We start from the raw sequence: 288,358 nt of genomic DNA, 5'->3' as shown, positions 1-288,358 counted from the left end.
ATCGCTCCAGGGAAATGCTGGGATGGTTCCTTCGAAAGAGTGTGGCCGATTTCTTTCTCCGTCCTTGGAGCACTTGGAGCTTGTGCTCCGAACATAATGACCTCATCGACGAGCGAACGTTAAACTCAGACGTTCCTCTTTTTCCAGTGGCAGTCGCTGCACGAAAAGCTTTCTGCGTCCGAAAGCCTACGTTCCAAGAAGAGTCATCCAACATAGCGTGTCGCCCTAAATGACCCACCAGCTTTCAAAGCACTGTTTATTGACAAGTACAAGAAGTGCAGAGACGGATGACATATGAAAACACAGACGCACTCACCACGTTTAAAGAGCCCGTCTTGTGGCTTGTGTGCAAAGTAGATGGCAGGCACGTGAGGCGCTCAACTAGATGGCAGCAATGCAGGAGAAGAGTTAGAATACGCAAAGTGTTTGTCGGTTACTAGCGTTCAGCCCGCATTGGTTCGCAGATACGGAAAAGCTGCAACTGGTCGCGAGAGCATTTTGCGTTGGTATCACCAGTTTCCTATGAAGCAGCGGTTCGTCAGACCATTACCCCGGAGTGCATTCTGATATTAAACAGCGTCCCCTCTTTCCCCACCATCGCCAGCATTACCTCTGAGTGCAATCAGATGTTAGCTAGAACACTCCACCCCCGCCCCCTTTCCACCCCGCCCTCCGCCTCCTACGTCCCGCCCCCATCAACAAGATTAGCTCCTAACTAAACTTTTGAATGAAAAAGAATTTTCTTTGAATATTTTCTTTTTAAAATGAGATAAGATAAATAATATTTATGTTTTGTAGGTGTTTTATTAAACCACAGACTAATGAGTCACCGAGATAACTGGTACTATTTACTTCTAACAACTTGCGTTTTTCACAGACTGATGAAGCAATCATAAATGCATCGCGAGTGTTAGCTACATCCCTTCCTCGGAAAAGTGAGCTAATATTCCACATTTAGGGCAGAGACTTGTTACAAGCTGTGATTTCCCATTAGCGCTTCCCCCCCCCCCCCCCCCCCCACTAGCGTCGCTTCTTTCACCCACACTAAGCACCACCATTTGGAAACAGCCAAGTTAAAATGTGTGCACTATACTTACTGCCTGTAAGTCATTTGATTGTTGGACTACTTGCTTCTGAAATGGCACGAATTGGAAGACTTAAGTCTGCCGATGCTTTGTCTGGCCATTCCCACTAGTAATAGTAATATTAATAGAGGGGCGTTCAGATAGTAATGCGACGTCTATATACTTTTTCGATCAGTTAGTCGCTCATTTTAGGTATACCGCTAATTATTTTATTGCTGTCTCTTTGCGAAATGTATGTGGGAGGGAGTAATGTGTTCGCTCACAACGATTAGAAGAAGCGGTGAAGAGATCACCTCCCAGCCTCCCTTTTCTTGGCGTATCGCTTACACCATATTCATACGAATCTCCCAGTTTTTGGTATGTAGCGATGTATACCCCCAGCCAAGTCACAGACCTCTGCTAATTCTCTCGAAATCCCATCAAGCTACGAGGGCACTGTTAAGTTAGTTAGAACTCTATCTAGCCCCCTAACCGTCACTGGCTAGGTAGAGCGCTATCACTTCTAGAAAAAGAGCAGCACAGTGACGTTCAGGGAGAAGTTCATATCCATATGGATGTTCACCTCCAGATTTTTTTTCTATTGGTACTCCTTCTAGTGATTTGTAGTCAACGACACAATAGACCAGTAGCAGATCTGCTATAGAGAGGAGTCTACGTCTAAATATGTTGTTGTTGTGGTCTTCAGTCCTGAGACTGGTTTGATGCAGCTCTCCATGTTTCTCTATCCTGTGCAAGCTTCTTCATCTCCCAGTAGCTACTGCAGCCTACATCCTTCTGAATCTGCTTAGTATATTCATCTCTTGGTCTCCCTCTACGATATTTACCCTCCACGCTGCCCTCCAGTCATAATTGGTGATCCCTTGATGCCTCAGAACATGTCCTACCAACCGATCCCTTCTTCTAGCCAAGTTGTGTCACAAACTTCTCTTCTTCCCAATTCTATTCAATACCTCATCATTAGTTATGTGATCTACCCATCTAATCTTCAGCATTTTTCTGTAGCACCACATTTCGTAAGCTTCTATTCTCTTCTTCTCCAAACTATTTATCGTCCATGTTTTACATCCATACATGGCTACTCTCCATACGAATACTTTCAGAAACGACTTACTGACACTTAAATCAATACTCGATGTTAACAAATTTCTCTTCTTCAGAAAGCCGGCCGAAGTGGCCGTGCGATTAAAGGCGCTGCAGTCTGGAACCGCAAGACCGCTACGGTCGCAGGTTCGCATCCTGCCTCGAGCATGGATGTTTCTGATGTCCTTAGGTTAGTTAGGCTTAACTAGTTCTAAGTTCTAGGGGACTAATGACCTCAGCAGTTGAGTCCCATAGTGCTCAGAGCCATTTGAACCATCTTCTTCAGAAACGCTTTCCTTGCCATTGCCAGTCTACATTTTATATTCTCTCTACTTCGACCATCATCAGTTACATTGCTCCCCAAATAGCAAAACTCCTTTACTACTTTAAGTGTTTCATTTCCTAATATAATTCCCTCAGCATCACCCGACTTAATTCGACTACATTCCATTATCCTCGTTTTGCTTCTGTTGATGTTCATTTTATACCCTCCTTTCAAGACACTGTCCGTTCCGTTCAACTGCTCTTCCAAGTCCTTTGCTGTCTCTTACAAAATTACAATGTCATCGGCGAACCTCAAAGTTTTTATTTCTTGTCCATGGATTTTAATACCTACTCCGAACTTTTCTTTTGTTTCCTTTATTGCTTGCTCAATATACAGATTGAATAGCATCGGGGAGAGGCTACAACCCTGTCTCACTCACTTCCCAACCATTGCTTCCCTTTCATGTCCCTCGACTCCTATAACTGCCATCTGATTTCTGTACAAATTGTAAATAGCCTTTCGCTCCCTGTATTTTACCCCTGCCACCTTCAGAATTTGAGAGTATTCCAGTCAACATTGTCAAAAGCTTTCTCTAAATCTACAAATGCTAGAAACGTAGGTTTGCCTTTCCTTAATCTTTCTTCTAAGATAAGTCGTAGGGTCAGTATTGGCTCACGTTTTCCAACATTTCTACGGAATCCAAACCAATCTTCCCCGAGGTCTGCTTCTACCAGTTTTTCCATTCGTCTGTAAAGAATTCGCGTTAGTATTTTGCAGCTGTGATTTATTAAACTGATAGTTCGGTAATTTTCACATCTGTCAACACCTGCTTTCTTTTGGATTGGAATTATTATATTCTTCTTGAAGTCTGAGGGTATTTCGCCTGTCTCATACATCTCGCTCACCAGATGGTAGAGTTTTGTCAGGACTGGCTCTCCCAAGGCTGTCAGTAGTCCTAATGGAATGTTGTCTACTCCCAGGGCCTTGTTTCAACTCAGGTCTTTCAGTGCTCTGTCAGACTCTTCACGCAGTATCATATCTTCCATTTCATCTTCATCTACCTCCTCTTCCATTTCCATAATGTTGTCCTGAAGAACATCGCCCCTGTGTAGAACCTCTATATACTCCTTCAACCTTTCTGCTTTCCGTTCTTTGCTTAGAACTGGGTTTCCATCTGAGCTCTTGATATTGATACAAGTGTTTCTCTTTTCTCCAAAGGTCTCTTTAATTTTCCTGTAGGCAGTGTCTATCTTACCCCCCGTGAGGTAAGTTTCTACATCCTTACATTTGTCCTCTAGCCATCCCTGCTTAGCCATTTTGCACTTCCTGTCGATCTCATTTTTTTCTACTAGCCCTCGTCTTTTTACCTACTTGATCCTCTGCTGCCTTCACTACTTCATCCCTCAGAGCTACCCATTCTTCTTCTACTGTATTTCTTTCCCCCATTCCTGTCAATTGTTCCCTTATGCTCTCCCTGAAACTCTGTACAACCTCTGGTTCTTTCAGTTTATCCAGGTCCCATCTCCTTAAATTCCCATCTTTTTGCAGTTTCTTCAGTTTTAATCTACAGTTCATAACCAATAGATTGTGGTCAGTGTCCACATCTGCCCCTGGAAATGTCTTACAATTTAAAATCTGGTTCCTAAATCTCTGCCTTGCCATTATATAATCTATCTGAAACCTTTTAGTATCTCCAGGGTTCCTCCATGTATACAATCTTTTTTCATGATTCTTGAACCAAGTATTAGCTATGGTTAAGTTATGCTCTGTGCAAAATTCTACCAGGCGGCTTCCTCTTTCATTTCTTAGCCCCAATCCATATTCACCTATTACGTTTCCTTCTCTTCCTTTTCCTACTGTCGAATTCCAGTCACCCATGGCTATTAAATTTTCGTCTCCCTTCACTACCTGAATAATTTCCTTTATCTCATCATATATTTCATAAATTTCTTCATCATCTGCAGAGCTAGTTGGCATATAAACTTGTACTACTGTAGTAGGTTTGGGCTTCGTGTCTATCTGGGCTACAATAATGCGTTCACTATGCTGTTTGTAGTAGCTTACCCGCACTCCAATTTTTTTATTCATTATTAAACCTACTCCTGCATTACGCCTATTTGATTTTGTATTTATAACCCTGTATTCATCTGACCAAAAGTCTTGTTCCTCCTGCCACCGAATTTCACTAATTCCCACTATATCTAACTTTAACCTATCCATTTCCCTTTTTAAATTTTCTAACCTACCTGGCCGATTAAGGGATCTGACATTCCACGCTCCGACCCGTAGAACGCCAGTTTCCTTAACGACATCGTCTTGAGTGGTCCCCGCCTGGAAATCCGAATGGGGGACTATTTTACCTCCGGATATTTTACCCAAGAGGACGCCATCATCATTTAATCATACAGTAAAGCTACTTGCCCTCGGGAAAAATTACGGCCGTAGTGTCCCCTTGCTTTCAGCCGTTCGCAGTACCACAACAGCAAGGCCATTTTGGTTAGTGTAACAAGGCCAGATCAGTCAATCATCCAGACTGTTGCCCCTGCAACTACTGAAAAAGCTGCTGCCCCTCTTCAGGAACCACACGTTTGTCTGCCCTCTTAACAGATACCTCTCCGTTGTGGTTGCACCTACGGTACGGCTATCTGTATCGTTGCGGCACGGCAAGGTCTATGGTTCACGGGGGGGACGTCTAAATATGTATTTACGACGTAGTCCATTCAGTGCAGTGGTTTGCGGAATACGTCTAAATATGTATTGCGCAAATCACTGCACAGAATGGACTACGTCGTAGGAGTACTATCGATTTCTTCGTTCCTTTTCCAGTGACTATCACAAATCAGTTGACAGATCTTTCATAGGCTGAGAATACTCTTTGTGAGTCATACAGTTACTCCACAAAATAACACCGTACGAGATAACAGAGGGAAAGTAACCAAAGTAGACAAGCCTTCGCGTTTCGCTATAGCAGACGGAGGGGATTATTCTCATAGTGAAGGCAGCAGCATTCAATTCCTGGACAAGATCTTGGACGAAATAGCCATCTACCTGCCCTCAGGCATAAAAATTTAAAGTGCTCGACTTCAATGACTGTTTGATCACCTTAGGGTAATAAAACTTCCCTTTTACATCAGCTCTGTGTCGGAAACTGTATACATATTGTTACTGTTAAATGTTAACCTGTTACCTGAAAGCCAAATCTGCTGTTACTAGCTATCCTGTTAGCTAAATAGCCGGCCGCTTCAGTCTGGGACCGCGCGACCGCTACGGTCGCAGGATCGAATCCTACCTCGGGCATAGATGTGTGATGTCCTTAGGTTAGTTAAGTTTAAGTAGTTCTAAGTTCTAGGGGACTGCTGACATCAGATGTCAAGTCCCATAGTGCTCAGAGCAATTTGAACCATTTGTTAGCTAAATCATTTTATACTACTTCCCACGTCTTTCACTAAAACGCAAGAGAACAATTTTGGTGCCATCTGTTACGAACCCACAACAGAATCCTGTGCCTCCCACCACCCCGCTTTAAGTGACAGCAGTCAGATTTGTGGATTTTGTAGGGCAACCTTCTGATTCGTACTTTTCAGATATGAAATCGTTATTGATCCTTTTCCCTAATCCCATAATGTTCCAACTTACACAAAAATATTGTGTGGTCCACACCATCAAATCCTTTTGTTAAATCAAGAAAATGCCAACTGCCGTCAACCTATCGTTTAGCCATGCTAGTGCTCTATGGATATCATATCGAGAAGATATAACTGACGTCGTAAAGCCTTCACACCCTGCCTGCCATCTGAGAATAAGGAATGGAATACCTGCAGTATTCTATGTCAGCTCACACCATTGGTCAAAGGCTGCCAGCAGCTAGAATAACCAGTTTCAATCCCAGGCGTAGAGGCAATACAAGCAGCTGCTTTGGAGTAATGCTGTGATTGATTGTTGTAGTGGTACTGCTCAGCACACCTTTTTTTCGTAAAGTATCGAAGTATGCAATAGAACACAAATTAAAATTATGACTCTTATGATACATTATTAATATAATATTTTTCTCCTAAATTGTTCGAGAAGATCAAGTGAATAGAAACATGCTTACATTTATGAAATATTAACCGTCCATATCTCTTTGCAAGAAACTACGATTATTTTGATAGCACATGCGTATCTTTGTATGTGAATTTTTGTATGTAATCTTGTTTCATATGTGCATTTCTTGCTCACTTGACATGTTCCAGATCATAACGGCTGCCGTACCGTGTGACTGATCAATGGAAGACACAACCAACTAACTAACTAACTAACTAACTAACTGTAGCTGGAATAATGTAAATAACGGTGGAATGAGATGGAAGTTGGGATGACCTGTTGAACTTAAATTCGATTGGTATTGTCTAGAACAAGTCTGATTGGTATTTAGTGTTTATTTTGCAATGGAAGTTTGTGGTATGAAGAAAATAAAACAACTGATGAAGAACCACATGGAAGAAATGTCAGAAATATTTTGTCAGCCAATTAACTGCATGCTTAGTGAAAAACGCAGAATGAGTGCAATTGCTTTGAACTTCATTTTTGTGTGTTGTTTATACGACACGACTGATAGACCATATCAAGAAGGATATGGAATTTGTCAAAGACACTTATGAAGATGCCTTGACAGACCCAAATGGAGGCAGGTGTGTCAACAAGCGGGCCCTGTTAGCGCGTGATAAACGCTAATAAGAAGAAGTTTATCTGATGACAGGGAGAGTGTCTCACTGGGAAGCATCAACTGTTGATGAATATCACCGCACTGTGTTGAGCATTGAGTCATGGTTCTGCAATACCCCAGAGGACGATCATCGTCGAGTAACGCGGCTGTCTGAGGAGAGGAGCCTTTCTTCCAATGTTTTGCAGACGTACAGTGGTATCAGGTGTCACCCTTGGGTCATGGTTTGGGGAGCCATCGGATATGACTTCAGGCCACAGCTGGTAGCGACTGAGGGAACATTCAAGGCAGAATGGTACGTCTTGGACATCCTGACTTCTCATGTGTTGCTTCTCGTGCGACAGTACTGCAGTGTCGTTCTTCAACAGGACAACGTTAGCTCACATGTGTCACATGTCTCTATAAACTGTCTGTGTAATGTTGAGGTACTTCCATGCCCAGAAAGATGCCTTGATCTGTCCTAACACGAGGGTCACTCCAAAAGAAATGCACACTATTTTTGTAAAAATACAGTTTTCATTCTGCATGTGTGAAAATTTTACAGTGTGTAGACACATCCTTCCCGCTTGTTTTAAAACTTTGTTCAACCTATTCCCGTGAGTGGTGCCACCACAGCATGTCTTCAAGATGGCTGCTACACTTGACGTTCGTCAGAGGCGACGTGCTGTCATTGAATTCCTGTGCTGTGAAAACGAGACAGTGAGAAACATCCACAAGAGGTTGAAAAAGGTGTATGGAGATGCTGCTGTCTATCGCAGTACAGTTAGTCGGTGGGCAAGCAGGTTACGTGATGAAAGCGGGCACGGCAATATTCAGGATTGTCCTCGCAGTGGCAGGCCTCGTACTGCACACACTCCAGACAACGTGCAGAGAGTTAACGAATTGGTGACTGCTGACAGACACATCACAGTGAACGAATTGTCACGCTACCTTGGGACAGGGGAAGGAAGTGTTTGCAGAATACTGAAAGTGTTGGCGTTAAAAAAGGTTTGTGCCAGGTGGGTTCCCAGGATGTTGACAGTGGTTCACAAAGAAACAAGAAAAACGGTAAGCAGCGAAATTTTAGAACAGTATGAGAATGGTGGAGGTGAATTTCTTGGAAGAATTGTGACAGGTGATGAAACATGGCTCCATCATTTTTCACCAGAGACGAAGAGGCAATCAACGCAGTGGCATCATGCAAATTCACCCAAGAAAAAAAATTCAAAACCACACCTTCTGCTGGAAAAGTTATGGCTAGGGTGTTTTTCGATTACGAAGGAATCTTGCTTGTGAACATTATGCCAAGTGCAACCACCATAAATTCTGATGCATATGTGACGACACTGAAGGAACTTCAAGCTCGACTGAGTCGTGTACGACCACATCGGAAAAAGCAGGATGTTTTGCTGTTGCACGACAATGCACGGCCACATGTCAGTCAAAAAACCACGGAAGCCATCACAAAACTCGGATGGACAACACTGAAACACCCGCCTTACAGTCCTGACCTGGCTCGATATGACTTTGGGAAACTGAAAGACTATTCGTGGAACAAGGTTTGAAGATGATGACTCCCTTGTGCACGCTGCCAAACAGTGTCTCCAACAGGTTGGTCCAGGATTTTACCGTGCGTGTATACAGGCGCTTGTTCCAAGATGGCGTAAGGCAGTTGAGAGGGATGGAAATTATGTGGAGAAATGAAAATATTGTTCCTAGAGGATGTACCTACACACTGTAGAACTTTCAAATATGTAGAATAAAAGATGGATTAAAAAAAATAGTGTGCATTTCTTTTGGAGTGACCCTCGTAGAACATTTGTGCAACTGGCTCGGACGTCATCTCCTCCAGGATCGAGGATATCAAAGACTAATTTGAACCATGGCGGGCCAGCGTGCCTCAGGAGAGAATACAACGGTTTCATGACAGCCTTCCCAACCGAAAGCCAAAGGAGGTTCAACGTAATAGCGAGAAATGGGCTCATAGTGCGAAGTAAAGTTGACTCGATTTTGTTTTCACTGAAATAACATCACGTACCTACTCAACCAAGGAAGTTTCGTTTCATTTCCTCCTCTTCTTCCAGGCTCTTCAGGTTTTTCGTCAGGTAGTATAGTTCAGAATAATGTGTTTAGTTTATCGATTATCCCTCAGGCATTATTTCTATCCGTTCTGTCAGGCTTTGTGCAGTACGGAACGCATCATTGGCATACCGGAGTCCAAAACACGCTCTCCTGGACTACATTTACGGTGATTCTCGTAGCTCTGCGGGCGAACACTTGTCAGGTGGTGACGTCAGCGTCAAGAATGACGCCTCGGGCGCTGGCGCTCGCATCGGCAAGACGTCATCCGGGCACACGTCCTGAGCTGATTGCCGCGTTGTGGGCGAACAAAAGGCGCTGATTGGCGGGCGGCGCGGAGGCTTGGGACTGGCGCCGCTGCGCGCCGGAACCGCCTTACTGTCAGACCGAATTTTCTCGTGCTGGCAAATTAGAAGCAGCGATCTGTTTTACTTAGTAAAAAATTTTCTATAGAGTAGATCGCATAAATTCTTCTTTATTTTTGAGAACCGTTTTCCACAGATATAATTGTATCTTCTGGTCTTCAAAAATTTTTTTGTTACAAAACGTGTCCGGTATGAGTCAGAAGCTCATTGTATTTTGTCATAATGGTGGATAAAATGTAGTACATTGTGCACAGATGTCACTTTACTGTACACTGTGTGTTTCAGAAGTGATGGCCAATAATTCACATGTGAAAAGTACAGGTCAAAAGTAGCTATAAACTTCCAATAAACATGGGTCCACAAATCAACCGTTGTCTAGATACAACACATTTTCTGTTGCGGTTCATCAGTGTCTAGGAACACATGGCGTATCTAGACATTTAGCTAGGTGATCGAAATGTCTATGCGTCTGAATGAAACACCGAACTCGCCTCTGAAATGAGTTGCGAATCCTCTCAGGCAGTCCTGTGGAATGCTGGAAGGCTGCTTCAATTCTTTCGCTTTTGCTACTGCACCTATCCCGCATTGTGCGCAGGGTTAAGTACAGAATTGGCATGATTAATTTTAAGGGGTGGGTGGATGCCCTTCCTGCCGTCACCCCATACCCCCCTGGGACGGAATAGTGTACCCCAGCGGTCTGCGTCTAGTGTAAATCGTGAAATAGTGTGAATGTGATGCAAACGTTTGCGAGTCGTATAACTGAGGCAAGACGTTGGGACCAGCCCGGTATTCACGTAGTAGGATGTGGAAAACCGCCTGAAAAACACATCCAGGCTGCCCGGCACACCGGCCGCCGTCTTTAATCCGCCGGGCGGATTCGATCCGGGGCCGGCGCGCCTACCCGAATCCAGGAAGCAGTGCGTTAGCGCTCTCGGCTATCCTGGCGGATGGAAGGCTACTTCAATCCGCAAGCGTAATTGCTCAAGAGAGTTGACCTCGGTAGCGTAGGCCAGGCGTGTAACACGATCCCACACACAGAAATCCGTGGGATTTACACCTGGAGACCTTGGAGGCCATGGCACAGGCCCTCCCCTGCCTGTGCAGTCTTGATCATATGTTAGAGTTAGAAGCCGGCGCACTTGTAAATGAAAATGTGCTGGAGCACCGTCGTGCATGAATCACATGTTCCGGCGTTGTTTCATTGGGACATCATGTACGTCCGGAAGTACAGTCCCCAGAAACCGCATGTACTGCTGTCCTGATAGTCTCTGTGGTAGGAAGAGTGGCCCAGTTATGCTGTCTCAGATCAGTCTTGCCCAGATGGTCGACGAATAACGCTGCTGGTGTCGTGCTACGTGTGTTGCATTAGTATTGATGTCGGCCCAAATGTGGCAGTTGCGGTAGTTATAAATACCGTCACGGGTAAATCTAGCCTCATCCGTGAACTGAATACTGCTTACAAACAGAGGATTCAGGGTACGCTGTTGTTACACCCATTGGTAGAAATTGTGTCTAGGAGGGAAGGCTGTATTGTTGAGGGCTTGCATTCGCTGGAAATGATATGGATTGAGTACTTGTCGATGTAAAAGCCGCCACACGCTACTATGACTAAGCACACGCTCTTGGGTAGCAATCCTCCTTAGTGAAGTACTCGGACGTTCGTGTAGAATGTGTAACATCCTTTCCTCAACATCGGGTGTTATGTATTTGGGCCGAACTTCTCGTACACGGTGTGCGAAACTCCCGGTTTCTCTCAGGCACTGATGTAATCGGCTAAACGTACGTCTGTCGGGCTGCCTGCGGAGAGGAAAAGCTTCTTCATACAATCGTGCAGCCTCAAGGACACTGCCATTCGCTATGCCAGGCATAAAATGCAGGTCAGCGTACTCTTCATTGGTGTAACCTCTGTCCTCCTTCACGTTCGTAACTGATTGTATGTGATTGTACGGCACAACGCACGGAGGGCGAAAGGGAAGTAGTTGCGCATGCTTAAACAAACATAGTCGATACCAAACTTTGAGAGGTGTTTTGTAGTTGTTAATGTTTTATTTCTGACAAATGTCGTATAATGTGCTACATTCTATCTTTTCCTCTGGTGGTCAAATCTTTTTCGACCAGAACCTAGACAAGGAATTTGCCTGCCCTCACAATCTCAGGCAATCTAACGTCAGGGCACTTTCACATCTGTAAATCCAACAAATCTGGAGACTGCACGATTCGACGAGCCACTGGAATGAAGAACCACAATGAGACACCTTTCGAACTCTGCCTACATGTCGTCTTTCTTCTGCACCGGCCTTGGTTGTTTCTCATTCAACTGCATGTTGGATTTTTGTTAATGTCTGTCCAGTCACCTTCAAGGCTGCAAGTCCACGTAAAGTTTAGCGACACTGGTACCGTGGCTATTATAGGATAGCAGGTGAGGCCATTGCCCGCAGTGAAGTCGTCTTGGGCTGGCTGCTGGAGTGTTTTCGGTCCCAATCCAGGTTATATGTACCTGGTGTCAGTAGTCGTGTGGTCAATTGATTTCCCCACCCCTGGTAGGTTTCAGCACCGGGAGGCGGCTGAGTGTTGAACAGGAATGTGGATCCAAAGAGGCGCTGTTACTGGTTTCCATATTGCATTTCAGTGCTGGCAGTACCCTGCGATGTGGTGGTGTCAGAAGCCAGTAGGCTCCTCCTTCAGTAGATGGGAGGCAGTGAAGAGCGTCAAGGTCATCAGGTGAAGGCCATCATCTCAAGTAAATTTTCAGCTAATTCATAGACCGTGCTAGAGCATCTAGCTCATAGATTCATACAGTATCGTAATCATGGAATTGAATGCCATATCCCAATGATCGTCACGAGATCTGGGGTATTTAAAGGGAGCCGGCGGGAGGCTGCGAGATAAGGCTCAGTTCGCAATGACCGCAAGTGTCTTCCTTATTCTGCTATATTCACTTAATAGGCTGTTAACTGCTGTGTCAGTTTCTCGCTACATACTATTGTGAAAGAGACTGAGTTTAACGCAACATGTCTTTCGAACTAATGAATACGATTGTCTCTCTTCCTTTGGTTTTCTGTTGCAGTCTCGTTTCTGCTGAATTTGTATCATCTCTCAACAGACGATGTAATATGTCGACCACTTGACGTACTCGCAACATACTGGCTCGCTTCCAGCTTTTGCCTTTGCTTCTGGCCTCACTTGATTTTGTCTGTGGCTACGTGACTGAGTTTTAGCAGTTTTTTCTTTTGATTTCTACCCCTTACTATTGTGTGCCACAACAGCTGTCTTGCACGAGTACCCAAGGACTCCGTGTACTTTACAGTGACCACTCAACATTCGACACTGTTGACGCTGGTTATATACCGTACCAGGCCTGCTGACAACACTGAACACGAACAACATCCACTATTGTAGTCGTTCTACCTGTCACTGATATTGCAACTTGAATCATTTACAAATCTACCGACAAAATGTACGTGCGCAAAGTGCAGAGACATCTAACGATGTCTTCTGGTGCTTAATTTTTTGTCAGGTAGTGTATTTGGTGTTTGTAGCGACAAGAACTTATATTAGAAGTCACATGTTGTAGTTTTTCTTAGGTGCTAATCTCTGAAACGTTTTTGTTACGGTTAACAGCAAAATTTGAAGTTGAAAATATAAAAAAGCTGAGTTACTTTCCGTATTTTCAATCACATTTTATGGCAGTATAACAGCCCAGTCAACAAAGACCAAAATAGGTCGAACAGGGAGAAACATACCTGCAGTCGCAAACTTTTGTACAGTGCCAAGAAGTAGTGCCATAAACAGGACGCTAAGAATCCTGAACAATTGGGTGTAAGCATGTAGGCGGAGGTTGGGGTGTTTAAACGTTTTTCTTGACTACCTTGAAAACTGTGGCCACTAACGAAATTGTTTCCCGAAACAACATTAAACTACATTAAATATTCTACAAAACGTGTCCTATTAATTTTTTTCTGTAGGACTAACAGTAAGGGAATGGAAAAATCGCAGATTATTAAAAATCCTGTTTTAATATATAAAACTAATTTTTATTGCTAAATGAAGTGGGTTGAGAACAAATGTTAAGGTAGGGGCCTAGCGGGCCGCTGTGGTCCAGTGGTTCTAGGCGCTTCAGTCTGGAACCGCGCTACCGCTACGGTCGCAGGTTCGAATCCTACCTCGGGCATGGATGTGTGTGATGTTCTTAGGTTAATTAGGTTTAAGTAGTTCTCAGTTCTAGGGGACTGATGACCTCAGATGTTAAGTCCCGTAGTGCTCAGAGCCATTTGAACTATTTTTTTAGGGGACCTAAATTTCGTCACCTTGGTAGGTTAGGACCTTTATAAGCCCTGAAGGGTTTAGGAACTGAGTGGATGGGGAAGGGGGGGGGGGAGGTGTAGACGTTTGACGAAAGGCAGGTCGCCAGACTGTGGTATCCCCTTCCCTCTTTCACAGGTCTGCAAAATGAAGAGCGAACAGGCGGGTCCCCACCCTCTCTACACCACTGTCTCACAAGAAGCAGCTACAGGGTATTTCACAAAGTAATACTGACGTTTCCACAGCTTGCATTATGAATCACAGGAGATGCACTGTGCCGACTCGTCCAGGGCCGTGTTTTCAGTGAGCTACTAATAGTACTAACGTATGAAACGCAGATGGACAGACTCTACGTAAATAACTGTTCTACAGTGCTAGAGGGAAACTGTTTCTTAGTCATCCTGTACGGCAGCTGCAGTGTTCGTCTGGGAATGACGACTTCCTCCACCACAAGTGCTACTCGTTTTTCCGTTTACAGACTATGCCTACCCAGAACTTTATGCCCACTTATCTAATGTAAGTACTCCAATGAGCTCGTGTTTAAACAAGGCGAACATGATAAAACCGACAAATTGTGCGACGGATTACTGACTGAAAATGGTGGAAAAAAGGACCTATGAACAAGTGTCCGGAAATTCATCACTGCCATGATAGATAGCGCTGACGAATGAAATTTCCTCTGATCACGTTCCATGTGTTCTTTGTGCATTGCACGCTGTGTGATTGACGCCGCGTACTGTAAACAGCAGAGTGGTCTGGTATTCGTGTCGGGAACAAGCCCAGATAGTGTTTGTATATGGCCAAGCAGGTGGAATCGGTGGAGAGAGAGCACGGTTATGCCAGACCAAGTACCCTGACAGACACCAACCACACCACACAACACTTCAAGCCCTTTCTGGGCGTCTGAGTCATCATGGACCCTTTCGCACAGATGAACGTTAAGGGGACCACACCCTACCTATCTAACCAATGTCAATTTAGGCAAGTATTTGACCCATTTCTGAAAAAACTATTTGATGCAGGACCTTAATATTTTTACTGTATGTTACATGATGCTAATAGAGTCAAGTGTACTAAATCAACTTTATCCATTTTATGGTTTTTAAGAAATACTTTTTTAATTTTTTTAACAAAAAATATTAAGCTTTTTCTGCAGAAAATATTTTTTGTGAACTTCCTAATTGGGGAATATTAATGAATGTAGTACCAGAGGTGGCTTTTCATGTTATGCAGAATCTCTGAAAATTTCATTCATTTATCTGTTATAGTTTCTGATATAATGGAGCATATGTAATGAAAATTTTAGTTTGTGGGAATTTGACTTTATAGAAAAAACTTTTAAAATTTGTTACTTACAGTTAATTAAAACTGTCCTGCTGCATATGATGGCCCTTCTTTGGCCTCTACCAGGTCTTCCAGCTTCTTTTTCACCTTCCTGGATGTTTGTCTTGCTTTATTGGCCATATTAGATGCAGACCTGTCTGGATCGTCTATCTTCATTTTATCGCAATGTTGCAGCCCAGTGATCATATTTTCACCAGGATTAATTCCCAGCTTTTTCAATATCCAACACTTTCCAATATTACCACAGCTGAATGTAATAACAGCATCATGAACTCCTAGTTTCATTATATGCATGCCAACAAATACAGTTTTAGGAAGGCAGTTCCAAATTATACTGTTGAAACATTCATTTGGGTTCTGTGTCTGCCCATGCAGACATTTCCTTAGAAGGTCAGAATGAGCCAAGTCTCTGAAAATAGGTTTATTTGCTGTAATAACAGCAGCAGGAAGAGAATGCTGGTGAGAATAAGATTCTCCAGTTGCCTGAGCCCTATTGTATTTGCACCACGAATTTTCTCGTGATGGACACAATCCATGATATGGCTTATCATCAGTAGAGGACTTATAGAAGAATATGGCCCAAACATCTCTCTTCATTGCCTCCAGATTTTCTTTATTTCTTCTAATTGCTTGCCCATAGTGTACCTGCAAGTTTTCTATAAAAACTACTCGCAATCACACTTGAACAAAACTAACCGCGTGTTTGAAAGCGTGTTGTTTACAAAAAGCAGAAACAAAAGAATACCGACCGTTGCATTCCAAGAATAGCCAACACACTCAGAAGTAAAAAAAAAAAAAATCCCTAACGTGCAATGTAGGGAATAAAGAACTAAAACACATCCAGAAAAGTGTGTGACAGAAAAGTGGGCGTGGCACATAAACACACTTGGTAGAAAAATGTTCTTTAAATGCTCGACAAAATTTTTTTTTCAGCAAAATCCTTTTCAGAGTACTTAAATAAAACCTTAATCTATTGAAATATGATGAATACCGAAAATCGATTTTTTTCGACCTGAACCACGGTGTGGTCCCTTTACGGGAGGTGGCGGACTGTGCGTACACTAGATTTGAAGGCCCGGGTTCTACATGACACTGAGAAAAACCCAGATGCAAGTTCCAGGCAAGTGGCCTGCCAACATGCTGTAAGCCAAAATACAATTATGTGTATCCTGAACTACAACAGCTCGATCACCGGATTTAAACACCTGAATTTTTACTGCTGGAGGCATCTGAAAAGCGTTGTGTATGATGAACCAGTTCCTGATGTTCGGATCTTTCAACAGCGTATTCACGACGCCTGTGACGCTATTTGAAGAGATGTCGAAATGTGTGAAAGTGTGCTGCAATCCATGATACGACGTACGAACGAGTGCAGTTCATCCCATGGAGGTCACTTTGTATATCAGTTGTGGAAGCAATGCAGCTCTGTTCCGGGATGGTTTGTTGTCGTTGCAAGAACACCATCCAATTACGGGCAAATGTTCATAGAACCATTTTTCCCTCCATTTCCAGTCAGGAGTCCGTCCATGCAGTTTGTCGGTTTTATTAACGTTCGCGCTGTACATTAGAGTTACTTTTCAGCTTATTATGTGAGTAGTTATTTGCAGTTGTTAAATGAGCTGCTATGCGCAGTACGTTCCTATAAATAACGGCCGAGAATATTGTCAGCGACTCTCTAGTGTTACTGGCAAAGGAACTGGATTAGTAAATGTGCATCTTTCTGCAGCCTATCGTTGAAAGCAAATAGTAAAGCCACGTAACCATGTTGTAGTCATTTCGTGGAGAATTATTGAATGACCAGAAAGTTACTGCACTCTTCTCACCATTAAATGCCATACTGGTACACTGCATAAATCTCTTCCATGTATGGCCGAGCGGTTCTAGGCGCTACAGTCTGGAACCGCGCGACAGCTACGGTCGCAGGTTTGAATCCTGCCTCGGGCATGGATGTGTGTGATGTCCTTAGATTAGATAGGTTTAAGTAGTTCTAAGTTCTAGGGGACTGATAACCTCAGGAGTTAAGTCCCATAGTGCTCAGAGCCGTTCTTCCATTCAGGAATTGTTAATTACTGATCGTGTTCAAGTCTAGGACAGTAAACTACTGTAATGCATTGCTTGACTTGTACTGAAGTACGTGTAGTTCGGTAACACCTAACTGGCATATATCTGTCCCAGATGGAGCGAATTCAAGCCTCTGGGCCTCTTGAGATGTTTGGAGATTTGACCCTGGGGTGATGCATTTGATACCCCTCATGCTGCAAAAAGTATTCCACCCTCTGATAGTGGAGACAATGAAATCGATATTGTTGAATGCATATGCACACCGAGCGAGGTGGTGCTGTGGTTAGCACCCTGGACTCGCATTCGGGAGGAGGGCGGTTCAAACCCGCGTCCGGCCGTCCTGATTTAGGTTTTCCGTGATTTCCATAAATCGCCCCTGGCAAATGTCGGGATGCTTCCTTTGAAAGGGCACGGCCGACTTCCTTTCCCGTCGTTCCCTCATCCGATGGGACCGATGGCATCTCTGTTAGGTCCCCTCCCGCCCAATCAACCAACCAGCCAACACATTCACAACAAGTTACACTTTGGACAGGATGTTCACTCCGGTACACAGTTGACAGCTCCAGCTAGTGAACTTTTTTGCAACTGCAAGAAGTACTCAATAAAGTACAAATAATTCCATGACGTAAACATGAGCTCAGTGGACAAGAAAAACTAGGGAAGTGTAGTCTGTCTGCAAGCCGAAAACTGAGCAGTGCCCACGGGCTTTGCGCGTAGAGCGCCACAGTAGCAGTTCAAGACGACTAATAATCAATTTTCGCTCTAGCAATGTAAAAGAATTTGCAGAGATTTTCGGGGATTCTGTCCATATGCGTTTCTTGCGTTTGTGTTATTAGTAACTCATTTCAGCCTCCCATGTAGTGTTAACAAACTTTGTGTGTAAAATGAATACCCCTGCCCCCTCATCCTCAGGTATGTGCGCACACTGCTTCACCAATGATTCATAAGGTGAGCTGTCGAAGGTTCGGAATAACTTCGTGAAACATCCTGTAACTGCTTCTTGTGATGTAGTTGGGTCAGTGAGTGGGAAATAGCCTGCTCGCTCTTGAGATTTTACGAATATTTTGGAATCTTGACGGATATTCTGGAATGTTTTACATTATTCTGGAATGTTCTATCATACGACTTGGAAATGGCACAGACCGAATTTATCTGCACTGCGGCAAAATCTTGTTAACTGATGAGTTGAACGACGTAGTACAAACATTGGGGCAGCTCTTGTGAAAAATTTATTCGCTACATAACGTAACAATTGTTGTTTGAGTGAATAGTTGTAGCAATAACAAATGACGTAGTTCGACAAAAAAAATCAACAAATGATACCAAACGAAGAAATAATTATTAAATCTATTGATAGTGTGCACAATTTGATATATGTGTAATATAAGACACATTAAACAGTGGAAACGTTCATTATCACTTACTTCTAAAGAAGCAACCATTGACTATAAAGAGCAATGTTTACAAATTCAAGGAAAAACCTTTAGCAGGATTGAGACGGGAGGATCTGGGTTCACTTCCCGATACTGCCAAAGATTTTTCCTTGGTGGGAGGAGTGAAACGGGATGCTCTCAACCTCGTGATGCCAATTTACGAGATACTCGGCCGAACTGTAGCGGCTCCAACGTCTGGGAAGGCGGAATAACGGAGAGCAATGTTCTCACCCCAGCCCCTCCAATACAGCATCCAGTGATGCAATTGGCATGTGGTTGGTCGGGCCTAATTAAACCAAGTCCAGAATGTGGAGCTTTTCTTTGCATTAGCTGATTTGATAGGTACCCTTTAACACAGTGAAATACCTTTTCCATCAGATAATTTTCGTGTTCCGTTGGAAAGTCAGTGTCATGTATGTTATCGTGCAGGTCCTTACGCAAACTTCTCTTGATATCTGGGTACCGGGGTCTTTTTTCAAGAACTGTCAGTCGGTGGGATATGCCCTGTATTCCCCTCTCTCTCTCTCTCTCTCTCTCTCTCTCTCTCTCTCTCTGTATATACACTCCTGGAAATGGAAAAAAGAACACATTGACACCGGTGTGTCAGATCCACCATACTTGCTCCGCACACTGCGAGAGGGCTGTACAAGCAATGATCACACGCACGGCACAGCGGACACACCAGGAACCGCGGTGTTGGCCGTCGAATGGCGCTAGCTGCGCAGCATTTGTGCACCGCCGCCGTCAGTGTCAGCCAGTTTGCCGTGGCATACGGAGCTGCATCGCAGTCTTTAACACTGGTAGCATACCGCGACAGCGTGGACGTGAACCGTATGTGCAGTTGACGGACTTTGAGCGAGGGCGTATAGTGGGCATGCGGGAGGCCGGGTGGACGTACCGCCGAATTGCTCAACACGTGGGGCGTGAGGTCTCCACAGTACATCGATGTTGTCGCCAGTGGTCGGCGGAAGGTGCACGTGCCCGTCGACCTGGGACCGGACCGCAGCGACGCACGGATGCACGCCAAGACCGTAGGATCCTACGCAGTGCCGTAGGGGACCGCACCGCCACTTCCCAGCAAATTAGGGACACTGTTGCTCCTGGGGTATCGGCGAGGACCATTCGCAACCGTCTCCATGAAGCTGGGCTAAGGTCCCGCACACCGTTAGGCCGTCTTCCGCTCACGCCCCAACATCGTGCAGCCCGCCTCCAGTGGTGTCGCGACAGGCGTGAATGGAGGAACGAATGTAGACGTGTCGTCTTCAGCGATGAGAGTCGCTTCTGCCTTGGTGCCAATGATGGTCGTATGCGTGTTTGGCGCCGTGCAGGTGAGCGCCACAATCAGGACTGCATACGACCGAGGCACACAGGGCCAACACCCGGCATCATGGTGTAGGGAGCGATCTCCTACACTGGCCGTACACCACTGGTGATTGTCGAGGGGACACTGAATAGTGCACGGTACATCCAAACCGTCATCGAACCCATCGTTCTACCATTCCTAGACCGGCAAGGGAACTTGCTGTTCCAACAGGACAATGCACGTCCGCATGTATCCCGTGCCACCCAACGTACTCTAGAAGGTGTAAGTCAACTACCCTGGCCAGCAAGATCTCCGGATCTGTCCCCCATTGAGCATGTTTGGGACTGGATGAAGCGTCGACTCACGCGGTCTGCACGTCCAGCTCGAACGCTGGTCCAACTGAGGCGCCAGGTGGAAATGGCATGGCAAGCCGTTCCACAGGACTACATCCAGCATCTCTACGATCGTCTCCATGGGAGAATAGCAGCCTGCATTGCTGCGAAAGGTGGATATACACTGTACTAGTGCCGACATTGTGCATGCTCTGTTGCCTGTGTCTATGTGCCTGTGGTTCTGTCAGTGTGATCATGTGATGTATCTGACCCCAGGAATGTGTCAATAAAGTTTCCCCTTCCTGGGACAATGAATTCACGGTGTTCTTATTTCAGTTTCCAGGAGTGTATATATATATATATATATATATATATATTAATATTAGAGAGAGAGAGACAGACTTCGCAGCGCGATTCCTCACAAAAATGTCCTGCAAAATAGACGGACGTTAAAGATTGGCAATGTGGCAACACTGTAATCACGTGCACGGTAGCTACCTCTGTCAGGATGTAGCAGTAGTGCTGTGCAGTTGCGTGCAATGGATAGTGTTTAGGGTCAGGATGCAAGAGATCGAGGGTTCTATTCGGAGTAGAGGTTTATTTGATTTTATTGGCTAAAGGTAGTCTGCGTGGTACGGTATCTGGCGTCTTAATCGTCATACAACGATTACGATGTGTCTTCTACAAAACATTTCCTGTTATGTACTAGGAACACAGAAAAGGAAGTACAATAATTTTCATTGGTCAGGTTTTAAAGAAACATTTTGTATGTTCTCGACACGAATTGTTTCACACCAATGCATCTTCTACATTCCGCACTGTTCTCGGTGTACCTCTCCCCCAAAGGTCCCATCGATTAATTATTATTGCCAAGCTTAGATCCATTTTATTTTGTTAGAGCGTTACCTCGCCAATGGGACTAGTAATGTGCTTTGCAATTAATTTAGACGGGACCATTGGGGGAAGGTACATGGAAAACAGATTTGGAATGTAGTAGATGCAGTGACGCGAAACATTTGCGTCCACGACCTGCAAAAGGCTTCTTTAAGAGCTGACCAATGAAAACGATTGTATTTCCATTTCTCTGTTCGTAGTGCGTAATTGCAAATATCTTGTAAAAGATCCACTGTAATCGCTATTTGAAAATTCAAATGCCAGATACTGTGCCACGCAGACTACTTTTAGGAAATAAAAATCGAATCCTCGACCTCCTGCGCCGGCCGGAGTGGCCGAGCGGTTCTAGGCACTACAGTCTGGAACCGCGCGACCGCTACGGTCGCAGGTTCGAATCCTGCCTCGGGCATGAATGTGTGTGATGTCCTTAGGTTAGTTAGGTTTCAGTATTTCTAAGTTCTAGGGAACTGATGACCTCAGGAGTTAAGTCCCATAGTGCTCAGAGCCATTCTTTTTTTACTCGACCTCCTGCATGCTAACCCAAAACGCTAGCCCCCGCACAAAATGCGCAATCATGATCGTGTTATTAACAGAGTTAGTTCACACCATTACGGTGTTGCCGGATTGCCAGCCTTTAAGGTCTGTTTACTGCCCGAAATATGCTCATGATGAAATTTTATGACAGACATTTTTGTACTGCTAGTATGTGAGGAATCGCGCTGCGAAGTACGAGTGCACGAATTTTTCTTGACCCTGTATACAAGTATATGAAGGAAAGACCACCACAGTTCGACTGTATTTTGTGCTAATTAGAATTAGAATTAGTGGTCATGGAGTGATATTTTGAAAGATTCAGTTAGCATGAAGCCGTACTGAAGATAGAAGAAGCCAGGAATCCATGTAGGCTTCTGTGTTTGTTTTAGTGTACTTATATACGAGGCTTGGCTTTGGTAGTTAACATTGTATGTTGATATAAATTGTTTTTGTGAATACATTTGGAAGACGAAGAGTAACAGGTGATCTTGTAGACAGTTTGTAGAATCTCTCTGGCTTGATCGGGGGAATCCAAAAGGTCACTGTTGTTTGCTAAAAAACTTGGAAAAGTATACAATAAGAGTATATACAGGGTGGTCCAAAAGTCCGGAAACACCCTCATAAAATTCAAATGGAGTAGCAAACAAGGAAACAGAGTCCCTACACAAGAGGAACGGGAAGGGGGAACTTTATAGGCTATGCCACCAACATGGCGGCCATCTTGAAAGCCGCCATCTTGGATTCAACTCCAAAATTTCAAATGTGAATGTGGTCATGTGACACATCAAACAGATAGAGAATTTCACCAGAAAAACAATGCCGTTGTTATTTAAACTCTCGCTTCCCACGCCCGGGTTCCCGGGTTCGATTCCCGGCGGGGTCAGGGATTTTCTCTGCCTCGTGATGGCTGGGTGTTGTGTGCCGTCCTTAGGTTAGTTAGGTTTAAGTAGTTCTAAGTTCTAGGGGACTTATGACCGCAGCAGTTGAGTCCCATAGTGCTCAGAGCCATTTGAACCATTTTTTTGTTATTTAAACATAGCTTTATTCATTCTCGGGCTATAGCCCATTAACTTGCGGCAGCAGTGGGACGCTCGGCAGCTTGAGTATAACGTACTGAGAAATCATAAAATGGAGTCTGAAACGGTGCAAAGTGACTATCCCATGCCTGATATGTTACATGTGTTTAAATGTTAGGTATCTTTTACTCATGCTAACGTTTTAATCATTGTTTCCTTATTTACAGGTTACAAAATGTCCTTAACACATGAGGAACGCATTGAAATGATCTTGATATCAGGAGAAAGTAGCACACGGGTCATTGCTGAGGATTTCAACAGTCGTCACCCAACCAGACAGCCCATCACTCACAGTTCGGTTGCCAATCTTTTGACCAAATTCCGAACGACAGGTTCTGTCGCAGATAAGCCTAAGGCTGGAAGACCAAAATCCGCCACCGATGAAACAACAACAGTGAGCGTGTTGGCATCATTTAACAAGAGTCCGCAACGGAGTACTCGTCGCCTGTCACAAGAATGTGGGGTTAGCCGTGCCTCCGTACTGCGAATATTATCGCAGCACAAATGGCACCCGTACACAATTCAGCTGCTCCAACACCTGAACGAGGATGACCCAGACCGTCGGGTACAGTTCGCAGAATGGGTGAAACAGCAGCTGCAGATAAACCCACGTTTCCCCTATCAGGTGCTGTTCAATGATGAAGCCAATTAATCAATGGTGAGGTGAACAAGCAGAATCACAGATACTGGTCCGACACAAATCCGCACTGGATTGATGCTTCAAAAACGATCGACTCACAAAAAGTGATGGTCTGGTGTGGTGTGTGGGGTACCAAAGTCGTTGGACCTTTTTTTATTGATGGTACGTTAACAGCCAACGGTTATCTGAGGTTATTGGATGAAGAAATGTTTCCCTCGTTGTTAACGGAGGACGGGACATTTCTGGAATTCTTCCAGCGTGATTGAGGCGCACCACATTACGGGCACAATGTGCGAGAATACCTGGATGTGCAGCTCCCTCAAAAGTGGATTGGTCGTAGGGTGCTGTGGAGTGGCCACCACGTTCACCAGATTTGACTCCTTTGGATTTTTATCTTTGGGGTCATGTCAAAGCACTGGTTTATTCTGTGAAAATACGGGATTTGTATCATCTAAAGCAGCGCATTGTTGATGCGTGGGGTCAAGTTCAGCCAGATGTTTTGGTCAAAGTTCATCAGGACTGGGTTCGGAGGATAGCATTAACAATCCAACATAATGGACAACATATCGAGCCATTCCCATGACTGTTGGTGGTCTCTCGGGACTGTGTAACATCGGCGTAATGTCTCTTCGGTACATAACACACATGCTGCCGAGCGTCCCACCGCTGCCAAATGTAACTGCCTATAACCCGAGAATGAATAAAGCTATGTTTAAAATAACAACGGCATTGTTTTTCTGGTGAATTTCTCTATCTGTTTGATATGTCACATGACCACATTCCCATATGAAATTTTGGAGTTGAATCCAAGATGGCGGCTTTCAAGATGGCCGTCATGTTGGTGGCGTAGCCTATAAAGTTTCCCCCTTCCCGTTCCTCGTGTGTAGGGACTCTCTTTCCTTGTTTGCTACTCCATTTGAATTTTATGAGGGGGTTTCCGGACTTTTGGACCACCCTGTATATTCTTCTACATTTACACATTTACATAAATACGGAAAACATGGAAAAATGCAAAACGTGGAGAAAAATCGAGATACAACAGGAATACAGGATATATGTAATTATACAGAGGGAGTAATCGAAATTTGTGATATAAGCACTAGATATAATGGAGACTGATAATAGCACCTACTGGATGCAAAAGAAAGTTGGTAAGATAAGCAATAAGAACACATATATATCGATACAAATATGGAAAATATGGAAAAAATATGGAAGTTACGAAAAAATATGGAAAAGATCGTTATACGAAATTGGAAAACAGGATATCTATGTTTATACAAGGGGTGCAATGGAATATTATAACAGATTCGTGTGTGATGACACATGTATTATCCATAAACATCACATTATTAAAAAGAGCAGCAGAAACACATTTTAATTTCTACCTACACCACACTGCGATTCGGAAACGTCTGGTGGATAACCTGTTTGGGAGTGTTTTGATACAGTTTCGGAAAGCACTTACTACCTATGAATAACTTGCGTTTTATAGGCGGAGATTTAATGCAAACTATTACGAGCGATCAAAAAGTTGCCGTTTGAGGGTGTCGTTGCAGTATAAATGTAACGTAGTGTGACTCCAACGTGATTATATAAGCACCAAAATGTAGGCAAGCGATTACTGTGGTATTCGTGTCTTTCTGATTTGTATGAGGTAAATGCGAAAAAGTGAACTGTGGTGACTTTAATACTTAAAGTTTCCAAACAAGACCAATGTTTTGTTGATCTTTTCTTGGGCGCCGAAGGACAAATACCAAGTGCCAGTTCTATAGTCCTGATCTCTTACCATGTGATTGTCAAGTCTTCGGTGCCTTAAAAAAGCCTCGAAGGGTCGATGTTTCCCGTGGCACGGGGACTTGTAGCACACAGTTAAGGAATTCTTTAGACAGCAGGACATGGTGTTTTACTAAACGGATATCTTCAAGCTGGTGCATCGGTGGGATGACTGCCTGATTGCTCACAGTGATTTCGCCTGATTGGCGTACCGGTTATGGACAGTACGGTCTTCGAACAGAAACTATTAGATGACCCTTAAATTATATGTCTGTCTATAGGTTTTATTATTTAACATGGAAATCGATTACACGAACTCTTACAGTTGGTGCACTTGTTTAAAAGAATGTGGTTCAAATGGCTCTGAGCACTATGGGACTCAACTGCTGAGGTCATTAGTCCCCTAGAACTTAGAACTAGTTAAACCTAACTAACCTAAGGACATCACAAACATCCATGCCCGAGGCAGGATTCGAACCTGCGACCGTAGCGAAAAGAATGTATTCTGGGAAGTTTACTACAAAGAATGCATATGCATGCCCTATCTGGTAGGGTTGTCATACTACGCAGCAATACTCTAGACGAGGACAGACTTTATTGTACGTGTTTAGAATCAAACAGCGATACTATACTCGAAAGAAAACAGGACTGACAAATGTATGTGACTATGTGAAAAATGTAATGGTATATATATACCCTCCTTATTAGGGATATATTTATATACCCTAAAGAGTGTCCATCACAAAAGAAGTGCACCAGCAGAAATTTGACAGCAGAAGAATCAAAGAAACTAAGCTTGGAGAAGAACTGGAAAAAGTCCAGGCTGATACTTGGGAAAAATTTCACAGTAAAGTAATCCAGAAGGCTAAAGATTTAGACCTCCTGAAGAAAAACACAAAACATCCATGGTGGGATACAGTGTGTGATAAAGCTTTGGAAAAAGAAAAAATCGGCTTTTCTTAACTACAACAGAAAGAAAACGGTGAAAGATCTTCAATACTTTTATAACGCTAGTAAACAGGGAGACCAAAAGAAAATACCTGAAAAACCGAATGAACTTAATCGAAGAAAATCTCCGCAACTACAATACACAAGATTTTTTACAGAGCTTTTGCAGAAAAAATTTGCGGATACAGCCCACAAAATTTATGTTTGAAGAAATCTGACGGAAAACTTGTACTCACTAACCAGGAAAAATGTAAGCAACTGGCACATTACTTTCCAACTCTCCTTAATTGTCTGGCACCACCTTCGAGATTCCCTAAAGGAGGACCTGCTTACACTCACCCTGAATCATACTCACCAACACAAGAAGAGATTCACAAACACATTATTAAATAAAACACAGTAGAATATCTGGTGAAGATAAGATTATTGCTGAGCAACTGAAAACTCTAGGACCAAACTGAAACCAAAGTTGAAACCCTTAAAGAATGTGCAGAGAAAGATGGTCAGCAAATATTCTTCCTAAAGTCTGAGTTCATTGTCACAAAAACTGACACCAAAAACTTGACTACAAAATACAATCATATCAATAGAGTCCCATATTTTAAATACTTAGGTGAAGTCCTCGAACCTACGAGGCGAGAGTAAATAGCATAAAACATTCGCCTCCAAAAAGTAAACAGAGCCTGTGGAAGAACCTACAAGGTGTAAAATAAAAAATGATTGTCTAAAAACACTAAAATTAGGCACTATAGTACAGTAGTAAAACCTGAAGTCCTGTATGCCAGCGAAACCCAGATAGTCCACATAAAAGGTGACCTACAAACTTTTATTGGAGGAAGAATGTAAAATCATCAGAAAGATAATAGTGCCAAAGAAAACAGGAGAGAGCTATAGACTACAATCTGATCAAACAACTGAGAAATTGTCCACCTTGCAGCAGACATTAGAAAAAGACGATTAAAATTTTACGAGCATGTCTCTAAGCTTCCCAAAACAAGACTTATGCACAACTTAAATACATAGAAGGGCTTAAAACTATACCTTGGACATCAGAGGTCAAAAAGGACATACAAAAAACTCAGATAAATTATTCAGATATTTTGAACAGAAAGCTATTCAAGCAGAAAGTTGACAGATGAGAGGTTAAGTCAGAGAACAAAGCAGGAACAAAATGGACAGAGAAAAGGAAGAGAGCCCATGCAGAAAAAATGAGAGCAGTGTGGAAAAAAAGGAAAAAGAATCAAGAGGCTTTGCGTGATCCAAGAGGGTCTAATGGCACATTACATATAAGGCTTAACCAGAAGCGCCGGAAGGAAGGTGAAGAACGTAAGAGAAGAGAAGGCAGTGAAACGACGTCGGCCAATGGTGCGCTGATTAGGAGCGCACCACGACAGCAGCGGCCTCTACAGGAGGAGAATACAAGCGCCGCTCCAGCCAGCCTCGGCCACTCAGTATTCGCTGAGTATCAGGACAGGCCTAGCAGAGAAAGCTACGATAGCAGTTATTAGTGATCCACAAACTGTGTGTCAAACTTGCATGAACATTTTGTATAGCAAAGAACTCGGATTTATGTTGCATATCGCCCATCGCTTGCGACACCACTGTAAATTCCAAGTTAAGTATTGTCATTCTTCTTATCTGTAATAAAAACTATTAATGTTAATTGCTTGAATTGTTTTACAACATTCCGAGAACGCAGCATCCCTTAGGCTCCCTAAATGAGGTGAGTGGGCAGGATCCCAAGACTGCAGTTTTAACGGAATGTTTGGTAATAGCCAGAGGCAGTACCAAATAACGATACTGTACTTTAAAAAAATAAGACTGAGAGACATACCGTAAATAATCTACAAAATCTATGTTACACAGATTTGATTCCATTGCTCTGCTAGGTAACTGGCTGTTTGTCATAAGCACATTAATATCAAAATCTGTGTGGGATGTATATTCCATAGAAGACTTGTTATTTTTCATAGGACATTTATTAGTGGCAGGAGGAAGTGCTACACACACAGCAATACTAGTTAGAGGACGTCCTACTCCATAATACTGTGAAATATACGTCTGAGGTTCAGTCGTCATGGATGACAATTCAATTGTGTAGACAAAAGCCGGCCGGTATGGCCGGGCCGGCACGGTAGCTGAGCGTGTTCGGTCAGAGGGTTAGCAGCCCTCTGTAATAAAAAAAAAACTGAGTTAACCGATCAAAGACGAACTTAAACGGATGTCTTACGACGTCCGCCCCGAGCACATACAACGAACGAAAACGAACAAAATGAGAATTAAAAAAAAAAAGAAGCGGTTCTAGGTGCTTCAGTCTGGATCCGTGCGACTGCTACTGTCGCAGGTTCGAATCCTGCCTCAGGCATGGATGTGTGTGACGTCCTTAGGTTAGTTAGGTTTAAGTAGTTCTAAGCTCTAGGGGACTATGACCTCAGATGTTAAGTCACAGAGCCATTTGAACCATTTTTTTTTGTAGGCAAAGTCACTAAGGGTCCATTCACATTTTAAAAGTAGAACCGTGGTGCATAACTATGAATCTCGATTTTTCTACGTAGAAGTACAGGATATAGACAGTTATAGCCCCTTAATGTGGTTAACTTTGGTGCTTATGGAGTAAGGGTTTGTTACTTGTTGATGTAACTGTGCTAGACAGCCCAAACATGAATCGTAGACAAAAGCAACACGTCTTATTCGTCTCGCAATGGTCAAATCCGAAAAATTAGTGGTAATACTCGTATGTACATTTACTGACAAAACTAGCAAAAACTGATACTGCTGGAGACTGGTAAAGTGTGAACTGCGCAGCTGTCATCTGAAAACTTCACCAGTTAGTCAACAATTTCCGTGTGTGGTATCACAATCGTCGAAAACGATACAGATATTTTTGAGATTTGCAGGACGTATCGCTTTATTGCGTGAGGATTCAATATACCTATCAAGCTGCAATAAAAGCGTCACTTTAATACCTCTAACCTTTCTCCTGGGATTCGCTGAATTAGAAGAGTTGTGTATAGAAGAGAGGTTTACTGCTGTAAAAATCGGTGGGAGTGTGCTGTGTGTACTTCCTCCCATATACATCCCGTGAAATGACCACAATGAGGTAATAGAGTTAGTATATGATCTTTTTACCGACAATCATTCTTTCTACACTGGCGGAAAAATAACAAAACTAAAAAGTAATTAATGTAGAGTAATGAAATCTTGGAAAGACGTTTGTCCAAGTAATATATTGAAGTGAATAACATTGAAAGATGACAGGTTAGCGTAAGTGCGAGATAAGCCGTTGTAAATGTGCAATGCGAGTACATTAAAAAGCTGTGTAACTGCCATGGTGTTGAATGAAGGCACGCGAAGTTGCATGCATTGTGTTTTACAGATGCCGGATGTCAGTTAGTGGCTTGGAGTCAAATTGCTCGGCCAGTGCAGGGACGGTTAATGCTGTTTGTGGTTGACGCTGGAATTGTGCTCCGATGATATTCGATATGCACTCGACTGGAGACAAATCTGGTGATCGAACAGACCAAGGCAATATGTCATCACTCTGCTGAGCATGTTGGGCTACAACAGCGGTATGTGGGCGACTGTTATCCTATTGGAAAACTCCACTGGACTGCTGGTCATGAATGGCAGCACAACAGGTTGAATCCCCAGACTGACGTACAAATTTGCAGCCAGGGCGGTCGGAATAACCACGAGAACGCCTGCTGTCGTACGAAATCGTAACGCAGGCCATAAACCCAGGTATACGTCCAGTGTGTCTGGCACGCAAACAAGTTGATTGCAGGCCCTCAACTGGCCTCCGTTTAACCAACACACAGCCATCACCGACATCGAAACAGGACCAGCTTCCAACAGATAACATAAAAGATGTCCATCCCGCCCTCCAATGAGCTCTCAGTTGAGGTGTTGAGAGTGGCGTCTTTGTCGCCTTAAAGGCATTCTTGATTAACATCAACTCACTTCGTCCAATAGCGAAGGTAACAAACGCTCACGATCGTAACAGCGTGTAGTTAAAGCAAACCCTATTCGCGTCCTCATAGTGGCGCTACTAGCGCGAAATCTGCAGAGACATCATCTTTCAGATGTAGAAACACGCTTACCAACTTTCGTTTATGTCGCTCAATACCTTCTTGGTATTTTTTTTTTCCATCTGTGTATATTGGTGCATCACTGCAAACCGTCATGCACATGGTGAGCTGTACAATGCCGTCTCCTCGTATTCCGTCGCCACGATGAAATCTTTCGCCCACAATATTTTAAGGTAAACTTGGTCAAACTTGTTACTATACTTGTCTGTATATAATAGAAGAATGAGCGCACTGTCACTTCTGTCAAAGTTTGGCTTGTCTCCAATCATCCACTGGTCCTCTTGCAGTATCGGCGCTTAATCTCTCAAGTTGCTCTTTCGCAAATAATTGTGTAACAATTGAATACTGTGTATGCAAAAACATGGGCTTTGACAAGCATGTCTAAATATAGTCACTACCTCGTTATGCAAAATTCTAAAACCGTAGAATGTAAAAATAATATCCGTGTGAGACCTGGGACTTAGGGAAAGCAGGAAAAGCTGTGGACGGGGCCTAATCAGTTACCGTTGGTTGCACAGTAAATACACACACTTTATTTAAGGAAATAATTTTTAAAAACAATCATTTTAAAAATTGACTGTTACACAAGATACATTGACAGCTGCAGGCCTTATTAAGCAAGAATTCAAATTATTTGTCAGCTGAAGGCCATGAGCAGCACTTCAGAAAAAATGGCTCTGAGCACTATGGGACTTAACTACTGTGGTCATCAGTCCCCTAGAACTTAGAACTACTTAAACCTAACTAACCTAAGGACATCACATACATCCATGCCCGAGGCAGGATTCGAACCTGCGACCGTAGCAGTCGCGTGTTTCCGGACTGCGCGCCTAGAACCGCTAGACCACCGCGGCCGGCAGCACTTCAGAACTGAATTACAAATGAGGAAGACAATTACACGTTGAAAATACCAAAATAATTTTTAAAACAATAATCAAAAAGAATTGTCTGTAACACAATCTACACTGACGGCTGAAGGCCTTATCAAGAAGATTTCAAATTATTTGTCGGCTGAAGGCCACAAGCAATAGGAATAATTTAAACAAAATATTACTTTTAAACAATTAACACAATCAGACCAAAGGAACAAGAGAGTAATCCACAGACAGTGCTCCAAGTGTCGACCTGAGAAAAGTCCCCACAGCTGTGTAAGTGGTGAGACAGAGAGCCAAGAGTTATGGTCACCTAACAGGATGCAAACTGAAACTAGGGACAGTTTAAACGCCGATCAGTCCTCTTACCAAATCCACCTAACGTGTGATAACCAGTACAACGATGGAATAATTCAAGCGAGGGTGAAGTGACAGACAGCACTGCGTCTTCAGAATCTGGTGTTTAAAACATCGAAAGGCCGAAGGAACCACTACAACCAAGATAGACAAACGAAACCACAATCAACACCGCAGTCAAGGAGGCTGTCGAACTACACGTCATGCCAGACATCATCAGCAACTCGACGAAAGAACACTGCTGCAAAAATACGCTAATCTCCATGGCAGGTAATTGGGGCGTTAGTGGCCACTAGGCAGTAAAATACCACTGGTTGCACTTCACCAAATAATAACACAAAATTCAAAAACTAATAACAGGCAGTAGAAGACAGCTAATAGATTTCACCAACCCGACACGCCCCACTTGTTGCTGTTTGTCTCGCGGCGACACTGCAAGCAGCAATGCACGAAAAAACGGCGTGATCACAAATAGTGAGGTTTCACTACTGGATCAATGTTCACTCAACTCAACGTCCTGGGTTGGATGGACAACGAGGTTGTGGCCCTCGCAACTACAGCCCCTCGTTCTGGCAATGCCTGCGTGCCACCAGCGGTCCTGGCATGTCCCCGCACTGCCAGACCTCTCTGCTGCTCCGTCCCAACCGAACTCCAGACACACGCGACCCGGAAAACACCTCACGTCCTTCCAAAGACAGTACAGGTACTAGATATCGATAAACGCTGCTGCTGCCACTCACGGACAGACAACGCTAGCAAACATAGTGGTGGAGGTAAACAGAAGAAGAAAACGAGACGCCACTACCCCTATTACACGATGGCAACCTACCAACGGCAACAACGCGAGCCGCACACGGCTCACCGTGTGATGGCATCAACTTGTCTAGCTTATTCTGACTGTCCGGTAATCGATAAACTGTGTAGCGATTCTAATTTACGCTTCGGGTTAACCTTCTGGTATTTGTGTGTCGTACTAGAGCATATAACAATCCATTTGGGCTTTCTTTAATTAAGCCAATTGTTTAAAATGTTATCCACTTGTAAAATCCTTCACTTCCGTTTCGCTTTCAGAATTACATCTTATTAATCTGCTGTAAAATTCATCGTTTTTGTCCTTGTTACATCTCTTTCCGTGGTCTTACCTTTCGTTTTGTTGCACTGATTTCTGAACGGTCTTTTAAAGACATTGATACTCCAATTAAGACAAACAGAGAAACGTAGTTCCCAGTAACATGTACTTCTTTTATGTGAATTGTGACCTGTAAAGATTTTTAAAAGCCTAAAATATAGCCCATACAGTTACTAACATGAAAAGTGGTAAAAGCTGCTTCTTCCGTCATGTTCGTTCGCTTCATGTGCACTGTCTTGCAGTTACGTCAAGAACATAGTTCAAAGTATTCGTAAAACTGGGCATTTTACAATAAAAATTCAATAAAATGCCTAAGTTCTACCACTGTCAACCCGAAGATCTGTTTTCAGTGGAAGTTAATATTACAAATTAGATCTTTACGGTCTTGGGTTGCCTTAAACATACTGATACTGCACGTTGTTTTCTTCCCTTCCCACACTCCAAGTCGACGATATCCAGAGTTTACAGTTTGCAGCTAAATCTCCAGGCCTGCCACAGCGAATCTGCGACTTTTCTCATTTATGACGCTCGCCTTTCTACATCCATTGCTACGCAAAAACGTCGTATTTACCGCCATGTTCACTTCGATTCTCTTTTGATACCTTAATAAGCCGGATAGTTTCGTTATTTGCTCGCTATTGTTCCCACTGAGCCTCTCTCAAGACAACGAGCACCGCATCTTTCATTTTGCATTTATCAACGCAATGTCCTCGCCGATGTTCATTGAATGGATTGCCAAACAAAAGGTTTTTGTGCTCCGAGTTTTAATAAGTGAACGGTGGAAGAATATCTTTCTTTCTTATCCGGCACTCTTTCTGAAAACACAGTTCTCTTTGTAAGCCCAAACAGTAATACAAACGGCGTCTATCCCTAATGTCTCTCAGAAAAATTAATCAGAGAGCCAAGTGTTCAGTTAGGGCTATTGTCTGGAAAGAAAATGAATACCTCTTGTGCAGAAGACTACAATAATATACGTGAGAAGTAGTCATCATAGACAGTCATAGATGTTTGCTAACAGTTGACGTTATACTTCAAATCGCATGATTTTATCATCGGATGCTTGTTTGTACTGAATCTCTGACTTACGGGTTACTGTCTTTTGACAGCCTGTTACCGAACATACTTGTTAGTTACAGGATGATCATTTTAACTGAATGAGCAACGAAATCAGAAAATTATCACTATGAAAACTGTGATTCTTTAAGTGTGCTTTCGCTTGTAGCTTTTAAATATGTGAAAGTATTAGTAAATTCTGTAAAAGATTCGCTCAGATACATCAGGCTACCGTGTAACAACTCATAGAGATGTCATAGTACCAAGCAAAATTTGTGACTTGCCTTAGGTTTCTTCGTAGTCAGCATTTTATCATGGATGTAGAATCATCGAGATGAGTAACAGTAAGCTGTAAGAACACTGGTGTCCAAAATTAAAGTAGCAAGGTTGCGTTTATTTTGCCGCAAAAGATTATAAACAGGTGTTAGTAAAGTAGAAGCAATGTAAAGAATAAAGAACGTAAGCAACTGCAACATGCGTAACGGCAGACAAAAATGTTCTTCGTTTTTCTCAACTTAACGAATTTCACACAAATTCCGGCAACTCGTTAAAGTGTTCAGTACGGGGTGTGACCACCTCTGGCAGCAATACAGGCTTGACAACGATGGGGCTTGCTTTGGACGATGTCATCAATCTTACGTCGAGGCTATAACGCCCTTTCTTCCTGCAGAGCTGCTCGCAAGTCTAGGTGAGTGGTTGGTGGATCCTGACGTCATGCAGCCCGTCTCCCTAGCAAGTCCCAGGCGTGGTCTATGTGATTCATATCGGGAGAGCGAGCAGGCCGAGTGATGCGTGCAGGAACTTCCGTTCCCAAGAAAATATGAGCCGCCTGTGCTCTATGAGGCTGAGCATTATCGTCTATCACTAGGAAGTCTAGGCCCACAGTACTTCGCAGCGACCGCACATGAGGTGCCAAGACCTCGTTACTATACCAGACAGCAGTTAAACCTTGCCGATTCACCCGTACAAGTTCATGAAGGGGTGATTGAGTGGTCAACATAATCCCTGCCGACATCAGTTGGGATCATACTCCAAATCACTCTCTTTACAGTGTTTGGGTGCCTAAATCGTGTTCCACGTTCCCCCCAGATTTGGGTCTGCCGTGATTCACTCTCCAGGCCAAATCGGGACTCATCTGTGGAAAGTACATTGGCCCACTGTTCGACGGTCCAGGTGACAGCTTAACGGCTCCAGTCTAGACGTTATCTTCTCTGAAGAGGTGTCAGAGATACACATTCAGCTAGAAATGGACGCGTGGTATCGTTGGCCGGAAGGTCCCAGCCGGGGAAATTCGGCCGCCGAGTTGCAAGTCTTATTGCAGGCGACGTCACATTGGGCGACTTGTGTGTCGGTAATGATGAGTAATGATGAAGAGGACAGTACAACACCCAGTCCACGAACGGTGAAAATCTCGAATCCGGCCGGAAATCGAACCTGGACCCACCGCATGGTAGGCAAACACCTGACCACCCACCTAAGCAGGCGGATACATATACAGCAGATCTCCGACAATGAAGACCACTCTGCCGAAGCCTCCTCTACAAAATTTGCCTCGATACAATGCGTCCAGTGAACGATGCGAGTTCAGATGCCAGCTACCGTGCAGTACTAAGGCGATACCGTCGTGCGTTTAAAGCCAAATAACGGTACTCTCGCTCTGATGCAACACGTGGTCGGACCTGAGTTGGTGTTCAGGATACATTTTCGGCTTCTATAAACTGTCACCACATCCGAGAAGCAACAGAACGACTGACATTAAACTATTGGGCCACATCAGTTTGCGACAGCCTGCTTCCATTCTTCCTATGGCCCTCCACCGCAGAGAGTCTGGTAGACGTCTTCTCTATGCGATACTGCGCCGTCTGTGTCTGGGTACACAGCGATTGTGGTTGTGGGACTACCCTGCAAACACTATCCCGTTTGATAAGTGCCCTGACGACATCGTTGGCATGGTTGTCCGTTGACTGCGTGCAGAAAACGATCATACGGACACCTTTTGACAATTTGTATGACTATATAGTGAGTTAAACATAGAATGGGGAAATAGAGATTCTTTGCTTTAATTTTGGACACCGGCGTATGATAGGACCCTTGTCGTTCACACTGCATATTAATTACTTGGCAGACAATATTTATAGTAAACTCAGACTTTACGCAGATCATACACTAATTTATACTGAAATAACAGCTGAAAATACACTGCCTGACAAAAAAAGTAAAGCACCCAGAAGAAATGCTAGGACGTCAATGTGAGTTCGTACACGTGCACACTGCTGGCAAGTTTCTAAATCATTGGAGTTCAATTCCTTGTGATGGGTAGAAGGGACATTGTAGTGCATTACTGTTCTTCGTGTTTAGTGTTGCTGTCGGGCTTGGTAGGGTACATAATTGGCGCGAACAGCGTCAGATGTGGAGGGATCACTGTGACGGACAGGGAGATGCTGCGTACTCATGTGAGACGGCGCTATCACCACCTGACTTATTGTCGGTCTCAGTCAGGACGACTGGTCGAGTCGTGAAATGTCCTGATTTGTGGGGCTTTCGGATACTACAGTGATCCGGTCGATGTTGGACTGCACGCGGGCGTGAAGGGAGTCACACTCGTCGTCAAGGTTTCGTTGGATCACGTCTGGGCACCACAAGTGAGGATATCCGTTATTGTGCGCGAAACTCACGGAAACCCATTCACATCTGCAGTCTGAGAACAAGGAATGGTCTCGATGCAACGTTCTGTGTCATATGACACCAGTTGTCGGAGACTAGCTGCAGCTGCAGTAGGGAATTGCCGTCGCATGTAAACGCTGTCTTCGGCGCCACAAAACGAACGGCTCCATTTGGAAAGATGCTACGACTAGGAAGCACGTACTGCTGAAGAATGGCAACGCATTCCGTTCAGCGACGGATCACCGTTTTTCGCTACCCCGACGTCGGCCAGTGCTGCGGTGATCTGGGGGGAGAGCCCACTCTTCCTGTGTTCTCGAGAGGCACAGCAGTGTTACTGCTTGCCTCACGGTGAGGGGCGCCACCAAGTATATCTTCAGGCCTTTCTGATCTGTAGCGATTCCTTGAGTTGCTTAAAAGCTATATCCCTGTGTTATCCCAAAAATCTTTTGGTCACCAACATTCAGGACCTACTGGTTAACCTCTGCAGCTCTGGAAAGACAGTGAGCTTCATCTGGACACCGAGCCACGTAGGCGTTCCAGGAAACGAACTCGTAGACCGTCTAGGTAAAGACGCAACTACAGGAGATCAACTTAACATCGGAATACCGGGCACCAGCTTACGAATACTAATTCAGCGCAATGTTTTGATGGAATTGGAATTGCAACCTACTATAACCCAAAACAGGTTGAGAGCGATTAAAGGTCCACTAAGGTGTAGATTACAAGGGTACCCAAAACCTGGAATTATTTTTTACTGTCGACATATTTTCAAATTGCTTACAAAACAATCTTAGCCCCTTCAAAATTCCTTTACAACTAACAAATGTGTCCCACCGGTGCTTTCACTTTTCGAAACATCTTTTGAAGTCATCTTTAGAAATCTCTGACAGCTCCTCCCTCGTTTTTTTCTTGACTTCTTCAATGTTGTAAAATCGGTGTCCTTTCAGGCCCCTTTTCATGTGTGGGACAAAGAAAAAGTCGCATGTAGCCAGGTAAAAGCGTGTAAGATGCATGGGGCAGCGGAACTATGCCTTCTTTAGGAAAAACTGTCTAACAGAGATAGCTGTGTGTGCAGGTGCGTTGTCGTGGTGGAAGAACAAGTCCCCTCTCTCCCAAAAATTTCATATAATATTCAACAACAGTCTGTTGTCATTTATCCTACCGGATAAGCGATCAAAATAACATCGAAGAAGAATTAAAGGGACTACAACACACGTTTGATGCCAGCGGCTATGATGACATCTTAAGAAAGGTAGCTAAAACCAAAGGGAGCAGAACACGAGTAAAAGGCAAAGAAGAGAAGCTTCCACTGGTACACTTACCATATGTAAAAGGCGTCAGTGAACGGCTAGGCAACGTCCTCCGCCGACGAGGTTTCAAACCGATTTTTCGAAGCAGTCAGAGGATCCACGAAATGATAGGTTCCACCAAGGATGTAGTCAACAATCTTAACACTGCAGGTGTTTACGAAGTACAGTGTGAGTACGGAGCTGCCTACATAGGAGAAACAGGGAGACCTGTCAGCTTACGAGTAGCAGAACACGAACGCTATGTACGATTACGACAACATAACAAATCGGCGATAGCGGAACACCACCGTGACTGTGGACTACCTATCAGGTTCCAGGAAGCCCGAGTACTGGCGAAAGAATCGTGGATGCGAGAACGCAAAATAAGGGAGCCGATCGAAATTATTAAGCAGCCTGACAACATCAACAGAGAAGATGGCTACAAACTCCCGGCGTCCTGGCTGCCGGCCGTCCCAGTCCAACGGGCCGCGAGCGGTCGCGGGGCAGAAGCTACACGGGACACGGACGTATCTGCACGAACAGCTGTAGAGCAACTGTCAGTCCACTTCCGCGCACACCAGGAGGCAAACTTGCCGACCAGAAGCCGAACGCTGATTGGCGGACAGCTACCAATCGTTGACTACTTAGACATCCACGAATAGCCTCTTTCCTTCCATCTTCCCTTACGTCATGACTAGCCAATCATATTAGAGGGCCAATTAAAAGTTTTACGACATTGACGTCAGACATAGATAGTCTATAATAAATAGAAGCACCTATCCCCATGCAAAACCAATCGTGCCCTGCGGAAGGCCGTTGCAATTCGGCCGAAACGTCGGTTTTAGTTTACTATTGTTGTTAGTTTTTAGCAATGACGCGGCATAATACCCAGAAGAATTTTAATCACTATGACACCGGCCGCGGAAGCCTACGTTCTTATATCAATGACTGCCCTGTTTTCCACATCCCCCCCCCCCCCTCTACACACTTTACACACTCCACTGCTAGTGCTGCCACGTGCGGTCTGTGAGTGAATATTCGACTTCCAAGTTGAACATAGGCTGTCGTCGCATTACTGTGACTGGCTGTGGGGTTTATGAGGGGTACGGAACCCTGAGCCCTTACTCTGACCTGTAGCACGTGTTGCTGTCACGTCAGTGTCCAAGATACCTGGCTGCAGGGAACCATGCAGTGGGTTCATTCCGCACCATTCCTTTCTGTATTTTTCTTGGCACCATCTTCCCAGTAGTTATGGTACTTTGGTTTTTTGATGGATTATATGAGAGTCACCATTTCCTTGCGCACTCAGCGAGTTTGTAGATCGCATGCTACACTCGGCACAGTATGTCATCGAAATTTAAACCAAGTTGGATCCTCTAGGTCTGTAGTCGGTCGGCCGTGTAGATCGTGCGCAACAGCTGACCTTGTATAGACTCCGGGGGAGCACCTGCGTAGATGAAGCGATGTTGTTCGCCCTTACGTGAGAACTTGTACCTTGCAGGTAACTTAGTAGTTACATGATGTGTAACATGGAACCCTTGCCCACGTAGCTTGTACGAGACATACAGAGACAAAAGCTTGTGAAAGATCAAGGAAAATGTTGCCGGATTTATCCCGACGTTCCACGACTTACGTAGCGTCTACTGCTAGATGAAAGAGGCAGTGATGAGTCGTGTGACCACGGTGGAAATCGAATTAGCCGTCTTCTATGTGAATAGACCACTGGAAACGTATCAGGCATATTCTCCCAAACAGTTTTGACGACGCGGGAAGAAGGCTTATTGGTCTATACCTCTTTGGAGAGTGCTGTATATGCCTTCGAAACAGCGACGATTTCGGCGTGCTTCCATGGTGTCAGGAATTCTTCTAAGCTGAGTACTCGGCTGAAGCTTTCTGCCAGATCTTCGGCTGCTGGAAGTGGTAGATTTCTGGTAGCAGGTTAGTAAGTACTGGAAGGTCTCCTGCTTTCTCGGTGCCAATGGAGTTTATGTGTTTCTTGACTTCTTCCGGTATTATTGGTTCTACGACGTCGTCTGCCGCTACGAATGTGGATAGTCACTCAGCGACGAGGCTGCCATGTTGTGGTTTCATTGGGTCGTTGTGTAAAATTACGAGCAAAGATGACAACCAAGGTGTTCGCTTTCGCATCTGTTATGATGACGACGAACTGATCGTCGCCAATGTGAATGGCCCGTGACCAATGCTAAACAGAAACATACAAATCTCTTCTTTGCATGTACAGCAGGTTTGTCAGTGAAGTCGACAAGGAGCTGGCTGCATAGTCTGGGTCTACAACGACTAAAATGATTAGAAGTCGTTGTTAAAAATAATATATTGTACTTAACTGGTGGTACAGGAGTCTTCATAGTCAGGAGGAATGCCGGCCGTGTGGCCGAGTGGTTGTAGGCGCTTCAGTCTGGAACCGCTCGACCGCTACGGTCGCAGGTTCGAATCCTGCCTCGGGCATGGATGTGTGTGATGTTCTTAGTCTAGTTAGGTTTAAGTAGTTCTAAGTTCTAGGGGACTTACGGCGTCAGATGTTGAGTCCCATAGTGCTCAGAGCCATTTGAACCTTTTTTTTCAGGAGGAATATAAGTACAAACAGAGAGCTATAGAGGCATCACATAAGCCATACTTTAACTAAGCGCCTTGTTAGAATTTGCTTCCTATCAGCTGAAGGCTATACTACTTTCCTATTTGACGTCCTGAGCAAGTGTGACTGAGCGCAGGCTAGGGACTTGTTGCAAGCCGCGGAGCGGCGCTAGTCTCGACTCGCGGGTCCACCGATACTAATACGGACCGTGGTCGATAACTGCAACATCTAACAAGTGTGATATCGATCGTTGATACCACAGTATACTTACAGACGGTGTTTTCCAATAGAAGCGATGGTATTTTGTTACACTATTTCGTGAACAGACTTTTTGATTTTCATGGCGTTCCATCTTAAAACGACAGGTTGGAAAGTCTGTGTGCCATGATTGATTCTGTGTTCTACTGCAGCCTTAATTTCTCATCCCACTGAGCAACCGCTTGGTGCTCGGGTTGCGACTGATCTGCACAGTAGCATGTAGTGATGGCTACTGAAACAGTCTGAATAATTCAGCCAGCTATCTAAAAATGCAACTCACCCAGAATAACTAGAAACGAACCGTGAATGAGCGGATGGATCGTTCCTGAACGTACTTGCACTCAACACCCAACTGATTCCAGACCCAGCAAAAGTTGCAACATTGAATGCAATGACTTGTTATTGTTGTGGTCTTCAGTCCAAAGACTGGTTTGATGCAGCTCTCCATGCTACTCTATCCTGTGCAAACCTCTTCATCTCCGAGTAACTACTGCAACCTATATCCTTCTGAATCTGTTTAGTGTATTCATCTCTTGGTCTCCCACTACGAAACAATTATCTATATCACCTTGACAGGAGCGTCTGTGGTTCTCTTTTCAGTTGTGGTGTTCTCTGAGACATGGAACTGACCACTCCTAAACCACAGTTTTTTTAATAGCCCTTGCAATCAACATTTAAATTAAGTTACTTGTAAAGCAGTAAACTGTTAACTCAATAAATACCGAAGTATGACAAAATGGGAGATATTCATGCTGTGTTCATTTACTGTATAAATCTGGACAATACGATGTTCTGATAAACATTTGCTTAATGAAAAAAAAGCTATAAATGATATAAAAGACGTCTTAACTCAATAAATAAAACAGACAGAAACGTAGCTCTCAGCGATGATACCTACAGTGCAATGCTATCATCTGAGATATTGTTTCTTGAAATCGCATGATGCGATTGAAAGTTATTAATTCAGATGTTCATCGATTAAATGGTTATTTACTGTGAAATGTTAACTTCTGTTGTTTTGAAGATACCGAAACGTTGTTATGTCGTCGGATGCATCACATTTTTCTGAGATCGTAGGTGTTTTCGGATTTGCATTAATATTTGATGTGAATTATTGTCAAATCTCAGATAGCTGTAACTTGGCCGTCTTTAAGAGTGTCTGACACTCCGCCATTTCCTGGAGCACATTCTGCACAAAGGCAATGCGAGCATCCAGAGTCCCAGCCCTGGGATTTACCCGTTTCCGGTGACGCACTCGCTGCCTCTGTACCTGAGATCTTCTGGGGCGGAAACGGTCAACCAGCCAGACTGTACAGGGCGCCCTGTGCCCGGAGCCCTTTAGCGTCCAGCCGTGCATTTAATTCGGTTTACCTCGTAGCAACACTAGGTGGCCCACTATCTCGCCTACATACGCGTAACGTTACGGGTCTGATGCGTTAGTAGCTGGTGCGTCATCTGCAGGTATCTCAGGGTACTGTCTAAATGTCTGAATGGGATTTTATTTTCCCTCATATGCTGCAACATATATGTTGCTTATTGTTTTATATAGCTTGCTGGCTTCATAATTTAATTTTGCATTTCCTTTGAGTGATGAGCTACATGGCAATAGGTCAGCTGTTACAGGTATCTTTTGCTTAGCTAATTTACTTGTTCTATTCTGTGGAAGATCATTCCAAAGTCTGGCAGGCAGTGAAAAACTTTCCGAGGGCCGATCGTAGGGCCTCCCCGGTTCGTTAGACGAACAGGTTTCGGGCGTTATCTGTGGCGGACGATGTCTCTGAGACGGATGCTAATATATCCGCCGTCCGCGGATAGGAAAATCTCAGAGTGTGAGTTATAGCGTTTTTATTTAAACTAAAGTCTTTCTTCTAAATTTAGGAAACAATATTCGTGAGGTAGGACTGATCCACCGAGCCTACCAATAACTAAATCAGAGATTCTTCCAAACATAAACTGTCTGTAGTAAGCATACAACTTCACCAAACCAAGCCCCGGGCGTCTCGTGAAGAGCGGCGCGGAGTGCACGATGCCGTCACCTGAGTCCGAGGACGAGTAGAGGCCCTGCGGGGATGGCTCCGGTACGCTGGCGGCGGTGGACGGTGACGCGGCGGCTACGATGACACCAGGCTCCTGCGCCAGCCTAAATACTGCTTGGCGCATGGATATGGCTGGCTCTATTTGCAGTCACGTGTCTAGCGGAAGGAAAGAGGTTCGCGGCTGTAGCGACCTCTTGCGGCGCCGTGGACGCCTCCTGGTGGTCTCTGGGAAGCGTCTGTGTTTCCGGTACGACCGGCCAGGCTGACCCCTACTCGGTCCGGGGCCCGCTGTACCGATCTGCTTCGCGGGAAGCGAGAGTTGCAGGCGCTTAGTCTGGACACAGTAGATGCAGTCGTCCATCCCGTTCCAGAGGAAGCTTCTCGGCCCGCAAGGTCTAGGCATTCACGGAGGGTGGGTTTGCTGGTAGTTGGGAGCTCAAACGTTAGGCGCGAAATGGGACCCCTTAGGAACGCGGCTGCCAAGAAGGGGAAGGAAGCCAGTGTGCACTCCGTGTGCATTCCGGGCGGAGTCATTGCAGATGTGGAAAGGGTGCTTCCGGATGCCATGAAGAGTACAGCGTGCAGCCAACTGCAGGTGGTGGCTCATGTCGGTACCAATGACGTGTGTCGTTTTGGATCGGAGCAGATTCTGTCTGGTATAGGGCTGCTAGCGGAAATTGTAAAGACTGCCAGTCTTGCTTCCAAGATTAAGGCGGAGTTCACCATCTGCAGCATCTTCGGTAGAACCGACTGTGGTCCTTTGGTGCAGAGCCGAGTGGAGGGTCTGAATCAGAGACTCAGGCGGTTCTGTGACCCTGTAGGCTGCAGATTCCTTGACTTGCGCCATCGGGTGGTGGGTTTCCGGCTCCTGCTTAATAGTTCAGGAGTCCACCACAGGAGGCGGCTACACGGGTAGCGGGGGCTGTGTGGAAGGGACTGGGCGGTTTTTTAGGTTAGAGGGTCTCAGGGAACCACAGAAGGGGCATCCGTCAGAAATTGGGCAGTTAAAACACAGTAAGGCAGTTGTAGAAACGATCGGTATTGTAAATTGTCGTAGCTGTGTTGGGAAAGAACCTGAGCTCCAAGTCCTAATAGAAAGCACAGAAGCTCAAATAGTTGTAGGTACAGAGAGCTGGCTAAAGCCAGAAATAAGTTCAGCCGAGATTTTTTCAAATGGTCTAACAGCGAAATTGAAGTAGTTCGTGTGGAATAGTATGGGTAGAGGTTATACCTGATAATCGGACTAAACTATCAATTGGATCATTTTACAGACCCCCCCGACTCAGAAGATATAGTTGCCGAACAGTTCAAAGAAAACTTGAGTCTCATTTCAAATAAGTACCCCGATTATACAACTATAGTCAGTGGTGACTTTAATCTACCCTCGATATGTTGGAAAAATTATACGTTTAAAACCGGCGGCAGGCGTAAAACGTCATCGGAAATTGCACTGAATGCTTTCTCAGAAAATTATTTTGAACAACTAGTTCATGAGCCCACTCGAAGCGTAAATGGTTGCGAAAGCATACTCGACCTTTTAGCAACAAATAATCCTAATCCTGGACCAATAGTGATTATTGTGACGAATACAGGGATTAACGACCACAAGGCAGTTCAGTTGCTGCTATGCTGAATACTGTAACACCTACAACCATCAAAAAGGAGCGCAAAGTATATCTATTTAAAAAAGCTGATAAAAATGCTCTTAACGCCTTTTTAAGAGACACTCTTCACTCCTTCCAATCTGATCATGTAAGTGTAGAAAAGTTGTGGAATGTTTTTAAAGAGATATTATCGACAGCAGTTGAGAGATATATACCACACGAATTAATAAGTGATGGTACTGATCCCCCATGGTACTCAAAACGGGTCAGATCGATATTGCAGATGCAGCGAAAAAAGCACGCCAATTTAAAAGAACACAAAATCCCCGATATTGGCAAAATTTTACTGAAGTTCGAAATATGGCGCGTACTTCAATGCGAGATGCTTTTAATAATTTCCACAACGAAATTCTGTCTGGAAATCTGGCAGAAAACCCAAAGAGATTCTGGTCATACATAAAGCACACCAGTGGCAAGACGCAATCAATACCCTCACTGAGCGATAACAACGGTGAAGTCACGGATGACAGTGCCACTAAAGCAGAGTTATTAAACAGGGTTTTCCGAAACTCCTTCACCAAAGAAGACGAAGTTAATATTCCTGAATTCCAATCAAGAACAACTGCCAAGATGAGAAACATAGAAGTAGATATCCTTGGAGCAACGAAGCCGCTTAAATCAATAAAGGCGACGCCCCCGGTCCAGATTGTATACCAGTCAGGTTCCTCTCAGAGTATGCTGATAAAATAGCTCCATATTTAGCAATTATATACAACCACTCGCTCACAGAAAGATCCGTACCTAAAGACTGGAAAATTGCTCAAGTCACACCAATATCCAAAAAGGGAAGTAGGAGTAATCCGCTGAATTACTGGCCTATATCACTAACGTCGATTTGCAGTAGATTTTTGGAACATATACTGTTTTCGAACATTATGAAGTACCTCGAAGAAAACGATTTATTGATACATAGCACGGACTCAGAAAAATCGTGAAACATAACTAGCTCTTTATGCTATCGACAGGCGATGGTAAATTTATTCCATATTTTTAGAATTCCAGAAGGCTTTCAACGCCGTTCCTCACGAGCGTCTTCTAGTCGAACTGCGTGCCTACAGAGTATCGCCTCAGTTGTGCGGCTGGATTCGTGATTTCCTGTCAGAAAGGTCACAGTTCGTGGTAAAGTCATCGAGTAAAACGGAAGTAATATCCGGCGTTCCCCAAGGAAGTGTTATAGGGTCTTCTATTGTTCCTGATCTATATTAACGACATAGGAGACAATCTGGGTAGCCGTCTTCAATTGTTTGCAGATGATGCTGTCATTTACCATCTTGTAAAGTCATGAGATGATCAAAAAGACTTGCAAAATTATTTAGATGAGATATATGTATGGTGCGAAAAGTGGCAATTGACCCTGAATAAAGAAAACTGTGAAGTTATTCACATGAGTACTAAAAGAAGGCACTTTATTGTGAATAGCAGAGTAATTACGTAGGTGTACATACAGAGATGTAGATACTTTCCTTGTGCTCTTTATCGAGTGGTTGTGTGTCTGTTTGATATCCCGACAGGCCGAAAGTGCTTTCTCAGTATTTCTCTCTCTTGTTAAAATATTCCAAATGCTTTCTGCTTACTATTTTTGATACGACTGTTGAATTACTTATTGAGTTTCGTACTACTTCTTATGTGTGAAGTTTAAAGTGCGATGCTGAACCTGTTAGGGGGCATTTGAATTGACCCAATATTTCCATGGCGACTCTTTCTCTTCTCTGAATGTTACAGGAAGGACGTCATTTGCCTTTCTAGTCCAAATTATAGCATTAACTGATTAATTTCGGGCTGCTTGCTCTGTCTGAAAATCCACTTGGATTTTATCACATGAGAGTCCTGGAGTGATGCAATGGTACGAGGTAATTTCGACTTCAAGTTCACCGAATCGTGCAATATTCATGTTTTGTATGTAGTTTTACCGGTTCATTTTCTCGTTGTTGTAGACCTTGCGACCGAACCGCCGAATCTTTCCATCAGTAAATGGGGTATGTTCTCAAGTGACTCCGTTGTTTTAACCCCTCCACTGACAGAATGACCCGCTTCCTACTTCCGTATGTATAAAGCCAATACGGACTTGTAGCTGTCACGCCTTTGCGCTTACTGCTACGTATTTTAACTGTAAATAGCTCAGCCCTAATGGTAAGAGGTAGTAGTGAATTCACGTTATCAATCTTTGAAGACAGCACAGCTGCCACAAGCTCAACTCACTTTTACTCCACTCCTACCCTCACCATTACACCACATTAACTAGGTGCTACATGGACCTTGCTAAATTCACTTGCGTATACCTTTTTGACCGTTACTCGCCAGTATTTACCTATTGGATTAGTACACTCCTAACCGGACTATTTCTCAAAGAGCTGTGATGATTGAACGGGTTCGATCCACGGCCTACAGTGCCCTACAGTTCACACGGTAACACTGCCTACCTGACCCACTTAACTTGGTAGTGAGCTTATGTGTCCAATCACCACTGCTAGCAGCAGTAGATAATCCTATCAGCACGACGAGAGCAGCAGACTTACCGTCGAATCCTCCTGAAAATACTTATAACTACGGTCGCCAGCTCTGAAGGAGCAAAAGAATAAATCAATTTTTTGGCTCGTTTCAAAGTGAAACGGCTTGAGTTGAATTTTAAACTTAATTCTGAATATTACTATTTCTGATCATTCTAGGTGATTCTACAAAGCAAATACTCTCTCAATTTCTGTGAGTTGGCTTGGTAATTACCACCAAGACAATTTAAGCAACTTAGGTTAACAAACTTCTACCCTTCAACTTATTTAATGATTTTGGGATATTACTCTTGGACAATTGCTATAGAATTAGTTAAGTGACTTTACTTGAAAGGTTATTCAGAAAAATTTAAGTAACTATAAATAGGCGACTCATTCTGGTGTGACCATTGCTCTTTTCTACATTCTTAAACGCTAAAGTATTCTACAACCAAAAGAATTGTAAATGAAAGAGGCGATGGTGGCCTCAGTCTGATTTCACTACACTATGTTTCAGGTTACTACACTTTACAAGGAACAACATGCGTCGTAATTTTGCTCATTACTATATTCTGTCTTCTGCACTTGCACAAAAGAAAACTGGTATTCTCCTTTTACATGTATACAAAGTTCGACTTAACAATTTCAAGCAGTCTTGCCTTGGGTAGACGTGTCGGTGCTGGTGGTGATATGCAGGTGGCTAACGCAGCTCTTCCTCTTCACGCCTCGTGCCCTTAATGGCGGCTGGAACTACGAGCTGTAGCACTCGTATAAGCTACTGCGCGTCCGCCATAAAATCTGGGCGCAGGAACTCTTACACTCAGCCCCAGTGGCATAGAGACGGCTTCGACAACCATTCGTCGCGTTCCACTCCACAAACGGCGACTATATTCGCCTCTTCGCTGTTGCGCAATCACTTTAGCGTGAGCACAGTTACGCACGTCCGCTCACGTCAACACTCCCCAGGCCATTCCATTGTTCCGTCCCTGTGTCTCCAGCTACCTCTAGCTACGCTCGTATCACCAAGAGTGGGGGCGTTCCCCTACCACCTTTTCACCGAAATCATTTAGTATTTAAGAATATTTATATTTATTACCCTGGAGTTCATACCAGTCATAATAATTTACTACTAGCGCTTTATAACATTAAATCATACAGTAATAGCTTATAAATACCAAGAAAAAGAATACATTTGACTCCGATATCTTATTGCATTGTCTGAGACAGCGCTAATTCCCAGTTTCGCCAATAGATGGCATCAGGGTGCACTCGCTGGCAGTCTCACACCAGCACGCCCGTTTCCGACGCGCGGGCTCCAAATTACTGTCAGCCCACCATCATTTCAGTTCCGTTACAACCTCCACAAAGTCAATGGCAGAGTGGCATGGAGACGACTTTTTGTCTGATAGAATGATATTATCACGTCGCAATAGGATTCCAAGAGGCGAATATTACGTTAAACTTTCTCGCAGATGAAACGCCTAAAATGCATATAATGTAAACGAAAGTGAATTTGTGAATCTCTAGATGAAAAGCATGTGTAGTTCTGATTCTGAAAGATTACATGTAATATCTTCGTAGTGGAGTATCTGTTGGGGAAAGAATTCCCAGGTTAAACTGAGGCGACAAATGCTGTGAGAGACCACCCATTGTCGCGTCGCATCTCGTTTTCCCGGCGTACTGCAGCAACTCGAAGTAGCGTGGACTCAACAAGTCGTTGAAAGTCCCCTGCAGAAATATTGAGCCATGCTGCCTCTATAGCCGTCCATAATTGCGAAAGTGTTGCCGGTGCAGGATTTCGTGCACGAACTGACGTCTCCATTATGTCGCATGAGTGTTCGATGGAATTCCTGTCGGGTGATTCACCCGATTTGTCCAGGATGTTCTCTAAATCAGTCATGATCAACTGTGACCTGGTGACATGGCACGTCGTCACGCACAAAAATTCCATCGTTGTCTGGGGACATCATGAATGGCTGTAACTGGTCTCCAAGTAGACGAAAATAACCAGGACCCACTCCATTACGTGTAATCATAGCCCACACCATTATGGAGCCACTACCAGCTTGCACAGAGCCTTGTTCGCAACTTCGTGGAGTCTGCGGCACACGCAAACCTGCCATTAGCTCTTACCAACTGAAATCTGGAACCATCCGTCCAGGTCACGGTTTTCCAGTGGTCCAGGGTCACGAGCACAGGAGAGTCGCTACAGGCGATGTCGTGCAGTTAAGAAAGGCAACCCGATCTGTCGTCTGCTGGTTCAGCCAATTAACACAGAATTTCGCAGCACTGTCGCAACGGATACGTTCGTTGTACGTCTCACATTGATTTCCAAGGTTACTGCGCGCAGCCGGCCGCGGTGGCCGTGCGGTTCTAGCGCTGCAGTCCGGAACCGCGGGGCTGCTACGGTCGCAGGTTCGAATCCTGCCTCGGGCATGGATGTGTGTGATGTCCTTAGGTTAGTTAGGTTTAACTAGTTCTAAGTTCTAGGGGACTGATGACCTAAGATGTTAAGTCCCATAGTGCTCAGAACCATTTGAACCATTTTTTTTTACTGCGCGCAGTGTTGCCTGTCTATTAGCACTGACAACTCTACGCAAAAACACCGCTGCTCTCGGTCGCTATGCGAAGGCCGTCGGCCACTGCGTTGTTCGTAGTGAGAAGTAATGCCTGAAATGTGGCATTCTCCCGCACTCTTGACAGTGTCGATCTCGGAATATTGAATTCCCTAATGATTTCCGAAATGGAATTCTCCCTGTGTCTAGCGCCAACTACCATTCCCAAGCCGCAATAATCACGTCGTAAAACCTTTTCATATGAATGACCTTGAGTACAAATGACAGCTCCTCTTAAGTACTGTCCTACATACCTTGTGTACAGGATACTACCAGCATCTGTATATATGCATACCGTTCTCTCGTGGGTTCTGTCACCAATGCATATTTACAATTGTGAGCGTGTATTATGATATGAATACCAAGTCACTCTGTGGTACCTCAATTTTATGAATTTAGCTACTCAAATCCATATGAGTTTCAAGTTTTGCATGATGATTGCCTGGTGAAATTATAATACCGTATGGTGATATTTTATACGCCGCAATATTATTTGTATAAAATATGTTTCTTCGTTGTATTTGTTTTCGAACAGTTTGATTTTACAGGGGATTCCATACCAACCATCCATACAGCCACAAACTTTGGCTACAGAAATATACAGTTTTCCAGTTATTTCTACAAATTAAAGAGAAAGAAACATAAACGTTTGGCTACAGAAGTACGCCATTTTACATTTACTTGTACAAATTAAAAAGAAAGAAACATAAGAGTATTAGCGACCCGCCCCTAAGATTAGGTTTCAAATATAGACAGAAAAACGCAGCTGGTGACATTATAATATGTAAAGATAAATTAGGTCGCAGACGCACTTACATTTAAGTTCATTTTTTCGTGAAGGTTCTAAGGAAATGACGACGTACACAATGCTCAGTAAAAAATTACTTTACTGGTTATCACTCAACGATTACACAGGTTCAACTTCTTATTCGAGTAAATACAAAACAAAGTGTATAACAGTATTTCGCCGGGCAAACTCATGGTATTCATAGAATGACTTACATGTCACAAAGTGTCTGTAAAAAAGGGAAATAAAACTAAAGACCTGTCATGTATCAAACCAGTTTCAAAAACGTTCGTTAGCAATGTCAGTTTTACTCAAAAGATTGCAGGCACACCTAGCTTCTATGAGACTGCTCTCTCCGCATATAGTGTCTCATTAATTTACGTCAGTACGTCTGCGTTGAAATAATTGTGGTGAGTGTAGGGCCTTTAACTAAGAGGGAGCAGGTCGTGCCAGAATTTCATGTACGGACCAAACACATTGGTACCGTTACTAAGCGGTGATGTTATCTGCAAATAGAATTGGGTAGACTCGTCGTACTGTTTCCACGTCAGTGGCACAAGTGATGTCACTTCCGGCGTCGGATTGCTGAAACAACAGTAAATATGTCAGTTGGACAAACCACTTCTCAGAATTAGTATAAATGTTCAGAAACTGTTTTAAGTGGTTTATTTTACAACGCAACTCATACTCTAAAAATTAACAGAGTATTATAATAGGACTTCTGTTTAGGAATCTGGGAAACAGGCAACAGAAATGAACTATTGTGCTCTTTCTTTATTTGAAAAGGCAATAGTTTTTCGTGAGTTGCTATTTTTCATTGCTGCTTATCACATTTCACCTGGATAGTAAATGTTTTTGCGGGTGCATCACCGTCTACAAATTGCTTTCACATTACATGCTCACGAATTCAAATTCTGACAGGGATATTCATCAATCTAATTAACACATAAAGAGGTAAGAAAGGGACTTATCAATTAGTGGACTTAGTTGTGGCTTTAATAGTCTTATATTTCACATGGAAGTAGGTCGTTGAACTGGAGCAAATTCCTATTACTATTTTTTTCAGAAAATCATTGAGTAGAATGGCTATCGGTTATATTACTTATCTAAATGCCGGTTTACACGTATCTGCGAGAAATTTGATTCGTACCATTGACCATCACTAATGAAAGTAATAAATATGAAATATAATAAGTTTTATACTTACTCATATTTGGCGAAGTTAACCCACATTTGTGTCATTTGAGCCTGGATTATGCCTGAAGTGGAATTGGCTTCCACCGTATTTCTATTGAACAAATAATTCAGATCGTCACCATGCGACGCCCCTAAACACAAAAGGCAGAAGAGGAATTATGCACCGGATGTCGGTTGCTCGGAAATCGTAACAATTCTAGATACTTGAATGTCAATGTTTCTTTTTATCTATGGAGCAGAAACCAAACATTGCAAAAGCTTGATTTTGATAAAAGTAATCATTTTCAAATTGCCATTTTGTTATAAATACATACAATCTAGAAGAAATATCATAACTATGACGAAGCAACATTTCTTGATACAGATTTCAATGAGTAATATTTTCTATATTTTCTTCACTGTAGATTGAATTTCATTAATAGAGCAAACATTAAAATTAATTAAATTTTTTTTCCTTGATTTGTTACAGAACATCTATTAATTTGCGAAAGGCAAATGTCCCGAGTTCGAGTCTCGGTCGGGCACACAGTTTTAATCTGCCAGGAAGTTTCATATCAGCGCACACTCCGCTGCAGAGTGAAAATCTCATTCTGGAAACATCCCCCAGGCTGTGGCTAAGCCATGTCTCCGCAATATCCTTTCTTTCAGGAGTGCTAGTTCTGCAAGGTTCGCAGGAGAGCTTCTGTAAAGTTTGGAAGGTAGGAGACGAGGTACTGGCAGAAGTAAAGCTGTGAGTACCGGGCGTGAGTCGTGCTTCGGTAGCTCAGATGGTAGAGCACTTGCCCGCGAAAGGCAAAGGTCCCGAGTTCGAGTCTCGGTCGGGCATACAGTTTTAATCTGCCAGGAAGTTTCATATCAGCGCACACTCCGCTGCAGAGTGAAAATCTCATTCTGGAAACACCCCCCAGGCTGTGGCTAAGCCATGTCACCGCAATATCCTTTCTTTCAGGAGTGCTAGTTCTGCAAGGTTCGGAGGAGAGCTTCTGTAAAGTTTGGAAGGTAGGAGACGAGGTACTGGCAGAAGTAAAGCTGTGAGTACCGGGCGTGAGTCGTGCTTCGGTAGCTCAGATGGTAGAGCACTTGCCCGCGAAAGGCAATGTCCCGAGTTCGAGTCTCGGTCGGGCACACAGTTTTAATCTGCCAGTAAGTTTCATATCAGCGCACACTCCGCTGCAGAGTGAAAATCTCATTCTGGAAACATCCCCCAGGCTGTGGCTAAGCCATGTCTCAGCAATATCCTTTCTTTCAGGAGTGCTAGTTCTGCAAGGTTCGCAGGAGAGCTTCTGTAAAGTTTGGAAGGTAGGAGACGAGGTACTAGCAGAAGTAAAGCTGTGAGTACCGGGCGTGAGTCGTGCTTCGGTAGCTCAGATGGTAGAGCACTTGCCCGCGAAAGGCAAAGGTCCCGAGTTCGAGTCTCGGTCGGGCACACAGTTTTAATCTGCCAGGAAGTTTCAATCATAGAAATGCTTAAGAAATAAAACTGATAATAATAAAGTTTTATGTGTTCTCTTGCGTGATCTAAATTAGGTTCGTGAAGATGCTGTCTGATTAGACTAAGTAAATCGGCCTGTAAGTCAAATATAAGAGAAGGATTGGGATTCTATGACAATTAAGGAGCGTGTGGCGAGAATTTTTAATTAACTGAATAGCCACCATAAGAAATTTGTTAATTTTTAGATATTTCATTTCATTCCTCTTCACACTTGTGTTAAACAACAAAAAACAATGATTCTCGTAATTACACTACTTGACGATAGAAGTGAAGCACACAGAAGGCGATGACGAAACGACATGAAATTCCACGGCTTGAGCGAGTGTGTGATATTATTTCAGGAATTACAATATCGAGTCAAATTTTCAAAAAACAATTTGGCACTATGAGGTCACATATCAGAATAATGTTGCATCCCCTCTGGCCTAGATGCATTGCAATTATTCTGTTGAGAAGAGTGTCAGAAGGCCATTGTATCCTCCCCTGCAGCCTATAAATGTTATAACTGGTCCTTGATATCTTGGATTTTGGCACTGGGACACAACTGATGTGGGAGATCGTCCCACATTCCGTACATTCTATGGAGTACAGACCTGGGGATCATGCTCGCCACGGTAGAATCTCCACAGCACGCAGACAGTTCATATAGACACATGTCATGTATGGTCGAGCATTAACCTGTTGAAAAATGGCACCACGATACTGTCGCATGAGAGGCAGCACATGTGGACGCAGGATGCCGGTGGCGTATCCTTGTATTGTCAGAATTCCCTTTTCACCACCAGCCATGACTAGAAGCCATACCTGATGACTCCCTACACCAATAAGCCACAGTCTTACATATACATTCCTGACACTCACTGCTATGAGCCGGCCGGAGTGGCCGAGCGGTTCTAGGCACTACTGTCTGGAACCGCGCAACCGCTACGCTCGCAGGTTCGAATCCTGCCCCGGGCATGGATGTGTGTGATGTCCTTAGGTTAGTTAGGTTTAAGTAGTTCTAAGTTATAGGGGCCTGATGACCTCAGAAGTTAAGTACCATAGTGCTCAGAGCCATTTTTGAACACATTGCTATGAGAACTCTAACCGTCTGCCAGCCGGTGCGACACTAGCGCCCCAAGCGGCGAAAAAGCAGCCATAAAGTTAAAGTTTGTTTTCATTTATTTTTCTAACTAAGCGAAACAGTTATTACTTTTTTGCTTGCCAAGCACTAGTAAATTATCAAGAATTGTGATTGATCATGAAATACACGTAAAAACAGCCGAATCTCCCTGTTTCAATGACATAAGCTACAGTTTAGTGATGAAGAAATACTTTCGAATATGTGAAAAATTTTCTTTCTACCATGAAAACAAGACAATGTAAACACATATTTTATGTGTGAGAAGAATATATTTATTTTGTCGTCTGTTCTTGTTATGACAGGCACTTCCCTTGACATATAACAACTTTGTAGGGAGCCTAATGTTTCACACAGTGCTACACTTCACTCGACTTTGTAATACATAAATGTTGTTGTTGTTGTTGTGGTCTTCAGTCCTGAGACTGGTTTGATGCAGTTCTTCATGCTACTCTATCCTGTGCAAGCTTCTTCATCTCCCAGTACCTACTGCAGCCTACATCCTTCTGAATCTGCTTAGTGTATTCATCTCTTGGTCTCCCTCTACGATTTTCACCCTCCACGCTGCCCTCCAGTACTGAACTGGTGATCCCTTGATGCCTCAGAACATGTCCTACCAACCGATCCCTTCTTCTAATCAAGTTGTGGCACAAACTCCTCTTCTCTCCAATTCTCATTAGTTATATGATCTACCCATCTAATCTTCAGCATTCTTCTGTAGCACCAAATTTCGAAAGCTTCTATTCTCTTCTTGTCTAAACTATTTATCGTCCATGTTTCACTTCCATATATGGCTACACTCCATACAAATACTTTCAGAAACGACTTCCTGACACTTAAATCTATACTCGATGATAACAAATTTCTCTTCTTCAGAAACGCTTTCCTTGCCATTGCCAGTCTACATTTTATATCCTCTCTACTTCGACCATCATCAGTTATTTTGCTCCCCAAATGGCAAAACTCCTTTACTACTTAAAGTGTCTCATTTCCTAATCTAATTCCAACAGCATCACCCGATTTAATTTGACTACATTCCATTATCCTCGTTTTGCTTTTGTTGATGTTCATCTTATATGCTCCTTTCAAGACATTGTCCATTCCGTTCAACTGCTCTTCCAGGTCCTTTGCTGTCTCTGACAGAATTACATTCTCATCGGCGAACCTCAAAGTTTTTATTTCTTCTCCATGGATTTTAATACTACTCCGAATTTTTCTTTTGTTTCCTTTATTGCTTGCTCAATATACAGATTGAATAGCATCGGGGAGAGGCTACAACCCTATCTCACTCCCTTCCCAACCACTGCTTCCCTTTCATGTCCCCCGACTCTTATAACTGCCATCTGGTTTCTGTACAAATTGTAAATATCCTTCCGCTCCCTGTATTTTACCCCTACCACCTTCAGAATTTGAAAGAGAGTATTCCAGTCAACATTGTCAAAAGCTTTCTCTAAGTCTACAAATGCTGGAAACGTACGTTTGCCTTAATCTTTCTTCCAAGATAAGTCGTAGGGTCAGAATACATAAATATTTTGTAAATATAATTACTTTTGCTCAAAAGTGAATGTGTTGAGCATTCTTGCCGTTTTTGGCTCAGGCGCAGCAACGATTGTGGAAATGGCTTATTCTGTTTGAGAAACAATTTTTTTGCTTTTGTTTTTCTATTAGCACTTCTATGTGATTTTTCCTTCAATGGAAGTTGTGAAGGCTTATCTGCTACGTTAAATAATGTAGATACTGCGTTCCACACACGTTTCTTACATTCCACTTTCACTGATTTGACTGGAAGTGTAGCGAAGAAAACTTCACGTTTTTGAGTAGATGGACGCGTTTCTGCAAAAGGTCAGGTCTTCTGTTGTTCACTGGCAACTTTTTTGTTCTTAAGGAACACCATATTCTCCTGTCAATATCTATAGGTTACAAGGAAATCGTAAATAAACTGTTCTGTAAAATAACGGTTCACACCTCCTAGGATCGTTAGGAAATCTGAAAAAAGACAAATGTCACGTCTTCTTCTTCTTGTTGCCGCAGTTTATTGTGCAACAGACTCTACCGTTCGTAAAATCTATTCCACTGCTGTCGCTCTCAAGATCTCGCCGAACTCAATAGTGTAACTTCCTGGCCGCTTGGTAGGTAACAAAAAAGAGACAGAGTGTCGCGACTGTTGTGTTAGACTGTGATTACGCCAGTACTGACACCGCTGTGCCTCTCCAAATCATTGGAGCCATACTCGCTGAGGATGGTCTTCCGGGTAGCACAGAACCCCAATTCATCGATGAACGGAACGCGACGCCATTCATCAGCAGTCCGAGCTCCCCAAGTACGGCACCATTCCAAACGCAGCAGTTTGTGTTGTGGCGTTAACGTCAGCCTATGCAAGGTGCGGTAATTCCCTAGTCCAACTGCTGGTAGTCTGTGACCAAAGGTGCGGGAAGATACAGAATGTTGCGGAAGTCCATTGGTTGTTCTCGAATGACAGACGCAGAAGTGAGTGGGTGCAGACGTGCGTGTTGAACTATATGGCGGTCCTCCCTTGTGGGGTCAGACGTGGTCGACCGGAAACCTGCCGAGTATGCCTGTCCTCAGGTTCTCATGCACCCAAACATCGGGCCACTGTCAGATCTGAATGCCCCACAATTCTGGATATTGTACGAGGTGTGTTCAAAAAGCAAACCACCTTTCGAAATAGCACGCCAGCCAGCAGAGAGAGCGCGCTGCGGCTGCTGAGCGCACTTAGCAGCAGGTTTGACAACAAGCTGCCACTTGCCTCGTGCAGCTCGCACAATTAGCAAACGAACCATAACTCGTGAAGTAAGCACATGTACAGCCTGCTCATCGGATTAGTGCAATGAAGGAACTTGAAGAACAACGTGTGTGCCTTAAATTCTGCTACCAACTTGCCAAAACTTTCACAGAGACATTTCAAATGCTTACCCAAGCGTACGGGGAGGACTGTATGAGCGCACGCAATGCTACGAGTGGTTCAAACGTTTACAACAAGGTAGAATGTCGGTCTGTGACGATTCCAAGTCTGGGCGTCCTTCCACATCAACAGATGATGGCCATGTGGACAGCATTCGTGCTGTGATTCGCGGAAACCGTCGTTTAACTGTTACGGACGTTGCTGAGGAGGTGGGCATTAGCGTAGGATCATGCCATCAAATTTTGAGATAAAAACTTGAGATGCGTCATGTCAGGGCGAAATTGCGTTTGTTGACTGGAGATCAGGAAGAGACTCGTGTTGAAATGTGCGAGGAACTACTTACCACTGTTAATGACAATGAAAACTTTCTTAAGAACATCATAACAGGCGATGAGACGTGGGTGTACGTCTATGATGCTGAAACGAAGATGCAGTCTTGGCAGTGGGTGGGCAAAGGGTCACCTCGTCCAAAAAAAGCGCGCATGAGTCGGTCAAAGATCAAGGTGATGTTGGTTGTGTTTCTTGACTACAAAGGCATTATCCATCTTGAATTTGTACCACGTGGTCAGATGGTAAACAAGGAAATCTACCAGGGAATCCTACTGCTCATGAGGGATGCTGCCTGAATTGTGGGTAAACCAAAGTTGCGCGTTGCATCACGAGAAAGTGCCAGCTGACGCGTCTCTCCTTATCTGCAGCTATCTAGCAAAACACAACGTTCCCATTGTGCCCCATCCACCGTATTCTCCGGATGTAGCCCCAGCACACTTTTTCCTGTTTCCCAAATGGAAAAACACATTGAAAGGACGTCGTTTCCAAACCATAGAGGAGATACAGGACAATGGGATGAGGAACCTGCGGGTCATCTCACAAAATGTGTTCCAAGAGGCGTTCAAAAACTGGAAGAAACGAAGGGAACGGTATATTTCCAATAGAGGGGACTATTTTCAAGGGGACAATGCTTAAAATAGTGTGCGATAAGCAATAAAGCCGATACAGCAAAAGTTCGGTTTCTTTCTTAACACACCTCGTACACCCACAATGAGGCCCATTTGAAATTCTGTCAGATGCTAATAACGCTGTCTCACATGAATACGCGTCATGTCCTTCACACTCATCAAAGTCTGGCGGTGCTCACTCCTCTTACCTATATGCTCTACCAGGCCTACTAACAACACGAAACACGAGCAACACTAATGCACACTGGTGGCCGTTCTACGTTTCACAGAGAACTGCAGCTCTACTCATTGACATGCCCGCCGATGATATACAGGGTGGTCCATTGATCGTGACCGGGCCAGATATCTCACGAAATGAGCGTCAAACGAAAAAACTGCAAGGAACGAAACTTGCTTAGCTTGAAGGGGGAAACCAGATGGCGCTATGGCTGGCCCGCTAGGTGGCGCTGCCATAGGTCAAACGGATATCAACTGCGTTTTTCTAAATAGGAACCCCCATTTTTTATTACATATTCGTGTAGTACGTAAAGAAATATGAATGTTTTAGTTGGGCCACTTTTTTCCCTTTGTGATAGATGGCGCTGTAATAGTCACAAACATATGGCTCATAATTTTAGACGAACCGTTGGTAACAGGTATGTTTTTTAAATTAAAATAGGGGTACGTTTGAACACTTTATTTCGCTTGTTCCAATGTGATACATGTAACTTTGTGAACTTATCATTTCTGAGAACGCATGCTGTTACAGAGTGATTACCTGTAAATGCCACATTAATGCAATAAATGCTCAAAATGATGTCCCTCAACCTCAATGCATTTGGCAATAGGTGTAACGACATTCCTCTCAATAGCGAGTAGTTCGCCTTCCGTAACGTCCGCACATGCATTGACAATGCGCTGACGCATGTTGTCAGGCGTTTTCGGTGGATCACGATAGTAAATATCCTTCAACTTTCCCTACAGAAAGAAATCCGGGACGTCAGATCCACTAAACGTGCGGGCCATGGTATGGTGCTTCGACGAACAATCCACCTGCCACGAAATATGCTATTCAATACCGCTTCAACCGCACGCGAGCTATGTGCCGGACATACATCACGTTGGAAGTATATCGCCATTCTGTCACGTAGTAAAACATCTTGTAGTAACATCGGTAGAACATTACGTAGGAAATCAGCATACATTGCACCATTTAGATTGCCATCGATAAAATGGGGGCCAATTATCCTTCTTCCCATAATGACGCACCATACATTAACCCGCCAAGGTAGCTGATGTTCTAGTTGTTGCAGACATCGTGGATTTTCCGTTGCCCAATAGTGCATATTATGCCGGTTTACGTTACCGCTATTGGTGAATGACGCTTCGTCGTTAAATAGAACGCGTGCAAAAAATCTGTCATCGTCCCGTAATTTCTCTTGTGCCCAGTGGCAGGACTGTACACGACTTTCAAAGTCGTCCCCATGCAATTCTTAGTGCATGGAAATATGGTACGGGTGCAATCGATGTTGATGTAGCACTCTCAACACCGACGATTTTGAGATTCCCGAGTCTTGCGCAATTTGTCTGCTACTGATGTGCCGATTAGCCGCGACAGCAGCTAAAACACCTAGTCGGTCATCATCAATTGTTGCAGGTTGTCGTTGACGTTTCACATGTGGCTGAACACTTCCTGTTTCCTTAAATAACGTAACTATCCGGCGAACGGTCCGGACACTTGGATGATGTCGTCCAGGATACCGTGCAGCATACATAGCACACGCCCGTTGGGCATTTTGATCACAATAGCCATACGTCAACACGATATCGACCTTTTCCGCAATTGGTAAACGGTCCATTGTAACACGGATAATGTATCACGAAACAAATACCGGTCGCACTGGCAGAATGTTACGTGATACCACGTACTTATACGTTTGTGACTATTACACCGCCATCTATCATAAAGCGAAAGAAGTGGTCCAAGTAAAACATTCATATTTCTTTACGTAATAAAAAATGGGGGTTGATATCCGTGAGACCTATGGCAGCGCCATCTAGCGGGCTAACCACAGTGCCATCTGGTTTCCCCCTTCAAGCTACACGAGCTTCATTCTTTGTAGTATTTTCGTTTGATGCTTATATCGTGAGATATTTGGCCCGGTCACTATCAATGGACCACCCTGTATATGTGTTCGAAGTTATATTGGCGTCCGACTGTGCCTTGTGAGAGCTTCACTTTTTTATCAGAGAACATTTTTATAAGTACCCCGTCACTATTCGTCTATGTGAAACAACTCAGGATTCTAGCATATTAAAACATATTTAAGAGGAAAAAGATGATGGGGCGTGAGTGGGGAGACAAAACTATGTTGTCAAACTTTGTGTATTACTTTTGAAAACTGAAAATCCTTTTTCTTGCTGCAGTATGTATTTATTTATGTTCGAGACGCATTTCGCCTTTTGTATTAAGGTACAGGGTCCGGAGAGAAAATGTTGAAAGAGAAAAAAGACAACTCATTACCGTGCTTAAAACAGTGTAGGAAGCTTCCAGGCGCGTAGAAACGAATAAGTACAGGTCGTTTATGGTTTTCAAGGGAGTCTTATACCATTCTTCATAGAAAGTAGCGGCAAGTTCAGGAAACTATGGTGGAGGCGCGTAGTGATCGTGCACCCTTTTCTCCAAAGTAGATCACCAAGGTTCGATAATACTGACCTCTAGTGACTGTGGTGGCCAGGGGACATGCGACAATCCATCCTCTTGCTCATGAAACCAGTGCTAGACGATGCGATGTGTGTGAAGAGGGGCTCTCTCGTCTTGGAACAAAGTATAACCAGTGGGGAACAAATATTCTGCCATAGGATGGACCTGATCAGGCAAAGCGATCACTTAACCCTTGGTAGTAATGGCACCTTGCAGGGTAACCACGCAATCCGCGGAATACCACGATGTGGCTGCCCAAATCAGCCACCGAGACACCGTTATGTTTCACTCTTGGCACGTAAATACGATCAGAAGTTGGAAACAGTGTCAAACAATACTCATCCGAGCAATGACTTTCTTCCACTTCTCTGTATTGCAGGTTTTATGGCTTTTGCACCACGTTTTCCTTTTAGGGGCATTTGCATCATTGATGGGCGGTTTTGTAACTTAAGCTCGCCCTGCATTTCGCTGATTATGCACCTCTCTTCGTGTTGTTTTGTGGGTTCGTGAGTGCGACATTCGGCTCTGCAGTGACTTTTGCAGCTATCGTCCTCTTAGCTTACAACACAGTGCTCTTCAATGACCGGCTGTCGCGATTGTTCAACACAGACCTCCACCCGCGTTGTGACTTAACGGATGATGTTTTTCCGCATCCCCTGTACGCAGTATAACTCTTGCATACGGTCCCTCCTGTAACAGCAAACACTTCGGCCACCTTCATTACGGAAACACCCACCATACGAGAAGCAAAGTTTACCGACGTTTGACTTCACTTAGCTCTGGCGTAATGCACTCACAACTACACAGAACACTGATCTAACCTGCAACTTATTGAAGACATTACAGGAGCCGTTCATGGTCACATACAACAGTGCAATCTGCAGGCTTTGGTAGCACCTGCGTTTCTGGCGGCTTTTCTATATTTTCATCCAATCCCTTTATCTTTAGCGATGTACTGTGAAGTATACAGTTTTGTTCTTGCATGCGATATTCAAAATTTAGGAAACAGTTTGTAATCCGTCGCATGTGAAAATCAAGTTGCATAATTCCACATTGAATGCTCTGAAGATGCGTTGATGTAAAATGTTAACAAGCCGGGACATAAACAACTAAATACTGCAGCAAAGAAAGGCGTTTCAGTTTATAAAATGAGTACACTATTAACCCTTCCGTGGTTGAGCGCCAGTTCGAGTGTCGGGGTGTATGTCACCCAGCTCTGCATGGTGCTGCCATCTAGGGACGACTGTACTGAACCTGAGAAAAAATCGGGACTGCACTGCAAAGGCAATAGAGAAGGCGGTGAGCGGACATTATTTGTAAAGTTATTTAACGGTTTGAAATATAATGTGATGCTGTTTTATTCCTTTTCACACTGAAAATAATACAGTTAAAGCTTGCTATTAATGAATTATCATTACTATTTTGCAGATAGTAAAAGACAGTGAGATTCTCCATTATCTTTTCTCGCTGCCAGATGATCCTGAGGATTCGGAAGCTGAAGCTGATTATCCTGAAGAGGACAATACTTCCGATGCAGAGTCATCTAGAAGTGGTATGCCACATGAGGTATCAGAAAATCGAACAGCAGGTGGTAGTTCAGACATTTCACAAATAACACTGACAGTAGAATTGCAAAATGGCTCTGAGCACTATGGGACTTAACTGCTGTGGTCATCAGTCCCCTAGAACTTAGAACTACTTAAACCTAGCTAACCTAAGGACATCACACACATCCATGCCCGAGGCAGGGTTCGAACCTGCGACCGTAGCGGTCACGCGGTTCCAGACTGTAGTGCCTAGAACCGCACGGCCACTCCGGCCGGCGTAGAATTGCAAATGTCTTTCCTGATATTTTCGCTGATGAGAACTCTTATGAAAAGGCTGAACATAATGCATGTGTTATAAACACTGAAGAGACAGGAGATCAAGATGTGATTCCGACAGTGACTGAGGTGATGATACTACATGTTTTGAAAACACTGTGATTCTGTGTAAGGAGCCAAAATCGAAAGTAGATTTCAGTGTAACAGACAGTGAATTTGTTTATTTTGAGAAACTTTTTTGCAAAAACATTATGGAGCACATATGTTTTGAAACAAGTTGATGAAAGGACTGAGGAACAAAGGCCTTTATAGTTGTGGAACTGTAAGAGGAAAGAGGAAAGGACTACCAGGAATATTGGAAAACAAAAAAAGTGATCTCAAACGTGGAGAGTTTCAGTTTGCAGTAAAGTGTGGTGTAGCTGCTGTGAAATGGCAGGACCACAAAGCAGTTTGCCTTCTTTCCACATACAACAATCCAAAAGATGTCAAATTTATTGAAAGAAAACTGAAAGATGGCTCTAAGGTAACTGTATCCTGTCCTGAAGTAGTAAGTCATTACAATAACACATTGGGCGGCGTTGACCGATTTGATCAGCTGCGTGAAAGATATATGGTAGGCAGACGATCCATAAAATGGTGGCATCGACTATTCTATTTTTTTCTTGATCTGGCTATTATCAACTCTTCATGTTTCATGGAACATATGTGTCCCAATTCCTGTTGTGAAAAAATGGAGAACTTAAAAAATATTTTGGTGGTGAAAATATAATAATGGGACTGAAAAGAAACCGTTATCACCTTAATATTTTAAAAATCTGTAAAAAATGAATTTTATCCATGAACGGGTTAAGGCAATAGTATGCAGACACCTATTAGTGGACATGTGATAAAAGTGTGCGCATCCTTCGGCTTTATGAACCTCGCTAAATGACGTGTTTGAATGTTTGTGGAGGAAAGGCAGCCCATTCGTCCTCAAGCGCTGAAATGAGAGAAGGTAGTGGTGCTGGAAGCCGGATTCTGGAGCGAAATCGAAATCGTTTCAAAAGTGTTCCGTTGATTTCGGGTGGGACACTGATCAGGCCAGTCCATTTCAGGAATATTGTTGCCCACAAACCATTGCCCAGAGACACTGCCTTATGTGAGTTTGCATTGTGACGCTAATATAATCAGCATCTCCGAACTGTTCCTCTACTGTGCGCAGCACACAATTCTTTAATATATGTTCATATCCTTCTGCATTTAGTGTTTTCTTAAGCGTGATAAGTGGAATACAACTTAAGCACGGGAAACACAACAGTACCACAACACCGCCTTCTTACTTCCCTGTTGGCACTACACATGATGGCAGACAACTTTATCCGGGAATTCGCCAAGCCAAAACCGTTCCACTGGATTGCCACAGGGCTCAGAGTGACTTAGTGCTTCCGGTCACTCACATCCAGGCGTCCTCTGTCCAGTGGCGTGACTCTTTACACCATCTCAGGTGACACTCAACTTTGTCTACACAAGCGTCTAGCTTACGAAAAACTGTACCACATTATTTTTAACCCCTACACACAGGCATTGTCGTACATCAACTGCTGTTAGTTCTTTGTAGCTCATGCTGATTTCATACGACTTTTTACATCCCTCCTCTGCAATGCTCTACGATCTCTCTCAGTACGTGAGGGTGCCTGGACTTGGTTTATCTGTGGTTGTTCCTTGACATTTACACTTCACAGTCGCATCACCAATCGTCGATGTAGGCAGCTTGAGAAGGGCTGAAATCTCGCTGATCGTCGATGTAGGCAGCTTGAGAAGGGCTGAAATCTCCCTGATGTATTTGTTACTCAGGTGACATCCGATGACTGATCCGCATTCTAAGTCACTGAACTGTTGTGACCGACACATTCTGCTGTTACGGCTTTTCTACTGACAACACAGTGGTTGCTGACTCCTTTTATATTGACGGGTCTGTCTCTAGTGACATCTGGTGATCAAGTCTGCATTTAATGGCTGAGTCCCGATATTTTTGATCAGATAGTGTATTTATAAATATTATGCCAAAAATATCCGCACAAAGAGACTTGTTTGCATTTTTTATGCAGCTGTGAAAACAAAATGCAGTGTGGTAATTAGCACGGAATCAGTGAATAATGCGTTTTATCTCACTCGTTCTTGAAAGGGCGCTTTCTGTGTGATAACAGGAGTGCCCTCGATCATACACGAAAGTGAAGTTCTCGTAAGTTTAGCAGCAGATTGTAGTTAAACATAAAGGTTATGATTTTTTAGTATCTAGCAGCATGAATTTGTCAGCATATAGAGACACTATGCAATTTGCATGAAACAACTGTTAACGTTCGGAACCTAATCTTAAGGCAACAGGTTTATTTAACGGCACAACTGGTGCTCGGATGGCTGTCTGTCTTGAGTGAGACTGGCTTATTTTATTTATCATGTACATGTATGATATGCGATGTTTGAACAGGCAAATCTACACGATCGCCCTGTCCCACGTCCCCTAGGATGTTGCGTGTAGAGTGCACGCTTGATATTTTTTCAAGACCATATTTGGGACTGCAAAGAGAAACGACACGTTTTACGCCATACTATATCACATTACTCCTTAAAATTTCCACCATTTTACATCAATATGAAGTTTTACAAAAAACCACAACACTATAACTTTAATATTCTGATACAACAAAATGCGCTTTCAGCATTAAAAAAAAAAAAAGAGAGAAAAAGAAAGAGAGGGTGAGCTTGACTTGGATAAGACTTAGAAAGCATCATGAAGTGATTTAAGTAAAGCAATTAAGTGATTTCTATGCTTTAGCAACTGCGCGACGTACCTGCGCCGTGAGGGTATGCACTGAGGGGACCTTTGAACGAGAACTGGTAGTAGTAGATAGGCTCTGTGGAGTAGCGGGCCATACTCCTCACCATGCCGTCCACGCCTTCCACGAAAAAGAGGTGCGAATCGAACTGAAAGATATAATACACAGGTTACGGGATGCACAAATTAATAAGAACGATTAAATGTAACGAATTACTTTTTACCTGGCGCTTGTTAAATGGCTACAGTCTGTGGCGCCACCTGGAAGCCTGTCTAATGTATGACGCGATTTATTCAACTGATGTGAATGAAATGTAGAAAGAGAAAATAACTCATTTTGTCGAGTCTGATAATATTCTATGACAAACATTGTAAATACTTTCCATTAATTGCAAAGAATAATATATTTCAATACGTTCCATGAAAGCATGGAACTTCAAGTGTAATATACATACACAAGATCGGTGTTGCTCGCCCCTGTTTGTTCTCTGTTTTTCGCTTGTTCTCTCCCTCCTGTGGATTGATGTATGTATAACTAGCTATCTGTATGAGCTTTAAGGTTACAATATATTATTAATTGAAAGTATTTATGTTTCCTTTCAAAAATAACTCTCCCTCCACGTGATATTTATTTAAAGATAATAATAATATTGCTGTCGATTGCCCATCTGGCTTCGACTGTTTCGGTGGCGCTGAATCCGCCATTGCGTGTACTAAAAATATTCCAGTGTTTCCAAGCTTCACTCGCAAAGGAAAATAATTCAAAGTGCTTTTATGAATTTTCACAGTCAGTTTTCAATATTAAAGTTAGTTAATATTTTTGATTACGAAACTTATCTAGAGATTTAACACCGCAAGGCTTAGGTGAGGCTTCACCTCTGGTTTAAAATATTTTCAGTTATTCCAAAGATTAAAAGACAACTCAATTCTTAAAGAGATAAAGTTAAAGAAATTCTTTGCAGTTATTTCAAAAAATACGTAGATGTTTGTACCATTCTTTCTTTCAGCGTAACATTAGATTAATTTACTGGGAAAAGAAATCATTTCATGCTCCATATTATCGCTGGTTTAGTTGCAGTTTACGTACCATTCTTTCTTTCTGTGTAATATTAGATTAATTTGCTGGGAAAAGAAATCATTTCACGCTCTATATTATCACTGTGTTAGTTGCAGGTTACGTTACGTTGTCATTCATTGAAAGAGAGCGTAACATTTCCATTAATAATAAATAACTTTTTGCCTGCATATTAAGTCATGTTACGTATATTTAGGACACTTTTACTCGCTCTCAAAATATACGTGGCTTTGCGAAAACAGTATACAGAATTCAAACTGCTACGTTGCAGTATCATCGCTATAGGTTGCGACTGACGCCTGCGCGCGTATTTCAAACAATTCAACGCTGAACAATTACGCAGAAAGGAGGTAATGGTACAAGTGTGATGTAAAGGTATGAAAATAAAAAGCGTCGATGAAAGTGTCATGCAGAACAATTTCGTAGTTAATCATTTAGTTCCTGAACAGTTCCTATGAGGGCCAACATGATTGCGCTTTTTTATTACAAAGTGCTAAAAGTTAGTGCAGCAACATCGCTGACTCGGAACGTTACCTATGCCATTTTTATCTCGCAATTCTCGAAATTTCCCCGTGTGGCGTGCTGTTTGACCTGCATCTACATGCTTTATGGTGTGAGACGGACGGTATTTTGTGTACTTTTGCTGTTCCAGCCGCGAATTTTTTGCGGGAAGAACGAGTGCTGTTAAGCCTCCGTGTGATCTCGAATTTCTCTGTTCATGAAATTTTAGCAAAATGCACATAGGAGGAGCCGCGCTGGGTAGCCACGCGGTCTAGGGCGCCTTATCACGGTCCGTGCGGCTCCCCCCGTCGGACGTTCGAGTCCTCCCTCAGGCATGGCAGTGTGTGTGTTGTCCTTAACGTAAGTTCGTTTATGTTAGATTAAGTAGTGTGTAGGCTTAGGGACCGATGACTTCAGCAGTTTGGTCCCATAAGACCTTACCACAAATTTACCACACATAGGAGGAGTAATGTGTTGATTGACTCGTCTTACAACGTACGCTCTCGGAACTTCAGCAGTAGACCACACCGTGATGCAAAATGTCTCTCTTGCCGCCTCTGCAACTGGAGTTCGGTGAGCATCTCCGTGACGCTTTCGCACCCTTGTAAATGAACCTGTAACGAAATGTGCTGCTTTTCTTTGGATCTTGTGTTTCTCCTTCATCAATCCTGTTTGGTGGTGGTCGGACGAGGGTTCTGTGAGCTACCTCCTTTGTGGCTTGATTTAGATTTCCTGAGGATTCTTCCAATGAATCTTAGTCTGGCAGCTGCCTTACCGGCCATTAATTTTATATGGCCGTTCCACTTTAAATCCCTAAGTACGCATACTGTCAGAAACCTTATGGATGTTAACTGCTTCCAGTATTTGTTTTTCTGTTTTGTAAAAAGACAGTAATGGGTCTTTCTGCCAATGTTACGTCCGTTCATTTGAGCATCAATTGTCAATCCCTGCAGAATGTATTGATGCTCTTTGCTTTTCCGCTACAATTTTCTAGCGTTGGGACTTCTCTATATGCTACAGCATCATCTGCGAAAAGCCTCATCGAACTTTCGACGTTAACGAATACATCATTATACATTTTGTGAAAAACAATCGTAGCCTACTATAACACGTGCCTTTGGGGCACGCCTGGAGTTACTTTTATGTCTGAAACTCACTCTCCGCTGAGAATGATATGCTGCGTTCTGTTTGCTAGTATACAGTCCCGTCGCATCAGTTGGTCTGATATTCCGTACGCTCGTATTTTGTTCATTAGGCGCCAGTACAGAATTGTATCGGAAGCCATCTGGAAGAAACACGGCATCAACATGGACGTCGGTATCTACTGCTTGACGATTAAAGAAGTGATACAGTTATATTCAGACAGTACGATTTTATGTAGAAACGATTTCGCATATTTCGCTCAAATATGCCGTACTTTGCGTTCCCCGGTTTATCTTTAAATTCCTGGCATGTATTTCCGGCCCGCGCGAGCTCCTGTAAGGTCAGCGAACAGCTGCAGGGGAGTATTTCTAGCAGCTGCGGTGCCCTAGACTCACCAGCGCTGTGGTGTAGCTGTCGTCCAACGTGATGTCGCTGCCGTTGTAGTAGAACTGCTTGACGGCACGAGCGCCTTCCAGTCGCTCTTCCTTGGTCGGCAGCCTGATGTCACAACCCACGATCTCCTCAAAGTTCTCGTTTAAGTTGCTCACTTGTTCCTCTGTGTATAGCACTCCATATTCTGCCAGAACAGAGAAGTTAAAATAACAGAGAGCGCAGGCTACACACATATTAAAGTAAAAAGAGAAGAAATGGAAGAAAATAGAAAATTTTGTTTCTGTCAAACTTGCGAAAGTAAATTAGCATGAAAATTTTTCATACTTTGCATATAGGTCTTATAACTCTAGAGAAGAATACTGAACACAATATTTTTTGTAAGTGGCATGAATAGGGATGGGCCCCATTAAAATAACTACTTGTATTAAACCAATACTGCCACTGATTCATTTCTATTAAGCAAATAGTATGTTTCACGATAGAATCTATTAAAATTTTAATAATATAAGAGTCACCAACAAAAATGCTGGTTCACACCATTCATTTCGTTTTTGGATAGGAGTGAGATCGGATATAGTTTTGACGAAATCTTCTTGAGCTTCCGTATGGATGGTTGCGTTGAAATTCCGCGACATTTCGACGAGAGTGACTCTCATGATCTTCTGCCGAAGTGTTGAGGTGAAGCGGGCATTCCACATGTAGGGAACTCGCACAGGCTTGGCGGGTGCACAGAAACGTATTCTCGTTCTCAGCGCTTTGCGAGATCAGCCCTCTCTTCCGCGACTGACAAGTGCTGTATGGTCGTTGATGCATGTGGACGTGGTGTAATACGTCTCCACAATGCATATCACACGTAATCGATGGAATTTAATTCAAGGGATCGGGCAGGCCAATCCAGTCGCCGAATATCCTCCAGGTGCAAGAGCTCCTCCGACTGCAATCTCCCCCGGCTTGAATCCCATCGAGTACGCATGGGATGCGTTGGAAAGACGTACTGTAGCACGTCCAAATGGCTCTGAGAACTATGGGACTTAACATCTAAGGTCATCAGTTCCGTAGAACTTAGAACTACTTAAACCTAACTAACCTAAGGACATCACACACATCCATGCCCGAGGCAGAATTCGAACCTGCGACAGTAGCACGTCCACATTCACCAACGACCGTCCAGCAGTTGTTAAACACGCTGGTAGAGGAGTGGAACTTCCCAGCACAAGGCCTCACCAACTTTGTGCCAGCATGAGAGCACCTTTTAGAGGATGCACTCCGTCCGTGGTGATCAAACATCCTATTAAGAACCATGTCCCGCCTTTTTAAATGTCCAGGGGACCATCATATATCGCGATGACTTAAATGTAATTATTGTCTTTGAATAAAAGTGTCATTGGCGTTCGACGCATTGTGTATTTTTTTTGAGTTACCTTCTATACTACGAAGGTCACTCCAAAAGAAATGCACACTATTTTTTTAAATCCATCTTTTATTCTACATGTTTGACAGTTTTACCGTGTGTAGATACATCCTTTAGGAACAATATTTTCATTTCTCCACATAATTTCCATCCCTCTCAACTGCCTTACGCCTTCTTGGAACCAGCGCCTGTATACCCGCACGGTAAAATTCTGGAGCAACCTGTTGGAGCCACTGTTTGGCAGTGTGCACAAGGGAGTCATCATCTTCAAACCTTGTTCCACGAAGAGTGTCTTTCAGTTTCCAAAAGACATGATAGTCACATGGAGCCAGGTCAGGACTGTAATGCGTGTGTTTCAGTGTTGTTCACCCGAGTTTTATGATGGCTTCCATGGGTTTTTGACTGACATGTGGCCGTGCATTGTCGTGCAACAGCAAAACATCCTGCTTTTGCCGATGTTGTCGAACACGACTCAGTCGAGCTTGAAGTTTCTTCAGTGTCGTCACATATGCATCAGAATTTATGGTGGTTCCACTTGGCATGATGTCCACAAGCAAGAGTCCTTCGCAATCGAAAAACACCCTAGCCATAACTTTTCCAGCAGAAGGCGTGGTTTTGAATTTTTTTTTTCTTGGGTGAATTTGCATGATGCCACTCCATTGATAGCCTGTTCGTCTCTGGTGAAAAATGATGGAGCCATGTTTCACTACCTGTCACAATTCTTACAAGAAATTCATCTCCACTATTCTCGTACTGTTCCAAAAGTTTGCCGCATACCGTTTTTCTTGTTTCTTTGTGAGCCACTGTCAACATCCTGGGAACCCACCTGGCACAAACCTTTTCTAACGCCAACGCTTTCCGTATTCTGCAAACACTTCCTTCCCCTATCCCAATGTAGCGTGACAATTCGTTCACTGTGATGTGTCTGTCAGCAGTCACCAATTCGTTAACTGTCTGCACATCGTCTGGAGTGTGTGCAGTACGAGGCCTGCGGCTACGATGACAATCCTCAATATTGCCGCGTCCGCTTTCATCACGTAACCTGCTTGCCCACCGACTAACTGTACTGCGATGGACAGCAGCATCTCCATACACCTTTTTAAACCTCTTGTGTTTCCCACTGTCTCGTTTTCACAGCACAGGAATTCTATGACAGCATGTTGCTTCTGACGAACGTCAAGTGTAGCAGCCATCCTGAAGACATCCTGTGACGGCGCCACTCACGGGAACAGGTTGAACTACGTTTGAAAACAAGCGGGAAGGATGTATCTACACACTGTAAAACTTTCACATATGCAGAATGAAAACCGTATTTTTACAAAAATAGTGTGCATTTCTTTTGGAGTGACACTCGTATATTGTACCAGTTCTTTCTATGTATGGTACAAGTTTCATTGTGGTGTATTAGCGGCAGTGACTCGGCATGCGAAGGTTACATTCTTCGTAAAGTTTTGAATACCATTGTAGATACGCCTGGGCAGCGTGTGACCCGTGACTGCGTTTGTTCCCCTCTTTGGTAACGGTTGACAGGGCCTCCTGGCAGGTCCAGAGTTGTTCCAACGCGCAAACAGTGCTGCTGTTCCAACTGAGACACGTGTACAAGTCCATGAGTGTTGTGGACTCTTTACGGAAACTGTCATTTTCTGCGATAAAACGTAGTATCGAATTTTTACATTAAATTTTGCATGTAATTCAACAATTAAAAAAAACCACAAATCTAGGTATAAGTGGATATACTGTGCTTTAAGAGACGAAAGTAACAAAAGATGTCTTGGTTCTCCATGTTGGTAACACCAGTGCCTTGCCAGAGGATTTTTATCAAAAAACAGGCTACGTAATAACACTGGATTTAGTACAAAACCTGTTAAAAAGATGTTTTTTTTTTTAAAGGAACGCTTTCGAGTTGATTGACTGATAAATATAATTTCTTGAATCTTAAATTAGTAAAAAGTCCAGATGACTTCTTTAACCACATGAAACAGAAAACATTGTTACATCACTGCGTCACTGCGAACTATTTCGCTGGCTTCTGTGTACTTCACATTCCGCGTGGAACGTATCATATATTAGTAACTTATTAACAGATTTGCCAATGCTATTTTCTCGCTGGAACTGGAACATCGCAACTTATTACTGCTAATTAACAGTTTAGCCCATCCTTAGAAATGATTGCAAAAAGTGTTTTCAAATTTGCGTCGATTGGTAGCTTATAAAAAGTGGGTTCTCCAAAACAGTGAAGGTCAATGATACCAAATCATTGAAAGTCAGTGACGATAGAATCGAAAGGAAGGATCGCAGGCAAGTAGCTTGATACTCACTCTGTGTTTGTCGCAGCTGCTCCAGGTCGAGTGCTCCGGTCATGAAGGGGACTTTGTTGAAGCGACCCTCGGCTATAATTTTCTGCGGCTCCTCTGTCAAAAACGCGGAATCATTTTCTGGTTCAATACTAGGGGCCCACACGCAGGTGAACAAACTCACACTATCCTGCAACAGAAAAATTAATAATTTTTTACCCGAGCAGGTAGTGTACATCTGCAGTGAATCTCAGATATAACGTAAAAAATTTAGTTAACAATACTGAAAAAGAAGTAAACCAAATCTTTTTTTTAGTTAACAACTTCAGGGTTCCGCCCAATACTTACATTGAACGAGTCACATTATAGGATGAGATATTTACCAAAATTACTAATTTTCCATAAGGAGGCGCGGCTACTTCAACAACTTTATACAATTCTTATCGTGACAGTAGATGCAGTTATCACGTACAGTTTCGGCCTGATACAAGGTCGTTGTCATGTGATATGAAGTATACGTGCGATCAGATGAGCAACTTTACGACTTCACTTGTTACGGTCACTACACAAGTGAGCCAACTACGACAGGCCACCCCAAATACACCGAAGAGTCAGACAAACTGGTACATCTCCCTTATATCGTGTAGGGCTCCCGCGAGCACGCTGAAGTGCCGCAACACGACGTGGCATGGACTCGACTAATGCCTGAAGTAGTGCTGGAGGGAATTTACACCATGGATCCTTCAGGGCTGTCCACAAATCCGTAAGAGTACGAGGGGGTGGAGATCTCGTCTGAACAGCACGTTGCAAGGCATCCCAGATATGCTCAATAATGTTCATGTCTGGGGAGTGTGGTAGCCAGCAGAAGTGTTTAAACTCAGAAGTGCGTTCCTGCAGCCACTCTCTAGCAATTCTTGACGTGTGGGGTGTCGCATTGTTCTGCTGGAGTTGCCCACGTCCGTCTGAATGCACATTGGATAGGAATGGATGCAGGTGACCAGACAGGATGCTTACGTACGTGTCACCTGTCAGAGTCGTATCTAGACGTATCAAGGATCCCATGTCCGCGGCTCGTGGTCTGAGGTAGCGTTCTCGCTTCCCGCGCACGGGGTCCCGGGTTCGATTCCCGGCGGGGTCAAGGATTTTCTCTGCCTCGAGGTGACTGGGTGTTGTGTGTCTTTCTTCATCATTTCATCCTCATTCACTCGCAAGTAACCGTAGTGGCCTTAAAGAACTTGTGGAGCGGCGGCCGAACCGCCCCGCGAGGGGTCTCCTGGCCACCAATGCCATTGTTATTGTTGTGGTCTTCAGTCCTGAGACTGGTTTGATGCAGCTCTCCATGCTACTCTATCCTGCGCAAGCTTCTACATCTCCCAGTACCTACTGCAACCTACATCCTTCTGAATCTGCTTAGTGTATTCATCTCTTGGTCTCCCTCTACGATTTTTACCCTCCACGCTGCCCTCCAATGCTAAATTTGTGATCCCTTGATGCCTCAAAACATGTCCTACCAACCGATCCCTTCTTCTAGTCAAGTTGTGCCACAAACTTCTCTTCTCCCCAATCCTATTCAATACCTCCTCATTAGTTACGTGATCAACCCACCTTATCTTCAGCATTCTTCTGTAGCACCACATTTCGAAAGCTTCTATTCTCTTCTTGTCCAAACTATTTATCGTCCATGTTTCACTTCCATACATGGCTACACTCCGTACAAATATTTTCAGAAACGACTTCCCGACACTTAAATCTATACTCGATGTTAACAAATTTCTCTTCTTCAGAAACGCTTTCCTTGCCATTGCCAGTCTACATTTTATATCCTCTCTACTTCGACCATCATCAGTTATTTTACTCCCTAAATAGCAAAATTCCTTTACTACTTTAAGTGTCTCATTTCCTAATCTAATTCCCTCAGCATCACCCGGTTTAATTTGACTACATTCCATTATCCTTGTTTTGCTTTTGTTGATGTTCATCTTATATCCTCCTTTCAAGACACTGTCCATTCCATTCAACTGCTCTTCCAAGTCCTTTGCTGTCTCTGTCAGAATTACAATGTCATCGGCGAACCTCAAAGTTTTTACTTCTTCTCCATGAATTTTAATACCTACTCCGAATTTTTCTTTTGTTTCGTTTACTGCTTGCTCAATATACAGATTGAATAACATCGGGGACAGGCTACAACCCTGTCTCACTCCTTTCCCAACCACTGCTTCCCTTTTTATGCCCCTCGACTCTTATAACTGCCATCTGGTTTCTGTACAAATTGTAAATAGCCTTTCGCTCCCTGTATTTTACCCCTGCTACCTTCAGAATTTGAAAGAGAGTATTCCAGTTAACATTGTCAAAAGCTTTCTCTAAGTCTACAAATGCTAGAAACGTAGGTTTGCCTTTTATGAATCTTTCTTCTAAGATAAGTCGTAAGGTTAGTATTGCCCCACGTGTTCCAACATTTCTACGGAATCCAAACTGATCTTCCCCGAGGTCCGCTTCTACCAGTTTTTCCATTCGTCTGTAAAGAATTCGTGTTAGTATTTTGCAGCTGTGACTTATTAAACTGATAGTTCGGTAATTTTCACATCTGTCAACACTTGCTTTCTTTGGGATTGGAATTATTATATTCTTCTTGAAGTCTGAGGGTATTTCGCCTGTCTCATACATCTTGCTCACCAGATGGTAGAGTTTTGTCATGACTGGCTCTCCCAAGGCCATCAGTAGTTCTAATGGCATGTTGTCTATTCCCGGGGCCTTGTTTCGACTCAGGTCTTTCAGTGCTCTGTCAAACTCTTCACGCAGTATCTTATCTCCCATTTCGTCTTCAGCTACATCCTCTTCCATTTCCATAATATTGTCCTCAAGTACATCGCCCTTGTATAAACCCTCTATATACTCCTTCCACCTTTCTGCCTTCCCTTCTTTGCTTAGAACTGGGTTGCCATCTGAGCTCTTGATATTCATACAAGTCGTTCTCTTCTCTCCAAAGGTCTCTTTAATTTTCCTGTAGGCAGTATCTATCTTACCCCTAGTGAGACAAGCCTCTACATCCTTACATTTGTCCTCTAGCCATCCCTGCTTAGCCATTTTGCGCTTCCTGTCGATCTCATTTTTGAGACGTTTGTATTCCTTTTTGCCTGCTTCATTTACTGCATTTTTATATTTTCTCCTTACATCAATTAAATTCAATATTTCTTTTGTTACCCAAGGATTTCTATTAGCCCTCGTCTTTTTACCTACTTGATCGTCTGCTGCTTTCACTACTTCATCCCTCAGAGCTACCCATTCTTCTTCTACTGTATTTCTTTCCCCCATTTCTGTCAATTATTCCCTTATGCTCTCCCTCAAACTCTCTACAACCTCTGGCTCTTTCAGTTTATCCAGGTCCCATCTCCTTAAATTGCCACCTTTTTGCAGTTTCTTCAGTATCAATCTGCAGTTCATAACCAATAGATTGTGGTCAGAATCCACATCTGCCCCTGGAAATGTCTTACAATTTAAAACCTGGTTCCTAAATCTCTGTCTTACCATTATATAATCTATCTGATACCTTTTAGTATCTCCAGGATTCTTCCATGTATACAACCTTCTTTTATGATTCTTGAACCAAGTGTTAGGTATGATTAAGTTATGCTCTGTGCAAAATTCTACAAGGCGGCTTCCTCTTTCATTTCTTCCCCCCAATCCATATTCACCTACTATGTTTCCTTCTCTCTCTTTTCCTACTGACGAATTCCAGTCACCCATGACTATTAAATTTTCGTCTCCCTTCACTACCTGAATAATTTCTTTTATCTCGTCATACATTTCATAAATTTCTTCATCATCTGCAGAGCTAGTTGGCATATAAACTTGTACTACTGTAGTAGGCATGGGCTTTGTGTCTATCTTGGCCACAATAATGCGTTCACTATGCTGATTGTAGTAGCTTACCCGCTCTCCTAGTTTTTTATTCATTATTAAACCTACTCCTGCATTACCCCTGTTTGATTTTGTATTTATAACCCAGTAATCACCTGACCAAAAGTCTTGTTCCTCCTGCCACCGAACTTCACTAATTCCCACTATATCTAACTTTAACCTATCCATTTCCCTTTTTAAATTTTCTAACCTACCTGCCCGATTAAGGGATCTGACGTTCCACGCTCCGATCCGTAGAACGCCAGTTTTCTTTCTCCTGATAACGATGTCCTCTGGAGTAGTCCCCGCCCGGAGATCCGAATGGGTGACTATTTTACCTCCGGAATATTTTACCCAAGAGGACGCCATCATCATTTAATCATACAGTAAAGCTGCATGTCCTCGGGAAAAATTACGGCTGTAGTTTCCCCTTGCTTTCAGCCGTTCGCAGTACCAGCACAGCAAAGCCTTTTTGGTTAATGTTACAAGGCCAGATCAGTCAATCATCGAGACTGTTGCCCCTGCAACTACTGAAAAGGCTGCTGCCCCTCTTCAGGAACCACACGTTTGTCTGGCCTCTCAACAGATACCCCTCCGTTGTGGTTGCACCTACGGTACGGCCATCTGTATCGCTGAGGCACGCAAGTCTCCCCACCAACGGCATGGTCCATGGTTCATGGGGGGGGGGGGGGGGGGGGACCAATGCCATACGCTCATTATTATTATGAAGGATCCCATATCACTCCAACAGCACACGCCTCACACCATTACAGCGCCTTCACCTGCTTGAACAATGCCCTGCTGACATGCAGGGTCCATGGATTCATGAGGTTGTCTCCTTGCTCATACATGTCCATGCACTAGATCGCTGGATACAATTTGAAACGAGACTCGTCCGAGCAGGCAAAATGTTTCCAGTCATCAACAGTCCAATGTCGGTGTTGACGAGCCCAGGTGGAGGTTAAAGCTTTGTGTCAGGTAGTCATCAAGGGTACACGAGTGAGGCTTCCGGTCCGCAAGCCCATATCGATGTTGTTCAGTTCAATGGTTCGCAAGCTGACACTTGCTGATGGTCCAGCATTGAAATCTGCAGCAATTTGCGAAAGGGTTGCACTTCTGTCACGTTGAACGATTCTGTTCAGTTGTCGTTGGTCCCGTTTCTTGCAGGATATGTTTCCGGCAGCAGCGATGTCGGAGATTTGATGTTTTACCGGATTCCTGATATTTACAATACACTCATGAAATGGTCGTACGGGAAAATCCCCACTTCATCGCTATCTCGAAATGCAGTGTCCCATCGCTCGTGCGCCGACTATAACACCACATTAAAACTCACTTAAATCTTGATAACCTCCCATTCTGGCAGCAGTAAACGATCTAACAACTGCGCCTGATACCAGCTGTGTTATACAAGCGTTGCCGACCGCAACGCCATATTCTGCCTGTTTACATATCCCTGGATTTGAATACGCTCCAGTGATTATCCAGAAATAAATACGGTGACGGAAAATATGGCATCATCAAGGAGTTGTGAGACATAAACGAAAGTTGGTAGGCGTATTTCTACATCTGAAAGATGATATGTTTTAAATTTTCGCGACAGGTGCATAAGAGTGGCGCTAATAGCGACGCTATGAAGATGCAAATCACGTTTGCTGCAGCGGTTGTAAGCGTTAGTTACCTTTGAGGCTGGACTTAGGGAGTTGATGTCAGTCAAGAGTGCCTTTAAGGCGACAAACACGCCATTATTGAATAAAGTTCCTTCTGCGACATTGCAAAAAGACGTGGCAGGACTGCAGCCACCGTACATGACCGCTGGCAGCGGTAATGACGAGAACGTACCCCCGCAAGAAAGCGGGGCTCCGGACGGCCACGTGGCAGTATCGAGAGGAGAGACCACCGTGTTCGACGTATGTTTGCTTTAGGGTGCCAAAAACAGCTGGGGTCATACGCGCCCAAGCCAACACTATAGAACACGAAGACAGAGAGAAGTTAAAAAACGACTATCGTCAGTCCCAATGAACAAATAGAAGACAGCTAAAAACTGGCACGCGGAAAAAGGGCTAAAAAAGGACACCATACAGAAACGGAGGTCCAAAACCAAAAATTAAATGGCCTTCGCCTACTTGCTTTAGAGGATAAAAAGCAAAACGCGGTCGAGAGCCCGCGCGTCATTTGCTAACACGGCCGATAACTCAGACGGCAAACCCAAGCGGGAACGTAAACGGTTAAAAAATGGGCTGCCCGTCAGGAAGTGGCGGTCAGTTAAAACGTGGGCGCAATGTGTACAAAATGGTGGGGTAGCGTCACTTACCAAATGACGACGGCTAAGAAGACAGTGCCCAATACGCAGCCGAGTTAAAATGACCTCCTCCCGACGGGAGAGCCTTAACAAGCCGGAGATTATTCCCGTGAAGGGAGAACCATTGGCGATGCCAAAGGGGCACCACCTCCTGATAGACGACAACGCAGAGATCATCGGAGAGAATATAGGAGCTAGTGGGCTGAGGTACGAGGACTGCAGCCTTGGCAGCAGCGTCAGCAGCCTTGTTTCCTGGCAGACCGACATGACCAGGATACCACAGTAACATCACACTGGCTCCACCAAGAGTGAGTAAGTGACAGTTTTCCTGGACCCGCTGCAGTAAGGGATGGGCGGTGTACAGCGCACATAGATTCTGAAGGTGAGTGATTCTGAGCAGAGGACACAATCGAAAAGGCTGTGTCGCCGCATGTACGCCGTGACCTCACGCAGGGCGAAGAACTCGGCTGTAAATACTGAGCAGTGTGCCGCAAGCCGATATCTAAAGACACGGCTGCCAACGACGAAGGCACACCCGACCCTACGATCAGTCCGAGAGCCGTAAGTGTGTACAAAGGTACTATCGCGAAGTTCCATGCTGAGGTTGTGAAACTGAAGGCTATAGACCGAGCCTTTCCTTAGGAAAGAATGAAGGCCAAGGTTAACATGGGCCTCTTCACGAAGCCAAGATGGTGAAGGATTCACACCCACCGGTAAAGGTGCAGGTAGTGTGAAGGTAAGCCGCCGTAGCAACTGCCGAAAGTGGACTCCAGGACGTAACGGAGAAGAGGGCGCGCCCCATACTGGCGATCAAAGGAATCATCAAAGAAGGAGGCACAGGGTGGGTGGCCATGTATGGCAGTCAAACGGCATGCATACCTGCTGAGGATAAAGTCACGGTGGTAGGACAGTGGTAGTTCAGCAGTTTCAGCATACAGACTCTCAACTGGGCTAGTGTAAAAGGCGCCTGTGGCCAAACGGATGCCACGCTGGTGGATAGAGTTGAGACGACGTAAGATGGATGGACGTGCAGACGCATAAATAAAGCACCCATAGTCGAGTTTCGAACGGACAAGGGACCAGTTCAAACCGAGGAGGGTGGTTCAATCGGCACCCTAAAATGGTTCAAATGGCTTTGAGCACTATGGGACTCAACATCTGAGGTCATCAGTCTCCTAGAACTTACAACTACTTAAACCTAACTAAGGAGATCCCACACATCCACGCCCGAGACAGGATTCGAACCTGCGACCGTAGCGGTCGCGCGCTTCCAGACTGTAGCGCCTAGAACCGCTCGGTCACCCCGGCTGGTTCGGCACACTAGGAAGTACCATTGAGGACACATAGGACATTGAGGAACCACGTACAGCGGGCTGCCAAATAAGACATATGGGAGGAAAAGAGAGTTTCCTATCGAGCATGAGCTCCAGTATTTCGTAGTTTCAACGAACGGAAGGGCAACAGGCTCAAGATGTAAAGATGGTGGAAGAAACCAATTGTGTCGCCAGAAATTCATACAGACGGTTTTGTCAGTGGAAAAGCGAAAGCCATTGTCGATGCTCCAGGAGTGAAGACGATCAAGACATCGCTAAAGACGTCGCTCAGTGAGACAGGTCCGTGAAGAACTGCAATAGATGGCAAAATCGTCAGCAAAAAGAGAGCCAGATATCCCTGGCAGGAGACAGGCCATTATAGGATTAATGGTGATAGCAAAGAGGACGACGCTCAGGACGGAGCTCTGAGGCACACCATCTTCCTGGATACAGGTGTCCGACAAGGCAGGACTCACATGCACCTTGAAAACTCAGTCTTTTAAAAATGCCTGAAGGAAACAGGGCAGGTGGCCACAGAATTCCCACGTGTAAAGATTACGGAGGATACCAGTTCTCCAGCAGGTGTCGTAGGCCTCCTCCAAATCGAAAAAGACGGCCACAGAAAACCATTCATGACATGGGTGGACATGGGTTGACATGGTCAACTGCAGAACGCCGCACTCGAAATCCACACTGTGCATTCATCAGTAAATTGCGAGACTCGAGCCGGCATACCTTGCAAACGCAGCTGGTAAGAGAGATGGGGCGGTAGCTAGATGGAAGGTTTTTGTCCTTACCGGGATTAGGTATGGGTATGACGGTGGCTTCACGCCAGCGTCTGCGAAATGTGTCCTCTGCCAAGATGCGGCTGTACGTGTTAAGAAGAAAGTGCTTGTCCGCAAGAGAAAGGTGCTACAACATCTGCATGTGGATGGCGTCTGGCCCTGGGGCGAAGAATCGGGATGAACTGAGAGCTCCCTCATAGTAAAGGTGGTATTGTAGCACTCATGATTCGGAGAAGGGTATCGCCCGAGCCTCCTTCGCTCGTTTCCGATGGAGGAAGGCAAGGGTGAAGGCCAAGGGTGATAGTGGGAGGAACTCGTAACTCCTGCAAAATGGCGGCTCAAGGTGTTGGAGATAGCAATAGAGTCCATGAGGACACTGTCTGCTTCTGTCAGGCCGGAAACTGGCGAATGAATCTTGGTCCCAGAGAGCCTTAGGAGGTTGGTCCACACGACAGAGGAAGGGGTGGAACTGTTAAAAGAACTACAGAATGAAATCCAGCTAGCTTTTTTGCTGTCTCGAAGAACGCGACGACACTTTGCACGCATCTGTTTATCATGAGTGCAGTTCGCCATTGCAGGATGACGGTTAGAAACGTGGAGAGTCTGTCTCCGTGCTCGAACTGCGTCATGGCATGCCTCAATCCACCAAGGAACTGGGGCACGACGTGGTAAAGAGGAAGTACGAGGAATGGAACGTTCTGCAGCAGTAAGGATAACGTTGGCGAGATAGTCCACCTGGTCATCACAACTGGGGAAATATTGTTCTTCGAAAGTCGCCAGGGAGGAGTAAAGCTGCCAATCGCCGTAGTAAGCTGCCATTTGGGCATGTACGCAGATGGGGTAGGAGTCAACAAACGGATAGCACACGGGAAATGGTCGCTCGAGTAGGTATCAGAAAGAACGGACCACGCTAGACGACGGGCAAGCTGGGCAGCGCAAAAGGATAGGTCCAAATGGGAGTAGGTGTATGAGGAGTAAGAAAGGAAAGTGAGTGCTCCAGTGTTAAGGCAGAAGAGGTTAAGTTGGTTAAGAAGGTCAGCCAAGAGGGCACCTCTCTGACAGGTCCTCGTAGAACCCCAAAGGGGATGATGCACATGAAAGTCAGTGAGTAGCAAAAATGGGGGAGATAGCTGACCAATAAGCTGAAGGAAGTCTGCGCTGGTGACATCGAATGATGGAGGGACATAAATGGTACAGAGGGAAAAAGTCAGGTGGGGAAGGAAAAGGTAAACTGCAACAGCTTGAAGATGGGTAATCAGGGAGATGCGTTGACTATGAATGTCATCCTGTATGAGCAGCATGACGCCCCCATGAAATGGAATGCCGAACTCAGGGCGAAAGCCGGCCTGTGTGGCCGTGCGGTTCTAGGCGCTTCAGTCTGGAACCGCGTGACCGCTACGGTCGCAGGTTCGAATCCTGCCTCGGGCATGGATATGTGTGATGTGCTTAGGTTAGTTAGGTTTAAGTAGTTCTAAGTTCTAGGTGACTGATGACCACATATGTTAAGTCCCATAGTGCTCAGAGCCATTTGAACCATTTTTCAGGGCGAAAGTCAGAACGAATTGGTAGGAAGTGTGAAAGCTCAAAGCTGTCGTGAAGGCGCAATTTCGTTTCCTGAAGGCAGAGTACAAGGGAATACTGCAGTGCTAAAAGCAGCCGTAAATCTTCTTTGTGGGACCAAAGGCCGCGAACGTTCCATTGACAGAGAGTCATGATGTGGAAGAGCTGTTGGGGTGTCACCTTGGCGGCTGCAGAGTGACAGCCTGTGAAGAGTCGCTACTACAGAGCACAGAAGCAGGAGGATCCTGCTCCATGGGGTCCACAGAAGCATCGGATTGCTAGTGTGGTCTTTCTATGAAGTCCAACGTTGGTGATACACACTGGCGACACGGAGGCCAGCCAGGCTAACGTATCACGTGGCGAGACCATCGAAGAGGATCTACGAGTTGGCGGACTTCTTCGTGCCTTTCCGTTTAGAGACAGAGGAAGTCTCCACGGGAGTAATCCTTCTGTCCTTTCCTGCCTATCGGTTGTGCAGCTGGTGGCTTCGCCCCTTGAGGCGTGAGTTTGACGGCTTGTTGCACAAATGGACGGGGGGATGGCGATGCTATCTTGACAGCGGGGGATTTGACAATCTCAGAGTTGAATTGCAGGTCTCACATCTGCGTGGCCATGTCCTTCATGGAGCGAGGGATAACAAGAACTATTGGTGCCAGATGGGAGAATGCAGGGTTTGCGACGACCCAGTAACTTTCAAGCTACTGGATAAGGCACTTTTTCCTTTACCCAGATCTCTTGGACAGTCCGCTCATCAAGATACACGGGACAATCCCGAGAGGAGGTGGAACGGCCGCCGTTGCAGCTGATACAGTGGGGAGAATGAGGCAGGCAATCGCCCTCGTGAACATCCCTATCACAGGTGACCCATTTAGCTAGATGTTGACAAGACGTTCTAGTGTGGTTGAAACGATGACACTGGTAGCAGCGCATCGGGTTCGGAATATATGGCTAGAATGTCATAATTTCGTAGCCTGCTTTGAGTTTGGACGGAAGCACCACTCTATCAAAGGTGAGAAAAAGAGTGCAGGTGGGTACTAAGAAGGAAACTACCTTCTTCATTACACGATGGACAGTAATGACGCCCTGATCAGAAGGTATGATTTAATTTCGGCCTCGGTTGGACGGTCGAGCAGCCTGGTGTATATTACACCACGGGAAGAATTCAAAGTTCTACGGCCTCGACACGAACGGGGTAGCCATGGAGAAGCGAGGCAGCAAGCAGTTGTTGTGCTTGAGAATCAGAAGTAGTCGGCAAAAGCAAAATGCCATTCCGTAAACGAGAGCAGGATTTCACAGGGCCGACAACTGCATCAACACTTTTCTGAATAATAAACGGATTTACCGTGGCGGAGGACTAACTGTCTTCAGTACATGAGACCATGAGGAATCGTGGTGCAGCGGGAAGGGTCTTTGAATCATTACTCTCATTACGGTTACGTTTCGTAAACGTTGATTGGGAAGATGCGAGAAAATCACCCATGACCGCCAGCGTCTCTGATGGCGCGCTCCTTCCAACTGGGAGCCCCTTCACAAGGGGGCGCACCCGCCTTAGGTGATCGTTCACACCTCAGGTCACACCTCCCAAACACCTGGCAGAGGGACCAATCGGAAATTTGGGAAGGTTGCAGCTCAGCCAATCACGCCTCCCTGGGCCTGGCCTGTACCACAGTGTATGTGCGAACCCTACCTGTCGATCTAGGGCTGGGATTTACGCGTTACCCAGCCACCCGTTATGCGTCAGACCCGTGGGCTGGCCTTCAGGAGCGCACAAGGATGAATAAGAAAAAGAGGAACCTCAAACACCGGAGGGATGAAAGGAGAAGGGAAACAAAGAAAGGAAAATCGAGCGAAAAAAAGGTGAGAATGTTCTTACGTCAGTGACAGTCAATGCAGAACATTTCCAGTAACATCCCAGACATGTTCTCCAAGTGAGGGGAAAAGGATAGCAAGAGGATACACATGCAGCACAAAAGGGAAAAAAATGCTGCAAAGACTAGGGCCCCGTGGCAACAAAGCACGAGCCCACCAAAGAGTGGCGAGCCTCCTGGGGGACAGTGTTCGACATATGGTTCTGGCGTATCGTACTACCTCTACAGCAGCACTTTGAGCAACAATGACGCAAGGAAGTCTTACAAATCGGTTATTCCAAGGACGCTCTGAACCAGACCTCCTGTAAAGTGCATTCCACTGTCGAGAAACCGCCATCTTTTGTGACTTCAGTGGCGTCAAGCGAGAGCACAGTGGAGGTGCACTGTGGAAGTCTGCTGTTTTGTCTGATGAAAGCTGGTTGTACCCTGCTTTCAGTTATGGCCGTGTGCTGGTTAAGAGGAGACCAGATGAGGGGCTGCAGCCAACCTGTCTGCATGCTAGACACACTAGACCTACACCTGGAGTTCGAATGACAGCAGGAGCACTCTCCTGGTTATCCCACGAACCCCCACTGCAAATTTTTGCATCAATCTGGTAATTCGACCTGTTGCGCTGTCATTCATGAGCAGCATTCCAAGAGGTGTTTTCCAACATGATAACGCTGGCCCTCGTACCGCTGTTGTAACCCAACATGCTCTACAGAGTGTCGAGATGAAGCTTTGGTCTGCTCGAGTACCAGATCTGTTTCCAATCGAGCACATATCGGATATCATCGGATGACAACTCATCCACAAACAGCAGTAACCGTTCGTGTATTGACCGACCAAGTGCAACAGGCATGGAACTCCATGCCACTAACTGGCATCTGACACTTGCATAACGCAATGCATGTAGGTTTACATGCTTGCATTGAACATTCTGGCGATGACACCGGTTATTAATGTGTCAGAATTTCACATTTGCAATGGCTTATCCCGCGCTTGCAATGTTAATCACATATGTTTCTTAGACTAATGAACTCTGAAATTTGAATACCTACGTTACTTATTTTTTGGTGTTGCAATTTTTTTCCGTCAATATATATTGAGGTGCAGTTTTCGTCAAGTTATAGTGGACAATATGGCGAATTTATTGACGTTCTAAAGCTGTTTTTATCGTCTGCAATAGGTGAATTGCGACACCAATAGCGTTTTTTCCCCTAATGGTACTATAAAGTTTTTTCCTGTGGCATTTGAAACAAGAACTTCAACAACATAACTTGATCAAGTAATATCAAGATAACAGTACTGCAAACCACTGCCCTGCCATCAGGAGAAGTGGTTCTACGAACTTCAATCCTGTTATACCAAATGCGCACAAGCACTTAACTCAGGTACATTTCTTCTGCTTATTATGACGGCTGTCAAAGCAAATGCCCAAAATACTTTCCGTGAGTATTGCTACTTGCTACAAAATGATTCGGGAGAATCAGTACTGGACGTTGAATTTCATCTAGAATTAACGGCAGCACAGGCCCATCTTATAAGGCACCTCATACCTCCGTGAGTCATCGGCGTTTTTTCATAGACCTTAACGTTAGTTCCAGCGTTCTCTAAATGTTCTCTTAGGAGGCCCTGCCATTACAGGTGCGAAATGGCAGGGACATCCGTCGTGATGGTACCACACTGATCGCCTTATGTCCAGTAGGATGTCTTCCAGTAACTGAGACAGCAGCATATCTTAGGAACTCGAGATACTTGAGAAATTTAGATTCCCATTAACAAAACGGGGACTAATGACACAGGTCTAGACAAATACGCACCAAACGTTGACAGACGAACAGCGTTGTTTTTATCCATTTCTTTGAGTCATCGTGGATTTTCAGTTGACGATTAGTGCATATTGCGAAGATTGAATTGTCAACAATTTGTAAACGATGCTTCTACCTGAAAAATAATTTTGCGCAGATACGTAGCATCAGCTTGCACTTTTTGTAGATAACTTTCGCAGAAGTGTAACCAATTTTGGATGAAATGAGGGGGATACAGTTTGATGATATCCATCGTAGTTGTGAGATGCCTCTTAGTGACATTTGCATTGTGTGTTACTTCTTTCATCAGCTGTTGTTTTTCCGTGACGTATTTTACTCTCCACACTTCCAGTGTAGAACTGTTTTTAGAATATTTGTAAAGGCAGGCCTTGAATTCTTGGCACGATCTGGATACTCTTCAGCATACAACCTCACAGCTGCTGTAATATTTTGGCGACATATGCCGTAAACGATTTCCACTTTTTCGACTGTCGTATACATTGCGAATGTCTCAGAAGCTTTACGAGGAAGTTATCTGACTGCTACAGCAGCATAACGCACACTGATAGGCTTCAGGTGCACAGGTAAATAAAACCATACCTGAGTAACGTGTTTGTTTCCATTGGTTATAATAGGGCAGATATTTATGGCACCTCTTCTCCTGACGGTGGGACAGTGGTTTGCGGTACTGTTATGATTGTACTATTTGGTCGAGTCCCACACATGTTATGTCGTTGAAATTCTCTTAGAAGCTTCTTTCAAATGCCACAGAAAAAGTGTGTAGTCCCATTAGAAAGAACAAAGTCGGTGTCATAATTCGGGAACTAGAAACGATAAAAATTACTTACGAACTTCAGGAACTTCGCCATATTGTCTCCTATAAGTTGGTGAAAACCGTACCTCGAGGTATTTATTCCTTACGGAATATTTAGGGTCGGCTGTCTTCGCTGCCTCGCCTTGTATAACAACCTATAGTGCTATCTTGCAAGACCCGCACGTGAGTCAGATGTGTATCAATTTCGTACTGCTAATTAATTCCTCTGCCAAAATATCTGAATGATTCCCCATCTTCGTCCTTAAAACACATGACATACTACCATTTAAAATATTATAACATAACTGGATTATTACCGATGCATTGGTGTATTGTACGTGCAATACTGACATGTGTAGAATGACGTGTAGTTTGCCGAGCTAAACTGTTTACTCAACAAGACTCTCAATCACGTTACAACCGTAAAAAAAGGAAAAAAACCTTCCTTGATGACAACGATTGTCCTTAGCTGGTGTACGTGAAGAAATTACATGGTGCCAGCTGAGCATTTCATAAGCTGCAATACGCCAATCAGTAATCAAGAAAGAATATTGAAACTGTAGAGGTTACCAAAATGATTCTTGTATCTCATCATCATTGCAGTATGAAATCAGTAAACGATGTTATTACACTGTCATCAATACAATTTTTTGGGAACCTCTGCTTTTTACTGAATATTCAGTTTCCTTTCCCTGCACGATATAATTCTGAAGCTTGAGCAATTTCTTATTCAAGGAAAGAAAATTGTACATCTTATATACATACCTCTTCCGATAAAGCACTGTTTCTGTCCACTACGAGAGTTCTCGCCTCGATAGTTTTCAGGAATTCTAAAAGTTCAGTTGAAGTCGTTCCGTTATATCCCAAAGTTTTGGCGTACCGTATTGCCCTGTCGCTTGGGTTTTTGGAGAATGCCCAAGGGTTTAACGCTGACCCGCTCATTGCTATAGCGTTCTTGAACAGTCCTGGCGAAAAGCGGAGACATATGATAAGTTTTAGCGATCACGAATAGCACAACTGTATTGTGAATTTTATAAGCAAATCTAATATCGTAATTTAAAAAGTACATGTGACTCTGTTGATCTATATTACATTATTTGTTAATTAAAATACAACGTAAAGTATACGAAAATAGACATTTCCAACTGGAGTTCATTACACAACCAAATTCTTTTGGGTTTGTGACCTCTTCGTAACTGTAAAAACTGTAACCAGAGTTTCTATTAATGTTAGAGTCAGCATTCATTGGGTTGACATTAATTATTCGTTGATGTGTTACCTAATCAGAAAATGATTATACAGTGTGAAGTATTTCCTTCCAGAAGATGTGAGAATGTCTACAGGCACTCAGCTTAGAGTGCTCTGCTACAAATTTCGTTACGTAAGTATTCGTCGTATCATGATCAAATTATTGTAGATTTTTGAGGAAGATTCCATGATGTGACATTTAAAAATGATACTGAGTACTGCGAGGACGGAACTCAGCTCTCGTCGTCCGGCCATCAAGATTCGGGAATTCTGTGAATTTCCGAGAGTATCTGGCGTGAGTGCTACAGTCCTTGCTTCAACTAGTGCTCCACCTCTTTTCAGATCCGCACTGAGTAAAGGTGAAAGTATTAAGTTACGTCCTTCCTTAATTTCAATGATTACACTAATGTTTGTATTCATACCTCTGCAATAATACAACGACATATTTTTACCTAACGTTAATGCAAACACAAATACTCAATCTATGATGCGAAATGGTTTGGCCAGTACTGCTCACGGAAACAACGGAAGAGTACTCCATCTTCACTCACTGGAGCTGGTAGCTCATTTAATTTTAATGTTTGGCCAGTACTGCTCACGGAAACAACGGAAGAGTACTCCATCTTCACTCACTGGAGCTGGTAGCTCATTTAATTTTAATAGGAATAATCCCAAGGTTTCAGGACATCGTGACCATTCTTCCATGCTCACCGCTTCAGTGTCCATTTTTGGTAGAATGTCGTCAGTAAACCAACGGATTGCTTGCAATAAAGCGTCACCTTTTGAGAGGCAACTGGTGGCCAAGGAATGCTTCTTGTGCTATACAGGTCCAAAACGATATAATCTAATGCTACAGTCTTTGTGGAGAACTCGCGATCATTAGGCGGAGAGTGAAGGATGTTCAGCTACGTATGGAAACCCTCCAGCCCAGATTTCTATTCTGCAGAGATTCGTTGTGGTCTCCTGAAATAACACTACAAAAATTGATTCTGAGATAAGTTGACTTTTCGGTCAACCCCTTTATACAATGTCACGGACGCTAGACAGAGATGGGACGCTGCAGAATAACACCCGTCACTTCACCACACTACAATATGTGCTCAAAAGTATTCGGACACCTGTTAGTGGACACTAATACGGGGTGTGCCCACCGCTCGCCTTTATGACGGGTTGAACTCTGCTGGGGAGAGCGTCAACGAGTTGTCTTAATATCGGGTGATCAAAAAGTCAGTATAAATTTGAAAACTTAATAAACCACCGAATAGTGTAGACAGAGAGGTAAAAAATGACACACATGCTTGGAATGACATGGGGTTTTATTAGAACAAAAAAAAATATTGCTAGAAGCGTGAAAGATCTCTTGCGCGCGTCGTTTGGTGATGATCGTGTGCTCAGCCGCCACTTTCGTCGTGCTTGGCCTCCCAGGCCCCCAGACCTCAGTCCGTGCGTTTATTGGTTTTGGGGTTACCTGAAGTCGCAAGTGTGTCGTGATCGACCGAATCTCTAGGGATGCTGAAGGACAACATCCGATGCCAATGCCTCACCATAACTCTGGACATGCATTACAGTGCTGTTCACAACATTATTCCTCGACTAAAGCTATTGTTGAGGAATGATGGTGGACATATTGAGCATATCCTGTAAAGAACATCATCTTTGCTTTGTCTTACTTTGTTATGCTAATTATTGCTATTCTGATCAGATGAAGTGCCATCTGTCGGACATTTTTTGAACGTTTGTATTTTTTTTTGGTTCTAATAAAACCCCATGTCATTCCAAGCATGTGTGTCAATTTTTACCTCTCTCTACATTATTCCCGGATTCATTCAGTTTTCAAATTTATACTGACTTTTTGATCACCCGGTACATCTGAGGAAGTCACTGATTTAGTTTTAATAATGCAGTTGTAGTGTACTACAACCTTAAGAATATGTTGCATTAATACAGTATCACAAATTTTGTAAACTTTATTTCTGTCTGTTCTTGCTTCATGGACTGGCGTCGTTGCCAAAGACAGAAATAGTTATATGTGGATTTTCAGTCATCCCTTGAAACCCATACTGTCGGTTAAAAAGACGGCAGATTAGATTAACGCAACAGAGTTGGATTACCTTTGCTCATGGGAGAGAGGAGGTGGTACTGAACGGACGCGCTTCCGGCACTTCCACCGAGTATGGTAACCCGCTGTGGGTCGCCGCCGAACACCGCTATATTCCTTTGCACCCAGCGAAGGGCCTCTACTTGGTCCTTGAGACCCATGTTTCCAGGAACGACTTCATCACCAGTGCTTAAGAAACCTACGAAAAGAATACATCGTTTTCATCGCACGTTGTAAAATATTTAGTTAAACATACATTGAATTCATGAGTAGGTAATATATGGTTAGTGAGAGTTATCAATTATTTAAGGTTTTTTTGCCCTCATCAAACTGAACTGTGTTATTAAGAACCAATATATCCACATACCTGTGTGAAATGAAAATATTGCAACAGACTGTGTTTATATCTGTTGGTGGATCTTATGTTGCATGATGTGATGAGAGCCATAAGTACTTCTCTAACTTGAATCAAGTAATATTTAATATTTCATAAGTACATTCATTGTGACACATGTTGCCAAACATAGATATATTAACGTGTGATTCATATTTTGTACAAGCTCTTGCCTGCAGCTGCACTTACTTATCAGTAGTTTTGTTATGGCGTGTATTGGTGAGCAAGTAAGCTGTTGTACGTGCAACAACGTCAGCTGCCCTCACATGTCTGCCTGTTCTGCTGGTGGCGCATGCTGCCCGCTCACCCCAATGCACGATCGTGTGGCACGTGCAGCGCCACTTGTGACCGCTTCCAAGGGGTGCGTGTACAGAGGAGCGTGGGTAGGACTGGGCATCTACGTATTGTGCTATTGAAGGAGCCATACAATATACAATGTGTGCATTATGCAACAAATTTAATAATTTTTTAACATGGTTTGTGATTAAAAACAGATGTCCCCTCCGTACTTCGCCGTCTTAGGGGCCGATTTTTTTTTACGTTCTCAAATAACCTGTGTTCTTCTTCAGGTTTCAGGCTATCTCCATACCAAATTTCATCGAGACCGGTGCAGTGGTGTAGTCATGAAAATGTAACAGACAGATCTAGTTTTGGTTTTGTAAAACTTCAAGTAACTATATCTTTCTTTCTATGATTCAATTTTGATGAAGTAAAACCTGCATGTTACCCCAATCTACGCACGAGTTTCCTGTGTAACTTTGGAGATTAGCGTGTTCAAACAGGCAGACAAGACAGCTTTAGATAAATCTTTAAATCATGATATCTTTTTTCGGATTAGATTTTGATGAAATAGAGCCTATATGGTGCCCCAGGCTATGCTTAAGTTTCCTCATAAAAATTCGCCTAATAGTTTCGGCGATTAGCGTGTTCAGTCAAACAGACGACACAACAATTTTAGATAAAATTTTAAATCACGATATCTTTTGTTCGTGGTCCGATCTGGATTAAATAGGGCTTATACGTTGCCGCAACCTAAGTTCAAGTTACCTGTGAAAACCCCGTGAAAATTAGCGTAGTGCTTTCAGGGATTAGGCTGTTCAAACAGACTGACCGACACTACGGTGTTACAGTTTTACTACCGCTATAGATTGAGTGAAATGTATAGCAGAGTAATGAGAGTAATTACTATGCTACAAATAAATATAGCTTTAATTTTCTTTGTGAGGATGATAGTAAGACAGATACATATAGAGGGCGTTTGGGGAGGAAAGGTCAATATTTTAAACCGTGAAAGTATAAGCAATTCTGAACAAAAAATGTTATATGAACATAGGTCCGCTCATGCTTCCTTAGGGAGGTATGGGTATTGAAAGGAACTTTAATTCTATAATATTGAAGTGCACAACGTGAACGTATACGCAGTACAAGTGGACCGTAACGCGATTTTCTTGCAAACACTGCACGGGTACACGCCATGTTTACTCTATGCAACCTACCACACATTATGGTCACGTGACGTACGTAGTACAATCACTCCGTGGTTTGCGCAGTTGTGCTGTGTAAGCCGCACTGTGTAGTGTATCGGCGACGAGTCCGTTAGCTGTGTAACGTATGATGTTCAAATGGTTCAAATGGCTCTGAGCACTATGGGACTCAACTGCTGAGGTCATTAGCCCCTAGAACTTAGAACTAGTTAAACCTAACTAACCTAAGAACATCACACACATCCATGCCCGAGGCAGGATTCGAACCTGCGACCGTAGCGGTCTCGCGATTCCAGACTGCAGCGCCAGAACCGCCCTGGCCACTTCGGCCGGCTGTATGATGTTAACTGTGTTCGTACAAGTGCTGCTAACAATTCCACATGTCTACAGTAATGAGTAATACGCAGATACGGTGCATGTTTATAGCTTCTGCGACATTAGTGCTACCGCTGTAAGAGAAGACCGCTGTAAGAGAAGAATACCACAAGCCCTTTCCGACTCGACTGTTACCTGATCACAGGGTGTTTACCAAAGTGTTTATCACTTTGCGTGCAACACGCTCTCTACCAAGTAGACATTTTTCGTCCGAGCGCTCACGTCAACAAACTTTGCAAGAACAGGAAGAAATTATCGTAAGTGTTGAGCGAAGTCCCAGTACGAGCATACGAAGAACGTCCCTGCTTATGAATGTTCCACAGACACGTGCACGGGAAACAATACATGCGGAAAACCTGTATCCATCTCGCATACAGCGTCTCCAAAATCTCCGCGTTGGCGACAATGCCCAACGACTTCAATTCTGTCACTGGGTAATTGAGAATAGTCATTTGCTTCCATACATACTATTCTCTGACGAAGCCCAGTTTTCACGACATGGAATAAAAAACAACTCAATAATCATCTATGGTCACTGGAAAATATACACGATTCAGCGGATAGCAATTTCCAACTTCGTTTTGCCATAAATATTTAGCGTGGCATGATCGGTAACCTTTTGATAGGTCCATTTATTATCAATCAGCGATTGACGCAAGAGAGGCACCTGCATTTTTTTAAAATTCGTTTGAGGAACTATTGGAAGACGTTCATTTAGCCAAGTGAACTGGAGTGTACTTTTAACATGACGGTGCCCCTGCACATGTTACCAACCGAACCACCCTAATCGCTGGATTGGCCCTGGCGGTGCTATTAACTGGTCTCCCAAGATCACCTGACCTTACATCTTTAGATTTATGTTTGTGGGGTTGGATGAAATCAGAGGTGCACAAAGTGAAGGTAAATACACGTGATGAAGTGCTTCGTCACCTCACGGACCCTGCGGAATTGATTAAGAACCACCCACAGGCAACATTTTATCGCTAGAGCGCAAAAGTGCATTGACGTTCATGCTAAGATATTCGAACCTGTTCTGTGAGCTGTACAACATCTGTACGATAAGTGTTAAAGTCGTTTGTAAATGTAACATTCATGTTGTAATGCATTATGTACTAAATGCAAAGTAAATAAACATTATGTACAAATGTGTAACATAATTTTACTTCTCCGTAACATTGTATTCAAGAAAATCACGTTAGGTCCAGTTATAATGGGTATACGTCCACGTTGCGCACATCAATTTTGCAGAATTAAAGTTCATTTCAATACCCATACCTCCCTAACGAAGCATTTGCGGACCTATGTTCACATAACATTTTTTGTTCAGAATTACTTACACTATCCCTGGGTAAAATATTGGCCGTTCCTCCCCGAACATCCTGTATAGGTAGATAGATTTAGTTAGTGGGTGTTGGTAGTAGTAGATATGGAGGGATAGTAAAGATACAGATAGAATAGCATTTCTAGAAGAACATTCTGAAGTGGTGGAATACAAGTAATTAAGAATCGGGAGAAGCAAGATGGCGTGAGTGACTGTAAAGTATGAGTAAAACGGGAAAGAAGGGGTAATGAAGAATTATGTGTCGTTCAACAAAGAGCTGTGGCTACTATAGAGAAATATCTTGGATAACGTAAGGAAATTGCACATTCTTAAGTGCAACATAGTACTAGCGTATCTCGTTCTAAAAGCGGACTGGGATAACGGAGTAAGTGTTTGAGGTCGCTTTCATTTTGCAGATGAAAACAATCTGTGTACAAGATGTAGCGCTGTTACTACTTTATTGGCATTACTAGCGTCTCTACCACAGTTATTGAAGAAGCCATAAAGAGCCTGGAGGCGCTAAGTCATCAACAAGCCAATTTCAGCAACAGGTCTGTTAACGCACTGCAAGGCAGGCCAAACCGAGTAGATGCAGCGGAAAGACGGTAGTCTTGCAGGTCAGGCCAACAAATGAGCTTCTAAGTCGTAGTGGTCGAGCAATTCTAGGCGCTTCAGTCAGGAACCGCGTGACTGCTACGGTCGCAGGGTCGAATCCTGCCTCAGGCATGGATGTGTGTAATGTCCTTAGGTTTAGGTCGTTCTAAGTCTGGGGGACTGATCGCATCAGATGTTAAGTCCCATAGTGCTTAGAGCCATTTGAACCATTTAACTCCTACAAATAAACATCAATTTTAGCAGAGGTATTCGAAATCCAGCAACACTTGATACAACGACAGGGCTAGGTTGGGCGCCGGATTGATAGGATTAGCAAATAGTCACCACAATTGTGGGCCTCTGTCACCACCGGACCAACTTCTAGCGCTAAGCCGTCCTCCCAGGACTGGTTCAAATGGCTCTGAGCACTATGGGACTTAACATCTATGGTCATCAGTCCCATGGAACGTAGAACTACTTCAACCTAACTAACCTAAGGATATCACACAACACCCAGTCACCTCCCAGGACTTGGCGCTTTCTACTGGTGGGCCGCCCCAGGGTCACTCCACCAGGAGCCAGACTCCTGCCTTGAAAGGCAGCAGATCGAGACTGGGGCTGTACAGCCACCCTTCCTACTAGGCCACTGCAGACGTCCTGGCACCATACGCCTTCGCTCGCAGGTGCGAGTTTCACATCCGGAGGCTGCCATCCCTTGCGAGTAGACAGTACAGTCACATTAATATGACCACCGGCTATATTTGACGTCAATGTGCAATTACGACTCACAGAAGGCATATGGCAGCACAAACAGTGATGGGTGTAGGAAGAGTGGGAGGGGGGAGGGGACGTGCAAAACTGTGCAGTATGTCTTCGTAATGAGGAAACAGAGCGATTATCTGAAGACCGAAAGTGTATGATCACTGACTTTCGGGCCAAGGGTGGACGTATTCCCGAAACGGCTAGATTTGTAAAGTGTTCGCGTGCTGCTGTGGTGAAAGTGTACTATGGATGAGAAAATGGCAGTATCCAAAACTGGTACTGAGGAAACTGGAGAAGCACGGCCATTGATGATAGGGGTGAACGATTGTTGTGGAAACGGGTACGGGCGGATAGAGCAACCGACCACCAAGGTGAAACTCGGTGCTACCAGTAGTGTCTCCACCACGGCCGTTCAGCGAACGTCGCTGCGTGTGGGCCTCCCCCGCAGGCGCTGGTTAACGCACCCATGCTGACTGCTGTTCATCGGTGATAAAGCACGGAATTTTGACAAAAACACCGTAACTGGACGTCCACTGAGTGGCGACAGGTTGCCTTTTCGGATGAATCATGTCTTATGCTCCATCAAACAGATGGCTGCGGTCGTGTACGACGTGAAACGTGTGAAAGCAAAAGCCCTGCAGCAATCTCCGGAAGGGTCCAGGCTGGAGGGCCTTCCCTGGGTACTCTTGTCATTGTTGAAAGCATAATGCATGAACACAAGTATCCGTCAATCCTCAGGGACCATGTTCATCCCTACATGCATGTTGGAATCTACCGGCAGGAGAGTTCAAGGTGTCACACAGCTCGCACTGCACAGTGTGTTGTATCCACGGACCAAAAATGTTCAAATGTGTGTGAAATCTTATGGGACTTAACTGCTAAGGTCATCAGTCCGTAAGCTTAAACACTACTTAACCTAAATTATCCTAAGGACAAACACTCACACCCATGCCCGAGGGAGGACTCGAACCTCCGCCGGGATCAGCCGCTCAGTCCATGACTGCAGCGCCTAAGACCGCTCGGCTAATCCCGCGCGTCATCCACGGACCCAACCAACCAACCAACCAACCAACCAACTCGCGCACGCGCACCCTGACCGTGACATCGCTGGCCACAGTTCCTGTCGCGGCCGTCGGCGTCTCAGGGCGCTACCGCCGACGGAAGAGGTCGCGCCACGGCTGAGCTCGGGTCCGCAGCGCCCTCTGCCTTTTGCATATAAGGATGAGCGCTGGCCCCGAGACGGACAGTCTATTGTCGATTGTCTATTGCTAGCCTTTCGTGGAGTTTATAGCGGAGCCATTGCAGTGTGATATTTGCTATTGTATTCGACTAGGCTCAGTACACGGATTACTCTCGGATATTACCTGGACTTGTATTGCTGGTGCACGTTTCGTCAGAAATAAAGATAAGTTATCTCTTCATTATAGCTGGCGCAATTCTTGTCATTAATTATTTTTCGGCCAACAGACATAGCTAAATCCTGGTCACTACCCACGCTTTATACAATTTGTGGTGGTTGCCCCAAAAGTACCACTGAGGACCTTGGGTTTGGGAGCCGTCACAAAACAGTGGTTCGAAGAGCACCATGACAAGTTTATCGTACTCCCGTGGTCACCAAACTCCTAGAATTTAAAAAGTGTAATTTTTTTAATATTACAAGTTGTGATTTAGTTGTAGTTCGATTGTAACCGATAATCTAATTTGGATCACTATGTGAAACTCTCTTCTGTCCTTTACATTTCTGCACTTATTACTTGTAATGTTAACTAACAATCACAATTTCATTGATACAGCTGGTTTTTACACTGAGTTCTGCGACGAACATTTCATGTGTAATATCTTTAGTAGTCTTTCAGCACTGAATACTGTTCCAGGCGACGATAGTTATTATATAACGATGTAAATTACAAACAGGTCCCAAAGAGGAAAAAGAAACATAGAAAACCCATAGTTTTCGTCCAGAAACACATCACTTGCACGTTACAAGTACAAAGGTTTAAGACACGGCAAACAGCAATCCTGTGAGTCCTGGCTGAGAAGAGCGATACTAATTTTCTGCGAATGTGCTGTTTGTTTCGTAACCAACTAATTAACTTATAAAACCAATCCTAGTCATAGTGGACGAGAAAAAATCCGGTATGTAAAGTGACGCTCTGTTCGTACTTTAGTATTGTAGATTTCCTTCCTATTTCATTATCACATATTTTATCACATGTCGTAAATATGCAATATCTTACTTTTCAAGCACACACCGTGACAGCCCTCATATTAGAGAATGGGCAGCAGTCAGGGATGGTACGTGCATTTAGGATGTGGTAATATCGACAGGGACTCCATGTGCCATCCTTCTTTTTTACCAGATTCAGTAGTGATGTCCATAGGCTACCCAATCTGCGTGCGATGCCAGTTTGCATCTCTTCAAATTCTGTTTTTGCTAGCCGGCCGGTGTAGCCGAGCGGTTCTAGGCGCTTCAGTCTGGAGCCGCGCGACCGCTACGGCCGCAGGTTCGAATCCTGCCTCGGGCATGGATGTGTGTGATGTCCTTAGGTTAGTTAGGTTTAACTACTGAATTCTAGGGGACTGATGACCTCAGACGTTAAGTCCCATAGTGCTCAGAGCCATTTGCCATTTTTTTGTTTTTGCTGCGGAAAAACTGTCGGATTCTAACCTCCAAGGCTGTTGAAAGACTGGCTGTCCAGGTGTCGTATTCGTACGGTGCACGGTGCTATGCGGCATTTTTTATAATTGGCCACCAGCTTCATGGCGGGTTGCTGGTATAATCGAGATATGGGGTCGGTTGTTAGTCTTGGCAGCGCATCTGTGATCAATTCACTGCTCATCTGAACCTGTGCTGTACTGAGGTTTGTCTCCCAAACTTTTGTCATGAATAAAATCTGCCCCACACACCGTTTCAACGGCGTTCTTCAGGACGGTCTACTGACACTCAAGTCAACTATCACTTCACGGTCACCGAACGTTGTGATAGGTCAACTGTGCCGTAAGGTGGAGAGGAGTGGCTGCCATTACGCCCTCGCTCTGCCTGAATGTTAATTTACTTATGTCTGAACCCAAATCGATCATACAGCAACGGTCTACTTTCTCGTCTTGTACATTGTAAGCAAACACAACGAGTTTGCTGCGTGTGTGGTTGGGCTGTCGTTAATTACTCTCTCTTGGTTAATCATGGTTATATGCATCATGTTGCTTTAACGGCCCGTTTCGTTTCCTTTATTTATAATTTGGCACTCCCATGGCCGCATGGGAGTTCGTGGCCAGGTGCGCATATTGCAGGCCGCTGAGGCAGTTTGGGTAAGCGCACGGACAGTGAATCTTGTGGCCTGCTCACCAAAACGCATGTGATAACAGCATGACTGGGTCGTGTTGCTTCACTTGGGCCATTTATCCGTCTGCTTTATTAGCCCAAGCATTGTGGAGAAGTGCTTGCAATAAGGTCGTATAGGAAATTAATTTCTAAGCAGAGTTTCTTTTCCATGTAACGCAATTCAAGATGGCGAAAATGGCCAAAAATCCACAAATTTGCAGAAAAAAGTTTTTTTGAAATAAGCAAGAACTTATAGCTCCGATCGGGATATCTTAAATTAGAAAGTTGTAGGGCTTTAAAAGAAACCATCGCCTTCCTTTTTGTAAGAGTCGGTGTTTTCTTACGTTTCGAAATAGATCGAAAAAACGCTTACAAGACGGTTTCGCTATAACCTGATAACATACACGTTCCCATACTTTCTATTTACTGTACGTATACTCCACAGTAAGTCAAAAACTAATTGTTTGAAAAATTAAAAAAAAAAATATTGTTGCTCGAGATACATCGAACTTTCTTTTTTAAAAAAGGCGCTCTGGATATTTGGATAGATCTTCTCAGCCGATGGCCGTACACTAATGGTATTAGGCTTATTTTCTTCGCAAAGGGTTGTGCTACCATCCTATCAAAAATTTTTACGATTTTATTAATTGCAAGGAGCAAAAAATTAGTTCCAAACACTTGCGCTTTTGTTGTGTGTGTTTTTTTAAGCTAACTATTTCAATTTTTATTTTATCAAAAGAATTCTTAATAAAAGAAATTCCTGCCGTTTAATCACGGCACAGTGTTTTTCTACGACGTTCGGGAAACGACATAACTTCCATTTTTTAAAATAATATACTGGACGTAATTAACGTTTAACTGTGATAATGGAGGTTAATATTGAGAATTTCCATATTATTGCTTCTTTTAACATACTTTTTTTAAAAATGTGGAAGAGGAAGAACAAGAAAATGTATCAGAAGACTATCGAGCAAAGTAAAGAAGGATTTCATCCGATAAATAATTTTATCATATAGAACACGTGTATAATGTTTGTATACATATTTTACAGACAATTGTATTATTAAATATTTGCGTAAATAAATAAAGTTCCTTAAGTGTATGCTGATAGCCATGTCTCCGCAATATCCTTTCTTTCAGAACTGTTAGTTCTGCAAGGTTCGCAGGTGGGCTTCTGTAAAGTTTGGAAGGTAGGAGACGAGGTACTGGCAGAAGTAAAGCTGTGAGGACGGGGCGTGAGTAGTGGTTGGGTAGCTCTGATGGTAGAGCACTTGCCCGCGAAAGACATAAGTCCCGAGTTCGTGTCTCGGTCCGGGGCTCAGTTTTAATCTGCCAGTAAGTTTCTGTATTTATTTATTTTTGTACCAAAAATAATTGACTGAAGTAATGAAGTAAGTGTTAAAGAAACCAGCAACAAGTATAACGCAAGTATCATTAATGAAGCAAAAAGATTTAAGGTGTCCATGAAAATATTGTTGTAATAACACAAAATTAAATAAAAATTAAATATTTCCAGGACTATTTTGCTTGTACACCGAAAGTGACTGTAACGTTCATGCTTGGATCGTTGGATCGTCTAGGCATCCTGGAGTAAGCATAAATGAATTTTTGTAAGTGGTTCAGAATCCGAGAGTATGTGACCGCGGCCGTTTAGCATGTTTCCACAGCGAGCGCCCCCCCCCTCCCCCCCCCCCCCCCTACCACCGCTTGCCCCGGCCCCAGATGAAGCAAAAATATTCAAATGTTTGTGAAATCTTATGGGACTTAACTGCTAAGGTCATCAGTCCCTAAGCTTACACACTACTTAACCTAAATTATCCTAAGGACAAACACGCACACCCATGCCCGAGGGAGGACTCGAACCTCCGCCGGGACTAGCCGCACAGTCCATGACTGCAGCGCCTTAGACCGCTCGGCCCAGATGAAGCACTCCGCGCTTGTACGCTTCACTCTACTACTCAAATACTTAAGCGCCCACTGCTTCGCTCACGTTTGTGTAGTAGCTACATCAAAAATAGTTTTATAAGCATAGATTAGGCCTCCTGAAAAATTAATGTATTAATGGGCCTTTTCTTTTTCTATGCAATTCTGACAAATTTGTCGTGCTGACTGTTAAATAACCTCCTTTCATTTAGTTCACAAGTTGCAACTCATAAACTTTTCAAGCTAATTAAGGCTTCTAAAGCATGGTCTACTCCAAAAAGCGATTCTAGTACCTAAAATCCAAGGTTTATGTTAATCATGCCTCTCTCGTTCTTTGGGTTATGTTTTCGTAGAAACTTTCATCCCTAACACTTTCTTTACGTCTAGCTGAGAATTGAAATACCAGTTTGCGTGGGTTTAGCTTTTCTTAATATAAATAAATATTTTCTTAAGAATTGCCATCCACTATTTCACCCCATTGGGGGTTGAATTTCTAAAAACAATGAAACATGTACTTTTTTATTTCAAACAGAGACGGCAAATACAAATTTTGATAGATTTACCTTTGAAAAGGCTTTCATAATGAACAATTTCATAAAATTTTTCATTCCGTATTTCAGGTAGTTGAATTCCTAAAAACACTGAAAGACGTATTTTTATATTTCTAGCCTAGAAGTCAAATATCAATTTTCATAGGTATAGCTTTAAAAGTGCTTTAATAGTTCTTTAATAATTTATTAAAAAAATTCACCACTATTTTACCCCCTTAGAGGTTGAATTTCCAGAAATTCTGAAACAAGTGTTTTTTTTTTGACAGAAAAAAATACTAATTTTCGTAGACCTAGTGTCTAAATTGTCTTAATAGCGTCGTATTTTTAAAAAGACTTTCATCCCCTTTTTCACCGCCTTAGGAGTGGAATTTCGAACAATCTCTTCTTAAGAGGAGTTGGAACGCCCTATCCCGACAATGTTAATTGTATTTCAGGAACCGCTGTAGCCATTGACATGAAACTTTAGAAGGACGTTAAACTGTATGTTCTGAGTCTACTGAACTAGAATTATTGCATTTCAGCCACTGGTTTCGGAAACACAATTTTTTAATTGCACAGTTAAATTTTTGGGTACTTTTTTGTACGTTATCCCAAATAATTTTATTTATATATAACTTTAGGTTCTTATTTTAGTTCAGCAGACTCAGGATATGGATGTTATTACTCCCTGAAAATTTGAATACTTGAGGTGGTCTCTGAGACTTAGCGAAAAATTCAACAGGAAATGTAAATTTTCTGGAACGGCTTATAAAGTTTCAAAAGACTGTAACTCACTTAATATATGTTTAATTTTTTATTTTTAGTCACTCAGATGCACCCAGCACCATACTGTATATTATCCTCTGATCTTTTTCCAAGTTTTTTCTTCTTTTCTTCTTTCTGGACTCTTCAGTGGCTAACTGTGCTGCATACTTTGCTTTCTCAATGCGAACCTTGTCCATCCGTTCAAGCTCTCTGGTGCAGTTTGCTCCAGGATTAATTCCCATATGCTGTAGCACTTTCAGTCTACCAATGTTGCCATCATTAAAAGCAATAACAGCATTACTGACCCGCCCGCCCCCCCCCCCCCCCCCCCCCCACTTTAATGTCTTCATTCCAACAAAAACGTATTTTGGTAAGCGGATCCATAGGGCTTATAAGATTATCGAACGACTCATTGGAATTTTGAGTCTGACCGTGCAGACACTTCAGTAATTCAGGATTTGCCAGCTCTCCGTAAATAGGTTTTATGATATCCATGACTGCTGCTGGGATGGAATGTTTATGGTTGTATGAACTGTTTCAGTACTGGGCATTGCGGTAATTGCGCCATGAATCAGGTCGATGAGGGCAAATGTGGTGTACTGGTTTTCATCAGTTGACAGTCTGTGGAAGAAGGTAGCCCATACTGACTGCTTCATTTTCAACAAATCCTCAGTATTATTTCTAATGGCCATCCCGTAATACTGCTGTAGTTCATCAATCATTTTGTCTGTCAGCCTGCCTCTTATGGTTTTACCATCAGAAAGTTTCTTGCCTGTCAAACTTTGTTTCAACTTCCTCAATCTGGTGCCTGTCCCTCTCTGGACATGACCAACACATTCCAGTTTTGTAATAATCTTCTCAGCACAAGGCTGAGCGGCTACTATACTGTTATATACTTTTGAGTCTCCATCACCTAAGAACTTAGTGTAACACACTCCCATTTCGTTCACAGATCGACTAAAAATTTCAATAGCTGCAGAGGCCTCCATACCACCACTTCTTCCTTCATAATTTCTGTCACAGATATGCTCTTCTTCATTCTCTGATTTACACTTATAACAATGTTTGGTTAAAATCCGGAAATTTATTACCTTTCCAGTATCCACACTGGTCACCGTAGCAACTGTAGCTGTGCCTGTGCGAAGTGCCATCGAAAGTTACTCGTATGTCAGTCATACCACTATTTATTTCAACAGCTTCGTTTGCAGCACCCTTCATTGAGTCATAAGCAACAGATTCCACAGCAGCTCCAATAAATCCTGCATACTTGTCGATTTTACAAGGTGGGAATGGAATATTCATCACGGCACACATTGTTTCTGCTACAGTGTGTCCTTTGCCAATAGCTCTCAATCCATAAAACGACCTAACATTTACTTCAAAATAATTATCTTTACAATTATCAGAATTTCAAAATGAATGAGTATATTTACAACTGGCACAATTAAAGATAAGTTTCCTCGCTAGTCCATTTGATACCTTACTGTCTACATGTAAACTAAGTGGCCCTCCACACATTTTACAACACACACATTCACCTAACCTATCATTTACATCACTTTCGTTTTGAAAAAACTGTGTATGACAACGTTTTGTTTTAATCTTCGGAGCACTAATGGGTGTTCCTCTAGATACTGACGAGTTTGCCTGTTTATCATCGTCTGTAACTTCACACGCCACATGTTGAAAAAAATGTTTCCCTTTATTTGAAAATCTATTACCATGAAATCCACGTTTCTGAAAAACACTTCGTTTCGGCGTCCTACTTTACATTTTGAGAGATTTACCAATTTATTCGTCACTTTTCCTTGGAAAAACGTTAGCACTTCAACATACAACGCGTGTTTATACTATGAAACGACACGATACTGTTTTTGGCAGTGCTACCAATACAAACAAATAATTTAAGCTTCATAACACAGTAATCCACAGCCTTCTACATAAAAAATTACCGATTTTATTAGATCTTGAAGTAATGCACATAAAATTTTAATATTTTCAACCGGTGTAGATTATATTAAAAAAAATAAAATAAAATACTTCCCACGTATGTATCATTTTATTCGGAAAATTGCAAATTTTATAATGAGATAAAATTCCAAAAACATGAAACAAAATTTTTTTCTGTTCTAAGTCCCCTTAAACGGAGCCTACAGTATAAGATCAACATCCTTTGCAAGTTTCAGGTTTCCGTCCTTAGCGGTTTCTGCTGGGCGATAACAAGTCAGTCAGTTGGCACGTTGTCTTTTACACATAGACATTACTAATACTAAAAATCAATTAAACATATCCTAGAATTCTTTCTTGAAAATATATTCAGTATTAAACTCCGTCAAGCGCATCGCTGTAAAATGATAACTGCATCCAATACATTTTTAAAGAGAATTTATGTCGGCCCCGGAAGGTCTCAGAAAAATATTTTTTTAAAGAAATTTGGTGAAAGATTTTCCGCAGTTTGTTTCTTTATAGGTTATTCTCTGAAAGCAGTTGCAGTTGCAGTTACAGGCGCCACGCGTCGTTGTTTGGGTGTGTGGGATAAATTTTGCACTCACTTTGGTCACTTTCAAAACATTCTGGAGACTGCCTTGAACACTTTTTTTAGAGATGCTGCTCCATTGCAACTTTTCACGCAACATCGTTGACACACAACGGTCGCACGTTCAGTAGCCAATACAGCCTGCTCACAACTGTCTGGCGGAATGCACAACTGTTGCTGCAGTCGTTAGTTCAAACTGCCATCGAAGTTACTACGCTGACGTCGCTTATATGTCAGGACAAAAAATCAGCTTCGGAACTTTCTGGACGGAACCTCTCCGTAGTACCTCAGCGATGCGGAAATGTGACGCCGTTGATGATAATCTGCCTGTCGGATGATGTGCAGGCAGGCGGCAGGTGTTGTACAAGCAGATTAGTCTCTCCGTTCCTTTCATTTCACATTCATCTAAATAAGAAACTACACTGCACTGGCATGTTGAACAATCGACTCTTCATAAGAATTCGCGAGAAGGCAACAGCAAACCACATACTGTAGATTTAGAGTTTGTATGAAAGCACAATAAAGTGAGATGCTTGCACTAAACTAACTCTCACCGGTTGAAAGCACGACTGACTTTGACAGTGGTAAGGGCAGAATAAGATATGAAGCGGCTTCATGGCACTCAGAAGTCCAAATATATATAAACAGTTGACATAACAATTTAAGTAAGCTGTAAAATATTTACCGAAAATTCCGAGGCGATAATTGAAGGTCACGAAAATGACGCCGCTGTCCACGAAATAGTACGGCACGCCGCTGGTTCCAGAAGACGACGTGAAGCAACCGCCGTGGATCCACACCACAACAGCCTTCAGAGTTTCATTCTGCGGAGCCTGCAAATCAATACGCAGTTGATACAATTCAACATACAAAGGGAGGAACGAAACACTTTTTCCTAACAATATTCCTTCTAAATTCCTAATACGAACAACATTTTTGATTAAAATGGAAAGAATAGGTAATAGCCGCCTTAGGATCGTACGATACTTACACCAGGTCCGTAAACGTTGATGAACAGGCAGTCTTCAAAGCCGGTCGCGTACTTGGAGTACTGCGTGCACGCCCAAGAGGCTGCCAGCGTGTCCAGGACACCGGATCACGCCGCTTTCCTCACTGGTGGCTGTCGACGTGACGATACAGTTCGTTAATACAGGTTATCGTTTCAACAAGACGCAGAGATTTGTCTGTTTAAGGTACGTGATGTGGGTTACTGGTGATGGGTTACTAACGGTAGTGGAAATCGAATTGGCCAGATACGATAAGACCTAAGTGAGGATCTGAGGTTCGAGAGTGAGTCAATAAATAAGTCGCTAACTGGGACAGAGATATTAGAGTAACGCGACCAACCTGAAATTTATTTTGTTTTTCAACAAACTGCCCATGTAACCATAACACAAGCGATTCAGAGCCTGCAGCATAGAATTTTTGTCAAGGCGTCAACGTCTAATCGTGCGGGATATAAGAACTTTATTTGGTTTCTTAAATTTCTGCAGTTCACAAGTGCGATGTTCCCTTCGGAGGGGGGGGGGGGGGGGGGGGGGGGAGGGTAGCAAAATACGTCTACACTTTTTGTTTATGATTTTTTTCTTGCCGATAACCAACTGTCCGTGAAATAAAGTTGGAAAATTTATGGGACGAATTCCGCGAACAGTCCCTCGGCTCACAAAATTCGTGTTGTCCTAGTCGGATGCACATTTATAGGACACCTGTCATTTTGATCTGACTGGAGATCATTGAACATTGGCCATGCTATACTGTGAAATGGCTACCTTCCATGCGACACGTGCTGCAACCTTCTAGATATACAGGGTGGTCCATTGATAGTGACCGCGCCAAATATCTCACGAAATAAGCATCAAACGAAAAAACTACAAAGGACGAAACTTGTCTAGCTTGAAGGGGGAAACCAGACGGCGCTATGGTTGGCCCGCTAGATGGCGCTGCCATAGGTCAAACAGATATCAACTGCGTTTTTTAAAATAGCAACCCACATTTTTTATTGCATATTCGTCTAGTACGTAAAGAAATATGAATGTTTTAGTTACACCACTTTTTTCGCTTTGTGACAGATGACGCTATAATAGGCACAAACATATGGCTCCCTATTTTAGACGAACAGTTGCTAACAGGTAAGTTTTTTAAATTAAAATACAGAACGTAGGTACGTTTGAACATTTTATTTCGGTTTTCCAATGTTATACATGTACCTTTGTGAACTTATCATTTCTGAGAACGCATCCTGTTACAGCGTGATTACCTGTAAATACCACATTAATGCAATAAATGCTCAAAATGATGTCCGTCAGCCTCAATGCATTTGGCAATACGTGTAACGAGATTCCTCTCAAAATCGAGTTGTTCGCCATCCGTAATGTTCGCACATGCATTGACAATGCGCTGACGCATGTTGTCAGGCGTTGTCGGTGGATCACGATGGCAAATATCCTTCAACTTTCCCCACAGAAAGAAATCCGGGGACGTCAGATCCAGTGCACGTGCGGGTCATGGTATGGTGCTTCGACGACCAATCCACCTGTCATGAAATATGCTATTCAATACCGCTTCAACCGCACGCGAGCTATGTGCCGGACATCCATCACGTTCGAAGTGCATCGCCATTCTATCACGCAGTGAAACATCTTGTAGTAACATCGGTAGAACATTACGTAGGAAATCAGCATACATTGCACCATTTAGATTGCCATCGATAAAATAGGGGCCAATTATCCTTCCTCCCATAATGCCGCACCATACATTAATCCGCCAAGGTTGCTTATGTTCCACTTGTAGCAGCCATCGTGGATTTTCCGTTGCCCAATAGCGCTTATTACGCCGGTTTACGTTACCGCTGTTGGTGAATGACGCTTCGTCGCTAAATAGAACGCGTGCAAAAAATCTGTCATCGTCCCGTAATGTCTCTTGTGCCCAGTGGCAGAACTGTACACGACGTTCAAAGTCGTCGCCATGCAATTCCTGGTGCATAGAAATATGGTACGGGTGCGGTCGATGTTGATGTAGCATTCTGAACACCGACGTTTCTGAGATTCCCGATTCTCGCGCAGTTTGTCTGCTACTGATGTGCCGATTAGCCGCGACAGCAGCTAAAACACCTACTTGGGCACCATCACTTGTTGCAGGTTACAGGTTGACGTTTCACATGTGGCTGAACACTTCCTGTTTCCTTAAATAACGTAACTATCCGTCGAACGGTCCGCACGCTTGGATGATGTCGTCCAGGATACCGAGCAGCATTCATAGCATACGCCCGTTGGGCATTTTGATCACAACAGCCATACATTAACACGATATCGACCTTTTGCGCAATTGGTAAACGGTTCATTTTAACACGGGTAATATACAGGGTGTTTCAAAAATGACCGGTATATTTGAAACGGCAATGAAAACTAAACGAGCAGCGATAGAAATACACCGTTTGTTGCAATATGCTTGGGACAACAGTACATTTTCAGGCGGACAAACTTTCGAAATTACAGTAGTTACAATTTTCAACTACAGATGGCGCTGCATGTGATGCGAAAGATATAGAAGACAACGCAGTCTGTGGGTGCGCCATTCTGTACGTCGTCTTTCTGCTGTAAGCGTGTGCTGTTCACAACGTGCAAGTGTGCTGTAGACAACATGGTTTATTCCTTAGAACAGAGGATTTTTCTGGTGTTGGAATTCCACCGCCTAGAACACAGTGTTGTTGCAACAAGACGAAGCTTTCAACGGAGGTTTAATGTAACCAAAGGACCGAAAAGCAATACAATAAAGGATCTGTTTGAAAAATTTCAACGGACTGGGAACGTGACGGATGAACGTGCTGGAAAGGTAGGGCGACCGCGTACAGCAACCACAGAGGGCAACGCGCAGCTAGTGCAGCAGGTGATCCAACAGCGGCCTCGGGTTTCCGTTCGCCGTGTTGCAACTGCGGTCCAAATGACGCCAACGTCCACGTATCGTCTCATGCGCCAGAGTTTACACCTCTATCCATACAAAATTCAAATGCAGCAACCCCTCAGCGCCGCTACCATTGCTGCACGAGAGACATTCGCTAACGATATAGTGCACAGGATTGATGACGGCGATATGCATGTGGGCAGCATTTGCTTTACTGACGAAGCTTATTTTTACCTGGACGGCTTCGTCAATAAACAGAACTGGCGCATATGGGGAACCGAAAAGCCCCATGTTGCACTCCCATCGTCCCTGCATCCTCAAAAAGTACTGGTCTGGGCCGCCATTTCTTCCAAAGGAATCATTGGCCCATTTTTCAGTTCCGAAACGATTACTGCATCACGCTATCTGGACATTCTTCGTGAATTTGTGGCGGTACAAACTGCCTTAGACGACACTGCGAACACCTTGTGGTTTATGCAAGATGGTGCCCAGCCACATCGCACGGCCGACGTCTTTAATTTCCTGAATGAATATTTCGATGATCGTGTGATTGCTTTGGGCTATCCGAAACATACAGGAAGCGGCGTGGATTGGCCTCCCTATTCGCCAGACATGAACCCCTGTGACTTCTTTCTGTGGGGACACTTGAAAGACCAGGTGTACCGCCAGAATCCAGAAACAATTGAACAGCTGAAGCAGTACATCTCATCTGCATGTGAAGCCATTCCGCCAGACACGTTGTCAAAGGTTTCGGGTAATTTGGTAAACGGTCCATTTTAACACGGGTAATGTATCACAAAGCAAATACCGTCCGCACTGGCGGAATGTTACGTGATACCACTTACTTATACGTTTGTGACTATTACAGCAAGATCTATGACAAAGCGAAAAAAGTGTTCCAACTAAAACATTCATATTTCTTTACGTACTACACGAATATGTAATAAAAAGTGGGGGTTCCTATTTAAAAAACCGCAGTTGATATCCGTTTGACCTATGGCAGCGCCATCTCGCGGCCTAACCATTGCGCCATCTGGTTTCCCCCTTCAAGCTAGGCAAGTTTCGTTCTGTGTAGTTTTTTCGTTTGATGCTTATTTCGTGAGATATTTGGCACAGTCACTATCAGTATACAGGGCGAAATTTAAAACTATATGCCGTATTCTGGAGTTTGCGGCTTATTTATTGACTCACCCTCATACTTCTGTGGTGTGTACATATGTACGTAATTCACGAGCGTCGCCAGGGTTCTTATTTCAAACATTGACACGACACACTGCATCTATGGTTAGACTGTTTACTGTTAATACAGACAGCATTGTGTGGCAAGGATTCCTGACAGGTCTTCAGAGTTGGACCACTGAACTTATTTTGTTGAGCAACAAAATGTGGTCATTTTTACCTAGGTTTTCCGTGATTTCCTTTGACCATTTCAGACAGGTGGAGATATGGTTTCGTCTAGACGGCGAACATTCTTGTCCCCTGATCTAGCGTTCGGGGGCTTCCGTAATTACCACGGCATTGAAAGCACGCTACTTAATAACCTTTCCTCCTGATTGTTGTTTCGTTGTGGCAACCCCACAGCTAGCGGATTTCAATCCCATTCTAAAATAATACACTGTTTTTACTACAGTGTGATAAACACACTGTAAAGGTGTTGGAAAATGTGCAATGAGATGACAAAAGTCACGGAATAGCAATACGCACATACAGATTGCGGTAGTATCGCGTACAAGGTACACTATGTGATGAAAAGTATCCGCACACCCCCAAAAACATACGTTTTTCGTATTAGGTGCATTGTCCTGCCACCTGCTACCAGGTACTCCATATCAGAGACCTCAGTAGTCATTAGACCTAGTCGGAGAGTAAAATGGGGCGCTCCACGGAACTCACGGACTTCTATCGTGATTGGGTGTCACTTGTGTCATACGTCTGTACGCGAGATTTCCACACTCCTAAACATCCATAGGTCCACTGTTTCCGATGTGATAGTGAAGTGGAAACGTGAAGGTGAACCGTGACGGAATGTCACGGGTCGTTCTCTACGTTTCCTCATTGTCTGTAGGGCGTTCCTTTTGAAATTCCCGCTTCGCGCTCTGCTGTTTTCTTACCCTAGCCAGAGGGCGCTGTGACGCTGCTGCGGCCGACTGTCTGCCGTGTTTGCGAGAGGGCGTCGGTCTGGAGGAGGGACTCTGGTTGCGGACGTCTGGGAGCGAACAGGAGGCCGCGCCGTTCTGTTGTTGTATGGCGCGTCTGGCGTCAGATGTGATGCATCGTTAAGACCGTGATAGCCGCCAACGTTACTGTCTTGGTCGCAAATGGATCAAAGAGGATGAGGCCTGTTTGCCCATTGAAGCTCCTATACTACGGATGTCGTCGGACTTAAAGTAAGACGTTTTGACGATTAATTTGAGTAACTGGCAAGCAACTGGGGATTCCGGAGTCTACAGTAATGCGGAGAAGATTATTTGTTTCGTCGGTGTGTAAATGACTGAACAAGGAGCAGTTTATTCAATGTTCACCTTATGCTCGTTTTCTGCGTGTGCTGTTCGCGAGTCTAAACTTGACTCTCGCCTTGTCTGTTGATTTTGAGCGCATCGTCAAATACTGGATCCAAGGAGTGACTGTCAGTTAATTAGCTGGATCCTTCCTTTTCCTCGTCACGACGCGTGTTAAATGGCAAAGTAGAACTGTAGACCTTAACTTGCTACCTCATTTGCGTGGCTTCAATAACAGAGCCTAACCTGTTAACTAATTAAGGCTTGTGGTAAACAAAGGTATTTAAGTATGTTGTTTTAAAATATTACTTGTCTTTAAATACGCCGCTAACCTGGGTAGCGTATGTTCTGGCTATTTTAAATTAATCACTGCTCAATAGCCCAACACAGTTTGTCGGCCGTCAAATGCCGTGTGTGTGTGTTATTTATTCCTTTATTCTAGTTAATCTATAAGCATGCTATTCTTAATTTGTTTCTCTAGGTAGCCAATAAGTTGCCAATTTTGGAGTGTTTGGATGGATTGCTGTTCCTTTGAGTATAGATTTGTCAATTTCCAATTTATTGTTTTTCCACGAGTATTTAATTGTGCTTATGCGCTTATATGTGTATACATGGGTGGAATCTAAATTTTTTTATTACTGTTGAGCTGTACTTAATGTCATAGTGTAAAGAATGGAACTTATTGGTGGTTAACTGTCGCCGTAAAGTGTTGTAGACGGTGCACTTTCCTGATATTCGTCTTGATGTTCCAGTCAATGTGTAAACTTGCTAATTATTTACTCTTTACATGGAGTGTGCTTGCCTTGATGTTATAAGTGACTGTTTCATAACCAGTTTTTTTTAATGCGCCTACGCGCATGTTTATATTTATGGAAACTTTAACTAAAGTGCAGAAAACTGAATCAGCTGTTTATTATTGTTCAAGTGTAACAGGCGACTTTTTTTGGTCTGTTATCAAGTGTTACAATAAATACAAATTGCAGTGAAGCGATGCGCTATTTCAATTGTTCCCGCGATTTACTGTTCAAATATTGGAGGGAAGTGCGTGTCTCAGAAGGGAGACGTACAGCACAAAAGCGTACAGGCCGATCTTGTCTGTTGACTGACAGAGACCGCCAACAGTTGAGGAGGGTCGTAATATGTAGTAGGCAGATATCTGTCCAGATCAACACACAGGAATTCCAAACTGCCTCAGTATCCACTGCAAGTCCTATGACAGTTAGTGGGATGAACCCGCTATTATGAACTATTATGTGTTTTTAGCCTGGCAACTTATTAATTAATAATAATAATATATTAGAATATACAGTATAAAAAATGAAGACCGCTTACAATGATAAACATTATAAGGACTGATATTGAGAACAATTGTTCATACAGCATATAAATACATGCCCTTATTTCTTTAAATGACGTCCCAGAACATGGTATTCCCACTGTATAGCGTCACTTCTAGGCAGGACTGTTGAGGATGAAGAAAGGTGAGGTCATCTCCACATACAGGCCGCTATGGGGTGAGGAACGGTGTAGATGGAAAAACTCATACTTGATTTTAGATTAGATTAGATTTACTTTCATTCCAATTGATCCATAGTGAGGAGGTCCTCCAGGATGTAGAACATGTCAGAAAAACAACAATACATGACAAATATTTACAATGCAAACAAATAAGCTAATGTACCATTCCACAGGTCCCAAGTGGCATGGTCGTCATTTTTTAATGAATACTATATGAAAAAATCATTTTACAAATACTAATGCACTGAATTTAAAATAAAAAAGTTTTTTATTTATTTATAAGGTAATAAACGTGTAATACAACTACTAAATACTTATTTACAATGAACACATTACTGCACTGATCTGGTGCAGAAGTTAGATTGTACTCACACACACACACACACACACACACACACACACACACACACACACACACACACACACACACACTTATTTACAATGAATGCATTACTGCATTGAAATTGTGCAGAAGTTATATTGTACTTATAATATATATATATATCAGTTGGTTCTACTGAGAAATTCATCAATGGAGTTAGAGGAGTTGGCCACCAAAAATCCTTTAGGCTTCTCTTAAACTGAATTTCATTGGTTGTTAAGCTTTTTATGGCTGCTGGCAAGTTATAGGAAATGTGCGTTCCTCAATAATGCACACCTTTTTGTACAAGACTAAGTGACTTTAAATCCTTTTGAAGATTATTTTTATTTCTAGTATTGATTCCATGAATTGAGCTGTTGGTTTGAAAAAGTGATATATTTTTAATGACAAATTTCATTAAGGAATAAATGTATTGGGAAGCAGTAGTTAGTATCCCTAGTTCCCTAAACAGGCTTCTGCAAGATGTTCTTGAGTTCACACCACATATAACTCTTACCCACGTTTTTGTGCCCAGAAAACTTTAGCTTGGCTTCATGAATTACCCCAAAAAATAATCACATATGACATTATGGAATGAAAATAAGCATAGTAAAAAAAAAGTAAGGGCCCTAAAATGGAACCTTGTGGGACCCCACATGTAATTAGTTCCCAGTTGGATGATGCCTGATAGGTCGATACATGTCTCTTTCCTAATAACACCCTTTGTTTCCTGCCAGAGATATAAGATCTGAACCATTTTGCAGCATTTCCTGTTACACTATAATATTCTAATTTACGTAAAAGGATATTGTGATTTACACAGTCAAATGCCTTTGACATATCACAAAATATACCAGTTGCCTGCAATTTTTTGTCTAATGAATTAAGACCATTTTCACTGTAAGTGTAGATAGCCTTCTCAGTATCAGAACCCTTTAGAAATCCGAATTGTGACTTTGACAGTATGTTATTTGAGATAAGATGGTTATATAGCCGATTGTACATTACTTTTTCTAAAATTTTTGAGTATGCTAGCAAAAGTGAAATTGGACGGAAATTTGATGCTATTTCTTTATCTCCCTTCTTAAACAGTGGCTTAACTTCATATTTCAACCATTCAGGAAATATTCCACTGATAAATGACTGGTTACACAGATAGCTTAATATATTACTTAACTCAGAATCACATTCTTTAATAAACTTTGTTGATATTTCGTCATACCCACTAGATGTTTTTGATTTTAATGATTTTATGACGTATATTATTTCTGCTGGAGTATTCATATTATGGAAGTTACTTGAAATGTCTGGTCTGAGGTATTCCATAGCAGCATCTACAGAACCTGACAACCCCATCTTGTCAGTATCAGTTATAAAATGTTTGTTGAAAAGTTCTGCAACACTATACACGTCTGTCACCAATGTATCATTTACTCTTAATGCTACTTGTTCCTCTTCATGTCTGGTTCTACCGGTATCCTCCTTCACTATATCCCATATAGTCTCTAGTTTGTTATCTTATATGACTGTCTTTTCCTTGCAATATATTTGCTTTGATGTCCATATTACAGTCTTTAATATTTTGCAGTATTTCTTGTAATGTGCTAGAGTATCAACATCGGAATTGTTTTGGATTGGCAGATACAGTTTTCTTTTTGTTTTACGCTATACCCCTATTCCTTGAGTAATCCATGGCTTCTCCGTAGACTTTGCTCTAACCTTGGTAAGTTTTGGGGAAAAACAGTGTTCGAATAAGGTAAGCACTTTATTAGCAAAAGTGTTATATTTTTCATTCATGCCATGAGCACTGTAAATATCAGTCCAGTGAATGTCTCTGAGGAGTGTCCTAAAATAATCAATTTTTGGCTTATTGATTACCCTGTTGAGCTCAGATTTAACAGATTTTATATCCTGTTCAGTATTAACATTTAACAGAAGGAACTGCATGTCATGGTCTGAGAGGCCATTGACTATTCGTTTTGTAATATAATTTTGTTCATTGGACTTTTCTATAAAGATATTATCAATGGCTGTGTGTGAGCAATTGGCTACCCTAGTGGGGAACTTTACCGTGGAAATGAAGTTGAATGGTAGTGTTACTAACTCAAATACTTATTGGGAGAGTCTTTAAGGAAATCTACATTGAAATCACCAGCAACCACTATTTCTTTGTTTTTGGTTGTTAAATGGGCCAGTACAGCTTCAAGGTGGTTTATGAACAGAATAAATTTACCTGCAGGTGATCGATATACACTTAATATTATGAAGGATTTTTTGTGAAATTCTACTTCTGTTGCACATACTTCCATGTGCTGTTCTAGGCAAAATTTATGAATGTCTATGTTCTTAAATTTATGACAGTTTCTGATGAATGTGGCAACTCCTCCTTTCTCCATTTCTGATCTACAAAAGTGAGATGCTAACCTAAACCCTGTAACACTTAAAAAGTTCTATACCAGTGGTCACATGATGTTCAGAGAGGCAGATTATGTCAGCTGGGTTTGAAGACTCTAATTCATCTACGCAGGTAATTAATTCATTAATTTTATTTCTCAGACCTCGAATATTTTGATGCAATAAAGATAGCTGACGTTTCACATTGACTGAGTTAAAATTGGGTAGAGTTAAAATACCTGCTGACTGTTGTAAATTCTTAAACAATAGCTGTTTATGCTGATGTAATAAGCTAGAATTATGTTTTTTGGTTTCTTTCTCAAACTGAAGGTTTGTCTCAAACTGGAGGTACTCGCAGTGTATGTAGCAAAGACTTCTAGGTTATTGTGTCCACACTGTAATCTCATGCAGTGCTTCTTAAAGAAGCTTTATCTTATCATGTTACAGCTATTGTTTTTCTTACCGCGATAAAAATATTCTGAGCAGCCAATTTCCATCGATGATGGTTAATGCCATAAGAAAACAACTTCGAGGACGTATAAAACCGTTCATCGTTCGATAAGTGGATGAATATGTTTGTGACACTGTTAGTACGCCACCATTTGCTCAATCTAATTGTCACCTCACACCATGCTACGGTCTTTATGCCTATTGAGACATACATCCATTTCAGTGTGCAGCACGTCCTAACATAATAGATACTAATGGAACTAGACAGAGCTTATGGCAGCCGTGATCTATTGTTCACAGATGTTTTATTGAAATTCTCCTGCTAACAACAAAATCTTTTCGCTTTTAATTTATGACTTGTATTTGACTTTGAAATAATGTATGCCGGCCGCGGTGGTCTAGCGGTTCTAGGCGCTCAGCCCGGAACCGCGCGACTGCTACGGTCGCAGGTTCGAATCCTGCCTCGGGCATGGACGTGTGTGATGTCCTTAGGTTAGTTAGGTTTAAGTAGTTCTAAGTTCTAGGGGACTGATGACCACAGATGTTAAGTCCCATAGTGCTCCGAGCCATTTGAACCATTTTTTTAAAATAATGTGTTCTACTGTCATTATATTTTCAGACCTATATTTTATCTTTATCTACTTCTTCTAGCACATGTAAGCCGATCGTTCTTCTGCGTCCTCAACTGATAATTTATTTCACTGTTGTGTTGCAGAAGCACGAAAGGCAGTTTTTATTTCGAGACCACTGCTGTGACACTTTACTCGGCAACTAGCTTAATGAGTATGTTTCCTCTAATAAATACGCACACTGTTATTTCATACTTAAGTATTTGCACTCTGCCTTTTCTGTACTTTAGTCATGATGATGGCTGTTCAGTAGTTGAACCGGTCACCCTTCATATTAATTTCTTATATCTAAGAAAATTTCAGTAAAAATGACAGATACTCTCGGAGCCATTCCTTGCAAAATGCAGCTCTTTAGTGCTCTATTCGCCAGTTTCTTACTGAATCATAAACTCGCCAAACCACACGTTCACTTGCTGTAACACATTATTTGCTAACCAATCTTTAAGCGAAGACGACTCATACGACGTAGAAGGTAAGAAAGATTATCTTCGTGGAAATACGGGAAACAAACAAACAAATAACACAGAACGCCAACGTCGTATCAAAAAACAGAACTCAATTTCCTTGTTCCCTCTGTTAAATTAAGTTTTAATTACAAAAGCTAGACGAAAAATTGTAGCTTCGGCTTTATTTTTCGTCAATTGTTACATGTACTCGACACCAAAAGCTGTTTTTCCTCTTTTATTTGCTGTCACTGTTTCTGCATGTTAAAAATGTACCGTTTTCCTACGTAAACAGTAGGCACGTCATTTATGCATTTTCTGTGTAAATAATATCCGTGTGATCCGCACGTCGTTTTATCTGTGTTTGCGACATTCAGGTGTCACCCAAAGACGGCCTAAGAAGCCGAAAGCCGACTCGTGGCCAAATTAATATATTTACAGTAAAAGTTGGTTTTCATTTTTCCTTCTTTCCATCTTTACTTGCATTTGGGCTTCACATACATCGTATCAGGCTTTTATTTACCAGTTCTATTCTGTACTACTGTAATTACAGTAGCTCAATTTCATGACCTTGGGGAATGAAATCGGCTGTGGACTGTTCCAGAAAACAATCTCTTTTTTTCAGGAATTTAGGGAAACCATGGAAAACATAATACGAAGAGCGGGACAGAGATTTGAAATCAAAGAGCCGGCCGGAGTGGCCGAGCGCCTCTAGGCGCTACAGTCTGGAACCGCGCGACCGCTACGGTCGCAGGTTCGAATCTTGCCTCGGGCATGGATGTGTGTGATGTCCTTGGGTTTGTTAGGTTTAAGTAGTTCTAAGTTCTAAGGGACTGATGAGCACAGCAGTTAAGTCCCATAGTGCTCAGAGCCATTTGAACCATTTTTGAAATCAAAGATTTCTGAGACACCACTGCTGTAAACAAGTTCTTCCTGTTCTGAAATTCGTAAGTGTCTATAGCTCGTTCTCGACAGTTTGACTGAAAATAACTGGTATGAACCATTTACCTGGAAACGAAGATCCCATTTGGGCGGTTCTGCATACGGGATACCTTCGAACCTGAACATGGGTTTGCCCGTGTACGTCTGTGCCAGCCTCCCTCTGATAGTGCCTTCCTGTGTGTCCACTGTCACATACTCCTCGGCCTGTGACCACAGGATGAAAACGTAAGTATTAAAATAATGTAATTACAAGCATAAGAAGCAAACATAGTAAACTATGCAAGTTTAGCTTAATACCTAGTACACATCCTAAACAGTAAATAATAATCTCATGCTATCGGATCCATGATATCATTAATTTAACAGCATTCAGAAAACGAAAAAGAATAAAGGCTACATATTCACTAACAAAAGAACTATCGAATTACATTCCAGGAAAAAAGCAGACGACTTGAGTACATTCAATATAAGGAAGACAACAGCTATAATGTCCACTTCTACATCTACATACGTACTCCGCAGACCACCGTACGGAGCTTGGCGAAGGGTATCTTGTACCACTGCTAGCCATTTTTTTCCTGTTCCACGTGCAAATAGAGCGAGAGAAAAACGACTATATATGTGCCCCCGTATGAGACCTGATTTCTCGTATTGTGGTCCTAACGCGTAATGTTGGCTGGCGGCAGCAGAATCATTCGGAAGTCGGCTTCAGATGCTGTTTTCCTAAATTTTCTCAGCTGTGTTCCTCGGAAAGAACGTCCCCTCTCCTCCAGGGACTCCCGTTTTAGTTCTCGTAGCATCTCCGTAATACTTAGGTTTTGTTCGAACCTACTGGTAACAAATCTAGAAGCCTGCCTCTCACTTGCTTCGATGACCTGGTACGGATCCCAAGCACTCGAGCAGTATTCAAGAACAGGTCACACCAGCATTCTATATGCTGTTTCCTTTACAGGTGAACCAATCTTTCCTAAAGTTCTCCCAATAAACCGAAGTAGACCACTCGCCTTCTCTACTACATCATTACACGCTCGTTTCATTTGAAATGACTTCACAACGTTACGCCCAGATATTTATCGACGTGACTCTATCAAGCAGTACACCACTAATGCTGTATTCGAACATCGCGGATTTGTTTTTCTTACTCATCTACATTAACTTACATTTTTCTACATTTTAAGCTAGCTGCCAATTATCACACCAACCAGAAATTTTGTGTAAGTCATATTGCATCCTCCTAAATTCACTCAACGACGACCCCTTCCCGCATACCCCAGTATCATCAGCAAATAGTTGCAGACTGCTGCTCACCCCGTCCGCCGGATCGTTTATATACATAGAAAGTGACAGCTGTCCTATCACACTTCCCCGGGGCACACATGACGATGTGCTTGTCTCTGAACACTCGCCATCGAGGACATCTTACTGTTTTCTGTTACTTAAGAGATCCTCGAGCCACTTATATAACTGGAAACCTACTCCGTATATTCGTGTATTTGTTAACTGTCTGCAGTGGTGCCCGTGTCAAATGCTTTTCCGATACCGAGGAATACAGAATTGCCTGTTGTCCTTCATCCAAAGTTCGCAGTATATCACGTGAGAAAGGGCAAGCTGAGTATCACACGAGCAGTGTTTCCAAAAACCGTGCGATTTGTAGACAGGAACTTTTCCATCTCAAGGAAATTTGTTATATTCGAACTGTGAATATGTTCAAGAATTCGGCAGCAAACCGATGTTAGGGGTATTGGTCTTTAAATGAGCGAGTTCGTTCTTTTACCCTTCTTACATACAAGAGTCACCTGCGCTTTGTACCAATCGCTTGGGACTTGGCGCAGGGCGAGCGATTCACTTTCTAAACCCGAAATAGAACGCAGTGGTCAGCACACTGGACTCACATGCGGGAGGACGACGGTTCAAACCCGCGTCCGGCCATACTGATTGAGCTTTTACGTGATTTCCCTAAATCGCTTCAGGTAAATGCTGGGATGGTTCCTTTCAAAGGGCACGGCCGACTTCCTTTTCCATCCCTCCCTAATCCGTTGGGACCATTGACCTCGCTGTCTGATTCCCTCCCTCAGATCAACCAACCAACCAACGAAAACCGAACAGAGATTGGATCCGGACTAGGCGACTCATTTGTTTACAACGCTTTCCGTTGTTCCTCTGCACCGGATATGCCTATTAATATGCACTCCACAAGGGAGTCTGTGCGTTGGACAAACGATGACAATAGCCCTGCGTGGACTATTTCTTAAACACGAAATTAAAACTTCAGTTTACCTTTTGCTATCTTCTATTGCCACACCAGGCTGGTCAAGAACTGACTGGATAGAAGCCTTAGACCCGCTTAGTGGTTTTACGTAACAGCAAATGATGTTACTTAAGATCAAAATTTTCCCGGATTCTGGGCATGATATTTTACTAAGGAATGACGGTGGTAATTGTATGCTTCACGTGTAGATCTTTTCCCAGACTCACGATTCACTAGTAATGATAGCATTTCGTCATTTGCGCGTTGTCTTTTAAATCTACGGTGCAAGAGCCTTTGCTTTCTCAGCAGTTTCTGGATTTTATTATTAAACCATGATGAGTCTTTTCCGTCCCTAACCCACTTACTCGGCACATATTTCTGTACAGCATGATTTGCAAGCCGGTCAAACTTTGCCTATAATTCATCTATGTCCATCACACTGGAACTAAGTGGGATACTAACAACTGCTTATCTGCAGAAGTACTCTCGTAGCCTTTTTGATTGGTTTATTGTTTGATGGTCTAATGTGGACCTCAGGTGCTTATAAAAGCACAATTTGTTCATGATGTTTGGGTACAAAAAGTACTAACTATGGGGATTGCCACTTCTGTAATTTGTGTTCGTGGCAGATAGTCGATAATTGGGAGCTAGTGTTTGCCCGCACTTTAAATAAGACGGGAAACGCAGCAGGAATTAACAACAACTGTGGCACCCCATTACTATTATTGACATACAAAGTCGTGCATCTGTCCATTTTAAAAAGACTAGAAGAAAAATATGAAAAAACAAACCAAAGGGAGGTTCTCCGTGAGGTCGCTCAGGAATGGAACACATACTTAATCTGAGAATGATAATGTTACTTGCTGTGTTTCACTTTTGCAATCTTATCGAATCACTCGGTAAGGGCCGGCCAGTGTGGTCGAGAGGTTCTAGGCGCTTCAGTCTGGAACCACGCGACCGCTACGGTCGCAGGTTCGAATCCTGCCTCGGGCATGGATGTGTCTGATGTCCTTAGATTAGTTAGGTTTAATAGTTCTAAGTTATAGGGGACTGATGACCTCGGATGTTAAGTCCCATAGTGGTCAGAGCCATTTGAACCATTTGAACCACTCGTTAAGGAAAGTTGTAAGGTAGTATTGCGAGTAAGAAAGACCACAACAAATGAGATTATAGTAGTCATCTAAATAATGTTCATTTCAACATACAATCAGTTGGTATTGAATCATCCAGAGAAAGCTCTTATAAAAAATTTACAACAAGTAATTTACTCAGATTCAAACTTTTGGCTTTCGCCTGTATAAATGTTTTTCAAGTCCGTTCGTTTCTTTTGATTGTTACAGGACTCTGCACAACAGTGCATGGTACTAGTACGTCCCAAAAAGTCGCACGCGAAAGTACAATTCTTAAAGGGGTCATGTCTCGCATTTTATAGATCCCAAGGTTAAGGGGTGGAGTGTATTGGATAGCTCTTGCCCTAGCGACCATTTGTATACCTATCAGAAAAGCGGGCATACTGTAACTATCCTACAGTACAGAGTCGAAATTTAAACGTTACAGACTTCTTGCAGCCCAGGCAAACTGAGCAAATCTGTTGGTTATTTTGCATTAGGTGTGGTCTAGACTGGACCTTAGTTGTCATATAAAAGCAACATTTGTCTGTGGGCGATTTCTGAGCAAACCACGAAAGACCATGGTTTTTGGGTATGAAAAGTACAATTGTGGGGTTAACCACGTGTATAATTTCTATTCGTGGCAGACTGTCGAAGCTTTCACCATGCGTTCTTAAGATGGTTTTCTTGGGGAACTTCGCAACTTGTTTCGATACCATTATCCGTTACCGAAATCCAGAGGTTCAAAGTTATAATATGTATGCACAAAACTGCAAAAACCGATTTCTAGCTGTTTTTGCACCATGGGCCGTAAATATGTAAATATTGTAAGTGGCTCAAATTTTCACTGTACCTTCATTAAACATTTACCTAGAAACGCATTTTCCCATTTTCGATAATCTTTATCCGTTGTCAAGATACATCCGAAGAACCGTGATTTTTAGCTACCAAAAGTATTAATTGTGAGGCCAAGCTATGTTTTTAGTCAACATTTTTTCACCAATAAAACTTAATGACACACTGTCCCTACGAAGACCACTTCAAGGCAATACAAATGTGCCCAAAGTGGTACTGCAGTGACAAAAAATGGGCTAAAAAGAGTTTTAACATGACTGAAAAGAACTTAAAATGACTGATAAAAGCTATCTAAAACTGGAAAGGTCGCAAATCCAATGAAGTATTCTAACAAAATTTTTAGTCTTGTAAGATATAAATCACAAGTTGGGCGTTTACATGAATTACTATCTATGAGCACTGTATCCATAAAATAATTTAAAGCAAACGATTTTGTGTTAACCTTATATCACGAGTACTTATTTGTTGTTTATGCAGGGTGTTACAAAAAGGTACGGCCAAACTTTCAGGAAACATTCCTCACACACAAAGAAAGAAAATATGTTATGTGGACATGTGTCCGGAGACGCTTACTTTCCATGTTAGAGCTCATTTTATTACTTCTCTTCAAATCACATTAATCATGGAATGGAAACACACAGCAACAGAACGTACCAGCGTGACTTCAAACACTTTGTTACAGGAAATGTTCAAAATGTCCTCCGTTAGCGAGAATACATGCATCCACCCTCCGTCGCATGGAATCCCTGATGCTCTGATGCAGCCCTGGAGAATGGCGTAATGTATCACAGCCGTCCACAATACGAGCACGAAGAGTCTCTACATTTGGTACCGGGGTTGCGTATACAAGAGCTTTCAAATGCCCCCATAAATGAAAGTCAAGAGGGTTGAGGTCAGGAGAGCGTGGAGGCCATGGAATTGGTCCACCTCTACCAATCCATCGGTCACCGAATCTGTTGTTGAGAAGCGTACGAACACTTCGACTGAAATGTGCAGGAGTTCCATCGTGCACGAACCACATGTTGTGTCGTACTTGTAAAGGCACATGTTCTAGCAGCACAGGTAGAGTATCCCGTATGAAATCATGATAAAGTGCTCCATTGAGCGTAGGTGGAAGAACATGGGGCCAATCAAGACATCACCAACAATGCCTGCCCAAACGTTCATAGAAAATCTGTGTTGATGACGTGACTGCACAATTGCGTGCGGATTCTCGTCAGCCCACACATGTTGATTGTGAAAATTTACAATTTGATCACGTTGGAATGAAGTCTCATCCGTAAAGAGAACATTTGAACTGAAATGAGGATTGAAACATTGTTGGATGAACCATTCGCAGAAGTGTACCCGTGGAGGCCAATCAGCTGCTGATAGTGCCTGCACACGGTGTACATGGTACGGAAACAACTGGTTCTCCCGTAGCACTCTTCATACAGTGACGTGGTCAACGTTACCTTGTACAGCAGCAACTTCTCTGACGCTGATATTAGGGTTATCGTCAACTGCACGAAGAATTGCCTCGTCCATTGCAGGTGTCCTCGTTGTTCTAGGTCTTCCCCAGTCGCGAGTCGTAGGCTGGAATGTTCCGTGCTCCCTAAGACGCCGATCAATTGCTTCGAACGTCTTCCTGTCGGGACACCTTCGTTCTGGAAATCTGTCTCGATACAAACGTACCGCGCCACGGCTGTTGCCCCGTGCTAATCCAAACATCAAATGGACATCTGCCAACTCCGCATCTGTAAACATTGCACTGACTGCAAAACCACGTTCGTGATGAACACTAACCTGTTGATGCTACTTAATGATGTGCTTGATGCTAGTACTGTAGAGCAATGAGTCGCATGTCAAAACAAGCACCGAAGTCAACATTACCTTCCTTCAATTGGGCCAACTGGCGGTGAATCGAGGAAGTACAGTACATAGTAACGAAACTAAAATGAGCTCTAACATGGACATTAAGCGTACCACATAATATCTTTTCTTTGTGTGTGAGGAATGTTCCCTGAAAGTTTGGCCGTACCTTTCTGTAACATCCTGTATGTGTCAAAGTACATAAATTCGTCGAAATATAGAAATAAGCTGTCAAAATTTTACTGACCTATATAAGTCCTTTTATATAAGCACCACACTCTACTATTACAAGGAAAAGGAGGGATACACAGCAAAAATGCTGCTGTCGGAGCACAATAAAGGCGAATATGTTCCTGTTTAAAAGGCTCTGACAGAAAAGTGGGGAACCAGCTGATTGTATCTCCACTCCGCCTTTCTCATCAAAAATTTTTGTGCCGAACGAGGGCAGGAGAGAGACAGTGATGATCGAAGAGGAGTTAGTCACAGTGGGAGAGAAAGAGAGAGGAGACAGTGAAGCGGGACAAAGATGGATGAAGAAGTGGGAGCCAAAAAGAGAGGGGATAGTGACGGGTAATGAAAGACAGTAGAAGTAAAAGTGAAAGAGAGTGGATGGAGATAGAGGCTGTGGGAGCAAAATAGAGAGAAGACAGTTAAATGAAAAATACAGATGAGTGCAGACCGTTCATAGACTTGTGGGGTTTGGACTCTTTCAGGCCTGTGAACTTTAACATGAAAGTGTAGGGGAGGGCGCAGTTTGGATCTAGTATGAGGGGGGAGGGGGAAATAAATTGGAATCCTCTAGCAGTTTTGAGCTGACGATGCATGGTGGAGACAGACAGAGGGGAGAGAAAGACAAAAGGAGACATTGTAAGTGAGAAGAGACAGTGGCAGTGGGAGATACTCTAAATCAACGGGAGATAAAAAGGAGACAGTGGGAGAGAGATGCATATACACAGTGACTATGAGATGGAGATGCTGAGTATGAAGGCTTAGTTACAAAGAGAGACTGGGTGAAAGATCTTGTGTTAAAACAGAGAGAATACGTTCGCGTGTCACAAGTTTTGGATTGGAAGTCGGAATGAGGATTGAGGCTGCTGCTTACCAACTTGTCTGTCAAAGTTTTTCAGAAAAGAACATATTCGCCTCTTTTGTGCTCCATCTGGAGTATTTTTCTGTTCGATTTATAGTTATAATAATAAGTTAAAGTGACAACTCCGCTAATGTTTCAGTTAAATACTAATAAATATTAAATTTTCTCCATTTCACTTTATTGGTTGAGGCATATGCTGTACACGTCTACCCATCAAACATGTACTGTTCTGAAAACAAAACAATAATAAATAGGACACGCTAACCAACTTACAGTTACGGAGAATGTTAACAGAGAGAGGTGCAGAACTGCGACCAAGCGGAGTAGCACGCTGAGCTCCATTTTGGCCAGGAGCTGCAGAGGCAGTGGAGTGGCGAGAGGTGACGGAACTACAGGTATATATACCGCGAAGGTTCGCGGCACCTCAAGCGCCTTATCTGTAAGCGACACGCCACTCGAATGCGTGGGAAAATCGCCGCATCAGGTGATCTACTTCAGATAGTGGTTGCTATAATTAACTAAGTGTGATTGCTGGCTAATAGTTTGTTTCAAGTAACAGACAGAAAAATATCTAATCTTCAGAAATTGCCACACAATCTGCTAATAAAAAAATACGAGATCACATGACGTAACGATGTGGCGCTGTGATTGAGACATTACATTTGTGTTTTTGAGGAGCTTAAAAAAATCTCTTACTCTGTATTTGCATTTGGGAGGACCATAACAGAATCTGTTTCATATAACTCGGACTCGACCTGTGATTTGTACGTGTAGAAATGTGCAAAGAAGACGCATCTAAACATGGAATATGAACTACTGAATTACGCTCAAGTGAATGAATAACCAGTAAGAAGTAATCACCAAGACTAAAGAAAGGCCCAAATCGTACCGTCTCGGAGTTAGCTCTACATATTCACCACACGAAACGACACATTTCCTCCACTGGTAAATGAGTGGTGGGTGTCCTGATTGAAGAACTCGTGACATTAACTACACTACCGGGAAGTTGTTCCACCTTTCCCACTACTTCACAGTCTTCCTGGATGCGCCATGTAGTTAGCTCGTCATGAGAGGTAAGAGGAAGGGCTCGCTGGATTGAATGTGAAGGACAAGTTTTGTATCACAAAATGACCGTACAGGCTAATGTCTGTTTTGAAGTTAGCAACGCGTCGTACGGTTTGACATTTTTTGTCTGACATAGCTTCAGAAATTTTGTCAAAAAATCCTGCCAACATTTTTCGCCATTTGCCTGTCCTCCAAAAGCATGATCTGTCAACAATAAACAATGATATGCTCATGAGATGATCAACATGAGCTCACTCAGTGACATGTGACATGCGGTGATGATGTTGAGTACTTCCGCTGGCCGATCTACTGCTGATACCGCTGTGAGTGTGAGGGTGGCAAATCTGCAACATACAGGGTTATTCAGATGCCCCCTAAGGATTCCTAGTATATTGTTCGTGGCTATTATTAACTTAAACGTGTCTGTGATAGGATTGAAAGAAAAACGACTTTTTTCGATGTTACGCTAAAAGTAAGTACTTTAGCAATTCGATCCAAATTTAACCCTTACAGTCACAGCCCTGAAGAATACAACGATATAATTGTGTATTTTATGCTTTTAAAAGTCACAAAACTGTTAGGTAAAATTTACACAAACGTCAGTTTTACAATTTGTAGGTGTTCGACTAAGTCGGTGGCGAAACAGGCCCAGTCAGTGAAGACTGGTCGAATATGGGCAATAATTCATGGAGCCGCAAATCTTTGTACAGTGGTAGGAGGCAGTGTCGTGAACAACATACTAGAAAAACTGAGTACGAGAGTGGGGGTGCCTATGAAGGTCATTTTTGTACGTTTTTCTTGAATAACTGGAAAAGTACGGCTTCTAGCGAGAAAGTATCCCAGTTCGAAATTTAACTACATTAAATTTTCTACAAAAAGGTCGTGACTAATAGTTTGCACACAGCGAGCGAGAGAACATGAAAATCTGATGGGTGGTTTTGAAGGTCGAATATATCATTGCGGGTTGCGTAAAAGAATGTCTGTAGGGGCAACCGAATCTCCCTGCGTAAGATACCATTTTGCTTCCATTAACGTTTTCGTATGGTACAAAGGGTACTGGTAAAGTCGTAATCACCGCCTCTAAAAATTGGAGTTATGTAATTACTTTTAGTTTTTACATGTCTGCTACCCTTGCACTATCTGAAATCTCTAAGCCACATTACACACACAGCATGCCAAACTGAATGACGCAGCCCACTGATAAATTGGAGAATCATGTGGTAATGTTGCAGGTGTCTGAGCTCGATCCAAACGGCTATAAAAGTCATCAGGATTTGTCTGACACAGCCGCAAACATGGATACTAGAGTACATGGTTCGGGTCATGCGGAGGCGAGACGTGAGCTGTGAAGTCACCGTGAACCCTCCAGCCGCCGCACTGCATTGAGGCTTACACTGATCAGTCAGAAGTTATGACCACCTACCTAATACCAGTATGTCTACCTGTGGCACGGGTAACAGCGGCGACGTGTCGTGGCATGGAACTATCTAACTAACTAGCAATGAGGCTTTGGTACACAGCGGGAAGTAGTTGGCACCACATCTGCACATACAAGTCACTCAATTCCCGTAAATTCTTTGAGGGCGATGAGCTCTGACGCCATGTTCAATCACATCCCAGGTGTCTTCGATCGGGTTCAGATCTGGTGAGTTGGAGGGAGTGGAGCAACACATCAATTGGAACTCGTCACTGTGTTCCTCGAACCACACCGTCACACTCCTGGCCTTGTCACATGGCGCATAATTTTGTTGAAAAATGCCACTGCCGTCGGGAAACATGATCGTCGTGAAGGTGTGCACGTGGTCTGCAACCAGTGTGCGATACTCCATGGCCGTCACGGTGTCTTGCACGTGCTCCATTGGACCCATGGGTGCCCACGTGAATGCTCCCCAGAGCATAATGGAGCCCCCGACAGCTTGTCTCCGTGTGAACGAGTTGTTCCCTTGTAAGGCGACGGATTCGCATCCTCCCGTCGGCATAATGAAGTAGGTATCGAGATTCATCAGACCACGCAACGCTCTGCCACTGTGCCAACGTCCAGTGCCGATGGTCACGTGCCCTTTTCAGTCGTAGTTGCCGATGATGCGGTGTTAAAATTGGTACATGTATTGGTCGCTGGCTGTGGAGGCCCATCATTAGGAGAGTTCGTTGCACTGTATGTTCAGACACACTTGCAGTCTGCCCAGCATTACATTCTGATATAAGTTCCGTCACAGTACGACATCTGTCCTGTTTAACCAGGATGCCCAGCCTATGGCGTCCGAAAATCTCGTGCCGGACCATAAAAATCCGCCCTCGGTCAAACTCAGATAGATCGCGCGCCTTCCCCATTCCACTCACGGACAGCACGCCTGCTGATACTACATGCACCGTGCGTGTGTCTATCATTCCTCGGCAGGTGACGCTGACATCGCCTTGACGGGTTTCTATCGATAATAGGCCGGTGGTCATAACGTTCTGGCTGATCAGTGTATAGGCACATACGCTGGTATGAATGTGATAGAGATTTTCCAGGCACTGTTGTTACTTTTATTGTTATTAGGCTTTATATTAGACTATTTTTTGTGGTCGGTGAGATGTAGGTTTAAAGTCTACGAACTACGTTTATTTTCAAATTTTGTTACTATCTTCGAGTTTTCAAAACACTAAGACTTAAATCAATAAAAGCTGGTGAAACGCTAAATTGCCTTTCTTCTTTTTAGTAGTAACTTCACTAGGAAGAGGGTATCTCAATACGGCACTGGCAAAAGATAAGATTATAAGATATGCAACGGAAAGTCTCTGCCTTTCCAATATCTTCAGATGACCTGCTAGTACACTGTCCTTTCACAACCACTTGTTGTTGAAAGTCACAAAAAGAGCCCTCTACAGCTTTTAGAACATGTTTTAATTTCATGTAACTCAGTCCTATACCGAGAGAGGCGATTCTGCAAATTTGCATTGTGTTGCCTAAGGTCTTTTTATTTATTTTTCCGTAATTTCTAATTGTTGGAGTAAGCACTAATTGTCGAATTTACAGCAGTGTTTGATTTCATGGTTCATGTTTTGTCTAGTAGTAATTTCTTCATTAGTTGATAATATATTTACCTGCAAAGTATCTTCTACTTCTTTATGGTAGCTTCGTTTCTGTGCCTGAATATTTCTCTCATTACTAGTCTCTTGACTATGTCCCAAATTAGCATCAGAGGATGGTAGATCTAGAACTGGAGCAGCAACAGTCTTCATCTCACGTTTCGAAGCAGTATTCAAGAGTTTACTTTTCAAATCCCTTTCATAACTCGAACCAGTGAAATGTATTGAGCAGATACGAGCATTTTCAACTCAAAACAAATCTTCACGAATACAAGCATTTATTCATTTTCGTTTCGTCTCATCTTGTTTAGGAAATAGACGAATCTTAACTTACTTAGTTGTTTGCTGTGGTTAGTATTGCGATCGCGCAGCAAACCATTAGTATTTATTTAAAAAATTACTCTAAAAAATCCCACAATACGCAGAAAATTACGACGTGACTCTGAACTCATGGCTAGTCACTAATAAAAGTTCACACTGTCGTAAACAACGTTGGTTTTACTCGTAAACGAAAGTGCAGCACAATACCTTATGCCATATTCAAGCTGGTTGAGTTCACTCTGACGTAATCGCCACAGCTTGCTACTACGAATAAACTTAGTGATTCCTACCATGAGTTCCACACTGCTGGTACACGTGCCTAATGTCGTATACAGCCCCCATGAAAACGCAGAACTGTCGCAACACGACGTGAATGGTCTCGTCTGATGTAGTGCTGGAGGGAACTGACACCATGAACCCTGCAGGGCTGTCCATAAATCCGTAAGAGTACGAGGGGCTGGAGATCTCTTTGAACAGCGCGTCGCAAGGCATCCCAGATGTGCTCAATAATGTTCATGACGAGAGTCTGGTGGCTATTGGAACTGATTAAACTAGGAAGAGTGTCTCTGGAGTCACTCTGTAGCAATTCTGGACCCGTGGGGTGTCGCATTGTCCGGCTGGAGTTGCTCAAGTCCGTTGGACTGCTCAATGGACATGAATGGGTGCACGTGATCAGGCAGGATGCTTACGTTCGTGTCAAGTGTCAAAGTGTCAGAATCGTATCTAGACGTATCAGGGATCCCATATCACTCCAACTGCACACGCCCCACACCATTACAGAGCCTCTACCGGCTTGAACGGTCCCCTGATGACATGCAGGATTCATGGATTCATTAGGTTGTTTTCATACCCGAACACGTCCATCCGTTCGATACAATTTGAAACGAGACTCGTCCTACCACACAACATGTTTCCAGTCGTCAACAGACCCATGTCCGTGTTGACAGGGCCAGGCAAGGCGTAAAGCTTTGTGTCGTGCAGTGATCAAGGGTACACGAGTGGGCATTCGGCTCCGAAAGCCCATATCGGTGTTGTTTCGTTGAGTGGTTCCCACGCTGACACTTGTTGGTGGCCCAGCACTGAAAGCTGCAGCAATTTGCGGATGGGTTGCACTTCTGTCGCGTTGAACGATTCTTTTCAGCCGTTGTTGGTCCGTTCTTGCAGGATATTTTCCGGGCGCAGCGACGTCGGAGATAAGGTATTTTACCTCGTTCCTGATATTTACGGTACACTCGTTAAATGGTCGTACAGGAAAAGCCCCATTTCATCGCTACCTCGGGGATGCTTTGTCCCATCGCTCCTGCGCCGACTATATCACCACGTTCAAACTCACTTAAATCTTGATAACCTGACATTGTAGCGGCAATAACCGTTCTAACAACTGCAGTAGACACTTGTTGGCTTATATAAGCGTTGCCAACTACAGCGCTGTATTCTGCCTGTTTACATACCTCTGTATTTGAATAGCGTGGTTGTATCAGTTTCTTTGGCGCTTCAGTGTAGTAGCCGTTAGCGTATTTCCGTTGGTGCTGAGAACGAATCATGCCATGACTACTGTATCAACGGGCTGAGACACCGCGTTTTGCCTCCTCTAGCGAGCCGGCGGGAGTGGCCGAACGGTTCTAGGCGCTACAGTCTGGAACTGCGCGACCGCTACGGTTGCAGGTTCGAATCCTGCCTCGGGCATGGATGTGTGTGATGTCCTTAGGTTAGTTAGGTTTAAGTAGTTCTGTCCGCCCCCGGTAGCTGAGTGGTCAGCGCGACAGACTGTCAATCCAAAGGGCCTGGGTTCGATTCCCGGCTGGGTCGGAGATTTGCTCCGCTCAGGGACTGGGTGTTGCGTCGTCCTAATCATCATCATTTCATTCCCATCGACGCGCAAATCGCCGAAGTGGCGTCAAATCGAAAGACCTGCACCAGGCGAACGGTCTACCCGACGGGAGGCCCTCGTCACACGACATTTCATTTCATAAGTAGTTCTAAGTTCTAGGGAACTGATGACCTCAGAAGTTAAGTCCCATAGTGCTCAGAGCCATTTGAACCATTTTTTGAGCCTCCTCTCGCGACGTGCGACAGTAGCGTGGCGCGAGGATTTCAATGTGTTCCAGGGTAGCAGACATGCACCTGCGTGAGACTTTATGACTACGCCTCGTGAGCAAAAACGCTGTACTCATTGGCGTATTAAAATTGCGTTGACGAGCTGTGACTAACGTGAAGCCCTTTCGCTACTGAACTGGTAGCTTACCCACGCTGCTACGGCGCACTGTGACCTGCTCTGGGGCATTGCTCCCTATCAACTGATAGTGAATCTAGAGACGATTTCTTTCAAGGCTAAATTAATCACCGCCGAAGCTTCCATCTTTTCAAGAGGATTTTCTGATGCAATGGCATTTGAGAAGGCACGCCGAGATAAAATTTAAGTGGCTAATACTACAGAGATATATGAGTGTTCTACAACGCAAAGTATGTAGATACTGTTCTTCGTTTCTCTCGATAACAAGAACATTTGACTCCGTTGCTTTAAACAGATTAGCGAGATTTAACTATACTGCAATGTGTGTAGAATCAAACAGTTTAAAAAAGGTATAAAACGGTATTACGTTCTATGTACGGCATTTGGTGCTTTGTGAAGAACGCAATGCAAGCACTATGTGTCTCATGAAACTGGCCCACACTCTATCGCTACAGACAATACAGGTATATTTCCTTGTATGTTTCCAATGGCTGAATCACAACAGGAGTGCTGGTTCGCGTTATGATCGTTGATATTAACTGTTTACTATGTGGCAGCACATGAGAACAAATCCAGTCTCGTCACGAAAGCGCGTTTTTTAAAATTTATTTATTCATTTACATCTGTCCTGGAGGTCGTGGGGCTAACTGTGGTCAAGTTCCCGCTGTGAACCCTGTACTTAACGAAAATGAAAGTAATTTATAAATACTTACCGGGGTAAACTAATGGTGAATTCATGGCATGATGTTAGAGATCCTTGTTTCTGTTTCGTGGAGATGATTATTGTGGAATACTGGGTGAGAGGTTTAGATGTAAATGTAAATGTCATGTGACTAGGGCCTCCCGTCGGGTAGACCGTTCGCCGGGTGCAAGTGTTTCGATTTGACACCAACATCGCTGATAATGTCAGAAGTCTAGCTCGGGGGGACGGACGGACTAATGTTCTGTGGGAAAGAGTCTAGGGTGTTCAGGGATGGGGAAAAGGTAGGACGTGTTAATAGAGACGCAACAGCAAGCCAAAGTTCTCCTTAATGAGTGTTGGACCTCTATTTCAGGGGATGTTTAGCCGTTCTTAGTGTTTGAGGGCGTGTGGTACATTCATGAACAGGTGCGGAATACGGATGCTAGAAGTTAGTTGCAAAGTGCCTGTCATTCTTGGATTTGAGCCATGTAGTAGCAGCTGTCAGCACGTAAGTATAGGTCGGTGTACGGCTTCTTCCGGTACACGCTGTGGTCAAAGTGCTCTTCTTCTAACCAGGAAGTCCAGAAAGAGGAGTACTTCATCTACCTCTACTTGCACTATGGATTTGGTGATCTGGCGTATGGAATTGAGGTATGTAAGGAACTCATTCAACTTGTCTCTTCCATGTGACCCTATGACCAAAGTGTCATATACATACCGGAAGAAAGAGGTGTATTTTCACTGTGCTGATTCCAGCGCTTCCTCCTCGAAACATCCCAAGTACGTGTTGGCGTTAACTGGTGAAAGCGGACTCCTCATGGCTACTCCTGCCACCTGCTCGTAGTAGGTACAGTCGAAAAGAAAGTATGTTGACGTCAAGACGTGCCTAAAAAAGTTTGTCGTCTCTGTGTCAAATTTCTGGCCAATAAATTGTAAGTATAACTGTAAAGGTATTCTGGTAAAAAGAGAAACAACATCGAAACTCACAAGGATGTCGGGATCCTTAAGCTTGAAATTGTAAAGGCGTCCAATAAAATCCACAAGCTACAGATGTGATGTGAGCACTTCCCCACGTAATGGCTAAGCAAATACTTTAGGTACTTTGTAAGTTAGTGTGTCGGGGCACCAATGTTGCTGACAGTGGGACGTAAAGGAACCTCATCCTTGAGAACCTTCGGCAGTTGTATTGTCGCCTGGAAATGGAAAAAGTGCTAAATAAATATTTTCTTGTTTGTGAAAAGATACGAAGTGACAAACGCACAAAATCGAATAAAGTAAGATAATAGTCGTATCTGCGCTGAAACAAAATCAAAGAAAACACAATGTTCATTGTTAACACTAATTGCGCAAAGACTGTGATGCTATTAAAACTTACTTCTGTTCGAGTCCTGGGAAGAACAAGACGCAATCCTGTATGCTAACATTTTATTAAGTGAATGGAAAGATCTGTGATGTGAAAATTTCTGTTTCTTATCTCAGAATATAATTATTGCTCGTTAACATAAAATAATGGATTTTATTCAGTGTTCCTGTATGTGTAAAACACCTTTCCTCAGAGCTATTGCCATTTTCAGTGTAGCTGATGTACGTTAATTGTTGGCCGCCATTGCTGCAACATTCTCTAAATTCACCCAAAGCTGGACACGACGCCCACATATTCGCTAAAAACTGGCTTCATTAATCAAGAGAAGTCAGATGTGCAAGCAATGCGAGCACATATGGTCAGAATTTAAATTATTTCAGGTACACCAGGACGCAGCCAGCCGAGTATGTGAAACAACGACGCAGCTCGTTTTCTTTTACCATTTCCAGCTACTTATAACCGTCTTCTAGATGATCAGCAGCTGTACATGCAGTAACCACATTTACCCTGAAAATAAGATATCTCATGTTTTCCTGTTTAATCTGCTGTTTAAGAGAATAGTCATCGTCACATTCTTATAAAGCTTTAAACAAATAGTAATTCCCGTGAGACTTTCGACTAACACTACGTGTACTATAAAATCAAATGGACATAATTATCTTAACAGTGTTGTATATATATCCAGCTTATATGAATTTCGTACGAAACGTAAATATATTTTTCATCAAGTTTAGGGAAATTAAAGTGCAACATTTTTTCCCCGTTTATTCATCACGCATTATTTTTTTAATAAGTTAGGGTATATCACAAAGTCCATAAAGTGTTGGTGGATCTAATTCTCTCTGTCTTAGCTTCTTAATAACTTCGTCTGGCAAGCCGGATTCTTTGAGAAGCACCGTGGCCTTCATCTCCACTCATTTGATAGGGTCAGTGTCGATCTTCCGATGTGCACTGTCTTATACAAGGCCCCGCATTTTCTCTGTATAATTCTGGTGAGGTAGGACCACAGTTCCGTTGTCCTTGTCGTCTGGTAAGACCGCAATGGTAGGATCTTCTCTTGCTGCATTAACCTGATAGAGTTGTTTGATTTCATACGTTTTGTTTGCGTGAGAGCACTACAGGTTTTGCAACGTACTACTCCTGCTGCTTCAGGGGGAAGGCGTGCTGCTACCTGTTCAACTCAACTGATGGTATGCGTTCGCGCATCGGGAAAACGGGAACTGCTAGAGTGAAGACATCTACAGTATATAAAAACAAGTATTTTGTAAGTAAATACGGAAGAGAAATCTAATCTAGGACTGCGAAGTCTACCGGGGAGAAGAAAGCGGATCTGGCCATTTCCTGCTTCTATGTGCACTTTTGTTCCCCTTTCAGAAAGTTAATAGGTGCCAAAACAATATTATAATGAGAGTGGAGACATACTGGACCAACCATAATATAAGTTTACTGCAGTCTCCTTCAATTACCTTCTTATACAAGCTTAGACTGAGTGCAAGCTACATCAGACTGATGATACAACAGTGTAAGCAGTGCATAAAGCAATTGTGACAGCTATATATGAAGCGGCCTATGAAAGTTCGGGGTAGCTGAGAAGACGTCTGGCAACTTTTAAAGTGTTTGGTGAAATAATAATATTGTAGTAGAGGTGAAGGAGAATAAGGAGGACTAACATGTAGCTTAAGAGCAGCAAGACTGATGAAAGAAACAGGTGTGTGAGGGGAAAGCAAATAAAATAGTAATTAGAGTAAGAAAAATGCTGTGTGGGAACTTAAAACTGAAGAAATTAATAACTACAAAGGGAATTGAAAGTCCAAAGAAGTATGGGATATGGTAAAACAGCTGATAATAAATATGTGGTGTCACCGCCAGACACCACACTTGCTAGGTGGTGTCGCCACTATCACTGATAGCAGACCGAGTGCCGCCACACGGCAGGTCTAGAGAGACGTCCTAGCACTCGCCCCAGTTGTAAAGCCGACTTTGCTAACGATGGTTCACTGACAAATTACGCTCTTATTTGCCGAGACGATAGTTAGCATAGCCTTCAGCTACGTCATTTGCTACGACCTAGCAAGGTGCCATTACCAGTTACTATTGATGCTGTAAAACATGTACCGTCAAGAGCGATGTTTCCCAATTATGGATTAAAGTTAAGTATTCCAGCAGCTACGTACTATTTTTGTTAGTCTCATTTACTTGTCCTGTTCCAGACCTCACGCCAGCGTGCGTGAGTTTAACGCGTGCCTTTCGGCTTCCTCTCATAGTGGCTTGGCTGTCTTGCCAAGTCACAACATGAGTAAAACCTCGTAGTTACCTTTAAGACAATGCTCGCAGGGGCAAGATTTGAAAGAGGGTCCACTGACCTTCGTCAGACGGAATCACTATACAATAGCGACCTTGAATCGGAAGCTGTCGAAATTGGGTCAAATTGAAAGACATCCTGCAGGCTAAAAATGACACTATAGCTTTTTTTATTTTTTTTATTTGCGGATTGACCGCTTAGGATCACGCTACAATTTCATTTCTTCTTTGTCTGAAGGCACCTCTTTCTCCAGTTCTCCTTCACATGGACGCTGTGGTGTTGCTTCCGTTCATCCTTGCAGCCTCATCCAGCCTTCTCAGTTCTTTCGACTTGAAATCCTACCAAATTTTGAATCATGGTCCGAAATGTATCCCTGTTTGAGATCTGAACTTCCTGAATGTTGAACCTCTCCTGATCTTTATGAACTTCCGCAATCCACGTCGTTGTTGTCTTCCTTTTCCACAGGTAGTCGAATATCCTTTTGGTTAGTTTGCGCAGGTGTCCTAGAAATTATAACCTCCTCTTTTTAATGGTCTCCTAGATTTTCTCCACCTTTTTGTAGATTTCATTGTTGCTCCGAAGTTTACAGACCATGATTTTCCGTAATATTCATCTTTCTAGTATCTCCAGCTTTTCTAACTTGTAATTCATTGAGAGGCATTCGCTGGCATACAGGCACTCTGTTTTCACCACAGCATAGTAGTGCTTTAGTTTGGCATTCCAAGAGGTGCACTCTTTATTGTAAATGTTTTTAGTTGATCCGTAGGCTCTCTACATTTCTGAGATCCGGTCCCCCACAGTAGCTTTCTCCAGTCCGTTCTCTTGTATGACTTCACCGAGGCATTTGAATTTCTTTATCCTCTCAATCCGTCTAATCTCAGTTTCAAGGAATTGAGGTCCATGTTTGTCACTTGCCATGAATTTGGTCTTCTCTTTCCTGTCTTGCCAGCGATCCTTTCTGATAGGTTGATCTATATGGCCACTTCTTATAATTTCTCTGAAAGTACTGCAAAATCATCAGCGAAAGCCAAGCAGTTGACTTTGATTCCTCCCGATTTTCTTCCTAGACAGATTGGGCTAATCCCTTGATTTTCAAGTTCGGAATTCCAAATTCTCACAGTCTTCTCCAGGACACAGTTAAATAGTATTGGTGATAACGCATCCCCCTGTCGCACACCTATCTTTATTTCAAATGGTTGGGACATTTCTCCCATAAGCTTCACTTTGGAGGTTGTGCGTGTTAATGTTTCTCTGATAATGTTTGCCAGCTTGTTTTCGACCCCTAATTCTCTGATGACCCTATCTAGGGTCTCTCTATCCACAGAGTCAAAGGCCTTTTTGAAGTCAACGAAAGAAACCACTACACTTTTGCCATTCAGCATTCTGTGTCGTATTATTGATTTCAAATTAAAAATTTGTTCAGCACAGAAACGGCCTTTTCGGAACCCTCCCTGGTATTCTCAAAGTTGTTTATCTAGGATTCCTTCAGTTCTATTCAGCAGTGTCTTTCAGAGGATTTTGTAGGTGACTGGCAGTAGTGACACGCCTATTTAGTTGTCACCTTTTCCATCTATATGACAGTTTTTCTGTCTCCCACATTTTCTGGAAGATTCGGTGTTGGTCGTCTGCGATTTCCGGCTCTGCCCAATTCAGCATTTCTGCTGGCCTCGCTGTTTTTGAGACTTTTTAGGGCTTTCTTCATTTCTTCTTTTGTTGGTGGCATATCATCTTCTAGGTTCTTAGGAGGAGCCAGAAGTTCCAGTTTAGTGGTTGGAGGTGGGCAGTTCAACAGCATCTTGAAGTATCTGGCTATTATATTGCAATTTTCTTGATTGTTCAATCCAATTTTGCCCCGTTCATTTTTGAAGCTTACATTTGGGAGCTGGTGTCCTTTGAACTTGTCTTTGAAAGTTGTAAGGAACACTCTGATATTATTTTTTGTGAAGCTGTACTGGTGATTTTGTAATTTTGCATTTTCAAATGATCATTTGACTCTGGAGAACATCCTTGACATTTCTTTTCCTTGTTTTCTGAATTGTTCCGTTACGTATTTCGTGAACTTTTTCATTTTTTCCATGTCTCGACTCTCTTTTCGAGTGCTTTCTCACATTCTTCATTCCACCAGATTCCCCGTTTTATCTTTGTGAGACCGAGTGTTTTCTTTACGGCTTGAATGATCCCTGTATGGGGGTGTCGCCAGGTCTTTGTTCTAGAGGTGTGGATTTCTTCTTTTAAGTTATTTATGATGCCTTGGTTGACGTTCACTCGGTTGGTGTTATATTTGGTCACTTTGGATGGATCTCTCTTTCGTTTTGGTGGGAGAAAACGCATTTTAACTTTGGAGAGGTAGCGATTAGAGTGGAATTTACCATCTCTGATTACTTTAACATTCATCACTTCTCTAGTGTTTGTCCTGGTTATTGCTACATGGTCTAATTGGAATTCTCCTTGGTTGGGATTTGGAGTTACCCATGTCTTTGCTTTTTTTGGGAGCTTCCGAAAATGAATTGACATTAGCTTCAACTGGAAAGTTTTGCAAAGTCCCATGAGCCTTTCTCCGTTCTGATTTGTTCTCCTGTGTGCTGGGTAGTCTCCTACTATGCCTCTATATTTTCTTTCTCTCCCGATCTGTGCGTTGAAGTCTTCCAGAAGGATTTTTGCGTGGTTCACAGATATCCTGGAAATTTCTGTTTCCAGTAGACCCCACAAGTCATCTACTTTCTGTGGGTTCTTCTTGTTTTCTTCGTTAATTGAAGCATGGCAGTTTATGAGAGTACATTTCTTGTTTATGCGCTTGATTGTCAGTACTAATAATTTTGCAGATTTTGATGAGAAGTTTGACATTGTTCACTGTGGTTTTGTTTACGTAAGAAGGCAGTCCCCAGGAGAGGGGTGTTAATAATTATCTTTATTGCAGGCTTTCCTTTGAATACTCTGTAGTATTGTGTGTCCATGATGTGCTCACCTGGTCTCTTGTACAGCCAAGATCTGAATTTCGTGGTCGTTCAGGAGCTTTTCCAATTATTTCTGTGTTCCGACTCGGAAGAGTGAATTTACGTTTACGGTCCCAATGAAGTATTCCTTCCTGAATTTCAGTTTGGAAGGTGTTTCAAGACGCTTCGACTTATCTCGTATGCAGGTGATGGGACTCCCCAGAGCCCTAATTCCCGATGCATTGTTCATTGCAATGGTGGATTCCTTTTTTTAGTTACCACCTGGGGTAGTGCTCTCATTTAGCGACATTTCCATTCTGCATATGAAATTGTTTTGTGTAGGCGGAGGAAATAAATTCCAAAGTAAGATTGGACTGTTAGTCCGAAAGATTGTTTTTGGTGGTTTCCCCCACTAGGTTCTTCCGCTCTCTCAGCCGTTGGGAACTGAGATTCCTCTTCCGCCTTTGAGATCGTTGACAGGGTTTCACCTAGTGAGCCTAGGCAGGGGCTTTTACTGGATGCTACCATCCGAAGCCAGATGGACCCACGTTTTTTTACGAGATTGATACTCCTCCACCTCTTCCTTCCTCATGTCTTGCAAACGAGGCTGCGGGCTTGGGACCGGCATAGCGGAGTTTATAGCTTTTTTAAAAAATAAATTTTCACATGGTGGAGCGCTTTTCCCTGCCATATTGTCAAAAATGCTGGTGACTGCTTATACTAAGATCCCATTGGTGCAGATTTTTTCATTAAAATACGTGATTGCTGAAGTTCTAAAATTAATTTCTGCATTATGTGTGCAGAAATATCTACAAAAGATCAACTTCGTGTCATAGTATGTCTGTTGTCTCATTCAAGGTAAATGTCTTTTTTTGTAGGGAAATCAACGGAACTTAAAGACACTGGGCGAGTTATACATTGCAGGAAAAAAAAGCAACACCATAGGTCATTTTATTGACTAGGCATGTGAGTAGTGGGTCATCATTGTAACGGTATGTGATAAATTCAGATCAAATGAAACATACGTATCACTGAGAATGGAGCCCAAGTGGTCGCATCAGTACATAGTGTGTCTTCTCGCATGCAAACAGTCATAAAGGTAGCCAATTGGATCCTTCCATGGATGGTTCCAAGTACCTCGCACCTTTTGTTGCAATTTGGCAGTGGTTCTCGTAGTATCTGTGCTTCACCATGACCTATACGTGTTTAGTTGACGAGAGATCTGGTGTTCACGCTGGCCAGGGGAGTTGTTGTACACCACGAGGAGAAGGTTGCGTCCCAGCATGCGCATGTGCATGTGCATTGTCCAGCTGAAAAAGTACACCACTCTTCTCTCGAAGAAATGGCACTAACACGGGTATAACAGTCTCTGGAGCACTGGTTCCTCTACCCTGCAGAAACACCAAATGCGACCAGGAGTTTTATCTAATGGCCTCCCACATCATGAAGCCCTGGGTGGGATCTGTCTGTTGTGTGCGAATGCATTCTGTAAAAGGCAGCCCACAACGTCTCCGCCATACACGAGTACGTCCATCATTCGCATACAGACAGAATCTAATGTAATCACTGGACAATATAGCGCCATTCCAACCCCCCAGTTGACTCTTTCGCGACACCAGAGTAGCCGCGGTTGGTGGTGCGAGGGTGTCACTGGTAGCATACCCAGAGTCACACGTGACCTTGGTCCTGCTGCAAGCAGACTGTTGCCAATGGTCTTTCGTGACGCGGCAGATGCAATAGGTGCCCGGACTTTTTCCCTGCGTGTTCTCTCGGTATAGTATCACCTTTTCTTGTCTGATCTGATAGTTCAGTATCTCTATGTCACACTATTAACCGGGGTAATGATGTTTGAGGTCTGTTCAAAAAATTCCGGAACATTCGTACTTTCGCGCCAGTGGTGTGTTGGAGCGAAATGCGATTCGCATCCCTGACACGACTTTGTTTACTGTGTAACTGCTGGAAGTCTCATTGCTGTATGTCCATCAGTTATTGTTCTTTGCTGTACTGAATAGAACGTTGCGTCGCACAGTTTGCGAATTTCAGGATGGCAGAGTTAGAGGAGCAAAGCGTCTGCATTACTTTTTGTGTGAAACTCAAGAAAACCTTTACAGAGACACGCCAGATGGTGGAAGAAGCCTATAGTAATGACTGTCTAACCCGTATCCGGTTTTAAGAATGTTTCACACAGTTTAATAATGGCTGGACAGAAGTTAAAGATAACCCTGATTCAGGATGCCTACCGACGTCGTCGATGTCAGAAGCGTCAACGAAACTGTGCGTGCCAGTCGAAGACTGACTGTCCGAGAGAATGTAACATTTTAGGTGGATCATGTTGTGAAATCCTGACATAGCATCTTTGAATTCATCTGTGTTGCCATCAAGTTCAACCCACGGTCCTTCAGTCAAGACCAGAAAGACCTTCGCCTCGCAATCTGTGAAGAGCTCTTGGATCGCACAAGCGAGAACGAGATGTTTCCTAAGAGAATCGTAGCTGGTGATGAGACATGAGTGCACGGTTATCATGTTCAGAGCAACTTTCGATCTTCACAGTGGGTGGGGTGAGGTTCTCCAAGGCCAAAAAGAGCTCGTCAGGTCAGGTCAAATGTCAACTTCTTTGACTTTGAAGGATTAATCAATAATCAGTTGGTGCCATAAGGACAAAATGTTGATCTATGGTACTATGACCAGCTGAGGCGTATCTGGAGATGCCCCAGACAAAGGTGGATACCGATCGGACAGTCGCTCATCACAAGGCCCGACAGCCAGGAGTGGTGTTCTGGGGGCATTTCATTTTATAGTAGGAACCCTTTGCTTACCATCCGTGGCATCCTTACAGTCATACGTCGAAGATGTTCTGCGTCCTGTTTTGTTTCACTTCACAGCATGCCATCCTTGGTTCACATTTCAGCAAGATAGTGTCCTCGAGAGTTTCTACTGCTGGTCTCCGTGGTGTTGGTGAACAGACCAAGCAGTATAGAATGGACAAATAGGGAAAGACTGATGGGCTCATTACAATGAAGCAAATAGCTACAGCAAATGACTACGATGAAACACTAATTGACAGATTCATGTAAAAAGGAACAAACTGTATTAAACCAATTCCCACACAAAAAATGAAAAAGAAACTAACTACTTCCATTTCTTTCACAGGCAACTCTTCTACAAAACAGCGAACATTTTCAGACTACACAGCCTTCACAACACACAACAGCAGCACACACTGAGACACAATATTAACGCACATACGCTTATAAAATAGTATGCAGAACCTGTAAAGTCCTCTGTGCTGGTCAAACTGGGCAAGACTTCAAAAAAAGATAGAATGAACATGTAAGTTCCTACTACACTAACAACTATAGTAAATCAACAGTAGCCATCCATATAAAAAACACAGGGCATCCATTAGTAGTGGGACTAGGAGAAAGCTGGCATGGCATGGCACTTTCCCACCAGAGAAATTAATTGTTCAATTTAATTAAGTGGTCAATCAAGTTGATAAGAGTGAGAGGGGACCTATTGCAATAACTCAGACCTTAAAGTGTACCTGTAGCAGTGAGTGGGAAGGAGGTTGGGGGAGGGGGAGAGGCTGGGGGGTGACAATAGGTTAAGTGCCTGTCAATCAAAAGAAAATGGGGGTGACATGGAAAAGCACTTAACAGAACAATAGGTCTGCCCCTGAGTGCATACCTGCCCCTGATGTAGGCAACCCACACTAACAAAATGCGCCAGCTCTCTCCTAGTTCCACTACATATTTCGTCTTATAGATTAATAAATACCATTTAAGTATTGATGACGAACTGTACGAGTGAAGCAACAGAGCTAGTTCGAGAATCTGAATCCATGCTTTTCTTGCCAAAAATATTACTCCCCCTTATCAAATTATTTTTTCCATTCCCAAAACCAGGCTAAAGCTACTTTCTAGTCTGCAGATGGTGTGGAAGTTGAAACGTTAGGAGTCCGCCTGTTGTAGCTGCTGACATCGAGAGGACTTCGCCTGTGGGGTGAGCACCTCCAAGAGACTCTACACTGCGTGCTGAGCCCATCCATAGTGTTCACATCATTAAGGATGACTCTTAGCTGCAACTGGAATTTCAGTAACAATAATACAATTTCCACTCTACAACATAAACTTCAAAAGACTGAAAGTAACTTTCACATGATTGTCACTGCCAAGTAACAACCTCAATGAAACTTGAAGCATACGCACAAAGAACTGCTGCAATATAGCACAGACGGTGACGGAAGGAAATACGTAGTGCGACGAACAGAAACGATACTTTTGTTCAAAGAGAATAATTACACTGAAGGCGGTGCGATACATGATGGTCACATGAACATGGTTCTTAATAGATTGAATGCTCACCACAGACAGCAGTGCATGCCCTGCAACGTGTGCTCCCATGCTGATCACGAAGCTGGTTCAGAGTTCTTGTGGTAGGGAGTTCCACTCCTCCAGCAGTGCGGTGAAAGCTGCTGGGTGGTCATTGCTGCATGTGGACGTTCTGCAATACGTCTCCCCAACGCATCCCATGTGTGACCGATGGGATTTAAGTCGGGGGAACAGGCAGGACAGTCCATTCACCGAATATCGTGTCGTTCCAAGAACTCCTTCACCATTGCTGTTCGGTGCTGTCGCTTATTGTCATAGATAAAAATGAAGCCAGCGCTGAATGCACCCTTGAGAAGACTAACATGGGGAAGAGCACAAACATCACGATAACGTTGGGCAGTGAACGTAATCTGTAGAAATACTTGGACGTCAGCACGCCCTTGCAACATTATGCCCCCCCACACCATAACACCTGAACCACCAAAGCAGTCATGCTCGACAATGTTCCTCTGTGCCTACCATAATAACTCTTGTCTAAAATTTGGCGAACGTGAGGCACATTTCAGAGCGCACATTGCCCTTTGTGGTGAACAAACACCGTATTAAGAACCACATCCCGCCTTTTTTCATGTTCACGGGAAGAGGAAAGAGTTGACTTCAGTGTTACTGTTGTCTTCCAGTAAAAGTAACATTTTTGTGCATATCATTGCGTATTTCTTTCAGTTACCTGGAAAGAGTTGAGTTCAGTGTTAGTCTTGTCTTCCAGTAAAAGTAACATTTTTGTACGTATCATTGCGCATTTCTTTCATATACCTTCTGCACTATACTGTAGCATCATTTTCAATGTGTGATGAAAGATTCATCGAGCTGTGTTTCTTGGCAGTGACGCATTATGCGAAAGTTACTTTCGTCCTTAGGTTTTGCATGCCGGTATTGTTACGGGAGAGTATTAACTTCCCGCAGTCTAACGCCTTCTGACGACGCAGTACATCGGCAGCATGGATCTAGGCGGTCCTTCAAGGAGAAGTGGCCGCGAAAGGGCCAACCGTAAAACACGCCGCCACGGGACCGCCTGGGGGGCCTGCCACACGCTACAGTGCAGACAACTTTTGCAGAGTCGTCTAACTGCGCAGTATAGAATTAACTAATGAAACCAAATCGATTATGTAAACGATACCGTTCGTAACATCCTGTAGTTGGTTCTCAACTCTGTTCACAGCAGACAACGTGATCTAATCGGAAGGAACACTGGATAATAATTTGCAGTAAATGGAGTCAGATTAGCGAAAACAAACAGGCAAAGTCGAGTGAATGTCGTACATTCACCGCGCTGTTCATAGAAGATTACCCGTACTACAATTTCCTTGTCCATCATCAGACGTACTTGAACCGTGCATTTAATTTCAAAAAATATTCTTAAAAATTTATTTTATTTACTAGCGATTCATCAATAACATTAACACATTTAATCACACTATGTGAGCGTGGAAGTAGTTGCCAGGGAGTATCTGATGAAATCAAAATGAAATTGCTTTTAACAAATTGGAATTGTATTCCTAAAAGCATTTTTTTTAAGAAACAGATTTAAAATTATGAACGGAAAGCACCATCTAAATATCAAGTTACTATTTATTCAGAGGCAGAAAGAAACAAATTTTTGAGTGTATGAGCTTTCGAGCTGAGAACTTTGCCGCTCCCGTAGTCACGACCGCTCACAACAACCTCTGAAAGACTACACTGGTGCAAATCTGCAACACACCAGATTACTGTAAACTAAACATTTTAACAATTCACACAAGCACACAAACTATGCACCCAGTAGGATGGATGGAAATGGTACAAAACACTAAAATTAGAAGATTAACTTGCCACCGAAGGTGCAACTTGATTTTAACTTCTAAGAAAAGTCTTATGGTGGAAGGGTGGCAACTTTATATACTAAAATGACCATTTAAATAAAAGCCCATGAAATGAAATCTTAAATAAAATTATACAAGGTTGGCCAAACGAGTAAACATGCTCTACAGTACACATGTACCTCCTCTCAAGATGATAGGCAAGATAAAAATATATTTCGGGAATTAGGCCGTTACAGTCCAAGCAATGAATTCGTTACACCGAATCCGACAAACATGACAGAGGCATTAAATGTAACAATACGTTCTGAGCGACGGCATAGCAAGATACAGATTAACAGTTCTCTTTTTTTTAATAAATCAATTTTCTTTTTTTTTAGAGACCATACTCAAAGATACACAACTACCATTGTTGCGGGAATTGCGCGCTAAAGAGTTTGTTGCTGTCCAGCTGCGCTTCACTTCAGTTCAAGTCCTTTTTGAATCACATTTACATTTACGGTATTTACACACATTACTGAGCTTCTCAGAATAAACTCAGACACAAATTAGTTAAAAAAAGAGGGGGCAGTGAGGCTCACATAACATTAAAATGTCAGCCATAGCTCACCCTACTCCTTGTAGCACAAATGAAGCCACGACCAATTCTAGCTGCCATGTTGCAATACTATCAGCCACCCAGCAAATAGGAGTACATTAAATCTTCCCCAGAAATACATCCGACATCTATAAAATTTTCTGCAACCCTACAAAATTATCTAAGCCTCTCACTCAATATTCCACAATAATCATCTCCATAAAACAGAAACAAGGCTCTCCAACATCATGCCATGAAGGCACCATTAGTTTATCCCGGCAATTATTCATAAATTACTTTCATTTTCGTTAAGTACAGGCTGCACAGCGGGAACTTGACCACAGTTAGCCCCACGACCTCCAGGACAGATGTAAATGAATAAATAAATTTAAAAAAACGCGCTTTCGCGACGAGACTGGATTTGTTCTTATGTGCTGCCTCATAGTGAACAGTTAATATCAACGATCATAACGTGAACCAGCAGTCCTGTTGTGATTCAGCCTTTGGAAGCACACAGGGAAATATACCTGTACTGTCTGTAGCGATAGAGTGTGGGCCAGTTTCATGAGACACATGGTGCTTGCATTGCGTTATTCATGGAGCACCAAATGTCATACATAGAAAGTAATACCCTTTTATACCTTTTTTAAACTGTTTGATACTACACACATTGCAGTATAGTTAAATCTCGCTAATCTGTTTAAGGGAACGGAGTAAAAAGTTCTTGTTATCGGGAGATACGAAGAACAGTATCTACATACATTGCGTTGTAGAGCACTCATTAATCCCTGTAGTATTCGTCATTTAAATTTTGTCTCGGCATGCCTTCTCAAAATGCCATTGCATCAGAAAATCCTCCTGAAAAGATGGAAGCTTCGGCGGTGACTAATTTACCATTGAAACATCGTCTCGAGATTCACTGTCGGTTGATACGGAGCACTAGGCCAGAGCAGGATACACTGCGCTATACCAGCGTGGGTAAGCTACTAGTTCAGTAGTGAACTAGTCACAGCTTGTCAACACAATTTTAATACGCCAATGAGTACAACGTTTTTGCTGACGAGGCATAGTCATAAAGTCTCAGGCAGGTGCATGTCTGCTACCCTGGAACACATTGAAATCCCCGCGCCACGCTATTGTAGCACGTCGCTAGAGGAGGCGTTACAGTCTGGAACCACGCGACCGCTACGGTCGCAGGTTCGAATCCTGTCTCAGGCATGGATGTGTGTGATGTCCTTAGGTTAGTTAGATTTAATTAGTTCTAAGTTCTAGGCAACTGATGACCTCAGAAGTTAAGTCGCATAGTGCTCAGAGCCATTTGAACCATCTTACAAAATCTCACTGACTCTCTTCCTGTACATCTCGCAGAGGTACACGCTACAAAAGTTGGTTATTCAGACTTCTGACAGGTCCTCACATTACTGTGACTGGACAACGTGTTTTCGAATAACACCTAAACCGTCCTCGGCTTACTGTAACTTTCCCCTGTCTGCTTTCTATCCATTCCACTCAGCATCTAGACTACAACACCTCCTTCGCTGTAGGGGAAGAATGGACGGTCTACGCGATCTGCGGGCATTATAAATCAGCAGGTGAGTGACTATGACTGTTCTTCGGTCGGTTGATTGGATGCTTAAAGGGACCAAGCTACTAGGTCATCAGCCCGTTTATCTCTCTATTCGATAGCGCACTTGTGCGAGGTGATCTTTGAATCTTTAATCCCAGTCGTCGCCGACGCACCGACTACTACAATCACTGAACATCCCGTTACGTCCGAATCATTAAATGCAAAATCCCAGTGGGCTTCTATGGCCCCTAACTCATCTAATAGTTGAGCGCGTTTCGGACACTGTCGAGGGAAAAGTGCACTTGTTGGACCTAGCTGCTACTAGTCTATGGCAGCAGTTGGGCAGTCGTCCGTAAGGATGGCTTTAAAATGCTTTGGTTGCCCCGTAGGCTGCGTGACGCAAGTATCTATAAGAGATAGGATGCTACATACTACTACGTCTGTCCAATTTGGTTGCTACTGAAGATTTGCCACTGTAAACGTAGTTCACATCTCCATGGTGAAGGCCACCCGTGATACTTAAAACATAGCGAATTGTTCAGTACCGAGAGCTTACACAGACAGACTGACTGTCTGCAGCTGACCAGGCTAGCACACACGTGGCAAGAGGGCTGTTATGCCCCCTGATTGACCCTCTACACTCTCTATATTTCTGAGATATTTGCGAGACAATGTGAGAATACAAACTCTTGACTTACATGTACAAAGGATTAAAGAAGTAACTCTGCTATTCATTAAAAACGAAGTCAAGATCTATTCGGGGAGGGGTAAGGAAGGAAATTGACTTCTTTACAAAGCAACCATCCCGACATTTGTCTTAAGCAATTTTTAGTAACAAAAATACCATAAAGCTCACCTCAACGACCCTTTTCTTTATCATGTACACCAATTATCTGCCCACACTATGCAGACGACATTGCATTGAGTACATATGAAAGAAGCCTGGATGAGTTGCAGCCTTATGTAACATAAGAAATAGAAACATAGAGCACAGGGTTTTATGCAAATGCACTACGGGTAAATGGTTTAAAAAACTGAAGACATATCGTTCGATTTAAATTTCCCCGAACAGGATAGTCAATCAGCAAAACTTGTTGGTCCGCGTATTGACCAAAGACTTGCAAGAAGTATTGACACGGACCAATCATCCAACAGACTATCTTCAGTAGTACATCTGCTGCACAAACTAAGGTGCCCTATCGGAAAAACGTTCTTATTAAATGCGTAGTTTCCCTTCTTCCATCCTTTTACTATGGAGCAATTCCAGATGTGATAAAACAATCGTTGTATGGGAAAGACGTCGATTAGGTTTAATGCAAAATCTGCACCACAAAAATCTTATAGGAATTACTTGCACGAACTTAATATAATGGTAGTACCAAGTAAGTTTGTTTATAGCTGCCTGGTCTACAGTAAAGGAAAATCTAAATCAAAACATTACTAAGTCAATACATCAGCATAACACAAGGTATACACATGTCATATACCAGACTAGGATAGATCCACGAAAGGTATAGACATCTTTCTCTCACATCTTTTAGATCCACAAAAGCTATAAACATCTTGCTCTCATATTTTTAACAAGCTCCCACATAGTGTTGATAAAAAGTCAGCGAATAAATTGAAACGTAATCTAGGAAAAAAATCGAAAATAAAGCATATTATATAACGTAATAACTGAAAGACAGCGTAATAAAGGACCTACTTTGATGATAACACACTATTTAAAGTAAGAAATTGTTGTATTGTGAAATATATAGTGTGAAACCAGTCAGTATGCAATGTATAATTCATGTAGTTCTGAATGTTACTGTTAGATGACATTAATGAAGCTATGTTCTACATTAATGTTAATAGGTTTTCAAGTATTGAATGGCGTTTAAGTGAAAGAAATATACTACATTAAAGTTAATAGGTTTCGTAGAACATCATCCCAACGTATTTAGTTATATTAAACTATTTACATGGTAAGTTACTAGAAATATGACCTTCCTGTTAAATAAGTAAGAAACTGTATAAATATACTGTGTTACTATGCATTTAAACTTTGCGAACACCAACTACAATGAAAAAGCTCAAAAGTGAATTAATCTATTCAATTTAAATTTAAAATAATTTTTCGAAACCACACTCGGAAAAATTTATTTTTTTCGAATGTAGGAAATGAGCGATTTCAGATCCACCAGCAATTGTGATTGTGTCAGGTCGAAGGTCAGCTTCTAAATATTTTGTAACACTTGAGTTAATAGTTAACATTCTTGAAAGAGCTTTTTGTCATTTGCTTGCTAGTAGGAAAGCGTGGTCTGCGATCTGTGAATTTAGAAACTACTGCATTTACCTTTGCGATATATGTGTAAAGAAAAGCGTTGTAGTTAAATAAAAACATCGGGTAATTTCTGTAAACAACAGTTACACAAAAACATAACTGATCTGCAGCGGAAACACATATTCTCTAATAAAGACTGGGAACTTCCACTGGGTGGAACAAATTTAAGCGTAAACAGCAGCAGCAACGAAACTCAACATACTGTTAGAATATATTATTGCACGTTGGATTTTCACTGTATTCTATTCAAATTGTGAATATATAATACAGGATACAGACTATGCTTCTGGCAAGAGTTTTAACTCATTGCATTACATTTTTTTCATAATGAAAGACGAGTTACGCTGCACATGGCGCATCATTAGCGAAATATGAAACTTCCAGGTAGATTAAACCTGTGTGCTGGATCAAGACTCAGATGCAGAACCTTGCCTTTCCCCGACCAGTGCTCCACTGATTGAGTCAGCTATCCATTTTCTATCAACATTTCCTTAAATTTATTTAAATTATGCAAGGAATTAGAAGAAAGTAGAAGACAATGCGAATGCAGTCCGTATCTACAAGAATGTAATGTTTTAAACAACATTGATTTTAACTTTTTCTTGCAAAAAAGGTATTGACCGAATTCAAAAATTTAGAATCTGCTGATTAGGAGGTATAATCTTACTTTAAAGGTTTGACACAATAAGTCAAGCATTAAAGTTGGAAACAGTGTATAGGTCATGAGCCGCCGTGACTCATGGTGTGCAAATTACCCAGACTTTATTCACCAAGAATTTGCGAATGAGAGCAGTTTGAAACTTCTGACAAACTTCATACTTCACTTCAAACCATTTGGAAACAGCCTCGCTGACTCCCTCCAGAAGTTTGACACTTGCTACAGTTTCGCTCTGCTTGCAGTAAAACTTCAGTATGAGGCCCGACGATGTAATTTATTACTTCTTCTCGACTAACTCTGCCCGCAGCACATTTTACAGGTATACCACGGAATATACATGGAAAATTATATCACTATACGAAGCATAGTTCAGTAGATGTAATGTCATAAAGTCTGAGAGGCTTGGAAAACTATAGCTTTTCTTAATTTGGAGTGCAAATTACACAGAATATACATATGCTGCGTTTCATAATGAGAGCACGTAAGGACTTCGAAGAAATAAACATAATTTAAAAAAAAAATTCAAAACTTCTTCACTAGTCTATATGTAAATTACCCGGAGGGCATAAACGGAAAATAATTACGGTTTTACGCCTTCAGCCATGAATATTATACGTGGTTCAACACTTTTAACTCATTTGTAAAGTGATCATACATTTTAAGCCGTTTTATACGTGAGAGTCGATTCTCTATAGACTCGGCGGTGGGGGGGTGGTTGTTTGCTGGTGTTATCCTACAGCAAGAATTTGTCGTGTATTGCAATAAAATGTACATGTGAAAAAAATCGTTCAAATGGCTCTGAGCACTATGCGACTCAACATCTGAGGTCATCAGTCCCCTAGAACTACTTAAACCTAAGTAATCTAAGGACATCACAAACATCCATGCCTGAGGCAGGATTCGAACCTGCGACCATAGCGGTCGCTCGGTTCCAGACTGAAGCGCCTAGAACCGCTCGGCCACTTCGACCGGCGAACATGTGATATTTGTGTTGATATTAATGACTTGTTGAAATTTGTTGTAAATGGAGATTCTGTACATGTACAACTCATGACGCCCTATCACGGCATTACATATTTCGGGTTAGAACACCAGAAAGAAGTTTCTTGCTATAAAACTGTTCTGCAGTCATTATTATTGTTTTTCAATCAGAGGAGCAGCTGTCCAATAGTAATGTGAGAGACAGGTATAATGGAAGTCACCGTGGTAATGGAAGTCGCGGTGCTCAAAATCGGCGTCTTGCTAAATGGGTGCGGCGATGCGTAGGCTTGTGAGAGCTGCTGTAGCGCAAGGTGCCCGCGTGGTGCCTCTTTTCCGCACGCTAAGCTCTTTGGTGCCGACGTCCTCGTACTCTCGCTGCTCGCTCCGGTGCACGCGTTGTCCTGTCCACCCAGTCGGAAACTTATGGGAGAAATGCGGCGACATTCCGGCGACGGCGACGCCGAGGCAGTACCACCCCCTCCCCCTTCCCCCCTCCTCTGGCGGAGGAGGAAACCAATAAGGAATCAATCTGTCTCAAGAAGTGGGGCAGCGACGTCGAATTTCACGGGAAACACCGACGGCTAAATCTCTGCAAAGGGCGCCCCCGCGGGACAACGTGTGGGAGGATTCAATTTCTCAGGACGCGCGTTCGGCGACCCAGAACGGCTCGGGGACCGACGGCTGGGGAAGTGGGAAGGAGCACCAGCGCCCGCTCCTCGGTTTGTTTCTCCGCGGCAGCTTGGCGGAGAGGGGGGGGGGGGGGGGGGGGAGAAGCTTGTACCAACTCAGGCATAGCCGCATACGTCCCAAATATCGGAAAAATATCTCGTCTGTCACTGGAAAAAAAAGACCACATACCTACAAGTAGCTCTCCTTACGGCTGGCTTGCCGTTTGTGGGATAGGACTCTCGTAATGCAGTGATTCACGATTTATAGCTGCAGGAGTTCCTTGACATTATGTATTTAGAAGCGTATAACTGGCACCTGTCGTCGTAATTCGTAAAGGAATGATTCGGACGAAGACACGAAAACGTGTCAAACAGTGTAGCGGGATTATTTTTCACATAACAAGAAAAATCGTTTTCCATCTACTGCTCCTACCGGCTGCGAAATCCCGCCAGTATCTGCGTCTGCATCAACAGATATATGCAATGTAACAATTAACAGTGAAAACTTACATAGGTTAATGTGTATTGTAACACAGATCTACAAATTTATTTTTTTCAGTATTTTTCTTACTCATTTTACGTGATCCCAATGTCAAAATTGACGTGCTAAGATGTACATGTAGATTGTGACATTCTATAAAGCACGTGCTACCACTTTCATGTTCATCATTAAGATCAGGCTATTTCGGTGCAGCTTCAATGGGCGAGGCTGGAAAATAAAGCTGTAACGTTTGAAACTAGTCGCCAAATATAAGTACTGTAGTTTTTGCCAGATTCGTTAACAGATGTAGGAGGGTTGCCCAGAAAGTAATGCACCGCATTTTTTCTTCAGTAATTCGTCATTGAACGTAATCAGAATTACACACACGAAACAACGGTGTTTTATCAACACACCCTATGTTTGCACGTAATTCCGTGCCGTTCTACGGCCTTCCTCCAGCGCGAAACAAGGGCGTGTATGCCCTGTCGGTACCAATGCCTGTCCTGGTGGTGGAGCCAGTGCTTCTCTGTGAGAATCACCTCCTCATCGTCCTCAAAATGTCTTCCACGGATGACATCCTTTAATGGCCCAAGCAAGTGTAAGTCCAAGGGGGCTAGGTCAGGGCTGTAGGGGTGGATGGGGTAACACTGTCCAACATTGTTTCGCGATGTGTTCAGCAGCTTAGACTTGTGTGGAGCCGGGTGTTATCGTGTTGCAGCGAAACATCTCCCGGGTTATTGTGGCGCCGAAGGCGTCTTGAGTTTTGTCAACGTGTTGACATGGCAGTTAATGGTAGCGCCTCTTGGCATCACATCAATGAGAATCACACCTTCACAGTCCCAGAACACGGTGATCATGACCGTACCGGCGGAAGCAGGTGCTTTGAAGTTTTTCTTCTCTGGGGAGTGGGAATAGGGCCATTCCATAGACTGTGGTTTTGTTTCGGACTCAAAATGGTGAACCCAGGTTTCATCACCTGTCACAGTCCAGGACAAGAAGGCCTTCCCCTCAGCTTCAGAACGTTGCAACAAATCAAGACAAGTGTTTTTTCTGTGCGATTTGTGATCCATCGTTAGACACCGCGTGACCCATCTTGCACACATGTTTGAATATCCAAGAGTGAGGATAATTGCATCCACACTTCCTTTGCTGATCGTCAGATGAAGCACCAACTGCTGAGCCGTAATGCGTCTATCTTCGCGAATGACATCAGCTCGCTGGATCATGGTGTGACAAGGGCGGATGGTCTCCCTGACCGCTGCAAACCGCACACCTCTGCCGAACCGCCTCCTGATGACGTCACCCTCCGTGCCATCGACTGACTGTACTTCTGCCGACAGCAGATGCTCCATAGACTTCGCACAAGCGTTTGTGAATATTCCCCACAGTTTATTTCTCTGCGGTGAGAAATTCAATGACGGCACGTTACTTGTAATGCACATCACCTACAGACGCCATTTTGAAACTGTCCTGCAACTCCGCTATCTGTCGGAAGTGACGGAAACTTGGCGCGCTCACTCAGGAGACTTCAAATAATACAAATGTAACGTTTCGCATTCCTACCACTGTCTTCGGTTGAGAAAAAAAAATGCAGTGCATTACTTTCTGGGCAATCCTCATAAAATTTTTTTGGGAGTTTTAAAATTATAGATCGTTCCAGTGTTAATGTAACATTATTATGAAATTTTATCTTATACTTACGTCTAGATGGAGTGACGTCCATATATCATATTAGAACTTACGTTATTTTATGTACTATATTGTTAACAAACTTATCTACTACTCTCAATATGTAGACGATACATTACTACTAATAAATGGAGACAACAAGGATATAAAAAAAATTCACCAGGAATTAAAGTGTCTTCACCCAAAATAAAATTTACAATAGAAACAGAAAAAACAAATCCATCAGTTTCTGAAACCTAAAAATAAGCAATGACAATAACCAACACAAACTTGAAATTAACAGAAAACCTACAACAATACTTCATCAATAAAAAAGCAGGCCAAGCCAGGTCTCGTAAATATGTATACTTTAAATCAATGATCAATAGAATCATTAATTTATCGCTTGAAGAACAAGAAATAAATGAAATTGTAATAGTACAAACGTAGAACAGAAAAATAATTTCAACACAGATATAGCACTCAAAATCTGACAAGACCATGCTAAACCGAAAGCAGACAACATACGTAAAGACGCAACATTGAAAAGAGATGACAAAACAAAAGCCAAATCGAAATACCTACCAATAGCACATAGAGGCAACATATCACACAAAATAAACAAATTGTTAAGGAGTACAGCTTCCACTTAGCGTTACCAGCTTACAAACAAAGCTGATATCAGGGAAAAGTGACGTCACTAATCCAGGTGTATACAAAATGTCCTGCGACGACTGCAAATTTCTTACATCGGCCGAACAGGACAAAGTTCTAATATAAGATTTAAAGAACATAAGAGAGATTGCGAAAGCAATCAATCAACTTTTTACCATCACTTAAGAAACAAAATTTTAGAGCGAACACAATCGAAAAAGCTTTGAAAATTCTATACAGAATACCAGTCTCAACTGAAGAAGGGGATACAACCCGTTGGCTTTGACCATAGCTAATAAATCGGTTATCGTCTGTGGCTAATTGTCATCACTGTAAACTGAAATAAATGAATTTGTTTTGAAAAGACAGAGCTAGACGTTGTGTAAGGTTTTTTTCACTTGTATTAATCAAAATCATTTGTTCGTTCCAATTCATACGGTACTTATGTCCATTTCGTGTTTGAGATAATTTGGAAGAATTGTTTTTCATTCTGGATAATTTTTACTTTTTGATTTTCATTTGTAGGTACGGATTTGTCTATAACTATGAATATGGGAGACTTAAAGGAGGCTTAGGCGTAGATATGATGTCAACCATCGATTTTTGCAATTACGTGGTCTTATTGCTGATTATGTTCGATGTCGTGAGTGCGGTGTACTTATGCGCCTGGTTGGTTGGTTGATTTCAAGGAGGGGACACACAGCGAGGTCATCGGTCCCATCAGATTAGGAAAGGATGAGGAAGGAAGTCGGCCGTGCCCTTTTATTGCATTGCCATCTCATTTGCTTGAAGCGATTTAGGGAAATCACGGGAAACCTAAATCAGGACGGCCACACGCGGGTTTGAAGCGTCGTCCCCCGGATGTGGGTCCACTGCACTGTGATAACCACTGCACCATCTCGCTCGGTATTGTGCGCCTGATAAATATGTCAGCGCGTCATACCCATGATATATTCACATGGAGGTGTACCAAACATCGAATATGGCGTTCAATTCGACGAGGAGCATGGTTGGAGAAATAGAAGCTGTCCTTGAGGAGTGTAAAAAACTACATACTGTTGGTGTTTGAGGCATCCTGTGTGGCTCTGTGTACATGATTGTGGTGTGAATGGGCGAAACGTTCTAGACTATTGTTTTCTTTTTTAGGGAAATATCTGGGGAATATATAAGGTATAGGGGGCCTCTGAGGGGGGGGGGGGGGGGAGCGGTGTAATCTTCGAAATAAAGGAGTCTGCTTTTAGCAAAAGCAAGAGGGTGGAACGGTGGAACCTGCGGTGGGAATATGGGTTTGATGGGCTGTGATTTCAGACCCAGAGTGTGATGATGATGTTTTTAAAGTAGTTCCTCATTGAAGGAAGAAATTGTTGGTAAAAGTAATTAAAAATCATTCGACTGAGGTTTCTGTAGTTATTTCAGATGGATTTTCTTCATATAGGGATTTGGGGAATAGGAGTTTTCACCATCCTGTCATCAATCGTAACATCGAATTCTTAAATTCTACTACTGGGACTTGTACCAGTACTGCAGAGAGTTATTGGTCAGCCATAAAATATATTGTAGGGCGGAGCAAACGACGCATTTCGACACTACAGAGCCATTTAGATGAATGTTCTTGGAGGCACAAGGCACCTGATACATATTGCTCAAATAAGTGTTTCCTTAAACGTGTTCAGAAAATGTATCCTCCAAAATTTGTTAGCTAATTTCATGTTAGGTTGGGGATGAAGGATAAATGATAATTAAGGAAAAGGGTGGTTTGATTAAATTATTGATTTCGAGTTTTTTTGTTATTTTAGTTCGTTTTGTTCATGTGAAGTTCTGGGTTTATTTGTTTGCATTTATGTGTGTATGAGTGTTTTTTGTGATGTATTTTTTGTGTATTTGTATGTGGGTATATGATTTTTGTTGAAGTCTCTCAAGGCCAGCTATGGTTTTTTTCTGGAGGAGTTTGTGTATGGTAAGTTTAGTGTCTTATTTTTATGTTGTGTTGAATTTGTCTTTTTGCGTGTATTTCTTTGTCACATTATGTTGCTCTTTGTTGTGTCTGGGTTCGTCAACTGCAGTACAGAACACAAATTTTACGGTAGTTACTCTTTTTGCCTTCGCTAGCACTAGTATTACTACGACATTTTCCAGTCCATACTAATGCCATCAAAGGCAGAAAGCCTGACATACGAAAAATTTGTATCCCGTACTAGGTCTGAGAGATTGAAGAGCACTCTCATTCTGATATGGTGTTATGCTGCTTAATGTTCTTAGGTTGCTATACTGGATACAATCTGACTACATTCATATGATGAAATGGTTGGCAGTAGTTAACGCTCTTGCTTGTGCGCTCTAGTGAAGGAATAGTGGTTAGCTGTACCTGCATGCAAATGAAAAGGGTGTCGAGTTAATTGACTGCAGTAAAAGCATATGGCAGCTGAGGGACGAGGAGAGCGTTTTTTCTGTGGAAACTGGGTGAAAACGTTTGTGGACTGCCCAGTCCCTCGGTCTTATTGTGTAGACACATTGGATGGAGCCGGTCGGTGGTCGGCCGCGCCCACGTAGGCAGACTAGCACCAAGGAGTCGCTGGAGCTATGGGCAGAGCATTGATAACTGAGACGGCTGTGAGTTTCTGCGAATTCCGTGGGACAGGTCAGTGCCGTCCAGGCGTTCAGACTCTCCTACAAAACATATTTGTGAAGGAACGAGGCTTTTAGCGAGTTTATGGCCGTTCTTTGGAAAGTTCGAAATGGATGCCACAGGGGAGATAACGATCTTTTTATGGAGGGCTGTGGCCCCAATCTCCTATCCTTCAGTTGATACTAGTACTAGCGAAAGCAAAAAGACCGACATACATAAAATTTCAATTCCCTGTTACCTTGCTCACATGATCCATATGCAGGATAGAATATCCACTATCGCGTCAAAAGTATACTTTAGCAGTAATTACCATTTACCTCCAGTTACCTCTCAGATGCCACAAACTTCTATTCTGCCGGTATTCTCCCGGAAGCCCCTCCTTTCCATGGCTTTGGCATAGCTCCCCTCCACGTTGCCCTCCGCTTGCCTCGGCTCGTTCTTCCAGGTAGAGACCAGTTCTGCAAACTCTGCAGCTCTCATTCTTCCTTCATCTGTTGGATATGTTCATTCCACTTCTGTGCTCAAGCATCAATCCTATCTGTGATTGGTTCCATTGCGTCCATCTCTATTCTTACAAATTCGTTCCTCAGTGAATCCAAACAAGTCGCTCTCAAGCTCTGCTGTAACCCATCCGTTTTGACGGCCTCAGTTTTCCCCTTTTGTCTCCCATTCAATGGCCATCACTCTGAGCCATATGTGAGAGTGCTTTAAACCACAGCACACAGTTCTACTTCCCTTGTTCATTTGGATGTGTACTGACCCGAAGAGATTCCACTTAATTATCTAATAACTAAGCTCACTTGGCTTATCCTGTGGGATATTGGTACACGACAGTTTTTCCCAAACCGCTACGTAACCTTATTAATAAATCGTTATTCACACGAGGATACCCTGCCCATTTCAATTACAAACCCTGCTTGAAAGTATGCACACAACTGAATCTCTTGCGAATGATTGCAGATAGACACTGGTATCCAAAATTTTGCAAGGTTGCGTTAATTTACCACGAAACAGTATAAACGGATGATAGTAAAGTGGAAACAATGTAAATAATACAGAAATTATTCAACTGCAACATGCATATCGGTAGATAAAAACGCTCTTCGTTTTTCTTCCAACTTATCGGATTTCAACAGATATTCTGACAACTGGTTAGTGTGCTCATTATGGAGTGTGACCACCACTGGCACCAGTACGTGCCTGACAAAAACGAGATGTGCTGTGGGTGTTGAGGCAATAGCTCCTATTCTTTCTGCAGAGCTGCTAATAAGCCTTGGAAAGTGGTTGAAGGATGCTGACGTGATGTAACACTCTCCCTAGTGCATCCCAGACATGTTCTCTGGGATTCAAATCGGTACGGCGGGCAGGCCACGCCATGCATGCAATATCTTCCGTTAAAAATAAATAAATCAATCAACCACCCACGCTCTATGAGGTCGAGCATTATCGTCCGTCAGCACGAAGTCCGGGCCCACAGCAACTAGCACAACTGCGTATGAGATCCAAACATGTCCTCATGGTGCCTGACAGCAGTTAAATCTTGCTGATTTACCAGTACAGTTTCATGAAGATGTGTCCGAGTAGTCAACATAATCCCTGCTCACACCGCTAGGGGTCCTTCTCGATATCGGTCTCTTTCCACAACGTTTGGGTCCCAAAATCGTGTTCCACGTGCGCTCTAGATACGAATCCCTCGAGAATCACTCTGCAGACCAAATAGGGACTCATCTGTGTAAAGAACATTGGCCCACCGTTCGAACGTCCAGGTGGTATGTTCATGGCTCCACTGTTGACGTTCCCTTCTGTGAAGACACGCCAGAGATAGACAACAGATCTCCAACAATAAGGGCCACTCTGCTGAAGCCTTCTGTAGACCGTTTGCCTCGATACAACACGTCCAGAGGATGCTTCGAGGTCAGATACCAGATGCAGTGCAGTACTAAGGCGGTACTGTCGTGCCCTTACAGCCAAATAACGCTCCATTCATTCTGTTGTGATATGTGGTCGGCCCTGTCCTGGTGTCCGGGATACGGTTTTGGTCCCTATAACCTGTCGCCTCATCTGACAAACAACAGAACGATTCTCATTAAGCCATTGGGCCACATCAGTTTGCAACTCTCCTGCTTCCATTCTTCCTATGTCCCACCACAGCAGAGAGTCTTTAGGCGTCTTCTCTCTGCCATACTGCACCGTCTGTGCACACAGCGATTGTGGATGTGCGACTACACTGCAAACACTACCCACTTGGTAGGTGCCCAGACATCATTGCTGGCGTTGTTGTCCGTTAATTGGAATGCTGTCTCCCGTGCAGATCACGATCGTAACGACACCTGTTGTATGATGATGTCATGAACTAGACACAGGACGGGGAAGAAGCAGTTTATTGCTTTAATTTTTGCTACAAGTGTATGTAGTAATCTTTTCTTTAGCCTTTTCCGTAAACTTGGGATGTCCAGCCAGATGTGAGAGTCGACGTGCCTCAAAGAGAGAGTGAGGCAGGAAGACAATAAAAATGTTTTCACTGGAAGCCAGGGGTTAGTTGGATACAGGATGCGTGGGCCACGACCGGAGCACTATTTTTTTTTTTTTTTTTTTTTTTTTTTTTTGACTGACGTGGAAACACCAGAGTGTTTTGCCAACTAGGCAGCAGTGTGAGAGAGAGTGGTCAGTGGGTTGTAAACTTTCGGAAAGTGAGGAGCTTAAGGAATACTCTTAGAAAAATTGAAATCTGCTATGGCAGAAGAGAAACATAACACACTCAGTGTGGTAGTCACCTACAAAGTAATTATTTTGGAATCAGGGCTGAGACTTGCGAGTGTGTATGTGCAAGCGCTTCCGTTGGGTGGAATATGAAAACATACACATACTGGGAGAGAATTTCTATCTACTGCCCAACTGTAAGAGAATACTGAGCAGTATTAATCAAAAACTACAGTTTGTTTAGGAGTACGGAAATTGTTGCATTTGTTGTAAACTTTTCGTTGGTTTGAACTGGAATGTATATTACTATTGACGAGCGAGATACTGGCGCTGGCAGAACCAGCTGGATTTTGTGGAGGTCAGGATAAGGACACTTTTCCCTGGGATGGCAGGCAGAGAAGACATCGTCACAGAGTGGCAGGGAGAGCACAGAGATGTCTTCAATTTAAAACTTTGCATGGTCTTTCATACATATTTTTGTATCCCTCTGCTCTTTTATAATGATTTATATTGTTCATTCAGTGACCTAAATCGTATAAATGCAGCTAGCAATAAATAAGATTGTTGTAGTAACCTTTAGTTGCACTTAGTAGCTCGGTGAAAAACCTCATCCATTTTTCTATGTCTGTTGTGGTACCCATATTTCATTTGCATTTGGACCACCACTGGATAATTGAGACAGGTGATTAATTATTATCCATTGTGCGACTTTGCTTTTTCACTTCACATTATCTTATGAGGAACAGTTGGTTCACTGTATAGAGCAGTTGCGGAGCTCATAGCATCTCAGGGGTATACATCTGACAATACGTTCAATTTATACTGTTCAGTCTTAACGGATAGTGAACCCACATACTCGAATACTTCCACATTTCTTACCCTGCCAAGCTCAAAACTCAAATATTTACCTTGCCCTCTCCCAACAACAAAATGTACTCTTTTATTCAGCTCCATTGTTCGTTGTTTATAAGCATACATTAACTTCCTCATTTGATACAGGGTATCATCCTTGTCCAGAGCCATAAGTACTTGATCGTCAGAAAACGGTACGGAATGTACACGTCAATGTTGTACTGCCACACCCAAACTTTTGCACTGTCTATTCCAGTAACCAACAGCAATTTCTAAATACGATTCAACCCTTCTCTAAGAACATAATAGAGTTCCAACCTGATTGAACATGATCTGACCTATTTGGAGTGGATCTTGATCACAATTATTACTCTGGTATACAGTCTGAAACCTCTAGGGACTGTTCAAAATCATTTGACGAAATTTGAAGGCTATCCAAAGCAACAATAGGTGGTTACGCTTTTTCGGCCCTCTTGTTTCGTGTGGCATTGCGTAATCACAGGGGGTTGCGACGCTGACACTTGCATGAATAGAATGGCAAAGAATTCCTCTAAAACCCCCACCTCAATTTGGCAACACCACCAGTACTACCTACACTACTTTGTTGAAGACCTTAAAAGTGTGCCTGTACAGAGACAACCCCTTAAAAACCCTCTCAGATTCCACATGCTCTCAAGGGTGCACTAGAGCAGCAGTGTAACACCACTTCGCTAAGGATGTCCAAGGGGTTGGCTGCCTGCAGGCGCCTAGGATCTGGTCGAGGATTGTATCTCTACAGGTGCATTTTTAAACTGCTCTGTAAAGGTGTATGGATGGCACTGAGAGTGTTTCTGAACTGGGGTATCTTAGAGGAACCCTTTGCCATTTTACTCATGCATGTGTCGATGTCACATTACCCCATGATCTCGCCACAGGATGGCGCAAGACAAGAGGGCTGGCATAAAACCCTTTGCTGGTTTGGATTGTCTTCAAATTTCGTCGAATAGTTTTTAACAGTCCGTAATGGTTCCACCAACATACCACAGCGAAAATTGCAGCCGCACTACACTTCAAAGGTGTCAGATCATGTTCATTGGGGTTGTAGCTCCACAATGCTTTTAGGGAATGGTTGAATTGACAGTGAATTGTCAGCGGCGTCAAAGGTTGTAAAGAACTTCGCTCTGTTGCGCATTCAAGAGAGAACTGTCATTTTAGACGGTTAAATGTGTCTAAATGAGCAACCTGAAGGAAGGGATGGTTTCATTGACGTCCTTTATACCACCTCATGAGGCCATTCCGTGTCAATTCCGAGTCACCCATAAGAAAACTGCCTGATTTCAATTCTGAGCATTGCTGTTCTGACCTCCATTGCAGAGACGTCAAGTGAAGGGACGGCGGGGTGTGATGAACTTCCCATCATGTGACACGTTCACAGTGGAGTTGGGCAGAACTTTGGTGAAATTTGGTGCACGTTTGAGAGCATTAACCACCTTATACATCACATGAACATCTGAGCTCTGGGCTTTCCATGGCGTGTGTGCTTTTGTACCATTAGTGAAGACATTAGTTGACCAAACTTCACACTTATGCATTGCAATGTGGGAAGACGATGGGGTTTCAAAAAAGTGGTCCTTTAATTCTTTTGCTCAGTGTAGTTTCTTTACCTGTCTTGGTATTTTTGGGTGGGGACAGTGTTTAGTTCAGTGATGTTAGTTTCACAATTAGATTGTGACCGGTCAGCATCTTATTGGAGTTTGCAAGAACAATGTAGGTTGATACTGAAAATTTCTGCTCTTTACGATTTTTCTTCTTAATTTAATTGACTTTGTATGCTTTGACATTCTGTGTATAGCGGTTCAGTTTGGGTGCAGTGCAGATCACTTTGGTGCTAATGAATAAATTATTCACATTATATATATTAAGCCATGCTATGGCGTCGTGTTTGAGTCTTTATTTAGTAAACATATCCGATTTCTGTTGAATGTCATACCTTTGTTGTTCACAATAATATCATATAATATCACAGACAGAGGTAGGTAGGGTCTATAGATTCATCGTTTGTTTTGTTTGAGACAAGGTCTGATTTTGTTTTTTGTGACAAGAGAATATTTCTAGTCGTAATTTATTAATCCATGCACAATCATTATCGACAACAACCTTTCTGTGGTGTTTGTTGCTGAGAAATGTTTGTATATATATCTCATTCAATGATTGGCTATTTCCATTCACAAGCTAAAGTCATTAAAAAAACCTTTAATGAACAAACCGAATCAATTCAACGCTCTTTCTTCCAGAATTTCAAAGACATCCTGGAACCAAAACACATTCAAAAAACAGAATGATATGCAATATTTATCCTCCTTCATAAATTATAATTCTACCAGTGCATAAACAACAATTCAGCACATATACGTGACTGCATATTTCCATATTCATTTGTGTCTGCCATATATGTTTCTAATTCCTTTAGTCTTTTGTTCATGTTTCGCTCTGTTAGTTTACATGTAACTATTTAGATTGAGATTACATATATATTCCCAATGTATAGACACACATACAGCTTGCAATGTTTACTTGCATGCTTTATCTATGCTTGAAAACATTTTATTTTGTAATTTAATGTAGCTCATCCCAAAGATCGCGATGTGGCAAAGTATTATAGCTAGTATCTTCGTGCCATTTGCAATTATGGCCAGTGACTGTTTATCCGAATGCAGTGTGTGTGTGTAAGCTGAGCTAAAATTTACATTATAGGGATGAATTCCTCATGGATACCTACCTGTTATATACCGTAATGTAAATATCCAAAAACAGGGCAATCTTTTTGTTTGGTACACATTTCTTTAACTAATGAACAATTTCCGTTATTTTAAAGAATGTCACGACGCAGATGGTCCATAAAATAATCTTCCGTGATCTCTTCATCTGGTGATGTGCCAGCACAGGCTCGAAAACTAGTTTGTAGTTCAATTAATCGTATCAAAATCAAAAAGAAACTAGATGCATATCATACCCATACAAACCGCCAATGTAAATCATAGCTACAGTTTGTCATTCGTAATGGATGTAATGACTTAGGAAGAAGAGTTTGAAAATGTTTACTCGAATGCGATCTTTGTAATTATTAAGTTACTTGTGATAAAATGTTTTCCTCAAATACGCTCTTTGAAATCATGAAGTTACTAAGAATGAACTACAAGGACTGAAAGCTTTATCAACAAGTTGCACAGAACCAAGACTACTGTCATAACAACAAAAGGAAATGAAAGCGAAAGCAGCAATCGAGAAAAGAGTGAGATAATTTTGAAGTTTGTCACAAGGAAACCAAATCGCAATTTAAGCAAGGGATTGAGGTTCACAGAGAAGCAACAGAACCTTTAAGGTTTGCCTATGACATTTCAAATCTGCGAAAGACGATATGGGTCTTTGAAGATCAGTCGAAGGGAATGGATAACGCCTTGAAGAGAGGTTACTATACGAAAATCAACAAAAGTGAGACAAGGGTAATGGAATGTAATAGAATTAAATGAGATGACACTGAGAGAATTAGATCAAGAAATCAAACACTACAAATAGTAGACTAGTTACGCCATTTTGGCAGCAAAATAACAGACCAGGGGAAAGTAAAACAATTGTTCTTTTTGCATACGACGGAACTAACGAAATATATTCAAATTTATCAACCAGTTGTTAAAATGAAATAGATTGTGGTTAAATTTAGACCATTATAGAATCCCAAAATCTGCAGTTACAGCCGATTCCAGCAATGAAATATCGCAAGTGGAGTGCAATCAGTTCTTAGCGATAATAGAAGTTCTCAGAGTCGATTCAGAGGACATAATGTACAGACAACAATACCATGTCCCTTATATGCTGGAGTGGTTGCAAACCAACTTCAGTTATCAATACTCATATGTCTGTCACTCCAAAAAGAAAACTTTTACACGTGCCAACCTTTTGTTGGCGTGGGTGCTTGCCCAGATAATTGACCTAAAAGGACAAATTATCTCAGCGGGACAGGGACCGCCGCCATACTGACCCTGGGGGCGCCGGTGGGTAAATGACCTTGGGCGCTCATGAAACGAAGACATGACGACTCGTCTTCATGAAACATGTAGCCCAGGATCAGGATGGCGGCGGTCCCTGTCCCACTGAGATAATTTGTCCTTTTAGGACAATTATCTGAGCAAGCACCCATGCCAGCAAAAGGTTGGCACGTGTAAAAGTTTTTATTAAGTTATAATTGTATCCCTTCGGAAAATATAGTCAATGTAATACCATCTGCTCATCCATATTTTATTAATTTGATTGACCCTAAATTCAAACGATTTTTTGATACGGGCTTAGAATTGTATAAAAAACTATAAATAAATTGGATTTACATGGTATAGAAAATTTATTGTGCTCTGGTTCTGAAGATAATATTTTTTATTCTCATTCGACAAATGTTTGGGAATATTATTATACTCTTCAAGATTCTCTTTTTGGCTAAATAAAATTTTATTATTTCAATATGAAGATGATACTGACGAGGCTACAAAATTTTTAAAAAATCTTGTATCTTGGATTAATAAGAAAGGATTGTATCAATGGCACGAATTTGAAGGTAAAAATATATATGTACCAAATAAAAAGTTAAACACACTATATATTATTGGTCCACCAAATAGTGGCAAAAATTGGTTTTTTGATTGTATAATTTCACTTGGTTGAAATGTTGGGCACATTGGGCGTTGTAATAATAGAACAAATCAGTTTGCATTGCAAGATGCTGTTAACAGGCGTGTGGTTGTTGGAAATGAAATTTCTTTAGAGGATGGTGCAACTGAGGATTTTAAAAAAATGTGTGAAGGAATTGCATGTAACATCAGAGTGAAGTACAAAGGAGATGGTATATTAAGACGTACTCCATTATTGTTAATTTCAAATTCACAACCAGTTATTTGTTCTCACCCAGATTTTACAGATATTCATGTATGTACAATTAGGTGGAGAAAGTTTGATGAACTAAAAAATACTTGTAAAAATCCGTATCCTTTGGCTTTCTTTCAATTACTTCAAATGTATAATATTGATTATTGAAATGAAACACTGTTCGAATGTGATAATTCATTTATTTACAATTTTGTACAATACAAATGTTTTTTACAATAAATACAAGATATTATCGGAATGAGATTTTCACTCTGCAGCGGAGTGTGCGCTGATATGAAACTTCCTGGCAGATTAAAACTGTGTGCCCGACCGAGACTCGAACTCGGGACCTTTGCCTTCTACCAACAGAGCACTTGCCCGCGAAAGGCAAAGGTCCCGAGTTCGAGTCTCGGTCGGGCACACAGTTTTAATCTGGCAGAAGTTTCACAAGATATTATATTCAAGCTTGTTTAATTTCATATTGTCCTTTGTACACTGATGATTCCTGATTCCTTTTCACATTTGACATATAAATTGTTGTCGATTGGCAGGAGAGCCAACCCAGGAATACTAGAGGAAGCCGAAAGGCACGCGTTTTAGCTCACGCAGGCTGGCGTGAGGTCTGGAACAGGACAAGGAAATTAGAATTTAGAAAAACGGACGGAGCTGGTGGAATACTTAACTTTAATCCATTAATGGTGAACGTCGGTCTGACGGTACATGATTAACAAGATTAATAGCAACTGATAATGGCGCCTTACTAGGTCGTAGCAAATGACGTAGCTGAAAGCTATGCTAACTATCGTCTCCGCAAATGAGAGCGTAATTTGTCAGTGAACCATCGCTAGCAAAGTAGGCTCTACAACTGGGACGAGTGCTAGGAAGTCTCTCTTGACCTGCCGTGTGGCGGCGGTCGGTCTGCAATCACTGATAGTGGCGACACGCGGGTACGACGTATACTAACGGACCGCGGCCGATTTACAGGCTAACACCTAGCAAGTGTGGTGTCTGGCGGTGACACCACATAAATCATATCAGATACCTGAACATTTGGTACATTTGCTCTGGGATATTGTGTTTCCAAACCATCTGAATAAACAGAATATTCAGCAATAACTTCAAACAACATTTGAGTATCAGTATATTTAACAATATCATTATTTAAACTGCCAGTGCTAAAGCATATGTAGAATTTATGCCTACATGAAGACTAAGTTGGACATTTGTATCATGGAGTCTAATATTGTACCCAGAAGAAGCAATATCTGCCTTTTCTATTAAATCATCATATCCAGAGAAATCATCATTTGTTACTGGGGCAATAGCTTGTACTAATTGCTCCTGAATTTGAGCTGGTTCCAAAGGTGTTTTTTAAAAATTGTCACATGCCATAAACGGATTACAGTGCTTATCACCAGTAATTGTATACCGTTGAGGTACTCCTTGTGCAGTAGCTGTAATGGGGAATGTATCAACATTTGCAACTTTTGGTATTTTGACAAAACCTAATGTTGGTTTATAGTCGTAGGTAACAATAACACTGCCAGTACGAGAATCTGCATCTACCTCAGAAACGCACGATTGAACACATTTCCATCCCCAATTATACAACCCTTTTGCCTTTGTACTAGACACACAGGCATAATAATTTTTCAAATTAATGGGTTGTCCGAATTGATGGGCAGGAACTGTAGTTAAAAACGATTCTTCATTGTTCTTATACCCATACCACGATTTTCAAATTGGATTAAAATTACGTTTATGATGTATACTACTTGTTTCCATAGGAGCTGATGAGCCAAATGCAGTAGGCGTAACATTGACACCAGGTATTTTTAAATTAATACCCACAGAAGTAATTATATTCTTATTTTGATTTAAAGTTGCAAGTTCAGAGCCACTTGAATTTGTTGGGAAAGCAATCCTGGGATTACGTGCAATCACTTGTGCAGAGCAATGAACAATTCTACTACCATGTGGTAATAAATCAAATTCAGAGGGGGTCATGTACAAAAATGGTCGATCAACAGGAATTTCTGCCAAAGGGGTAATCATAAATACAGCAGTTTCATGCATGAGTACTTTATATGCTAGACCATACGTAAAAAATCTGTGTACTTCACTATACCTGGTAATATTACCTGTATGTAATTTTGATGGTGCAGGTAATGGCACATCACGTAAGTTGGCGGAATCACCCATTCCATTAGCTGAGGGAGCTGCTGTGCCAGGAAGTGTTTTTTTAGCCTTCTTTGCACCCTTTCCTTCTTGGGACGATGCTGTACGTTTCGTAACACGAAAGCACCCAAATGACCTTGGGCGCTCAAAACATGAAGACGAGTCGTCATGTCTTCGTTTCATGAGCGCCCAAAGTCATTTACCCACCGGGGCACCCGGGGTCAGCATGGCGGTGGTCCCTGTCCCGCTGAGATAATTTGTCCTTTTAGGACAATTATTTGGGCAAGCACCCACGCCAGCAAAAGGTTGGCACGTGTAAAAGTTTTCTTTTTGGAGTGACAGACATATGAGTATTGATAACTGAAGTTGGTTAGCAACCACTCCAGTATATAAGGGGCATCGTATTGTCGTCTGTACATTATGTCCTCTGAATCGACTCCGAGAAATTCTATCGCCGCTAACGAGCTGCCAGAAATAGTAAGTACAGTTCTATTACAATGGAAACTTTGTACAAACTTGCACGAATTTCTGTTTGTGGAAGACTGCAAAATGCGTTGAATGTTTTTCAATTAGATTTAATACAAACTATACAGGAAGATATTCTTTTGGAATTTCGTGTTTCGAAATTTAATTTCATGTTAAATTCCTATAGGTTGCCAAATGTTATATATTTAATAAAAGTGAAAATATTCCAATGATTTGTGAGATCGTAAATGATGCATTAATTTCATATTGCCCTTGTACACTGATGATTCCTGATTCCTTTTCACATTTGACATATAAATCATATCAGATACCTGAACATTTGGTACATTTGCTCTGGGCTAATGAGTTTCCAAACCATCTGAATAAACAGAACATTCAGCAATAACTTCAAACAACATTTGAGTATCAGTATATTTAACAATATCATTATTTGAACTGCCAGTGCTTAAAGCATATGTAGGGTTTATGCCTACTTGAAGACTAGGTTGGACATATGTATCATGGAGTCTAATATTGTACCCAGCAGTAGCACTATCTGCCTTTTCTATTAAATCATCATATCCAGAGAAATCGTCATTTGTTACTGGAGTAAGAGCTTGTACTAATTGCTCCTGAATTTGAGCTGGTTCCAATGGTGTTTTTTAAAAATTGTCACATGCCATAAACGGATTACAGTGCTTATCACCAGTAATTGTATACCGTTGAGGCACTCCCTGTGCAGTAGCTGTAATGGGGAATGTATCAACATTTGCAACTTTTGGTATTTTGACAAAACCTAATGTTGGTTTATAGACGTAGGTAACAATAACACTGCCAGTACGAGAATCTGCATCTACCTCAGAAACGCACGATTGAACACATTTCCACCCCCAATTATACAACCATTTTGCCTTTGTACTAGACACACAGGCATAATAATATTTCAAATTAATGGGTTGTCCGAATTGATGGGCAGGTATTGTAGTTAAAAACGATTCTTCATTATTCTTATACCCATACCACGATTTCCAAATTGGATTAAAATTACGTTTATGATGTATACTACTTGTTTACATAGGAGCTGATGAGCCAAATGCAGTAGGCGTAACATTAACACCAGGTATTTTTAAATTAATACCCACAGAAGTAATTATATTCTTATTGTGATTTAAAGTTGCAAGTTCAGAGCCACTTGAATTTGTTGGGAAAGCAATCCTGGGATTACGTGCAATCACTTGTGCAGAGCAATGAACAATTTTACTACCATGAGGTAATAAATCAAATTCAGAGTGGGTCATGTACAAAAATGGTCGATCAACAGGAATTTCTGCCAAAGGGGTAATCATAAATACAGCACTTTCATGCGTGAGTACTTTATATGCTAGACCATACGTAAAAAATCTGTGTACTTTTCTATACCTGGTAATGTTACCCATATCTAATTTTGACGGTGCAGGTAATGGCACATCACGTAAGTTGGCGGAATCACCCATTCCATTAGCTGAGGGAGCTGCTGTGCCAGGAAGTGTTTTTTTAGCCTTCTTTGCACCCTTTCCTTCTTGGGCCGATGCTGTATGTTTAGCTGTTTCCTCGTCTGTAGCGCTATTTTCTGAGTCAGAGTCAGAAAAAGGAACTAATGGTCGAACGGGGTTTGGATCCTCTTCGTTGTCGTCAGAATCTCCTACGTCCTCTTCCGAGTCGATTTCAGGAACACTTTCTGAGCTCAGTGCTAATGATGTACCGCCAGATGTTGATGGACGTTCGTGATCTATGGTCAAACAACGACGTACACGTGACATTAGCCACCGTTCATATGCATCACGTTTCTGGCCTTCATGCATTTCATTCCAATTTGGGCGTTCCCAAGGAGGCCAGTCCTACTTCTGCTGAAGGCGAGAAACGTTATTATTAACATCGACATATAATTTATAATCAATTATTATGCACGTAAATATACATACCTTCTGGTTTGGCATCTGGTTTTACTCGATATAAAACTTTTCCAATCTTCTGTTCAACAAACGATTTCAATTTCGGTCCGTATTTTCCTGCAAACAAATGGCAATTGCGTGTATGGCTCCAATCTATGGCAAAGTCTATAATAGCTTTAGCATCAAACTTTTGAACTCGTTCTCGGAATTCTTTTTCAGTAAATGCACGTTCTGTAGCTTCCTTTAACAGGCGATCATAGCCGACGTCATGTTCCTTGGCAATTGCATCTGCTGCAGTTCACGGTGCATCTATATTTATACCGTTTCCAGGCCCAACATAATCGCTACCTGGCAACGTCAATCCTTTGTCATTTATTCGATCAACTAATTTTTTTGCACCATACGCTACTCCAGCACCGGCAAAAGCAGTAACACCAGCAGCTCCTGCAATTTGCGATGTTGATAACGTCGCGGCAGTTTAGGTACCAGTTCCAGATGAAACTGTGCTCAAGGTTGCGCCGTCCATTGTTGTTTCAGCCGTTACAGATAAAAGTGGTGTATTTTCGTCTGCATCTACATCTATTGCAGTGTGACATTCCTCGCCTTACTGATATGGATGACGCTGGCGCAGTCCAGTATTAACTTGTTGTGATGACATTGGCTCCAACTCAAATTCGACGACTTCTTCGTCTAAATCATCATATGCTGGATTTTCTCCGTACCTAATTTCATCTGCGGCATCTTGTCGAAACATTGTCCGTATACTATTATCTCTATTAACATTAAAGGTGTTTCCATATTCCGCCATTTCAATATCGTCCACTGGTCCTGGATATTAAGTTCCTCTGTTGTACTGAATTGAACTATGTGATCCTGTGCTTAAATACTGATTTAACCACGGCATTGTGCTGACTGAATAAAACGTATTTAAATACATATTGAACAAAAAGGGGGCACTGCATGACACTCGAAAACGAAAACTTTTACGTGTGCCAACCTTTTGCTGGCGTGGGTGCTTGCTCAGATAATTGTCCTAAAAGGACAAATTATCTCAGCAGGACAGGGACCGCCGCCATGCTGACCCCAGGGGCCCCAGTGAGTAAATGACATTGGGCGCTCGAAACATGAAGACAAGTCATCAAGTCTTCGTTTCATGAGCGCCCAAGGTCTTCATGAAACGAAGACATGACGACTTGTCTTCATATTTCGAGCGCCCAAGGTCATTTATCCACCGGGGCCCCCGGGGTCAGCATGACGGCGGTCCCTGTCCCGCTGAGATAATTTGTCTTTTTAGGAAAACTATCTCAGCAAGCACACACGCCAGCAAAAGGTTGGCACGTGTAAAAGTTTTCTTTTTGGGATGACAGACATATGAGCGTTGATAACTGAAGTTGGTTAGCAACCACTCCAGTATATAAGGGGCATGGTATTGTCGTCTGTACATTATGTCCTCTGAATCGACTCCGAGAACTTCTATTGTCGCTAACGAGCTGCCAGAAATAGTAAGTACACTTCTATTACCATGGAAACTTTGTACAAACTTGCACGAATTTCTGTTTGTGGAAGACTGCAAAATGCATTCGATGTTTTTCAATTAGATTTAATACAAACTAAACAGGAAGATATTCTTTTGGAATTTCGTGTTTCGAAATTTAATTTCATGTTAAATTCCTAGAGGTTGCCAGAATGTTATATATTTAATAAAAGTGAAAATGTTCCAATGATTTGTGAGATCGTAAATGATGCATTAATTTCATATTGTCCCTTGTACACTGATGATTCCTGATTCCTTTCCACATTTGACATATAAATCATATCAGATACCTGACATTTGGTACATTTGCTCTGGGTAATGAGTTTCCAAACCATCTGAATAAACAGAATATTCAGCAATAACTTCAAACAACATTTGAGTATCAGTATATTCCAATTTCATTTCCCCTGCTTGCAGTCTGCTCCAGTCCCATTCTGTCATTGTCCATGTTTCTCCACCATAGGTAATAAGAGGGATGTAATAATTCTTATACATAAGGAGTTTTGCTCTTTCTGAAACTTCATTATTCCAAATCAGATGTTTTATTGTTTGGTAGAAATTGCCTCCCTTCTGTCACCTCCTGTTAATTTCGTTAGTTATTCTTCCATCCCTAGATATTTCACTCCCTAAATAAGTGAAACTTTCTACCACTTTGAGGGGTTCTGCATTCAAGGTAATATTTCCGTTGATTACTTTCTCTCTTCCAAATACCATTACTTCACTCTTATCTTTATTTATTTTTAATTCATACCTTTTCATTATTTCCTTCCACGCATCAGGCTGTAACTGTACATCTACCTCTTTATCACCCCATATTACCATATCATCTGCAAAAATCATCTTTTTGTCTTTTTCTTTTACTATATCTTTAACTGCCCTATTCATTCCCTCCATCACAACATTAAAAAGCGCAGGAGATAGAATACTTCCTTGCTTAACTCCTTGTCTTATTTCGATGTATTCAGAGTTTCCCAATGGTGTTCTAATTCTACAATTGTGGCCTCTGTACATTGTCTTTATAACAGTAATGTATCCATCTTCTATATCTATCCTCTTCAGTTCTTCCCAGAGTCTTTCCCTGTCAATTGAGTCATATGCCTTTTCTATGTCTATAAAAACCATTATCACCCTTTTGTTATAATCCCAACTTTTTTCCATCAATTGACGGATAGAAAATATCAGGTCGATCGTGCTCCTTCCTTTCCTAAATCCATGCTGTTCTTCACTCAGCTCCTTTTCTATCTTTTCACTTATTCGATTTAGTAAAATTCTTTCAAAAATCTTGGCTGTATGACTCATGAGGGTTATTCCTCTGTAGTTTTTACAAAGTCTTTTATTGCCTTTCTTGAAGATGGGAACAATGTTTCCTGTTCTCCAGTCGTCAGGTATTTTACTATTTCTCCACACGCTTGATAGTACTCTATACAGCCACTGCATTCCCACTGGACCTGCTGCTCTTATCATGTCCACTGATACCTCATCAGGTCCTGGGGCTTTTCCCCCATTCATCTTCTTCACAGCTTTTTCCATTTCTTCTCATGTAATTTGTCCTAATTCTGCTTCCCAACTTCTCTCAATTTCTCCATTATTTGTTGTTTCCTCATGTACCTGCTCCTCAGCGTTTAACAGCTTCTTAAAATGTTCTTTCCAGAGATCTTTTATATTCCCTGGATCTTCAATAATGTTACTGTCCTCTTTTTCCATCTTTACTGGTACTTCAGAAGCCTTCCTTTTATTTTTCATCATTTTATAGAACATTTTCTTATTGCTCTTCACATCTTCTTCAAGTTTTTTTGTAAACTCTTCCCATGCCTTTTTCTTTGCTGTTTCCACTATTTCTTTGCACTTCTTCTTTTCCTCTATATATCTTTTATGGTCTTCATCATTTTTAGTTTTCCACCATTTTCTCCATGCTCCATTTTTTCTTCTAACTGCTTGGATTGTGGTATCATCCCACCAACTTGTCTGTCTTATTTTTTCCTTTCCAGATGTTCTGCCATATACTTTTTGGGCTGCTTCGACTAAAGTGTCTTTGAATAAACTCCATTCTTTTTCTACATCGCAGAAAACTTCTTTTGGAAATTTTTGTGTTATTAATTCTCTGTACTTCTCAGCACATTCACTTTCTTCTGTTTTCTATTTTTCACACAGTGATTCATTTTCCATTCTCCCATCAGTAATCTATGGTCTCCATCTGCACTCACACTTGGAATTACCTTCACATTTGTTACTTTCTCTCCCCATTCCCTATCTACTACAATATAATCAATTACACTCTTCGTTCTCCCTTCCCAACTGTATCTGGTGATACAGAAGAAAAAAGTACACGCAATGTCTACAGGGGGGAATAATCTTAGGCAAAGTGTGGTAGCACTCTTGTTTCGTTTATATATATTCCTAAAATGGGAAAAATTTCAAGCTTATGCATGACACATCTCATTTACTTTTCTTTTACCCATACCTACTTCAGCATTCACTGTGCTATCTTTTAACATTTTATCTTTTGTTCTACCTTATAAGCGGGCCTATTTGTTGCATGACAACAACTAGTGGATGTTCGTGTGAATTCGACTTTTCTCTGCTTCTATAATGCGCGTAATAATTTGAAGTTAACTCAGCTTAAGACTGTGACTTGTATTATACAGCTGGGCCACGAAATATTATACGTCTGTTATTTATGCTGTGATAAAAATAAGAAGAAAAATACTATTTTGGAATCTGAGATTGTTATATTTACCTCACATAACGCCATAAGGGTTTTCTGCTGATAGTGTCGTGTGTTAAATGTAATGTGTTAAATACTTTGTACAGCTTGTCATTGTAAACAACTAAATATTTTCTATTTTTCTGTTTTTTATTCGTTTCAGATAGAAAATAGCAATGTGATGTATCCAGACAGAAAACAGCAATGTCATACTTCCTTTTCAGTGCACTAGTTACCGTTTCTGGTCTTCTCGTCTTGTTTACCGCTGCACTTCCTTTGTTACAAAATATTATTTTGTTCGGTACCGCGAGTCCAACTACTGCTTACACAGTCTATTACCTTTATTCATTTATGTAGTTTTTCCTTGTTTACCGATGACAAAATGTACAGAGTGTGTTCCTTCTGACACTACCCGAACAAAACAACTTACAGAGTTATGTGAGATAAATATAACAGTATAACGTCTCAGTTTGCGAGATAGTGCTGTAGACCTAATTTTCAACTCACTTAGTATTTAATGGTTCAAAAATGTGACGTTCGTTACAGCTTTAACCTACGTATGTATACGAACGTGAGTTAATGTCACATTATCTCTCCTGCTTGTACAGTAGCAGCTTCAACCTGAATTCATATCGACCTCCACACGTGATGGCCATGTCACAGAAACTTATTGTACAGAATAATTAAAAAGAACACTAAAGATAACACGGAAAGGACCGAGACAGGTCAGGGTAAGTGAAAAATATAATTGGATTGTGTTTTGCGCACCACGGGAATTTTCTACAGTTTGTCTCAGCAAGCACATACATTGAGAAGGCCTGCAATAACTGAAAGACGATGAGTACTGCCAAAGCACGTATGATGTTAGTAATAACTTCTGCTGGAATTCTTTTACCTGTCAACAAATTTTTCGCCTTTTCAAAGCCTCTTTAACCAATATATATTCTAATTTCTGTATCTTTCATACTGCTTCTCTTTCCTAATACCATAGTTCTTAAGTAGGGATCTAAAAGATTTTATTTTTCACAGTTCCTTTTCATGATATTTTCACAGAAACTTCACGTTTGTTGATTCCCATCACTTCATTCTTTCTTACTTTCATCTCCAGTTTCTACATTTTTCTATGTTTACTACATTCTACATCGTGAATTGTGGTTACTCACTTGTTCCACAGATCATGCTCACAATAAACGTTATGATGTGGTATCTGTCAACAGAAGAAACACAAAACACACGCGTGCACACACATTTATACAAGGATAAACTTGTAAGTGGCAGCATGTAGTCTTCTGGCTACTTGCTGACCACTTACAAGTTTATTCCTGTTTAAATTCCTAATTATCTCTATTCAAGAGTTCTCCTATGGTGTGAAAGGAGTTGTTAACGAGAAAAATCTTCACTGTGCCTCTGAAAAACTTGTACTATCTGTCAGACATTTTGCCTCAATGTTTAGATTATTAAAGGATTTTGTAGCTGCATATTTCACCTCCTTCTGTGCAGGAGCTAGATTCCTCAAAGACTAAATAGGAAGGAGGTTGGCTGTGTTTTATCAATGTTTAAAGATATATGTCGTTTGTGCGAAACCCAGACGAAAAGCTTAGCAAAAATTTCTTTTACTGTTTTGTGGCTGATGCTTCTCGCTCGGCTTCACAGTTGTGCTTGTTTCATTCACTAAAAGACTTTTTCTACCTCCTGAATCCGTTTCTCAAATAAGAACTGAACCAGTCATGTGTTGAACTCCGTGTTCCATACAAACTTAACTTCTCTAACAGGATATTACGACTGATGTAAGCAAATGCCTTCGATAAGTCATAGAAGATTTTTTTTTCATTTAAAAATTTTATTACGTGCTCAGTAAATGTAGAAGTAGCTGACACAGTAAAATGCCCCTTTTGGAATGGAAAATTTGATTGTCTTCGTAGGCCAGTGGGAACCCTGGAGTACAGCAACTTCCCAAAAATGTTAGAAAATGATATAATTGTTCCTCTTACTCTGTCAAAACTGCATACTTATATCTCTACCCGTTCCCTGCCTACAATTATTCCTCTTACATTTTCTAATGCTTTGTCTGTTATTTTCTCGGAATTAATATTGAAATGCGTTGCTGACAAAAAACACCCTTGCCTTAAACCTACTCCAATAGCCACTTCACCTGCTCCTTCATTTTGTCTTGAGTAAAATACCTGAATCAGTCGTCTGTGCTTTCAGTCTACACCAAAACATTTCAAGGTGTCGAGGAGGATACTCGAGTCAACTGCCTCACTTTTACCAAAGTGTTTGTTTCATTGGTGCCCCTTGAAAGCGCACGTTTTATTATATTTCGTCATATGGGGTTGCAAGGTTCGTGCTGCTGTAAGGTAGCAGGCAGGTAGCTATCTGAAGCACTTCTCCGCCGCCTCCCCTACCATACCGTTCCTCAAAACAACAGATGGTGGCGGAGCGTGAGAACGAAGGCCCGAATGGGAGCCGTGTCCTGCTGGAGCGTACAGAGAATGCGGTGATTCGCACGGCAAGGCACGGCATCAGACGCATAGCGTTGTTTATTAGCATTAACTGTTGAAATGTTTATACAGGGTGTTTCACAATTCATGCTACACACTTCTAGAGCTTACACTGATAGGCCAAAACACTATGACCACTGCCCACCGCGACATTGGATGCTGCCTGGTGACATTGCGACCACGTGACGCGGTAACAGAAGTGTGTAAGCGGAGCAGACATGGACGGAAGATCACCCTAGCGAAGATACGGGTTGCAAATGGGGAAATCCAGTGCGATAAGCGACTTTGACCAAGCGTAGATAATTATTACGCAGAGCCTGTGAACGACTATCTCGAAAACGGCGAATCTGGTCGAATGTTCACTTGCTACTGTTGTGAGCATCTACGGAAAGAGATAGGTCAGTCGTACTACCACTGGGCGCTAAATGGTTGGACGTCCACGACTCTTCATATAACGTGGAATTCGGTGGCTTCTCTGCTCTGTACAAGAGTATAGCGGTGATCTGTGTGTGGCATCTCCGCAGAAAGAGCGCAATGCTGGCACACGCGCAAGTGTTCCGAAGCACGCCGTTCATCGTGCATTGTTGAACATGGAGCTCCACAGCAACCCACCCCTACGCATTCACATGTTGACCGAACGACATCGTCAATTACTACTGCAGTGGGCACGGGAACCGCCGTGATTCGACCGTCGGTCGATAGAACGTGTCGGCTCTTCGGGTGAATCACATGTTTGCTACACTAGGTCGACGGTCGTCTTCACAAACGCCGTCATTGAGATGAACGGCTTCTCGAAACGAGCAGCGCGCCATGGCCCAGGCTGCTGGGAGCGGTACTATGCAATGGGGGATGTTCTCCCGCGCTTGCGAGGGATCTGTGATAGTAATCGAAGACTCGCTGATAGCTGAGAACCACCAGCATCCCTTCATGTCTGATGTCTTCCCCGACGCCGGTGGCATCTTTCAGCAGTATAATTGTCGCTGTCTCGGAATCTGAACCGTGCTACAGTGGTTTGGGGAGCATTATAGTGAACTCACGTTGATGTCTCAGCGACCAAATTCACATGATATAAATCCTGTGAGACTCATCAGGCTCGCTATCGGTCGTCATCTCCGTGTACGCAAATCAGCGGCCCGTTATTTACCCGAATTATACGGGGTGTTCAAAAAGTCTCTCAGCAGTGCCGTATGATTGTTAGCCGCGCGTGCCGTATGCCGCAGTGAATATACCGAAATGAAACTCAGTGAAATACAAGTTATCAATTTATTGAATATTCATTTTTAATTCAAATTTTCACATTAAATGTTGAAAGTGTCCTCCCTGTTGTTGAATACACAATTCAATTCGTCTAATCATGTTTCCAAACACAACCTGTAACATGTCTTCTGTAACAGAAGCAGTGAAAGTGGATATTGCAGTTTCCAATTCATCTATCGATTTTGGGCGGTTTTTATAGACAGTTGTTTCCGCTGCACTCCGGAAGAAAAAGTGAGGTGGTGTTAGGTCAGGCGATCGTGGAGGCGAAAGTCCCTGTGAAATTATGCGATCACCAAAAACATCAGCAAGCAGTGACATTGAAACGCGAGCTGCATGCGCGGTTGCACCATCTTGGTGAAAATAACCGTTCAGTATTTCACTTAATGCAAGTTCTCCTATGAATGGGTGCAGAATATCACTGCAGTGTCGTTGTGACTTTATTGTTTCATTTAAAAATATTGGACCCACAATACGACGTCTAGAAATTGCAATCCAAACTCCTATTTTCACAGAATGAAGTGGTTCCTCATGAATGCACAATGGATTTGCTGTACGAGAATTTTGCGAGTTCATGTACCCGGATAAATGAAACCACGCCTCATCAGTGAAAAACGTTTCATTAAGAATATCCCTTCCATTTTGTTGTACGAAATTTTTGAACCATTGACAATAATGCAGTCTCTTGCCATGATCATTTTTTTTTTCAGTTTTTGTACGACTGTCACTTTGTATGGGAAAAGTTCTAATTTTTTCCTTCCAGCTGTGTGGGCCGTCCAGACACTAACATCGATTTCCTGGGCGAGTTTTCTTACTGACTTGTTCGGTCTCATGGACATTTTATTGGAAATATCGAGTAGTTTATCGTCAGACAATACGCTAGGACGACCACTTCTCGGTGCATCTGTCACTGAACACGTACTTCGAAATTTGTGAATCAGATCTCGTACAGTACGACGATGTCAGATGTTGTCTCCGGGAAAACTGAATTGAATGTTTGACGAAATGAAACTGTGTATTTATCGCTGGCTTTGAACACTTGTTCGACTAAAAACACACGTTCTTCAATGGTAAGTATTTTAACAGTGACAATAACGAAACAAATGAACAAAGGAACTAAACTTAAACGTTCACGTCACGCCAACGATACTACTGACGCTGGCTGAGATAAACGAAACAGTGAAATGTTGGGAGAGTCCACTTGAAGGGAAGTACCCCAGGCAGGCGAACAATCATACGGCACGCGCGGGTAACAATCATACGGCACTGCGGAGAGACTTTTTGAACACCCCGTATGACCTGTGCATAGGCATCTAATGGCACATACCTCCACAGACCTATCAACAAACTGTCGGATTCGTGATACGCAGAATCAGTGATCCAGAGACGCACAAACAAGCTATTAATGTTTCGGCCCATCACTGTAGTAGATCAAGTTTTGCATAGGAGTAAATGTATGTGTACACAGGGTGATACCGTGATGATGTTACGAACTTTCCAGGACGATGGAGACGGATAAATGCATCAATTTGAGGTAAGAGTCCCTTGTTTAGAAACGAAAGAGCTGAAAGTTACAAGCGAAAATCATTGTGACACCTCTGACTGCGGAATACATGCACCGGTACTGTCGTTGTTATGAAAGTAGGTTATGCAACTATCAGAGATGGTAATATGAACCGAGGAAAGAAAAAATGTCCAGTAAACATGGATTCTAACATGTATGCTTGAGGAGTTATGAGCACTTGTTCATCTTCGCTAGTGCGAAACACATCTTCTCTATCGAACGAGTACTCATAGCTCTTAAGGTATGCATTCTAGAGCCCGTATTTACCTTTTAAAGTTTCCTACCCTAAAAACTTTGCAACAACAGTAACATCATATGTATTCCACTGTCAGAGGTATCACAACAGTTTTCTCTTATAATTTTCGAGTCGTTCCTTTTCGCTACAGAGACCCTTATCTAAAATCGATGCGTTTATCCTTCTCCATCGAACTTAAAAGTTTACAACGTCATCGAGAATGACCATGTTGATACACATATTTAAAGGCGACGGTGCCTATAGCTGTAGCTCTGTAGCGTCGTTGGATGGGGTTTCCGTACGTGGGTTCCTATGTGAAATTTGCTCTACTAAATTCTCTCTAAAACCCTAGAAGGGTGTAACATGAATTATGAAACCTCCTGTACGTCACTCCACCTCGACTGCAGACATTATCCACGCTGACAACCTCGTAACCATGTTTATGAACTTCCAGCATGCTGTGGGTTAGCAACTTCGGTTAATAACAAAAAACCTGTCCAAAGTTGCAAATTTTACGTTTTTATTGACTCGATGACTAGTCAGAAATGGTATTTCCGAAGATGTGAAAACCAGAGCTAACTCGTTATTCGTATGCGCTACAACTGTCCGTTGCACGTTTTAAGATGGTTTTTGACTATATTACGATGATTCGAAAATGGGTTTTTGCCAAATCAAGCACCTTAAATTTCCGCTTGCTCCTAAGAGGCATCTGCCGACTGCATTGATTCGGCGCTCTAGTAGACAGAGTGCTCTAGCGTCGGATCCTCTTTGACCTGAAACACGACTTCCGCATGTCGCACGTATGGAAGCAGACGTCTTTCAAACTCTTACTGAACTCTTGCGTAAGAACTGTTTTTATTGTTCGGTGGAATAAATGAGTATTCCGCAGGACTAAGTTGTTTCTTTGTTGTCCTAAGCCAATAATTTTTCGGGTTTTTTGACGGTATTCTCCATCTCTTTCTAGTATGTGCTAATTTTTCCATTTCTAAATTACTCCTACGCCCGTACATCCACGGGTAACGGTATCTGCTGATTCTGTCTTCGTTTTCCCTTATATTTTTAGTATCTATAAACCGTTCCTTGACCCATTTCCATTAGAAGGTCTCCAGTTAAACTGTCCTTTCACCTCGTAAAGACGTGTCATGGAGCTTTCTTGCCTGTTCTTACATTGTATTACACCGAAGAGCTAAAGAAACTGGTACACCTGCCTCATACCATGTAGAGCCACCGTGAGCACGCAGACGTGCCGCAACACGACATGGCATGGACTCGACTAATGCCTGAAGTACCTATAGTGCTGGAGGGAACTGACACCATGAATCCTGCAGGGCTGTCCATAAATCCGCAAGAGTGCGAGAGGATGGAGATCTCTTCCGAAGAGCACGTTGCAAGGTAGCCCAGATATACTCAATAATGTTCATGTCTGCGGAGATGGTTGCCAGAGGAAGTGTTTAAACTTAGAAGAGAGTTCCTGCGGCCACTCTGTAACGATTATCGATATGTGGGGTGACGCATTGTCCTACTGGAATTGCCCAAGTCCGTCGGAATGCACAATAGACCTGAATGGATGCAGGTGATCAGGAAGGATGCTTACACTACGTGTCACATGTCAAACACGTATCTAGACGTGTCAGGGATTCCATATCACTTTAACTGCACACGCCCCACGCAATTACAGAGCCTCCATTGGCTTGAACAGTCCATGGATTCACGAGGTTGTCTCCATACCCGTACGCGTCCATCCGCTCGATACAATTTGAAACGAGATTCGTCTGACGAAGGAACGTGTTTCCAGTCATCAATAATCCATTGTTAGTGTTGACAGGCCCAGGCGAGGCATAAAGCATTATGTCGTGCAGCCATCAAGGGTACACGATTGGGCCCTCGTCTTCGAAAGCCTATACGGATGATGTTTCGTTGAATGGTTTGCACGCCGGCACTTGTTAATGGTCCAGAATTGAAATCGGCAGCAATTTCCGGAAGGACTGCCCTTCTGTCACATTGAACTATATTCAGTTGTCGTTGGTCCCGTTCTTGCAGGATCTTTTTCCGGTCGCAGGGATGTCGGAGATTTGATGTTTTAGCGGATTCCTGATATTCACGGTATACTCATGATGGTCATACGGGAAAATCCCACTTCTTCGCGACCTCGGAGATGCTGTTCCCCATCGCTCGTGCGCCGTCTAATACACCATGTTCAATTCACTTAAATCTTGAAAACGTGCCATTGTAGCAGCAGTAACCGATCTAACAACTGCGCCAGACACTTGTTTTACATAGGCGTTGCCGAACGAGGCGCCGTATTCTGCATGTTTACATATCTTTGTATTTGAATACGCATGCTTACACCGACTTCTTTGGCGCTTCAGTGCACTTCTTGTTTACTCCGTGTTTTTTGTATCCACTTATATTTTGAGATAGTTATGTAGCATCATATTTTATCCGCTGTTTCGTCTTCCCAGGCTCCACTTTTCACTTCTGCACAACGCCGCCGTTCGTCAAACAGATGGTTACAGAAACTTCTTCTTCGATTCCACGTCAATATTTCAGAGTGGTAAGTCTACTGATTAAAGCTTTGTATACGTCCACCAATCTGCTTGTGATGTCTCTCTTGCTTCGGTCGTCTTGTGCAACATCGTTGTCTAAATGAAAAAGGAAGCCCCGAGATCAGACCCTGAAGACTGTGGTAGTCGACCAAATGCTATGTTGTCCTCGGTCATTTATCATCGAACGTGGTGTTGAGGAGCATGAGGCCAGCACACTGCTCTCTCGGCCGTTGTCGAGGTTCCGGCCTCAGAGCCGCTACCTGTCGAACAGCACAAAGCCTAGTGCACTCTGGTCAAGTCCTCTCACCAAGAAAAATTCCTGTCAGTGCCTGGAATTGAATCGAGTTCCATAACAGGAGGATCCTTCGCACTTACCACTCGATAATGGAGGCGGAGCTCTCTTTCTGTTCTTGGCTTTGTTGGGCCTAAACCGGAGTACTCTCCTGAACACGCTCTGAGATATCCAGTACTCTCTACCAAAAGGGTTACAGTGGTTAAATTTTAGCACCTATTGAAGGGGTCGTCAGACATTCATCACTATGAAAATAGCAGACTGCGACCATGAAACGGCCCCTGTAGAGTAGTAATGCTAGGCTGATGCAGTAAAGATGTTTGCTGAGGAGTGAAATTAGTACTCATAATGGGGGATAATCGTTCTATCAATTACTCTGAAAATGGATTTCATGCTGGGTGTCGATCCGCCAGTGTGCGGAGTACCTGGACAGAGCAGGAGTGGTGGTGAAGGCAACAAATCTCTGGGTCGGGGCACCACAGAAGCGACGGGTGCCGTGACCGAGCAGGACGAAGGTGTGAAATAAATTGTAAGACAGCAGTCTTTGGCTTGTGTTCATTATACATCGATGTTGATTCCTAGTTGCACCAGTCCAGATTGATTGAGCAGAATGTTGCTTAATTTTCATTAGAGTAATCGTCAGATATTACGACATGCAGTGATTATAACTGTGGATTCGGAAGTAGGCAAAATTTACTGATTGAGCAATTCAGTGTTCTTGTTTTACAAGTTGGGTGGATTTGAGTGTGATGATTCATTTTTCATGTACCACACTGTATTGAAACTTACTTTGATTAAGTTGAAGTGTGGAGATATGTCTACTTCTTGAAGTTACTTGGAGTACTCTTTGCATTATAATATATATGTCTGGAACTCTCCATATATTTCCTCATTAGTGTGGCACATTTTTCCCAACGATGGCTGAGTTGAAGATATTACTGGTAGAAGACTCCACTCGGGAGAAAAGAAGCCACTTAGATTTTTTGAAGAAATGACGAAAAAAATCAGTGTTTAGACAATCCATACAGTGATGGGGAACTAATACATATGAGCACAAAGAAGTTACCCTTGCTTTATCAGCAATCGTTGGTTGGCAGAGCAGGAGACAATATACAAGCATTTAAAGGGATGTTAAGAGAACTTGAGTTCACGAAGAAACAATGAGCAGTGAGAGAAACCAATGGTAGGGGGAATGGAAATGAGCGTTTGGCGTCATTGGCCGGGAGGCCCCTCGCGGGGCAGGTCCGGCCGCCATATCGCAGGTCTTATTACATTCGGCGCCACATTGGGCGACCTGCACGCCGGATGGGGATGAAATGATGATGAACACAACACAACACCCAGTCCCTGAGCGGAGAAAATCTCCGACCCAGCCGGGAATCGAACCCGGGCCCAGAGGACGGCAATCCGTCACGCTGACCACTCAGCTACTGGGGCGGACGGTAGGGGGAATAATAGCAACCGATTGGCCTTTAATACTGCTTACAAGGGCAGTAGTAATGTTGGGAAAGGTAATCGTTTTGGGAAGAATAGTAATCGCCCATGAGATAATTATAGCTATGGTTTTGGCAACTCGTAGACGTCAAACAATAAATATGGTTTTGGTGAGCCGCGGAATTACAATAATGGCTTTGGTTACAGGAACTATGGTGGTAATTATAATTCGCGATATGATCACCATGCAAGCGAAGCAGGAAGGTTTAGAGGTTTAAAGGTTTACCACCGCGAAACCCAAATTATTTTGGTGGAACTGGAATGCCTATAACGCATAAAGGTTGGGACAATCAGACCTCAGCAGGACAACACACGTGAGATGAACCGGTGCAGGAAGTCGAGTTGAGGCCAGCAAATCCTGGTAAAAAACTGAATTGACGAGATGAACGGTACGGAGACCAGTCACAAGAGATTCAATCCCCAAATGAAGTTGATTTTATAATTAAATGTGTAAACAGACTACGCTTTGATCAACAAGATTCTGAAGTATGTTTAGAGGGTTATCAGATACAAATACCAGCATTCTGGCAGACAAATGACTGGGAATCGTCCGATGGTGAGGAACAAGGGTTGTCAACGGATAATGTATGTAGCTGTACAAAAACAGATGGAGACTAAATGATGGAGGATGTAGTTTATTTATACAAAACCAAGAGAGAAATGGTATGCCAAGAGGATAATGCAGCATTGGCAATACCGTTATTGATACCCAAGTCAGATGATACATATAGGAAAATAATTAAGTTCCCAACAGTACCCAGAGTACATTAACATATAGAAAAATTGGCACTGAGCAATTTGAATACTGCAGCGTTAAAGAGAAAGAACCAAGCGGACAAAACGGCAGCCTCACGAGTATTTTCGCAAGGACAAAAAGTACTTGTGAAAAACCACCATCTCTCTAGCAAGAAAAGAGCATCAAAGCTATAAGTTCTTTTTGGTATATAAAAGCGTTCTGGAGTAAGTAAACTGGTTAATGATAATGCAGTCGAATTGGTTAACCCAAAAACAGGAAAATCATTGGGCTTGCACCATGTGAGTTACCTGAAATTGTATAAAGGATAAAACAGCACATATTAACTCGACAAGAAATATTAGTTGTATCATATATCTAGATTCCAATAAGAGTAAAATCTAGAAGTCAAAGAGCAGGGAAGCTAAGAAAATGCATACAAATAAAAAATTTTAATTTGTACTTATCTCAATAAAGTAAATTAGTTAAGTTTCTCAGTATATCAAAAGGATACTCGTGAAGCAAGAACAATAAAGTAAGATAAAAAATTTCTGCAAAAGAAATGTGTTATGGGGAAAGAGTGGAAAGCAAGGAGAAAGATGAAGATTAGCACGTGGATAGTTTGAGGAAATAGTAGTAGTATGTAGTAGTAGTAGTAGTAGTAGTAGTAGTAGTAGTAAAATGTAGTGTGAAGTAGAAAGAAATAGATTTTTTTGTGGATGAAAGGAAGCCAAGAATACAGAAGGAAGTAACGAATTAGGTAAGAAGGAAATATTCATTTGTGGTTTGTTCCATCACGGACAGTGAACATAAGTTGAGGAAGTATTTTGGGGGGGAAATGAGAAGCATCTATGATTTGTAGTGTGAAGTAGAAAGAAATTGATTTTTTTGTGGATGAAAGGAAGCCAAGAATACAGAAGGAAGTACCAATTTAGGTAAGAAGGAAATATTCATTTGTGGTTTGTTTCATCACGGACAGTGAACATAAGTTGAAGAAGTATTTTGGGAGGAAAATGAGAAGCATCTATGATTTGTGGGAGGTACCACAAATTGCTATAAAAAGGAGATGTTAGGGAAATAGATATAAAAGAATTTTAGGAGATAAGAGAGGGAATTGAATTAGTAAGGAAAGCAAAAAACATGTTATTTCTTGAAAGGATGTGGACAGAGGGATGTGAGTTTAACACAGAGATGATTTCAATAAGGAAGAGTATGATAAGGGGTATAGTAATACAAATGTTCACTGTTTAGAAGAAGGAGATACGGAAAACTACAATTAAGAAAAGTACAAGCGCTAAAATCATGGAATTGGACAGTTTAAAAAAGGAAACAAGAAATAGAGAAATATTGTATTATGAAGTTCTGTTATAGCTTATGTCAAAAAGCAAAGATTGCAGAGAAAAAGAGAACAGACCTACTAATACACTAACCATCATCACCATCAATTTTCCTCTTACTATTTATTGTGAAGAAGATGAGGAAACCAAAAGCTTTATATTAATTGGAAAAAAAATGTACATATAGAATGGGGATAGATGTTGACCTTGTTAAAAAAGATGTAGAGTTATGAAGAGTATAATAAGGAGAATCCTATGTATAGTTTAAATACGGAATTTTATAAAGTCTCTTAGTAGTTTAGTGTTTGTGAAGCTTGTAAAGTATCTTAAGGGAGAAAGGGTAAGTAGTAATAGCATGTAAATTAGAGAAATCTGGAGATGTAAGATGGATGAAAGTGTGTACAATTTTGTATTATACGTGACGTCATCAAGCACGATGCTAAGTAGTAATAGCATGTAAATTAGAGAAATCTGGAGATGTAAGATGGATGAAAGTGTGTACAATTTTGTATTATACGTGACGTCATCAAGCACGATGCATCATCATTGTGGTCAGATAGGAAGCAGAACTGAGTAGAACGGTTAGGTATGAGAGTAAGGAACATTGAGTGTATGTGCCTGGTATGTCATCTTTCGAGATAATGAAAGGAAGTGCCTGGGTGGAAGCAACAGTCCAAGAGGATGACACCTCTGGTGAAAAGTATGGGGATCTATGAGGAATCCGGGATACAGTCAACATGTGCCATGAGGCGATCTTTGTTCACGTGAAAGTCACAAGCGATCTTCAGAACAATAGTTTTGATAAAGTGCTTGATCCTTGGCACTTCTGTCGCAAACTGTTTAGAGCAGCGTAAGGAGATGCGGTGTCTGTCCACCAAATCGGAATGGAGGCAGACATGTTACATGTAGAATGAACGAATGTTTGAATTCAACGGAAGAAGAAGAGACACATTTCTGTAACCCAAGACAGAATGGCTGAAACTATTGTCATACCATACGGAATCCAGCAACTGTGAAACATTCCCTGAACACTCTGGGAGTAAGCAAGAGAACAATGGAATACTGTCCAGTCTGTTCTGAAGAACAACCTGATACAATAAAGGATGCACGACGATTTGAAAGAAAATACCATAAGGACAGATTATACAAAAACGATTTTAAGCAGGGGCTCAGGAGCTCCGACAGGCACTGGTGCAAGAATGGGAGGCTATACCTCAGCAGCTGCTCCACCACCTGATCCAGAGTATGCCAACCCGTTGTGCGGCCTGTGTACGTGTGCATGGCGATCATATCCCATATTGATGTCGGGGTACAAGCGCAGGAAACAGTGGCGTTTTGTAGCACATGTGTTTCGGGACGGTTTTCGCAACTTATCACCAATACAGTGTACTGTGTCGTGTGTGTTTCCTATGTGCCTATGCTATTAGCGCCAGTTTTGTGTAGTGCCACGTTGTGCGTCTCCACATTCTGCAATTATCCTTAATTTATGAGAATGAGTGTATTTCTCTTGTATACTATGAATGAATTGTGGAGTTTTTATTAATATTCCTCTGTTATTATTTCACAGAAATGGCAGGCAAATCCTTAATCTTTAAAAACAAATGGAGGATCGTACTTCATTGCTACATCACATGGTACGAATATTTCCACACTAGTGTTGGTGGTATTCCGGAGGACAACGGATGTCCGGCGACGACAGCCGTGTAGACCAGGTGGGGGCGGGTCTTGCACACTGCACGTCCACTCACAACCCAACCTACAAAACACGACATCAGGACATGACCGCCTCAGCAATGCTGTACCAGTTCTTATGCCATGTGTTTGTTGCATTGATGTTGAAAATCTCGATAAAAGAAAGCAATAATGAACAAACAAGACTTTTTTGTATGACTGTATACAGAACTCTGGACTAATAGTAATAATACATAAATATTGGTTTCATTACACGTTGTAACAGGTTAAAAGTAATTTTAAATATCCGCCAATCGTACGGTTTAAGAAAGTCGCAAGATGGTGTAAACCGTTGAACTGAAGACTATTTTATTCAAAATGGCTTTGCATCCACGCTGCCATGGGGGAAGACATTTTTTCGTGAGGGTGTCCTACTGACACTGCTAAACAGCCAACCTAAAGCCAGGGTGTCTCCCCTACCCAAACAAATAAAAAGCTACGGGAACAGTTAGTAAGCCTTCGTGGCAAAGATGACTGCAGGAACTACATTTTAGCTGTGGCGTCATCCGACCGTGTCCCCGGTAACACAATAACTCTGACGGAAAAATACTGTTTGGCCCTACTCTGAAGCAGTGTCTCGTTGATGCAGTTTGTTTCTGAGGTCATTCGTAAGAATTGCCGCCATCTTTGCTTGACATGTACTGATCTCCGTTACTTGGGAGTCAGCTATGTTTAAGAGTCGTACCAGTAGGAATCCGGTAGTGCCATTAGAGAATGCACGCGCCTGCCGCTATAGCCGAATTTACGCGAGGACGTAGTTTGCCCTTCGAACCGACTGCACAAAGCACATCGATGGTACTTGGATAAGAGACGCCGCGCGTACCGCCCTTTGCATTCGAATCTCGTTTCTCTCTATGTCGACACAATCTCCCGTCTTCCTATCGAGGTAGATTCACCCGTTTTTCCTAGTTAGGGCTCTCTAGGGGCTGTACACATGTGCTTGGTTTGATATCGTACGATTCCGCTCTTACGGAAACAGCAGATCATCTGGTACGTCACGGCGCAGCACAGGTCTTAGCACCAGCTTTGGAGGAAAGGTGCAGCAGGCGTGGTATAATCAGGACATTGACGATAATGTGGGCTGACGTGTACTAAGTTACCATTAACGGAGTGTGGGAGAGAAAGTCTGCTTGGATGCTTTGCACAGATGATTTTGGAACAGACAGGAGACGTTTCTGGCTTCTTAGGATGTGAGTAAGGGTACTAAAACTTTAGGATTCAATTTAGTAAGAATTTATTCCTCTACAATTCACCCTTATTCGGAGAGGTATCTTGTGGTGGCTTTATATCTGTGCAGATTGGTGAGTTCACGCTACCACTCTATATGTTAGTCCTTTCCAGCAACTCGTGGCTCTTGATTTCTATCTTTTGCTATCACAAAGAACTACCCTACGTGCATCCTATTCCAATAATACACAATCAAATACTTTAACCACATAGCTTGTTACTCTTTGTAGTCTGACACACAGCACAATATGACCTGTTACTCGTTGCTGCTACCAGAGACAATTTCTACAGAGCTTGTTGTTTTGTAACGGGGAGAAAACTCAAGTTAATAACTGTTGCTGCATGCTTATCGCAATCTCTGTTGTCCTCCCTCGAATGTGTACAGACTCACCGTAGTTTTTACTGCACTAGCATCAAAATATTACACTCTAGCGACTGTTCCCGACGATTCAGCTGTTGTACTGCTCCTAGCTGCTTTCTGGTAATCACTGTCTTGGCCTCCTGCACTGGTCGTTCATAAACTGCTTTTTTTCGGAGGCTTCTGAGAGACTCTTTCTTAGAGACGTTTTCCCAGACTCTTCCGAAGGTGTTCCTAAAGTTTTCTACCAGAAAGTTCTCGAACACTGTGGCATTGTACCAGTGTCACGTCAGTATCCGAGGCGCCTAGCCATTGCAGCACCGCCGCTTCTTCAGCACGTTGTCAACAAGTCTGACTTTATACGGAGCGCTGGCCCACTTTCTGATGCCCGCCTGACACCATTCCTTGTGCATTGCTTTAAATATTACTCTTTCCTCGGAGCCATCTCATTTCTTTAATTAATAAAATTCGATAGCCACGACACGTAAGCTACCTTTTATTTACACGCGATGATTTTTTCCGTCGTGTAGAAACTCCAGAGACTCATCGATGAGGGGATAAGGAACAAAAAAGGTCTAATGAAACTATGTATGGAAACGCATGGTTTCCATGCTAGAGACCAAGAGACTGTGGCCTAATATGCGCTGTACCATGCAGCCACAGTTGCAGTATGCGTGGTTTCCTCCTAGAGGGTGGTACTGTTCCTCATACGTCATGCCTTAGCGCGCTCTCCTGCCATAGCAATCGGTAATGTTATGTCCGATTTACTTCTCTTGCTAACTCACCTTGTAATGGATGTGATACAGCGTTGTACACAATGGTTCCGTATTCGAATCGAGAGCTTGCCGATATGATGTTTACTTACAGAAAGGCAAATGGCAAACGGACGGCGGGCAGTAAAGTTGTATCAGGAGACCTATCCCTGCCGACAGCAACCCCAGCATTCAATGTTTGCAACAGTGTATCGCTGTTTGCCTGGACAGGGTCGTCTCAAAAAGCAGGAAATCATGAAGGACGTACCAGAAATGTTCGGACACCAAACTTGGAGAAAATGTGACTGAAAGTACCAGGCAGTTGGCCCGCCAGTATAGGGTAAGCTAAACGATTGTGTGGAACATTCTCCGTGACAACTGCTACTACCCTTATGACTTATAGAGTGTGCAGCTCTTACTACCGACAGTCTTTGCACATCGGGAGCAGTTTCGTCACTGATTTCTTCACTAGACAACCACGATTCCGGGATTTGTGTCATCCATCCCATTCACAGATGAGGCCATCTTTAGATGGAGTGATATCTTGAACTTTCACAACAGTCATCTGTGGGATAGCATGCAGAAACCCCATGGTATGGTGACGACGAAGCACCAGCACCGGTACAGCCGAAACGTGTGGGCCGGAATAATTGGCCACCCTGTTTTGGGACCAGTCTTCCTCCCACTTCTCTTTACAGGCCGGACCTATGGGCGTTGCTTGCGGGTGACTTTGCCTGCCCTGCTGGAGGAAGTGCCACTGATGATTCGAAGGGCTATGTGGCTGCTACATGATGGTGTTCCAGCCATCTTTGCCGTTAATGTCCGGAAGCATCTCAGCCGTATCTTCGCTGGTCGATGGATCGGACGAGGAAGTCGCCGAATCACAACTCGTGCGAATTCTGGTCATGGATTTATCTGAAAATTATCGAGTATGGAGAGCCCACTCCAGATGTGGAGACTCTGGAGCAGCGTATTCGTGCTGCCTTAACACTGTTCGGATGCAGCCCGGCTGATATGGAAGTGTGAAACAGAACACGCTACGGGAAGTACACGCATTCGTTGAGGCAGATGGTGTAATATTAGCATCTGTTTCGATAGCTTAAATAACTTACATTCGCTAATCTAACCATGCAGACTGATAAAAGCCATACAATTTGTGTAAAAATTTCTTAGATCGTCGCTGAGCAGCGACCATCTGATATTTCAAAGAATACCTTACGCGCCACGGCGCGCAATACGAATTGTTCATAAATTGTATCGATAGAGATATTTTGTGTTTCTTATTTTTTGACAACTGAAGAATTCTAATCCTCTTCTATTACCACATTCGTGATATTTTTTAAAGACGGCGGTCCGCAACCACTAATTAGTTATTATAAAATATTACTATTGTTCAGTGCTATGTAAGAATTTACGTGTGCATCTAAGATGAAATATCGAAGATGTTAAAGGACTTTATTTAAGGAAACAGCCAGAAAGATAGAAAGTTGAAATTGTACGGAGCCTATTGTTAGCAATACTGACTAAGGTAATTAAATAAGTTATTGTGTTCTCAAATGCAGTAGTGCCTGCTTATTAAAGTATTTCTATGCTATCCATCTCCTATTAATAGCAGCAGAAATAACGGTGTTTTTATAGTTTTCATATAGCTACTAGGGACCGACTGCATGTCGGCAAACGTCGTAGTTAAGGCAGAAGGCGCATAGCTATTTACCTTGTTTGTGATTTAAATCCAACTTCTTTTAATGTGTGGTGTAGTATAGCAAAGAAAATTTCCAGCTCTGTCTGGTCCCTTAGGTTTCTCTGTTCGTAGTTGCTATGTCTCATATTCATGATCACGAAACAAATAAACTAAGTGGCAGTGCGAACCCTGTTCTTGATCTTGAGAACGCTACGCCTTCTGCAAACGATTTCAGGTGAAATATAAACTATCACTTACAGTACTTAAGTTTTTTGAAAAGTCTTTGCTCTTCCGGCCAAGAAGTGGTGCAAAACTCACAACAGATTTCTGAATCTTCACAAGAGAATAATAATTTGCTCAAAATATAAATATCTTTAGAAATAGAAAAAAACACCACAATGGAAACCTTTTTCAACACATACTGTAACTGTGGCTGCATGGTACAGCGCATATTAGACCGCAGTCTCTGTAACAACGTATGATCTCTAGCATGGATACCATGCATTTTCGGACATAAGTTCATTAGACCTTTTTTGTTGTGTATACTCCCATCGATCAGTTCCTAGAATTTGTACACAGTTGAAAAACACACCCCGTGTAGGCGAAGCGGTGCCATTTAATTCAAAAATAGTTCAAATGGCTCCGAGCACTATGGGACTTAACATCTGTGGTCATCAGTACCCTAGAACTTAGAACTACTTAAAGCTAACTAACATAAGGACATCATACACATCCATGCCTGAGGCAGGATTCGAACCTGCGACCGTAGCGGTCACGCGGTTCCAGACTGTAGCACCTAGAACCGCACGGGCACACCGGCCGGCCACCATTTAATTAATTCGCCATCTAATTTGGCTAACTCTCAGAAAAAAGCTATTGAGATTCACTACTTCTTGTTGAATATTCATTCGACAAAACAACTAATAGGACGCCACAACTTGATGTTCCGTGAAGGTTCGTAATTGGCACAGGAGGATACCAAAGTACAAAGCAGTTGGCCTGGGACAATATCATATGGAGACAGCAATGGTGTCACGAACTTGCCACCAGGCAGAATACCTTATCATAATGAAAAGTTCAAGACTACCCCTCTCCCGTTTTCCCCGCACACCGCCACACAACTTCGACAGTCATCAATGCCGTTGCCTTACCATTGGTTCACAGCGCTGACCCAGCGATCCGGTACAACTTGGTCTGCGGCCGTGGGTGTGCAGGCCGTGGGGGACAGCTGCCTGGTTCCGTGAAGCGCGGGGACTTTTGTGTGGTGCGTGGGCGCGGAGAGCGCGGCGCCGTGACGCCGTGACGGCCGCCTCCGGCGATAATCTGCCGGCCATAACTTTTACGGCGCGTCCGCCTTATAAGACGGCCCCCGCTGGCCGCCGGTTTGCCCGCAGACCCTGCTGCGGGGCGGCAGCCGTAAAGCGACTATTACAGATACCGGCGTTCGCCCCTTTACTGCGTAATAATCTACAAGTCCACGTTCCGGAAACTTCAGCTGTATGTCTTACTGCTCGACCCGGAAAAACTTAAGAACGGGACAAATTATTATCATCCGAGGGCCGTTAAATATCCTGCTGTAATCCGGGCGACGCAGACAGACGTTAGGACCTGATAGGTCAGAATAAAACACCACAGACGACCTAGTTATTAGAGGCACAAGTTGCTAGAAATACAGGGTGACCATAAAGCCTGCTGTGGCCTTCTCCACCAGACATCACGGCGCCTAGGGTACCAGCAACCAAGCTGACAGCCTGCAGCCGCGGGTTGCCAGCGTTGCGGGGACACCGAAGCACTCACTACACAACCGACAGTCAATATTGATGAACGGCCGCAGCAACAACCACAACAACACCACAGCAAAGACACCAGCGGCCACCAGGGGCCACTACCGACCCACATAAACATAAGGAAGAGGTCGCTGCAGATCCCAGAACTATTTTCACACATGGGAGGCTCTCGGCCACACATGGGAGGATCTCATTGCTACACTCCGCACAAAACGCAACACCGCTCCTGGTCACGATCGTGTCACCTACCGTCACCTTCGTGAAGCTCCTGTCTCTTTCCTCTCCACCCTGGCCAGGCTCTACAATGTAGTCCTGTCCACCGGTTACTATCCCGACCTGTGGAAAACCTCCCGTATCCTGATGTTCCTTAAACCTGGTAAACCGCCGTCCGCCGTCTCCTCCTACCGTCCCATCAGCCCTACCTCGGTCTTCAGCAAGGTCCTGGAATCTATCCTCAACCAGCATCTCCACCAGCACCGCCTCCTTCCCGTTACCCAGTGTGGCTTTCGGTCGTCCTTCTCTTCCGACGACGTTCTCCTTCACCTCACCATCTCCTTTCCGAACAGCTTAATTCCCGTCGCTCCGCAATCTTCCTCTCCCTGGACCTCGAACGTGCTTATGACCGCGTATGGCATTCTGGTCTCCTCTTCAAGCTCCAAACCTTCGCCCTTCCCATTAACTACGTCCGTCTGATCGGCTCCTTTCCCTCCCATCGTCCTTCCTACGTCACCACCCATAACACGGATTCCTACACCTTTTTCCCCTCCGCCGGTGTGTCCCAAGGCTCCGTCCTCTCCCCCCCTTCTGTACCTTTTGTATACGGCGGACATGCCGCCGCCGTCACACCCCGTCCACCTTCTCCAGTTTGCCGATGACACCGCCTTCCTTGCCCTTGCCCCCACCCTGCGGCGCTCCCAACACCTTCTCCTGCCCCATCTTGACCTGTTCACCGCTTGGTGCAACCAGTGGTTGCTCAAGGTCGATCCCTCCAAAACCCAGGCGATCATTGTAGGCAAAACCACCCCTTCCTTTCGCCTCCTTGATTTCTATCTCACCATCTATGGCCGTCCTATCGCCCTCACCCCCACCCTTAAGTACCTTGGCGTCGCCTTAGACCGTCGCCTCTCCTGGACCCCACATCTCCAGACAATCCAAGCCAAGGCACACTCCCGACTCTGTTTCCTCAAGCTCCTCTCCGGCCATAGGTGGGGTCTGGACCCCTCCACCATACTCCACACCTATAAATCACTCATCCTCCCTATCCTTTGTTACGCCCATCCGGCCTGGATCTCCGCCCCCTCCCCCTACCTTTTATCAATCCCTTCAAATCCTCGAACGCCATGCTCTCCGCCTGGCATATTGCATCCGTCTCCCCTCCCCCATGCGGATCCTGTATGATCTCATTCCCCCACCTCCTCCTTTTCCTTGAAAGGATATGGATCCTGTACACTTCCCATAAACTCGATCCTCCTCATCAGCTTGTCTCACCCATCCTCTCCCACCCCCACTCGCTGCCGCGCTTGTATTCCCATGTCCCATCCGGTCTCCATCTCTCCACCCTCCTTACCCTCTCCCAAGGTGCCTTCCGCCTGCTCCCCCTCCCTGATGACGTCCTCCTCCCCTCCATCTATCCCTCCTATCAACTTTGATCCTCCCCCCACTTCCTGTGTCTTTTCCTTTAGGCACCCTCCCTCCCTTCTCTCTCCTTTTCCCCCCATCCCCCTTCCTCCACCCCTCTTCCCCCGGGCTTCCCCTCCCCCTTCCTCTCTTCCCCCTATCTCCCCTGCCCGTGGCATCTCTGCTCTCCCCTCTCCCTCTCCCCCCCCCCCCCCCCCCCCTCCACCTCTCTTGGCAGGTCCCCGAACTCGTACACGCTTAGTGAACATTCGCGCGCCGGAGATCAACGCCTCGTGTTTATGTGTGTGCCGTCGTTTTGTGCTTAAGTGGTTCAGTGTTATTCGTTTTGTGCACCTACGTTCGCATGTGACAATTTTCGTCTATGTATGTGCCCAAGTGTCTTAACAAATTTTGTCTTGGACTCTACGCCCGTGAACGGCTCCATGTATTTTAAAAAGTGTTTGTCTCCGTTTATATGTCCACCATGTTTTTCTCTAATTGTCTTCATTTGTCTCTTTTGTGTTTCTCTATGGCCAAAGAGCGGTGTAGTATGCTGCTGCTGGCCTGCCTGTAAACAGGTTTAAAAACACACATGGGCAGTTCATCGACCGCCAGCAGACTTGGATAGCTGCCGCCCCGGCAGCCCGGCTTGGATCTTCTCGCTGATCTCAGGAAGAGGCTTGGTATATCGGAGAAGTCTCTGGCGGAGACTAGGAGGAAATTATTTCAGTTGTTTTCTATCTTATTCTTGTATGTAGTTGTGATTAGAAGACGGATCACTGTTTTGTGTTGGTGTTATACTAGGAGAATTTGTTTTGGGTAACTGAACAGTCCAATAAATTGTTTTCGGACTTTAATCGTTAGTTTCTTCTGCTTACGCAGATATATCAAAGCCCTTCCCTGATTACATGTATTTCAATGTAACTATCCTAGATATACGTATGCAATTTATTGCAAATGGTAGGTTAACTCGTAGAACTGCTTATGAATACACTTCCACATTTGCTACGTTTGTTGCCCGAAGAACATTTATGATCTAGGCCTTACTCCATTTCTCTACAATGCCCTTTCCAAAATCCTCTTACGTCAGCACCTCTACAGGATCTCGTATTTGTGTCGTGTGAGTCTCGACATCAACAACTGGTGAACCCAGTGCTGTATCATTAACGTAATGACGTATATATACAGGGTGGTCCATTGATCGTGACCGGGCCACGAAATAAGCGTCAAATGAAAAAACTACGAAGAACGAAACTTGTCTAGCTTGAAGGGGGAAACCAGATTGCGCTATGCCTGGTCCGCTAGATGGCGCTGCCATAGGTCAAACAGATATCAAATGCGTTTTGAAAAATAGGAACCCCCATTTTTTATTACATATTCGTGTAGTTCGTCAAGAAATATGAATGTTTTAGTTGGACCACTTTTTTCGCTTTGTGATAGATGGCGCTGTAATACAAACATATTGCTCAGAATGTCAGACGAACACTGGGTAACAGGTAGGTTTTTTAAATTAAAATACAGAACGTAGGTACGTTTGAACATTTTATTTCGGTTGTTCCAATGTGATACATGTACCTTTGTGAACTTATCATTTCTGAGAACGCATGCTGTTACAGCGTGATTACCTGTAAATACAATGCAATAAATGCTCAAGATGATGTCCCTCAACCTCATTGCATTTGGCAATTCGTGTAACGACATTCCTCTCAACAGCGAGTAGTTCGCCTTCCGCAATGTTCGCACGTGCATTGACAATGCGCTGACCCATGTTGTCAGGCGTTGTCGGTGGATCACGATAGCAAATATCCTTCAACTTTCCACACAGCAAGAAATCCGGGGACGTCAGATCCGGTGAAGGTGCGGGCCATGGTATGGTGCTTCGACGACCAATCCACTGTCATGAAATATGCCATTCAATACCGCTTCAACCGCAAGCGAGCTATGTGCCGCACATCCATCATGTTTTGCAAGTACTTCGCCAGTTTGTCATGCAGAGAAATATCTTGTAGTAACATCGCTAGAACATTACGTAGGAAATCAGCATACATTGCACCATTTAGATTGCCATCGATAAAATGGGGGCTAGTTATCCTTCCTCCCATAATGCCGCACCATACATTAACCCGTCAAGGTCGCTGATGTTCCACTTGTCGCAGCCATCGTGGATTTTCCGTTGCCCAATAGTGCATATTATACCGCTTTACGTTACCGTTGTTGGTGAATGACGCTTCGCCGCTAAACAGAACGCGTGCAAAAAATCTGTCATCGTCCCGTAATTTCTCTTGTGCCCAGTAACAGAACTGTACACTAAGTTCGAAGTCGTCGCCATGCAATTCCTGGTGCATAGAAATACGGTACGGGAGCAATCGATGTTGATGTAGCCTTCTCAACACCGTCGTTTTTGAGATTCCCGATTCTCGCGCAATTTGTCTGCTACTGATGTGCGGATTAGCCGTGACAGCAACTAAAACACCTACTTGGGGACCACCATTTGTTGCAGGTCGTGGTTGACGTTTGACATGTGGCTGAACACTTCCTGTTTCCTTAAATAACGTAACTACCCGGCGAACGGTCCGGACACTTGGATGATGTTGTCCAGGATACCGAACAGCAAATACGGCACACTCCCGTTGGGCACTTTGATCACAATAGTCATACATCAACACGATATCGACCTTTTCCGCAATTGGTCAATGGTCCATTTTAACACGGGTAATGTATCACGAAGCAAATGCTGTCCGCAGTGGCGGAATGTTACGTGATATCACGTACTTATACGTTTGTGACTATTACAGCGCCATGTATCATAAAGCGAAAAAAGTGGTCCAACTAAGACTTTCATATTTTTTTTACGTACTACACGAATATGTAATTAAAAGTGGGGGTTCCTATTTAAAAAAACGCAGTTGATATCCGTTTTGACCTCAGCGCCATCTAGCCGGCCAACCATAGCGCCATCTGGTTTCCCCCTTCAAGCTGGACGAGTTTCGTTCTTTGTAGTTTTTAGTTTGATGCTTATTTCATGAGATATTTGGCCCGGTCACTATCAATGGACCACCCTGTATATCAAAAAGAGTTTTGCATCACGTAGGTTCTGCGAGTTCCGGAACCTGTATAGAAAACTGGAACAGAGCTCAATATAAACATCATTTCTACGCTTTTTATTGCATGTTGTACTACCATACTGCGAGACCTTCAGAGCCGGTGGTCCAGATTGCTGTACACACCGGTACCTCTAATACCCAGTAGCATGTTCTCTTGCATTGATGCATGCCTGTATTCATCGTGGCATACTATCCGCAAGTTCATCAAGGCACTGTTGGTCCAGATTGTCTCACTCCTCAACGACGATTCGTCATCCTCCCACGAGAGGATCCACATGTTTACTGTAGCTACTTTACTCGCTTGGGGAGAAGTCGGCATGGACGCTTTAGCATTTAATAGCTACGTTATTTCTGTGTTAAATATTCATTTTGGGAGTTCGAGCGTACAGTAAACGGCAGTGGTGCGTTGGTAAACGATACTTCACTCGCAGGAGAGTATCCACAGGTTTGATGTTGCTACGTTACTCGCTTGGGGAGAAGTCGGCTTGGACGCTTTAGTACTAAATAGAGACGTTATTTCTGTGTAAAATCTTCAATTTACGGGTTCGAAGGATACAGCAAACTGGCAGAGGTGCATCGGTAAACGATACTTGACTCAAAGGAGAAGATCCACAGGGGAGAAGTCGGCATAGACGCTTTAGTATTTAATAGCGACGTTATTTCCGTGTTAAATCCTCATTTTGGGGGTTCAAGGGATACAATAAACTGGTAGAGGTGAATCGGTAAACGATAGTTGACTTCCAGGAGAGGATCCACAGGTTTACTGTTGCTACATTACACGGGACAAGTTGGCGTAGACGCTTTAGTATTTAGTAGCGACTTTATTTCTGTGTTAAAACTTCATTTTGGGGGTTCGAGGGAAACAGCAAACTGCCAGAGGTGCATCTTTAATCGATACTTGACTCCCAGGAGAGGATATACAAGTTTACTGTAGTATTTAATAGTGACACAGTGTTAATTCGTGTATCTGATGGTGCAAGGGCTACAGTAAAATGGCAGTGGTGCAGCAGAAAATGGTTACTTGACTCCCTGGAGAAGGTCCATATGTCATCCATATCCGCGTTTCTCTCTCGGGGAGAAGTCTCAATGGATTCTTTAGTATTTAATAGCGATGACATTTTTGTGTTAATTCGTCAATGTGAGTGTGCGAGAGTACAGTAAACTGGTAGTGGTGCATCGGAAAAAAGTTGAATGACTACCAGGAAAATATCCGTACCTTGACCGTAGCTGCATTACCCGCTTGCGAAGAAGTTAGCATGGACCTTTTAGTATTTAATAGCGACGCATTTTGTGTGTTAAATATTCAATGTGGGGGTGCAAGGCATACAGTAAACCAGCAGTGGTGCATGGGAAAAAAGGTACTTGAATCCTAAAATAAAATCCATACGTTGACCGTAGCCGCGTTACTCGCTTAGGCAGAAGTCGTCATGGATCCTTTAGTACTTAACAACGACGCAATTTCTGTGATAAGTCGTCAATGTGTGGGTGTGAGGGATACAGTACACTGGCAGTGGTGCGTCGGAAAAGAGATATTTGACTCCCAGGAGAAGATCGATACGTTGACCGTAGGTGCGTTTCTCGCTTCGTGTGTAATTGGCACGGATCCTTTAGTGTTTAATAGGGACGCAATTTTTCGTTAATTCGTTAATGTGAAGGTGTGAGGGATACATTAAATGGGCAGTGTTACAATGGAAGTAAGATACTTGACTCCCAGGAGTGGATCCACACGTTGAGTGTAGCCGTGTTACTCACTTGAGGAGAAGTCGGCATGGGTCCTGTAGTATTTGATAGTCACCTAATGTCTGTGTTAAATCAGCAATATGAGGGTGCGAGGGTGACAGTAATCAGGCAGTGGTTCATCGGACAAAAGGTTCTTGACTCCCAGGAGAAGAGCCATACGTTGACCGCAGCCGCGTTGCGCGCTTGGGGAGAAATCGGCGTGGATCCTGCAGGGGCGCAACTTCCGTGTTAAATCGTCGGTGTTGCACCTCTGGGTACAACCATGTTTCCGCGGACAACCGTCAACTTTTTTCATGAAGATATTGACTGTGTTGCTTCACTATGCGATATACGTATCAACAGTAATGGCGATTTCTCTTGTAATAATAAACACTTTACTTTTTCCCGTTTGTCCCGTTTTCATTTGATATGCGACAGCGTATTGACGTGATCGCACTTAGCGTGATTTATAAATTGCGGCTAGATCGGCCGCGTCACAGTGTACTGAATGATTAAGTTTCATATAAGAAACTGCAAAAATATGAACAAGAATGGTCATGGTTTCGATTCATATGCAACGTTACATTAATTTTTACCAGATAATATGTTCAGTTTTCGAAGGATGTACAACTGCGATTATTATTATGCTTCAATGTCGCTTCAGTGGGTAGATCACATAACTAATGAGGAGGTACTGAATTAATTGGGGATAAGAGGAGTTCGTGGCACAACTTGCTAGAAAAAGGGATCGGTTGGTAGGACACGTTCTGAGGCATCAAGGGATCACCAATTTCTACATCCACATCCATACTCCGCAAGCCACCTGACGGTATGTGGCGGAGGGTACCTTGAGTACCTCTATCGGTTCTGCCTTCTATTCCAGTCTCGTATTGTTCGTGGAAAGAAGGATTGTCGGTATGTCTCTGTGTGGACTCTAATCTCTCTGATTTTATCCTCATGGTCTCTTCGCGGGATATACGTAGGAGGGAGCAATATACTGCTTGATTCCTCGGTGAAGGTATGTTCTCGAAACTTCAACAAAAGCCTGTACCGAGCTACTGAGCGTCTCACCTGCAGAGTCTTCCACTGGAGTTTATCCATCATCTCCGTAACGCTTTTGCTATTACTAAATGATCCTGTAACGAAGTGCACTGCTCTCCGTTGGATCTTCTCTATGTCTTCTATCAACCCTACCTGGTACGGATCCCACGCTGCTGAACAGTATTCAAGCAGTGGGCGAACAAGCGTACTGTAACCTATTTCCTTTGTTTTCGGATTGCATTTTCTTAGGATTCTTCCAATGAATCTCAGTCTGGCATCTGCTTTACCGACGATCAACTTTATATGATCATTCCATTTTAAATCACTCCTAATGCGTACTCCTAGATAATTTATGGAATTAACTACTTCCAAATGCTGACCTGCTATATTGTAGCTAAATGATGAGGGATCTTTCTTTCTATGTATTCGCAGCACATTACACTTGTCTACATTGAGATTCAATTGCCATTCCCTGCACCATGCGTCAATTCGCTGCAGATCCTCCTGCATTGCAGTACAATTTTCAATTGTTACAACCTCTCAATATACCACAGCATCATCCGCAAAAAGCCTCAGTGAACTTCCGATGTCATCCACAAGGTCATTTATGTATATTGTGAATAGCAACGGTCCTACGACACTCCCCTGCGGCACACCTGAAATCGCTCTTACTTCGGAAGACTTCTCTCCATTGAGAATTTAGTATTGGAGGGCAGCGTGGAGGGTAAAAATCGTAGAGGGAGACCGAGAGATGAATACACTAAGCAGATTCAGAAGGATGTAGGTTGCAGTGGGTACTGGGATGGTTCAAATGGCTCTGAGCACTATGGAACTTAACATCTATGGTCATCAGTCCCCTAGAACTTAGAACTACTTAAACCTAACTAACCTAAGGACATCACACACATCCATGCCCGAGGCAGGATTCGAACCTGCGACCGTAGCAGTCGCGCGGCTCCGGACTGAACACCTAGAACCGCTAGACCACCGCGGCCGGCTGGGTACTGGGAGATGAAGAAGCTTGCACAGGATAGAGCAGCAAGGAGAGCTGCATCAAACCAGTCTCAGCACTGAAGACCACAACAACAACAACAACAATGTCGCCTGAGCGACGACTCTCAGAAAGAGTGAAATAAGTGAGATCCCTTTTTATGCTTCTTTAAAGTTATAAAAGCTGATGCTATTTCAAAATATATAGAATTTTGTTGACTAGATTCCCGCCATCTATGACTTCTCGGCGACTTTACAACTTCATATCCTCTGGAACAAAATAGACAGATAATTTGCTTAGAATACGCGAAGTGAGTGGGCTCACCAAGAGTCTGTCTCAGAGCCGTAGTGTGGGAACGTTGGGTTATAGTTCAGGATAACCAGACTGTAATCTACGTCGTGGTTTACTGGCCGGGGCGTGCTACTACAGTTCCGATAGTGAGACTGGTACTGATACGTGTTGTAGCAGCATACGTGTTCCACATTTTCATCCTGAGTGAGTCGAGTCGAGTACGTATGCTTTTTGCATTGAAGAAGCAATGTTTGGTGCGTCAGACATGTAAATATATGACATGAATTATTGTGAACTTAATAAATTTTTCGCGAGCTTCTAGTTGCGTCTAGTATTCAGATTGCAGTATGCCGCAGTAGTCCCCCGTAATTGTCATATTGCTCCAACCAACGACAGTGTTATTGACTATGGAGCTGTGCTACCTTCCGCGAGCTCACGGCCATATAAGCCATTACTTCTGTTTCACGTGAGCTGTGCGTGCTGTAATGCGGGAATAGCTCTACATTGCAGCAACTGCCTCTCGTTCGCCATCCTCGCTAGGGTCTTTATCTGCCATTTCACATGCTGTAGCTCGTGTAATCAAGCTACCTCAGAACCCGTCAGCCCTCTGGTTTTCCGACAGTTTACTTTTATCAACTGCGTCTGTTTTTTGTGGGTAGTCTACAGTGTCTAATCAATATAATGTGGTTGTGGTATAGAATAAGCACAACGTCGTATTTCACAACACCACTTAATCCTTTACAGATGGGCAAGTAATTACGCAAAATGGATGCCCCAACATTGGCGTCCTGTGTTGTTTATGGATGAAACTCGGATGAGGTTTGCACCCTGATAACAGCAGACGATCCGGTAACATTGAACACCTCCATATGTACAACAAGGTGGCGGTGGAGAGATGTTCTGGGGAAGCATTAAGTGGGGCCACGATACGCCTCTTGTTGTTGTTGGGGGCAGTCTTACTGCTCTGCCGAACGGAGACGAGACTCTGATATCAATACTGGGACTGTATCGCCAACATTTTTGTGAAAATTTCATCTTGATGGATGGTAACGCACGTGCTCATCGTGTTTTTCACGTGAACATGCTCCTTCAGCGTGGTAGGATCGCCAGAATGGAATGGCCTGCCTATTCCTCGGACATGGAAGCTTTGAACACACATGATTTACGCGACTAAAGCAGGATCACCATTGACCAGTGTCTACATTTGGACCGAGGCTGGCATGATGATTTTACGTAGCAGTGGCATGCCACGACAGATTCAAGCCTGTATCCGAAGAAGAAGACGTTCGACAGCGTATTGACGTTGTTCAGAATTGTGAAAAGTCCACCATGGGAAACAGACCGTTTTGTCGTTACACAAATGTTTTTTTTTTTCGATTTTGTGACCTGGATACATGGCAAACTCGTATATCCATGCCCCAGAATTTCTGTTTTCTGTGAGCTGAATTTCGAAATAAAGGATAGATGCAAAACTTTTGTTGACGTGTGTATATTGATAAACGGCACAGTGCACGGTGCATGATTCCAGTTGCAGGTTGCCTACCTAATGGTTTTCAGGCGAAACGTTTATTATATTTTCAGTATTTCATATAATTTTTGAGGAAATTTAAAAATTTAAAATGATATCAAAAACTACTCACTAAAAGCAATAATCTTACGTCAAAGGTTTAACAGAATATGCCAAGGATTAAGATTATAAACTGTGATATATTATGAGGCAGCGTAACACAAGGCGTGGAAAGTACTAAGACCATATTCATCCAGTATTTGACAATACTAGAACTTAGCAACTTGCAACAAACTTTACACATAACATCAAACGTTTTGGAAACTTTTTCAAGCTGACACTCCCCTACAAAAGAATGAATGGAAAACGATTTATCGCTTACTTCATTCTTGTTCTGCATGCAGTAGAACATGGCACCAGGCATGAAATTTTAATTTCTTTCTTTCTTACTACTTAACTCCGCTAGCAGCACATTTTGTAGACAATATCGACATGTACCACTTAATGAGCCTACAAAAACTATACCATTGCATGACACGCAGTTAAGGAGATGTGACGTTTTATAGATGAGATTTCGATTGTTTAAAGAAATGGGATTGGAGGCTTTACTGGTAGAACTGAGGGAGTAGCCAGTGGAGGAAGTCATTGGAAGACGATCCATCGGGGACAGAGGTTAGAATTTAACGTCACTCTGGGGACGATGTCATTGGATAAGGAACAGAAGGGCGGTTTGGGGAAGGAAATCATCTGTGTTATTTGAAGGGCTAAATCCTAGAATTCATCTTAGTCGATTTAGAAAATGCATAGAAAACATAAATGTGGGTTGTCGGAAAAGGACTTTAAGAACTCTTTTTCACAGTGTGAGTCCAAAATCTTATCATTACTCCATCTTGCTTGGGGATTCAGACAGATAGAGTTGTTGTCCATGCAACTCGTTGGTGGCTGCCGGCTGCGCCCTGCAGCAGTGGTGTAACATCGAGATCGATATCCTCAGATATTGCATAAAAACCGCATTATGATTTTTGAAGTGTTCCTGGATCAGACAATCATAAAAGTTTTGAAGTGTAGCCAGGAAATGTGCATATATAATGAATATCAGAACACATGCCATGCTGACACCTTAGAGATATGTATGGAAGTAGTATTCAGCGTAAATAATCTCTAAGATCTCTTCTTCTGTTTCTCCCAACTCCATACTGATACACATCAGTAGCTATATCAGTGGTTTCCCTGGGGAGTACAGAGAAGACAAGGTGCTTGTTCGTGTATACATAACACTCTGTCGTGTATTGGTGAACTAAATCGAATTATTTGTTGAAAGCTTTGTACAGAAAAAAAATTGTTATTTGGACTATATGAGATCTATATTTCACTATCTGACAAAAGTGGCATTACCAGTTATTCATTTTACTAATTTTCTGTTGGAAAAGAATAAAAAGTTAACTATGTTTGTAATTTAATGCGAAAAAATTTCATTTCCATGTATTCGTGAAAACAATTTTGAAATTATGAAACAGTAGTACAAAAAAATACGAGAGTTGATCCAGAAGTAAGTTCCCCTTCAATTTTGCAAATAGGTAACATCGGTTATTCTCATAGAAATTTGCATCATTGGAAATAAGAAACTTATCTCTATTTTCCTACATAATCGCCATCTTTTTCAATGCATTTTTCTAGGCGGTGCTCCAATTACTGTATCCCAATGTCGAACTCCGCTGCCAACCCGTTGAGGAAGCGTTTCATTTCTTCTTTGACTTCATCGTTGCTCGGGAAGCGTTGGCCATCCAAGTGTTCATTTAGCTTGGGGAACAAGGATAATCGGTGCGAGGTCCGGACTGTAATGTGGGTGGGGCACGAGAGTCCAACCAAAGTTTGTCAAAAGTTTCTGGGTTTGGCGGGAGACGTGAGGTAGCGTTATACTGAAGCACTGTTAGACCTTCTGTCAGTCGTGTTCTCCGGCGGCTCTGGATGGCTCGTCTGAATTTTTTTAGTGTTTCACATTAACTTTCTGATTGTTATTCCGTATTCCACGAAATAGATCACCAATAGCCCTTTACGACCCCAAAACACAGTAGCCATGACTTTGCCAGCAGAAGGAATTTGTTTGAACTTCTCTGCGACTGGTAACCCGGATTGACACCATTGTTTGGATTTTTCTTTCGTTTCGAGAGTGAAATGAAAGACGCACATTTCGTTTCTCGTAACAATAGAGTCCAACAATCATTCTGTATCTTCTTCACACTTCTGAAGAAGCTGATGAGCCCAGTGAAGGCGCTCCTCGTCATGCTCCGCTGTCATCAGACACGGTACCAACCGATCGCGACACTTGTGATTCCCAGGTTCTTGTGCCAACCTTCCAGGAATCCGAGCAACAATTTCACTTACGGTGATCCTATTGCTTTGAACCAATTCGCATCTCGTTAACCGCCTCATAAACTGAAAGTCTTCCACTCCTTCCTTCATAGCGGACCTCCTTCCGACCGGCACTAAACTCTCTGCACCATTTTTGGATGTGTTGAACGGGCATACACTTCTCGCCACACCCTTTTGTCAACTGACGATGAATACTCACGGGTGCAGTCCCTCTCGTGTGCAAAAACCGAACTATCAACAACGGGCACCTCCATCGCGGACGACTGCTGAGCCAACACTGAGCGGCTCTGTGGATCTTGGAGCTGGCCGAAACAGAGGGGAGCGGGGGAACGGCTGCGTACAGCGGTGTTGGCCGATTTCGCCTAGCACCTTCCCGTGCAGCTGGCCCTGTTTGGGAACCTTACTTCTGGATCAACCATCATGTGCTCAATGTAGAAATGTATAAGTACAGTATCCAAATTTAAAAAAAAAGGGACATGGTGTGCAAAATACAAATTTTCTATAATGTTGATTAAATTCAGAATTTGACTATAAACGATATTTATAGCTACAAGTCTACAACTCAAGTTTAAAAATGTCTCTATGGCAATACCGCTTCATAGCTCTTTATATCGCTATCGTTTTCGCCTACAGACTTTTACCCTTCACAGCTGAAAGCTCTCAATAGCTCTGCCAGGTGTCAGGGATTTCTTTAAGTTGACTCGACTGTATGAGAGTAGTGAAGAACAAATATATTAAAAATTCAACACGATGAAGAGTTTTTCATGCATCTCAATGACTATGACGTCTTGTCTCTTGAACTACATGTTGTACGATCACATATTTGTGTACGCATATTCAGTAGTATAAGACGATAGATCAGTTTGGATTCAGTAGACTTTTGACAAAGTTGATTGGAATACTCTCAAATTCTGAAGGCAGCAGGGGTAAAATACAGGTAGCGATAGGCTATTTACAATTTGTACAGAAACAACACGGCAGTTATAACAGTCGAGGGACATGAAAGGGAGGCACTGGTTGGGAAGGTAGTGAGACAGGGTTGTAGCCTCTCCTCGATGTTATTTAATCTGTATATTGAGCAAGCAGTGAAGGAAACGAAATAAAATTCGGAGTAGGTATTAAAATCCACGGAGAAAAAATAAAAACTTTGAGGTTTGCCGATGACATTGTAATTCTGTCAGAGACAGCAAAAGCCTTGGAAGAGCAGTTGAACGAAATGGATAGTGTCTTGAAAGGAGGATATAAGATGAACATCAACAAAAGCAAAACGAGGGTAATGGAATGTAGTCGAATTAAGACGGGTGATGCTGAGGGAATTAGATTAGGAAATGAGACACTTAAAGTAGTAAAGGAGTTTTGTTATGTGGGGAGCAAAATAACTGATGATGGTCGAAGTAGAGATGATATAAAATATAGACTGGCAATAGCAAGGAATGCGTTTCTGAAGAAGAGAAATTTGTTAACATCGAGTATAGATTTAAGTGTCAGGAAGTCGTTTATGAAAGTATTTGTATGGAACGTAGCTATGAATGGAAGTGAAACATGGACAATAAATAGTTTGGACAAGAAGAGAATAGAAGCTTTCGAAATGTGGTGCTACAGAAGAATGCTGAAGATCAGATGGGTAGATCATATAACTAATGAGGAGGTATTGAATAGAACTGGGGAGAAGAGAAGTTTGTGGCACAACTTGACTAGAAGAAGGGATCGGTTGTTAGGACATGTTTGAGGCATCAAGGGATCACCAAATTAGTATTCGAGGGAAGCGTGGAGGGTAAAAATCGTAGAGGGAGACCAAGAGATGAATACACTAAACAGATTCAGAAGGATGTAGGTTGCAGTAGGTACTGGGAGATGAAGAAACTTGCACAGGATAGAGTAGCATGGAGAGCTGCATCAAACCAGTCTCAGGACTGAAGACCACCACAACAACTTGGGGATAGTTTCTGCAAAATATGTTGCGAATAGAATGTGTAACAATCAAGCATTAAATTTAAAGGTCTAGCATGATACTCTAGTTTTTCCCCCATTTCAGTGGTTTATCACATCATTTCTCCTGAACTATGTGTGGTACCGTGGTATAGTTTTGCAGATGCATTTAGAGGGCTATGTTGGTAGCGTCTGCGAAATTTATTGCGAATAGAATTAGCAGGACAGAAGTAATAAATTTAAAGTCATACATGATTAAAGATTTCTTCACACATCTCAATTCTTCTGACGTTATATCGCCTGAACATGAGAAGTAGGTAGTTCTTACACTCAGAATGATTGTTGTCTGACAGTGGGGGATATGTGTACCAAGCTTGGTTGCAATTTTTCCAGAGCCTTAGAAGGAGATGTGGAACATAGACACATACACACATACATAATTCCATTTTTATTATATGTATGGATTACATACACAAACTACATTGTAGTGCAGGCGCTATGACTGACAGTTGGTCACGAGTGTAAACAAAGGAGAACTTACACGGCCGACAGGGTGAGGAGCGGTGAGATGGAACACGCCCTGCTGCTCTCTTTCAGGGCTTTCGGTCTACGTCCAGCTGACACATTGCCATAGCGATCTATTATAATGTTGTGAGAGTCAGACCTCATGATGAACCAAAATTCATCTCTTCATTCAATTCAAAATGACAAAAGAAAACAAGCAACACACAAGCAAGCAAGGAGGACCACACACAGAATCTCATACTGTCTACTGTCCAATTTCTTTTTCGATTAAGATTGGTGCCAACATGATGGTTTAGGCCTGACATCTAGCCGAACTTGAAATGACGGCAGTTCAAAAGATCCACCAATCTAAAACTGCCACGTTACTGTACATAATAATATGACACAAGGTAATTTACTACTATGATGTAGTGCACATCTCGTTTATTGACGTTAGTGCACATGAACGGTTTACAGAAGCACAAGTCTGATGTACTCAACCAAGTCCAAATATAGTCATCGCTAAAAAGCAAGCGAGAAACTGGCCAACACTAATAAACTGTACCGAGGTTATGAGATACGCGTTGCTGTCTGTCGTGTGCCCTAGTTTATCACAACAAGATAAAGGAGAAAATATATTAGTATGGGACACATACCATAACAAAACTGTGAATAAAGCTACTAAAGTATTACATGTTGACCCCTGCAGTACTAAAAACGATCACCTATTCTTAGCCAATATGGTTAACAGTTTCTGGGGCATTTTCACCTGTTCTGAAGATATCTAGTTTGAGTTCGGGCACCCTGTCTATTTCTGTATTAACCAGCGAAATCTTTGATATTAGCCAATGATGTGTCTCAGTTGGGGTTGGAAGGTACTGTGAACAAGATAGTTCTGGGCATCAGGTAATCAGTATTACACGAAAACAGGAAAAGAGTTCCTGGCTATTATTTATGTAATTTCCATCTCTAAGAAGTTAATTTTTATCTTGTTATGGACCACAAGTCGTAGCAATAGAAGTAACATTAGATTTTTTCAGTGCAATAATGTGTTTCAAGGACTATTGATAGATGGTGAAAGGAGAAATTTTGTGGGTGTCCAAATCAATAAGTGAAGAGATTACACGTTTATTTTTATACCAACAATGAGCTATTTTATAAGCTATTTACCTATCTTGCCTTCAGTTGCTTGTTTAATTATAAAGCAACTGCAACAACATTAGCACTTTAGTGCAGTTAAGTTGTGTAAATTCGACTTCTTTGGCCAAAGGGACACAATTTAACTTGATAGGAAGAAAAATGTATGTGACACTTAGAATTCACCACTGACGACAGCTCACGAAAAAAAAAAAAAAAAAAGATTTCAACTCAGCTGAAAGTAATGTGACTGTTTTGAGCAAATTTTGTAGCTTGGTGTATTTTCACTAATGAACATCTGGACTGAAACTTAGAAAAGGATCTTTTTCCTAAATCTCAACGATCTATGAAATATTTAAAATTCACATCATATCTAACACGTGTGAGACTGGTTCTGATCTATCTTCCTATCACAGTTGCGCAAGGACGCTCTGTGAGTGTTTTGGGAACTTGGTGCTGAATTTACAACCTGCAAGGATACCATCTCGCGCATGCAGAGTTCAGAAGAGTGCAGCAGTATGGACAGTGATATAATCAGACAATGATCTCAATATCGGTTCCACTGCACTCCCTGTAAAGGATACATTATCGCTAACAGAAGGATTATATAGATGGTCTATACAAGGGCGACGTACTTGAGGACAATATTATGGAAATTGAAGAGGATGTAGATGAAGATGAAATGGGAGATAAGATACTGCGCGATGAGTTTGACAGAGCACTGAAAGACCCGAGTCGAAACAAGGCCCCGGGAGTAGACAACATTCCATTAGAACTACTGACGGCCTTGGGACAGCCAGTCCTGACAAAACTCTACGATCTGGTGAGCAAGATGTACGAGACGGGCGAAATACCCTCAGACTTCAAGAAGAATATAAAAAATTCCAATCCCAAAGAAAGCAGGTGCTGACAGATGTGAAAATTACCGAACAATCAGTTTAATAAGTCACGGATGCAAAATACTAACGCGAATTCTTTACAGACGAATGGAAAAACTGGTAGAAGCCGACCTCGGGGAAGATCAGTTTGGATTCCGTAGAAATATTGGAACACGTGAGGCAATACTGACCCTACGACTTATCTTAGAAGCTAGATTAAGGAAAGGCAAACCTACATTTCTAGCATTTGTAGACTTAGAGGAAGCTTTTGACAATGTTGACTGGAATACTCTCTTTCAGATTCTGAAGGTGGCAGGGGTAAAATACAGGGAGCAAAAGGCTATTTACAATTTGTACAGAAACCAGATGGCAGTTATAAGATTCGAGGGACATGAAAGACAGGCAGTGGTTGGGAAGGGAGTGAGACAGGGTTGTAGCCTCTCCACAATGTTATTCAATCTGTATATTGAGCAAGCAGTGAAGGAAACAAAAGAAAAATTCTTAGTAGGTATTAAAATCCATGGAGAAAAAATAAAAACATTGTAATTCTGTCAGAGAGAGCAAAGGGCTTGGAAGAGCAGTTGAACGGAATGGATAGTGTCTTGAAAGGAGGATATAAGATGAACATCAACAAAAGCAAAACGAGGGTAATGGAATGTAGTCGAATTAAGTCGGGTGATGCTGAGGGAATTAGATTAGGAAATGAGACACTTAAAGTAGTAAAGGAGTTTTGCTATTTTGGGAGCAAAATAACTGATGATGGTCGAAGTAGAGAGGATATAAAATGTAGACTGGCAATGGCAAAGAAAGCTTTTCTGAAGAAGAGAAATTTGTTAACATCGAGTATAGATTTAAGAGTCAGGAAGTCGTTTCTGAAAGTATCTGTATGGAGCATAGCCATGTATGGAAGTGAAACATGGACGATAAATAGTTTGGACAAGAAGAGAATAGAAGCTTTCGAAATGTGATGCTACAGAAGAGTACTAAAGATCAGATGGGTAGATCATATAACTAATGAGGAGGTATTGAATAGGACTGGGGAGAAGAGAAGTTTGTGGCACAAAATTGACTAGAAGAAGGGATCGGTTGTTAGGACATGTTCTGAGGCATCAAGGGATCAACAATTTAGTATTGCAGGGAAGTGTGGAGAGCTGCATCAAACCAGTCTCAGGACTGAAGACCACAACAACAACAACATCGCTAACAGAAATTAGTGTACAGGTTCAGACGTAACTATATGTTGCAAAAATGAAAATCTGAAAGTTTATCTATTAGGGTTTGGCTTCACTCTGACTTCATGACATAGCAGTGTTAGCAAAATTATGTGTGAGATGATAAAATATTGATACTGGGTTTTCACAACTGTGAAGCGAAATTCCTAACAATTGTAAGGTTTTTTAATGGTAAAATGACTGATGACCATGTCTGGAGGTCGATAAAAATACACTCCTGGAAATGGAAAAAAGAACACATTGACACCGGTGTGTCAGACCCACCATACTTGCTCCGGACACTGCGAGAGGGCTGTACAAGCAATGATCACACGCACGGCACAGCGGACACACCAGGAACCGCGGTATTGGCCGTCGAATGGCGCTAGCTGCGCAGCATTTGTGCACCGCCGCCGTCAGTGTCAGCCAGTTTGCCGTGGCATACGGAGCTCCATCGCAGTCTTTAACACTGGTAGCATGCCGCGACAGCGTGGACGTGAACCGTATGTGCAGTTGACGGACTTTGAGCGAGGGCGTATAGTGGCACATGCGGGAGGCCGGGTGGACGTACCGCCGAATTGCTCAACACGTGGGGCGTGAGGTCTCCACAGTACATCGATGTTGTCGCCAGTGGTCGGCGGAAGGTGCACGTGCCCATCGACCTGGGACCGGTCCGCAGCGACGCACGGATGCACGCCAAGACCGTAGGATCCTACGCAGTGCCGTAGGGGACCGCACCGCCACTTCCCAGCAAATTAGGGACACTGTTGCTCCTGGGGTATCGGCGAGGACCATTCGCAACCGTCTCCATGAAGCTGGGCTACGGTCCCGCACACCGTTAGGCCGTCTTCCGCTCACGCCCCAACATCGTGCATCCCGCCTCCAGTGGTGTCGCGACAGGCGTGAATGGAGGGACGAATGGAGACGTGTCGTCTTCAGCGATGAGCGTCGCTTCTGCCTTGGTGCCAATGATGGTCGTATGCGTGTTTGGCACCGTGCAGGAGAGCGCCACAATCAGGACTGCATACGACCGAGGCACACAGGGCCAACACCCGGCATCATGGTGTGGGGAGCGATCTCCTGCACTGGCCGTACACCACTGGTGATCGTCGAGGGGACACTGAATAGTGCACGGTACATCCAAACCGTCATCGAACCCATCGTTCTACCATTCCTAGACCGGCAAGGGAACTTGCTGTTCCAACAGGACAATGCACGTCTGCATGTATCCCGTGCCACCCAACGTACTCTAGAAGGTGTAAGTCAATTACCCTGGCCAGCAAGATCTCCGGATCTGTCCCCCATTCAGCATGTTTGGGACTGGATGAAGTGTCGTCTCACGCGGTCTGCACGTCCAGCACGAACGCTGGTCCAACTGAGGTGCCAGGTGGAAATGGCATGGCAAGCCGTTCCACAGGACTACATCCAGCATCTCTACGATCGTCTCCATGGGAGAATAGCAGCCTGCATTGCTGCGAAAGGTGGATATACACTGTACTAGTGCCGACATTGTGCATGCTCTGTTGCCTGTGTCTATGTGCCTGTGGGTCTGTCAGTGTGATCATGTGATGTATCTGTCCCCAGGAATGTGTCGATAAAGTTTCCCCTTCCTGGGACAATGAATTCACGGTGTTCTTATTTCAATTTCCAGGAGTGTATAAAAAATTAAATACAATTGGGGTCAGAGATATCAATTACGTTAAAATGCACAATGAAAATACCCAAAATTGAGTGGGGGTCGATAAAGAGCAATCAAAAAGAAATACAAAATCAAGACAATTCGAAATTCTACAGTGGCTGATCAATCCTTTTCGTTAGATCGGACATCTTGTGTTTATGCTTCAATTGGTCCTGACAGTCGTGATTATGTTTAACTACAGATTATGGCTGAATAAACAAAACAATTAGGAGAGACGGAAACGACCGTAGTTCTGAGTGTCAACTGAACATCACTTGCTGGCGTGTCATGAGCGCACGTGTGTTTACCTTGCGTCGGCGGCGGCAGTGGTGGCCGTCAGGACGAGCTGTGAACCTGAGAATCTATTCTAAACCTCTCTCAAGTGTTAAACACCAGTCGGATACATTTCTACCTCTTTGGTGAAGCCAAGACTCCTAGTTATTCTCTAGCTAAGCTAATTTGCATGGTACATGCTATTTGTCGGGAACTGCGTGTATGTCGTCACTCTCAAATTGCTCACACGCGTTAACTGTCAGTGCTCGGTGCCATTCTCCATACTAGGAGACTTTGCAGTTTAACTCCTTATGAGTTAAGACGAGCGTGTGAACAAGTGTTCATTAATGATTCTTGCAATCATCTCAGCACAGTGCAAGTTGCCTTGCTCAAACACTCAACGATTCTCTGCAAGAGAAGAACCAATTACTCTATCTACAATTTGCCTACATCAAAGCTGGTGGCCACATGTTTTCTTTCTGGCCAACCAGGGCTCTTGTAACATTTATGACTCCATTCACTAGAGTTTTTGTACCCTATCACAAGCGTTATTTATTTTGTAGGGAAGAGTTTAACCTCTTCTGTGTAATACTGAGATAAACAGCTTTTTCTTTCATGTGAGTTTTAACGCAGGTGGCTACAATGAGTCACCAATGTTTTGAGCTGGGTATCTCTGGACGTTTTATCTCTGGACGCTTTATCTGGCATCTCCTGTCGTGTTGCTGTAGAAGGGCTTTCCGAAGAGTAGTCGTTAAAACCAGGGACAAGGGGCGGCTTTTGCCCTGTGGCCTACGCAGGGGCTCAGGCATCTCATTGTGTCCGCTAGATGTCCTGCTTGTGTTTTAGCCTCGTGCAGGACGACGTGGCGTGCAGTGCAGTAGTAAATTTTACTGCACTCAGAACTGCGTCTCATAGCTCGGGGACATTACTTGCATACAATTACTAGTGTGACGTGTCAGTGGTTTACATTTATGAAATGCTTAGTTATTTCTCACATCTGCATATTAATAAAATTCATTCAATTTCACGTAACTATATCGTGTGACATATCGAGTTAACTGGAATTGTTTCAGGAATTCAATGTAAGGTGTCTTATTTGTTTGAAACCTTACACATATAGCGTAACAACATTTTGTTCCTGTCTGTGTGGTGCTGAGTGAAGAACTGAATTTTCTGCCTTCAAATGCCTTGTTTTTTGTCAAAGTATTGCAGGATAGTATTTTGGAACTGTCATACAACATAAGCAAATTCATATAAACCCAGAGTAGAGATCCACTCTCGGCCTGAGCAATCAATTATGAGCGTAACATGGAATTTATATTAAATGTACGAGCGATTATTAGTTTCCAGACTAATTTGAAATACATTTGAACTCTTCTGAGAAAAGACAGCGGGAACTCTTTGTTGTGGTGGCCGGGCGCAGCAAGCGCTCTTATGACCCCCTACGGCGATACTGTGCAGTTTGACAACAGCTAGGACGTCCTGTAGTGTTCGCTCACGCAAATGTTTTTCTGGTCGAAGTGAGGAGGAACATTAGGTAAAGGCGCTATTTTATGCTAAATGCAGAAAAGCTGGCTTTGAGATGGTAGCTGGAGAACCATATCTTGCAGGTGAAAAGCGGACTCCCATCTCGGCTTTCGAAAACTGTGAGACGCTGCTGCACCCGTAGCTCTTGCACAAAAATTTATTTTAGCACGTAAGACCTATGGACCCTGGTTCATCTTAACTTTTTCCAGAATGAAAGAGAGAGGGCAAGATAGCAGAAGAGAGCTTCTAATTGGCCAAAGAGAGATGGGAATAACGAGGAACAACGTTTTTCAGAGGAGTGCAGTAGGAAGGACAGCACTGGTTAACCGAGGGACGGGGACCTCAGAAGATTCAGAGTCCAGCCAACCAAATTAAACCTATATTGAAACACGTGACAGAGCAACGTTTCCTTGTCTGATACTCTCGCACAGAATGAGAAATCAAATGGATCGACGCAAATGCTTCACAGCTGCTCCACAGATGCGTTTGAGGACTTAGAAAATACTCGTATCCAGCCATCCAACACTTACGAGTAACCACAGGAGAGGGTTGCTGGCACTGCATCTGAAGTTGCAGCAGTTCAACCACTGGAAGCCGTGCTTATGGTGAGGGCGAGTTGCTACTGCGTGAGATCTAGGGATCTCCAGGTCTTTCATATTTACAATGACTCTGAGGATTTACCCTGCAAAGTCATGAACAGTTGTCTTCTAAAATCCATAAATGTGTGACAAATTACCTTCAATAACCTATTACCTTCATTAGTTCCATTCTGTGCTAACCGGTTACATGAAAGTCACTCAGTACTTGCGTGATTAATTATTCCCCCGTGGGACCCTAAAGTTAGGTGTATAAGGTTTGTGTTCACACAGGTTGCCATGATCAAATGTTTATCGACAAGTTGCGACAGGTTGCCATTACTGTTATGTATGGTGAATTAACTGTTAATGAGAATTTGAATATCATTTAGCTTGAATTGTGAATTATCTAACTTTGATTTACAAATAAACCCAATTTATTATAATACGTGTTTCACAGAAATAAAACTTTTACCTTCCTCTCAAACCTACAACCAACTTACAGAGGACGCTGATTTTGACGAGTTATCACTGGGATTCTGCAAGTTATCTATGTGATCATAGCTTTAAACCTATGGAACACTTGTTCTGTCACAACGAGAATTACTATCCCGGAGCTAAAAAGCAGCACAGCTGCCTTTTAAAAACAATGTTGATGTCTGTATCTCTGTTGATAACCACATTATGAAAGCATGCTACTCAGTATTTTGCTAGTCTTTGCGACTGCTTGTCTCAAGGACACACCCACCCACCCACCCACCCACCCACCCACACACACTCACATGTGCGCGCGCGCAAGCGAAAACGTTCAGCATTTCAGTCTGAATAGGGATATAAATCCTCCCCCCCCCCCCATCCCCTCCATGAATCGTGGATCTTGACATTGGTGGGGAGGCTTGCGCGCCTCAGAGATACAGATAGCTGTATTGCAGCCTGTGAAGAGGCCACACTAATGTGTGGTTCCTGAAGAGGGGAAGCAGCCTTTTCAGTAGTTGCAGGGGCAACAGTACGAATAACTGACTTATCTGTCCTTGTAACATTGACCAAAGTCGCCTTTCAGTGCCGCTACTGCGAACAGCTGAAATCAAGGCGAAAATAAAGCCGTAATCTTTCCAGAGGGCATGCAGCTCTACTTTATGGCATGATAGCATCCTCCTGCGTAAAATATTCCGAACTTAAAATAATCCTCCATTCGGATCTCCGGACGAGAACTACTAAGGAGGATGTCGTTATAAGGAGAAACAAAACTGGCGCTCTAGGGATTGGAGCGTAGAACGTCAGATAACTTAATAGAGAAGGTAGGTTAGGTAATTTAAAAAGGGAAATGGATAGGTTAAAGTTAGATATAGTGGGAGTTAATGAAATTCGGTGACACGAGGAACAGGGCTTCTGGTCAGGTGAATAAAGGGTTCTAAATACAAAATGAAGTAGGGGTAATATAGGAGTAGGTTTAATAACTACGAAAGCAGATAAGGAATAACGAACAGCACAGTGAACGCATTATTGTAGCCGAGATAGACAGGAAATCGACACCCACAAGAGTAGCACAAGTTTATAGGCACACTATGTCTGCAGACGATGAAGAGATTGAAGAAATGTATGATGAAGTAAAAGAAATTATTCAGATAGTTAAGCGAGAGAAAAATTTAATAGTCATTGGGGACTGCAGTTCGATAGTAGAGAGGAAGAGAAGGAAAAATAGTAGGTGAATATGAACTGGGGGAAAGGAAAGAAAAAGAAAGCAGCCTGGCAGAATTTTGCACAGAACGTACTTGGTGTAAGAACAATGGAAAAAGGTTGTTTTCATGGAAGAGATTGGAGACACTAGAAGGTTTCAGACTGATTATATAATGGTAAGACAGAGATTTCGGAACCAGATATTAAATTGTAAGACATTTCCAGGGACAGATGTAGACTCTGACCACAATTTATTGGTTATGAATTGCACATAAAAACTGAAGAAATTGCAAAATGGTAGGAATTTAAGGAGACGGGACCTGTATGAACTAAAAGAACCGGAAGTTTTAGATAGAATTAGGGAACGGTTGAGAAGAACAGGGAAAAGGAATAGAGTAGAAGAAGAATGGGTAGCTTTGAGAGATGAAACACTGATGTTAGCAGAGGATCAAATGGGCAAAAAGATGAGGGCTAATAGAAATGCTTTGGGAACACCGGAGTTATTGAATTTAACTGATGAAAACAGAAAATATAGAAATACAGTAAACGAAGCAGACGAAAGGGAATAAAAACATCTAAAAAATGAGACTGACAGGAAGTGCAGAATGGCTAAGCAGAAATGGCTAGAAGTCAAATATAAAGATTTAGAAGCTTATATCCCAAGAGGAAAGATAGATGCTGCATACAGGAAAGTTAAAAAGACCTTTGGAGGAGAGGGAACTACCTGTATTAATATCAAAAGTTCAGATGGAAAACCAGTCTTAAGCAAAGAAGGGAAACGAGGAAGAGTCTATTCAGGGGAGTCATACTTGAGGGCAATTTATGGAAATGGAAGAGGACGTAGATGAAGATGAAATAGGAGATATGATACTGCGTGAAGCACTGAAAGACGAAAGTCGAAGAAGGGCCCGGTACTAGACAGCAGTCCTTTAGAGCTACTGATAGCCTTGGGAGAGCCAGCTATGACAAAACACTTCCATTTGGTGCGCTGAATGTATGAGACAGGCGGAACACCCCCAGACTTTACGAGGAATATAATAATTCCAATTCCAGAGAAAGCGGGTGCTGACATGTATGTGAATAATAAGTCACGGTTGCAAAATACTAACACGAATTGCTTATTGAAAAATGGAAAAACTGGTAGAGGCCGACTTCGAGGGAGATCAGCTTGGATTCCGAAGGAAATTAGGAACACGAGAGGCAATACTGACCTTACGACTTCTCATAGAAGATAAGTTAAGGAAAGGCAAACTTGCGTCTATAGCTCTTGCGGACTTTAAGAAAGCTTTCGATAATGTTGACTGGATTACTTTCTTTGAAATTCTGGAGGTACCAGAGGTAAAATAGAGAGAGCGAAAGGCTATTTACAACTTGTACAGAAACGAGACGGCAGTTATAACAGTCGAGGGGTGTGAAAGGGAAGCAATGGTTGAAAAGAGAGTGTGGAAAGTTTGTAGCCTATCACTGGTGTTAATCTGTGTAAACTTCGAGTTTTTCCGATGATATCGTAAGGACTACGAATAGCAATTGACCGGAATGGACGGTGTCTTCAAAGGAGGATGTGAGATGATCATCATCAAAAGCAAAACGAGGGTAATAGAACGTAGTCGAATTAAATCAGGTAATGCTAAGGGAATTAGATTAGGAGATGAGACAAGGTAGTAGATGGGTTTTGCTGTTTGGGCAGCAAAATAACTTATGGTGGTCGAAGGATATAAAATGTAGACTGGCAATGGCAAGGAAAGGTTTTCTGAAGAAGACAAATTTGTCCACATCGAGTATAGATTTCAGGGTCAGGAAGTCTTTTCTGAAAGTATTTGTTTGGATTGAAGTCATGTATGGAAGTGAAAAATGTTCCACAGACAGTTTAGACAAGAAGAGACTAGAAGCTTTCGAAATGTGGTGCTACAGAAGAATCTGAAAATTATATGGGTAGATCAGAAATGAAGAGATAATGAATAGAATTGGGAAGAGAAGAAATTTGTGGCACAACCTGATTAGAAGAAGGGGTTTTTTGATAGGATACATTCCGAGACATTATGGGACCACCAAGTTAGTATTGGAGGGAAGCTTGGAGGGGGGGGGGGGGTTAAATTCGTTACAGTAACCCGATTCAGAAGGATGTTGGTTGCAATAGTTACTTGGAGATGAAGAGACTTTCACAAGATAGAGTAGCATTGAGAGCTGCACCAAACCAGTCTTTGGACTGAAGACCACAACAGGGATATGAATAAACAAGTCGTATATATATTTCTGTGTTTTGCTTGAATTTTGTACACTGGGGTATGTAACACCAAAATATTACAGTAACTGTAATCATTAACAAAAGAGAGGCAGTTCACCATAAAGCTGACGTACACAGGAGATTGGACAAAAATATGGAAACATCAGAAAAATAACACATTACCGTGCCTTACATGTGCAGAAAAATCGTTGGCCTTCGAAACAGCTTCCAGTCGTCTCCGAATGGATGAACTCAGGTTGTGTATGATTTTCAAGGGATCTTACACCATTCATCCTGAGGAATAATCGAAAGCCCAGGTAACGACGATGGAACTGAATAGCGATCACGCATCCTGCTTCCCAAAATAGGCCAAAAACGTTCAATAGTACGCTACTGTCCATTAAAATGCTACATCAACAAGAAATGCAGATGATAAACGGGTATTCATTGGACAAATATATCATACTAGAACTGATATGTGATTACATTTTCACCCAATTTGGATGTGTGTTTGTCCTTAGGATAATTTTGGTTAAGTAGTGTGTAAGCTTATGGACTGATGACCTTAGCAGTTAATTCCCATAAGATTTCACACACATTTGAACATTTTTGATCTCGACCAACGCGAGCAGCAATGTCGCGATACGATAAACCGCAATCGCGTGAGGTTACAATCCGACTTTTATCAAAGTCGGAAACGTGATGGTACGCATTTCTCCTCCTAACACCAGGCAACGCCGGTCAACTGCTGTTTGTGTATGAGAAATTGGCTGGAATCGTTCCTCATGTCAGCACGTTGTAGGTGTCTCCACCGGCGCCAACCTTGTGTGAATGCTCTGAAAAGCTAATCATTTGCATATCACAGCATCTTCTTCCTGTCGCTTAAATTTCGCGTCTGTAGCACGTCATCTCCGTGGTGTAGCAGTTTTAATGGCCAGTAGTGTATTAAGATCTGGTGACTGTTGTGGCCAGTGGAAATGTGAAAATTCATCCTCTCGTTAGCAAAACCAGTCCTGGGCGATGCGAGCTGTGTGTACAGGAGTCCTGTCGTCTTGGAACACAGAATCAGCACTGGAGAACAAAAATTGTACCATAGGATGGATTTGATCAGCCAAATTGGTCTCATAATCCTTGATTGTAACGCGACTTTGCAGTGTAAACATGGAGTCCATGGAATACCACGATGTAGCTGCCCAAATCTTCACCGAACCCCAGGTGTGTTTCAGTCTTGCGGCGTAAAGTGGGGCAGAAGTTAGAAACAGTGTGAAACAAGAGTCATCCGACCAAATGACATTCTTCTATCGCTCCATAGTCCAAGTTTTATGGCTCTGGCATCACATTTTGCTGTTACGAGCGTTTTGCATTACTGATGACTGATTTTGGAATTCCAGGTCGTCCTTCAATGACCTGCTTATGGAGTTCCAGTAGTGTTCTTTTGGCGCTAGCAGCTTTCAGGAGTTCCTTTTGTAGCTACCGTTGCTCGTGTTCACGGCATCATCTATTTTACACCCTGTTTTTAGCGTACTTCCACCTCACTCTTAATGGGAATTCCGCGATCGTTCATTAAATAAAAATATGGCGTTTCAGTCTTTGATCGCTATTCATTTTTTTTTTCATTTCCTGGTTTCGGGCTAGCTACCTATCTTCAGATCTGTTAGAAAAAGTTAAAAATATAATTAACAAGAGAGATACAGTTAGTGATAGAAATATCTCAGTTTACAAAAAGAAATTTTGGAACGTATTAAATGCCAACATACCATATATTGCAGTTACAGAGTAACTTGTCAGTACAGAACAATCGGGTTCGCTGTCATAACTAAAGTAAATTTTAATCTGTTAAAAACTTATATCGCAGTTTTAGAGAAACCTGATTGGTAACAGTAAAAAGTGTCCTCTACCTATAACAATTGTGCATCTGTTATTATTTCACCGTACATATTAATGGCGAATATTCTTTTTAATAAAACAATTTTTAAAGTAGTAACATATGAATAATCTTTTTTTGAGTGGACCATGAAACGAAAAAATTTACACTAATTTAAAATCTCTTTATAAAGAAACATAAAATATAATTAAAATGTAGATATTCTTTCGAAAATGTGCGTTTTCTCTTCTTTTCTTCTTTGTTTGATTGGTGGTGGAGAGGATTTCCCTACGTCAGAACGTATACAACGCCACGCCGAGTCCTCTTCCGCCGCGCCCAATTCACTTCGCCGCCAGTACGCTGAGGGCCGTTCCGCTGTAACTGGTTCTTACTCGAGTGTGCTGTTACATTCAAGAGTAAGCCTAAAACAGGTCTTTAAAAATCTCATAATAACTCCTGTGCATAAAATCGCTTTGCTCATTAAGTTGTATACGTTCTGACGTTTTGACTCGCCGATTGTTCATGAGTCGGCTGTGTGTGTGTGTGTGTGTGTGTGTGTGTGTGTGTGTGTGTGTGTGTGTGTGCGCGCGCGCATCGACTCCCGATTGTCTTCGTGCATGCTTAGTTACCGTTGGGTATCGTTCAGGTCTTCGTGCAAGTGCTTGTCAGGTTGTGTGTGTAGTTTGCGTTATTTCTACTGACGACGATTTCAGATGTCGGCACTCTGCGGGGAGTCGGTCGGCTGCTGCGGACCAGGGACGCTATTTCCGCGCGGTTCAGTCGGCTGGTTCCCCTGCCGGTCCCTGCGCAGTGTCGGAGCGTGTGTGGAGCTGTCCGATCGCTACGACCTTCGTGGCTCATCGACTTAGGACGTCAAAGTAGCGGTTTCAACTACCCAAGCCACGTCCATTCATGTTGTGGTGGTTCGTTTCGGAGGTGGCTGTTGGGGAGGTTTTCTTGCGAGCAACATCGGGTGCTTCTATAGCTGAAATTTAGCCGCCATGCGGTGCAGTTAACTATATTGCTTGACTACAATTCGAGTGCACCAGCGGAATGTGCTGCCTTGTGGCCTTTAGTGTTCCGCTTACCTGCCCTGGCCACTAACGTAATTTCAGGCAGCGTCCTTTCCTCACCTGCTGTCGCTGTCCAACATGGTGTGTAATTTTGACAGCGAATTCATACTTCATTGTGGATTATCACGTTCGTAACCTTTCGTGATTGAGTTCTCATGTACTGATTGATGGCAAGCAAGTCGTTGTGTCGGTCGGTCCGTGGCTGTCCCCTGGTTGGGTTCCGACGGATCAAGTGTAGTTGGACTCACCACCCGTCCCGCCTAAGTGAACGAAGCCAGACCGACCTCTCTGGAGGCTTCTGCGTGCCGTTCTCTTAATTAACCTTTCGGCAGTGTTAATGATGTTCTAATTCAACTGTAGTTAATATTTTTAATTTGGCAAGGTTAGTTGTGGGCCTTCAGCCCTGGAAACATGTTTTCAGTGTTTCCTTCAAGTGCAAACATTATCTCCTTCTGGTCTTGAAATGTTATTGTAATTTCCACTGAAAGATTTTACAAGATACTGTGGGCCTTTCGCCGTTGGTGTTTCAAAAGGAAATTTTTCAACTTAATGTATCGTTTGAACGGTTGTTGCAATATATATTTCCTTACTTTGTAGAATTTAATCTTGCGTTCTTCAGCCATCTTATTGCGTCTGTTTACCTCTTTCTGTGCACCTTGTAGGCCATCAGCCGTGTTAGCATCTTAAAACATTGTGGCCTTCTGCCTTCATTAACCATCATAGTATATTTGGAATCCTGAACATTTAATCCGGCGGCCTTTAGCCGCTCCGCATGCTGATCTCACATATGCATACGATTTATCTTATTCGTAAATTTAACTGTGTGTCATTTCTTTTCAAAACTGAACTTATTCTAAAGCATCTGTTGGGAGGCCTTCAGTCGCGAAGGAAATGTCTTTCAAATGTGTATTTGTGAACTAAATGATAATTAATTACAATTGTGAAGTGAATCCGACCGCAGCTCTCTTGGCCCTTTGCACAATTCTAGTTACCTGTTAGCCCTGCGCGATTTAGCGGGCGTTTCATACTGTCCTCTTAGTTTTTGTCACAGTCCTCTCCAGTGCCCCACGGCCCTGGCCACTGAACACAAAACCTCGTCCGCATCGTGTCTTAGCGCGTGATGTCTTCCCGCTTTCCCCGTATGCGATGTAAATAATCGAACGGTGCCTGTTTGAACACCAAACACTTGGTTACGGAAACACCCACCACACGAGCACCGACAACTTTCCCACTTTCGAATTCGCTTAAATTCGACACAATGCACTCACAACTAAACAGAACTCTGTTATGACCACCACTAACAATTGCAACAGGCACAGGTGGCGTTCAAATAGAACAGCGCAACCTGCACGTTTGCCTATCATCTCTATTTACGTTTAAGCATGCATTTCTCGCAAGTTTCTGTATTTTTGTACAGCCCTTGTAAGGCTATAAATAACGAAATCCAAGTATTTTTGCCAAATACGTTCTGTTCAATCGTATGACATAAATTCCGGGCCATACAGCGTGCACGCGACATTTTTATCGCTGGTGCCAATACTGCTGCACTGACTGGCGGGCTAAACCACCGTCTCTCCGTGAGCAGCGGCGCGCAACGGCACCGGACAGAGCAGACTATACGAGGGGCGTTTGAAAAGTCCGCGCAAAAATAAAAACTACTTACGTGTTTGGAATAAACCTTTTTTATTTTTCGACTTAGTTTCCCTTTAGACTTATACACTTCGTCCAACGCTGTTCTAATTTGTTGATCCCTTCCGAGTAATAGGAACTGTCCAAGCCTGCAAAATAGCTATTAGTTGCTGCAAACACCTCCTCGTTGGAATAATATCTTTGTCCCGCCATCCATTTCTTCAAATTGGGGAACAAATAGTAGTCCAAGGGAGCCAAGTCTGGAGAACAGGGGGGATGTGAAACGAGTTGGAATCAGGTTTCCATTAATTTTGCGACCATAACTGCTGAGGTGTGTGCTGGTGCATTGTCATGATGAAAAAGGACTTTTTTGCGGTCCAATCGCCGGCATTTTTCTTGCTGCTCGGTTTCCAAACGGTCCAATAACGATGAATAATATTGACCCTTTTCCAGATAACTAATGAGAATTATCCCTTGCGAATTCCAAAAGACAGTCGCCATAACCTTTTCAGCCAAAGGAATGGTCTTCGCCTTTTTTGGTACAGATTATCCCTTGGTAACAAATTGTTTAGATTGTTGTTTGGTCTCAGAAGTACAGTAATGTATCCATGTTTCATCCACAGTGACGAAAAGGCGCTTGAAGTCTTGCGGATTCTTCCTGAACAGCTGCAAACTATCCTTGCAACACTTCACACGATTCCGTTTTTGGTCAAGCGCGAGAAATCGCGGAACTCGTCTTGCGGATAGGTTTCTCATGGCCAAATGTTTATGCAAAATATTATGTACCGGTTCATTCGAAATGCCCACAGCACTAGCAATCTCACGCGCCTTAACCCTTCTGTCATCCATCACCATATCATAGATTTTATGAAAGATTTCTGGAGTCATAAACTCCACAGGGCGTCCAGAACGTTCAACCTCACTTGTGCCCATATGGCCACTCCGAAAATTTCGAAAACACTTATAAACTGTTCTAATCGCAGGTGCAGAGTCACCGCAATGTTTATCAAGCTTCTTTTTAGTCTCCTGAGGCGTTTTGCCTTTCATAAAGTAATGTTCAATCACCACACGAAATTCTCTTCCGTCCATTTTTTGACACTCGCTCGACTTCGTTGATTCACACGAATGCCAACACAAAGAAATAGACCAATATGGCTGAAACTTGGTGTGCGTTCTTTCCAAAGATGCTACTAACTAAACATGACCTCGACACGTGCCGGTGGTGCCATCTCTCGGAATCTGCACGCACTTTTCAAACGCCCCCTGTACACCGGCTTTCTTTGTGTTTCCACACTTACACTGAGAGCAGCACTCCAGGCACCGGAGGCGGAGGCGGAGGCTCGTGTGCCGTGGACTGGTGGTCTCTGGGGCGGCATAGCATTAGTAGGCCCGCACAGCGAAGCAACAGGCAGGCACTGGTGTTTGCTCGTCCGCTACTGCTACACCACTCTACACTCCGGTCGCTTCACCGACGACGACTATTGCCTGCTCCACGGCTTAGCTATGGTCAGCCCCGAATCTACGATATTTTCGAACCGTGGCAAAACCTTGGTAGTAGCGCCCCCCACCCCCACCAATGATTTGAGACAAGACATCAAAAATTTAAAAAAATAAATTTTTCAAAAATATGTTCATCTTGTTTTGCACGCCTTTCTGAAGTGTTTGAGACAAGACATCAAAAATTAAAAAAAATGAATTTTTCAAAAATATGTTCATCTTGTTTTGCACACCTTTATGAAGTGTTTGATGCATAAAACATGTACGTTGGAGGAAATGTAAGACATATTATTCGGTCTAAAGTGTGCCAGAGTGCAATCCCACGGCTCTTCACACAGCATTCTTCTCTCGCAAGCCACTGTATTTCGCTCTGTGGATTTCACACGTCCATATTTTGTAATGGAAGCTATCAAATCTATTTTCAGGACAGAGGTGCCTCTCCTGCTCCCGGTTGGCCGGTTCTACATCCTAATCCCCTTTTTTTAAACAAAAAATCTCGCAGTTAATACTGGATGGAATTATTTGTAACCGCAATAATAAGAATTATCGAGAAAATTTGCACTCTTCATTGCCAATTAGATAATAACTTTCTCTTTTGTGTGACGTAAAATTAAATATAAGAAACATAAAACCAGTAGAGATAAGAGACAAGAAAGGCAGTTCACATTTTTTCAATCGTGATGTCCCGGCATTTTTTCCTCTCTAATCTTGGTACAGCCTTACATGGTGAGCTTCCCTTTCTGCGTAATAATCTAGTACCTCATCAAAGTTCATCAAACGGTTTTTCTACACGAAAATTCAAAATGTCGTTGTCTAATTCTGAAAAAGCTGTTAATAACAATAGTACTCAAGACAGGTGGGGTTTCTCGATTTGATTACGTCTATTTTGTCACTGTCTTCTAAATAATATTAAATAAGCCTTTCTGATATTGCAGCAATTGTAACCCACACCAATAAGCGCGACTGTTTTCGTAGAAACGGTCATTTTTATCTACAAAATTTACACAGATAACACAACAGAGTATAATTCACGAAGCACCAATATCAAATACCTATTAGGCCTAATACAAGCAAAAAAATTTACGTTAGGAAATAGTTTAACATTTCATTCATACGTTCCAGTTACTCAAGCATGAAATGGAGGAGTATATGTAGGATATTTTTATTCAAATTTGGAGTCGTAATAAGTAATAGGGCAAAGTTCGTAAGAGCCCATTTTCTTAGTGCGGGTTGCCTATATCAGGGGCAGGTATGCACTCAGGGACAAACCTATTGTTCTCCTTTGATTGACAGTACTTAACCCCTTGTTCTCCTTCGGTTGACGGGTCCTTAACCTATTTTCCACTAAAAGGATCCATCCTTTTGATTGACAGGCACTTAACTTATTGTTCCCCCACCCACTACCACTCCCCTCCACCCTCAGGAATCCCCCCCTCCCCTCACTGCCACAGGTACACTTTCAAGTCTGAGTTATTGGAGTTGCACCACTCACTCTTATCAGTTTCATTGACTACTTAATTAAACTGATCAATTAATTAACTTATCCCCCTCTGGTAAATCCCCTCCCCTCCCACACCAAACCCAGAATGATTGGTCATTTTGAGGGAATTTGGTTGCAGTGCACTGGCTACTTACGATCGTTAATGGCAAACCTCTCGGTCATCACAGGACTTCTATCTTATGTGTGATGAAATGCGACACATTCAGCTAAACGAACTACGATTTATACATTGTACTCCATCACCCTGTTCCATCTTGGGTGTAAAATCGATACTTCAGCTTCATAACTAAGATGATTCTAAGTTAGCGATAGGTGTTTGTGAGGCACTGCAATCCCCGTGCAACTCAAGCGATCTAACATTATAGCCTGTTTTAAGTGCTGAACGTTGTAGCCTTAGAAGTGCATGTGTTTATGTTCTCTCTTACCAATATCTTCCAGGTACTGATCCTAGACTCCGAACAATAAAATTGATAGCGTGGTTGATTTATGTAAAAATACTTCGAGCTCCATCCGTCTCGATCTCCATCACACATGAAAATCACCTGTCTCTTGTTCTTCTTAACTGTTTGCTATTACATCACAACACTTTCAAATCTGTTGCTAAACATTGATAAGGAGTGCTAACCTCCTTGATATCGGCGTATCTGAAAAAATCTTGTGCACTTGGATGGGTGAGAATTCGGTAAGCTCCGTTCATTCACGAGACGTGGAATGTTGCGGTCTACAGTTGGTCGGTTGCAGATTAAATCGGTAATGGTGCTGCAGGGCAGGTTGGTCAATGACAGTGTGAGGGGTCTTTCAGTCTCTAATTTGATCCTAAGATTGCTAGAATGCTCTGTGACTCCCATCAGCATAGAGATAGATCGTAAATTAAGCACTATACTCAAGGTGTTAGAAATACATAGAGCACCATCTCGTATAATTTGTTGATGATGTATGTGTTCGAGAATTAACAATGAATGGACATACTGCACAGTCATCTATTTTCATTTGCAATGATACTCGCAAAGTGGATAAGGCGTGGTTTGGCTATGACACTGAAATTGGGAAACATGCTGTCCCATCATTGTTCGGTGTTGAAATTACTGTAAAACTGCTAAAACTGTTCCCAAAATCAGCTGTGATGCTTATTATTTCAGTATATCGACAGTGTCTTTTCCATCCCATCTGTCCATTGGCACAGTGTTGGTCTAACACGTGATGATTGACTGACATCGCTTGTTTGAGTTGGAGAAAGAGTTTTGGTAGAGGCCCAACGCCTGGGGATGGCTAGCACAGAAACAGTAATCACGTACATGAGAGCAGTATGAAGAATCAGTCGAAATGGAATGCAGAGTCATCAGCTATTCCGCCACTGTGACAGATGAGTTGAAATTTATAGGTCGTCAGTCACCTTGTGACTAGTTTGGAAACTCTCCACAACGTCGCCAAACTCTTCCAGTTTCCTTATGTTGTGACTGTCTTTTGTGGAGTCACCGCCAGACACCACACTTGCTAGGTGGTAGCTTTTAAATCGGCCGCGGTCCGTTAGTATACGTCGGACCCGCGTGTTGCCACTGTCAGTGATTGCAGACCGAGCGCCACCACACGGCAGGTCTACAGAGACTTCCGAGCACTCGCCCCAGTTGTACAGCCGACTTTGCTAGGAAAGGTTCACTGACAAATACGCTCTCATTTGCCGAGACGATAGTTAGCATAGCCTTCAGCTACGTCATTTGCTACAACCTAGCAAGGCGCCATTATCAATAGATATTTAACTTGTGATGCCTGTACCGTCAGACCGATGTACACCACTTATGGATTAAAGTTAAGTATTCTACCAGTTACCTCCTGTTTTGCTAGTCTTATTTCTCTGACCTGTTCCAGACCTCACGCCAGACCGCGTGTAATTAAACACGTGCATTTCGGCCTCCTCTAGCAACACGGTGTTGGCTCTTCTGCCAACACATCATCTTTTACTTAAAATCATCCAGTGTGTGTGGTGTGTTATGGCAGCAGCAGTAACAACATGATTTACAGTGTGCGACGTCTAAATTTCTCGAAGAGACCATGGATCGGAACGTGTTAATGTCAGTTTGAAACCTGACACAGACCTCGAAATTGTGGCGGAAAAACAAAACGTATGGCGGTGTACAAAGCGTGTTACAGCAGAAAAAAACAATGTTTCATACAACGAGACAGGGTCACAGCGAGTATCTCTTGCGACTTACAGTATAGTCTGCTGGATACGATCACCCTCCTACAGTACAGGTGATGAAACTTTAAACTGGTCTGTGCAGTTGATCCATACCTGTATATTTAATAGGATCATTACATCTGCTCGATGCTGGGGCACATGCGGTATTTGTTTTCGGTATTTGGGAGGAGAGAGATGCGGTAAAAATCTATCGGATGAAGTTAGTAGAGCTTTTATAGTTCGTAATTTTTCTCTGTTGGATGGTACAGAATAACGAAGATAGCATGTTGGGGTGATAGACGAGAATGGGCCCTGAGGAATGCGGATTTTTAGTACTTGTATGTGGCTTGAGTACGCACCACAGTGCAGTAGCAAAATACTCGTCCTTCTCCAAGTTCCAGTTTCCATCGAATGGTCAAAACACAGTCCTCTCGCAGTAACGCAGGTTAGCCTGTTTCTACATGGGTTGCAGAAGGTGGTAGATATAGCTTTCTCTGACTTGTACTTAGTTGTACGATCACATTGGTAAAGCTGCAGAAATGGCAGCAGTAGCAAGATGCATAGGGATTACCTAAAACAACGTTGGAATTTTACTGTAGCAGATAAGTTCGAGAAAGGTGACTCATTTTGAGATATGTATGTGCCAGAAATATGATTCACTAGTGGCTGTAATCATTAAAGGACATCTCTATAGGATCCAACGCAGGTATGTGCTTGAATGGGGAGACATCGCATAAATCATAGCTCGCTTAGAGGAATGTGTCACATTTCATCACACATGAGAAGGAAGTCCTCTGATTACCGAGAGGTTTTCCGTTGACGATCACAAGTAGACAGTCCTCTAAATCACATACAGAACGCGTGGTTGTATACGAGTTGAATGCAAGCTATGTCACGCGACTGATGCATGATGACAGAACAGCGGAAAGATTGACCTGCAGCAGCTTCTCCTTCTCTAGAATGCATCCTCAGTCTACCATTAAATTGTACGTCGTTACAGTTCCATCTCAATCGATCACCCCGTCCACTATCTCTTACCCTTTAACGCAGATGTATGTAAGTTCAGATGCAGATTGTTCTCTGTCTTCCTGAAAAGCGTCAAATACAGTAGTCAACTGGCGTGTATCACTGTTACTGCTTCCCTGGCTCCCTTCGCTTCCATGTCGACGATTTCTCGGATTCCTCTTCCTGTCCAATACTTGTTTCCGTGTACAAATTGTTCTGTGCCAATCAGAAGATACATAAGTACTTCCTCAATTTCCCCATATTTCGGTGTATATTCCCTCAATTTATACGTTATTCTCCCGCCATTGTTCACAGTTCTATCGATTTTGCGTCAGTTCTACCCATGCGATCATGACATAACCTCTCGTTCTAAGTTCTAAATTTGCTTGCAAATGTAGTACAACTGCCAACACCTAGCCCAAATGCACTGATCGGAGGTGTAGTACAACACTGTACTCGATTGTATCCAGTCGCCTCCACCCCACATATTCCACATTTGGACAGCGTTTGCTCTGTTTTCTGTATGTCTGTATACTTAGTACTTGGGGATGTGTGATAGGTTCGCCTTGAGCATCAAGCTTACAAAGTATGTGTTTGTGTTCTGATGTGTGGGAAGGAAATGGATAAGTCCAGTCCTAAGGAAGGTTTGGATCTGACATGGAATACTGTGATAGCAAAGGGAAGAGTATGTCAAGTCATAAAAATGTTACAGATATTTCTATTTCCGGAGGCACAGCCGTCAGCAGGATGTATTTCCGATACTTCACTCATTGTCGAATGTCGTTCAACTGAGACTGCAATCGTAACATTTAATTTTAAGTATAGCCATCAAATATATTTTGCTCTATTTTCTTTTTTCGAGTTTTCATGTAAGGTCCTTGCATACAGAATAAGTTTGTACTTATACTGTGGTTTACAGCACACTCCACCTAGCTAAAGTTTAGGGTTTCTAGAGAAATAATTTGCAGGCTGTATCTTTGGAATTATGTTGCGCAAGCGATACTGCTATGCAAGTGATGTTGCTATGTGCTTGATATCGAGAAGTACCGCAAAAATGGTATCATATTCTAGCAAACTACGCGAAATTGCTTATGTTCTTGTAATCCCAGAGTCTCAGGACATGTGCAGAAAAGCAAGCAAGCAAGCAGGTCTGGACCAGAAACAGTAACGCTTTTGAGCCAAGGGGGAAATAAGCATGTCTTTGCACAACAGTTCTGAGAGTGACTTCAGTCCGCTGAAGGCGCGCTGCTTACGTGTTGGGAGTGGATGACCACCCGACCTTGTGGGAAATATCTAGTGCCGTGAGTATACCTATGTTGCATGTGCTTATGCTGTCTGTCTTTGCAGTATATGTACGAATGATGTAAAAGTGGTGATTTTGTATGGCACAGAATACGAATTGTATGTTTCTTAGATCAACATGGCACATGGCGATATATTGTTGGGTTGGAGATCGGTTTCACACTCCAATATTCAATCTCCGGTCCTCAGTGGGAGAGCAGTGTAATTGAGTAAACAGTCTTCCTGTATTAGACGATATGTAGGGCACTTTGCAAGGTTTAATTGTCAGTGCCATATGGCGATCTGTGTAAAATAGTTTTTTGCCACTGAAAGTCTCGTCTGCAGAAAGAAAAAAAAGGTGGACGGTGCTTCCACACAGGTGGCATCAGTAATTCGGCGGGTAAATTCGATAAGAGCCAATCATAATGCTCTATTCATTCACAAGGCATCCTTTTTGCTGGGATATAGGGGTCTCTACATAATGGTGAGAATGTTTGCATACGTTGAAAGCAGGAAGGGTAACACATGATGGATGGGGTGCCACATTATGACTATGAGGAAAATTGCATTCGACGCTACTCTGCGCTATTTTCGTAAACAGGTTCTGTTAGGGCAAGAATTTCCATGCAGACAAGCTGAGACATTATGAAAGCTCCTACAAAACCGACCATAACTATTTCTGGGACGATATACGATTTCTGAGAGATGGAATTGGTTCTTATTTTACATAGCCATTTGACATCAGTATAACATTGAGAACATTTTTAGACACACTTGCAATCGTATGTAGCTATGCACATACATTTCGTGGCGATGCGTCAGTCATGCTGGGCAGGTACGCATACACACACAGCTACATGCAGCTCGAATGTCCAGTTACGATTGTGAGGAAGAGAAAGCAGTCTGTACTATTCAGGGAAGCAATGGAACGGATTTCTGCAGCGTCTGCGAGGGGAGTAGCTCTGCAATTAGGTCTGTGCCCTCGTCCGGTCTTTGCTCCCATTGTCAGTGGCAGAGCGGTGTAACTGAGTGAAAGTCTTTCTGTATTTGAAGATATGTAGGGCTCTTTTGCAGGGTTTAACTGTCGGTGTAACATGGCGATCTGTAAAAAAAAAAAAAGTTTTTTGCCAGTGAAGGCTCATCTACAGAAAACAATGGCAAATTGGTCACCCACATTGGCAGCAGTTTGATGGGTAAATTCAGTGATGAAAGGGCTGTGCCGTTACGATCGCAGACTAACTTATCTCTATAGCGTGACCTGTGACGTCAGCATAACATGGAGAACCTTTTAGCTGCTACGCAAACATCTCTCTTAGCGCTGGACCCACACTGCAGCTATGCTTCATCGCGGCAGCAATGGTGCCTAGGCGAAGACGTATTTTCGACAGGAATTTCTCAGGTGTCAAGTATGAAACCGATGCTGCCACCTCATGCTTGCCAGACCTGAACAGACATCTGTATCTGGTTTGGCAGCTGACGACCATGGCGTCACTTCGTAGGGACTGCTGGGGCATGTGTGGAGTCAGTGGCGTTGGCGTCTGGCATCGAGTGGTGGGATGTGCTTTTTAGCGATTTTTTGTTTAATCTATATTCTATCGATTTCACTGACCAATAGGATGCTGTGAATTAAAAAAAAACCACCCCAACATGTGAAGAATATAGAATTAATTAATTTGTATAAAATTTTTGGATCAACGTGGTGCTAGCGGTAAAATAGTTAAGATGTGTGTGTGTGTGTGTGTGTGTGTGTGTGTGTGTGTGTGTGTGTGTGAGTAGGTGAAATGGAGCAGAACAGCAGGTTAAGTACAAAACACTAGGTTAATTTCCGTAATTTTTATGTAAAACGCAGTACAATAGTTTATGGGGGTGGATGACAAAGAAGAATGCGCCAGAAATGGCGTTCAAAAGCATGTGAAATTGGAAAATGGTGGGAGGACATAACTAATTACTTTATTTGGTATCAATGGCCATACAATAGTTTAAGGAAATGGGGATAACATGAAAACCACAATAGATTAAGTGCTGACAACGGGCTAAACAATATGTTCAGACAACCGGAGTACAGTGCCGAACATTAGGTTATGCAACATCTTTGCCCCATGTAATTACTTCTTACAAGATCTACATGTTTTCGGAGAGCAGAAAGTGATAAGCAGGAGAAATCCAACCTGCACAAACTGAATTTCATATAAATAAACAATATACCCTTGAATTTCCTGTTATGAGATCCTTCCTCTCCACCAGTTTCCATATATTCCATACACTGCCTTGACTCCCCTAATAATTCCACACTATGTCTAAATTGTTTAAACAATATTCCATATATAGTAATGGATTTACAGACAAATTCCTTAACTAAATAAATAAACTATATTACACATACTGCCATAAATAATTAAATAATATTCTATACATTGTCTAAATTCTTTAAGCGATATACCACACACTGTAACCGAAATCCCTCCAAATGACCAATCATTCCAGGATGAGGGTGGGAGTGGAGGGAGTTTACCAGAGGAGGAAAGGTTAATTAATTGATCAATTTAATGAAATAGTCAATCAAACTGATAAGAGTGAAGGGGCTATACCAATAACTCAGACCTGAAAGTGTACCTGTGGCAGCGAGGGAGGGGGGGGGGTGTTCCTGAGGGGGAAGGGAGTGGGAGGGGGTGGGGGGACAATAGGTTAAGTGCCTGTCAGTCAAAAGGAAGGGTCCTTATAGCAGAACAATAGGTAAAGGACCTTTCAATCAAAGAACAGTAGGTTTGCCCCTGAGTGCATACCTGCTTCTGATGTTCGCAACCTACACTAAGAAAATGGGTTTGTACGAACTATGCCCTACTGTCATATTCTTCCACATAGATTATGCGATGTCCCCGTTTCTTCTGCTTCCTCGTTCCAGCAAACAATACTGTCATCATTAATTCTGTAACTATTCCTGTCATTGTCAAAAATTATTCTCTGGTTAAATCCATTAACTCTGCCAGTATCACTGGTTCAGTTATCCCGTGTTTATTCTGTAGTTAGGCATTATTACATGTTCGTATGAAGCGTTTTTTGCGCTATTCCGAGAACAGACCTCAAGCAGCTGCTAACCAAGCATGGAACAACTGGCCCTTAACAATGTAGCGATTCGGGAAAATTTTTCCGTCAAAATTTCATTTTCTTGGACACACTGAGATGATTAATATGTAATATGTTCTTACCTGTTATTCCCTTTACTTGTTTATTTCCGCTCTGGTAGTCTGAATCCGTGGATTTACCACAAACCCAGTCAACCACCTAAACAAACAGCGACTGGCATTCACTCGTTCCGGTATACTCAGCTGTGCTTGTATAGCACTCCTTTTGTGCGCAAGAGAGTTTTTTTAATTTGAGATGCGAAGGGATTCTACTGGCTGAGACATCACTTGCATTATGTAAGCATTCAAGAATCATGATTCATTCGGAAATCAACTTAGAATGTGCTCAAAACGATCAGAAACCAACAGGGATGCGTTTTAAAATCATGCGAATAATCGATAGGCCTATGTGCGCTGGATGCTAGGTGCTTTGTGAAACAAGGTTTTTTTCTCGAAGAATATGAGTTTGGCGCCTTCTGAAATTGTCGTCCTGGGCAGATACCCTGGTTTGCCCTCCTCTAGATCCAGGTCTGCCTACAATTTGCTGTGATCACCGTATCCTGGCTTGCTGTTCACGAATACGTGGCTTTGGTACTCTCCATCGGACTTCGTGTAAACTGCTCTTGTGATGGGTGTTCTATAAAAGAGACGTACTCCACGTCCAAACAGCATACCGTGTCGTGTGAATATAGTTAGCGTATTAGTAATTAAATACACTACTGGCCATTAAAAGTGCTACACCACGAAGATGACGTGCTACAGAGGCGAAATTAAACCGACAGGAAGAAGATGCTGCGATATGCAAATGATTAGCTTTTCAGAGCATTCACACAAGGTTGGTTCCGGCGGCGACACCTACAACGTGCAGACATGAGGGAAGTTCCCAACCGATTTCTCATACACAAACAGCAGTTGACCGGCGTTGCCTGGTGAAAAGTTGTTGTGATGCCTCAGCTAAGGAGGGAAATGCGTACCATCACGTTTCCGACTTTGATAAAGGTCGGATTGTAGCCTATCGCGATTGCCGTTTATCGTATCGCGACATTGCTGCTCGCGTTGATCGAGATCCAATGACTGTTAGCAGCATATGGAATCGGTGGGTTCAGGAGGGTAATACGGAACGCCGTGCTGGATCCCAACGGCCTCGTATCACTAGCAGTCGAGATGACAGGCATCTTATCCGTATGGCTGTAACGGATCGTGCAGCCACGTCTCGATCTCTGAGTCAACAGATGGGGACGTTTGCAAGACAACAACCACATGCACGAACAGTTCGACGACGTTTGCAGCAGCATGGACTATCAGCTCGGAGACCGTGGCTGCGGTTACCTTTGACGTTGCGTCACAGACAGGAGCGCCTGCGATGGTGTACTCAAGGACGAACGCGGGTGCACGAATGGCAAAACGTCATTTTTTCGGATGAATCCAGGTTCTGTTTACAGCATCATGATGGTCACATCCGTGTTTGGCGACATCGCGGTGAACGCACATTGGAAGCGTGTATTCGTCATCGCCATACTGGCGTATCACCTGGCGTGATGGTATGGGGTGCCATTGGTTACACGTCTCGGTCACCTCTTGTTCGCATTGACGGCACTTTGAACAGTGGACGTTACATTTCAGAAGTGGTACGACCCGTGGCTCTACCCTTCATTCGATCCCTACGAAACCCTACATTTCAGCAGGATAATGCATGACCGCATGTTGCAGGTCTTGTACGGGCCTTTCTGGATACAGAAAATATTCGACTGCTGCCCTGGCCAGCACATTCTCCAGATCTCTCACCAATTGAAAACGTCTGGTCAATAGTGGCCGAACAACTGGCTCGTCACAATACGCCAGTCACTACTCTTGATGAACTGTGGTATCGTGTTGAAGATGCATGGGCAGCTATACCCGTACACGCCATCCAAGCTCTGTTTGACTCAATGCCCAGGCGTATCAAGGCAGTTATTACGGCCAGAGATGGTTGTTCTGGGTACTGATTTCTCAGGATCTATGCACCCAAATTGCGTGAAAATGTAATCACATGTCAGTTCTAGTATAATGTATTTGTCCAATGAATACCCGTTTATCAGTTGGATTTCTTCTTGGTGTAGCGATTTTAATGGCGAGTAATGTGCATGTCTCTTACAGTCTGAATAATGTCACTTTTACGCTTTCAGCACAAAATTCGATTTGTTTCACCTTTGGTAATTCATTTAGCGATAACTCAGCCTCAACTTTGAACACCACTTACACACATTGAAATTATAAAGTATTTAGTATATGTGCGACTTAAGTTCTTTTCTGTCCTAATTAAACCCACAGTTCTAGTTAGCTGAATTCATGTGACGCAGAATACTAAAAACATTCAAATACGTGTACTTTCAATAATCTTGATATTATGTTGCTGAGATCTCAGTCACTTAATATTGAGGAAAGTTTTTGCTGTTATTTATCTGGAAAGTCTAAATATAGCAGTCAGCCCAAGATAACTACGTTTCTACACAAAAAGAACATGGGCACATCTGGTAACAAAACAATGCATATCTTATTGTAACACGCGAAACCATCTTCTACTGACAGACTAATATTTTCATTTTTGAATTAATTTTCGAAACTTCAACAGCTTCTTCTTTCTCATTCTTCTGAGCTTGTCCTTTTGATTGTCTCTGAACTGCGAGCATGTGAAAATTTAAGAGACACCTACATCACAGGGCAGCGACCAATGTGTCTCTCTGCCAGCCCATATGCAGTTACAGTTCCTGAGTCGTAATGTATATCTGGTGGTAAATACTACACACTACTGCACATCAAAAAGAGCTTTGCATCACCTCGGTTTCGAGAGGTCTGGAACCGTTACAGTAAACTGGAATAGAGATCAACATAAACATCATTTCCGTTCTTTTTATTGCTCATGAAAACCACACATTGCATGTTGTACCACGATGCAGCGAGACCTTCAGGGGTGGTGGTCCAAATTGCTGTACACACCAGTACCCCTAATACTCAGTAGCACGTCCTCTTGCATTGATGCATGCCTGTATTCGTCGTGGCATACTATCCACAAGTTATTAAAGGCACTGTTGGTTCAGATTGTCCCACTCGTCAGCGGCGATTGGGTGTAAATCCCTCAGAGTGGTTGGTACGTCACGTCGTCCACAAACAGCCCTTTTCAATCTATCCCGTGCATGTTCGATAGGGTTCATGTCTGGAGAACATGCTGGCCACTCTAGTCTAGTGATGTCGTTATCCTGAAGGAAGTCATTCACAAGATGTGCACGATGGGAGTGCGAATTGTCGTCCATGAAGACGAATGGCTCACTGAAATGCTGCACTATCGGTCGGAGAATGGCATTCACGTATCGGACAGCCGTTCCATGACCATCAGCGGCGTACGTTGGCCTCACATAATGCCATCCCGAAACAGCAGGGCAGCTCCACCTTGCTGTACTCGCTGGACACTGTGTCTAAGGCGTTCAGCCTGACGGGGTTGTCTGCAAACGCGTCTCCGACGATTGTCTGGTTGAAGGCATATGCGACACTCATTGGTGAAGAGAATGTAATGCTAATCCCGAACGGTCGATTCGGCATGTTCTTGAGCCCTTCTGTACCGCACTGCATCGTGTCGTGGTTGCAAAGATGGACCTCGCCATGGACGTCGGGAGTGAAGTTGCGCATCACGCAGCCTATTGCGCACTGTTGGAGTCGTAACACGACGTCCTGTGGCTGCACGAAAAGCGTTATTCAACATGGTGGCGTTGATGTCAGGGATTCTCAGAGCCGTAATGCGTAGGTAGCTGTCATACACTGCAGTAGTAGCCCTTGGGCGGCCTGATCGAGGCATGTCATCGATAGTTCCTGTCTCTCTGTATCTCCTCCATCTCCGAAGAACATTGTTTTGATTCACTCCGAGACGCCTGGACACTTCCCTGGGTTGAGAGCCCTTCCTGGCACAAAGTAACAATGCGGACGCGATCCAAACGTGGTATTGACCGTCTAGGTATGGTAAAACTACAGATAACACAAGCCGTGTACCTCCTTCCTGATTGAATGACTGTAACTGATCGGTTGTCCGACCCCTTCCGTCTAACAGGCGCCGCTCATTCATGGTTGTTGACGTCTTTGGGCGGGTTTAGTGACATCTCTGAACAGTCCAAGGGACTGTGTCTGACATCCACAGGCAAGGTCTACCTTCGGAAGTTCTGGGAATTGGAGTGATGCAAAACTTTTTTTGATGCTTGTATTTGATTAATAATAAGCGACGCGACACAACATAGGCACAATAGGTAACATGGACTGGAAAACCAAAGTACCTGTTTTCTCTGTCTCTCAAGAAGACAAAGTTTTCAGTTGTGCAGGAATCTTTCCCGCTATCGATCACGTTTGAATCGATCATTAAACAGTTCAAAAATGGTTCAAATGGCTCTGAGTACTATGAGACTTAACCTCTGAGGTCATCAGTCCCATAGAACTTAGAACTACTTAAACCTAACTAACCTAAGGACATCACTCACATCCATGCCCGAAGCAGGATTCGAACCTGCGACTCTAGCGGTCACGCGGTTCCAGACTCAATTTAAACAGTTACTGCTGGCTTTGTTACACATTGTTTTCCGACTAGAACGTTCCACCATAGTGAATAATTATTAATTAACAACAGACATTACGGACTTCTGCTCCATTGTTATGAACGATCTTCCATGTCACTATTTATACTGAGGTATGTTAGTGCTTGGTTTACTTTGTCAATTCATTATCATGAATGACTTCAGTTAGACAGAATTTATTGTGGTACGTAAAAAATAACAGTGTGGACTTTCGCAACGTATGGTACTGATGAATAGCACTCGTATTTCCAGATGAGTGGCAGTGCTGAAGTACTGTGACGTATGGGCGAATGTTATACTGGTGATAATCTGCCAAAGTGTCGACATATTACGGATGGCCTCATGTTCAAAAACGTGGGGTGGCTGCCCTGTCCGTTTGGCTATGGGAGCGATTGTATTGAGCATCTCGTGGGTGGGTAGTGTGGCCTTGGTGGAAGTGGGGGAGGGGGGGGGAGAACGGGGGTGGTGATTAGTATGAGACTCGTCCAAACATCGTGACATTGTATGATTGCGTGCTGGTGTTACGTCAGTCATCGTAGCGCTGTCGGGCTTGGTGATCCAGTGGCAAGACGCGGTCCTGGAGATCATAAAATCAGAGCTGGGAATTTTTCATTCTGTCTTTAAGCTATACTTCAACTCTCAGTGGTGTGCAGCAACAACACGTGGTTCAGATTCCACATTCTCTTTCCCCAGCAGCATTACTGGAGTGGGTTATGGACACGCAAGTCACCAACGTGTCGGCCAGTTGATAGAACTTCCCAACAGGCGGCTGACCATCGCTCTTGAGGGACTCCCAGCCAATCTTTTAACTTAATAGTTTATTACCTGCTAGATTGCATAACCATGCTTATGTGTACACTTCTGTGACGAATACCGTTTGTTGCTTCATATTGTTAGCACTGGTTGCTGTATCCCACCGCCATGGATTCGTAGAAGTCCTCTAAAAATGTTTTTTTTTTTTCTAATATCAGTGTAACAAAAACTGTTCGGTTATGTGTTGTTGATGCGTTACACATTACACGATTTCATGCAATCTGTGGCTTACTTTACGAACTTCCTAGTGGAAGTGTTTCTTCACACTGAGGTTTCCATTTCCATCGAAGGACAGTGCAGTCCCCGCCTGTGGTTTTAGGAATGCGACTGTAGTTGGCCCACGGGGAGCATGACGTTTCTCAGGTGGCGTGAATTATTCGGAGCTGCAAAGAGCCCTTCCGGAGCAAAGAGGTGTCGGCCGGCTTACGGCTTCCTCAATCCCGCCCGGAATGGCCGCCGAGGCCCCAGGAGGCCTGAATTATGGAGCGGCGCCTGCTATGCTGCAACCAGCAGCACAGGGCTCGCTGTATGCTGCGTGCCGTATGGTGCACTCTGCTGCACCGTGTCTCGCCATCCCAGGACTCAGGGGAAGCGTGCATCTCCGTCGCGGTCCAGCCGAGGTACTATGACCTGCTTCACAGCGGATGAGATTCATAGTGCTCATAAAAACTCCCGTGTGGCATCTTTTAGCACTATCAAAATGCTAAAGTACAATAAATTCAAATAAATGTGTCATTAACTTCATAGCTCATGCATTCATGTTAATTAGCAGAACAAAATACAGACGAATGGACAACAAAATCTGACTCGAAGGAATCAGCAGGCACAAGGCAGGCATGTTCCACATTACTCTTGGAAACATAATCAAGACGCATTCATAGGACTTGTTGACCTAGTAAAAACGTACGAGTATAGTGGTCCAAGACGTTTGAAGTCATTGGGAAAATAGATGCTATATAAAAAGACAGGTAATTTACAATATGCTCAAGAACCAAGAAGGAACAATAAAAAGAACAAGGAACAAATGCACAAACTGAACAGAGCATTAGACAGGTATGCATTATTTCTCCTTTATGGTCCGACCTATGTATCGATCAGGTAATGATGGAAATTAAAGAAAAGGTTCAGGATGAAAGGATATCCATAATACCATTCGCTGATGACATTCTATATAAAACTCAAGAATAATTACAACACCTGTTGAATGGAATCCATACAGAATACAGACTGAGGGTAAATTAAAGGTAGATGGAAGAACGAGGAGTACGAGAAATGAGATAAACGACAAACATATTAGCGGAGCAGGTGACCCTGTAGTAGACGAAGTGGAAATATTATGCTACCTTAGAAGCAAAATAAGGCATAGGAAAAGAGATAAGGACGTAAGACGAAAATTAGTACAGACAGAGAGACCATTCGATAGCAAAATAAATTTAGTAGTATCAGATACAAGAATCCCTCTGAGAGATTGTTGTTCAGGTGATGAAAATAAAATCATTATAAGACCTGTGATCTAGGGGTAGCGTCTTTGATTTATAATCAAAACGTCTTCGGTCCCAGGTTCGATCCCCGCCACTGCCTAAATTTTGATAAATAATCAGCATTGGCGGCCGAAGTCTTCCGACATAAGAAGTCAGCCTCATTCTGCCAACGGCCTTGTCAAAGAGGGCGGAGGATCGGATAGAGGTTCAGGGCACTCTCTTGTCCTAGGGGTGCGAAATTGCCCCTAAAGGCGGAAGAATCAGCAATGATCAACGACATGAGGATGCAGAAGGCAATGGAAACCACTGCATTAAAGACACGTAACGTGTATCCACAGAACATGTGGCCTGTATTTGAAGAAGTGTCATGATGATCTCTCCATTGGCAAAAGATTCCGGAATAGTCCCCCATTCGGATCTCCGGGAGGGGACTGCCAAGGGGGAGGTTACCATGAGAAAAAGATTGAATAATTAACGAAAGGATAACGTTCTACGAGTCGGGGCGTGGAATGTCAGAAGCTTGAACGTGATAGGGAAACCAGAAAATCTGAAAAGGGAAATGCAAAGGCTCAATCTAGATATAGTAGGGGTCAGTGAAGTGAAGTGGAAGGAAGACAAGGATTTCTGGCCAGATGAGTATCGGGTAATATCAACAGCAGCAGAAAATGGTATAACAGGTGTAGGATTCGTTATGAATAGGAAGGTAAGCAGAGGGTGTGTTACTGTGAACAGTTCAGTGACCGGGTTGTTCTAATCAGTATCGACAGCAGACCAACACCGACAACGATAGTTCAGGTATACATGCCGACGTCGCAAGCTGAAGATGAACAGATAGAGAAAGTGTATGAGGATATTGAAAGGGTAATGCAATATGTAAAGGGGGACGAAAATCTAATAGTCATGGGCGACTGGAATGCAGTTGTAGGGGAAGGAGTAGAAGAAAAGGTTACAGGAGAATATGGGCTTGGTACAATTGAATGAAAGAGGAGAAAGATTAATTGAGTTCTGTAACAAGTTTCAGCTAGTAATAGCGAATACCCTGTTCAAGAATCACAAGAGGAGGAAGTATACTTGGAAAAGGCCGGGAGATACGGAAAGATTTCAATTAGATTACATCATGGTCAGACAGAGATTCCGAAATCAGATACTGGATTGTAAGGCGTACCCAGGAGCAGATATAGACTCAGATCACAATATAGTAGTGATGAAGAGTAGGCTGAAGTTCAAGACATTAGTCAGGAAGAATCAATACGCAAAGAAGTGGGATACGGAAGTACTAAGGAATGACGAGATACGTTTGAAGTTCTCTAACGCTATAGATACAGCAATAAGGAATAGCACAGTAGGCAGTACAGTTGAAGAGGAATGGACATCTCTAAGAAGGGCCATCACTTCAGTTGATCGATGAAAGGAGGAAGTACAAACATGTTCCGGGAAAATCAGGAATACAGAAATACAAGTCGCTGAGGAATGAAATAAATAGGAAGTGCAGGGAAGCTAAGACGACATGGCTGCAGGAAAACAGTGAAGACATCGAAAAAGATATGAATGTCGGAAGGACAGACTCAGCATACAGGAAAGTCAAAACAATCTTTGGTGACATTAAAAGCAACGGTGGTAACATTAAGAGGGCAACGGGAATTCCACTGTTAAATGCAGAGGAGAGAGCAGATAGGTGGAAAGAATACATTGAAAGCCTCTATGAGGGTGAATATTTGTCTGATGTGATAGAAGAAGAAACAGGAGTCGATTTAGAAGAGATAGGGGATCCAGTATTAGAATCAGAAGGCAGAAGAGTTAGATAACATTCCATCAGAATTTCTAAAATCATTGGGGGAAGTGGCAACAAAACGACTATTCACGTTGGTGTGTAGAATATACGAGTCTGGCGATATACCATCTGACTTTCGGAAAAGCATCATGCACACAATTCCGAAGACGGCAAGAGCTAACAAGTGCGAGAATTATTGCACAATCAGCTTAACAGCTCATGCATCGAAGCTGCTTACAAGAATAATATACAGAAGAATGGAAAAGAAAATTGAGAATGCGCTAGGTGACGATCAGTTTGGCTTTAGGAAAAGTAAAGGGACGAGAGAGGCAATTCTGACGTTACGGCTAATAATGGAAGCAAGGCTAAAGAAAAATCAAGACACTTTCATAGGATTTGTCGACCTGGAAAAAGCGTTCGACAATATAAAATGGTGCAAGCTGTTCGAGATTCTGAAAAAAGTAGGGGTAAGGTATAGGGAGAGACAGGTCATATACAATATGTACAACAACCAAGAGGGAATAATAAGAGTGGACGATCAAGAACGAAGTGCTCGTATTAAGAAAGGTGTAAGACAAGGCTGTAGCCTTTCGACCCTACTCTTCAATCTGTACATCGAGGAAGCAATGATGGAAATAAAAGAAAGGTCAGGAGTGGAATTAAAATACAAGGTGAAAGGATATCAGTGATACGATTCGCTGATGACATTGCTATCCTGAGTGAAAGTGAAGAAGAATTAAATGATCTGCTGAACGGAATGAACAGTCTAATGAGTACACAGTATGGTTTGAGAGTAAATCGGAGAAAGACGAAGGTAATGAGAAGTAGTAGAAACGAGAACAGTGAGAAACTGAACATCAGGATTGATGGTCACGAATGAAGTTAAGGAATTTTGCTACCTAGGCAGTAAAATAACCAATGACGGACGGAGCAAGGAGGACATCAAAAGCAGACTCGCTATGGCAAAAAAGGCATTTCTGGCCAAGAGAAGTCTACTAATATCAAATACCGACCTTAATTTGAGGAAGAAATTTCTGAGGGTGTACGTCTGGAGTACAGCATTGTATGGTAGTGAAACATGGACTGTGGGAAAACCGGAACAGAAGAGAATCGAAGCATTTGAGATGTGGTGCTATAGACGAATGTTGAAAATTAGGTGGACTGATAAGGTAAGGAATGAGGAGGTTCTACGCAGAATCGGAGAGGAAAGGAATATGTGGAAAACACTGATAAGGAGAAGGGACAGGATGATAGGACATCTGCTAAGACATGAGGGAATGACTTCCATGGTACTAGAGGGAGCTGTAGAGGGAGACAGAGATTGGAATACGTCAAGCAAATAATTGAGGACGTAGGTTGCAAGTGCTACTCTGAGATGAAGAGGTTAGCACAGGAAAGGAATTCGTGGCGGGCCGCATCAAACCAGTCAGTAGACTGATGACAAAAAAAAAAGTGCTATATGGTATCACACATGCCTGCTATACTGAATGTAAGTGTTCATAAAACAAAACAGTCCCGCCAGTTCTTCTCTGTTACTTTTACAGATGCTGGAATCTACTCATTACAATTCAAATATGATCTTTTATTTTAGCAATACCTATTTCAATATAATAAAGAAATTTCTCGTTTCAGCTCCTTTCTTCTTCCTTCCTGTTCCTCCCAGGGTTCTTTCTGCTTCATTTTCAACTAAATTCATCCCATTTTACCAGTTCCTGTCCATCTCTTTTTCATCTCATGGCATTTCTCCCACTTGTGTGGACAAATCATCTTCATCATCAACAGGTAATTTACGTCCTCTGACCTCAGGGAAACGCAGTACGAGATAACAGACATTTGGGTGCATATAAAGGCACACCGTCATCATCATTATCATATTCAATCATTTGTCATTGTCTGTTGGATAAATGCTTCTTCTAGTCTTTTTTTGCCTTACATTATTCAACCATATTGCTATTGCTCGTTGTCGTAAGTCATCTCCATCGTCAATTGCGCCATTGTCTCAGTCTTATGTTATATCAAGGAATCCTTGGCCCACTGCTATCCAGTCACCTCGCTACCTCGTTTCTTCTTCTTCGACTCCAATAATGTGTTCTCTTGTAATGCGTGGACTGCCTGAGAGAATTATTTTATGCTATGCAGTAAGTGCCCTTCGCCAACGTCGTCTCTTGTGTTAATTTGGCCTTCAGGAAAGCTGCGCCAGCCTAGCCGTTGAACTCTAGGATGCAATTTAGTATGTTGACACAGGGAAGAACCAATTTTGAAAGCTGTTTGAAAATGTTTAATTATTAAATATTGTTGGTGAGGTAAAAATATATCGCAAGAAAAAGTAAATATGTTAGAACTATTTCAACGATAAATAATGTAATAGGACACGTGCAGAGAAAATAATATTAACTTCTAAAGAAAAGAACCAATCAGGAGGCGAACCAACGGCGCCTCGTTTTGTCACTGGCTGCTGCAACACCGACACGGATGGAGTGTGCAAGATAGCACTGGCCACGTAGTGATGCGAGCGGACGTGTTATAAGGGTGTGGAGAAAAAGCGGTTCTAAGGCAGAGATGCTGTTATAATACACTTATAAGGTTGTGGGCTATTAATAGCAGTGTTACAGACTCGGATGCCTTTGGCTGGAATATAATAATCCAGGCCTATGAAGTCCTGGAGGAAATTATATCGCCGAGCAATCACCAGCCGTGACGAGATTAGTTAACTCCAAAGGTGGGAGAGCATAATCGATCACAAATGTTCCTGCAACTTCGTCATCCCTTTCTGCACCTCTAGAAATAAGTTAGGGCTTACTTGCAAAACTACCTGTATCCTGAGCCGTTCAACGTTGGACCTCACAGGTGTTTTAATTGTTAACGATTTGGGTAGAGGGGAAAAGGATACGGACAAGTAACACAGATGAAGCAGTTGAACGGAAATCAGTATATCGCTCTTAAGAAACATACACGGGCTAGGGAGGGAGAGCGAGGCCGTCCACTAAATGTGAGGAGAGCTGTGAGTCCACAGTTCTGTTATATTACCGCGAAAAGAGAATACAAGAAGTGGCACAAGGAAATAATGGTGAGAGTGTGATCAATACCTTACGAAAAACTTCTCCGTGCATTTGCAGAGAACCACTCAGAAATAAATAAATCAAATGAGCTATGAAAGTAACAGAGAAGGGAAATAATGGCGTGGGCTTACGACAGGTGCACTAATGCACAGTCTGTGGACGGGCAAGAACGGGATGCGAGCTCTTCTTACTGCGGCATAGCGTGCGTGTTCTTAATATGTGACCAGATTCCGATCGAGAGTTTACTGTACGTGTCGGACTTCAAATTAATCAATTCACGAACATATTGTAACTAACCTCCTAACCACTGGACCGATTTAAACCAAACTTGGCACACATATCATTTACTGTCTGGAAACAATCACAGTCGGGGTAAGAACGACTGTATGGGTGGGGTTGAGAAAGCAGTGTAGCCCATGACACGAGAAGGCCCATACTTTAGTTACCCGGTATTTCAGAATGAGAGCAGTTAGAGACTTGCAATAGGCTTTACAGGTCATTTCAACCTTTTGCGAAACTTTATCTCGCTGACAACTCCCACAAAATGCTGAAAGGAAAAAAAGTTTATCGCGTACTACATCATCGCTGTTCATGCAGAAAAAAAGATACTTTTATGACAGAATGAAATTTTCACTCTGCAGCGGAGTGTGCGCTGATATGAAACTTCCTGGCAGATTAAAACTGTTTGCCGGACCGAGACTCGAACTCAGGACCTTTGCCTTTCGCGGGCAAGTGCTCTACCAACTGAGCTACCCAAGCACGACTCACGACCCATCCTCACAGCTTTACTTCTGCCAGTATCTCGTTTCCTACCTTCCAAACTTTACAGAAGCTCTCCTGCGAACCTTGCAGAACTAGCACTCCTGAAAGAAAGGATATTACGGAGAAATGGCTTAGCCACAGCCTGGAGGATGTTTCCAGAATGATATTTTCACTCTGCAGCGGAGTGTGCGCTGATATGAAATTTCCTGGCAGATTAAAACTGGCAGAAGTAAAGCTGTGAGGACGACTCGTGAGTCGTGCTTGGGTAGCTCAATTGGTAGAGCACTTGCCCGCAAAAGGCAAAGTCCCCGAGTTCGAGTCTCTGTCTGGCACACAGTTTTAATCTGCCAGGAAGTTTCACTTTTATGACACTTAGTTCAGGAGATATGATGTCATAAACACAAAACATGAAAGCTACCGCATCACGAAAGACTTTGAATTTATTACTTTGTTGCTACTAACTCTACTAACAATAGCCGATTTTCCTGACTCAATTCGTTCAATATTATTGTTTTTCATCACCCGCCTCCTCACCCCATGAGCACTTCTCACATGTCGAAAACATGTAGCATTGGTGTCGTTACGCGACATATTCGGAAGGAAGTCGTTTAAATGACTAAAAAGTTATTGAAATGGTAACAAGCTCCCTGATTTTTTGCAGAACCGAAGGTCGAAATTATGTCTTTAACATCGATGTTATGACGTTTCAATGACTTTAGTATCGATATTGTAGCACTGAGTTTCAAAACTCTCAGACACATCAGCCATTCGCACCGACTTCCTTCATAAGTGGGCAGTGAGCAGACTTGCTATTTCGAAGTTTTTCGGAAGAAGAATGAACTGCTGGCAGGGTGTAGTATCCCAGCTGGTTGTTACATAAACTCTGACGGGTCAGGTGTGGTATATCTCGCGCATGTCAAAGGACTTCGGCTTGCGAGAGACAGCAGAGGCCTTAACGCGAATTTCAGTTAGAAGCTAGTGTGGTCTGGCGGAAGACACTCTATGACAAACTGTCTTGTTCACTTCGAACTTACTCTGGGCTAAGCATCAGACGCTGCACATATTTGGATGAGCATGCCACATGCTCTTAGCTTAAATGAGGCTTTGCACTCGTGTTTTACTTATTTTTCACGTTGGAGTGTTGTTTTTCGAGTCATGTTCAGGCACGGTAACTTATCACATACTGTATTTCTCAGTGCTAGGTTCGAAAGCATGGGCCCACCTAGATAATGCAATCCAATTATGTTTCTCACATCCTTTATCTTTCGTGGCTACTGGTCTCTCTTTCTCAACTACACTCCCTGATAAAAAAAAAGAAGGGCCAAGGAGAGGAGGAAACGAAATGAAACATCACTGTCGGAGGGTATGTGATGCTATTTCAGTGATTCCAAGAACGAGTCAAATTCGCAGTGAACTTGGCAGTATGATGTTGGACCCTCTCTGGCCTGGATGCAAGTGTTTCTTTAGTTTCCCAGGGTGTCATAAGGTCGTTGTATCCTCTTCCGAAGCCAGCTGGTCCACAACTGTTGAAACTGGTCCTTGGTGTCTCAGATACTGCTGTTAGGATAAAGTTGAGGTCCAAGTTGGTCTCACACATGTTCTATTGGGGACAGATCTTGGGTATCTTGCTGGTCACAGAAAGTACCTCAGCATCACGCGAACAGCTCGCAACAGCGTGTCCCACATGTGATCAAGCATTGTCCTCTTGAAATATCGCGTCACTACACTGTCACGTGCGAGGTAACGCCAAGGACGCAAGATGTCTGTGACATAGTGTTGTGCCATCGAAATTCTCTCAATCACTGCCAGCCACAAGTAGGGGGCCAACCTTAGTTCTGCGCCACTCTGCATTGTTGCCAGATGTATCCTACATGACGGCAATGACATCATCCAAGATGGCGGCGAGTAGGCCTGGCAATGGTGCATGACATCCAAGATGAGGGTTGAGACGTCATTCAAGATGGCTGATTTTGGTGGGAAGATAGGTCAATTGGGCTACCTCCACTAACCTAACCTCCTTCCCCTCCACACCGCTCCAGAAAATAGCAGGAAGTTTAAATTCCATCAGGACAATGCAACACACCTTGTCGTCAACTCTTGAAATCATGTACCAGTCTTTATTTAAACAATTTGAGGCACTACTGCCATCCAGTGTGTTTGCCACAATGTCCAAAGTCCGACTGACATAGTACACAGTACCACCACCAGAGGGCGCTGTCATCCGTTCCGTCATGTAATCCAAGATGACGGCCATGAAGTCACCTCATGACGCAAGTACCGTTATCCAAGATGATGGATTTTGGCGCAAAAAAGTGTGTTCACCACAAGGTCTGGACCTAGTACACAGTACTGCCACCAGAGACCACTGTCATCTGTTCCGTGACATAACCCAAGACAGTGGGGGAAAATGGTGCGAAACAGTGTGGTCACCAAGAGGTATTGACCTAGTACACAGTACTGAGTACTGTCACCAGAGGGCGCTGTCATCAATTACGTGACAAAACTTTAAATGACTCTCTGGAGATATAGCTTCCTCTCGCTTCTACTCAGTTCCAAGTTACATTGGAGCAATCACATGCGCAAAGCTGTAGGGACCTTAGCACAAAATCTGAGGGGTAGTTGCAAGATACATAGGGGCTACCTAAAACGATGTTGGAATTTTACTGTAGCAGATAGGTTCGAGAAAGGTGGCTCGTTTCGTGATATGAGAGTGCCAGAAATATGATATGGCATCGAGACAAAATGCGTTACAAATATTGCAAAAATATCTAGTGGCGATGGTGTGAGGGGATTGCAGACATCTGTTTCATACCACACTCCTTAACGGAATCACTTTCAAAATTCGATAATTTTATTACGAGGGTGCACGGCGACATGTAACCACACTGCTGATGTGATAAAACACACTCCGGCGGTCACCGTCTATATTCAGTGTCATGGTATTTTTCTGGAAAAACCATGTCATCCATAGGTAATGCCATACGTGGATTTATGAAGCCTGAATAGCTATTAACATGGATACTTGTTTGCACGTATGGAACAAAGACCACTTGTGATGGTAATATGGTTGTGTGTGTGTGTTTTTTTTAACATACTCGTATAACGCTTTGTAACATGATTAGGTCTCTCTTTCTGAGACACGGTGGTAGTACTTGCAAGAAAAACTTATGAATCATGTCCATCCATCCTTTATTTCAGTCAATATTATTTTGTATCTTCTGCAATCATTTATTGGTGAAGTATTATACTTAGTAGTAAGCAGTGCATGATAGGTTCGCCTTGAGCTTCAGGCTTATAAAGTATGTGTTTATGTTCCGTCATGTGCAAAGGGAATGACTATGTCCTGTCGTAAGGAAGGTATGGATTTGACGTGGTGTGACAGCAGAGGAAAGAGTGTGTCAGGTCATAAGAATGGTACAAATATTTCTATTTCCAGTGCCACTGCCGTCAGCAGGGTGTATTTCCAATACTTCACTCATTGTTGAATGTCGTTCAACTGAGACTGCAATCATAACATTTAGTTGTAAGTACAATAACAAAACATATATGTGACTGGTTTCATAGGACGATTCTACATGTGCGTTCTTGGCATGCAGCGCCAGTGACGGGAATGATTCACATTTCCCGTTAACGGTAGAAACCGTCCGAATGGAGAGGCCTGCTAGAGTGTAGGAATGCAGCTGACTTAACCATATTGCCCTCTAGACAGCTGAATAGCGAACTAATGCTTAGTATGTGTTGGGCAGCTTTCGTGATCAAGTGGAAATTTGACAAGATGCAATATGGACATGTGTTTGTGCTGGGCCATTATTCCCTCCCATGTAAATTGTTTGGTTGACTGCTTCTTCGCATTTGACTTCTTTATTTAGTTGTGAGAAGATCGATTGTGGTGTGTGCGTCTAGCAGGCGGAAGACACATTTGCCAGTTCTCTAGACATGAGAAACACCTTAGTTGACTTTTTAGATTATAAAGATGATTTGGGATCTATTACATCACCGACAGCGGTATTCGTGAGTGGAAATATCATTTCCCTCTATTTGTTTCGAGTTCTCACGTAAAGATCTTCACAGACGGCATAAGTTTCGAGCTACTCAGTGGTCTTGAACACGCTCCACCTCGCTAAAGTTCTGGGTTTGTAGAGAAATAATTTCCAATCTGTATCTCGGAATTATGTTACCTGAGCGATAGGTAGGATACTGTTGTGTGCTTGATATCGAGATGTACAACGAAAATGGTATTATGTTATGGCAAACTATGCGAAAATACATGTGTTATTGTAATCCCAGAGTCTGGAGATGGGTGTAGAAAAGCAAGCAAGCAAGCAGGTTTGGACCAGAAACAGTAACGAGTTTGGGCCGAGGGGGAACGAGCCATAATTTGTAGAACAGTTCTGAGAGAGACTTCGGGCCACTGAGGGCGCTCTGGTCACCCATCGGGAGTGGATGACTGCCGACCTTGAAGAGAAATATCGAATGCTGTGAGGATATATATGGTGCTGTCTGCCTTCGTGGTATATGTATGAATGATGTAAGAGTGGTATGTGTATGAATGATGTAAGAGGGTTGATTTTGTATGGTGCAGGATACGAATTGTATGTTAACTACATTGACATGGCATGCAGTGAAACCATTCATGCTCTAATATTCAAGCTCCTGTCCTCAGTGGAAGAGCAGTGTAATTCAGTAAGGGTCTTTCCGTATTTGACGATATGTAGGGCACTTTGCAAGGTTTAGTTGTTGATGCAATATGGCTATCTGTGTAAAATAGTTTTTTGCCGCTGAAAGTCTCATCTGCAGAAAGAAGAAAAAGGTGGATGGTGCTTCCACACCAGTGGCATCACTAATTCGGCGGGTAAAATCACAATGCTTCATTCATTCACAAGATATCCTTTGTGCTGGGATATAGGAGTCTCTACATAACGGTGAGAACGTTTGCATATGTTGAAAGCAGGAAGGGTAAAATGTGATGGACGGGGTGCCACGTTAGGACCGCAAAGAAGAACCAATTCGCATTTTCCTTGTTGTTCTATCGATAGTGATGATGATTACAGTACACCAACCCATGTCGGTGATGTCTTTCCAAGCATTATGTCCGTGGGTGTGTTATTCATTATCACACTTAGTGCTGGACACCTGTCCTTCATAACACTTGTTTCAGAGAATCTTGGCAGGATGCAGCACCTTCCAGAAGCGCTGATTGTAAGACTTTGTCAGATAATTTCCTAGGACGGAGGAGAATCGAGACATATAGCTGGTGTGAGTCTAGGCATACCATAATTTTTTCAGGCGCTGTACAGATATAAAACATAACTGCACTGTTTGTATAAGAATGTGTATATATTGCAGTGTAAAGTTACTGTGACTTATGTTGTGGCATGACCAGATTAGACCAGAGAAGATGAGTGTGTGTCATATCGTGAGGGATGTATAGATCCAGCGCATCGATAATCGAGAGGGTATGGAAAATTATGTGCACTATTGATACTGAGATTAGTTCCAGAACCGCAGCCGTCAAGAGGAGACATTACCTGTGTATCGATCGGTGTCAGACTGTAGCAGCAATCGTAATATTTAATTGTAGTTACACTGGTAAATATGTTCCTGGCTTCCAATATTCTGGTGAGACTTGAATGTTTTTGATGATCGGTAGACAACTTTTGCGGGGTTAACTGTCAGTGCAATTTAGCGATTTGTGGAAAATAGTTTTACTGCTGAAAGTCTCGTTTGCAGAAATTGTTGGCGAACGGTGCTCCCACTGGACCCGCATCGCAGCTATGTGTCATCGAGCCAGCAATGGTAAATACATGCATGCACGGTTCAGAGAAAGACTTGGCTCTTATTTAGATAGACATGTGATGTCAGTATAATACTCGAAGAACTTTCACATGCCGTCAGCAGTGGGGTGAGAGTGATGGCTCGTGCTGACTTGCATCCAGCGGCAGCTCGTTGCGGAGTCGATGTGCGCGCTATTGGAGCATCTGCACTATGCAAATAGGTCTTCACACCCATCCAGTCGCGTCAGCAATGGTGCCTAGGTGAACACATATTTCGAGAGGAATTTCTCCGGTACCAAGTATGAAAGGGATATTGCCATCTCATGCTTGCGGGACCCAAACAGGCACCTGTGCGTCACTTTGTAGGGGTAGCAGGTGCATCCTGACTTATGGTAATGCGTGCGGTAGCCTACTGTGCGACCCAGTGGACAGGGGGCGGAGGGCAGTGTCTGCGTACGATTTTTGCGTGTCTATTATATTACGAGTAGGTTTGTAGGTTGTGCTATGCGTTATTTGGACAGTTTACCAGTCGATTTCGTGTCTGCACATCGGTGTACTGCATTATTTAGGATGAGTTTGCATGTCTGTACTGAAATTATTTCAGCAATTTCTGGGTTGTTTTCGTGTCAGCAGAGCGTTATTTAGGAGTAGTTTACAGGTCTGTTGGCTGTGTGGTGTGACTCACAGTACACTCCTTCCTCTCTCCAGCAGCCCAGCGCAGGCTGAGTCATTTTCCCCTCCAGACAGTCATCTTGGGTTATGTCACAGAATGGACGATAGCGCCCTCTGGAGACAGTATTGTGTACTAAGTCTATACCTCGTGGTTACCATACTGTTTCCCGCCATTTTGCCCCACCATCTTGGGTTATGTGACGGAACGGACGAGAGCGCTCTCTGGTGGCAGTACTGTGTTTTAGGTCCAGACCTTGTGGTGAACACACTGTTTCCCGCCAAAATCCGTCATCTTGAATAATGATACTTGTGTCATCAGCTGACATCATGGCCGCCATCTTGGATTACGTCACGGAACGGACGACAGCGCCCTCTGGTACTGTGTACTAGGTCAGTTGGAGTCTGGACCTTGTGGCGAATACAATGGATGGTGGTAGTGCCTCAAATTGTTTAAATAAAGACTGGTGCATGATTTCGAGAGTTACGATTAGCGAGCATGTTTGCAGTCTTTTAAGATGGATTATTACTTTGATGATTTACGAGTTATTTGGCTCTATGGACATAAATGTATTTAATTATTTACGAATGGTTTGCAGGTCTATAGGCTGTGCAGTGCATTATTTTGGCTGTTTACAATTAGCAAGCGAGTCTGCAGGGCATTATACATAGGTTATTTAGGAGTAGTTTGCAGGTCTGTATGCTGTGTACTGAAATTATTTTGGTAATTTACGAATTGTTTGTTGTGCATTATTTCGGTAATTTACGAGTACTTTACAGGTTTGTAGGCTGTGTGGCATGACCCCAAGCATGTCAGAGCGTGTGTTCAGGATCAGTGTAATAAATACACTATCTCTCAAAATCCATCCCTAAATAAATTATACCAAAATAAATAAAGTACACTCCTTCCTCTCTCCAGCAGCCCAGCACAGGCTGAGTCCTTTTCCTACCAATCCATAGGAAGAGGTGGCGGTCGGATGACTTAGGTTATTGAAGGTAGCTCAATTGACCTATCATCTAGTCAAAATCCACCATCTTGAATGACATCACGACCGTCATTTTTGATGACTCACGCGCTGTTTCGAACTCTACATGCCGCCATCTTGGATTGCGTCATCGACGCTATCTTGGATATATCTGCAACAATGCAGAATGGCGCAGAACGAAGGTTCCCCCCCCCCCCCCCTACTGCCGTGACCTGAGTTCACACCTGATGGCCTCCCACACTACAAAGCCAGGAGCAACATTGCTGTACCTCTCCAAAACATTGAAAGGACGAGACCTCTCACGAAGTTGCCGCCATCCTCGTGAGAGACTAGTACACAATCAGGACTCATCACTGAACACAATGCAACTCCATTCATTTGTAGTCCAAGCTCCCCATTTACGACACCATTCTAAACACAGCCTTTTGTGTTGTGGTGAGATCGGCAGACTATGCGTGTGTTGGTAATTCTGTAGTACAGCTGCTGCTGGTTCGCGACCAAGAGTGTGGGATGACACAGAATATCAGGAAATCCATTAGTTGTCCCAGAATGGCAGGTGTAGATGTGAAGGGGTTACAGTGTTCTGGGCCACAATATGGCTATCAGCAACCTTGATGACGAGTATGCCAGCCGTTGGGTTGCCATGCAGTCCATGATCACTGTCATCCGCGAATGTCCCACAAACTGGATATTGCATGATCTGACGATCTGGCCAACTGGCGACTCACAATGAGGCCATTTCAAAAGCTTTCAGCTCAACAGCTGTTTCACATGATTACGTGGCATCTATGCATCCCCCATAGCGATCACTCAACATCTGACACTGTTACGCCCCTTATATACCTTACCATGCCTTGTAACAATAGAAAACATAAACGACTCTTATGCACTATTTCACAATGCATTCAAACATTTTTTTATACATACCTACCAATAGTGCGTTAGTGTACGAAGTTCCACTGACATCCAGTCTACTCCCTTTCTGTTTGCTAGGACATTTTAAATATATTACGTGGGTTATGTTTTTTATAGCTTTTATTCAATAACTGAAATGGTTTGTAATCGCTCCTATAGGGCTATCAATCCTATAATGAAAATTCTTGATTATTGGATCTTTTTTGCAAAGTATCAGCATTAGTCTTTTCATTACATCAGAAATTAAACCACGTGGCTTTCCACATACACCATCAATAATGAGTGTCTGATGATTCTTTATCCCACATAACGACAATTTTGTAACAAGAAATTCATACGCTTTGTAACGCCACTCATTATTCTTTTGTCATACATAATATTTTCAACTCCACAGGAAGAAATGATGCTGCAGTTTTCGGGTGAACGTCATTGACAGTAACGGCGTCAGACCTGTCTTCTGCTGCTTTCGTCGATGATCATTAGGCTCGAAAGGTACATTTTCTTGTATACTTAACTTTACATCATACAAATAGCGAATTCATTCACATTCCACAAATCTATAACATGGTACTCATTAGACGGAGACCTTTTGGGAATTTCTTACTGACACTGAACAATGCCTTTCCTTTAGACATAAGGCAAAGAGATTTAGTTTCCACTTGTTACTGAGCCGTGGTAAAATTTGCTGTTTTGAAGAGCGCGCCTCAGCGCATAGTGTAAAGCAGTCGCCTTCTGTTCCTGGCGGTGGCGCCGCTGTGGCAATCGCAGTTTTGGTGTCTCCCTCTGGTGGGAAAGGGGAAAAGTTTCATATTCACGCACATTTAAGGGGCGCTATGAGCTCGGCAAGAGGTCAATCTGTGAGTCTCGACGAATCTGGTCAGTTGGTCTGCCGGGTCAGTGTGGGGGAGTGTCGTCCAGAGTGCTAGTACGCTTTAGGCCGCCAGTCTGCTCCAGTTGCTCGGGCAACGGTCATTGGTGGTTGGATCGGTCGGTTGGTCAGTCGCGCACTGAGACACAAGATGACTGGTCCGCCTGGAGCGTCGGCGCATGTGAGGTCCGCACGTGAGTCCAGTGGGCCGCGCCGTATAGAAAGGGGTAGTGGCTTCGCGGTCGACACGAGAGCAACAGGAGTCAAACCAAGACATCGGGCTAGCCGAGGCGAGCTGCGACGTCGTGAGACTGGAGATCGGCGCGCCTTCCTGCGTCCGATGAAGCGGCTGGAAGCGGACGGTTCGGGAGAGCGTTGGGGGTGCTGCGCCAGGTCTTCGCCAGAAATCGCAGTTTATTAGAAGTTAAGTGATTGGAGATATGTTATTTCATTTACTTGTTAAATTCTACTTGTTTCCTTGGTGAGGCCAACAGCCGCTTTGTTTAATGGTCGTCCCACCATTCTTCTCCATTTGCCCACCCGCGGGAAGGTTGTTATTTATGAATTGGGTGGTCCATTTTCCCTTGTGGAGTTGGGGCGGGTTAGAGCAATCTGCGGTTCGGGTAGTTCAGTAATCCCCCTGTCAATCTGCCATACATTAATAGCTGCCTCTGTCATGTTTGTCGGATTCGCTGTTAACGAATTTATTGCTTAAGGTGTAAAAGCCGAGTTCCTGAAATATGTTTTTATCTTGCCTATCATCTTGCTAGGTGGTATATGTATAATGTAGAGCATGTTGGTACATTTTATGTAAAACTGCATGTCATGGATTTTATTTAAATGGTAATTTTAGTATATAAAAATGCCACCCTTCCACCGTAAGAGTTCTTTCAAAAACAAGTTGCACCTTTGGTGGCAAATAATTTTTAGTGTGACTGTTTTGTACCATTTCCATCCCTCTTACAGGGTGCATAGTTCATGTGCTTGTGTGAGTTGTTAAAATTGTTAGTTTAAAGTAATCTGGTGTGTTGCAGGTTTGCACCAGTGTAGTCTTTCAGAGGTTGTTGTGAGCGGTCGGGACTACGGCCGTGTTAAAAGGGAGCGGCAAGGTTCTCAGTCCGAAAGCTCATACTATATATATATATATTATTTATGTAATTAGCTTTCCTAATCTTTTACCCACACCAGAATAGTTGCCCTGTGCAGCAGCTGTTTCTTTCTTCGTGTGTGTGCTTTCAAAGTAATACGACGACACACAGTAGCAGTACGTTATATTAACTGCGCTTATTGTTGCTTGTTGTATATCTTCGAATGAACTGCAGAGACTAATGTTTGCGCTGGGCCAAGTGTATTGGCTTGCTCACCAAAGAAACAATACATAGTAAGTTCGAAATAAAAATACTTAGCGTTTAAGGTAAATGTCACCAGAAGAAAACCCAACGTTTTTCTGTGTGCTGCATAATTCTGAACACTACTTCAGATGGGTGTAGCAAGCCACCTCTGTCAACCGTTGTAGTAAAGGCAGCTGGAATTGCAACAGGTGGGAGGGAAAAAAGTGGCCACTGCATATTTTTTGCCTTGGACAGTAGTCTTGTCTCTCCAGAAATAGTCACACTAGTTCTGATACACACCATCGTTGTTGTCAGCCACGAAGCTTGCTCCAGTTTTCTTAAAATAAAACTTTTTTGATTTTCAGTCTTCTGATATTACGTAAGTCACAATATATCATATATTAACGTCACTTAAAATTAGAGTAATACTTTTTTACAGTATCCGTGTTTAACCAACATCGTCTGGTTTACAATTGTAATTCCTTTTTGTTTCGTTCGGTTTCACAGCTTTAACTGTGAGCCACTACTTTTTGCGAAAACTGACCAGGGTGGCCACTTTCCCAACAGTTTATTTCTTATTTGTTACTCCAAAAAGTGTTAGTTCAGATTTTACACTACACACTAACTTGTAAAACCTTTTCCATGGAAAGGTCATCCGTTAGTCTATTCGTTAGTGACAGTACTGAATTAATTAACAATATTGAATTAACTGGATTAATACTGAATTACTTAAAACCGCCTCTGTTTTGTTTCATTGGGCCTAACACAAAAATCCGACTGAAAAGTGTCTGCTGCTGGCATCTGGTATTCTTTCAGATACCGTGGCATCAAGAGGGCTAGAAAATATGTCCAGAAGTAGAGCAGCAAACGGGGACCCCTTTAGCGACGGAAAATGCGAGTGAGGGAGTACAGAGTTATAAGATGATTTCTTCTACAGCAGCAAAGCAATTTCATTTTCCACATAATGCGCCTAAAAGAAGAGTTATAGGAAAAATTAGAAATGTAGTACGTGGTAAAAGTGTGTTCAATAAAGAACAGCAAGAAAACTTCCTTGATTATGTTTTTGAAATTGATAAGTGGTTTTATAGAAATTACAGTAAACGATCTGTGTAGATTAGCATTCCGGGTAACGGAGTGGAACGAAAAACTGCGTTGTTTCAACAAACAGTCGGAGATGGCAGGCGAGGGCAGCACTCTACCTGAATGGCTCTATACTGGGTCAACGCACGCAAGTTTTTTGACATACTTAAGAAAGTGCATGAAAACACTTTCATCCTCTTCATAATATTTACGTTGACAGTTCAGTGCAAGCGCAGCCAAATGTTTGCACTTACAGGGAGACACCAAGCCGGTGGCTTTATTCCAGTCAGGAGAAGGTTGCCTCCTCTTTCGGAGTACGCATCTCGGCATTGGTCACTTTACCCCGTTATGTTGGCAAAACTGGTTACTTTGGAAGGCCTCAGAAATGCATATAGGTGTTTTTTATTTTCTCTACTTGTAAATATTCAGTATGATACCTTATTATATGTACATTCAAAAAATGTAAGAGGCAAACTTCTGTCAGTAACTAAAGTTTGGTAAACATTCAAATTTTCTTAAAGATGCCACTTTACACCACTTTCCCCTGTGTGTGGCTGTTTGGACACAAATAATATATAGTAAAATTTCTTTGCACTCTGCACATATTAACATCTTCTGATATATAATAAATAATATTGACCTTATGGTCACTGATTGTTGAATCATAAGCCTCGAAACAACTAATATCTTCAACATAGTATTTGTATTCACTTTTCTCTAACGGCAAATTAATTCACTAACACAGAAAGCTCTCACTTTCACAATATTGCGTGCGTTACATGATCATTTGCAGTAAAATTATTTTTGAGCAACAATGTCGTTAGAGCAGATTGAAACTGTAATGTGTATGAGTCATACTTCTAACCAAACAAAGATATGACGCAGCTGTTCGTGTATGCCAAACAAGTTGAGTCGTATGACTGATCTTCCCTACAGGAAAACTAAATACAGCGTCATCTCTCTGCAGTGTATATCAGCTCCTGGTTGTCTTTCATGATATGCTGCAGATAACGCTATATTTCGGTAGAGTCCAGTATTCCCTTCGTACTGCACGCTCCCGTTTCTTTAGAACGAGTGACGAAATCTGAAAAGAATTTACGTACCTGTGTGTCAGTATTTACGGTTGTCGAACTACACTCCTGGAAATGGAAAAAAGAACACATTGACACCGGTGTGTCAGACCCACCATACTTGCTCCGGACACTGCGAGAGGGCTGTACAAGCAATGATCACACGCACGGCACAGCGGACACACCAGGAACCGCGGTGTTGGCCGTCGAATGGCGCTAGCTGCGCAGCATTTGTGCACCACCGCCGTCAGTGTCAGCCAGTTTGCCGTGGCATACGGAGCTCCATCGCAGTCTTTAACACTGGTAGCATGCCGCGACAGCGTGGACGTGAACCGTATGTGCAGTTGACGGACTTTGAGCGAGGGCGTATAGTGGGCATGCGGGAGGCCGGGTGGACGTACCGCCGAATTGCTCAACACGTGGGGCGTGAGGTCTCCACAGTACATCGATGTTGTCGCCAGTGGTCGGCGGAAGGTGCACGTGCCCGTCGACCTGGGACCGGACCGCAGCGACGCACGGATGCACGCCAAGACTGTAGGATCCTACGCAGTGCCGTAGGGGACCGCACCGCCACTTCCCAGCAAATTAGGGACACTGTTGCTCCTGGGGTATCGGCGAGGACCATTCGCAACCGTCTCCATGAAGCTGGGCTACGGTCCCGCACACCGTTAGGCCGTCTTCCGCTCACGCCCCAACATCGTGCAGCCCGCCTCCAGTGGTGTCGCGACAGGCGTGAATGGAGGGACGAATGGAGACGTGTCGTCTTCAGCGATGAGAGTCGCTTCTGCCTTGGTGCCAATGATGGTCGTATGCGTGTTTGGCGCCGTGCAGGTGAGCGCCACAATCAGGACTGCATACGACCGAGGCACACAGGGCCAACACCCAGCATCATGGTGTGGGGAGCGATCTCCTACACTGGCCGTACACCACTGGTGATCGTCGAGGGGACACTGAATAGTGCACGGTACATCCAAACCGTCATCGAACCCATCGTTCTACCATTCCTAGACCGGCAAGGGAACTTGCTGTTCCAACAGGACAATGCACGTCCGCATGTATCCCGTGCCACCCAACGTGCTCTAGAAGGTGTAAGTCAACTACCCTGGCCAGCAAGATCTCCGGATCTGTCCCCCATTGAGCATGTTTGGGACTGGATGAAGCGTCGTCTCACGCGGTCTGCACGTCCAGCACGAACGCTGGTCCAACTGAGGCGCCAGGTGGAAATGGCATGGCAAGCCGTTCCACAGGACTACATCCAGCATCTCTACGATCGTCTGCATGGGAGAATAGCAGCCTGCATTGCTGCGAAAGGTGGATATACACTGTACTAGTGCCGACATTGTGCATGCTCTGTTGCCTGTGTCTATGTGCCTGTGGTTCTGTCAGTGTGATCATGTGATGTATCTGACCCCAGGAATGTGTCAATAAAGTTTCCCCTTCCTGGGACAATGAATTCACGGTGTTCTTATTTCAATTTCCAGTAGTGTATTTTCCATTTCGTTAAAGTATAAGAAACATACATGTGGGCATGAATGACACTTCCTGCCGATAATCGATCCATATGAAACACAAATTTTAACCATTTTTGTTGAAAAAATACAACACAGTATCTCTAAAGACACAAGCAGAAAACGAACAGAGAACTTTGAATGACCTTTTCTAATTAGACGGGCCCACTAAATATACTTTTGAACTGTCTCTGCAGTGCAGTATCTAGTTCACTCGAGATCATACAGTCACAGTGTTGAGCAGTTATCGGCGAGTGTAGAGGTGATTATTTGAGGCAGCCGTCCGCATAAAGGGCAAATATGACAGACGTAATTAGTTTAGAGATCGCTCTGGAAAACTGAAAAGAATTTCGTATCTGTGTATCAATATTTACGGTTGCGTTGCAGAACGCCAACGCTATTTGCTATTCAGGTGCTTGAGATCCGTGATGAACAGTTTCGAGGCAGCTGGATTGTGCATGGATCGACATTGTTTCCAACCCCACTGAAATGGGCACAACGAAGCCAAGACGTTACCATCCCCATCCCAGACAACACATCATCTCGAATCGTCATGTCCGCTGGATTTGAAGTATCTGCTTGTAAGTACACTAGTATACGATATACTATTAGACACAGCTGCAAAACAACTTCCTGTACACAACCTGTAATAACGGAAGAGTGCCGAAATTTTGTGAAATAAAAAGTTCTCACACAAAATCAAGCTGTCAACTGAACTTAAATTTTATTTCAGAAAGAATCCTACTGATACATACAATGTCACATAAAGCAATCCCATCTACAGTAAAATCGGTACCTATTTCCCTGGTCAACGTAAACTGCAGTCAAAGAAATTAAGACTTTTTACGAGTGAATAGGCCTTAAATAAAATGAACTGCAACGTCTAGTAGGGACATGCATTTTTTATTGAATAAGAGCGGAGAAACCCGGCATTGCCTTGGGATTCATTTTGCCAATTTTCCTTTAGAAACAAAATTAAAAAAATGAACAATATGTGTACTGAAGTGTCGATAAAATTTCATTTCCATGTATTCGTGAAAACACATTTCAAATTATGAAACAGACGTACAATGGAATATGCATAATGGACAAATGCATAAGTAGTTGTTGTGGTCTTCAGTGCGCAGACTGGTTTGATGTAGCTCTCCATGCTACTCTATCTTGTGCGAGGCTTCTTATCTCCGACTAACTATTGAAACCTACATCTTTCTGAATCTGCTTACTCTATTTCTGGTCTCTATGTACGATTTATATCACCCACACTTCCCTCCAATACTAAATTCGTGATCCATTGATGTCTCAGAATGTGTCCTGTCAACCGGTCCCTTCTTTTGGTCAGGATGTGCCACAAATTCCTTCTCTCACAATTCTGTTCAGTACCTTCTCACTAGTTACATTTTCGACCCATCTACTCTTCAGCAGTCTTCTATTCTCTTTTTATCTAAATTGTTTACTGTCTATATTACACTTACATACATGACTAAATTCCAGACAAATACCTTCAGAAAAGACTTCCTAACACTTAAATATATGTGCGATATTAACAAATTTCTCTTCTTCAGGAATGCTTTTCTTGACATTAACAGTCTACATTTTACATCCTCCCTACTTCCGCCATCATCAGTTATTTTGTTGCCTAGACAGCAAAACTCATCTACTAACTTCCTCAGCATCACCTGCCTTAATTCGACTACATTCCATTATCCTTGTTTTGATTTTGTTGATGTTCATCTTATATCCTCCTTTCAAGACACTGTCAGTTCCGTTCCACTGCTCTTCCAAGTCCTTTGCTGTCTCTGACAGGATTACGATGTCATCGGAAACCTCGTCTGCCCCGATAGCTGAATGGTCAGCGTGACGGACTGACGTCCTAAAGGGCCCGGGTACGATTCCCGGCTGGGCAGGGGCTCTTCTCCTCTCAGGGACTGGGTGTTGTGTTGTCTTCATCATCACTTCATCCCCATCCGGCGCGCAGGTGGCCCCATGTGGCGTCGAATGGCGGCCTACCGGCCAATGACGCCAAACGCTCATTTCCGTTTATCCATCGCAAACCTCAAAGTTTTTATTTATTCTCTCTGAAATTTAATTCCTACTCCAAAATTTTCTTTCGTTTCCATTAGTGCTTGTTCAATGTACATATTGAATAATATCGGGGATAGAGTATGACGCTGTCTCACTCCCTTCTCAACCACTGCTTCCCTTTCACAGCCCTCGACTCTTATGACTGCCGTCTGGTTTCTGTACAAGTTGTAAATAGTCTTTCGCTGCCTAGATTTTACCCCTGCTACCTTCAGAATTTGAAAGAGAGTATTCCTCTCAACATTGTCAAAAACTTTCTGTAAGTCCACAAATGCCAGAAATGTGGGTTTACCTTTCCTTAAGCCATCTTCTATGAGAAGTTGTAGGGTCAGTATTGCCCCACATTTATCCGGGATCCAAACTGATCCTTTCCGAGCTCCTCTTCTACCAATTTTTCCATTCTTCTGTAAAGAATTCGTGGCAGGATTTTGCAACCGTGACTTATTAAACTGTATTATTAAAATGTATAAGTACTGTGTCCAGATTAAGAAACATGATCACGTACAGTTTGTGTGCTGGGGGCAGCTGCTTCGCGTGTCTACAAAGCAATTTTGGAAACGTCTCTATGGCAACGCCTCTTCATAGCTATATAGACGACTATCATTTTTATCTACAGCAGTTTGCTTTTCGCAGTTGAAAGCTGTCAAAAGTGCTCCCGTGTGTCAGGGATTTCTTTAAGTTCACTCGACTATTGGAGTGTCTTAGTAGTGAAGAATAAATGTATTAAAACTTCGTGCACAATACAGAATTTTTTGACGTATCTCAGCGTTTATGACATATCTCTTGAAATGTGTGTCGTACAATGATGTATTTGTGTAGGTACGGGGATTACTCCAAAAGAAATGCACACTATTTTTTTTAATCCATCTTTTATTCTACATGTTTGAAACTTTTACAGTGTGTGGATACATCCTTTAGGAAGAATATTTTCATTTCTCCACATACTTTCCATCCCTCTCAACTGCCTTACGCCATCTTGGAACCAGCGCCTATGTACCCACACGGTAAAATTCTGGAGCAACCTGTTGGAGTCACTGTTTGGCAGCGTGCACAAGGGAGTCTTCATCTTCAAATCTTGTTCCACGACGAGAGTCTTTCAGTTTGCCAAAGAGATGATAGTCACATGGAGCCAAGTCAGGACTGTAAGGCGGGTGTTTCAGTGTTGTCCATCCGAGTTTTGTGATCGCTTCCATGGTTTTTTGACTGAAATGAGCCGTGCATTGTTGTGCAACAGCAAAACATCCTGCTTTTGTCGATGTCGTCGAACACGACTCAGTCGAGCTTGAAGTTTCTTCAGTACAGTCACATATGCATCAGAATTTATGGTAGTCCCACTTGGCATGATGTCCACAAGCAAGAGTCCTTCGCAATCGAAAAATACCGTAGGCATAACTTTTCCAGCAGAAGGTGTGGTTGTGAATTTTTTTTCTTTGGTGAATTTTCATTATGCCACTCCATTGATTGCCTCTTCGTCTCTGGTGAAAAATGATGGAGCCATGTTTCATCACCAGTCACAATTCTTCCAAGAAATTCATCTCCACCATTCTCGTACTGTTCCAAAATTTCGCTGCATACTGTTTTTCTTGTTTCTTTGAGAGCCACTGTAAACATCCTGGGAACCCAACTGGCACAAACCTTTTTTAACGCCAACACTTTGAGTATTCTGCAAATACTTCCTTCCCCTATCCCAAGGTAGCGTGACAATTCGTTCACTGTGATGCGTCTGTCAGCAGTCACCAGTTTTTCGTTAACTCTCTGCACATTGTCTGGAGTATGTGCAGTACAAGGCCTGCCGCTGCGAGGACAATCCTCAATATCGCCGTTCCCCCTTTCATCACGTAACCTGCTTGCCCACCGACTAACTATACTGCGATCGACAGCAGCATCTCCATACACCTTTTTCAACCTCTTGTGGATGTTTCCCATTGTCTCGTTCTCACAGCACAGGAATTCTATGACAGCACGTTGCTTGTGACGAACGTCAAGTGTAGCAGCCATCTTGAAGACATGCTGTGACGGCGCCACTCACGGGAAAAGGTTAAACTAAGTTTGAAAACAAGCGGGAAGGATGTATCTACACACTGTACAACTTTCGCACATGCAGAATGAAAACAGTATTTTTACAAAAATAGTGTACACTTCTTTTCGAGTGACCCCCGTATATCAAGTGGCATACATGGATACTGCCTGCAGCCGGCCGAAGTGGCCGTGCGGTTAAAGGCGCTGCAGTCTGGAACCGCAAGACCGCTACGGTCGCAGGTTCGAATCCTGCCTCGGGCATGGATGTTTGTGATGTCCTTAGGTTAGTTAGGTTTAACTAGTTCTAAGTTCTAGGGGACTAATGACCGCAGCAGTTGAGTCCCATAGTGCTCAGAGCCATTTGAACCATTTGATACTGCCTGCGAAATTTATTGCAAATAGAGTCAGTAGCACAGAAATAATACATTTAAACATCATGCATGATGCAGCAGTTTTTCACGCATCTGTTTATGACGTCATGTCTTATGAAGAATGATAGGTAGATGGTTCTTAGCCCCCCCCCCCTCCCCCAGTTTCGTGAAAGTAAGGGATGTGTATAATAAGTCTGGTTGAAAAGGGTCCAGTATTATAGGAAGAGTTGTGGAAAATACGCACACATGTACGCACGTACATACATTCATATTTATAATATGTACGGATGACGTAAAGTTAGGAATAAAATCAAGTTCTATAAGTACTGGGTCTGAATTGCTACAGAACATAGGAGACACACTTAAAAGAAATAGATATTTAGTTTTAAGGGGTTAAATGGGTGGTTTGAGGATAGTTTACTATAGCTGTAAACAAGAAATTCTGCAAATGGTTTTATGTATTCACTGTCTTTGTTATTACTATTACAATTTCTTTTGTGTAATCTGCATAAGGTACATTCTGATAGCTGTATATAAAAAACCAGAACAATGTAAATCGATTAGTGGTTTCCACGTGTACTGCTAGTCCCTCGTGATACGAAATGAATCTGACAAAACAATAAAATTTTAGCGGTTCGGGACAGAATAATGACTCTGTGATCCTGAGCGAATAGAGACACCTATCATGCAATAATTCTATAATTTTTTCTAGCTATTTTTCTGAAATATGACTCCTCCAGACATTTACATTACAGTGTATAATCCTGTTGCAACAACCACCCACTTGTATTAAACCTCCTGAAATGCCTCCTAAGTGAGTCAGTAGAGGCGGACAGTATGACTGGCAGTGCTTTTCAATCCGAGTTTAGCGAAGATTAAGACAATTCATCTTTGGACTATCTTAGTGACTTGCCCCGTAGGATTCTTCCTGTCTGTTTTGCGGAGAAGCTCCCGAAGTTTATGCCCCTCGCAGAAGGAGTATCAGCGCCCTCGATTTGTCTGTTAAGCGCAGTTCTACTTCCTGTGATTCTAAGTGATGAAGCCGGAAGACGTATTATTCTGAATAACGTTAAAATGGATGCCATTATGATGCATTTATTTACTAGACGCCGTAAACAGGCGAGCGATTCTAGGGGCTTCAGTCCGGAACCACGCGTCTACTACGGTCGCAGGTTCGAATCCTGCCTCGGGCATGAATGTGTGTGATGTTCTTAGGTTAGATAAGCTTAAGTAGTTCTAAGTCTAGAGGACTGATGACCTCAAATGTTAAGTTCCATAGTTCTTAGAGCTATTTGAACCGTAAACAGGTAATATCGACACAATAATGATTAACTGAAAACTAAAAACATCCTCAGAGCATGGTTTTACGACAAAACTACATCGGAAGGAGTGTTATTGGCGAGTGGTGACTGTGGCGTACATACACACGTGATATTTCGTAGCTGTTCGTACATTTTCGTTAGCTTGAAACCCTTAACGTTACAGGTGCAGTCTCACAGACCGCTAGCGTTTATTGGTACTCTGTCACTAATGCAGAATGGCGGGGGAGGAGATTACAGCGCTGTCTAGTTGCTCCCTCTCCTGGAGCTGTCGTGGTTTCCTTTGTCAGTAACCACTTGAATATGACGTGGCCCTATACTGTAACTGCTTCTTTCATGGTAGTGGTGACAGAGCCGCAAGTGCAACTTTGCGTTATGGATTCAGTAGCCAGGTCTACGTGTGCTGTTCATGTTATAGACCCTGACTCTGAGTATACTGTTTTAAAATGGAAGCGATGTTGGATCACATAGTGAAAACGAAATGGAAAATGAACGTAATACAGTATAGGAACAGTGCGAAAGTGAGAATCGCTAGTCGTCGAATCTTCTTCCAACGATGGCCAGTGGCATTATTTTTCCACATGTTGGACAAACTGGGCTCAGTGCCTTTGTTCTTCATTATTCCTACGAAGACAGTACTCAGGCTAATTGTTGAAGAAGCTTGTAAATTCGTTGGTGACACCACAGATAAAAAAAACGAGACCATAAATACCACATACCAGTGAACTTCGTCCATCCTTCACCGTGTTTTGGGCGTAGCAGAAGCAAGAGTACAAGTCGTTGTAGAATGATTCGAAAAACACCAAATTACCTCCACCTGTTACCCAAAAAAGAAGAAAAAGATGCCTTATGTTTATTGTTGTTGCAAGAAGCCAATCTGACTTGAAATCTGCACAAAAATTTCCAGCGAGTGCAAAGAAAACGTCTGGGAAGGAAACTAAACGCCTAAAAAGTATTAGTGTAATTTTGACACTTTTGAATGCATTGTGGGAGTTTTTTATGTTTTTATTGTTACAAGAATAACACACAGAAAAAAATATAGCAAAAAGTAAACTTTGGAGTGCAAAGCATTTGAGGTTTCATAGCATCACCACTATCATGTTGTATTACGTTCATTTTGTACAGTTTTCTGTTTAAATGGGGTTTTCTCATAAAAATTAATTTTAAAATTTATTTGAATATTTTTTGTGTGATATTAATTCAGACTTTTACATAAAATCTGAACTGTTCTACTGAAATTGCTGAATGCAGTTCTTTTGGGCGGTCACTCAGTCCGCACCCGGTACAGTGTGTGACAAGAAAATGACCTGCGAAACTAAGGGTTAAACTTTTATTTATTAGGATGATCGATTTCTGTCATTATAATATTGTAGTAAGAAGATATGTATGACCTGTAGGCTTCTCCTAACATCAGTATTGAAAAAACGACTCTTATTAGAAAATATTTATTAATCAGGATTACTTGTTCGCGCCAGAATAACTGTGCTTTCCCTGCGTACCTTGCTGTCGGCGTCAGGGGCCTTCTCATATCTGGCCACAGCGCCTGTCACAACCGTCGACTGGCAACGCCATACGGTCTACTGGCTGCTTCAGACGGCGTTGGAACTGAACTCTTACTCCAAACTGTGTGCGTTCTGTAGTACCGCTTTATTCACTGAATGTTACACGATGCCTGCAGATGAGACACGAATTTGTGAAACTGGAAATAAGGAAATAAATTGTAGCTAGAATATAAAGGCACCTACTCTATACTGTGGTGACGTTTATTTCAGTTGATGTGCTTTCGTTCTTGGCGGAAGCGTCTTCCCCCCTAGTGCTAATAATTAAGCCTATCATAGTCCATTATACACTTATCAGCCAGAATATTATAACCACCGAGCTACTATCGATATAAAGCCGTCCACGCGATAACAGCGTCACATGATGGGCAACGACTGTTAGTCAGGCATATGCACGGTGCATGTAGTATCTGTGAGCGTGCTGTCCGTGTGTAGAATAGGGAAGACGTGCGATCTATCTGAGTTTCACCGAAGGCAGATTGCCATCACTTGGACGCTCGGCACGAGCATATTGGAAACTGCAAGACTTGTCGGGTTTTCGAGGAGCGCTGTGTTGAATGTCCTGAACACGTGGCGAAACCACGTCCAGACGTCGTGGGGTTGGGCGGCCACCCATTGTTACAAATGTCGGCCGTTGTAGGTTGGGCAGACTGGTGAAACAGGAAAGATAACTAACTCGGACATAACTAACATTAGACTTTAATGCTACGCAGAGTGAAAGTGTGTCTGCACATACAGTGCGCCGAACACTACCAACGATGGGTTTCCACATCTGATGGATGACCCATGCCTGTGTCAATGGCAACAGCACGACATCGGCTGCCACGACTGAAATAGGCACGTGACCATCGGCACTGGACGTTCGCGAAGTGGCAGAGCGTTGCGTGGTCTGATGAATCACGAAACCTTCTTCTTCATGCCGATGGGAGGGCGCGAATCCGTCGCGTTCCAGGGGAACGGCCTCTTCACACGTGTACTGCGGGACGGAGACAAGCTAGCGGTGGCTCAAGTATGCTCTGGGGAATACTCACGTGGTACCTATGAGTCCAGCGGAGCCTGTGCAAGGCACCACGACGGCCAAGGAGATTTGTACACTGACTGTAGACCACCACGGCCGTTCATGACGATCATGTCAGAGGCATTTTTCAACAAGGTAATGCGCCATGTGACAAGGCCGTAAAGGTGATGGATTCAGAATAAGAACAAATACCAGACTCCACTACTTTTATCTGGACATCCTCCGCCTCCTCTTGTTGTTCTCCGACCCCGGTCCTATTACGTTTCGAGAGCTAGTGCGTCTTTCAGCTTCCAATCTCTACTTCTCAGGCTGGGTGATCAACCGGCTTTGAAGACGGAAGAGGGGAGTCTGTAATGACAACGATGGAAAGGCCGGATTAAAAGTCTTTCAGCAAAAAAGAAGTCCTAAATGGCAAGTGCAGCCGAAATGAAGAGCATCGGTATTGTGCAGTTGGCAGATAACTCAGAACGAAACGCAGGGTCTGTTCTCCAGAGCAGCGGCTACGTAAGGCGTCTGTTCTCGACGTCAGGAGCGGCCTCAGTTCATGCTGGCATCAGGTTCCAAAAAGCTTGGCGACAGCCTTTGTGACAAGCCGGCCTTAAAATCACTTACACATCCTTGTGGAAATGCTGTCCCAAGGATTCGGTACCAAAGTTAGGGAGACCCCCGGAAGCAACGCGCGTTGGAATGGCCCAATCGGGCAAGGTTACGGTGGAGGTGAGGAAGAGAAAAGAATTAAAATGGAAGCAACTCATGATGTCAGCTGCATCGCGTCTTTATGCCGAGTCAGGGGCGCCGACTGAGAATGTGTGCCAGTCCATGATTTGAACCCAAATTCTGCCTCTTATTAGGCAGTTGCGCAGTTGCGTTAATCCCTGCGCCAACTGGACACAGTGGCAGACTTATCTCGGTACGCTCCTCAGGCGACCCATGTTCCCACCCAGTGCCACCTATCCGTAGTTCCTGTCCATATCCTCCATGCTCGTTACTTTGACACTCCCTCAGGAGGTTGAACGTGATTTGTACGTTCGCAGTGAACGTGGTGGATTTATAGCCCATCTAGAGGACACACTTATGTGAAGGCGTGGTGTCTGTTCTTCCCGACATGTCCGAATGAACAGACACCAGCATTAATGTAAGTATGCAAGGGTTACGGTCACAAGGATGGCGTCAGCTGAAGAACCGAACTTCCGCATTTTGTCTCGGTTACTGAGTGTACGACAATGACTGGACGATGCAGCAAACTAGCTAAGGTACTCGAAAACAGGCGCATCGACATCTGTTCAGTGCAAGAAACAAGGTGGAGTTGACGAAAGTCGTATGGCATTAGTTGTGATTACAAACTGATATGTAACTGAACCTGCAGAACAGCTAACGGCGTCGGCATTGTCATATCAGCGAAATTCGATGGTTCCGTCTCTGAGATACAACGTTATGATAATCGCCTTATGAAAATCGTCTACATTGCAGACAGACGAAAAGTCCACTTCCTCACTGCCTATACCCCACAAACCAGCGCGAGTGCAGAAACCAAATATTCCTTCTGGGCGCTGCTTGACGAGAAGACTGCTGAAACTCCAGCAGAAGACTACATGGTGACCTGAAAGGTCTCCCTGTACAAAGAAAAGATCATGACACCCTTGGTGGACATGGATATGGAGACTTCATGACAGCCAGCGAATCGTGGTTTTGTGGAAAGTCACGACCTGGTCATCACGAATACTTGGTTGAAAAGACGTGAGACTCACCTCGTCACGTACTATAGTGGCTCAAACGCAACTCAGATTGACTGTGTTCCAGTAACACGGCGGAACTCAAAGATGTGTTAGGCAAGGAAGTCGTTCCATATGAATCCATCGGAATACAACACCGATCAGTCATCTGTAAGCTTAGAATAAACCCACGAAGATTAGGGTACGAGAAATGGTCCGTCAAGAACCAAATGGTGACACTTCAAGGAAAAGGAGGTTAAATTATGATTAAAAAAATGTTTCAAATGGCTCTGAGCACTATGGGACTTAACATCTATGGTCATCAGTCCCCTAGAATTTAGAACTACTTAAACCTAACTAACCTAAGGACAGCACACAACACCCAGTCATCACGAGGCAGAGAAAATCCCTGACCCAGCCGGGAATCGAACCCGGGAACCCGGGCGCGGGAAGCGAGATATGACAAAAGTTACGGTGCCACTAATTACCACAGTCGAAGACAGCTGGCGTAAATTGAAGCTCTCTCCTCATGAAGCTGCAACCTCCGTTCTAGCAACAATGGGTGACACCGCAAGGGGTGAAGAGAAATTTCAATTTTTTGAGGTTTAGTTGACGAAAAATGATGCCGCTGAACGAATATATCCGACTATATCCAATATTAAATAACTGCACATACTAAAATCTCTTGTGCAGCCAAGATATTTTACTAAAGTGCTAATAAATCAAACCCACTTATATTATTTACTAAAAAGTCAGTATTCCAAGTTTTATTGAGTTGTGTTGGTACCACTACGAGTGATGAAAGAGAGTTGTAGATAGACAAGAACGTGCTTGTTTTTCCTGTAATTTTGTAGGAGGAGACCGCTAACAATCGAACGCCACGCAACAGTTACTTGAATTCGAGGCTCAAATTGGCACGCTTTAGGAGTTCTAGATACATATTCCATTTGTACTCCCTTACGATCTACACCCTATCTATTGAGTCTACTGAATCCCTCCATAATTTAGTGCTGGTGACGCTCGTGCTAGGCACAATGAAATCAGGACGACGAATGATCAACGAAAACACGTGGCTTTGGAATGGCGGTGTTAAGGACGCCATACGCAAGAAGAAAGCACTGTACCACAAGTTTCTTGCACACAAAGCACTATTCTGTTGGAATGCCTACAACAAGGCGAAGATAATCATTGCAGTCACAAAAGCAAATAAGTATTCAGATATTTACAATGCAGATGATAAACGGGTATTTACTGGACAAATATATTATACATGTGATTACATTTTCACGCAATTTGGGAGCATAGATCCTGAGAAATCAGTACCCAGAACAACCACCTCTGGCCGTAATAACGGCCTTGATACGCCTGGGCATTGAATCAAACAGAGCTTGGATGGCGTGTACAGGTACAGCTGCCCATGCAACTTCAACACGATACCACAGTTCATCAAGAGTAGTGACTGGCGTACTGTGACGAGCCAGTTGCTCGGCCACCATTGACCAGACGTTTTCAGTTGGTAAGAGATCTGGAGAAACTGCCAGCCACAGCAGCAGTCGAACATTTTCTGTTTCCAGAAAGGCCCGTACAGGACCTGCAACATGCGGTCGTGCATTAGCATAGCGGTGACGAATACACGCTTCAAATGTGCGTTCGCCGCGATGTCGCCAAACACAGACGCGACCATCATGATGCTGTAAACAGAACGTGGATTCATCCGAAAAGATGACATATTGCCATTCGTGCACCCAGGTTCGTCGTTGAGTACACCACCGCAGGCGCTCCTGTCTGCGATTCAGCGTGAAGGGTAACCGCAGCCATGGTCTCCGAGCTGATAGTCCATGCAGCTGCAAACGTCGTCGAACTGTTCGTGCAGGTGGTTGCTGTCTTGCAAACGTCCCCATCTGTTGACTCAGGGATCGAGATGTGGCTGTACTATCCGTTACAGCCACGCAGACAAGATGCCTGTCATCTCTACTGCTAATGATACGACGCGTTGTGATCCAGCACGGCGTTCCGTATTACCCTCTTGTACCCACCGATTCCATATTCTGCTGACAGTCATTGAATCTCGACCAACGCGGGCAGCAATGTCGTGATACGATAACCCTCAGTCGCGATAAGCTACAATCCGACCTTTATCAAAGTCGGAAACGTGATGGTACGCATTTCTCCTCCTTACATGAGGCATCACAGCAACGTTTCACCAGGCAATGACTGTCAACTGCTGTTTGTGTATGAGAAATCGGTTGGAAACTTTCCTCATGTCAGCGCGTTGTAGGTGTCATATCACAGCAGCTTCTTCCTATCGGTTAAATTTCGCGTCTGTAGCACGTCATCTTCGTGATGTAGCAATTTTATGGCCAGTGGTGTAGCATTAGTGCTAGTAGTAGTATTACTACAACAAGAACAACAACATTGACGCTAAAATCTTTTGAGTCATTACATCGCATGACATTCCTTTCCAAACTTCAGCACAGCTCCTTTCGCAGCCTTCCACTGCTATCTCTGGATGGCTGGACAGTGTTGTGTCCCATCAGTTACAATGGCAACGAAAGCCTGCAGACTTATAACACAACAGTGCTTCTCATGATTGTGTGTCGACAACGCTGCTACAACTCCATATGTTACGTCTGTCTGAAGTGTACTGGTCCAATATCACTTTTTTGTGTATTCTTGAGTTATTGCCGGATTCCTGAAGTTTCTCTGGTTTCTGTAAACCTCTGGAGGCTCAACACAGTGTTCTGTACTGCACTGGGACGAAGCTCTGTTGTCTTCATCAGAGTTCCATGTCTTGCCGGCCACCGGCTCCCTGGGCGCCACCCCCAGCCTCCCGCCTCGCCCAAACAGCTCCCATCGCACGGCCCCCCGCCTCCCGTCTTACCCGGACACTTCCCATCGCGCAGACCCCCGCCTCCCGCCACCCCCGGCGCCTGGCTCTGGTCAGCCTCGCGCCCCACGCAGCCCGGAATTACAAACGCACCGCACCTCGTTGGGAATTCATGCGCCGGGCCCAGCTCACGGCCGCAATTCGCCGCAGTCCGACTTCCCGCTCCGCCCGTGGAATGCATAATCCGGTCAGCCCCGTACACGGGCGCCGTCTTCGGGATGGATGTGGCCGCACTGCAACAAACAGGCCGGCTTAGAGCCGACACGGCGCAGCCTGCTGCAGACGCGCTGTGCACCAAATCCTCGTTAAGTCGCTCTGCTACTTACCAGCTAGCAAAATACCTCACTCTTTCAGACATGGGTTTCGTCTCATCGCACAGCAGTCCTGAAATTCTCTTGTGGTCATTGTGATATAAGATTGCAGTGATTTTAGCAAATGAGTTGTTTGGTGCAACGTTATTACGACGTCGGAAATGACAATGTTTGCGCAATGTACTGGGATGTGCATTGCTATTAGTTTTTCCAAAATAATCTCTGCACAGAATATATCAAATGGCTCGGAGCACTATGGGACTCAACTGCTGTGGTCATAAGTCCCCTAGAACTTAGAACTACTTAAACCTAACTAACCTAAGGACAGCACACAACACCCAGCCATCACGAGGCAGAGAAAATCCCTGACCCCGCCGGGAATCGAACCCGGGAACCCGGGCGTGGGAAGCGAGAACGCTACTGCACGACCACGAGATGCGGGCACAGAATATATCATAATTAAAGGTGTAAACGCATATAGTTGAAAGAACACGATACTAGAAGCAAAAAGTCTCACATCAGTATACATGGGCTCTAACACGTGTACCTTAGGAGCAATGAGCACTTCTTTATATCCGGTACTGTGAAAAAATCTGTTCTATTATAAGCATTTTGCCTTCTGTACTTCAATCTGGACCAAAACAAGAAAAAAAAATTTCTAGTAAACATGGGCTCTAGCGTGGATTCGTTAACAGCAATGGGCACTTGTTCAATAGACGAGATGTGTTTCATAGTTGTGTAAATAGAAAAGTCCTCAGAGGCGTTAAGGTATGCACTTCAAAGCCCATGTTTATTGGACTTTATTGTTTTCGTCCATACTGCCTCCTCCAAAAATTTAGAAAACGAAGAGCCTGCCGTAGAACAGATTTGTTTCATAGTACCGAAATTGAAGAAATGCTCATACCTCTTAAGGTATGCGTTTCAAAGTCCACGTCTGCAGAGATTTTTTTGCTTCTATTATTGTGTACTTTCAACTGCGTGCGTTTACGCCATAAATTATGACACACTCTGTAGGCAGTACAAATTACTCTTGGTTTCCTCCCAGAATATTCACGAGTATTTACGAAATATTAGTGTACGTGTATAGGAGATATCACCAGTGTTAATTTCTGGGGATTGTAACTTGATGATAAATTCATTTTGTAGGAGAATACAACGCAAGCCCTGAAACGCTCAAACACATTTCTGTTTGCGATCCCACTGTTGTCAGAGATAGGCGGCTTAAAAATTCCAATGTCTTAAGGTATAGTATTTCCAGAGTTTAGAAGTACGTAATACGGATTATTTATCCGTTTCCCATTTTAAACTCTTAATTAACTGAAATGTTGCCTGTCTGGGGTTCCTCGGCTGACGTTTGTTAAACAATTTTTCTGGCGTTTTGCCAGTATGAGGGGTTACCATTTTCGAAGCTTCACTCTTCACTGCCAGTGGCGGGCTGAGGTTGCGCGCGTTGCTGGAGTTCATATTATATTTCTGTAGCGTCGACCTATGAGAGGTTTCCAGTGGTCATTACAGCTGTGATTATCTCCTTGCTAACTGCAACGGTCTTTCGCTGCACCAAGGAAGTCCATGAACCATTTAACTTGGGGGCTTCCTTCTTTCTCTTCTAATCTATTGTCATGTTTATGGCTTCCTCGAACAAGTAGGCGTGGTAGCACTTCTCCACGGCGAGAACCAGCCTGTCGGGCAATTTAATTACGTGGTCGGTCTCTCACGGCACGCTCTCCGTCTCGCCCGATTTCTCTACCTGCCCAACCTGCAATCGTAGTATTGATGAATCATTCAGTCATTCCAACATCTCCATAGGGGCGCGGTATGTAATGTAATCCCGACATTGTGGTCAGGCCCTTTTTGTCCTTTGTCGACCTGAGACACGTGTTGATCTTCTTAGTCGATTTCTAAATAGTCTTTACGCCATATTTCCGCAATGTACAGCCGATTCTGTCTGTCGCCCACGGGATGTATGGCGGAGAGGCCGTACCAGATATTTCTTCTTCCGCCTTGTCCCTTCGCCGTGTATTAGATTTCGTGAAACTTCTTAGGCAATAGGTGGAGTACCATTGCTGTTCTGAACGCGTTTCGGGTGTTGCATCTCTTGTTCGAGGTGCTGTGGTGCACGCACTGCGAGCATATTCAAGTAAAAAAGAAAAAAGATCTATGGAGATAGATAGGGACCAACAGCTACCCTTGTTAGGTGTACTGGTCATGAAAAATGATCGAAATTTGGGACACAGCGTGTATCGGAAACCTACACACACGGACCGTGTTTCGTCTCCTGGAGTATTTTTCCTATGAATATACTTTAAAAAATGACTTATCATTTTTTTCTGTAATATGTGAAAATCACTGACTTTTGCCATGTGAAGTGCATCGGGTGTAAGGAACAAAGACAATAAGCAAGATTTATTATCTGTGTAGACAATGATTAAAGATGACAATATATACTCTGCTGATTTTCATTTGTGTGATAAAGGAGAAGACATTGTACCTTTTAGAGCCGCACCGCTGACCTAGCAAGACGCATTCTTCTCATGTTCCATGTTAAGAGGTTTATAGTAAGTGTAACAATTGTTAATTTACATAAATAGTTTTCAGCATACGAAACATAATTTGTTACTATTGAAACCATCTTTTATTTGTAGAAGAATTGTGTCCTTTCCTGCAGTTATTAATATTTTCTTAATTACTACCTTATCCTATTGCTCTCCGCCATTACGGTCGGTAAAACTATTTTTGGTAATTACGGCTGATATACCCCAGATATTATCGAGATAACTAATTTAAATTATTCATTTATGAAAATATTAAAGTGTATCTATCATTATTTTTATTTTCGGTCACAAATACCGAGTACGTCATTTTTCACGCAGGCACCATTACAGAGGAAGCTATAACTAAATATACTTCATGCAATTAAAATTAACAAACCACTATGCTACTAATAAATATAAATGCAAACGAACCCTGAAGTTTTAACCTCTGAGACCAAAAGAGATCATTTTCATATGTTGTTTTTGTTTCGGTGTTCAATAACGTGTCTGTACGATAATGTAACGTAATATAATCAGTTATTAAGCATACCGAAATATTGGCTGTAATAAGTCCGTGTTACCATTTTTACACTTAAAAGAGTGTAAGAACATGTACGATAAAAATAATTAACCGTTTATCTGTTTAAAAGACAAATGGTTCAAATGGTTCAAATGGCTCTGAGCGCTATGGGACTTAACATCTGAGGTCATCAGTCCCCTAGAACTTAGAACTACTTAAACCTAACTAACCTAAGGACATCACACACATCCATGCCCGAGGCAGGATTCGAACCTGCGAGCGTAGCGGTCGCGCGGTTCCAGACTGAAGCGCCTTTAACCGCGTGGCCACACTGGCCGGCGTTTAATAGACAATTTCATACAACACGGTACAATGACACTACATACAATCATTCATTCAAAATGGCTCTGAGCACCATGGGGCTTAACATCTGAGGTCATCAGTCCCCTAGAGCTCAGAACTACTTAAACCTAACTAACCTAAGGACATCACACACATCCATTCCCGAGGCAGGATTCGAACCTGCGACCGTAGCGGTCACGCGGTTCCAAACTGAAGCGCCTAGAACCGCACGGCCACTCCGGCCGGCCTCATTCATTCAGATTTACAACACACGCACGCACAGACACACGCACAACTCACACAGAATATATAAATTATTTACATTACAAGCGATACTTGTACAAACAAGTTAAAATCAGTAACCAATCTAGATAACAGGAATGATTTATTCGCTGCTAACGAGTGCAGAACGAATACGTGAGCCGCAACATCGCGGAGACGAGATGAAACACCTGGAACAGTTATGAGCAGCAGTGGGTACTCCACCAGCTGCACAAGAAGTTTCACGAAATGTTAATACTCCGGGAAGTGCCAAGCCGGAAGAAGAAATGTCGGGTACGACCTTCCGGCCATATATCTCCACTATGACGGCCCGAATCGCTAGTACATTGAGCAAAAACGGCTTTAGGACTGTTTACAAACCGATGAAGAAGATCAGAGTGCCTCTGATCGACAAGGGACAAAGGGGCCTAATGACAATGATGGGAATACACCACACACCGCGTACATACGGAAAAGTCCACGGTGGAGCGACTCACCGATCTATCAAAACCAGCATCACCAAACACAAGCAGTATTTCAGGTTGGGACAGATGGAGAGCGGGGAACGCATGTGTCAGTTCGACTACCTAATAAGACTGGCTGACACGAATTCTCACTTGGGAGAAGATCTAACACACCAGGTCGTTCAAAGAAGCCACAGAAATCCACTTCCTGAGCCACTTCCTGGATGTGTGTGATCAAAAGTGACATTCTGTCACAATAAGCACACGTTGAGAGGCCATTAATACCACCCGCTGTGGCCATTAGACATCAGCCGCCGACCGCAGCCCACGCCGAGAAGTACCCCGTCCCAGTCGTCGTCCTGATGTGGCTTATCCAATGCTAGGTGCTCTCTCCACAAGTCGAAGTCTACGGCTCCATCCAGTCGTGATGCCGGGAGCTGAACTGTCGCCTTCCAGCTGCTGGCCTGCTGTGGGCTGACACCCTCCGACATCAGGATTCCTTGCGGAGGTCCACTGCTGCCCACTGGCACTGAGATGCCACCCCGCCGGCCGTGCCTGAACACACACTGATACTGCAGACTTGCATCCTTGCGCTACAAAGCTGCAAACACTGCTTGGATTCGCTGGGTCGCAGCCGCACTTAGATGCTTCCTGCGCTGAGCCCACCACCAGCTGGTGGTCGATCCGTGCACTTGTGTCCAACAGCGTGGCAATCTAAAAATTTAGCCGCCCGCCTCTTAACGTCTTCGATGTCTTCCCTTCATCCGACCTGTTGCGCATCCCAAGTAGTCAAGAACAGGTTGCACTAGCGTCTTATATGCGGTCTCCTTGAACTACACTTTCCTAAAATTCTCCCAATAATCCGAAGACGACCATTCGCCATTTCTGCTACAGTCTTCACAGTCTCGTCCCATTTCATATCGCTTTTTAACATTTCGCCAAGATACTTAAACGAAGCGACTGCTTAAACCAGAACACTGCTACTGCTGTACTCGAACATTGTGAGCTTGTTCTTCCTATTCATCCCAATTAACTTGCATTTTTCTACATTTAGAGCTAGCTGCCATTCATCACACCAACTACAAAGGTCGTCTAAGTCATCTTGCATCCTCTCATAGCCACTCAACTTTGATAGCTTCCCGTACACAACAACATTATCAGCAAACATTCGCAGATTACGGCTCACCCTCAGTGCAAAGCCATTAATGTATATAGGAGATAACAGCGACCCTGTCACAATTCCTTGGGCCACTCCTGACGATACCCTTGTCGAGGACAACGTAATGGGCCCCATTAATGAAGAAGTCCTCGAGCCACTCACATATTTGGGGACCTTTTCTGTATGCTCGTACCTTCGTTACCAGCCTGAGGTGGGGCAACCTGTCAAACGCTTTATGGAAATCTAGGAATATGGAGTCTACCTGTTGATCTTCACCCATAGTTTAAAGAATACCATGAGAGAAAAGGAAAAGGTATGTTTCACTCGAACGATGATTTCTAAAACCATACTGATTTTTGGACAGGCGCTTTTCCTCCTCAGGGCACTTTATTATATTCGAACTAAGAATATGTCAAGAATTCTGCAGTAAACTGATTGTAAGGATACTGGTCTGTAATTTTACGGTTCAGTTCTTTTATCTTTGTTGCATGCGCTTTTTTCTAGCCGCATGGGACTTTGCGCTGGGAGAAAGATTCGCGATAAATGCAAGCTACGTAAGCGGCCGAATTGGGGTTCCACCCGGACCTGGCGACTTATTTGTTTTTAACTCTTTCAGTTGCTTCTATGCGCCAGGGATGCCTTTACTGCGTCCTCTGTACCGTAGTCAGTGCAGTGCTCAAACGACGGTATGATTGTAGAATCCTCCTGTGTGAACGATTTTTTAAACGTGATATATAAAACTTCAGCTTTCCTTTTGCTACCTTCTGTTGCCACACCAGAATGGACAGTGAGTGACTGGATAGAAGCTTTCCACCGGTTTAGCGATTTTAGCTGATGTAAGTAGGCTGTTTAGGTTTTTATATTGGTAACGCCACGTAGCGCTCTGTATGAAAATCACTGGCTGTGCTGTGTGCAGTCTGTGGCTGGTTGGCATTGTTGTAATATTCGCTATTGCAGTGTTGGGCTGTTAGCTGTTAACAGCGCTTAGCGTTGCGCGGTTGGAGGTGAGCCGCCAGCAGTGGTGGATGTGGGGAGAGAGATGGCGGAGTTTTGAGAGCTGATGATCTGGACGTGTATCCATCCGAGACAATAAATTTGTAAGACTGGATGTCATGAAGTGATATATAATGATTTTTGAACACTATTAAGGTAAAAACATTGTTTGTTCTCTATTAAAATCTTTCTTTTGCTAACTATGCCTATCAGTAGATAGTGCTTTCAGTAGTTAGAATCATTTATTTAGCTGGCAGTATTGGCGCTCGCTGTATTGCAGTAATTCGAGGAACGAAGATTTTTGTGAGGTAAGTGATTCATGAAAGGTATAGGTTATTGTTAGTCAGGGCCATTCTTTTGTCGGGATTTTTGAAAGTCAGATTGCGTTGCGCTAAAAACATTGTTTGTCAGTTTAGTGTTGATCAGAATAAGTAAAGAGAGAAATGCCTGAGTACGTTCAGTTTTGCTCAGCTGTTTGAAAATCAAATAATATAAGAGGTTTATCAGCACAGTAATCCATAAATTTTTCTAAGGGGACATTTCACTGGGAGCAGAATTTTCTCGGGTTCTCGGCTTGATCCTTTGCTAAGGTATGACGGTGGTAGTTATTACATGCTTCGCGCATGGATCTTTTTACAGACGCATGAGTCTCTATTAACTTTTAACTGTCGTCATTTGGGCGGTTTTTGAACCGAGAGTGAAACAGTCTTCGCTTTCTCAGCAATCTCCGAATTTTGTTTTTAAACCATGGTGGATCTTTTCCGTTCTCAATCCACTGACTCAGCACATACTTCTCCAGAGAGTGACTAACAATCCATTTAAACTTTATCTATAATTTCTCTACGTCCATCATACTGAAATTAAACGATGTCAGTTCTTTGTCTGAGTGGGATGCTAACAAATCTTTGTCTGCTCCTTGTAGCAAAAATATTCTTCTACCCTTATTAACTGAATTATTTACTTTAGTAACCATAATCAGCGTAATAACATCGTGATCACTAATCCCTATCTCTGTGCTAACACCGTCTATAAGGCCAAGTCTATTTGTAGCTCCAAGGTTTAAAATATTTCCGTTACTTGTGGATTGCCGTGGTAGATGCTCAAGATAGTTTTTGGAAAAAGCGTTCAGAGGTAAGATACTGCTGTTTGCGATAGTTAGAGGTGCACAGCAAAGTTGTTGGGCTAAAATGGGCCGTGCCTGAATATAAGCTTTAACGTTTTACTGAACAACATGTATGAATTTTCAGTTTACAACAAATTCAAAACATTTGTTACAAAATAACCATAGATCATCCACTAGAATGGCAATCAAGTCCGAAAGCAAAAGTGATTACAAGAATAGTTAAAATCCAAGGTACTAGAAGAAGTCTCAAAATATCAAAAGACAATGACCATAATATTAAGAATGGAACATTTCATTTCTGATGGACAAAGCCACGCAATTAAAAAAAAAATTCAGAAAAAATATACGAATCCCGTAATGAGCTCAAAGCAAATTGAACAGGGGGCTAAATAAAATAATACTATATGAGAGACAGAAAATACACGTGCAAGCTGCTCAAATAATACTATACGAGAGACAGAAAATACACGTGCAAGCTGCTCGGGTTTATTGTGTAATACCTCAACTGCTTTGTGTAATTGACGATGAGCTGTGCGTTTGAGACTTATTTGTTCCTGCGTTATAAAATATTTAAAAAAATCTAATTTATGTAGCAAGATCCAACACTTAGAACACTGTAACAATGGAAATGAAGCTAAACGTCAGCCGAATGTTACCAAGTGCGAGGAGCAATGTATAAACTCTGTGGCGCGTGAAGATATTCTTTGCCTTTACCTCTCAATAATTACTTAATTATTCAGGGCCAGAGGTTTATTTAAGCACTACGGCTTCGGTTAGTGTAGTAAAAAGGAAAGCAAATGTTATTAGATGATAGTAAAAGGTTCAAATAAACAATAGTAAAGCTTTTTCTGAGTCTGAAGCCAGCATTCAGTACTCTGTGGAGGGCACTACACTGCACCTACCTACGTGGTCGCCGGTTTCTCTAGTGTCAATCTTGAATAGTAAGAGGTTAAGTTTCAGACATCTACGTAGTTTAACAGCAACGACAGCGCTGAATAGGAGAGAATCTTCGAGTTTCACAATTTTTTTGCTTTCAGCTTTACGAATCTGTGGTGACTGTGGCATTCAAGTACTGTACATTTACTATAAAAAGGAGCTAGTTAAACTCAAGAGTGTAGATAACTTACGCTCTTTTCATCGGGCCATGTCAGTAATTATCAGAATTATCTCATTAACTGAACTCGTACTTGTACGCTGCTAAGTAACATTATAATTTTCAGTTAAACGAAATCAGCCTTTCTTTCTTTTTTTTTTTTTTTTTTTTTTTTTTTTTTTTTTTTTTTTTTTTTTTGCAAAAAATTTAAATTACAGATTCCAAGCATATAATTTTCGATAAATAATAAAAAGCATAGTTACGATCTTGTTTAGTGGCGACGAAGTAACAAGAACTTCCAGTGAGGAAAGATATCAGTTTGGTGTGGATAAACAACTGTGTGTAATAGGTAATGTGTGTTGTGTCTAATCAATGGTATAACATTGTTGTATGGTTTGCGGTGGAGCTGGGTATCAGCGGGAGAGTTGATCAGCTGGTCCATCACATGTGAATGTCAGGTGATTTGAGATCTACAAACGGGCAAGCACAGTCAGTGTTGTCCGGCTGTAGTTCGTACCAGACGAAGTTTATTCCTTTATTAGTAGTTAGTGTAGTAATAGTGATATAGTGCATCGGAACATTATTTATGTACAGTTCATCAATCATTGTGTGTGTTATTAAGATAGTATGAGTAATAGAAAAAATATTAATAAAAACTGTTGATTTTTGGGTTATGGTTAAGACTCGTTCACAATATAACAAAATACGAAGAGAATAGGAGTAAAATATTCTAGCGATTACTGACAGTTATGTACAAACAGTGGCAGCAAATTTGTCTCAGGCCATTATACATCTACTAGCTGTGATTTTAAATCAGTTAAAACTTCTGTTTTCTACCACACCCAAGATAGAGTCTAAGCACACTGAAATGACCACGACTGTGTGGGATGTTGCAGCCCAGGTTGAAAACGTTGTCAAATGGTTCAAATGGCTCTGAGCACTATGGGACTTAACAGCTATGGTCATCAGTCCCCTAGAACTTAGAACTACTTAAATCTAACTAACCTAAGGACATCACACAACACCCAGTCATCACGAGGCAGAGAAAATCCCTGACCCCGCCGGGAATCGAACCCGGGAACCCGGGCGTGGGAAGCGAGAACGCTACCGCACGACCACGAGCTGCGGACAAAACGTTGTCACAAAACAACATTTAGAATCTATTACTGGACAGGTTTCCGACTTAGCTCCAAAGCAAGAGCAAATGTCGAACGAAATAGCGGAACTGCGCCAAGCACCGGTGTGGTGTGCGTACTGTAAGACCTTCGGTACACACACCATCAGATTATTTGACTTGTCGCTCTAACGAAGTAGGCGAGTGTCAGCAATATGTCTCGTGGTCTTACCGTGGCGTGTTTATCTTCTGCCGTTAGGTCAGACGATAGAAATGCCACTTGCACGCTTAGAGTAGCAGATTGACGGTGACCAACTATGAACAGAACTTGATTAATTTTCACACACATTTATTAAAATAATAAAAAGCATAGACATTACGTAACTTGATTCTGGATGTGGTTTACAAATGACAATCTGAAGTTCCTTTGGTCTTGGTACGTTAATCTTATTCTCACATATCTGTGATACTTGATAAAGTGTCTATTCATTTATCTTCATGGCTATGTACAGGAATATGGTAATTTTCTTAGGTGCAGACTGAAACTTGACTATAGACTGGTACAGACAAATGCGCCCGCATCTCGTGGTCGTGCGGTAGCGTTCTCGCTTCCCACACCCGGGTTCCCGGGTTCGATTCCCGGCGGGGTCATGGATTTTCCCTGCCTCGTGATGGCTGGGTGTTGTGTGCTGTTCTTAGGTTAGTTAGATTTAAGTAGTTCTAAGTTCTAGGGGACTGATGACCATAGATGTTAAGTCCCATAGTGCTCAGAGCCAGCCACAGACAAATGCAGACTGTTACAGAATGGTGCAGACTAATGCAGACTGTCTCATCGGAGGTCTGTACACTCGTTATAATACCTCTTGCGTTCAGGTATCACTGCGCGAGTGTAGTCCGCGAGGAGGAATGGTTCTACGTTAGCAGCAATCTCATTGGCTGCGTTACATATTAATACGCGGATCGGCGGAAGCAGAATTTGATCTGTCTCTAAGTCAGCGCCATCTTGTAGTGCGGAGACGGACGAGCGCTGCGCCTGCGCTTTTGTGCTTAGGGGGCGCGCTCTACTGGGAAAGTTGTGTACGCGCTGACTACGCGAAACTATGTACACAACAACCGGAGATATTCCAAAACGATTTGAAAAGGGTTTCGCAAGAAGTTCAGGAGATGAGCACATGTCAAGGAAAGGTGGAACCTACGTTTCGTCATTTAAATGATAACATGAGTGGCATCTAATCAGGCTATGAAAAGCTAATTGCAAACATGTTTGATGAGCACAGAGAACAATTTTCAGATGAAGTCGATAAGTGGGCTCGAACAGAGAAACGCGTTCCCACTTGTGTTCAGAGAAGCATAGAGAAAGCTGTTTATACATTGTCTGTTGGTATTGCACCTTAGGCTGATGAGTGTAAAAATGAATTAAAGGAAGTTAAAGAGCAGATTGTCTCCGACTTCGTACAGTGGAAGATACAAATAGGTAGATCGGTCAAAACATTTTCTAGGAAAATAAAAGAGGTCTGAGGCTAATGTAGAATGCGAAAAAGAGAGGCAGAGAGAGGATAGACCACAGACTTCAAGCACCGTATCAAATACATGGGGTCTTACTTAAAAGAGGCCACTCGAAGATGTGTAGCAATTCCGCTGAAATTACACCGCGTAATTTGTGCTGTCTGACGTGGCAACACTGCACTCTGCAACATCGTATGACGCAACAGTGTGTTTCCGCTCGTTGCTGTGGCTGGAGTTCAGTGTTCAGTGTTCAGTGACAATGTATTGCTATTCTGTCGAGGAGTGCGTGTTTCTTGTGAAACACTGGATTACCGGTTCAATTAAGATATGTCAGCGAATGCTTGTTGAGCGGTTTGCTGACGAGCATGTACCGTCTGAATGCTGCATACAAAAGTTAATGACCACGATGGAAAACAGTGGAACGATGTTGGATCTTCATGGCGGCGGACGGCCTCCACTATCGGAAGAAAACGTGACTGACGTGAAACAACGATTTCTGGTCTGGTTAACTCAGGAATGTGGAATGCTATGGAGAACGTCACAGAGCTGCAAAGAAATCCGGCGTATATCCATACAGGTTTACAGTTGTTCAGGAACTGAATGTCAATGACTTAGACAGACGTACTACATTACGAGAGCGTTTGAAAAGTTCGTGCAAAGTCCGAGAGATGGCACCACCGGTGCGTATCGAGGTCATTTTTAGTTAGTAGCATCTTTGGAAAGAACGCACACCAAATTTCAGACAGATTGGTCTATTTCTTTGTGTTTGGCATTCGTGTGAATCAAGGAAGTCGAATGATTGTCAAAAAATGGACGAAGAAGAATTTCGTGTGGTAATTAAACATTACTTTATGAAAGGCAAAACGTCTCAGCTTGATAAACATTAAGGTGACTCTGCACCTTCGATTAGAACAGTTTACAATTGGCTTCAAAATTTTCCGAGTGGCCATGTGGGCACAAGTGATGCTGAACGTTCTGGACGCCCTGTGGAGGTTACGACTCCAGAAATCATCATGGGCATCTCGAATGAACGGGTACATAATATTTTGCACAAACATTTGGATATGAGAAAGCTACCCGCAAGATGGGTTCCGCGATTGCTCGCGCTTGAACAAAAACGGAATCGTTTGAAGTGTTGCAAGGATGATTTGCAGCTATTCAGGAAGAATCCGCAGGACTTTAAGCGTCGTTCCGTCGTTGTAGATGAAACATGGATACATTACTATACTCCTGAGACCGAACAACTATCTAAACAATGGGTTACCAAGGGAGAATCTGCACCAAAAAAGGCGAACACCAGTCCTTCGGCCTGAAAGGTTATGGCGACTGTCTTTTTGGGATTCGCAAGGGATAATCCTCATCGACTATCTGGAAAAGGGTAAAACTATTACAGGTGCATATTATTCATCGTTATTGGACCGTTTGAAAACCGAGCTGCAAGAAAAATGCCGGCGATTAGACCGCAGAAAAGTCCTTTTCCATTACGACAATGCATCAGCTCACACCTTAGCAGTTGTGGTCGCAAAATTAATGGAAATCGGATTCCAACTCGTTTCACATCCCGCCTATTCACCAGATTTGGCTCCATCGGACTACTATTTGTTACCTAATTTAAAGAAATAGCTGGTGGGACAAATATTTTATTCAAACGAGGAGGTGCTTGCAGCAACTGATAGCTATTTTGTAGACTTGGACAATTCCTATTATTCGGAAGGAATCAACAAATCCGAACAGCGTTGGACAAAGTGTACAAGTCTAAAAGGAGACTGTGTCGAAAAATAAGAAAGATTTACCCCAAACAGGTAAGTAGTTTTTATTTTTGCAAGAACTTTTCATTTGCCCCTCGTGTGCCATTGGGTCCAGCAGTTTATTGCTCAGAGGGCAGGAATATTGCGACACACATGGTTCAATGATGAGGCGTTGTTCCACCTCTCTGGCTATGTAAGCTCTCAGAATACACATTTGTGGTGTAATGAAAATCCACAAGCACTGGTCGAGCAAGCCCTCCATTCACAAAAGATTGGCGTGTTCTGTGCAATATCACAGCATCACATCATCGGACCAATTTTTTTTCGAGTCTACTGTGTCAAGTACGGGTTACATTAAAATGTTTTGGGAATTTGTGGACCAGTTGAAGAACTTACCCTCCGCTTGTATCAACAGGATGGCGCCACATGCCTCACGTCACGAGTGACTATGGCTGAGATCGAATCATTTTCTCCTGCCATAGCGATTTGGAACGGACTGTGGCCGCTAAGGTCACCTGATTTAACACCACCTCACTTTTTCCTCTGGGGTAGCTTAAAAGGCAAGATCTGCAGTAACAAACCACGCAACTTGGAAGATTTATGAGAGAACTAATCCGTGTCATTCAGGCAGCGACACCTGAGGTTCTGGCAGCAGCATTCGAGAATCTGCAGCGTCGTGTTCAACTGTGTGTACAAGTCGACGGCGATCACTTCCAGCATCTTCTGCGATTCACCTTTACTTCACCATGAACAATGGAGGACATCTTCATTCCATTTCATTTCCTCATTCTTATGCAAAGCCTTTAATGATAATTTAGGCAACTGCTTGTTTGTGGGGCCTCTTTCGAGTAGGACACTCTGTAGAAGCAACCAACAACCACATCAGACATTTCGTGTAAACATTTCAGAAGCTGACAACGGTGTTCTATGTCCAACTAAGTTATATACTACAATACTGATGGAAAGAAATGGCTAAAACATAGAATATTTCAGCCTTTCTCAGAAGATAAGAAGAGTGTTAATCTGGTGGTACTTTTTTTTGTCATCCGACTGCTTTGATGTGGCGTGTCACAAATTCCTCTCCTCCGCCAACTTCTTCATCTCAGAGTAGCACTTGCAACCTACGTCCTGAATTATTTGCTGGAT

The 288,358-nt window shown here is 43.0% G+C and overlaps 1 protein-coding gene across 1 annotated transcript; it reads right to left on the bottom strand.

Annotated features, from left to right (window-relative positions):
• Positions 1-50,514: 50,514 nt before the first annotated feature.
• On the bottom strand, positions 50,515-274,405 carry LOC126458820 (esterase FE4-like). The gene is made up of 13 exons (XM_050095822.1): positions 274,374-274,405; positions 274,042-274,280; positions 192,385-192,610; positions 163,822-163,933; positions 116,801-116,938; positions 104,285-104,432; positions 89,607-89,792; positions 87,013-87,212; positions 71,943-72,108; positions 68,216-68,397; positions 65,118-65,250; positions 51,297-51,417; positions 50,515-50,674 (listed from the first exon to the last, which is right to left on the bottom strand). The coding sequence occupies exons 1-13, from the start codon at positions 274,403-274,405 to the stop codon at positions 50,515-50,517; spliced, it is 2,043 nt and encodes a 680-aa protein (XP_049951779.1).
• Positions 274,406-288,358: the final 13,953 nt, after the last annotated feature.

This window comes from Schistocerca serialis, chromosome 1 (genome assembly GCF_023864345.2).
Source record: "Schistocerca serialis cubense isolate TAMUIC-IGC-003099 chromosome 1, iqSchSeri2.2, whole genome shotgun sequence".
Taxonomy (NCBI): domain Eukaryota; kingdom Metazoa; phylum Arthropoda; class Insecta; order Orthoptera; family Acrididae; genus Schistocerca; species Schistocerca serialis.
Note: the sequence above shows the minus strand (reverse complement) of the source record. Positions and strands in the feature narration are given on the sequence as shown.

Excerpts from the sequence above, each read along its gene's own strand:
- LOC126458820 (XM_050095822.1), bottom strand. The coding sequence starts at position 274,405 with ATGTCTGAAAGAGTGAGGTATTTTGCTAGCTG. Across the intron at positions 163,934-192,384 it reads AAGTTGTACCGGATCGCTGG|TGGGACAGGGACCGCCGCCA; the intron begins GTCAGCGCTGTG and ends AAATTATCTCAG. Across the intron at positions 72,109-87,012 it reads ACAGTGCTTTATCGGAAGAG|GATAGTGTGAGTTTGTTCAC; the intron begins GTATGTATATAA and ends TTTCTGTTGCAG.